This window comes from Solanum dulcamara, chromosome 1, assembly GCF_947179165.1.
Source record: "Solanum dulcamara chromosome 1, daSolDulc1.2, whole genome shotgun sequence".
In the NCBI taxonomy this organism is placed as follows: domain Eukaryota; kingdom Viridiplantae; phylum Streptophyta; class Magnoliopsida; order Solanales; family Solanaceae; genus Solanum; species Solanum dulcamara.
Genome location: NC_077237.1, coordinates 6,432,657 through 6,693,162, shown reverse-complemented (window position 1 = coordinate 6,693,162; position 260,506 = coordinate 6,432,657). Strand labels below are relative to the sequence as shown.

The 260,506-nt window shown below is 33.2% G+C and overlaps 23 protein-coding genes and 1 pseudogene across 39 annotated transcripts; 17 read left to right on the top strand and 7 right to left on the bottom strand.

Annotated features, from left to right (window-relative positions):
- The first annotated feature begins 18,158 nt into the window (after positions 1–18,158).
- On the top strand, positions 18,159–25,720 carry LOC129900053 (ACT domain-containing protein ACR12-like). Its single transcript, XM_055975029.1, has 10 exons — positions 18,159–18,404; positions 18,814–18,865; positions 20,193–20,315; positions 21,022–21,116; positions 21,831–21,915; positions 22,074–22,133; positions 23,582–23,637; positions 23,766–23,871; positions 24,006–24,074; positions 25,328–25,720. Exons 1-10 carry the CDS (start codon positions 18,238–18,240, stop codon positions 25,388–25,390), a joined length of 876 nt encoding a protein of 291 aa, XP_055831004.1. The 5' UTR covers positions 18,159–18,237; the 3' UTR covers positions 25,391–25,720.
- Positions 25,721–28,559: 2,839 nt separating this feature from the next.
- LOC129900045 (germin-like protein subfamily 3 member 2) lies at positions 28,560–29,844 on the top strand. Its single transcript, XM_055975023.1, has one exon. The coding sequence runs from the start codon at positions 28,663–28,665 to the stop codon at positions 29,299–29,301; it is 639 nt and encodes a 212-aa protein (XP_055830998.1). The 5' UTR covers positions 28,560–28,662; the 3' UTR covers positions 29,302–29,844.
- A 567-nt stretch (positions 29,845–30,411) lies between these two features.
- LOC129900038 (protein trichome birefringence-like 36) lies at positions 30,412–33,567 on the bottom strand. Its single transcript, XM_055975021.1, has 5 exons — positions 33,089–33,567; positions 31,933–32,104; positions 31,633–31,814; positions 31,324–31,482; positions 30,412–30,897 (listed from the first exon to the last, which is right to left on the bottom strand). Exons 1-5 carry the CDS (start codon positions 33,412–33,414, stop codon positions 30,600–30,602), a joined length of 1,137 nt encoding a protein of 378 aa, XP_055830996.1. The 5' UTR covers positions 33,415–33,567; the 3' UTR covers positions 30,412–30,599.
- Positions 33,568–54,630: 21,063 nt separating this feature from the next.
- On the top strand, positions 54,631–59,330 carry LOC129900031 (cytochrome c oxidase assembly protein COX15-like). 2 transcript variants are annotated; one of them, XM_055975014.1, is made up of 7 exons: positions 54,635–55,004; positions 55,880–56,178; positions 56,427–56,652; positions 56,749–56,994; positions 57,197–57,307; positions 58,610–58,741; positions 58,832–59,330. In XM_055975014.1, the coding sequence occupies exons 1-7, from the start codon at positions 54,762–54,764 to the stop codon at positions 59,000–59,002; spliced, it is 1,428 nt and encodes a 475-aa protein (XP_055830989.1). In that variant the 5' UTR covers positions 54,635–54,761; the 3' UTR covers positions 59,003–59,330. The 2 variants fall into 2 exon arrangements, with proteins under 2 accessions (XP_055830992.1, XP_055830989.1); XM_055975017.1 differs by lacking the exon at positions 58,832–59,330 and having other exon boundaries at positions 54,631–55,004; positions 58,597–58,672.
- Positions 59,331–60,002: 672 nt separating this feature from the next.
- LOC129900023 (uncharacterized) lies at positions 60,003–73,267 on the top strand (annotated as a pseudogene).
- A 3,974-nt stretch (positions 73,268–77,241) lies between these two features.
- On the top strand, positions 77,242–84,603 carry LOC129900015 (diphosphomevalonate decarboxylase 2). The gene is made up of 10 exons (XM_055975007.1): positions 77,242–77,687; positions 79,449–79,647; positions 80,904–80,967; positions 81,144–81,207; positions 81,301–81,381; positions 82,304–82,390; positions 82,560–82,717; positions 82,843–82,891; positions 83,484–83,608; positions 84,158–84,603. Exons 1-10 carry the CDS (start codon positions 77,472–77,474, stop codon positions 84,378–84,380), a joined length of 1,266 nt encoding a protein of 421 aa, XP_055830982.1. The 5' UTR covers positions 77,242–77,471; the 3' UTR covers positions 84,381–84,603.
- Positions 84,604–84,633: 30 nt separating this feature from the next.
- Positions 84,634–95,823, bottom strand: LOC129899993 (uncharacterized). Of its 5 annotated transcripts, XM_055975001.1 has the most exons (8): positions 94,880–95,823; positions 94,576–94,787; positions 93,495–93,744; positions 92,426–92,638; positions 88,196–88,348; positions 87,891–88,102; positions 86,583–86,856; positions 84,634–85,228 (listed from the first exon to the last, which is right to left on the bottom strand). In XM_055975001.1, the coding sequence occupies exons 1-8, from the start codon at positions 95,144–95,146 to the stop codon at positions 84,914–84,916; spliced, it is 1,896 nt and encodes a 631-aa protein (XP_055830976.1). In that variant the 5' UTR covers positions 95,147–95,823; the 3' UTR covers positions 84,634–84,913. The 5 variants fall into 5 exon arrangements, with proteins under 5 accessions (XP_055830976.1, XP_055830966.1, XP_055830957.1 ...); XM_055974991.1 differs by lacking the exons at positions 92,426–92,638; positions 93,495–93,744; positions 94,576–94,787; positions 94,880–95,823 and adding an exon at positions 90,413–90,689 and having other exon boundaries at positions 88,253–88,449; XM_055974982.1 differs by lacking the exons at positions 92,426–92,638; positions 93,495–93,744; positions 94,576–94,787; positions 94,880–95,823 and adding an exon at positions 90,413–90,687 and having other exon boundaries at positions 88,196–88,449.
- A 14,660-nt stretch (positions 95,824–110,483) lies between these two features.
- LOC129899985 (uncharacterized) lies at positions 110,484–115,058 on the bottom strand. Of its 2 annotated transcripts, XM_055974978.1 has the most exons (4): positions 114,723–115,058; positions 112,994–113,340; positions 111,015–112,683; positions 110,484–110,891 (listed from the first exon to the last, which is right to left on the bottom strand). In XM_055974978.1, exons 1-4 carry the CDS (start codon positions 114,931–114,933, stop codon positions 110,665–110,667), a joined length of 2,454 nt encoding a protein of 817 aa, XP_055830953.1. In that variant the 5' UTR covers positions 114,934–115,058; the 3' UTR covers positions 110,484–110,664. The 2 variants fall into 2 exon arrangements, with proteins under 2 accessions (XP_055830953.1, XP_055830951.1); XM_055974976.1 differs by having other exon boundaries at positions 110,484–112,683.
- A 5,263-nt stretch (positions 115,059–120,321) lies between these two features.
- Positions 120,322–127,143, top strand: LOC129899964 (mitochondrial arginine transporter BAC2). Of its 4 annotated transcripts, none has more exons than XR_008769580.1 (8): positions 120,322–120,432; positions 122,646–122,846; positions 122,963–123,038; positions 123,290–123,385; positions 124,144–124,660; positions 125,548–125,683; positions 125,955–126,044; positions 126,594–126,682. XR_008769580.1 is itself a non-coding variant. In XM_055974972.1 (8 exons), the coding sequence occupies exons 2-8, from the start codon at positions 122,730–122,732 to the stop codon at positions 126,786–126,788; spliced, it is 1,059 nt and encodes a 352-aa protein (XP_055830947.1). In that variant the 5' UTR covers positions 120,322–120,432; positions 122,646–122,729; the 3' UTR covers positions 126,789–127,143. The 4 variants fall into 4 exon arrangements, 3 of the variants coding, with proteins under 3 accessions (XP_055830947.1, XP_055830937.1, XP_055830942.1); XM_055974972.1 differs by lacking the exon at positions 125,955–126,044 and having other exon boundaries at positions 124,144–124,380; positions 124,459–124,660; positions 126,594–127,143; XM_055974962.1 differs by lacking the exon at positions 125,955–126,044 and having other exon boundaries at positions 126,594–127,143.
- Positions 127,144–128,614: 1,471 nt separating this feature from the next.
- On the bottom strand, positions 128,615–129,668 carry LOC129886568 (uncharacterized). Its single transcript, XM_055961308.1, has one exon. It carries the CDS (start codon positions 129,534–129,536, stop codon positions 128,796–128,798), a length of 741 nt encoding a protein of 246 aa, XP_055817283.1. The 5' UTR covers positions 129,537–129,668; the 3' UTR covers positions 128,615–128,795.
- Positions 129,669–131,498: 1,830 nt separating this feature from the next.
- Positions 131,499–147,088, top strand: LOC129899925 (probable aspartyl aminopeptidase). 3 transcript variants are annotated; one of them, XM_055974923.1, is made up of 10 exons: positions 131,505–131,822; positions 133,131–133,218; positions 138,134–138,269; positions 138,554–138,826; positions 140,660–140,807; positions 141,665–141,904; positions 143,669–143,801; positions 144,556–144,737; positions 145,904–146,016; positions 146,766–147,088. In XM_055974923.1, the coding sequence occupies exons 1-10, from the start codon at positions 131,622–131,624 to the stop codon at positions 146,869–146,871; spliced, it is 1,620 nt and encodes a 539-aa protein (XP_055830898.1). In that variant the 5' UTR covers positions 131,505–131,621; the 3' UTR covers positions 146,872–147,088. The 3 variants fall into 3 exon arrangements, with proteins under 3 accessions (XP_055830908.1, XP_055830898.1, XP_055830903.1); XM_055974928.1 differs by lacking the exon at positions 131,505–131,822 and having other exon boundaries at positions 133,135–133,232; XM_055974933.1 differs by lacking the exons at positions 143,669–143,801; positions 144,556–144,737 and having other exon boundaries at positions 131,499–131,822.
- A 72-nt stretch (positions 147,089–147,160) lies between these two features.
- On the bottom strand, positions 147,161–148,146 carry LOC129899943 (protein LITTLE ZIPPER 3-like). 4 transcript variants are annotated; one of them, XM_055974944.1, is made up of 2 exons: positions 147,981–148,146; positions 147,161–147,419 (listed from the first exon to the last, which is right to left on the bottom strand). In XM_055974944.1, the coding sequence occupies exon 2, from the start codon at positions 147,392–147,394 to the stop codon at positions 147,161–147,163; it is 234 nt and encodes a 77-aa protein (XP_055830919.1). In that variant the 5' UTR covers positions 147,395–147,419; positions 147,981–148,146. The 4 variants fall into 4 exon arrangements, with proteins under 4 accessions (XP_055830919.1, XP_055830926.1, XP_055830913.1 ...); XM_055974951.1 differs by lacking the exon at positions 147,981–148,146 and adding an exon at positions 147,795–147,961; XM_055974938.1 differs by lacking the exon at positions 147,981–148,146 and adding an exon at positions 147,510–147,772.
- Positions 148,147–158,545: 10,399 nt separating this feature from the next.
- LOC129899917 (uncharacterized) lies at positions 158,546–167,529 on the bottom strand. Its single transcript, XM_055974915.1, has 5 exons — positions 166,986–167,529; positions 161,766–162,477; positions 159,864–160,233; positions 158,921–159,298; positions 158,546–158,823 (listed from the first exon to the last, which is right to left on the bottom strand). Exons 1-4 carry the CDS (start codon positions 167,287–167,289, stop codon positions 159,251–159,253), a joined length of 1,434 nt encoding a protein of 477 aa, XP_055830890.1. The 5' UTR covers positions 167,290–167,529; the 3' UTR covers positions 158,546–158,823; positions 158,921–159,250.
- A 1,135-nt stretch (positions 167,530–168,664) lies between these two features.
- On the top strand, positions 168,665–176,819 carry LOC129899911 (nifU-like protein 5, mitochondrial). Its single transcript, XM_055974910.1, has 3 exons — positions 168,665–169,038; positions 169,736–169,897; positions 176,019–176,819. Exons 1-3 carry the CDS (start codon positions 168,825–168,827, stop codon positions 176,477–176,479), a joined length of 837 nt encoding a protein of 278 aa, XP_055830885.1. The 5' UTR covers positions 168,665–168,824; the 3' UTR covers positions 176,480–176,819.
- Positions 176,820–177,076: 257 nt separating this feature from the next.
- Positions 177,077–178,685, top strand: LOC129885431 (outer envelope protein 64, chloroplastic-like). The gene is made up of 4 exons (XM_055959705.1): positions 177,077–177,081; positions 177,632–177,748; positions 178,106–178,258; positions 178,421–178,685. The coding sequence occupies exons 1-4, from the start codon at positions 177,077–177,079 to the stop codon at positions 178,488–178,490; spliced, it is 345 nt and encodes a 114-aa protein (XP_055815680.1). The 3' UTR covers positions 178,491–178,685.
- Positions 178,686–180,470: 1,785 nt separating this feature from the next.
- Positions 180,471–186,232, top strand: LOC129899901 (uncharacterized). 2 transcript variants are annotated; one of them, XM_055974901.1, is made up of 14 exons: positions 180,471–180,798; positions 182,383–182,494; positions 183,076–183,188; positions 183,277–183,399; positions 183,492–183,661; positions 183,807–183,882; positions 184,062–184,148; positions 184,362–184,442; positions 184,526–184,558; positions 184,970–185,023; positions 185,131–185,172; positions 185,531–185,609; positions 185,697–185,767; positions 185,843–186,232. In XM_055974901.1, the coding sequence occupies exons 1-14, from the start codon at positions 180,619–180,621 to the stop codon at positions 185,942–185,944; spliced, it is 1,323 nt and encodes a 440-aa protein (XP_055830876.1). In that variant the 5' UTR covers positions 180,471–180,618; the 3' UTR covers positions 185,945–186,232. The 2 variants fall into 2 exon arrangements, with proteins under 2 accessions (XP_055830876.1, XP_055830879.1); XM_055974904.1 differs by lacking the exon at positions 180,471–180,798 and adding an exon at positions 181,404–181,422.
- Positions 186,233–187,514: 1,282 nt separating this feature from the next.
- Positions 187,515–194,218, top strand: LOC129899889 (uncharacterized). 2 transcript variants are annotated; one of them, XM_055974890.1, is made up of 14 exons: positions 187,515–187,984; positions 188,864–188,975; positions 189,654–189,766; positions 189,844–189,966; positions 190,042–190,214; positions 190,414–190,489; positions 191,136–191,222; positions 191,826–191,906; positions 191,995–192,027; positions 192,484–192,537; positions 192,677–192,718; positions 193,413–193,491; positions 193,589–193,659; positions 193,922–194,218. In XM_055974890.1, exons 1-14 carry the CDS (start codon positions 187,664–187,666, stop codon positions 194,012–194,014), a joined length of 1,458 nt encoding a protein of 485 aa, XP_055830865.1. In that variant the 5' UTR covers positions 187,515–187,663; the 3' UTR covers positions 194,015–194,218. The 2 variants fall into 2 exon arrangements, with proteins under 2 accessions (XP_055830865.1, XP_055830870.1); XM_055974895.1 differs by having other exon boundaries at positions 187,516–187,846.
- Positions 194,219–195,788: 1,570 nt separating this feature from the next.
- Positions 195,789–196,890, top strand: LOC129886562 (zinc finger A20 and AN1 domain-containing stress-associated protein 4-like). The gene has a single exon (XM_055961293.1). The coding sequence runs from the start codon at positions 196,154–196,156 to the stop codon at positions 196,706–196,708; it is 555 nt and encodes a 184-aa protein (XP_055817268.1). The 5' UTR covers positions 195,789–196,153; the 3' UTR covers positions 196,709–196,890.
- Positions 196,891–198,732: 1,842 nt separating this feature from the next.
- On the top strand, positions 198,733–204,868 carry LOC129899884 (organelle RRM domain-containing protein 1, chloroplastic). The gene is made up of 9 exons (XM_055974886.1): positions 198,733–199,122; positions 201,680–201,777; positions 201,954–202,194; positions 202,285–202,382; positions 202,462–202,527; positions 203,632–203,721; positions 204,074–204,142; positions 204,214–204,320; positions 204,453–204,868. The coding sequence occupies exons 1-9, from the start codon at positions 198,773–198,775 to the stop codon at positions 204,543–204,545; spliced, it is 1,212 nt and encodes a 403-aa protein (XP_055830861.1). The 5' UTR covers positions 198,733–198,772; the 3' UTR covers positions 204,546–204,868.
- Positions 204,869–205,323: 455 nt separating this feature from the next.
- LOC129899877 (protein SUPPRESSOR OF K(+) TRANSPORT GROWTH DEFECT 1-like) lies at positions 205,324–212,292 on the bottom strand. Its single transcript, XM_055974879.1, has 9 exons — positions 212,047–212,292; positions 210,739–211,328; positions 208,853–208,958; positions 208,224–208,422; positions 207,326–207,397; positions 207,173–207,247; positions 206,983–207,081; positions 206,670–206,825; positions 205,324–205,648 (listed from the first exon to the last, which is right to left on the bottom strand). The coding sequence occupies exons 2-9, from the start codon at positions 211,208–211,210 to the stop codon at positions 205,523–205,525; spliced, it is 1,305 nt and encodes a 434-aa protein (XP_055830854.1). The 5' UTR covers positions 211,211–211,328; positions 212,047–212,292; the 3' UTR covers positions 205,324–205,522.
- A 3,186-nt stretch (positions 212,293–215,478) lies between these two features.
- On the top strand, positions 215,479–219,052 carry LOC129886553 (GDSL esterase/lipase At5g03610-like). The gene is made up of 5 exons (XM_055961281.1): positions 215,479–215,644; positions 216,226–216,441; positions 217,228–217,511; positions 218,200–218,509; positions 218,662–219,052. The coding sequence occupies exons 1-5, from the start codon at positions 215,578–215,580 to the stop codon at positions 218,856–218,858; spliced, it is 1,074 nt and encodes a 357-aa protein (XP_055817256.1). The 5' UTR covers positions 215,479–215,577; the 3' UTR covers positions 218,859–219,052.
- A 7,888-nt stretch (positions 219,053–226,940) lies between these two features.
- Positions 226,941–228,722, top strand: LOC129886546 (cytochrome P450 94C1-like). Its single transcript, XM_055961268.1, has one exon. The coding sequence runs from the start codon at positions 226,996–226,998 to the stop codon at positions 228,523–228,525; it is 1,530 nt and encodes a 509-aa protein (XP_055817243.1). The 5' UTR covers positions 226,941–226,995; the 3' UTR covers positions 228,526–228,722.
- A 12,678-nt stretch (positions 228,723–241,400) lies between these two features.
- On the top strand, positions 241,401–243,930 carry LOC129899871 (copper transport protein ATX1-like). Its single transcript, XM_055974874.1, has 3 exons — positions 241,401–241,525; positions 243,051–243,126; positions 243,493–243,930. Exons 1-3 carry the CDS (start codon positions 241,517–241,519, stop codon positions 243,768–243,770), a joined length of 363 nt encoding a protein of 120 aa, XP_055830849.1. The 5' UTR covers positions 241,401–241,516; the 3' UTR covers positions 243,771–243,930.
- An 8,560-nt stretch (positions 243,931–252,490) lies between these two features.
- Positions 252,491–253,824, top strand: LOC129886530 (peroxidase 5-like). Its single transcript, XM_055961244.1, has 2 exons — positions 252,491–252,762; positions 252,861–253,824. The coding sequence occupies exons 1-2, from the start codon at positions 252,520–252,522 to the stop codon at positions 253,623–253,625; spliced, it is 1,008 nt and encodes a 335-aa protein (XP_055817219.1). The 5' UTR covers positions 252,491–252,519; the 3' UTR covers positions 253,626–253,824.
- The last annotated feature ends 6,682 nt before the right edge of the window (positions 253,825–260,506 follow it).

The following is a 260,506-nucleotide window of genomic DNA, read 5'->3' as shown; positions in this document are numbered from 1 at the left end:
AAAGATTTGGATGTCAAAAGTGTTGTAGGATTGGATTTTGATTTTTAAAACTGTGGTGATTAGTCGAAAATTGACCAGTTAGGGAAGATATTGGTATGGGTGTCAAAAGTGTTGGAGGATTTGAATCTTGACCTATGAAATTTTCGGCGACTAGTCAAGAAAACTAGAAGGAAATTCGAGAACTGAAAAGAATGAAACGACTCAAGTGAAATTGGATGGTGCAGAGAGTTGACGGTTTATTATATATGGGACAAAGGTGAGCTTTAATTGGAATAAAATTTAACTACTTACGTATTTACTTATAGGAAGAAAATCGATGAGGTTTAAATGTATAGCCTTTTATGCCGTAGTTGGTAGCCAAAATATTTTTAAAAAATGAGATTCTAAGTCCAATCAACTTGGAAAGCTTTCGATTGAGGGCAAAAATAATAAGATTGTAGTCATTGAGAATGATGATTATGGTTAAAGTATTAAAACTTTAACATTTTAATCTTGTTATAAATATTCTTAGGAAGGAATAACACTAAAATTGTAGTCTTTGAAATGATAATTACGGTCAAAATATTAAAAATTAAATATTTTAATTTTATTAGATTTTTTTTTTGACTAATTATTTGTAACGATCCAAACTATCATTATTTAGGCAGGGCAAAAATATTTGTGAACTAAGTTGATTAGGACCAGTACCATCCCGCCATAGTGGCAATAAGCCCGCCACAACGGCGCTGCCATAGTGAGATTGACGGGACGAAATTAAAAGATGCGAATTCTTCTTTTCTCATTTTTCCCTTAAGTGTCAGACTAGACGAGTGTCACCTTATAGATCCTCAAAAAGCTGGTCTAGATTTGGAGAGAATAGAGGAAGGGAATTTTAGTGCAAGGAGGGCTATAACCCACATAATTCAAGTATGTCTCCACTGTTTCTCCTTCTGAAAGTCGGAGATCGTGCTATAATTCTTCTACAACTGGTTGGCGCTCAGGTAGGCTAGATTTTCTTATTTGAGTAGTTGCAAACCTGTTTTCAATGCATATTATATTGTAGATTGACAGACGATTTCATATTTAGACCTTTAGGCACGGAGTTTGGATGGCTAAATGATTGTTATTACTATTTAGGGCAGGAAAATATATGTGGGTCATGATTATCCAGTGATTAGTGGTAATGGTCTAGTCCTTGAATGTAAATCTTGGTGATATATGTCGAGAGGGCTGATGACTCTTGTGAGATTAAGTGTAGGGAGATTGCTGGGTGTTATGAGATCCTAAAACTTGTGATAATCAAAGGGAGCACAATATTGGTTTATTGATGTATATAGAGAAACATACTTGAATATATAATTGTGTGTGTTCATGTTGACTGCTCCATGTAAGTACTTGTAATGTGTATTCATGAAATAAAATGGATGAATGTAAAATGACTTCACGTGATAATTTCATACAATGAACCTGAAGTGAAATGACTATTTGTGAACAAATTGCATGCAATGAACTTATTATTTGGTTGTGCAAGTGTTGTGCTATTCAGTGTTGATTGTGGTTGTTGGATAGGGTACCACGCTGGTATATATTAGATCGGGTGTCACGTTGACACATATTGGATCGGGTGCTACATTGATACATATTAGATCGGGTGTCACGCAGACACATATTAAATCGGGTACCATGCCGGTATATATTGAATCAGGCACCACATCGATACATATTGAATCGGGTGTCACACCGACATATATTGGATCGAGTACCATGTCGGTACATATTAAAATAGGTATCACGTAGACACACTAAATATTAAAACTGGTGTCACGCCGATACACTAACAGTTTAGGTGTGGGTTCCTTGAGAGAGCCAATTGATTATTGTAACTCTGATTAATCATGCTTATTATGTAAACTGATTTAGTTTAAGGACTGGAAGTTTAAATGGTGCTATATTTGTGATGTGATTGTGTATCGTCTGTTAACTATATTGTGGCTGTCTCTTGAATTTCATATAATTAGGTATGAGATTGTGTGTGATCAAGTGAAGAATATTTGATTATGTTGTTATATTGGGAATTGGGTGACTTAGAGTCTGATTTTGTTGTGATCCTATTGTTGTTGTAACAATGGAGGTCTGAGGGATAAATGACGAGATTTTGACTCTCTACTAGCTGCTATAGCAGGATAAATTCCGCTATAACAGGTTAGGGGCCGCTACAGCGGGCCAGTGCTAAGACAATAATAAGAAGGCTACCGTTTTTATGTATGTAGTCTTGCAAGTGCTTTACTGAATAGTCAAGGTGTCACGGTCCGAATTCGGTTGTGATGACACTCATCTCAACCCATCGAGACAAGTCAGCCTAAAACCAACGAAAAGTAAATGCGGAAGTAAATAAGATAAAGCAAAGTTTGACTTAGTCAAAACAAATAAATAATCTCAAAATTCCCCAAGATTGGTTTTCACGTGTACAAGTCACTAATACGTTATTGAAGTACGAAAATAAATACAGTCACAATGTATTTGTCTCTAAAATAGGACTAAAACATAATAAAAGAGTAAGAGGTATCCGCTAGATGGATGTAACAGCTACCTCAACACTCGAAATGATAGCCTCGAATGTGATAGGAAACACTAGGAGATCAAGCAGTTCCGGGCTCACAACCTACACAAGTGTAGAAGCAAAGGTTGAGTATCAAACAACACGGTACTCAACAAGTGCACAACTAAAACTAAGCAAAGCTCAATAGATACAAGTACTCATGTCATCCCAACCGAACCTCTTTAACTACAACCTACATAAAACCAGCATAACTCTACACTTTGCATAATAATAATAATAATAATAACAATAATAATAATAATACAATCCACGAATATTCATCAGTAGTCTCATTAAGTGAATCATATCAAGTCAAGTTCAGCATATACAGAGCAATAAGTGGTAAACACGAAAAGTCGTAGACTTGTTAGATAGAGTTAGTGTTGGGCTGTATTTCAAAAACTCCTCTATTGGTAGAAGGGTCAGGCTATGATCAGATAAGTGATAGGACTAAAGAACATTCAGAGGTTAATAGGGATGGTAAGTGTCTGTGCATAAAGGTTTGGTGGGTGTATTTCTTAATTGCATGTTTTTTTCTTGTTGGTTGCTTTATATTATGCGGTAGGACTCAGGTTGACCAATGATGCCTACCAATACGTGTTGTTTGTACCGATACTATTCTTGCTATGCCACTTAGCATAGTCTGGTTGTAGGGTCGGTGATGTTTCGTAGGTGAGGATGATGATAATCTCCGACAACTTTTACTCTCCCTACCTTATGGTGGGAGCTGTGTCTTAATTTTCTTGTTGCATTTTCAGAAGCTCTTGTACTTGTTTAGACTAGTCTCCTTGGGATGTTAGAATGCTTTTTGTAATTAACCATAGAGTTTTAAATTAATATATGACAACTTCACAACTCTTTTGTGTCTGTATGTTATAACTATTTGGGGTTCGAAGGTTCTCCTACTTATGTGTTAGAGTAAGTGATCGCACATCCGATGGATTGGATTGTGATATTATTTGATAACACGTGGTGTATTTTTAGTAATTTTTTACTTAGGTGGTGCTGAGGATTTTTATTGACAATACATCATGTGCTTTTATTGATGACATGCCATGTGTTTTATATATGATAAAGGCGAGCTTTGATTGAGATAAAAATTGTAGGAAAATTTACTTGATTAAGTGCTTTTTAAAAATTAATTACTGATTTTAGTAATATTTTTTATTTATTACTGTTTATAGCAATACATAGCAATATTATGATAAATCTACACTTGTATTAAAAGTGAATTAGGCATACAATATAAATGTATTATAAATGTTTTAAAATATATATTATGTTTATGTAGTAAGAAACTGACATAATATATTATAAGTCTATTAAAGTATGTGATAAATGTATTATACATCTATAAAACTTGTATTATATATGTTTTATAAATAGTTCTCTTCAATATGTATTAAAACTGTATTATAAATGTATTATAAGTATTCAGTGAAATTATTTTTTTATTGTTGTAGATGGTAAATATTTTCTTAATATTGTATATTTATGTAAGTTTCCCAAAATTGTAATTACACTTAAATCTACTAATAGAAAGCAGCGAGGTTTGAAAGTTTAGCCTTTTATGTTGTAGTTCATAGCCAAAAAATTTCTTTAAATAGAGATTCTAGTTTCAATCAACTTGAAAGGCTTTCAATTAGGAGAAAATTGTAAGATTGTAGTCATATAGAATAATAATTATGGTCAAAGAATTAAAAAAATTAGTATACGTACTCATGCGTTGTACGAATATTTTAAAATATAAAAATTTCAGAACCTAAAAGTAATTTTTGTTTTATTATTCATCACCAAAAAAATGAAAAAAATTAGAATTATTAAAGACATATAAAAATATATTAACTCTTAAAATTATATGAATGTCATGTAAATTGTGATAGATAAAGTCGCGTATTTTATTGAAAATAAATATTAAAAATAACTATAAATCATAATAATTAATAATTTAAAATATTTTAAAAATATATAATTTTTTATTGAATCTTCTAATTTTATTTGTGCCACGTAAATTAGGACACGAAAAGTAATAGACATTATTTTAAATTTATATAAAAAATACTATAAATTAAAATAATTATCAAATACGTTTTTTAAAATCATATAAAATTTGAATGATTATGCAAATTCCAATTGTTTTAGATTTTTTGAAAATTGAGAAAAATATATGTATTAGTCTCATATCAAACGAACCAAAAATGACATAGTAAAAGAAAACTAAGATATAGAAAGGAACTCTCTAGATTCACTAATTTTAAATAAATCTAAAATAGAGCTAAAGGGTCCATTTATTATCAAAAGTTGAATCTGTACATCTCAAAGAAGGGACAGACAAAGTGTGGTCTTCATCCCCAAAATTCGAACCTTCTTAAAACCTTCTTCCGATCTCAGAAAATCAACTAAAATTCTAGTGGAGCTTAGCTTTGTCGGAACTGAAATCCCCCAGCTGATTTCGGATGTTTCAGCAAGCATTTGAAGTTCATCAACTATGAGAATGATTTTTCAGCATCCATGGTTCCTCCATTACGAGTAACCTAGGTAAGAACACTTTGCTTGCTGCAGATTCTTGTTTATTGATAAATTTTGTGAGATTTAATTGGATTAATCCTTTCGATCTATTTGGCTTCGATATTACTCTTTTTGGTAAGATCTGATATTTATCATTTTATTTAATTAATAAATCAATACATGCATGTTATAACATAGCGGTAATAAACTTATGTTGAAGCATATTCTGTTTTTTCCTTGGGGATCAGAGATTTCTGCTATGTTTGTCTTGTTTTTTTATGTTATTTGCAATGTAAGGTTAGATATCTTTTCGTTTTGCAAGTTCTGTACAATTACTTTGGACTAAAAATAACAGCTGAATCAACATGCCGACGGCAACTGCCTTCTTCTGAGCTTCTTTCGACGCCGTGCAAAGCGATAGCAGTGCTCATGATCAGTTATCAGATATCCTCATGAAGTCTTACTCTACATTCGTTCAGGTCCAACTTCATCTTCTACTATTTGAAACGAAGCTTCTATTTTTTTTTAATCATTTTTCAATTTGAACATGCTTGATTAGAACATAGCCTGAAAAAAGATGTTCCTCAAGAAGGTTATGATTAATGGCTATTGCATGCAAGAATTAGATCAGAGTTGTATTCAAATCTAACATCTTTTCTTCAACCATCTTTTGTTGTATAAAATGGTGAGGTGATTTTGTTTTCTCTCAATTTTATTTAATAGGAGCCCGTTTGGATGAGCTTAAAAAAAAATAACTTTTATGTATGAAGTGTTTTTAGAATTTTGAAGTGCTGAAAGATATTTTTATAAATAAGCAGTTGAGTGTTTGGATAAAAGTGTTTATGCTCAAAATAAGTTGTTGATGTATTTGGCAAATAAGTGTTGTTAAGCACTTATTTTCTGTCAAAATGACTGAAATACCCTTAAAGCTGTTAACATCATAATAAGTTGATTTAGAAGATTTTTAAACTCTAAAGTTGATTTAAATCAAAAGTAATTTATAATGTAAAATCACTTCCACTATAAAATATTTATTTAAGTTAATTTTTTATAAATACATGTTACTTAAGGGGAAAATGTGTTATCATTCGATTATTAACTAAACATTTTTATAAATAAGTTAATTTCTTGCTGATCTATTAACTATTTTCCTTCCCCTCGGCACTCATCCTTAGGGATTAATAATTCAAAATTTAAATAATATGGTTTTCGATTATTGAAAAATAAAAGTTGAAGACAAAATGTTCAAACTCCTATAACGATATATGGAGTTTAAATTTTAAAAGGTTCAAATATTTAATGCAGATTATATGATATCACAAATTAGGGAAAATTGGCACATGAATGTCCAAATGAGCTTGTTCATGATTTGTTTTAAATTTAAACGTTGCTAGAACATGGGTTTGTGGACTTTGGCTAATTCTATATCAATTTTCATAAATTTAGACAACAGCATCAAGCTCGTCTCACTGTCGAATTGCCATAGCTGTGGCGTCTTGTTCTTGGTGGACTTCAGCGGAAGAAATGAGGAAAATGAGGTGAATTTTAGGGTTAAAAGAATAAAAAAGGTAGTTTGGGAATTTAGTTAAAATATAAGGAATATAAAGGTAATTTTCATGGTCAAAGAAAATGACTTTAAGCACTTAGAAAAAAAATGTTAGGAATCATAACTTTTCATTTTTGATTGACTTTAATAATTTTATGGTTTAAATTTAGCATTAGGCAAACACATCCAAAAACTAAAAGCTTGCTGCAGTTTATCCACCACATAGATGTCTACAGATTTTTCATGAGCATTGTAATTTCTAAGAGTACTTATTTTATTGTAGTGTGAAACAAATCATGTATTTTTAAGTCAAAAATCAAATTATATCTTATTTCTCAATCCGACTACAGAATTCTCATATGTTTTTGTCCTTTTTTCTTCTAGAATTATTTTAAGGGAAAATGACATGAATTATATATTAGTTAATTAATATATATAGCTATAGTTTAAATTAATTTTCACTCGCGTTAAACTTTTTTTAGTAATTAATATACATAGCTATAGTTATCTAAAATTTGTATAATTAAGCTTTCAATTGTATAAATTTGGAATTTTCTAATTGAATAAATCCAAATTTTGTATATGCTTACTTTATCACTTATATAATTATAATATTAATATATTTGATTTATATAACTTCTAAAAATTCTAATGTATAAATACAGAATTTTTATATATTTACTCTGTTTGTATATTGTCAATAATTATACAAACGGGTATGCGAATTATATAAACAACTGCAATAGATATAGTTACGAAATGTAATTACTTAAACAATAACTATTTCGGCATATTAAGATTTTTATAGTACCTATTTGTGAAATTTTCACTTATTTTAAATGTAAAAATCACTACATTGGAGAATTTTATTTCACTTAATAATTTTTAAAAAAAAACATTATGTAAAGCGTACATTTCATGAACAATTAAAAATATTATACCCTATTAGTGTTTCTATTACTTTGTTATATTTAACCAGTTCATTTTTCCTATTTTTTTAAAAAATATAATATCGATAGAACATGATTATTATTTTTAGCGCAAACTATTAAAAAAGTGTAAAATCAATTGAGCTTGATCATAAAAATATATCGCAAAATTATTTTTATAGAAAACAACCGATATCGATCGATTTTATTTTTAAAATAATTATCTCAATCATTTTCTTACAATTCGTTCTGAAGATAGCATTTATGAAAAAAATAAAAGTTTGAAAAGTATAAATAAAAAAATAAAAGTCTTGAACCAATAAGCACCAAGGGTCTAGAGGTATAAACTGATTCTACCATAGTAAAGACGAGAGACTCGTCAGATTGTGCATTATTTTGATAAGTATTGTTTTAAAAAAATCTCCATTGCGCCTCCTTTATCATTTTCTCGAAGTTCTAAAATTATCTTCAATTGCAAAGTTAAATGTTATTAATATGTTTGAATTAACTTTTCCTTTAGACTCAAATACCAATTATATTCATTTAGTCGATGGAAAATCAATTCATTATTGTCTGTCAACATCATATGGTTGAGACTATTTTTCAGAAAATATATTGTTAACGTTGGACATTCAAATTAAGCTCTTATTAAAGACTTGGCCCATTCTAAAAATAAAAGATATTTTCAAGTTCTAATTAGTTCTAGAAAATATACACATATAAGAAGATTGTAAATACAAATATAGAGAATAAAAAGGTGTTAAGTAATATAATACATGATTTCATTATTCAAGAAATGATTATTGGCCAAACTCATTGATGACCTAGTTGGTACCAAGTTTTACTTAGACATTTTAATTGGGTGATGTTCACTTTAGACATCTCATGTATAGTCCCGTTGTGTCATTTGACACTTTTTGCTGACCTGACAACAAGTGAGTGTGATACACTCAACAATAACACGTAAAAAGCTTTATTTAGCCATTTTTTATTTTATTTTCTCTTCTTTTTCTTCTCTATTTCTGTAGTCACCACCTCCCACCATTTTTTCATACTTAAACTCCTTTAATGGAAGTCGAGTTTTTTATTCAAATTCATTTCCAAGCCATTTTTCTTCTTCTTCTTCATTGTATTGTTTTTCTAAATCTACCATCAATGTCCTCCACCTTTTTCGCCGGATGGATACCAACACTCATATCTCATATTTCTTCTCTCTTTGTTTCTTTCTCTCACTCTTTTCTTCCCACCATCTCCATTAATTGTTATCACTATCGTAAGGACTTTTTAATTTTCAATTTTTTCAGCATCATCATCTTTTTCTTTCTTTTTTCCTTTTAGATCCAACAATTATAATTATAATTATCCTATCTGTCAAAAATAGAGATTGATGATTAATGGCGGGGGGTCATATAATTCAGCGTTACACATCATTGTAGACCCATCACACCCACCGAGTGCATACCTGCAACAATTGTGAAGTTAAATAACAAGACAATGTTCATTCAAATCGAGAGAAGCTACAAATAACGTATAATTTGTGCTCCTTCTATTTAAAAGCACGAAATTGATAAGACTAAATAAAATCTATGGTAAAAAGTGAAAATCTAAATCTAATGAAAATTCTAAAATGAAAAAAGCATAAAAGAAATTGGGGGTTCACGGGAGGCGCTCGAAAAGTTTGGGAAGAAAGGATGAAGGAGGGGCGGGGTAGTTATGGTGGAGTTTAGAAATAGGTATTTTTATTTATTATTTTTGGTTGAAATTTAGTTTTTCCCTATAATGTAGTTTTTAATTATTATTTTGCACTCAAATGTCACGCGTTCTTTTTTAATTAGTTGTAGTGTCAGGTCATTCGTGAATGTATTATACATACTGTGTAATTTAAGCTGATTATTAAAAAAGTGTCTAAATGAAGCAACGGAACCCCACATAAGGTGTTTAAAGTGAACATCGCCTAATTAAGATATCTAAGTGAAACTTGACTCCAACTTTAAGGGGTCACCGATGAATTTGACCATAATCATTTGCAAATTTGGAGAAATCTGAAAGGAAAAATAATATTTTTAGCCTTTCCGTTATTATTGTTTTAGTCTTTATGATAGACATATTAAATCTTCAATTAAACAAAATGCATTTTTTAAAGTTCTTATACTAACGGACATCAAACAAACCAACAGGTTGTTGACTCTAAAAAGGGCAATTCGATAATTTCAATGTTATTTTTGGGGTTGTTTGGTAAGGTATAAAAATAATGCTAAAGAAGTGTGTTAGTAATGTTTGTAGGAGTTATGCTTACATTAATTATGCAAATATAATTTTTTATACATTATTTGATTTAGTATATTAAAAATTGAATGCATCGTATATTTTTTTAAAATATTCATTTACAAATATATCCTCCACAAATATGATAAAAATTATGCAAACAAAAAGTTTTGAGAGGCAATTGAGTCTTTAACCATGCTAATGCATGCATTAAAACTCCTTGCATTACTAATGCAATAGATTTTCATGTATTAATAGTACACACCTCAAAATTGTCATGACTCAACCCATCGGACCGTGCGGGCACTTACTCTAACTCCTAGATAAGAGAACCCTTACAAAATATCATGCGGAAGTTTAACAATTATCAATAATAGGCCAAAAGAGTTATGAAATCACTTTATATCAACCTAAAACTCTGATGGTTTATTACAAGGAATAATCTAACACCCCAAGGATACTAGTCTAAATAGGTACAAGAGCTTCTAAAGATACAAAGTATAAATCAGGTAAGGACACAACTCCCACCATAAGGTAGGAAGAGTAGAAGTTATTGGAGAATCATCTTCATCTTCACCTAATAAACATCACTGATCCTGCAAACAGACTATGCCAAGTGGCATAGCAAGAGTAGTATCAGTACAAACAATACATATTGGTAGGCATCATCGGTCAATCTAATACCCACCACATAATATAAAAAAAACAACGAGAAGAAAACATGCTCTAAGAAATACATCGCCAAACCTTTATGCGCAACCCTTACTATTCTCGATGACCTCATTAAATTCGTTCAAGCCTAACTCTCATCCCTTCTAGTTCGTTCGATGCCAACTCTAATACAAATCAAGGCCCCCTTCTATCACATAAAAAAAAAATCAAACTACGGCCACTACTAATTCTGTCTAACAAATCTATTACCTTTAGCTTTCACACCAACACCAACACCTGGCCCCAAAATGATTAACATCTCACTTGGAAGAGGTAAATATTTAAATGAACTAAGACTTACCTCATAATCATACTGGATCGTTATGACGGGACCTATCCCGCTCTGGCGGCCTCGCCACAGTGGGATTTCTCCCACTAGAGCGGTCTGGCCGGAGACAATAACTCTGACTTCCCCCCAATTCCTTTTTTTCCACATATACTAACAGGACACCATCAATATCTAACTCTAAGTCACTAATCTTATTAAACCACACATCAACTACTTTTCGCTTGTTTACCATAGACTCACACCTACGATACGGATGCATCTAGCAATCATAGTATAATCTGAACATGTATATATATAGAAGCACATTACCAATTTATCATTTTAAGAGCAATATACAGTTACATCGTGTAAATCTCAATTACAACTGTTAACATGGTAATACGTGGACCTTTGGTCCATTCATATCAATTATTACACGGAATGGACATGTTCAATTATAATCAAGACAGTTTCTCTATCATCACACATATGTCAAGATCAATTTACAGATGATAGCCACACAATAGTTCTCTCATGGAATCCATACCCAAACTGTTAGTGTGTCGACGTAACATCCGATCTAATATTTAGTATGTGTTGGAACGTGACACCCGATCCAATATATGTATCAAAACACGACATCCAATCCAATATATGTGTCGGAACATGACACCCAATCCAATATACGTGTCGGAATGCGACACTCTATCCAGTATCACAATCACAATGCATAATCATAGTCCACAACGAATACTTCACATATTTGCACAATCAAATAATCAGGCTCATACATGTAATTGTTCACAAATAATCATTTTATTAATTTCATTTTATCTTCCCTTCATCAACAATACCTCATCAAGTCTTCTTTATTCAATGCATCACTTTTTATAGAACAAGTTCAAGATTATGGATTTAACGGTCTTGAGATTATAGACCAATCACAACAGCATATCATTCACCCAACCATAATAATTAAATGCATGGTAAACATCACAGTATTACTCAATCATTATTAAGAGTCTCTCTATGATATAGTCTAAAGCATAACTCACAGCTACTAGCCATAAAATAGGTTCATGGCATGAGATCTATCAACACTAAGTCATTCACATTTACCCTTTATTTCATATCTCGCATTACTCAAGTAATTCACAGGGAATAATCAGCATAAACACACACAATTATTGTATAAGCCTATCCTTATATGTATCAATAACCCATAATCCTCAAGTCTTAAGATTTTATTATGACTCAGCTATTGTCTATACTTAATCTCACAAGAATCATTGGCCTTCTAATAGTTTCACCAAGATTAACATTCAAAGATAAAGTCTTTTTCACTAATCGCATAATAATCATGACCCACAACAGACATTCCCACTCTAAAAACAATTGACAATTATTTAACCATCCAGACTTTGTGCCACTAAGGCCTAGGCATGAAATCTCCCGTCAGTCTACATTATATTAAGCAATGGGAACGAATTTATAACTAATTATTTGAGAAAACCTAGCCTACCTAGGCTCCAAACAATTGTAGAAAGATTATAGCACAATTCCTGACTTTTGAAAGGAAAATAGATGAAGACGGGTTCGAAATCTGTGGGTTGTAGCCTTCTTTGCAGGAATCTCTTCTCCCCTTCTCTCTAAGCCTAGAATAACATCTTGGGGGTTTCTAGGGCAACCCTCATTTATTCTGGCACTTAGGAGAAGAATGAGATAATAAAAAGACGTCTCATTTACATTCTGTTCTATCAAATCCCGCACTAGCAACCCAAATCCCGCTCTGGCGGCTCAGCATGGATAGTGCTCAGTAAAATTGACACAATGTTTACTCCGAATGAGGTAAATTCAGTGGCGTTGGAAAGAAGACTCATAAACCTTTAACTTGATAGGTTCTGAGCTACCTAATTCATTATAGGCTGAGAAATATGGTCATTTGAAGTTGACCCTAGTTTGAACTCAAGTCCAAAACTAAATCGGAAAGACACTTTCAACTTAACTTTGAGATAGGAGCATAGCACAGTCTTAATTCACAACTAATGCACTCACATACCAAGGTATTGATCATAACCTTATGATGAATAAGATTCATATACCTTTAAAGCAGATCTTTTTAGGTAACGACGAGCTAGATCGTTACAAAAATAAAGGGATTGTTTGATAGGGTGTATAAGAATAAGGCTAAATGGAGTTTATTAGTAATGCTTGTATTGGTTATGCTTGCATTAATTGTGCTAAGATTATATTTTATGCATTATTTGATTTGGTGTATTAAAAATGATATGCATTACATACTTTATTTTCAAAAAAAGTTATTTACAAAGATATGCTCCATAAATATGGTAAAAAAATGTAAAATGATTTTGAGGGGCAATTGGGTGTTTAACTATGCTAATGCATGCATTAAATCTCCTATATTACTAATACCATGAACTTTCATGCATTAGTAATACACTCCTCAATACACAATAGAGTGTATATCTAATACTTGCATTAGGTATACATAGGCTGAAAAAAATATACCAAATGCACAAAGCTAATGTATATATTATTTCTTCTTATACACTCTAGTAAACGAGAGTGTATAACTAATACAAACATTAGTTATACATATACTAAAAAAGTGTACCAAAACTATGCCACGATATTTCCTCTATGTCCTCTCCGGTTCAACTATCTGCCAAATGCTTCTTGAAATTCAGTAATTTTAATATTATTTTGGATTTTTTGTTTGATGTTTAATATTCACATTGAAATTCAATTAATCTGAATTCGTGTCACATAGGGTCCATTTAGGAAAACGCTCCTTACCAGCTTTTGTTTTTCATACACAAGATTTGAGCTTGAAACGTCTGATTAAGGCATGACCAACTTTATCCACTGAACCACATTATTTGATAGTTTTTATTTTATTTTTCATCCTGTGTCTGATACTTGTATTGGAGTTCCGACTATTTCGGATTCGTGCATACATGTCGAAATCTTCCCTCTACAAATATATAAAATATAAAAAAATCTAATATGTAAAAAATATTACCTCAACTGAATCATTTGTAGACTTATGGAAATATTATGCTTTTTACTCTAACTAATTACTTTTTCACCTTTACTCAAATTTCAATCATTGACTAATTGAACCAAAATCTCATACTCCATATACAATATTCGAGTTAATATTTTAGATAGTCATTCAAGTATGAATAATTATCTTAAAAAATTGTTCAACTTTGTTGAATAACCCAATAATCATTCAATTAAAAATAATTATCTTCGAAAGTCACTTAACTCTATTTTATAACTTAAAAGTCACTCCACTAAGGATAATTCTCTTAAAAAATTGTTGACACCCAATTTTGGCTCTCTGTGCTCAAAATTAACGTCTTCAGACATCTTTATCGTTAAAGAACACAAACTATAATTTTTTTACACATTTTTTTTTAAAAATTTTTATTAATAATTATCCTTATTTTAGGATTTTCATGAATTTATTCTCATTTTTTTCTTTTAATAATTTATGGATAAGCATTCTTAGTTTCGTAAATAATAAGATTCTTATCAATTTATTTTAATTGTAATTTTTAATAGTCACACTATTTTTACAATCATCTTCAAACGTACACAACATAACACTGTAATTTATTCTTTACAACACAATATATCTTCCATAATATCAATTACATTTTTTATTTTTTGTGTTACATATCTATACATATATTATTTTTTGTAATGACTCGTTAAGTCATTTTGAGAATGATTTCTCACTCATATTCAACAATTTAATCAACACAAGAAACTAAATAACTTTTTTTAATTAACACAAGAAACCAATTAACTTTTCTTTTAATTAACATAAGAAGCCAAAGAACTTTTGATTTTTGATTGATGAATTGTTCAAACAACTTGTTTAGGGAGTCTAAGATCTTCTGATCTCCTCCAAGCTGAAAATTAAAATTTCAAACAAAAATTCTTTTTAAACCACTCTCTCCATTCTCTTCTCTTTTTTCTTCCTCATAAACAAACAACTCTCTCCATTCTCTTTTTCTCCCTCATAAACACATCACTCTCTCTATTCTCTTCTCTTTTTTCTCCCTCACAAACACATCACTCTCTCCATTCTCTTCTCTTTTTCTCACTCACAAAGTTTTCAAAGAAGCTTGTCCTTTCAGCTAGAACAAAGCAACCTCTCCCTTGTGGTACCCAACGCAGAGTTACTTTTCGAGGAAGCTATTGGAACGAAGTTCGAATAATTTTATTCTTTATTGTGTATATTATTGACGTTAGACAAATATTATTATTCAGCTAGCTACATTATTATTTTTCAACACCTATATATACTATCAATTTTTCAATACCTACATATTACTATGTCAAACAACCAGCCTACCAATTTTTTCAATACCTACACATTATTATTTTCAAACAACTAGCCTATCAATTTTTCAATGCTTACACATTATTATTTTCAAACAACTAGCCTACCAATTTTTCAATACGTACATATTATTATTTTCAAACAACTAGCCTACCAATTTTTCAATACGTACATATTATTATTTCAAACAATTAGCCTACCAATTTTTTTCAATACCTACACATTATTATTTTCAAACAACTAGTCTACCAATTTTTCAACACTTATACAGTATTACTTTTCAACAGCTATATACTATCAATTTTTCAACACCTATATAATATCAATTTTTCAACACCTAAATATTATCATTTTCCAAACTAACCTACACCTCAATTCCTACTAACCCATTCCCTACAATACACACCAATATCAATTTCTTTTTGCAACAAAACACAATTTCAATTACTATTTTCATTTCAATTCACCGTCCTTAATTCCCACAGTTTCAACAACATACCCATCTATACCTGCATACATACACCCCTTCACGCGTCCTCCTCGGCCTGGACACTTAGGCAAAACTTAAATCGTAAATATTTACATAAAGAAATTTAATTGATTTAACTATTTAATTAGTTAACTCATATTTTGAGACAATATTTAATAATCTTTTTTTCCTTTAATTTTTTTTCTTCCATAATTTATTCTCTCATTGTAGTGTACGTTTAAATGTTATCTGAGATTACTTTTTTTTCTCTTCTATTAAAATTTTTTTTTTCTTTCATACATTATAAAAGATGTTTTTCTTTTCATATGGTAAAAGAGTTTCTTTGTTTCAATTAATAAATGACAATTCTTTTAATATTGCATAAAAACTATTTTTTTATACATATTTATATAGTCTTTTCTCATATTTTCATACACCTAGTTGACAATAATATACATTATTTACTTGATACATACTCTTTTATACATATATTTTTATATCCAATTTTAGTATATATTTCTTTATATATATGTATGTTATACTTGCAAATAATGATTTTATCCCCTCCCTTTTTGATAAATTAAGTCTAGCTGGGTACCACATTTTGTGGATTCTGAAGGATGCCTAACACCTTCCCTTCGAAATAATGTAAATCCTTATCTAGAATCTAAACTGATTTTTTCGCAGATTGAAACGTGAGTCATACATGTCATGCATCGGATAGGTTTCCTTATTTTTCTTAATAAATTAGATGGCGACTCTATACAACAATTAATCCATTTAGAGTCTATAAATTGTGCTTTATCTAACCTCGATAAAAAATAGGGCATAATAAAAGTCACATTACTCTATTTTATAACCACAAAATCACTTAACTATTTATGTTTTACCCAGAGAATCACTCAACCAGTTTAAATATTTTATTCAATAAGCTTTCTTGGAATGAAATCTTTAATTGATAGCCTTGTCATATTATTTCAATCATATCTCATAATTCAAAGCTTTTAAGTTAGCAAATCGTTTTCATATTTCTGAATTAAAAAATTACCCTCATTATTGGAAGGAAACAATTATATAAAATAACTTTCAATATTATTTTGGCACAAGAACAATTCTAAAATATGACTGACAAGTTGAAATTAAAATTAAAATGTATTAAAAGAGGAAACATAATAGAAAGCAACTGTAGTGGGCCCATCTGACGTGGTATCTACACTGCGGCAAGTGGGTCCACAATGCTGATGCACAATTGCACCTAACGTTGCTATCAGAAATATCTCAGCGCATGTACATATTCAAATAAAAATTTATTTACTGACATTTATATTAAATCAATAAATACGTATTACCAATTTACATATAAATTTTAAATATTTAAATATAATTAATTATATTTATTCACATCTCATTAAATTATTTAATTATAATAAATTCACTCATAAATACGGTGTGCCGGTATCAGTTTGTTTGGATGGTTTTAGTTCAAACATAATATTTCACGCATAAATACGGTGTGCCAGTATCAATTTGTTTGGATGGTTATAGTTCAAACATAATATTTTATTTTAATGTTATTTAAATTTTTATTATATCATGCAATATTATATCATGCAATTAAATTTTTATTACGTAACAATTGATTTAATATAAATATATAATAGTTTTTATTTTTACTTATTATTCATTATTCGATTTGATATAATTATATATATTTTTTATCTTTACTTATTATGTAATAGTCATATTTTTTTATCCTATTTATTTTTATAGTTTCATGAGTTTTTTTTAAATAGATTTTATCGTTCAAATTGTTAATACGTGACATTATATAATATAAAAAGTAATTTAATCTACTTAAATATTATATTCATCAAAATAACACAAGTATTATATAATACAATATAATATTCCCAATTTCATATTACTTGGTCCTATACTAAAAATAACTATTTAACCCTTGTGGTCAGGTCCTTTCCATGACCCTACGCATAGCGGGAGCTTTAGTACACCGGACTGCCCTTTATACTAAAAATAGCTATTTAGTTTACTTATCCGATTTATAAATCACGAGATCTTTTTTAATTCTTAATATTAAATAATTACTTATCAAAATATTATTAATAAGATAAATTTAATAAAATACGCTTGTTTGGATGGTTGTTACATGTTGTGGTATTGTATTGTTAATCTAAATATAATATTTGTTTTGATTGTTATTTAAATTCTGTGGTATCGTATCGTTTAAATTCATCATTAAATAATGATGAAAAAACTCATTTTGTTTAACGGCCGATTTAGTGTGATTATGTCGTTACTTTAAAATTTTCTTCTCATTTTATCTTTATTTATTAGTTAATAATTTTATTTTATCATTTAATCTTATTTTTTTATAATAGCTCTATCCGTACTCTATAATTCATTGTAGATTTATCACTCAAATTAAAAATATATGACATAATATAACGATGCAATTATATCATTAAAATAATACTGCAATCATACAACACCATATTTATTCACTAATCTCACAAGTCCAATCACTTCGCCGTTGATCAGAAAACTCTCTTTCTCTCTCCATTTTGTTCATGGCTATCACCAATGCTTTCTGCATTTCCCTCCGATCGGTGATCTCCGACGCCGATTCCGGCGTGTACTCGCCTAGTCCTCCTCAATTCACTGCCTCCAAGTTGCACAACTCGGCCGTCTTTCACACATTTTCCAGTTCCGGCGTCGCCGTTTCTCGCCGGAGAATGTAAGCTACAAACTTGAACATTTTCCTTGTTTCCTGATATACTATTCATTTCAAACTATAAAGTGGCTCCGTGTGTTTATTTGAGTATAAGGTAAACTAAGTTGAAGATTTCGTGTAAAGGTTTGAGCTACATCTTCTAATCGTATTTAGCTGAGAAGCAAGTTTTGATGAATTTAACCTATTTGTAGACTCTATTCGTTATTTAATTGAGGAAGTACTGAAATTGCTACTTGATTTGGTTTCTAAGGAATCATCCGACTTTTTGTGGTATCTAGATTCTGGAGTAGCAAATGAATGTTCTTTTTTTTCTTTTTGATAAGTGGAACTGTAGTACTTAACGATTTCCAGTTATTTAAGTAATTTAATATACATTTGATTGGTTATATGACAAATTTTAGCTGTTTTGCAGGTACACTGTTTCATGCACTCTTGATGGTGTTGATAGTTTGCCACCAGCATTAGTGAGTTTTGATTATCTCTTTTATAGCTAGTTTACCTTGAATAGTCATATTGTTATGTGTTGAAGTGATTACTTGAACGTCTCAAGTTTACGTACAGGCTAGAAATAATCATGTGAATCCTGGTTTGTGCATCTTTTCTCATTTGGATATTAATTTTGTTCATTTTTCTCTCAACTGTATGTTGTTGAGGCTCTTAAGTAATAAATCAAATGAAACATGCCCGAATCTTCTATCTCATAAATCACATTTTGATTTTGAGATACTTGTGAAACTAAAACAAAAACATGATTGATGCATTTCCAGTGTGATGCTGCATCCGGAGAAAAAGGGGAAGCGTTTTGTTGGGTGATAGTTGTTTGACATTCTCTTGTATTTGTTAAAATGCACTGCCTTCCGAAGTTGCAGCTTGGCAGCTGAAGATAAGTAACAGCCATTTAACAAGGAATCTGCTGCTTTTTATCATGGGGGTGGGTGAAAAAAAAATGAATGCTCCATTAAATACTATAATGGCTGATGGAGGATAGAAGAAGTGGAGAAACAAGCAAGTCATTCTTCTATAGAAGATTTAAATGAATTAAACTACAAGTTTTGAAGCTGATAATGGCTTTGAGTTATATTTTGTTTGTATAGCAACTCCATATTTTAGTGATTTCCTGTAAACTTGCGGCAAATGTTAGTGACATCACCATTTGTTGGAAATATAATCATATTACGGGGTGTGAAATCATTTAGAAATGATAACATTATTTTTCTTATGGGATAAATTCCTTAAAAAGTATTGGCAAAATTAAATGCTATTTATAGTTTTACTGAATATTCATAATCATGAACGCGGAAAAAATAGAAATGCGGAGACTTGAAAATCTCCTTTTTCTCCAATCATTAGCATTTTTTTTTTGTACTTTTCTGGCCTTGGATAGAAGGGAGTTGGAGGTCTCGGATTAGGGTAGAAGACTAGTAGGGATAGGATGGTGTCTTGCCATGTGTCGGTTTAGGGTGGTCGTAGGTCTAGGCGTGCCTTTATAGTTGTGCCGTTATTGCCTTTGATTATATTGTTATTGTTCGTGTCTTGTAAAATTTGCATCGCTTTTCGTTTTTTGCCATTATGCTATATATATTGTTTTTTCTCTCTTACTTGGGACTGTGACTTTTGAGCCGAGGGTCTTTCAGAAACAACCTCAACAACCTCTCTATCTCCATGAGGTAGTGGTAAGGTTTGCGTACATCCTACCCTCCCCAGACCCCACTCGTGGGATTTCACTGGGTATGTTGTTGTTTTTCTGACATTTTGCCAAATCATGATAGTGATTATATATTTTCCTTTCAGAAAGGTGAGCAGGAGTCTGTTTCTGTTCCTTTGCCAGTTGTTCAGATAATTCAGGATCCTGAATGCGATGCAACCACTGTGGAAGTTAGCTTTGGTGATCGGTTAGGTCTTCTCATTGACACGGTAAATTCTTTGAATCGCCATTCCTAGCCTGGCACGCCAATGTGCACATGCTTGTTTCTGTTTACTTCCATATAAATGGAATTTTGTGAAGGTTCTTCTCCATCTGATGCCGAATTTTGAAAGACGGGGAAGAGATATATGATATACAACCATCGGAATCTGGTCTTCCTTGTCATAACCATTTCCGCTTGTACATTAGTTGAGGACGTTATATACCACGATGGGAATCGGGTCTTCCTTGTTGACATAGCTGTTTCTGCTTGTAACATTCGTTGTATGTCAGATCCCATATCCGTCCTGTTAAGAATGCTCTGTGAGAGGTCGAGAATTATCATTTTCCGTTCAGATACTTTCCCGACTGATAAGCACTGAATGGACCTACATCACTCTATATATTTTTTAAAAACAATTGATTTTAGTCTCACTCCCCCATTGGTTTCTGATTTGTGTTGCTTACTGGCCACGATCAGTTTTTAGCAGGTAGAGTTTATCACGATTGTTAATACTTGCCTTGTACATTTTATACACGAGGGGAGATTTGGAGGTTAACTAGTTAGATGGCACTTGTCTGCTTGCCTTTCACTATTGGTAAACCTATACATTATTTTTGTGGACTATCTCCTTTTCCAGGGTCTAGTGTTTTTTGTTTTTGTTGTCTTCTCCTCAAATATACATAGCCAACTAGTTGATCTTGTATGTCGTGCAGATGAAGGCACTCAAAGACTTGGGCTTGGATGTTGTGAAAGGAATTGTTACGACCCAGGATTCAGTGAAAAAGACAAAGTTTCTTATTACACGATTGTAAGTGTGTAGATTAACTTTTACTCCATTGAATATGTGCATTGGGGTATTAATACATGGAATTAGATTTTCTGAATATTTGAAGTATTTTGTGATTTATATTCTTTCGTTCATATTATTTATAAGAAAAGATGATTGCTAATCATTTTGGCTATTTGTTATTTTCTGCACAAGTCTGCAAATTTTGAGCATTAATCAGTATGGTCTGCAATGAAAGTTATCTGACATAAGGCATTTTGCGTATTCTTCTTCTTTATTTATCGATTTATTGCTTGCCCTGATACTGATTGATGCTGAATCTTCTCTATAGTATTTTGAGAAATATATGGGAACTGTTGAAGTAATGCAAGTCAAATTAGCCGAATTAGAGCAATGATGTTGGATTATATGTTGCATATTTCAAGGTTGCATAGTTGAAACCCTAATGGTAGATGGAGCAGGGAGTAGGTATGCCTGTACAATGATTTACCCTGTAGCGTGTATGTCTTGTTGTGAAATGATACAGAAATGGAGGATGTCCAAAAGCATGATGTGATGACTACTTGTAATTTTTCTCCAAATTTGTTCACCTTCATATCTGTTTTCTCTGAGAAAGACCTCCAGTGTTATTCCATAACTTCCCTCTATCTCCATTTAACGATATCCCTCCGTGTCTGTCTTTTGGCATATGCCATTATATTTTCAGCTTAGATGCCATTGATTATTGCTCTCCAGGGATACCGGACGCAAAGTTGAAGATCCTGATTTATTGGAGAACATTCGTTTGACCATAATCAACAACCTTATCAAGTATCATCCAGTATGTTTCCTGAACTTCCTTATATAATCTCTAGAAACATCTAGAACCTATACATGTCATTCTGATTGATCTATCCTGTGATAGAAGAATTGTTCATGTTTTCATGTTCGTTAGTTTGCTATTGCAACCTTTAAAGTAGAATGTTTTATGTTTATCAGGAGTCCAGCGAGCGACTTGCTATGGGTGAGGCTTTTGGAATAAAAGCACCAGAAAAGAAGGTGAAACATTCAGATAATTTAGTTGTTTCCTCTTTTCATCTCAGGGCCACAATGCCAATACAACAATTATGCCTCATCCTAAGCTAGCAGAGTTGGATGCATGAAATTTGTTTGGACCTATTTCGGCATCGACATGCTTACAAAATTTCAAGTATTTTACAGCTATTGTTGATATAGATGTTTTTGATGTCATCAAATTGTTTGTTAGTGAACTACTGCTACTACTACTACTACTAATATAACTATAATTATCAATATTATTGTTATTATTTTTAATTATTATTATATCACTCCCTCCGTCCCATTTTATGTTGCACCATTTCCTTTTTAGTCCGTCCCAAAAAGAATGTCACCTTACTATAATTAGAAACAATTTAACATTAAAATTCCCCTTTTACAATGATTTACAACCACAACAATATCTAAGGATTGTTTTAGACCACAAGGTTCAAAGATCTGTCTTTCTTTCTTAAACACCGTGCCAAGTCAAACAGTGCCACATAAATTGGGACGGAGGGAGTATTATTTCTTTGGTGGTGGCGGGAGCCATTTAAATAAACAATTTTGCCACTTCTTTATGCCCCTTCAAATTCATGTGTTCTGCTTTAGGTTCTATGGTTTGGAGGAATGAAGGAAATGCTACTATATCATTCTCACTATCATCTAGAATTCATGATCACTGTTGTTTCCCATTTGAGGCAAATAGAAATAAACAATTTTTCATTGCCCTATGCCCCTTCAAGTGCATGTGATCTGCTTTTGGTTCTTTGGTTTGGTTGAATGAAGGAGATTATTCATCATTCTCACTATCTTCTAGACTTCATGATGACTGTTCTTTTCCTTTTGAAGTCAAGTAACCATTTTGCACTTGAAAAGGGTGTGCATATCAATAAGCTTTGGGCTGTTGACAAATTTTAAATGTGTGTCAATAGAAATAGATATTGGGAGAAATGGTGGAAAAGCAACGGGCAATGTGAAGGTTGTGAAAATATGTTTGTGGTGTCTTGGGAACACTTTAGTTTTATCTTATCATCTATTGGTTTTAGTTCTTGGTGCTATTTAGGTGGCTTCCCATGAAATCTGGTCACACCGTACCAGTAGTCGTCATAGTTGTCATTTCACTGTGAGTTTTTAAATCTGCTTGCATATTAGCTATGACTACATATGGGCACTTTACCTTCCATTCAATTTGCTTGTCTTCCTTGTGATATCTTTATAATTGTCAATACTTAAATAGCGGGCATATGTTATAATTATAACTTCATTCGGGGAATGCTTGCTACTCCCTCACCTATGCCTTTTCTTATTTTGTTCTGCTCTAGGAGGAAATTAATGACCTTGAGCGTTTAAAAGATTTCCTTCAATACCACTGCATTTTGTTGCCCTTGGTAATTTCTCCTCAACCTTTTCGAGTGTGCCTAATAAACTTGTGCTTTGCTCTATGGCAGCCGGATGTTGATATTGCAACTCATATACATGTTAAGGATGATGGACCTAAGAGGAGGTAGCATCTTATGACAGCTGTTTTCATGTGGCTCACAGTTACCACTTCTCGATTAGTTTAATGTTGATGAGCAATTGAAACTGGTGATGCGACACATACTGACATGCCTGTTCTTGTGGTTATTTCAGTATGCTGTATGTTGAAACAGCTGATCGATCTGGTTTGCTGATGGAAGTTGTCAAAATAATGGCCGATATTAACATTCATGTTGAATCAGCAGAGATTGATACTGAAGTAAGCTTCTTTTGTTCCCATCGCGCAGAAGTGCATCTTACATTTGCTATCCAAAAGAAAAGTGTATCTTATATTCTTCCATGTTATTTTCTTCTCTTTAATTTGCTCTCAACTTCACTTTTGAAAATGCATAGGGTCTCATTGCGAAGGACAAGTTCTATGTCAGTTACGGAGGGGCAGCATTAAATAGCTCTTTGTCTCAGGTAACATATAGTTGTGAAGCGATTCCTACAGTCTTAGCAGTGTTTCTTTGTTGGGGTATCTTTTCATGGTTTATAACTCTTTGTAAAGCAGATTGTCCATTTCATTTCATGTTTTCCTTTTGCTAACATGTCTTGCCGATTATGTCAAGTGGTAACAACATATCCAGTGTGGGAGTGTAATCCACGTGTGGGATTTTGGGAGGGTAGAGTGTAGGCAAATCTGACCCCTACCTCATGGAGGTAGAGAGACTGTTTCCGAAAGATCTTCGGCTCAAGTAATGCATATCAAAACAGATTTAAATGGAGAAAACAAAAGTAATGAAGTCATCACAAATAATAGGGAAACATTCTAAAGCATACAGAGAAAAGGACCAGTAACCACAACAAAATAAAATGATAACCGAAGCAAAATAAATATGTAGTAGCAGAAATTGAGGGACCAGAAACTACAAAAATATTGCTAATACGATTGGTATGCAAGGAGAAACCCATCTTGTTGGATAACGAAGCGACGCTGAACTACGTACTAACCTGCTATTCTAGTCACGACCTTCATAATTTCCTATCTAAAGTCATATCTTCAGAAAGCTGGAGATGCACCATGTCCTGTCTAATCACCTCTCTTCAATGCTTTTTCAGCCTACCTCTATCTCTTTCACCACAACCTACCTCTCACACCTTCTCATTGGGCATTTGCATCTCTCCTCTTCACATGTCTTGGCTACCACGGAAACCACCCCCACCTTGTCTCAAATATCTCCATTCCTAATCTTGTCTCTCGTATTTTAGCTATTCTCTTCTTCTGAACATGAGAGTTTTTAACTGACCGACACTCTATCTCATACAACATAGTCTAATAACCACATTCTATAAAACTTTACCTTTAAACTTTTGTGGTACATTCTTGTCGCACGACTTTGGATGCGAGCCTCTATTTCGCTCACCCTGCACCAATATAGTGTGACATCATCGTTAATCTCCCCATTTTCTTCGAATTTAAAGATCCAAAATACAATGTCAAGTGGTAAGTGGTCAGTAACGTAAACATGGGGAACTCTATGGTGAATTGATGTAGCTGAACAAAAATGCTATCAGTGTTGACTAGGATAGTAGTAAGTAAAACCTGGATATTACACCGAGCAGTTAAAGGCTTTAACCTTTTCATTGGTTGTGCTAAATGATTTCTCCGACTCTCTTCCTTACAATAGCGTTGTCCTCTTTTGCTATCTCTAAGTCCATCTTTGAACTTGCAGGTGCTTGTAAACTGCCTGCGCTACTACCTGAGGAGGCCTGAAACAGATGAAGAAAGTTACTAGCCAGCGGGCATCCTCGTATGTACACTATATGTATAACCTTGTCTGCCAATCAATGCAAGGGCTTGAGTGATCGCAGTTGTCATGTAACATAGTATGTCCGTTTTCTGATAGTCGTAATATGTGCTATGCATTTGTGACTCTCCCTTCTCGTCATCAATAAACTGAACAAACTGACAGGACTGTACTAATGTCATGTAGAATTTGCACAATTTCTTCCGATTGTCTTTCTATTCAATGTAAAAAAACACTAGCGGAATCAAAAGACATGACAGTTGTATTTTGTTGCTTAATGCTTTACAATCTCAATAAGAGTGAGCAGTGGAAACGCTAGGTGATGTCTTTACCTTCTTCCTGTTATTGTTATTGGTGAAGGATGAAGGCTCGAGTTTATTAAATAAAACAAATTTGAAAGAGCAATTTGATTAGTTTTAGTGGGACTCTACGATTAAGCCCCTTTCGCCAGATAAAATGCCATTGGCACGCACGGTTGCTGTCAACCTACTTCAGATTGTATGCCAGATAAAATTTCTAGCTTATATTGGCATGCCATTTCTCGCTCTTTAATTTTTTTTGTGCACATATACCTACTTCAGATGTGTGGTGAGGACGCAAGCACATTAGTGACCTAATGTCAAAATGGAAGGAGGCCTTCAATTTTATTTTTATTTTTTAGAAAAGGTTTATTCTTCTAACTTTTGAAGATAGCAAAGTTTTTAATAACTTTTTTATATTTTATTTTTCTTGAGATATAGTATTCTGGGTATGTCAATTTTTTTCTAATAATTCTTTTTTCTTATATGTTTTTTTTATAGGAATAGTAAATAAATAAAATAAGGCCCCTGCCTTTTTCTTAAGGCTTTAGGGCTGACTAAAACTAGTTGAATTGAAGTTTATGCACATATGATTAACTTTAATCATAGCAGAAGTTCATGTAAAAATGTTGAACTTCAATCATATGTACACAAACTTCAATTATATAAAATTTCTGAGACAATGTTTGAAGTACAAATGAAATGGCAGCGTGGAAATTTGGTATCCTACACTTTGCTCGCTGCCCAGTCGATCTGATGCAAATGCAATCGAAACTTCTTAGTGACGTCTAGTCTCACTAGCCAGCTCGTGCACGAGCGGTTGTTGTCATTATCATGACACTATTTTCTTTTGCTCACAACCTGTGCCTGAAAAGTAAAAAGCCACTTTATGTGGCATGTTTACAAGAATAGTCCTTTTCTTCTCATTTTGTGGGTAATAAAGAGAACTAAAGACTATGAGAATTAACAAGTTCTTTGCAATATGTGAGGAGCTGTGGAATTGAACATACAACGTATCTAGTATGAACTCCACAGTGTTGTTTTGTTATTTTGGATATAGTATTTGTTTGATTGTACCTTAAATTATATTATATTGGTATTATTAATGTGTTATGTAATGATGAAAAGTGTGTTTTCTGTAAAGACATAGTATTGTTACCCTTTTTTTCTTCATCTTATTCTTATTTTTATTGAATAATCTTTTATCCTATACTTCAAAATTTTTTTATTTCTATCCTCATACCTTATTTTTTCTCTGTAATATTGGAAGTTTTTTTTTTCCAGAAAACATCAAGCGATATAATTTATTCAAATATTATATTTATTAAAATAATTAATACAATATGATATATAATATAATACAAACACATTAGGTAACAATATACAATAAACCATCCAAACAAGCTGTTACATCAAGATTAAAGAAAGATGGCCTTACAATGCAAACCCACCCTATAATACTTCATCTGAAATCAAAATAATTACTTAATAAAATCAAAGTTTTATAATATCACTACCATGCCCTAAAACATGATGGAGAAAAGTAAAGGTCAAAAAGTGACTAGCTAGGTGGAAGGAGTTTAGAGGAGGAGTGGTGGAATTGTATCCACCTAAACCATTATAGAGTTGTTAGTACTGATGATCATCCAATCCACTACCAGAAGTTCTGAACAATGAAGTTGGCCCCCTTAGATATTTTGTTAAATGGAGCAAAAGAATGTTGTCCATGCAGTAAGTCTCAGCGAATAGAGTTATTCAATACATGTAATTATAAATTATTGAGTGAATAGGTTAAAAATAATTTAAACAATCATTATTTTTCTAATTTCATAACTATTTGGTTCTTGTTTCTTAAAAAATAGTCCACCTAGCATAATAAATGAAGTGAATTGTTGATTGTGTCATAAGGACCCTTATGTCCACACCCTAGTAGTTCCGGGGTTTTTTGTAAACACCCAATATTTAAATATAACACTTGCAAAACGGTGATAATTTTGGGGATTTGGTGAACACTCAATATTTAGGTATGAAACTTGTAAAATAGTGATACTTTATGAGATTTTAACTTTTCACTCAATTTTTTTTCCACGGTACTATGATTTGAAACTCTTTGGAGGAACTTTTGGAGTGTCATATTCACGTAGCATGTCATATTTTTCGGAAAATATTCTAATATGAATTTGAGATAATTCAAAAGATTTCGTGAACAACCAATAATATAGATAATAATTTAGGAATTCAACCTGTTGGGATATGCACAAGTTGGCTGACACATTCGTTATAAAAGGAAAAAAAAAAGAATGTCCATCATGTAGCATTATCAATTGTGTATCATATTCTTTTGCCTTTTAGGTTGGTGAGTTGTGAAAATATGGCTATATTATATTCATCTGTCTTTTAATTCAAGAAAAAAAATATTTCCTTTTCCTGGGGACCTTATTTTAAAATCATCACCTTTTGCCATTATCTTTCAAGAAGACAACAGCAGAAGCATGGCAAAGCACTAATCTTAGTTCACAAGCAAAGTCTTGCTTGTGAAGCACAACATTGTACATTATAATTACTCCCTCTGTCCATTTTTACTTGTTCAATATTGACTTGGCTTACTGAACAAAAAATAAAATGACAATTTTATCATATTACTTTTTGAATGTAATAATTCAATGTTTTGGAAAAATGAACGACTATAGTTAATAATAAGGATAAATTAGGAACCAAGTGATAATGGTTTACCAAACTGGACAAGTAAAAACGGACATCTATTTTTAGTATTGCGGACGGACGGAGTATTACTCTTATAAAAAGAAAGCTTTTCTCGGTTAAAATTCCATATATATTTCTCAACAGTAAGCCAATTTTTGAATAAGAGTCATACACAAGGTTTTAATTTTCTTTGCTGTTATATATTGAAACCATAGTCTATATAAAGTTTCCAGCTTTTTCATTCTTGAATATTGAAAAATGATTCCTTCTCAAATGAAAGTTTTTCTATTTATTTTTCTTCAAAACTATATAGGCCTAGCATATGATCCTGATCCAGTTCATGATTACTGCATTCCAAGAACAGAATTCTCTTCAATCTTCCTATCTTGCAAGAATTCATCGCTTGTTACAGTCGATGATTTTATCTATTCGGGGATTAAAGATCCCGGGAACTTTAAGCATACTGGATTTTCATCCATCCCAGTGAGTTCTACTGTCTTTCCTGGACTAAACACACTAGGCATGTCATTTGTGCGTGCTGATTTTGACGTTGATGGTGTCAACGTGCCACATTTTCATCCAAGAGCAACAGAAACTGCATTCGTGCTAGAGGGGAAGATTTATTCGGGGTTTGTTGATTCAGGAAACAGAGTATTTGCTAAGGTTCTTGAGAAAGGAGAAGTCATGGTGTTTCCAAAAGGTTTAGTTCACTTCCAGATGAATGTTGACGACTCGCCAGCGACTATTCTGGGGAGTTTTAATAGCCAAAATCCTGGATTAGTGAAAATTCCATCTGCTGTTTTTGGAACAGGAATCAAAGAGGAGCTCTTGATGAAGGCTTTTGGATTGAGTGACAAGGAAATTGCTAAATTGAGGAAGAAGTTTGCACCTCAATAGTAGGATAGATTATAGAGATATTTGTAGTTTTTGTGCTTCATCTCTTTTCTTCTGTATTCAGTAATGCAACTAAATTACCTTACTTCCAAAAAGATGCTGCATAGTTCTAAAGGTTGCAACTTGCAACATAAGCAAATTGAGAATTTTTTTTATTTTTTTTGTGTGTGGTGGTGGTGGGGATTTGATGATGAGGAAGCTGAAATTCACTACGCAGGTTAAAAATGATTCTTCAAATTGATTAGTTTAGGCCAAAACTATAGGAGATTGTGGAGGGCAAGAATTAGGGAGAAGATTAGTAGGTAGTAGTGTGTTGTCTCACTATCTATCCTTACTAGTAGTCGTAGGTGCTCCTATAGTTTCCTGTACTTCGATTATAGTATTATTTTGATTTATCTACTGCTCAATATGTGGTGTTATGCTTTCACTTCTGTTACTTCTTTTTGGACTGTCTTTTTATGGAGCCGCGGGTCTATAAAAACAGCATCTCTACCTCTGAGGTAGGGAAAGGTTTGTGTTGAGTCTACCCTCTCTAGATCCTACTTTGTGGGACTACACTGGGTATGTCGTTGTTGATTAGTTTAGGCCAAAACTGTTCCACAAGATCCCCAGAAAAGAGTCAGAAATGTAGGGATTTCATTCTTTATAACAGAATTTATCAAGTATTTTGTTGTCTTCTAAGTCAGAAATAGTTATCTTTTTGGTCAATAAACTTGTCTTCATCTGAATGTGAAAAAAGAAAGGGAAGGACCATTGTTTCAAAGGAAAAAGGGTAAAAAGCAAGCATGCTGCTGTTATATTGATAGACACCATCATTTGATCAATGCTCAAGCTGTTAAAGTTTAAAGTTTCTTCCCCACAAGTGAAAAGATGATGAAATATTAATGAACTAGTAGTGTTCTTAAAGGCTCGTCTTAGGCACGCTTAAGCCCTGAACTTAGGTACAAAAACAGGTTGTGTGCTTCGTCTCGCTTAAGTAGTTCTTTAGTGCTGACACCAATGCTAAGTTGTGTGGTTCATCGCCCACGGGCTTTGTTTTGAAGAGACACAGAATAATAAATGTTTCACCTAGTAGACTTTAGAGGTTTTCTTCACCTTTTGCCTTTGATGAAATTGAGACTAACACAGTATCTCACATTCAGAAGCATCAGTTGTTTACATAGGATACAACATTAAACACTCAACACTGAAGTACAGTGCTGAAAACATCAAGCGAGACTAAAAAGGAAAGACAACTTAACATTGAAAATAAGCCATCTCAACGATGACCTCCTAGCTATATCATTCTTACGTCTTACTAACTAGAGCATGACATTCAGCATTTCGTTCCAGGTATCAGGTACTCCAGGAAGGCACCAATGGCTACAATCAGATTTATAGTCTCCTAAGTGCTGCTTACCTGTTTGGCTTACAAACTTACTATAGACAGAAGGATGTCCGTCTCTTCGAAGAGCAGTCATTGTTGTTATATCCTGGAAAGATACCGGAAAACTCATCCTTCTTAGCACCTCTTTTAGCACCAGCAGCGGTTCTGGTACATGTGAATGACTTGAGAACTCCAGAGGCTCCCTCTGGTTGAAACATTTCCAACCATTTTCCCTAGCAAATAATAGTAAAAGACGCGCGATTGAAAAATCGTAATTGAAACATTACACACATTCTATTATGAAGCAATGGTGGACAGAGAACTCAATATTGGCAGAAATATGGTACTCCGTTTATTCCATTTTGTGACTCTTCTCTGTTTTCGTCTAGATCCAAAAAGAACTCAATATTTGGCAGAAATATGGTACTCCGTTTATTCCATTTTATGACTATTTTCTTTTTTCATCTGTTTCAAAACACCTTTATACATTCAGAAACTCTTCAACTTTACCCTTAGTCACATGCTCTTATAGTCGTAGAAATGTCATAACATGTTTAAAACCACAAGTTCTAAAGATACCAGATGTCTTTTTTTCGTTCTTAGGTTCCACGCTTAGTCAAATACCATTATATGAAATGAAACGGAGGGAGTAAATATACCTGTTATGTCGAGGTGACATGCTTCTGAAGAAAACTCGAGATTTTCGAGGATCAAGATTCAAATCAACCCACTTCGCCCATGTCATTAGTCCTTTCTCATAGGCAATCATTGGGTTCATGTTTCTATAGAAACTGTTCCCTTCCATAATCAAGTCCCACCTGAAGCCAGTGAAATGGTACAATTAGACTTCATGACCTCATAGGATTTAACACATAAAGAATACACCTTCATAGTTATACTAGTTTTTCTAGTAAATTCAAGCATCATAAGAAAGGATCAAGGGTAAAAGAAAACGAAATTTCTCTTACGAACTATATTTATCGGAGTGAGTCCACCAATGAGCTGAATCAAAAACAAGAACATCAGCTCCTCTCCAATACTTTGCATTCTCTTCAATCATGTCCAGATGCAATATTCTCTTGTTTTCTGGTCCTTTCTTCATTTCCACCAAGAAAGGAGCCCAACAAAATTCTATTGTTGTCTCAAAATCCTTTAAAACACCGGTCAACCATTAGTATGTTTATTTGTTACGAAAGAGTTTTAACTTCTATATACTGAGTACAAAAGAATTTTTATATTATCGAATAGCTACAAGTAAAAACTCTCACCATAGCATGGAAGGCCATAGTAGGGCCAACATAGGTAACTGTTTTTCTAGCCATAGGGATAACAGATTGAACTAAACAAACAAGAGATTCCCATTGATTTCGCATTATAGAATCACCAACAAGCATAATTCTCTTCTTCCTCATCCTTCCAAGAAATTCCAATGCATTAAACCTACATTCACCCAAGAAAGTTGAAACATCATATGGATATTTTCCAACAATTCAACCAAAAACACACACCAAAATATCTTAATTTTACCTTCGAGTAAAATGTTCAAATTTTTAGTCCTCTACTTTTGAGTATTGGTTTGAAACTTCCTTTCATTATACTTCAAGCAGGGGCAGAGCCAGGTAGGGCCAAGGGTTCATCCAACTCCCTAAAATTACATTATTTATACATTGTTAAAATTATCTTTTAGGTATATATAGTAGATTTTAAAATCCTTTGACGTTTTCGTGTGCTTACTTTTCATATTTTGAACTCTCGTAGTGAAAAATCTAGCTTTACTTCTAACTTCAGGTAGAAGCTCCGAGAGGCGGCTCAAATACATCTCTGGCCTAAAGCTAAAATCCGAATCGAGGCCTTAAATTTTTTTAAAAAGAATTATGAAGTTTGTTGTGACCAATTTATTTAATCTTTCTTGAGATATAGTTTACCTAATTTGTCAATTTTTTTCTCTTATATAAAAAATTTATATTTTCTACAAATAATACTTAATAAAATTTTTAGAAAATATTTATAATCTGTTATTGCTTTAAAAAAAAATGAGCCCCTCAAATTTAGGGGCCAGACGCAATTGCCTTTTTCGTTTAGCCCAAACACAAAAAAGAAAAAGGCACCTGGTACACAAACGTCCTTATCCCCAGGAGTGTAATGCATGTTTGTGACTATTTCACAGCTCAAGTGGATAAAACTTTATTTTTATAGTTGCTCCAAAGTTCCCCTCAACATGTCAAAGTATATAGAAAGATTGAAATTAAAATATTTCTTAAATGGGAAACTAAAACAGTTAAAAGTGATAAAACTTAATAACTCAATTGGTTGACTAGGGAACTTTCTCTTGTCTTCGGGTGAGCAGGTTGTAATCTCATCCCCATTTCTACTTCCAAATACTATACCAAATTAAAAATTAAAAAAAACACACATTTTAAGTACCTTGGAATTTCACAACCATGGGGTTTCCACTTCCATTTTTCATAATCAGAATCAGGTCGGCCATTCTTGGTACAAGTAACAGCAGTACTAAGATAAGGGCAACTCGAATCATAAAGAGGATAAGATTGATCAAAAACCCATTTCCCAGAAGTGAAATCACATTTCCTCATAGCAGAATGTTGGTTATGAAACATGGAAATTTCATCATCTCTCTCATCTAACCATGTAAGTTCCTCTAACTCATATTGTGATAAAATCACAGAAAATAAACTCAAAATAAGAACAAAAAACAACAAAAAGTGTAATAAAAATGAATTCTTTGCCATTAATTTGCAAACTGTGGGAGTTTTTTTGGAGTGATGGTAGAGTAAATTAAAGAAGGGGTTTGGTTGCTTTTATCTATAGAGTTTTGTTAGTACCTTTTTTTTTTGAAAAAAGTTAAAGACAAAATGAGTTCTATTTTCGCCATGACTGGCGGAGTGAATGGGCCATAGAATAACCAACTTTTTTTTACTCACTATACTCATTAGTGATTATTTGTGATTCGGCGGGTATCATATTATTTGTTGTTGCTTTAATTTTTTAAGCATAATATATAAGTGTGAATTTAACTTTGGTTAATATTTAAATTTATATAAAATTAAATAAATAGACACATATGTTTTATCTAACAAATACAAATTAAGATGTATGCGTTTACTTGTTTAACTTTATTCAAATTTAATTATTTACATGTGCACATCCAAAATTGAAGTAGATGAGGTCACGTTAAAAGAACGTTTATGTATTATGCCTCTTTTTTTCACTTAACTTTTTACTTGGCTTGTTTACTGTTCTATTTTCTGTTTAGTGTTTATGATAATTTTTTCAACCTTAGGTGAGGGGCTATCGAATTATTTTTTTTTAAAAAAAGTGAGTCTATATATATACTACACTTCTCAAACTTCACTTATAAATTATGCTATGTATATTATAGTTATTATGATTATTAATGATTACCATTGTTTCTAGGGTAAGTAGGAGTAGTTAAGATGTCAAATTTCAAATGATCAATGTATATGTCCAAGTCAATAAAGGAGCAGAGCTTAATGTGAATGTTCGATCGAACTCAATAATTTTAATATAAATTATGTATTTATTTAAAAAATATATTGAACATGTATGAATTAATCATTTAGAATCTAATAATATTAGAATATTAGACTTATAAAATTTTGATTTTGTTTCTACAACCATAATGTTTTGTGCTCTTTTTCTTTTTTGTTCACGGTATAATTTTTATATCTTGAAATTTAGGCAGATTTAGTAAAAGATGAAAAATAACAACGAACATTAAAAATTCACATAGATGATACCAATTAGGTATCATTTGATCTGTGAACAAGTTATATTTGATTATAAAATGGGAATTGTAATACCAAGTTAAATAATAATGGGACTAAATAACTTTATATTTTATCTCGATATTATTATTTTTTATACCATGAAACATATAATTTATGTATTGTGTATTAGATAACCCCTGGTATTAGAAATTCTTAAGTAAAATGTGTTGAAATATTATAATATTTTTTAAATTGAGAATTCATATAATCGATACGAATTAGCTTGCGGAGTGGGGCAAAATTATCCATATTGTGCGTTTTAACTTTTATAATTTGATGACACAAAAAAATAGTTACACTAATAGTAGATCAATTTAAAAAATACAACTGTAAATAATTATGAGCAATAATTATCTATTGCAAGTGAAAAATTATTATTAACACAAAATATAAAACATGTAACCTGCTATATAATATATTAAAGTATATTATGTAAAAATTAAGTTAAACCCTTCTTTATTGGAGGGGCTGTTGGCCACTGTGAAAGGGCATAGTGAAAAGGAAAAAAGAGGATTATTAGGAGAGAGTTTGATTAGACCGTAATTTAGGGGTTGTTGACCACTTAATATTATGATTGCTACGTTAAAGTTAATAGCAAGTAATCTTTCATCCTTTATCAGTCAGAGGAATTGAGCTTTAGATATGAGACTTTTAGTTGGTATGGAGCGTTTTAACTTCTCATCACCAATTCTAATTAATCAGACTTGTAGTGAGCAGTTTAACTTTTCGGTATGAATCCAAAATAGTCAAGCTTTTGAAGTGGATATCGGATGATAAATAAGAAAAAAACATTATTATTGCTTGGTTATCCTTTTTTTTATTATTTTTTTCTTTTGTTCTTTTGGTCCTTTTTTTTTTCCTTTTCGCTTTTTTCTTAACATAAATATTCCCTTTGGTCAAAACAAAAAAAAATTAATTGACTATCAGTTTATATCTATACAATATTAAAAGCATGAAGATCCTTAAAATGTTATTTGAACTTTTTACCATTTATTAAAAGATTTCACTTTAGACAAAATTGTTTTTTCGCCATTTTTCTTATTATTAGTTTAATAGTATTTAATGTTGACAATAATAAACATGATAAAAATAAATAAAAAAGTTTTTCTTACCTGGCTAGATTCCTACGTGGAGAATTTGTTTTCAACTAAAATAGAGTTGATCCAAAATATATATATATATATATATATATATATATATATATAGTCAAAAAATTCCAAAATAATAGGCAATTTTTAAAAAAATGTCTAAAAATAAAGCAAAAAAGATCCAAAAATATAGTCAAAAATAGGCCAAAAAGGTCCAATAAAAACGTTCATGAAAATATTCATAATAAATCCAAAAAAAGGAATCCTAAAATAATTAGGATTGTTATGAAAAGTAGTGGATGTTTCACTTTCTTTGTGAAACCCACTTTAAAAGAAAAAATATACTCTATGCCTTATCCTCTTGCTCTTCAGGCTATAAATAGCCTCCTTCAGTATGTAACACAGACACACTCAATTCTCTCAACTCTCTCTTTTTCTATTTCTTTTTTGTCTCTCCTTTTTAATAATTTATTAAATTAATTTATTTTATAACACGTTATCACCACGAGGCTCCATCACTTTGAGCTATTTTAAAAAGGTAACAAAAGGGTAAGAATTTTATTTTCTTAAAATGTCGAACATCTCTAAACTTGAATTTGTTGCTCTTGATCTATCTGAAAAAGACTACTCACTATGGGCACTAGATACCGAAATACACCTACAATCGATGGGTTTGGCAAACACCATCAAAGATGACAATATGACATTAAGTCAAAACCGTACCAAATCCATGATATTTCTCCGCTACCATCTTGACGAGAGGTTAAAATTACATTACCTTACATTAAAAGACTCCCTTAAACTGTGGAAGAATCTAAAATAAAGATATGACCGCCTAAAGTTGGTCATCTTTCCACAGTCACGTCATGATTGGATCAATTTGAGATTAATGGATTTTAAAAATATAACTGAATATAATTCTGCCTTGTTTGGAATTATAGCACAGTTAAATTTATGCAGAGAAAAAATCACTGAGTAAGACAAACTTGAAAAAACATACTTCATATTTTCACCCGCGAATATGCTCTTGCAGTAGCAATATCGCGAAAAGGATTTTAAAATACATTCTGAATTACTTTGTCACCTTCTTATGGCTGAACGCTACAACGAACTGTTAATGAAAAATCATGATAGTCGGTCCGTTGGTTCTTTGCCACTCCCGAAAGTGAATCATGCAAGCTATAACCAACGAGAAAGAGGTCATGACTCCAGTCGTGGTCGTTGTTATGTTTAAAAAAGAAATTATAATTATGATGCTCGGCTGGCACCGATAAATGATCAACAATATAAAAAGAAGAGTAAAAAGAACGAAGTTATACCAAAGAAAAATTCAGAAAATATATCATAGATATGGAGGTATGGGGCACTGGTCATGGACCTGTCGGTCATCAAAACATCTGGTTCAGCTATATGATGCATCCTTGAAGAGAACAGAAAATAATCCAGATACAAACTTTATTTCTGAAGATAATATTGAGCCTATGTATCTGGATGTAGATGATTTCTTCAATTTTCCAGAATGAAATATGAATATTGATAAGCCTAATAATATTTAAATAATTTTTTTATCTGTCTGCACTAAATAATATGTATATATTTTTCTAATTCATACAAATAAATAAAATTTGTATAATGAGCCATGTTTTAATTATAATATTTACTTTATTTCTTTTTGAAGAAAAATATGAATATGCCTCAAATTTTATTTGGATCAATGATCAATCACGAGGATATTTGTGTAATTGATAGTTGAACGACTCATGCCATTTTTAAAGACGAGACATATTTTTTCTACTTGCTTAGAAGAAAAGCAAATGTTACTATAATTTCTTATAATTCAAAAATTATTGAAGGCTCCGGAAGAGCTACTATATTTCTACCTAAGGGGACAAAGATTGTTATAGAAGATGCACTATTCTCATCTAAATCACCAAGAAACTTGTTAAGTTTTAAAGATATTCACAGAAATGGATATCATGTTGAGACACTAAATGAAATGAATACTGAACACCTTGATATAACCAAGAGTGTCTCAGACCAAAAATATATTTTGAAAAAATTATCAACTTTGTCGTCTGGCCTATATTATGCAAAAATTAGTGAAATTAAAGCACATTTGATTGTAAATCAGAAGTTTACTGATCTAAATATATTTGTGCTATGACATGATCGAATAGGTTATTCTGGATCAATTATGATGACGAATTCTTAAAAATTCAACTGGACATTCGTTAAAGACCTGAAGATTCTTACGAATGATGATTTTTTATATGCTACTTGTTATCAAGGCAAATTAATTACCAGACCATCAACCTTGAAGGTTGGCATCGAATCTTTTGACTTTTTAGAGCGTATGTATGTGGACCTATTCATCCACCCAGTGGATTGTTTAGATATTTTATGGTACTAATAGATGCATCATCAAGATGGTCTCATGTGTGCCTCTTATCATTTTGCAACTTGGCGTTTGTGAAGTTATTAGCACAAATAATAAGATTAAGGGTGCAATTTCCAAATTATTCAATTAAAGCTATTCGTCTTAATAATGCTGGAGAATTTACATTCCAAATTTTTGATGATTATTGCTTATCAATTGAGATAAAAATTAAATATCCAGTTGCTCATGTTCATACTCAAAATGGCTCTGTAGAGTCATTTATTAAGCGTCTATAATTGATAGCAAGACCTCTATTTATGAAAATAAAATTGTCAATTACTATTTAGGATCATGCTATCTTACATGCAACAACACTTGTATATCTCAGATCGACAAATTATAATAAATATTCTCCATCGCAATTAGTATTTGGTCATGAGCTAAATATAACCCATCTATGAATTTTTGGTTGTACGGTATATGTGCATGTAGCACCACCACAATGTACAAAGATGGGACCTCAACGAAGGTTAGGAATATATGTTGGGTTTGACTCACCCTCTATAATTCGATACCTTGAACCGTTGAAAAGAAACTTATTTACTGCTTGATTTGCAAATTGTTGGTTTGATGAAACAACTTTTTCGCAATTAGGGGGAGAGAAAAAAGATCCCGAAAGAGAAGTTGCATGAAAAATTTCATCACTATCTCATTTTGATTCACGTACCCGCACATGTGAGCAGGAGGCTCAAAAGATCATCCACTTTCAGAAAATAATAAATTAAATGCCAGATGCATTTATTGATTTGAAATGGATAACTAAGTCACATATCCCTGTAGTGAATGTGCCTATCCGGATTGACGTCCCAAAAAGACCATCTACTAGTATCATAGCTTCTGAATTCCAAACACACTTGAAGCGTGGTAGACCATTGGGTTCAAAGGATAAGAATCCTAGAAAGAGAAACGTGAGAAATAATAAAGATGATACTACAAAAGAACCTCCTAAAGAAGGTCAAGATTTGAGTAATCCTGATATTTCTGAAGAAATCAGTAAACTTGAGACTCAAGTGATTGAAGAACTTTCAATAAATTCAACCGGCGATGAGATAAATTTAGATCGATCAAAAACCACGATGGATAATGTTTTTGCATATAATGTTGCACTTAACATCATGCATGATAGTGAAAGCCTTGAGCCTAAATTCGTCGAAAAATATCGACGTTGATGTGATTGGGCAAAATGACAAAATGCAATTCAATCAGAATTAGACTCACTTGCTAAACGTGAGATTTTTGGAACTTAGTCCAAACCCCTGAGGGTGTAAAACCAATTGGCTATAAATGAGTTTTTGTGCAAAAATGAAATGAGAAAAATGAAATTGTAAGGTACAAGGCTCGCCTTGTTGCACAAGGATTCTCTCAAAGAACCGGGGTCAACTATGAAGGATCATATTCACCTATTATGGATGGAATAACTTTTCGATAACTCATTAGTTTAGCTGTACATAAAAATCTTGAAGTACCTCTAATGGATGTAGTTACAGCTTACCTTTATGGTTCACTTCATAATGAAATTTTACATGAAAATTCCAAAAGGATTAAAATTGCTTGAATCATGTACTAAGTTTCGGGAGGTGTACTCAATCAAATTGCAAAGATCATTATATGGTCTGAAACAATCAGGGAGTACATGGTATAATTGCCTTAGTAAATACTTGATAAATGAAGGTTATATAAATGATGTCATTTGTCCATATGTTTTTATTACAAAAACGGAATCAAAGTTTTTTATACTCACCATTTATGTTGATAACATAAATCTCATTGGAACCCCTGAATAAGTCCAAAAGGTGATTGAATATATAAAGAAAGAATTTGAGATGAAAGATTTTGGAAAGAAAAAACTTTGTCTAGGTCTGCAAATTGAATATTTAGCAGATGGAGTTTTTTTCCACCAATCTGCCTACACTGAAAAAATCTTAAAACAATTTTACATGGACAAAGCACATCCATTAAATACTTCAATGATTGTTTGATCATTTGAAGGGGAAAAAGATCCATTTCAACCTTCAAAAGAGAATGAAGGACTTCGTGGTCCTGAAGTACCATATCTCAGTGCTATTGGTGCACTTATGTATCTTGCTAACGCAATAAGACCTGATATAACATTTTTTGTTAATTTGCTGGCATGATATAATTCATCCCCAACGCGAAGACATTAGAACGGTATCAAACATATGTTGTGATACCTAAAGAGTACCATTAATATGGATTTGTTTTATACTAACAAAGATTGTGCAGACCTTATCGGTTATGTAGATGCAGGTTATTTATCAGACTCATATAAAGCTCGATCTCAAACAGGCTATCTATTTACATACGAAGGACCTGCTATATCATGGTGATCTACAAAGCAGTCTATTGTTGCTACTTCTTCAAACCATGCTGAAATAATAGCAATTTATGAAACAAATAGAGAATATATGTGGTTGAGATCGATGATACAATTCATCAAAGAAAGATGCGGCCTGTAAAATGATGTCAAAGAACCCACAGTTATATTCGAAGACAATGCCTCGTGCATAACTCAATTGAAAGGTGGCTTCATAAAAGGATACAAAATGAAACATATTTCACTGAAATTATTCTTCACACATGATCTCCAGAAGAATGGTGATATTGATGTACAACAAGTTCGTTAGAGTGATAATCTAGCAGATTTATTCACAAAGACATTACCAATATCAACTTTTGAGAACTTAAGGTATAAGATTGGAATGCGTCATTTCCAAAATATCAAATGAAGTTTTTCATCAGGGAGAGTAAAATACTCCCTGTAGTCTTTCTCCCTTAACTAAGGTTTTGTCCCACTGGGTTTTTCTAGTAAGGTTTTTAATGAGGCAACACTCAAGACGTATTATCAGATGTGTGTACTCTTTTTTCTTCACTAGACTTTTTTCCGCTGGGCTTTTTCTAGTAAGGTTTTAAAGAGGTACAACATCTATGGATGTTCAGGATAACTTTGTATATTTGTTCTTTCACTAGAGATTTTCTTTTACACGTGGACATCCAATGTGGAGTGTTATGAAAACTAGTGGATGTTCCACTTTCTTCGTGGAGCCCACTTTAAAAGAAAAAAATGTACTCTCTGTCTTAGAATTAACATTTTTTTTCATTAAGTTTTATTTTATAACCTAAACATATTGTTTACGTATTATGTTTTCTAGGTCTATTAGAAATTTTAATGTTAAATTTTCTACATTAGAAATTTGAAATAAAATAATTTTTATATATTAAACACGTGTGTTTGGCTTTGCCATTTTTAGTTTCTTACCCTTTTTATTTTTATAAGAGTCCACTTTTTTTTCTTTCGATCGATGTCCTTTATAAGAAAACTTTCACTATAAATTAATAATTTTTTCTCCCAAAACTAATTCAAAATTCAAATCTTGATTCTCAATTTGGGCCCGACTCTCTACCTTTATTTGAGACCCAACTCAGGCTCCCAAATCGGTTAGGGATCGAATATTGATTTTGATGTAGGGTCCTACGTACGCTTCAAGGTCGAATCCTTAGTTGGGTGTTGGGGTCGTGATTTGAGTCAAGTGTTAGAATGGTGTTTAAATTTAGGCGTTAAAGTCGAATTTCAAATAGAAAGTCGAGGTCGGGTCATAGGTCAACTATCAAATTCGGATCCCGAGTCGATCATCAAGGTCAGATATCGAAGGCGGATCTCAATTCAAAAATCGAGTCATGAATCGACAGTTTGGGTCGGGTCCCCATCAGGTTAGAGGTCGGATCCTACTTTGAAAGTTCGATCTCGAATTGGGTATCGGGGATGGATCTCAATTCGAAAGTCGGATCCTCAATCAGTCGTTAGTGTCGGGTGTCAAGGTTAAGTTCTAATTCAAAAGTCGAGTTTTGAATCAGGAATCGAGTCATGTCCAATTTGAAAGTTGGGTCTTGGGTCGAGATTATAACGACATATTTCCGTCGTTAGGGATAGGCCAATGGGGAAGGATTTCTGGCCAAAAAACTTCGGATAGTAATTTCAGAAAATTGGAGCCTAGGCCAGATTTGGTTAGGTGAAGTCTAGGGTGATCATGTGAATGATGAGAGGTAAAATTTATAATTTGATTGGACAGACTGATAGCCAAGACGATACAGAGCATTTAGGCAGAAAATCCAAAATTCAATAAAAAAAAGAAATAGGAAATTGGAAATGAAAGTGGGGAAGGGGGCAAGTACATCCTTTTGTTTTCAGTTTGTGGGAATTGCTTCGCGCAATCGCATTCGGGCGTGTAAAACTCTCGGAATCAAAGTTGGTGTGAAGAGTATATTTTAATACGCTTTTGAAAAGAGGTGTGCTATGAAATGGGGGATTGAATCACAAACTCCGAGCTCACTATTTTCGCATATCCTTTTAGGGCAGAATTATTCCCGCTAGAGCTGGATCTGTCTCATTTCCAACAGAGCGGGACAGTCGCAACTTAAGTCGTGAAAAAGGTCAGAAATGGTCTTTTCTGTAACAATTAGTTTCTAAAATCCCAGGAGGTGACCTAGAGCGATTTCCATTGATTTTCCACAGATTTTCACGCTTAAGGTAAGGTTTTTACTCCCTAGATTCATACTTTAATTCTTAGAAACTAGAAGTATGGGTGATAATCATTGGGGGGGGGGTTGAACTGAAAATCTATGGTGAAAAATAGCCCAATGGTAAGGTTAGGATCATGGGTTTGCACTAGGGAGTGAAATTGTGTTATATTTCTTGATAGTTAGGCCATTGTATTGATCCTTGATATGTATTTAATATTTTCTAGACCAAGAACGAGAAGAACGAACCTAAAAAGGGAAGTCTATTGCATTGTAAGGTTGTGAAAGCTTGAATTTGAGGTAGGTGATGGTCTAATTTTCCGTATGTGTTTCATATACTTGTTAAATTGCTTCATGATATGCATGCGTATATATGAATAGGAAAATATGGTAGATTATGCGTGAAATGATCACTTGCTGGCCTGCTATTGTGATAAACCTGTTCTTGGTGGTATAAATATGGTAAACATTGAATGTTCTTGTGAATGTGATATCTTGAGATCGGGTGTCACGTTCTGTCACATAATTTAGATCGAGTGTCACATTCCGACACATATTTGGATCGGGTGTCATGTTCTGACACATATTTAGATTGTGTGTCATATTCCGGCACAAAGTTGATTGTTTTTAGGTCCCTTGAGAGGACCCTTGTGTAAAATTATAGCATGTGGAAAACATTGAGTTGTGATATTGAGATGTGGTTGACCATGAATTTGCATTGCCCCTATGTTGATTTGATGACTTTATGCATATGTTTTTTTATGATGCCAAAAAGGAAAAAATCTATACAAGTTGTGTGTTATGAATGTGGTGATGAGTAGATGGATGCACTTGCATGATTTGTCATTAACAAAAATAAAAAAAGTAATTAAATAATTGACTACCTTGTAAGTATATATATATATATATATATATCTTCGGTTCGATTGTTTTTATGATAAACAAATATAGAAAAAATTGATTCTCATATTTAGTCAATGTAATGCCAGTTAAACATACTAGGTTGTGCGCAACTAAGGAAAGAGTCTTTATGCATTAAAATCCATATGTTTCAAAAGATGAAAGAACACTATGAGTATACCATAAAAAGAAAATACATAGAAAAAGATGTAAAATTTTAAATAAAGTGAATTAGAGTTGCAACACAATCAGGGGCGAATCTACATGGGAGGCAACGGGTTTTCGAACTCCCTCGATAAAAAAATTACATTGTATATATAGGGTCAAATTTTAATATTATGCTTATACAATTTTTAATGAATCCCCTCAATATAGTTGAAAACCGCAACTTAATGGTTCAGGGGGGTTCAATCTCTCACTAAGATCGTGGGTTCTAATATTTCTCACACCTAGTCTTTTTAAATTTTATCATTTTTCACTGTAGTTAGGTTTACAAAAAGATTTGTTGAACTAGGAGGTATATCACATACTAAGGCCTCCGGGTTAACAAGGGAGAGACCCCTCTTGTCATCTCCTACTAGATCAAAGATAAAATTTGGAGTCGTCGTCCATTCCATTATTAGTTTTTCCGTTGTCAAAAGCTTCCCCTTTTTTTTGCTAGCATGTCTGCCACCCTGTTTTGCTCCCTGGGCTCATTCTGGATCGTTGGCTCTTTCATTTGGCGGAGCAACTCCCTGCATTCACTTAAAAGATTTGAGTCAGAAGCATTTTTCTCTTTTAACATTTTTATTACCTCACTGGAGTCAGTGGCGATAGAGATGTTTGTAATGTTGAAGCTTTTTGCCATGCGCAGTCCATGAATGAGGCTTGTTATTTCAGAGCTTGAAACAGAATTGATGATTATTTTAGTGATTTTTTCCCACTATCCATTTACCATTGCGGTTTTGAATTACACAACCCGTTCCTCTATTTTTGGTGTTTATATTGAAGAATCCGTCAATATTTAATCTGAAATTCGTAGCCGGTGGTAACCATTTGGAGAGATGATGATTACTATCTTTTGTTTGGTGTGGGTTTCTATTAGGCCCAAGGTGAATATATTCAGAATTTTTTCTCTGAGTATTTAAAATTCTAACAAAGTCTCTTTTTTTGTTATAGGGGTTGTTATTTCTATTTAGCCACAAATTCCACATAACAAAAGGGAAGGCATTGTACCAGGAGATGAAATTTATTTTATAACCAATATTTTTTATAAGTTCGAGCCAATTTGGGTCATTGCTATTCCTTATCATCTTTTATCTTTGATTCCTAGGTCATTCCAAAGTTTTTTAGCAATGGGACAGTCTAAAAAATGTGGATGATAGTTTCAGGAAGGATTGATATCGATCCCAATATTATAAAGATAGTAAGAAGTTTTGAGTCTACCATGGGTGCAAAGCCAAAGGAAGAACTTTATTTTGTTTGGACAACTTAAATTCCAAACCCAGTTGAAATTGATATGATGCATGTTCATAATCATGGAGTTGTTCCTTAGCATATTGTAAGCTGATCTGACGGAGAAAGTCTCATTACTAGCAGGAGCCCAAACTAGTTGGTCAGGGGTATGAGAATATTGACGGATAAACATTGCATTTGATTTTATGGTTTATATCGGGTGGGGGTGGGGGTGGGAGGAGTTCGAAAGAGATCTTCTGGAAGGACCAAGTTCCATTGGAGAGAACACCTCTTATTTTTAGAGTGGAGTCACACTCGCTCAGGGGCCTATAATACTACTCTTAATGGTAGTCAAGTCAGGGAGCCATTTCTCCACAAAGTAGAGTTTTTGTGTGATTTCATTGCTGTCTTTTGAGTTCGCTGAAGTTATTGAAGTTTGAGGTTCCGCTACTTCTTTAATAGATTATTCGTTTTATCCTGTGAGGAAATAATTCACAACATCGGGTACAATCAGGGGATTAAATTCCTTAAGGACACACGGTGATTTCTATGGACTCGAATAGTTTTATTTCTTTTCATCTTAATAATTTTTTGGCTTACTAACTTTAATACAAGAGTTAACAAATGTCACACTAATATTAACAAAAGAAATCATCCATATCATAAAAAAAAATTAGAAGATATTCCGTTTTGGCCCAAACTAATGGCTCTTATATGCATACATTGTGGTAGTCAAACTGCAATAGGAAGAGCTGGGAGTGTTATATATAACGGTAAATCTCGTCACATACGTCGAAGACAAGATATCGTTAGACAACTACTCTCTAGTGGAATTATCATAATTGACTATGTAAAGTCAAAGGAAAATATGTCAGATCCACTTACAAAAGGCCTAACTAGAGAGGAAGTTGAGTGATCATCAAAGGAAATGGGACTATAGACGAGGATAAATCATCGTAGCGATAAAACTACCTAGAAGACTAGATATCCCAAGATCTAGGCTCAAGGATATCAAATAAAATCATTGATGACGGTTCAACATTGTCAAAATAATTTTTACGATTCATTCTCATGATACGACAATGTTCAGTAACAAGGATAAGACATTAGGACCTTTTAATGATCTCTAAGTTTGTTACAAGGAATATCAAATGGTGTTTCTATGGGATAACACATTTAGATATCACCTATGTAACTATGAAGTGTAAGCCGCTTCAAGGAGAATCCGGTAAGGCCAGTTTTCTACGCACTTATGAACCAGGAAGTGTTCATGGCTGAAACGAACAAAACAATGAAAACAAAAAATAGTTAAAGGGTTAATTGTGTGACTTATGCTATCTAGGTATATACCAAAACTCGACGGTTCAAAGATATCAAATCTATCGATTGACCGAATATATTCGATTTATGTTCACTATGAAAAGTTTAAAGGAAAACCTACTTATCCAGATGCAATTAATTTTTACTTACGAATCACATAGTTTTTTCATGCATATGTTTTGAAAATAGTCATTCCCATTCATGATGAGGATTGTTTGGTTTTAATAGGTGTGAATGAAAAATGAAGGATTGTGACTTTTCTATAGAGTTGTGATTTTTTCGAATGGTCGTAACTGTTCAAAGGGTTGTGATCTTTTGAAAGATAGTACCTTGTCCAAATGGTTGTAACATTTTCGATAAGGCACATTAAGCATTTTTTCATACTACCCTTTGTTGGCTATAAATAAAGAGTTTTCTCTCATTTTTCAAAAATAAAATTTTCTTTTTCTTCTGCATACATTTTCTTATAATAAAAGTAGAGTCTTTGCGTGATTTTGTTGCTGCCTTTTGAGTTCGCTGAAGTTATTAAAGTCTGCGGTTCCGCTACCTCGAATATAGTGAGGGGATTAAATTTCTTAAGGACACACAGTGATTTTTGTGGACTCGGATAGTTTCATTTCTTTTCATCTTAATAATTTTTTGATTTACCAACTTTAATACAGGAGTTAACAAATGTCACACAAATATTAACAAAAGAAATCATCCATATCATAAAAAAATTAATTAATCATTCTAACCTTAAATATTTGAGTAAATTTCTAACTGATGTCGTGCACTCTTACAACTTGCAATGGTAGGCCTTTCGACTGCAATAAAACAAGGATTGCATTTAACAATTCAATTAATACCGTTGCTATTGTAACTTATCAACATGAAATCATCTATTGGACTTACACTTTATGATCCTCATGATGTTAACTTAAATTTGTAATTTTGTTTTCTTGAGTTTGATCCAAGATTGAGTGACCGTGTAATTTTGATCAACTAATAACCCAAGAATATCAATCAAAGCATACAACTTAAACACACATAATTTTTTCTATAGTACATTAATGTTGCCATGACAAGTACTGTTGAGGAGGAAGCACCTCAACTAAAGTTTGATATAACAATTAATATGAAAATAAATTGAACACGAGAATTTTACCTGAAAACCCCTCTAACTGATAGAGGGGAAAAACCACGAGCTAGAAAAATCTCACTATTTTAATATGGAGTACACACCTCTCAAATACAAGGAGAAAACAACAATTAACATTTCTATCTTGTAAAAAGAACAACTACTAAAGAGGACACTCAAAACTACAATATTTATCTTGGTGTATAATTCTCTTTATATTTTTACTCTCTCTTTCTGGGATGATTTAAATGAGGGTAAAATGCCCTCTATTTATAGTGGAGCAAAAACGCGTAAAGGAAAAATTTATGCGTTTTAGTGTTGAAAACGCGTAAGGAATGCTGCTAGCAGCTGGCTGCTCTGGCTGCTTTTCATTTTCTTTTCCTCCCTTTTTATTTTTGACTTCTTGCAATTGCTTTTTGCTTTGTTGTCTTTTTTTTACTTTCATTCTCCCACTTGAAGATTTAATTGAGAATCAATTAAGTTTTCATACCATCCTTTCTACCCAACTACTACAATGTTACGTTTCTGCTAGGCCAATAGAAGATCGACACCATATGAACTTGTTATTGTTGATCGGCTTCATAAACATATCTGCTAGGTTGTTATCAGTGTGAATTTCTGAATATCCACACTGCCTTCTTCTACCTTCTCACGAGCAAAGTGATACAAAACTCGTATGTGCTTTTTCCTTGAATGAAATGCTGAATTTTTTGCAAGATGCAAAGCGCTCCCTACTGATTACCACTTTGCGGGCAGTGGGATCCTATAAGCGATACCCTTTGATTCCATCAGCATACCCTAAGAAAATACATTCCCTAGATTTTGGATTCAACTTCAATTTTTCTTGGGTGTTGTACATAACATAAGCAGGACTTCCGAATATATGTAAGCGAGAATAATCAGGTGGTTTTTCTGTCCACATCTCCATTGGCATTTTTAGATCAATTGTGGTTGATGGTGACCGATTGATCATATAACATGAGGTTTTGACTTCTTCTGCCCAGAATGGTTTTTCCAACCCTGCAGTTGTCAACATAGCTCTTGTCAGTTCCAATAAGGTTCTGTTCATCCGCTCTGCTACTCCATTTTGTTGTGGAGTATATTCTACCGTGAACTGTCGTTTAATACCTTCTTATTTACAGAAGTTATTAAATTCATCACCAGTGTATTCTTCTCCATTATTTGTCCTCAAACACTTGATCTTTTTCTCAAATTCAAGTTCCACCTGCGCTTTGAATTCTTTGAAAACTAGAAAAACATCTGCCTTTTTCTTGATTGGATACACCCAATATCTCCTGGAGTAATTATCGATGAATGAAACAAAATATTTTGCTCCTCCTAGGGACTCCACCGGTGCTTGCCAAATATCAGGGTGGACCAGATCTAATATTTTCTTGCTTTTAGTAGAGGAACTGCTAAACTTCAGTCTATTCTACTTATTAGTAACACAATGCTCACAAAAGGGTAGTAAAACCTTTTTGAGCCTTGGAAGAAGTTTTTGTTCAGCAAGAATCTTCAAACCTCATTTCGACATATGGCCAAGTTTACGATGCCATATCATCGTTGATTCTTCAAATGAACTTGCTGACGCAGTTGATGCTTCTCCTTCTTGGTGTGTTTCACCTTTAAGCACATATAGGTTTGCAACAAGTTTTTCCGCTTTCATCACTACAAGCTCTCTTTTGGATATTGTCATGACTCCACCATGAGTCTTATATGAACATCCATTATCATCTAGTTGTCCTAAAGACAATAGATTCTTCTTCAAGTCTTTTACATGTCGTACCTCCTGGATGGTGCGTACCGTGCCATCATACATCTTTATTTTGATGAAACCAATATCAATAACATCCAAAGCATGATCGTTTTCCATGAACATAGACCCTTCTGAGATAGGATTATATTAATGGAACCATTCTCTCCTGAAAGTCATGTGCCATGTTGCTCCTGTGTCCATGATCCAGACATCTGCAAAATGTTTTCTGCCTTCATTATTTGATATTGCCTCACTACATAAAATATCGCCATCATCCGAGTTACATGCAACATTCACTTGAGCATTTGATGGCTAAGGGTGTTCACTCTTCTTTTTAAATCGATAATCTTTCTTGAAGTGTCCTTTCTTGCCACAGTTGTAGCACTTGATATTCTTCTTACTTCTTGATTGAGATCTTCCATGATTGTGACTCCCATTAGGGCCACGTTCCGTTGGTCTTCCTCTCATCATCATTAAAGTTTCAGCTTGCTACGAACTTGCTTGTCTATCTTCTTTATTTTTGCGCCGATTTTCTTCTTCCAAGATAGTGGCTGCAATTTCATCGAAAATTAGTCTATCTATATTGTTCGTCAGGTTGATGATGAGTTGATCATACGAGTCAGGCAAGACTTTGAAGTAGAATCTCCGCACGTTCAGTCCCTTCTATTTTGCAACCTATTATTGTAAGTTGCGAAAACAGAGTATTCAAAGTATTAATGTGTTCAGTAACCGACATTGACTCTTTCATTTGAAGAGTATACAATCTTCTTTTTAAGAAGATTCTATTATGCAAAAACTTGGACTCATACAACCCTGTAAGAGTATCCCATATTTCTTTCGCCGTCCGTTTTTCCGCCACACTAGACAACGCTTGATCAGCTAGTGCCAAGTGTAGATCAGCAACTGCGTTGCTGTCTATGTCGTTCCACTTGCTGTCATCAACAAAGTATGTAGGCCTACCTTCAATTGCAGTTAAGCAATTGTCTTTTCTCAATATCGCTTTTATTTTCATTTTTCACAATAAAAAATTTGTCCATTAAATTTTTCAACGTCAAACTTTGTTATACTCGACATTGTTATTTGTTTCACACCCTTTTAGATCGTTTCTGAATATTTTTGCGAACAATCGTGACAAACTGTATCGTCACCAAAATTTACTATTCACGTAAATAGTACTATTGAGCGAATTTACTATTTACGAATAGTACCTTCGCATAAAACAGACAGAATAACCGAGGGCTCTGATACCACTATTGGGGGAGGAAGCACCACAACTAAAGTTTAATATGACAATTAATATGAAAATAAATTGAACACAAGAATTTTACGTCGAAACCCCTCTAACTGATAAAGGAGAAAAACCACGGGATAGAAGGATCTCACTATTTTAATATGGAGTACACAGCTCTCAAATACAAGGAGAAAACAACAATTAACAATTCTTTCTTGTAAAAGGAACAACTACTAAAAAGGACATTCAATACTACAATATTTATCTTGGTGTATAACTCTCTTTGTATTTTTACTCTCTCTTTTTGGGATGATTTAAATGAGGGCAAGAGGCCCTCTATTTATAGTGGAACAAAAACGCGCAAAGGAAAAATTTACGCATTTTAGTATTGAAAACGCATAAGGAATGCTGTTGGCAGCTGGCTGCTCGTTGACAATTGTTTTTCAACAATTGCTGTTGGCTGCTTTTCATCTTCTTTTCCTCCCTTTTTACTTTTGACTTCTTCAATTGCCTTTTGCTTTGTTATCTTTTTTTTTTGACTTTCAAGTATTACTAAAACCTGAACCTAATTCCCCACACCCAACCCCAATCCGCACGTCAGTACTTTTGATAGCATATATGGCTAAACCTAATTAATAAAGAAAAGACAACTAAGGTAAGTATATTAGTATAAAGAAATTCTAATTGCAAATTGAATCCTAAAATTAATGAATAACATTCGTACCCAACAACTTTATTTTTAAAGGACGGGTTATAATTTTTTCAATAAACAAAAAGTTATCGTGTATAGTTGGGATTGCTATCAGTTAATAAAATTGTAATTTATTTTAAAGTTTTAGATTAGTTGTAAAGTTCAACTTATTAGAATGATAATTATTTCAGAAAAAATGATGAAAAGACGATTTTTTCTAAAGCAAAATCTTTTAATGAAGGCAAAAAATTTAATCAACATTTTAAGGGTTTTTATGCTTTTAATATAGTATAAATAGATATAGATTACTCTTGCGACTATTACAATAGCCATTACTAATTATTATTATTATTATTATTATTATTATATTTTTATTTTAATCTAATATATAAATTAAATATAATTAAATTTATTTTACAATATCTAAAAATGATAAGTTTATGTAATAGTAAGAGTTCATTTAGAATTCTTTTGCCTATAAATTTTTATTTTTAAGCTATTAAATATAATAATTTTTTTTATAAGCTATATAATTAAATGAAGAGAAATATTTGGAATCAATAAGATAGTTGATTTTTACCCAGACATTCTTTCTTTTTTCTCATTTATCTTCATTTCTTTCTTTTGTTTGTTATTATTATTCTAATTATTATTATTATCAGTTCAAAATTTCTATTATAATATTTATTAAATTTGTCCTAAAATTACAAACGACTTTTTATTGCCTGCGTATCAGTTTCGCATTTTTACTATCTTGTTGCCCTTATAATTATTATTATCTTTTGAGATGAATAGATACATATATCATCACCAAGCATAACTTATTTTCACCAGAACTATATATATTTCATCTGCATGTCACAAAGTTTATTATAAAAAAATCATGTCTGACAATAAAAATTAAATTGAATTTATTTAAGAGGCAGTACAAAATTTGTCACTTGTTTGGTTATTGCAAATGGTTGCACCGAAGAACTAATTATAATAAACTCATAAAAGCTCAGTGTTTCCATATCCTTAAAACCGTCTCATTATTTATAAAAAGGTTATATATGCATGTAAAACTAATTTCAAAAGAAGTATATAATCGATAACCTTTCATTATACATGTAATTTCATATACATACATGTAAACAATTACTTTTAATTGTAATTGTGTTTGTATCCAGTAGAAAAACACACAAATAATGCAGGTAGAACTAATTATTTAATTCTCGGCCTCCAAAGGAATATAGGTGCTTCGTGCATGAAGCTTATTCCTCATCACCAGTTACCCAGTCATTTTATAAGCACCAAAAGACATGAGGTGATCCTTCCATCTTATGAAATGCTTGACTAAAATTCTCAATAAAAGGTGATTTTCATTTTTCATTTAGGTAATTGAATATATTTGATTTTATCAAAAAACAAACGAATAAAATAAAAATAAAAATTATTACTTCATTCAATTCAAGATGGTATATAGTGGCAAAAAAATTAGCTTGTGATACTATCATCACTCATCTGCACAATGAAAATATTAAAATAAAAAAATATTGAAAATGAAGAATACACTATGCAATAAATAAATTCATCAATAAAGCTAATAATCAATAAAAAAAAAAGATAATGAGGATTATTATATGTATATAAGAGAGGTTAAGAGGATAAAATCCCGTTCCAACTCAAATTTCATTTAAATTTGAATTTAAATATCATATCATTTTTAAAAAGAAGACCTTTTATTTATTTATAGTAAAGATTTTTTATTACTCTTCCTTATCATTGATTTTTAAAATAGAATATATACTTTTCTAGAAAGATATTTGAAAACAATGAAACATTTTCTTCCTCAAACCAATGAAACATTTTTTTTCTACGTTTTTTTCTCTTTTGATCATTTATCTTCTTTTCTTTTCTTTCTTGTTTTTTGTTTTGTTATTTTTCTCAAAAAATAATTAACATTAATTAAAAAATTGAGTACACGGAAGCAACCTAAATTCAAAAACATGATTTTGAAGATAAAATTATCATTAGTGAAAAAATCTACTACTACTATTATTAATTACTATTACTATAATTATTATTATCTTGTTGTTCTTGTTGTTAATAATAATAATAATAATAATAATAATTTATTTAGTATTCAAATTAAATGTATTCAAATATATTATGTAATATTTAAAAAGATAAGTTTATGAAACAATTGGAGTTCATTTAGAACTCTACAGCTGTAGATTTTTAGTTTTAATAAACAAATAATTTTTTTTTCTACCTAAAAGCTTAATATTTTCAATAGCTTGCCACTTGATTTAACCACATTGCAAATTACTCTCCGTTATTATATATATATAGAGATTCTTGTATTTTGTCAACTTTTATAATTTATATCATCGAATTATATAGATCGTTCTTTTCAGCTAATATTTTTATCATTCAACATATTAATACTGATGTTGTTTAATACTTTTGATTTTTATTTTTTATTGTTATTAAACACTAAATATATATTATAATATTAATAATTCAATCTTTGCATTATTTTAAAATAAAATAAGACATTGCAAAAAGTGAAAGTTAAAAAAAAGACATAATATTTTAAAGAAGAATTTAATGGTGCACAATAAAAATAAAAAGAAATGTCAAAATGGTGTGATAAGACGGATAAAATTTAGCAATTTTAAATCCGCCACTGAACACAATGTATTATATCCACTATATATAAAGGAAGATTTATGGGCAGAACACTCAGCCGTCAAATGCGCAAAATCAAGTGTCTTAGCATAGGCTATACACAGTAGTTCCAGAAGAAGAAAGAAGAACAAGTGATTCAAATTGTTTTTGTTTTCATAATAAAAGTTGTAATAAGATTATTATCTGAATTGTAATAACTTTTAATTTGTTTAGAGTGTGATTGGTTAACACGAAAAGAGTTTATCTTTCTGGAGAGTTATTAGAATAATATAATTTAATTATGGAATAGAGATATTAGAGTTAGTCCTTTAAATCATATAATTATAATTAATCTAAAACTATTCGTTGAAGTTAGTAGAGATTGGTTGTTGAAATCCTACACATTATAGATCGTTATTTTTACTCTCTTGAGTAAAGAAGTTTTCCACAATAAAACTTGCGTTGTTTTCTTTACCGCTTTCAATTAGGATGGTTCCTGAACGTGGAGAAGAGAGTGTGTGTGTTCTATCTAGGTGTATAGAGAAGAAAAAGGAAAGAAAGATAATAATATGTTAGTGACTAAAATTAATAAAGTCTAAAAATCTTGATTCATTTTAACAATATACTTGAATTAATTGTACTTTTAAGTAATTATCTCGTTAATTTATTCTTTCATTACAAAAATTATCTTATATATAGGTAGATGAATTATCATTTGGGTAGGATTTACATTATATAAAAGTTTTAAATGTTTTTTTAATAAAATAGAGATAACATCACCGGGGTGTAAATATTGAATTTTCAAAAACATAAATATTTAATTTTATAATACAAAAAGTCTATCCATAATAAGTCTTAATGGGTAATTAACTCTCTTCTTTTTTCGAATAAAAACATATTACAAAATAAAATACCCACAAATAAAAAAGACTAATAAAATCCTATGGCTATACTAATATCCACGCTTTACTTCACCGGTTTGCCTCCGGATTTTTGTGAACCGGCCGGTTCATCCTTAAACCCTGTCCAAGATTTAGCTTGCCCAAAGAGCGCAGCAACATAAACTCAACGCACAAAATTTACAGCAAATTTGATAGAGAAAATCGAAACTCAGAAAAGAGCAATGTTAGAGAGCAGATTAATTTCACTTCTGAGGCGAAACAAAGATTTGGGTGTCAAGATTTCATCGAATCTTGGAAGATGGGGTTTTACAGCAACCAAAATTTCAAATGAAGCTTCATTTTCGACATTGAATCAGTACAGGCTCTTATCTTTTCTCCCTAAGCTTACTCCTTCTAGCATAAACTTTAGTAGAAGGACCTTTGTTAACTATGGGTTAAGATCTTTTCATCACCTTAATCACAAGGTTGGTTTTTGTTCTCTTATTTTGTTAGAAAGTTTTCCCTTTTTTTTCTATATTAGTGTTAAGCATTCTTTGATTATGTGACCTTTTTTTAATTGAAATTATTTGTTCAATGGGTTTTATGATTTTTCATTATTGTAAAGTGTGTGATTGGATTATGTGGATTAGTTAATTGTTGTTGGGGTTTTGTGTTTTGGATAGACTAATTTGTATTGAACTGTACTTCTTTGTAATTAGTTGTTTTTTGAGTGGTGTCAAAAACACCTAAAGTATCCCATTTTTTTGAGTATCGTACTACCAGGCACGTGAGTTTCTTACCAGAACTATCATCAAATGTTTATTGGAACACACCTCAACTATCAGCTGTTCACTTTTCCTACATTAACGATGGTGATATTTCTGGTAGGAAAAGAGAAGAACAGATAGTTGAGGTGTGTTTTAATAAACAGTTGTAAATTGTTCAGGTAGGAGAAGTAAATACTGGATAGTTCGGGTAGGAAACTCATAAAACCAGGATACTTTAGGTGAGTATTTGACCCCTCACCCTTATTTTCTTTATATTATTAGATTAACTGTGGCTGTGATCTTTGATCTAGTTATTGCTTTTATTTATTTATTTTAAAACAAATTTTGCTGCTTTTAGTCAACAACTGACAGCTAATTCATGATAACTTATTCTTTGTTCACCTTTGTTCTCCCAAATGCTCCAATTTTGATACGGTAAGTTAAAGGGAGGTGTTTATGCGTTGAATAGATGTATGAATATGCAAGTAAGAAATTTAGAAATTCTTAGGTCAGATTTGTTTCCCTTTGCATCTGTTTTTCTTTCCATATATCTACATTGTGGCAGCCAACAAGAATATATGTATTGATTTCAGGGTGTGCATAGAACTTCTTTTAGAAAAATTTCCACAGTGGCTGCTTCTGCAGCTGAAAATAAGGAGGGATTGAAGTTCCTTGTAACTGCTGGACCCCATGCCCAAAAAATGGTTGGCATATGGCTTTTTGCATCAGCTGCTTGGGTCTTTAGTATGGTTGTGCTTGGTGGTGTCACACGGCTGACACGTTCTGGTTTATCAATGACGGACTGGAAATTTACTGGGGGCCTTCCTCCTCTAACAGATGAAGATTGGTTGGTTGAATTTGAGAAGTACCAGCAATCCCCGGAATACAAACGGTCAGTCCAAACAGCAGTATGTGCTCAGTGCACTTCACTTACTCTAATCTTAGTGCGTATATGCTAAAACACCAAAAAGTTATTTTTTTATTTGGCTTCATGAAAACAAATATGCACTGGAGGATCATTCGATATTCCATATTGATATTTTTTATTATGAATTATGAAGATTATTATTGAATCTTATTTCTGGATTTTTTCTTATACTGGGGTTGCCTAGTGATTTGACTTAAATTTAATCCTGACAGTGTGAACAAGGGGATGAACATTGAGGATTTCAAGTTCATATATTGGATGGAATATGCACACAGAATGTGGGGAAGGGCCCTTGGTATAATGTTTGCACTCCCATTCTCATATTTTCTTCGTAAGGGATACATAACAGTAAGACTAGGATTTAGACTCTCTGGACTCTTTGCTCTTGGTGCTGGACAGGGGCTCATAGGTTGGTGGATGGTGAAAAGTGGCTTAGAGGTACCAAGCAATTCATTTAATTAAGTGGCTGTTAAACTCATATAAGAGTTAAGACACATCATTCTTTAAGTTTGTTTAAATCATTTTTTCCCTCAGGAGCCAGCATCTGAGTACGTTGAACCAAGAGTAAGCCCCTACCGCCTTGCAGCTCATCTTACCTCCGCATTTGCTATTTATTGCGGACTCTTCTGGACGGCTCTTTCTGTTGTTATGCCTGAACCTCCTGCCGAATCACTTGCCTGTGTTCGTGGGGCTGCAAAAGTTAAGCGGCTTGCACTTCCTGTGGGTATCCTTGTTGGAATTACTGCTATCTCTGGAGCTTTTGTTGCAGGAAATGACGCTGTATGTAACTAATATTCTCCATGTCATAGTTTTATGCTTGCACAGGTTAAGTATTTGATGGTTTGTTATGGGATTTGAGAGACAACAAAGAAAAAACAAGCTTTCTTATTCTTTCATGTATGCACTGTTTACATTATTCTCTTAATAAGTTTGGTTAAAGGGAAGCAATGATCTGAATATTGGCTGAATGAATTTACTTCAGGGACGGGCATTCAATACTTTTCCAAAGATGGGAGATACATGGATTCCAGATGATATCTTTAGTATGAAACCTCTTATCCGCAACTTCTTTGAGAATACTTCAACTGTTCAGGTAAACTTTTGTTTCTGGACTTTCCGGTTTGTCTACTTTTGAAAGATCAGATATTGTGGCATGAAATTTTACTCCATATTTAGCCTCATGAAGAAGAATTGGTAAAAGAGAGTGTGGTTATGTAGGTAATTGTGTATGTTGCTGTTGATAGAGTTATTTTTTTTTTTAAAAAAGAACGTTGCTGTTGACTAAGAGAATTGCTGAGATCCTCTTATTCAAGCTTGACTCATTTTTTTCGTACAACAACAACATACCCAATGAAATCCCACAAGTGGGGTATGAGGGTAGAGAGTGTAATGCAAACCTTACCCCTACCTCATGGAGGTAAAGAGACTGTTCCCGAAGGACCCTCGGCTCAGGCTAATTAAAAGATATTAAGTTTATTTTTATCAGAAGAAAGTGTGTTACGGCTGTATGTTTCTTTAAATGGAATTACTCTGGCGGATTCAATTTAGTGTGAAAAGGCAGCACTCAAGGTGCTTTAATTTTCCTTGTTAGTGTTTGCATGTGAATTGTGATTAATCTTCTATTACAAACACAGTCTATATGAAAATTCCTATCCAATTTCTTTGAGAATACATCATGTTCAGGTTAACTTTTGTTTTTGAACTTTCTGGGTTGTCCAATTTTGATAGATAAGATATTTTAGTCCAATAAATGATATCTAACTCCATATTTAGCGCCATGAAGAAGTGGTGGCAGAAAAGAGTTGGAAGGAGGTCATTGTTGTGATTTCCCTAATAAAAAAATTGTGCATGATGCTGCTGATAGAGAAAATTTTGATATATTTTATACAAGCTTAACTTCTTTTATTCCTCCTGCTAATCATGATTTGTGAAGATACTGGAGCTCAATAAAACAAGTTAAACGAAGTATATTCATTCGATAATCAAAAGGATAAAGTCGCTTTTATTTGAACAAACTGTGTCAAGGTGACTGTATTTCTCTTTTAATGGAATTATTTAACTGATTCATTTTTTCGCAGAAGGTCTTTGGTGGGGTTTTAAATTTTACTAGTTAAATTTTGCATATGTCCTAATTCAAACACTATTCATAAAGTAGATTATTGTTAACTTTGATTTATTTTAGTAGCCGTGGGTTTTCTCCGGATAAAGCTACTTTGAGAAAGTTACATTGTTGGACTCGAGCTAAGACTTGTTATGTCTCATTGCCACAACCGTGAATCATGTGATAGGACAATATGGCAACTGGCCGAAAACTATGATTAGAATGACAGTTTAAGCATTTGTTTCTAGATACCGAGACACGTTCTTTATGATGAATTTCAGTCATCTCTTGCAGCTTGATCATCGTATACTTGCCACTGCTACTTTAGCTGCAATTGGCGGATTATGGTTGTCAGCCAGAAAGCTGGATATGCATCCTGCTGTACAACATTTAATTGGAAGCACCATGGGCATGGCTGCTCTGCAGGTACTACTCTTCATGCATCATCAAAAATCCTCCGCGAATGACTTTTTTTTAGTCACTTTGATGGTTGAATCATTTTGATTTCAAATGCAGGTCACATTGGGCATATCTACCCTTCTTTCCTATGTCCCAGTTTCTCTAGGAACTGCTCATCAGGCTGGAGCATTGACTCTTTTAACATTCATGATTTTGCTCAATCACACTGTGCGGCGACCTTCCCCATTACTTCTTAAGACATTACCTACAGTCACAAAAATGGTCTGATGATATTGATACCATAACTTGTCATAGAACATTGACATTGTTAGGCATTTTAAATTATACCATCTGTGATCCTTGCACGACTCGCAGATTATTTTTAGAAAAAAGTGCATTTTTTTCTGCCTCTCTTGTTTTCAAATGTTTTTGGAAAATTTTGAATGATTAATCTTGTAAAGAACCTGTAATCTTGTACTTTTGTCTATGGTCATTCAATGAGTCGTTAGAAAATCAACAACAATCAACTTTATCAGTGGGGGTTAAGGAAAATTCCTCCTTGTTGAATAAGTTCTATTCTAGTTGATTACAAAGATAAAAGTTCATTGATACAGAATTTCTTTATTATGTTTGCTAAGCTTGATATTTTGTCAATCGGGGAAGGTTTTTGGTGATAGACTTAGAGATATCATAAGCGAGAATCCTAACACAAGTAACGAAATTTTCTTTTGTAAAAACTTGCGATCGCTTGTGTTAAGATTTTAGGAAACAGGTTTAAGAGCCACTCTTCAACCCAGTTGCTGTGTTTATTTGGATGCTAACTAAGTTGAAAGAGTTTTTACCAATATGCCAAGTTTAAGAGTCTATTGAGTGTCGAAGTATTTAGTCAAAAATTAAAACTTAAAATAGAATTGGCCTTTATATAACATTAGATTCTACTCTAATATTCTTTTATATGTTTCTCAATCTTATGTACAAAAATAGCCAGCGAACATATAATATATGTATAACTCATATATAATCTACATATCGATTAGAAAAATAAATAATAAATCTGTCTGACTATTTGTATGAAGATTTGAACAAAATATTAAAACATCATTTAACATTGGAATAACTTATAAATTTTAAATCATAATTTAATATTTTCTCATAGATTTTCAATTTGCTCGATAAAAATCTTTAAATTGTTTTAAAAAATTCACAAGTAACAAAAATTATAAAAAATGGTCATTTTCTCTAAACAAATGTCCAAAAATGACAATTGGCGAAAATAGTAAGGTCCGACCCGATTTCATAAAAATGGAACATTTCCTTTTGTCCTTAGTAAAATTTCAGGGTTTATCCTTAAACCCTAAACTATACCTGCAAAGTTTGCTCCTCTCTTTTTCTCTTCAATGGCGGCCTCTGATACAATTGAGAACATGTATGACGTCGGTTTGAAGCCTCGGTTACTTCTCTCTCTGCTGAAGGAGTATGTTCCTGACCGTAGCATCAGTTTCGGAACCCATCGGTTCTCTCATATGTTGTTTCTGCCATTAAGACTCATCAGTTATTGTCCGAATCAGCTCCACCTGAATCTGATGAAAAGTTGATTGAAAATTGGACAGCAGCCGTTGATTCCTGGATCAATCGAATAGTCGCTCTTGCCTCTAGTGACACGGTGAATAATCTTAAAAACTATTTTATTTATACTATATATAAAAAAAATACTCCTTTGAATATGCACATGTCACGACTCAAATTCGGGTGTGATTGCAGTCATCTCAACCCACGGTCTAATACCCAATGGAAAGTAGATGCGGAAGAAAACGAAATAAATAAAAATTTAACTTAATCAAAAACACATAAACCAAACTCAAATTTCTCCAAGATTGGTTGTCATATGTACAAGCCACTAATACATTATCGAATTATGAAAGAAAATACAAGAGTAAGATATGTCCGCTAGATAGATGTAACAGCTACCTCAACACTCGAGATGATGGCTTTGGAATTGGTAGGAAACACTAGGAGATCAAGCAGTCCGGATTTACAACCTACACAAATGTTTCTGTAAGGGGTGAGTACCAAATAACACGGTACTCAACAAGTGGACAACTAAAATTAAGCAAAGCTCAATAGATACAAGTACTCTTGTCCTCCCAACCGAACCTACTTAACTACAATCTGCATAAAATTACTCTTGTCCTCCCAACCGAACCTACTTAACTACAATCTGCATAAAATTAGTCAAACTCTACACTTGTACAATAATAATAGTAATACAATCCACGAATACTCATCAATAGTCTCATCAATGAATCATATCAAGTCAAGTTCAGCATAACAATAAAGGGGTAAATACGAATTCACAAATATCAATAAAATGCGATGCAATGCAATGAGATGATGCATGTCTGTCCTATCGGTACACATCCGCTGAATTACAGTTCGAAACCCATGGGGACATTTATGTCCATGTAACCTGCCACGGAGCGTGTGACCCGTCCCCTCAATATATATATCCTGCCACGGAGCGTGTGGCCCGACCCCTTTGTTTCATAATACCTGTCACGGAGCGTGTGACCCGACCCTTTTGTTTCATAATATCTGTCACGGAGCATGTAGCCCGATCCCTTTTATTTCATATCATTTTCAATCTGAACACAATATGTCAGAACCAATGCAATCAATTCATGTTCATATAATTCACGATAATAACATGACAACAACAATAATTTTTTTAATCTCATATCAACATAGTCATTTCACATGTACAAAATAAATCCATAATCACAACATATCAATTTCACCAATACATGTCATTAGATCACCATTTTATACCCCTCAACTCCATTTTTAAGGCCAATCATACAGTCAATAACCCAGTCCAATTCTCATTACTCCCCAGTACACATAACACGAAAATACAAGCATCTACAAGCTTAAAATAAGGTTTAGAAATTCACTTGCCTTAATTAATCAAGCAATCATTCCGGGACTTAAGCCTTCCCTTTTCGTTGGGCCTCCAAATCAACATAATCTAGTCAAATAAATAATCACAATAAGATTTCAAAATTAAAAACACCCTTATTACCATACGTCTAGCCTAGACCCAAAATTTTAAGCAAATCTATAAACACGCTCCTAATCTTGATGCCACTTAACATGTCAACTCCCATATTTTCTGAATTTCAAAACTAGGATTAAACCTCAATTAAATTGAATAATCACCTTAAAACTTGAGCCTTTCGTAACGCTTTCGAATGATCAAAATCTGTTCAAATATATAATCTTCATAAGAATATGAATCTAATGACACCCATATTGCTATATTTATTTTCGGATAAAAAATTGGATCAAAAGGTCATTCCGAGTCATTGAAGTCAAATCTGAAATTCTTTTCGATTATGTTTACTTATGATTAAATAAACTCACATGTCAAATTTCAGCTAAAACGGATCGTTATTCGACCCCCAAATCAAGATTTTATGTGAAGACCAAGTTGAGGTGCCTAATTGGCCAAGTGTCTCGTGGAGTGTTTAATTGCCACTTGAGACCAAGTTGAGGTGCCTAATTGGCCACTCTCACTTTGAGAGTGCTTATTTGCATGTTTGAGTGTGTGATATGCCTTTTTAGAAAATGTATAATGAATTTGTGCCTAGCTATCTACATTTTGTGCTTCTCATTCTTGTTTGCTTGTAACCTATTGAACATACATTTCTACACCTTGAACCTATGACCTGCAAGTCACCAAAAGCAACAGCTCTGTGTCGATGCTTGTGCTTATAATTTGCAAAAATTGAATACTGATGATGAAGGGGAGCCTTGGCGTAACTGGTAAAGTTGTTGCCATTTGGGTTCGAGCTGTGTACATAGCTTCTTGCATTTATGCAAGATTAAAGGTTGTGTATAATTGACCCTTGTGGTCCGGCCCTTTCTTGGACATGCATATGGGAGCTTAGTGCATTGGGCTGTCCTTTTTGAATAACGATGATATATTATTTCACCTTTTGCAACTGGATCAGTTCCTTCAGTAGCTGAATTTACTGATTGGATAATGAAACCTTATTATGGTTTTTACATGGTTCCTGAAGCATATTGCTGTTTATGAACTTCATTACATTGGATTTCCTGCATGTTTTCAATGTAGGATTAAGGAGTTAGTTTTTTGTGATTGTTTGTGCCAGTTAAATGCTGGGCTGGTATATGTTTGCTCGGGGTGACAAGTCAAGAGTGCAGTAGGGAACGTTTCTTAGCTTCCTACGCTGCGTGGCTTAACAAACTCTTAGTTCACCTTCAGGTAATCAAGTTTATCCTTTATTGATAAGAGTTCTTTGCCTAATCTTCTTTTGGTTGATGACGTATATAAAATGAATTCATATTCCTGTTTCAGTAGAAGTGCAAACATTTGCCGCTGTGGCTACATAATATTTTATATTCCTTCTTTCGTTTTGGTCATGTAAAAAGTACATTTGGATGTTATCATATCTGCAAGAATTAGAACTATGATCTGGAAAGCAGGGAAGATGTATGAGTTGTGTTGTTTTCATTATAAACTATGCATCAAAATGACTGATCCATGTAGATATCATTGAACTAAACAGTAAAGTAACTGGGATTTCAAACCATTAAAAGTGCTAATCATTTGGTTTACTCAACCTGATAAGTGTCTTATTAATTGGTGCCTTGATCAATCCTATATGTGCTCTTAATTAATCAGTGAGGAGTAACAAACATTAGATTGACTACAGCTAACCTCTTATATCTTTGCGGAAGTTTTGCTTTAAATCAATGTGAGAAGTTAATGGATGTCCACTTCTTTTTTGTTTATGTGGGTACTTGGATTAGTCCCCTGCGGATTCTCACTTTGTGAAGGTAGCTACTTGTGCCTCCCTGTCAGATTTGTTCACAAGGTTTGTTTGGTAACTTTTGATTCCGATTGTTGTTTATTGTACTCAATGAGTCTAGGGTTGATGGAGAGAGTTATTACTTTCTCTTAACTTGGAAAAACCTTTTTGATGTTACGTTAATGGGAAATTCTTTCTGATAGGAAAAATATATTATGTTAATGGGAACTTCTTGCTTATGCTTACCGCTGATGCCTTATGAAATCATCATTTTCTTTCAAATAAATGTTTAATTTAGGTTTGCGCATTAAATTTCCTTTCTGATCCTAATGGTGTTTGCAAGTAAAATACTCATCATATGAACATTCTCCTGTATGATATGGCATTTATTTGGAATTAGTAGTTTATGCACCTTCCTACAGATATGGCTGTGGGGTAACCCTGAAATTAGCTTCGTCAGCGAGTGAAATATTAAGATTTGGTGATGGTATATAGTGAAGGAGCACCAGTCAATTGGCCCCTTTTAGAAAGGAAAAAGACTACTCAGTTTAATCCTAACTAATAAAGTGAAAGCTAGTGTAACTAAGTAAGGAATGCTGCAAGACTGAGCAGACTTAGATATTTCCGGTCTTTTAGATGTTCCTACCTCAGGATTACCTTATTTTGTAAGTGTTCACGCTGGGTAAAGTGGAAAGTCTTTACTTCCATTTGTGCACACTAAGGAACAGAACTTACACAGACTGTTCAATGTTTTTGCACTAACTTTGATAAGATTTCTAAAATTTTAAAGTTGTAGCAAGTTCAGTGTTTCTCTCTTGGGGCATTTTTCCCTTTAATGTAAATTCTGCTGGAAATTTATGCAGAGCCCTGTAAAAAGGGTTTAGGCTGGCCTTTTGACTTATGAAGATTTTTCTGATCAAAAGGATATGTGCCTTTCCCTTCCTTAATATCAGGTTGAGTGGATTGCCAAATGCAAAGAAAGATGGTATAGCACTCAGTACAAAACTAATTCAACCATTATTGAAGCAGCTAAACGAGGATAAATTTGATGCTTCATGGGTTAGTAAAACTCGCTGAGCTGTTCTTTCTTGAAAGTATTATGTTAGTTTTGCTTACTGCATGTGTAGTGGTTGCTTGCCTTTGTTTCAGGGTTTTGACATCTCTTGCAACCTGTGCAGGAAGAAGCTATTTTTCTGTTGTGCACCATTTTAGATATTTTCCCATCTTCCATTCAACGGCATTATGATGGTGTAAGTTCTTTGTCGGTGTCATGATTTTCTTTTTTTACTTTGTGTAACATTCAAACTACTCTAAGGCTTGCTAAATAGGATCCAAGTTCATGATGCATCAATGTCTAGTTTGTTCATCGAGAACAAGATAGAAAGGAAGCATGATATATGCAGATTAGGATTAGCTTCTTAAGCACTTTGCTTAGGAAGTCATTTTGCTAAACCTGAGAAATTAGATTTATGCTGATGGGAGCATATTGAAGGATTTAAGTAAGGCTTTAATGAAACAGTTTCCTGTGACACTGGTTTCATTTCTTTTCGCCCCATTGATGAAATTGGTTCTTGGCTCACACTCATTTGCCATTATTTTAAGCTTTTGATTGTTGCTTCTATTTCTTAATTGTGTTCTTCGGAGAGTCCTAATCATTATATCATGTCTATTTCAGTATAGATGCATTAGTTGACGTGGTTATTTTGACAGGTTGAGGATGCTATTGTCTTGAGGCTTATGTCAGGCAAGTGCAGTCCTAGTATGTTGAAGGTGAGACAAAACCCAGAATGTTTATTTGAATTCTAGCTAGAATATGATAGCCAAAAGTAGAGGAATTCATGTGGTTTTAGTTTTCAGAAGCTTGGTTATTGTTTGGCTTTGCTACCAAAATCAAGAGGGGACGAGGATAGCTGGCTATTGATGATGCAGAAGATCATGCTGTCAATCAATATTCAGCTGAATGATGCCTTCCACGGTCTAGAGCAAGGTGATTTTAAGATATTGATCGACTATCCTTACTAATCATGGCAAGAGCTCCAACTGAGATTCATCTTTATAAATATATTTGTAGAAACTATAAGAACTGAGGCCATAAGATTGCTGCTTCCCCCTGGGAAAGACCCACCCCCTACATTAGGGGGCCAATCTTTGTATAGAGGAACTGTAGACAACACAATGAGGTCTGAGCACTTGCAGATCTCCAGAATCTCTACCCTGATATTTTGTAGTTGTGAATTGCTTACGAGTTCTTACCCATTTCAGGTCAGAATCTGTGGTCACATCCAAATGGGGGTTCATGATTAATTTATTTCCGTATGTGTGGTGTGAGTTATAGAAGCAGTTGAGGAATTATGTTAATTTTTTTCTCTTGCTTACTAGGTTGCTATGCATGTACTTCCCTTAATAGCTTTTGCTAAAAGAGTGCTGATGGTTGATGGTTCCTCATCACCAGGCATCGCCTACATGACTACAATGAAACAAGAATTTTTTTGTTCAGAACTCCCAGTCTTGCATTCACACATATTGGATCTTCTTTCATCAATCGTTAGGGGACTGGGCAGGTGAGTTTTTTTTTGTTGTTGTTGTTGATAGAGTAGACATTTTATAGACAACAATACACCGGTGGTGTATCTCAGTAGTAATTACATCAGGACTCAGGAGTATACAGTAAGCAAAACCAAAATATCTAGCATCTATACCCCTCCTAGACTATCTAAAAAGGGAGTAATAGCCTCCACCTCTTTGGGGACGACATGGTTACACCAAAAATAAAAGGTTATAAGGCAATTCCACTTCAAGCTCTTTGGGCAGGTGAGCTTTTCAATATTTGTTTTTCTATGTCTTGTTTCAGTTGATTACATTTATTCATTTCACTATCTTTGTCCCAAAGACTCATAATTCTCCGTAGGATAAAATACCATCTCGGACATGCACAATATAATATGACCATTATTAACGTGTCTGTTCAGGTTTTAGATTTAGTTCCATGTCTTTAAATAATTTGGCAAACCTGACTTGTAGAAAGATCAACATTCCCTGGTTTGGGGAATCAATTTTAGTAGTCCAGTTGGTTGGGCTACCTACCTAAACTCTCACCTTGTTGGTGGGGGTTCGAATCCCCACCTTGTAACCCCCCTCCCCATTCCCCATTCCCCTCATCCTATTGTATAGTAATTTTATTTTTATAAAAGTATTCCCTGGGTCATCCCAAAGTAGAAGGAAGTGAATCCAAGCCTGATCTCCCGGGATCAGCTAAATTCACCCATTGACCATCTTGGGTAAGGAGAGGAGATAACGTCTTCATTAGTCATTCTTCCTTGTTTTCCTTAAATTTTACCTTCTCTCTTTTGGGGATAACTAAGAGAAGGTTCAACCTGTCATACTCTGGTAGTCTGGTTGTTGTCTAAGTACAAGGAGGAGCTAATTTTGTCTTCTTTAGGTTTATGAAGTAGAATGTTGATACATTGCAATATTAGAGTTCAAATGCTGCAGGTGCTTGTTACATCCTTTTTTTTTGAGAAACGCTGCAGGTGCTTGTTGCATCTTTGCTTCACCTAATTATGAATATACCTTTGATTTTGAACGCCAACCTACTCTATCACTGTTTTTTTTTTTATTGTTTTGATAAGTTCAGCCTGTTCTATCACTATTTAGGCATTTAAAATTGTCTATGTTTTCCATTGATATCAGTCGGTATGTAGACTGCCCTGTTAGAATTCCAGGGTATGTTGCTGCTTTATCCAAGAGGTAATGAGCTAAAGCTGCAAAAATAAACTTTGAGGCAGAGAATGAGGATATCACTTTGTATAATGATTAAGGTGGTGGTTAAAATTTATGGTAGAGAACTAGTGCATACTAGGATAAAGTGCTCACAAACTTTATAACACATGTGGGTATTTACCCCATGCATGGATCCATAACACCAGTTCAAAAGCAAAGTCCATTACATTTTTTTTTCAATATTTGGTTGATTATTTTATTATAGTTCCCCTTTCCATATTGGGCAATCTATTAGAGGATACTAGTGCTAAGACTTAGCTGCTTCTTTCTCTCTTTTGCAGCCAGTTGCTCCCTCATGTTGGATCTATAATACGACTCCTAACCAACTACTTTGAGACGTCTACTTTGCCAGAGCTGAGGATAAAGGTGTACGCAATTATGAAAGTCTTGCTGCTGTCATTGGGGGTTGGTAGGCATTTTAAATTTTCAATAACTTTGTACTTCTTTTGGCCTTTGTTATGCTAATAACCAGCTGCCTAACTTAGAGGTTGGGTTGTCTGTGTGCATGTCACTAAATGCTCATAAGCTCTCCATATTTAGATGAGATAGTAAATACTTCCTCTGTCCGATCTTATGTGGCACCCATTCCTTTTTAGTCTATCCCAAAAAGAATGTCAACTTTCCTTATTTGGCAACTATTTAATGACTCCATCCCCATTTTATCCTTATTGGGTCTCACTTAACATTTTATTCTGAAGAAAAGTCAACTAAAAGTTAGCATTAAAGTGACTTTAGTGAGCGCTATTTGGTAAACATAACAAAGTCTCTCCTCCTAAAAGCTTGTCAAACAAACTACTCCCTCCGTCCCATTTTATGTTGTACCGTTTGACTTGGCACGGTATTTAAGAAAAAAAGGAAGACTTTTGAAATTTATTGTTTAAAACCATTCTTAGATATTTGTGTGGTTGTAAATCATTTCATTAAGGGTAAAAGGGGAATTTTAAAGTTAAATTGTTTCTAATTATAGTAAGGTGACATTATTTTTTGGGGACGGCACTGCCACATAAAATGGGATGGAGGGAGTATTATTTTTGTTGGATACCTCTTTTAGCTGTATTTATGGATGGTAGATATTCCTCTTTTCCATATGTTTTCTATTACTAAAATATCACATATTTTGTAAGCCTTATGCTTTCTTGAAGTCCCTTCAGTATGGAGGAGTTCAAATGATTGACAAAGTAAATGATCTCTTTTTGTTTGGAAGAAAACGTTGTCATTTTAATATGAAAGCTTCAGTCAAGTTCAAGCAAGGAAGTATTTTGTCTTATCTTAGCTGGCAGGTATCGATGTTCAGATTAGATCCTTATGTTCCATACCTTGCATGTATGTTTTTGGAATTATCAGACTATCTCATTTAAAAGATTAAGTTGTTAGTAAGGGCACACTATGAGACCATCTCATTTAAAAGATTAGGTTGTCAGTGGTCAGTGGTGTGGTTGAGGATCCTAAGGTCTCAGGTTCAAACTCAGTGGAGACAAAAAAGAAATACTTGGTGATTCTTCCCATCTGTCCTAGTTTTGGTGGACAGTATTACCTGGTACCTGTCGTTGGTGGGAGGTGGGAGGTATCTCGTGGAATTAGTCTTAGTCGAGGTGCGCGAAAGCTAGCCTGGACACCACAGTCACCAAAAAAAAGATTAAGTTGTCAGTGAGCGAACACTTCTAGTTATTTTAATTATATTGTATTTCAACACGGCCCCTCACATGAGTGCTTGATTCCTTGTTCATGAGCCAAACACGTCAATTTTTTCCAATGGGTTGCGGTGAGGCTCAAACCCAGGGCCTCTGCCTGCTCTCTCTGATACTATGATAAAGAAATGGAACTTGGGCCTTACTCAACTCTAAACACTAGCTCATTAGGTGAGAGGATTGCCCAAGATCATGTAAAGACCTCCCAGTCCCTAAAGTGCCAATATGGAACTCTATCCTCTTGAGCTAGCCTTAGGCGTTGAGTTAGGCCCAATGTCCATTTCTTTATCATGGTATCAAAGCCTTGCCCATTTCAATTCTTGTTTAACTCGATGTTGGGCCCCCAGATATACTGCATCATTTGTGGATAGGCACAACTCCTTATATGGACTGGGAAATCCTCACCGCTTGAGCTAGCTTTTAAGGTTGAGTTATACCCAATGTCCATATCTTTATCATATGCCAAATAAATCTAGTTCTCTGAGCTGTTGTGGATTGGTGATTTTGATAGTGGTTGTGATTGATTATAAGGTTGTCACTGACTGCAGCAATTTTAATTTGTCAGGGATATCCACACACCTCACTGGTGTGATTGTTAACAAATCATTGATGGATTTAGATGAGAGAGGCACATCTTCCGTTGCACAACAGAAGATACATCCAGAGACTACAACAAAGACTTCTCACAAGAATAGGAAGCATGCAAGTACAAGTAGTTTGCTTGAGGAGCAGCCTGATAAAGATGTTTTTGAAGTGGAAAAGTCCCCAAACATGGCTTCATTATCTGTCAAGATAGCTGCACTAGAGGCATTGGAAGCCCTTCTTGCTGTGGTATGCTTAATGTTGCTCTCACTTTGGACTACTTTTGACAACATGTGGTTTTTAAGAGGAGAATTTTTTATATTAAAAATAATTTTTGAAAGAGTTGCAAGTTATTTTGTAATAGCACGAGGGTCAAAGTAGAAGATAAGGTTGACTTTTTGATGAATTCGTACTTTTAATATCATAAAAGTAGGGTTTTAACTTGGCAGCAGAATATCATATAAGAAAAAGCATTGAAAAGTGTCAAAAAAGAAGTTTCATGTTATAGAAAGCTGACACCATTTTCGGACCAAGCAAAATAGAAAGTAATGCAGGCAAAAAGGAGAGTGACGGGACATTTCTAATGCCTGGTAATCATTTTTTTAATGAAAATGCTTCAACAATTATTAGAGAGAATATAGGCACTCCCTAAAATGCACACGCTCAATCAATTTCTAAAGCATGTCCTTAGGTATACTTGTTAAAGCTGGGATCTCCACCTGCATTCTTGCCTGGGTGCTTTAGAAGTTGAAAAATTAATGTGAATCAGATTTCTGGTTAGAGAAAAGATATTTTCTAGCTATTATGTTGTGAAAGTGCCTCTTCCTTGCTCTCAGGAAAGATTTTAGCCTAGGGTTGCCTTATTCTTGGGATAACAATTTATGTTTATTGGTGAATGAGCTGATCTTTTCCTAGAGTGAGATCCTGGCAAGTAACCCATTGTTCATTGTACAGAAGAAAATCATTCATGCACTCTCTTAAGCATCTGCAGAATTAAGAGATGGTACACGAGAGCTTCAATTCCTTAGTTCTCAGTTGAAAACATCCATTCTTTATCACTCTATACCTATATGTAATCCACCTTCATTCAAAATCATCATCCTTATTAATTTTACGTCTGTAACAAGCTTATTGGTTTCATGATTTTAATCTATTAGTAATATTCATCTGACAGTTAAAGTAGTAGTCTGCAACTCTGTTTTACGACTGCTTGAGTAAGGTCCTTTCTTTGTCATTATATTTCTAATATCCGATGAAATTGTTTTTGTCAATACCTCGGCTGCTTGTCCTTATCCTTAATCCATGAACTAATTATAATTCCGGATAATTAAATAATCTTCTAGGATATAATGAGTACATGAAGATTGCATACTTGTTATATGATGCTATGGTGCCTAATTTTTGAGTTTAGGTTGTCCACAATTTAATACTTAGAAGATTTGGAATATTTTGTGACCATGTAATAGTTCCTACTCTACCATCCCCCCCCCCACACACACACACACCAAAATGTATTCTATATTATCCACTTTATTTCCTTTGTACCTACCTATCTCCAAAAGTTGTTCTTGATGGCAAGTATCTCATCTTTGTCATTTTAAGGGTGGTTCTAGGAGATCTGAAGGTTGGCGAGTAAATGTTGATCACCCTTCTTTTGGATGTTACCAGAAATGCTTCTAAAGGAGGGTGGGCCAAGGATGGCAGAGGCAATTTGGTTTCTGACTCATCAACCAGTATTTGGCGAGACTATCAAATTGCAGCTTTACGAGCACTTCTGGCTTTTCTCCTCTCTCCTGGCCGCACTCGCCCGCTTCACCTATCTCAGGGGCTTGAACTTTTTCGCAGAGGTAAGGATGCAATTTTGTTGAGGTGATTGTACAGATTTTTCTTAGAAACAGCTAGAAATCTTCTATGCCATTCCAGGCATAGCTGAAACAAGTCCTTTAGACAATAGCAAGTATGAACTGTGCACATGAAATTATTCTATTAATCAATCTGCTGTGTGCCTGAGTCATTCCTTGGCAGCCTTCTTCTGTGTCATGTGCTAAATGTACTAAAAACTTACTCTGATAAGGTAGGAGTGAATATTCTAGCGATTGAAATTTAAACTAAGAGATATATAGACATGGTACGAGCAGAAGATCTGTTGAAATTTTTATGTCAACAATTTGTCAGTTGCATAGCTGTGGTAACTGCAACTTTTAAATGTTTGTCCTAGCAGTTGCTCTCAAAATGATTGAGGAAGTGGCCAGAGAGTGGGTGATGCTTTCTATTTAAAATGCCATTATGCTACCAATGCATTGGAATAACATAACATTATATCTAAGGATGATGTTGCTGTTCTCACCTCGTACTTCCCTCGTCCTTCCCTCGTCCCCTAGTTTAGCATCCTTCCAATTTTTTACAATCTGCATAAATGGATAACCTGTTGCTAATTTGGTGTTGGCAGGGACTCAAGAAATAGGAAGTAAAGTTGCTGAATGTTGTGCACATGCTATTTTGGCATTGGAAGTGCTTATACATCCCCGAGCTCTTCCATTGTTAGATCTCGAGTCCACTGACAACAATTACAAAGTTGGAAATAAGTGGTTTTCAGGGAATGTACACATCAGTAACCGTGCAGCAAATCACACATTCCACACTGGCACATCCAGAAAGGCCCCTGACGAGCCAGACTCTTATAATGATGACCTTTACGCAGATTGGATGCGAAATGGAGAAGATTTGGATACCGTGGCAGCTGATCCTGGAAAAGATACAGATATAAGTAATCAACCCCCAGAAACATTGAGTGATCCTTTATCAGAAAAGCTTCCATCTTTTGATACCACTGCAGTAAAAGTTTCTGAAAGCAGTAAATTGGAGGAAGTAGTGCCTATTACTGCTGCTAAGAAAAGCCCCATGGACAGGGATGAGATCATGATTGAATCACAACTAACTCGAAAAACAAGTGAACATTTTGAAGATCTCCTACCATCTAAGAGTAATTTGGTATCTCTCGGATCAGAAAATATCGCGGACAATGCATCAAGAAAGGAGGTGGCAGAAGCTAGCGATGCTGGATTTGCTTCGCCGCTGATGATGAATTTAGACAGAGGTAAAGAGTTGATGCATGAATCTGATAATGAGTCCATGGAGTCAATTCCTGATATTGTTGATGTTGAGCCCGATTCTGATTAAATGGAGAACCGGCTATATAGTAGTCCATATTATATTTATTATGTCTCGTATTTGGTGGAAAAATGCATTTGCCTGTTAAAATCATCGTCGGTCACCTGGCATTTTCTCAAGAGGGAGATTAGGGAGGAGTTGATATATCTATCAGGTTACCACTCTCATGGTTGCGGTTAGGAGTTGGAATAGATTATTTTCTTGTTTTATGCATGTGTTATCCTCACTTGGGTCATGCTTATTTTCTCTGTATTGTTCCAATTTTAACCTGAGTGGGAGCTTGCTAGTGGTTGAATGTTAAATTTGTGTCTAAGCCACTAGTTTTTGGATTTTGAATTCATTAGGTAGATTAGGTAGGAGTTTTTCATTTAACTGTATTTCAAAGGTCTTGTGAGTTCTGTAAGTTGTACTATCCTGCTATTGAGATGAATTCCAATGCAATCCTTGACAAGGATGCCAATTTTGAAAAGAGTGAATTGAGTTTTTAATATGTTTTCTTCATTAAAGGTGTTCAATGTGTAATCTAGCTTTATTACTTCATTACTATTATATACCATTAATCCTCAATTTTGAATTTTCTGAAAACAAATATATTTTAATGAAATTTAAGGACAAGTATTGTTATTATTTTTCTCCTACTTATTTCTTTTTATTTTGTTACTCCTTGTTGTCTTGGTTATCATATTTTCTTCTTTAAAGGTGTTCAATGGATATGTTTTTTTTAAGTCGTGGCTCTATAGAAACAACAATTTTTCTATCTTCACAAGATAAGAATCAGATTGTGTATACATCACTGATGGATTTTTCCATACGAATCAAATTAATCGAATTTCAAAGTGCATTAATATTTAATCTAAAGTTTCGAATTCGAATTTTATGTATGAATTATCCTCAAGTCCGATTTTTCTTTTGTAAATTTAAATTAGTAGTTTCAATTTGGATATCAAAATGACCAAAAATTGTAAAACAGTCAACTCTGGCCTACTAATAAGTGGTATTCCTAATGAGTAATAAAGTCAGTTAAGAAGTGATTATTTCAACAAAGTACTACTGAACTGCCTTTGACGGCTCAATTGATTCTTTATTATTAGTGGATTTTATATGGTAGAGTCCCATTCAATTGATTAAAGAAAAATAAAATAAAAAATAAGTATTTAATAATCCCAGATATCATTTTAGCTTTTGAATTTTAATTGATGTTTTTCAGATCAATAATAATTGCATTTTTATAGCATGAATGAGAGGAGCTGAAATTATTTAAAGTAAAACTGAACATGAATTTTTTTATACATACAATATGATTTTTCGATTAAGATGGTCAGAGTTATGATTGTTTCAAAATGAATCGAAATTGATAATTCGAATTGGAAAAAAATTATTAATTTATTGATAATCGGTTATTGATTTAACGATTTTGATTTATTTTTTTTGGTTATTTGTTCTTAACGGTTTAAGAGTTTTTCTTAACGGATTAATCGATAACACGGTAGTAAATTAAATAATCATATTTGTATCATTGGTTTATAAAGTCCTTGACTTAGATTTTAGTTACATATTTTTATTTCAGGTTGTCTCAAACTTTCGGTTATTTTACAATGTGACAGTGTTTGTTTTTGAGCAAAATATAATATGTCAACTTGTGTGTGGTTCCTTTGATTTATCACCTTGTTTTTAAGTAATTTTCAATATAAAAAATTGGGTCAAATCTTAACGGTTAAATCAATAATTGAATCGATAAGTTAATATCTTAACGATTCTATAATGATTTAGAATGTTTACAAATCAATAATCAATAAATTAAATCGATAAATTTAAAATTAAATTAAACTGATCGATACGCAAACCTAATCATGATGAACCCTTTCTGATACAAAAATATAGTAATTGAACGGTTTTATAGCTGTCATAATTTGACAAATATATTAAGACATGTGAGAGTTGGTGCAGAATGGCATTCGGCCACCCAACAATTAAGACCCTGTTTGGATGAATTTGTTTATTCATAAGCTAAAATGTGTAAATTAAAAATTTCAACGTATGATTTTTTGATTTATTTTTATTATTTTAATTTTAAAAAGTGTTTAAAGTATTAATTTATTTTTTATTATTTAAACACAATAAAATTACTTTAAAATATTTTAACATAAATGTACTTAAAATAAACTGATCTTCATGATCTTTTTGTTTTTATTTTTTAATTCTTATGAAATACAGATGTTTTTAACATCTAGACTATATTTTATTGTTTATTTTTAGCCTGTTTGGATTGACTTATTTTTAAGCACCTTATAAGTTGAAAACTGCTTATAAGTTAAAAAAAAATAGGTGCAGACCAACTTTTTTTTGACTTATAAGTTGTTTTCAACTTATAAACTGCTTAAAATAAGTTCATCCAAATAAACCCAACTATTTATTGGGGCTTATTTTAATACGAAATGACTTTAAATTGGCCGTCAAACACTCAAAAAAAACTAAAAACAGCTTATCAGTCAATCCAAACGGCCTCTTTTGTCTGGTTTTGGTAGGGACAAATGCTCATTTTATTAATGATAAAGCAATAATTTTTTATTAATTAGAAAGCTCACAGACCAATGTGTAGCAACAAAATTTGGAATAAATTTTAGATTTCCTCATTTTTCTAATAGATTTTTTTTGTTAAATACTATAACTCGTATTTGTTCATTCAGTTAGCAAAAATACATTTTAGGTATCATTCAAGTAAAAACTTTTGTTAGTAAAAAATAATAATAATCTCATTATAAGAGTAAAATGCTTTTTATATTTTCAGAACTCATACCCAATATTTAACAATTGTTGTGCTTTAATGAGGACATCATTTGATATTCATAACAGAAAAAATAGAACAATAAGATATTGACTTATTGATTATCGCTTATTGATCATTATCGATTTAACTGTTAAGATTTATCAAAAAAGAAGCATTGAAGATCACTTAAAAATAAGGTGACAAATCAAATGAATCATATACATGAGTTGACAAATTGCACCTTACTCAAAAACAAATACTGACACATTGTAGAATAATTAAGAATTTGAAGCAATCATAAACCTTAAGTCAAAAACTTTATATATCGAATGGTATAAATTTAATATATTAAGTTATTATTGGGTTATCAGTTAACCTGTTAAGTAAAAATCTCAAACCGTTAAGATCCGATAACCTAATAATAAAAAATAATCAAAATGTTACTGAAACTGCTAAACTAATAATCTAGTACCAATAACTTTTTTCAATTTAAATTATCGATTTCGATTTAATTTTGAACAATCTTATTTATTTTAATTAACTTTTAGGGCGTGGTTCTCTGTACACATCGTGCTACTCTCAGTGTGCATTGTTGGCAAATTAAATGGCAAACATTAATAAAACGTTGTCGGTGGAACTCAGGTTCTTTTTGGTTATAAAATTAAAATAAGGCAAGTCACTCATGGAAAGGTATTTTTTTTTTAGAAAAAAAACTTCCTCTAAAAAATTATATGCATTGTATTTTCCAAGAATTTAGTTAATTTAAGCATTATAATTAAGAAATTATAAGAAATTTTGTTCTGTGCAAAAATTTTAAAAAAATATATTAAGATATCTTGGAAATATTTGAATTAAGCTGATTAATTAATGAAATCAAAGACAAGGTATTTTAAATATGAAATACATTTATAACATTATCAAAAGATTAATAATTTATAAATTAAACTAGAAAGTATAGACAAAGAAATCAATTATTATAAAGGCAAATATCTAGATTACGAATTAGAAGTGTAAAAAATAAATATATACCATAATTTTTTTAAAATAAATAAATAAATATATATATATATATATATATATATATATATATATAAAATCAATTTGAGTTGATTTGATTTTTCTCAATTATTTTTCACTAAAAATAAAATTCAAACCAACCAAAAAAATATCAATATTTTTCTTTATTTGATTTGATTTGATTCAAGTTTTCTATTTTGGGTGAACACACTTTGCTAATAATTGTAGCACTCCACATTGAGTCACTTTCTTTACTTCAAAACAAAAAAGAGAATACACACATTTTTAATTTTTCTGTTGCATTTGTAAGAATATGTTAGGTAATGTTTCCTAATATATTTATGGGTGGATGCCGAATTTTTAATAAGGGATATAAAATTTGAAGTAGTAGACATACGAACTAATCGAAGGGAAATTCGACATTTACTATTTATATATAAAAATAATTTTAATCATATATAAATAATATAATTTTTCGCTGAGGGAAGTTCGGATGAACCCTAGCCACAAAGCTCCGCCCCTGCATATATTATATTATATTAATAAATATAACTTTTAGATAGATTATATTATTTTTACTATTACATAATATCACACATATCGCATCAAATTCATAATTATATAAAATGAGACTTTTCGCCGATACTACCGGTAAATTTAAAGGATACAACCATCCAAACAAGATGTAAATATATTGACAAGGAGAAATAAATAATAAACAAACTTTTCTCATTCAACAATGGAGGTTGTAACTCACTCACTACTATATTAGCAGCCATGCTCCTTCACATGTTGTATAAATACTCTACTAAACGCAAATTTAACACCAACCCACGTTCACATTTTTGTAGATCTAAATCCCCAAATTCCATTCTTTGGAATTAACGCCCCCCCCCCCCCCCCCCCAAATTTTTTTCGCCATGGCAGAACAATCACAGAAATGGATTCTTATGGTGACTGCTCAAACACCCACAAACATAGCAGTGATTAAATATTGGGGAAAAAGAGATGAAAATCTTATTCTTGCTATTAATGATAGTATTAGTGTTACCCTTGATCCCGCACATCTTTGTACCACAACCACTGTTGCTGTTAGCCCTTCTTTCCAACAAGATCGCATGTGGCTAAATAAAAAGGTAACCTTTTTTTTTTTAAAAAAAATTCTTAATGTAATGTCTTTAGAAATTTGATGGGTATTTGTTTGGTTGATTTATGTGATTTTTTTCTTCTTTTCAAAATGGGGTAGGGAAAGGGGAAATGAAGGAGGGAATCACAAGGTGGGACTCGAACCCAACAAAGTAAAAGTTTAGAAAGTAGCTGAGCTATTAACATTCCCCGGTGTTCTTACAACATTATTAATTTGTACATTTTTTAAAAAAAGTTGGGGGTAGGCGAGGGTTACAAGGTGGGAGTCAGAGCCTCACCAATAAGGTGAAAGTTCTTAGCTATACAATTGAGCTACTAAGATTCTCTAGTGTCCCTACAACATTATTAATTTGTACATTTTTTTTTTTGAAAAAATTGGGGGTAGGGGAGTATTACAAGGTGGGGGAATTGAATTCTCACCAACAACGTAGAAGTTCTTAGCTAATCAACTAATCTTCTAAGATTCTCAGTGTCCCTACAACATTATTAATTTTGTACATTTTAAAGAAAAGTTGGGGGTAGGTGAGGATTACAAGGTGAGAATCGAATCCTTATCAACAAGGTGAAAGTTCTTAGCTAACCAACTAAGATACTAAGATTACCCATTGATTTATGCGATAGAAAACTGGTTTGGAAGCTCAGATGTGTAGAAAGTTCTGTTCTTGATGAGTGAAAATTTACTAGTTTTTGTCAGTGTATTTGTTAATTGAATGATGACTATATGTTTATTTTGTAATTTTGATTTGGGTAGATGATGTGAAAGAAGACTCTTTTTGAAAAGTTTAGTTCTTGACTTTCTCATTTTATCAGTGTGATTTTACTGAAATGGTTGATATGCATTTGTTCTTGTAAGTTTATGTGGGTTGATTTATGTGATAGAAGGCTGTATTGGAAGCTCTGATGTTGGGAAAGTTCAGTTCCTTGAAGAGTAAAAATTTCTCATTCTGATTTTTTCACAAAAAAATTGATGACTATTTGTTCTTGTAATTTTATGTGGGTTTATTTATTTAAAACAAGATGCTTTGGTAGCTCAGATGTTGAAAAAGTTCCATTATTTAAGAAAATTCTTTTTTTTTAATCTGAGTTTGATCCCTATATCTGATTTTATTTGATGTCCATTTGTTCTTGTAGTTTTATGTGGGTTGGTTTTATGTTAAACAAGGCTTTTGGCATCTCAGATGTTTAGGAAACTCAGTTCTTGAAGAGTAAAAATTTCTCATTTATAGAAGTTTATGTGGATTGATTAACTTGAAACAAGAGTATCCTGGAAGCTCATGTAGTGGGAAGACTCAGTTCTTTAAGAGTGTAATGTTTGTCTAGCTTCTGCTTTTATTTGTTATCTACAAGATCATAGTCTGTTTTGTTATTAAAATATATAAGCTTTTCTATGTCGTTTGGCTGTGTATGACTACATGTAGTGGAATCAAGGAGGTTCACGAGAAGAAAATGAATCGTATGAACTCTCGATACTTTCTGCATTTTTTAGTTTATTTGTTCTTTTTTACGATGCATTTCTTGTTTAATGATGGATCATGTCTTTGATTATCTTCTCTGGTTTTGCTACAGAAATTGGTTAAAATAGTTGTGCAGGAAATTTATAATTCATATTTCTACAGTTTTTGAAATCTGAGCTCATTATATTTCCCCCTTTCCCTCCATTTTCGAGCAATGAGAAAGATATGTATGCTGCAGATTTTTGTTGCTGGGTCTTGAGTCTTGATATTTTTACATTGCTTTTGTTCGTTGTGTAGGAAATATCCCTTGCTGGAGACAGATACCAAAATTGTCTAAGAGAAATTCGAGCTCGTGCTAATGATTTTGAGGATGAGAAGAAGGGTATCAAGATCAGTAAAAATGATTGGCAGAACTTGCATGTGCATATTGATTCTTACAATAATTTTCCTACTGCTGCTGGTCTGGCTTCCTCAGCTGCTGGTTTTGCCTGTCTTGGTATGATTAACCATTCTCTTTCTTGTATTCTGAAATCATTTGTTACTCCTCTTTTTTATTTCATTGATATTCTAATATTAAAGATCTAAGGATCATCAATGGATCTTGAACCTAAGGATGATCAATGAATCTGAAAAGTAACCGGAGTACTCTTATACAAGAGTTTCCGAAGTTTGTTCTTTTCTGCATGCATTTGCATAATGCTCATGTAGTATAAGGTGTTTGCAAATTGCACGTGCCTGGAACTGATGCAACTGTGTAATTAACCTTATTTGTCAGTATATGTGCTTGTTCTGTGGTCTACAAAATCCAAAGTAACTTTGTTTTTTATTGAGTATATGACACTAGAAATTAATTTCATTGGGGCTTTGATGTGCTCAAATATGTGATCTGACTTCAACTAGCAAAGATCAAAGTGATATGTTTGTATTTTTCCAGAGCGTTCCAAAACTTTGGGTTCTTTTACCAGCTTGACAGAATGCTTTTAGGATAAAGCCATTATCTTTGCTGAATTGTTGCATATGTCTTTTCTGGGTATTTTTCTATTGGCATGACCTTGGTTCCATGACAGCAACATATCATATTACTTGGGCAAGTAAAATAGTTCCAAAAGGCCCTTGAAAAAATAGTTTTGTTAGTGGAGAAGCACAAGCTTTTTTTTTTTGTGGTCCATACTCTGTCTATTAAGAATGATCTGTGTTACAATTTCCTACTCATGTAAATAGTACAGTTTAACCAAGTACCACAAGCTTCACTTGATGCAAATCACAAATAAATCAAAGCTTCTTTATAACGTTTTCCTTTAACTGCAACTTATTTTCAGGAAATTATGTTCTGTAACTTTTATATGAGTTGACCATTTAAAGAATGTACTTGCTGATAGATAGTGCATTTATCTGTGCATTTGAGCTTCTTTGGATTCTAATTGCTGTTGCATTATTTCAACTACATGTTGGTTGATGAGTTAGTTGTAACAGTTATCCATGGTTCCACTCTATGCTGCATATGCATGACTTCCTCAAGATGGAGCTTCTGTTTGTGTGTTATCTTCTTTGACCCTTATCTGTAAGGATAATAAATTTTCATTATGAAATTTATGAACTGTGTAGCCCTTCTTGAGAATTCATCTTCAGAGTAATTGTGAAAATGCTTTTCTCTAAGTGAATGTTTCTTATTGTGAGAATCTCTATTTTATCCATTATCACATTTCTTCCGAAAGTTGTGAGATGAGTACTACTTATGTCTCCTATATGCAGTTTTTTCCCTTGCGAAGTTAATGAATGTGCAAGAGGACAATGGGAGACTTTCTGCCATAGCAAGGTAAATTCATATCAGTCGTGAATATTTCGTTACCTGGTCTTTTTTCTCTATATGTTTTGAGATCGAGGTAACAACATATCAAACCGATCCTACTTGATCTTGCTTTTTCTTTTCAACTGCTCATTCAATAACTATGAAAAATAAGAAACTGACATACTTCACTTATTCCCACGCAGGCAAGGTTCAGGAAGTGCTTGTCGAAGCTTGTTTGGAGGATTTGTCAAGTGGGTCATGGGAAAGGTATGTCGAGCTCCTACATTCTTGTGTTGTAGATTGTCTCAACGTACTCTCTATCTTTTCAGTGTGGTCTGATTCCTTTTGTGATGTGTGAAGGAGGAAGATGGTAGCGATAGCATTGCTGTTCCGCTCGTAGATGAGAAACACTGGGATGAGCTTGTTATCATCATTGCAGTGGTATGTACTTCCCATCCAGATGTGATTGCTATTCACTTTTTCTGGAAAGCTTGTCTATTCATGTCATTGTTAGTCATTGAGAAGGAAGAAAGAATCTGTGTCTATGTCTGTTTCTCCTATCCAGATTCGAAAATCTGTCTTTGTGTTATTGTTTTTACTTGTCCCATCTTGTTCTTTGTCCAAACACGATACTTGTCATAGCTTTACTTTTGCGCATCAGTGATTTTCGGTAATAATAATAAGTGGAACAACCGAATCTATCCCATTGGAACTGTATTCCATCAGACTTGAAAAGGGAATTATTTTATGGGAATAAGGTCGTAGAGAAGAACTTGGTTTCTCTTTCACTTGGTTTCTCTTTCATTCTTATAATGAGCCCCTGATTCAAGTTTTAGATCTTGGGGAACCCCTTCTTCTAGAAATCCAAGTTCCTTTGAGTCATACTGCTATGCTGGGAAGTTGGAAGGAAAAAGAGAGTATTCTGCTTTTATTTCTTACTAACTAATTCTTTAACTTTAAAAATGGCACTTATTTGTGTTCATTTATGTGTTCTGCATTTCTTAGTTCTTTCTTTTCGAATGGTTAACTATTGCTACTGAACTTTCAAGTCCTACATATAACTGTTTCCTAGTTCTCCAATAGCAACTTTAAGATACTTTCAGTAACTCATAATTCTTGACTATGAATCAGTGAAGTTTAGTCGTGAATTACACAAATGTTGATCACCAGATCAGTTTTTTGGGTGTATTTTCTGTTTTCAACTTCATAAATAAACAGGGTTCTGAACTTTACTTGCATCATCTTCTTAAATAAGATGCGTGCATAAATGATGATGCTATCAGTTTGATTATTACACTAATTCATCAACTTGTGCCTTCTGATTTTTTTCTGTTCAATTTTTTTATTATGTGCTGTACTCCAGGTGAGCTCACGGCAGAAGGAAACAAGTAGCACCTCAGGAATGCGCGAGACTGTTGAAACCAGTGCACTTATAGAACACAGAGCAAAGGTATTGTCTGTGTACTCTTTACATTAGGATTTTGTAGTCTGACACATCTTCGATCAATATTCTCGAAAATCTCCAGCTTATTTTCATTAGCACTGTTATTTTATCCTCTGCTCAATTGGTAAACATTGTATCAAAAGTTTGACTTCTCATTTTGCGTTGCATATTTCAGGAAGTAGTACCAAAACGCATTATTCAGATGGAAGAAGCTATACAAAAACGCGATTTTCCAACTTTTGCTCAACTGACTTGTTCTGACAGCAATCAATTTCATGCAGTCTGCATGGACACTACCCCTCCTATATTCTACATGAATGACACATCTCATAGGCAAGTTATATTAACTTCAGGCTGTATCTTGAGTTGTGTTGTAACAGAGAAGTTCTGAACTTGATGATCTCTTATACTGAAAGTGGGAGAAACAAGAAAGTCTTGATGGTGTGTTAACTTTTCAGGGTAATTAGCTGTGTCGAGAAATGGAACCGTGCAGAAGGAACTCCACAGGTTTAAAACATTATCCTGCTATTTTCCTAATAGATAATTGCATGATGTGGTTCTTCTTCTCTTTTACTGAAGTAATAAAACGGGTCACCAAGATTTTCAACCTTTTGAAATATCAAAGTTCTGCAGGTTAAATTGGTCACACAAATTTGTACTTGACCCAAAGTAGTGGACACAAGTTATTTTAAGCAGAACGATGATTACCCCTTTTCGGGAAATCTGATTTTATATTTGTAATGGGCAGTGAGTGCTTCCTTCATGACATACCTCTCTCCCATAAACTTCATGCACTTTCTGTGCTGAAGATTTTGCAACCTTCGCAATGCACCCCAACATTGAAATTTTCCCTTCTTGAGCTGGTTTTGACATTAGTGACTTGACATGAACTGCACCAATATCTTGACACTATAACCAGCAACTTTCGGACTTATCTCATACCTTTTTGAACACTATAATTAGCCTTGTTGCTGACGAATGTATCAGTTCACAGTTTGCTTCTAATGATCTGTTTCTGCAAGTTTGACTTCAAAATTAGGTGTAATGTAGCGTGAATAAATGCATATTCCATTTTTACTAAACATAAGAATATTTCCAGGTCGCATACACCTTCGATGCTGGGCCAAATGCTGTTCTACTTGCACGTAACAGAAAGGCTGCCACACTTATGCTTCAGAGGCTTCTTTTCCACTTCCCTCCAAATTCAGATACCGATCTAGACAGGTATGTCTGCCTTATAAAAGATTCAAAGTTCTAATACAACTAATGAGGTAAGTCATGTTCGAGAAAATGTTTTCTAGAAAGTGACTTATTCTTTAGAAAATATATTCCAAGGAAATGTTTTCCCGTGTTTGGTTTGAGTCTATGTTGCTCAGACTGTTCAAAAATGTCAACGGGTGCGTTTTGGATTCTTCAAAAGTAGTGCATTTTTGGAGAATTTGACAGGTGCGACATCGAAAGTGAAGAGACCGCGGAACTTAGGTTTGAGGGTAGTAAATATTTCCCAAAAAAATTATTTACTGACGATGATATAAAGTTAATAGTTGATATAATTGCGAAGGGAAACGATTTCCGTCCAAAAGTGAGGGGACTCATTTTCAGATGCAAAATATTTTCTTTTTCCTAGGAATTATTTTCTGGAACCAAACACCAATATTTTTTCCTCCGTATAAACACACCCCACCATTATATGTATTCTGGACCTCGTGCTATCGACATGCAACCATCGACCATCTTCACTGCTCATTATTGTTCTTTTTCCTTTCTCTCCAGCTATGTCATTGGTGATAAGTCAATTCTAAAGGATGCTGGGATTCAGGATTTAAACGACGTGGAAGCATTGCCTCCTCCACCTGAAATTAAGGACAAGGTTCCGGCTCAGAAATACAAAGGTGAAATAAGCTACTTCATCTGCACAAGACCTGGTAGAGGTCCAGTTTTGCTACCTGACGAAAGTCAGGCTCTCCTCAGCCTTGAAACTGGTTTGCCCAAGTAAAAGAGCAAAATTTTATTTGTGCTAATGTTTAAATAATCGACCCAACTCCACGAGATCCAAGTATTGCAGCCTCTTTGCCTTAAGAAGATGGGGCTGCCATTTTAAACTGTTTTTCTTAGTTTGGATGAACTTTGAATTCAAAGCTTTGGCTTGTAGCTTAGGTTAGTTGTGTACTCTCATCTTTAAGCAATGCAATAAAAGTCCTTATAATTGCTTCTTTTAATGTTAAGAAATCTTTTAAATTCAACAGGTGTGGAGAATTCAAATGATCTGTCTTGCTGTTTGTGTAGTAGCAATCCTTACTGATTGTTGTCTTTCCTTCTTGAGTACTGTTAATATTACCTTACTTGCAACAATTTTTAACCAAAACAAAAAAGAAGGCACTTGTGATGTGTGGATTAGGTGCACATCACAGATGAATATTTTTAACAGCTTGGTATTTTTACAAGATAGACATAATTCTTACAATAATATTGGAATGTGTAGTAAAAACTTAGAAAGATTTTTCTACTAGGAAATTTCAGCGTTCCTCTTTAAGAATGCACTATTTGTTCTTTCTCTCCTGGCAAAAATGTCTTCCAGATAACCTCCTTCATGGCTGGATCATGCATAAGTAGATGTCCAACATTGGGTATTTCATGGAAGTGTATCCATGGAAGTCTTTCTGCAACGTAACGCTGTAATATAACAGGTACAACCCAGTCTTCGTCACCATGCCACAAGTGGACTGAGCCTTCACCATTTGGGAAAAGGTTCTTAAGATCCATAGGATCAAAATCCCATTTCCCGAACCCCACCATCATGTCGCGGTGGAGGGACTCAAATACTCCTTGTTTTACAGCATATTCCTACGGATGAAAGAAGCAGCAACTTTTGAGCCAGCAATACTCATAACATAAGCAGCAAACATATGAACAGAATTCTTAGTTTTGTTATCAATTACGCTATAACGCTTTTAACTTCTTGGCATGTATTGTTCGTCTCCCTAATAGCAGCATACGTTTCACTTCCACTTAAAAAAGTTCTTTCTCAAGAGCATAACGAACACCCCAAGACAAAATGTTACTTAATACCAAAGATCATAGGCAACAACATATCTAGTTGGGTCTGTGGAGGGTAGAGTGTACGCAAACCTTACTCTTACCTCCGAGATGTAGAGAGGATGTTTTCAATAGACGCTTAGATCAAGAAAAAACAGTCCAAAAAAGCCCGTAAAAAGAAGTAACGAAAGTACAATAAACAACATATAATAACAACATATAGTAACAGAACAAAAACTACAAGAAAAAAATACAATGATCGAGGTACAAGGAACAACGTATAGTAAATAGATTAAAGGACAAAAAACTACTGGAACAATATTACAACTACTAGTATGAACGGACAACAAGACAATACACTACTAGTGATCATGGGCAAGCAAATATAAAAAAATGTAACTTGTAGGACTTTTCACCCCCTGTGGTCATTTTAACGTTTCAATAAAAACAGAAGAAACATTTAAATATGAGAAGGAATAAAACTCCAATTTACTATTATCCAGAACAAAATTCCAAGCCATTATAATTTCTCCCTGAAAATTGTTATTCCTATATCAAAGTTAGCAAACTAGAAACAATAATGATGAAAATAAAAACAATATCCGAGTCCACCGAATTCACTGTGTGACCTTACAGAATTTAATCCCCTCACTGTACCCGAGGTTATGTATTATTTCTTTTCAAGATAAAACGGATAAATTATTAAAGAAGTAGCGGTACCTCAAACTTTAATAATTTCAGCGAACTCAAAACCCAGCAACAAAACCACACAAAGACTCAACTTTGTTTGTGAGAAAATATATGCAGAAGGGGGAGAAATTTGATGTTTAAAAATGAGAGGAAAATCCTCTATTTATAGACAACAAAGAGTAGTGTGAACAAATGCTTATTGTGGCTTACTGAAAAAGTCAGAACCCTTCGCAAAAGTCACAACCTTTCAGAAAAGTCGCAACTCTTCAAAAAAAGTCACAACTTTTTGAAAAAGTCACAACCTTTCAGAAAAGACACAACCTTTCATAAATGTCACAACCTTTTATTTCCCATTCACACCTTTAAAATTCAACAATAATTTGTTACAAGGACCAAACACATGCATGGAAGGGAACAGAAGTGACAGTAATCTAACAGTAAATTATCCAAATTCAGGTAGGAAACCAATTACCTTAAGTTTTTGCATTTGACTTGCATGCTTAGCAGATCTGGAAACAACTTCTAAATCTGGGGGAGACATTTTGGGTTTTCCAGATATAACACTATTGCATGGGAACCACTTCTGAGTGTTCCACCAGTAGACTAGCCAAGGCGCATAATGTGCAACTCGAAGTGCCCATTGGTCCTGTGGGAGCTGTAGATTGTATCCCTCTGTTGACAAATTATCAGGAAAGCTAGGCCACCAGTAATTTACAACAGGAGCAACTAGAGCTGCTCCAGCTAACCTATTAGCACCAAAAGAGGATGCAACAAATAATCAAAAAACAGAGAATACAGGGATACTGGAAGTCTTCTTGTTGTTGCTGTTGCTGAGTACAGCGAGGACCAAAAGAAGGTAACAAATATATCACTCAGAGGGACTTTGATTTTATCAAGTTGTGTAAAAACGAGGACATGACCCTAAATAGGAAGATATGGAGGTCAGGAATTAGGGTAGAAGGTTAGTAAGTAGACGAGTAGTGTCTAGTTCTCCTATCAGTATTATTATTATTACCTCCTACTTTCTTATTCTTTGATTCGTCTCACTTGGAGCTGATAAATTTGAGCCGAGGGTCTTTCGGTAACAGCCTCTCTACCTCCATGAGGTAGTGGTAAGGTCTGCGTACACTTTATCCTTCCCAGACCTCACTAGTGGGATTTCATTGGGTATGTTGTTGTTATTGTTTCTTATTCTTTGATTTTAGTGTTACATGTTGTTTCCGTTGCTTTAGTTGTCATTCATTTTGTTGGTGCTACTTGTTCTTTTTTAAAAAAATTAGCATAGCTTCTTCACTATCGTATTTGTTTTACTTGTTTTTTGATTCTGCTTTACTTGAGCGAGGATCTATCAAAAACAGCCTCTTTACCAACATAAGATAGGGGTAAGGCAGCATACACTCTACCCTCTCCGGACCCCACTTACGGGATTACATAGGGTATGTTGTTGTTGTTGTTGAGTAATGTAATACTGAGATCCACACTGCTTCAGTTATACCTCTCTTACCTTTCAGGTAAAGATGGCAAGCAGTTACGTGAAACAACAATCTGCTGTATTTCTAGGACAGTTGGTTTCATGTTCGGAATGCTTTGCTATAAATCAAAACTTCCTCCTCATCTGTTAATTCTTAGGTCTTTTACATTTTGTGTCTGATAGGATATGATAATGATGACATGGCAGTTGAATGTTAAGGACAAGATTTCATGAAGCATGTCGCTCATGCCAAGTGATTTCCACACATCAAGCTTTAAAGCAAAAGATATTGGGTACAAATATACCTACCGATTAGGGATGTACTTGAGGCAACCCCAAACTGAATGACCACCCATGGAAAACCCCATAACATAAAATTTAGGGCCAAGTCCAAGTTGATCAGCAAGCTCTTCCATATCCAAAGCTGTAGTTTGTATAGTCCGTTCTGGAAGTGGATCACTTTCCCCATAACCTGGTCTATCAAAAGAGACAACATACGCCCCTAATTCTTCAAGTGTATCCTGAAAGAAACATCAATAAACCATTATTTCTCAGTTCAATTATACTCAAAAAGGATGCAGAAGTACAAGATTGACAAAGAGTTGATGAAATACCAAGGGTGCAATAACTGACTCATATTTGGTAGAACCAAAGCTATGTGCATATACGACCTTATATTTGGCCTTTTCTTTGGGTACACCATGCTCCTTATAAGCCAGATGTCTTCCATCCCTAAGTTTGATTCGAGGTCCGGTAACAGTTGGACCATCAGGAGAGCCACAGATTCTGGGAGGTGGAGGTAGGAGGGCTGGGAATGCCCATGCTAGACCTGAAATCAATAAGACAACTAAAACTTTCCCGAGCATACCTGAACACAAGATAGAAACAACTCTTATAATATTATGGAATATGTAGATGACATAGTGCAACCTAAGATATATACTGATCGCTTAGTAGAGAAAAAAGAACAATTTTAGAAAGATTTTGCCTACAAGGAGATTTCAGATGTTATATGACGATAAAGAAAAAAAGAATGGTGGCAAGGTGATGATATGAAGAAATGAATGTGGAATACACAAAAGGGCAAACAAATTTAAACAAAATGTAATAACACAGAAGAAGATATTATTTTGGAACTTTCAGGAGAATTGAGTTTTCAACAAGCAAGAACACAACCACCCTCTTCTAGTGTTAAGATTGAAAGCTTGCAATCACAGAACTTTTGTATGATAACCCTTGCTCATCTAAAGGCCAATGTGCTCCAACTTATGAAATCACCCATTGAAAAAAAGAGTATTCTTTAGAAAAAAATTGCTGACAAGGAAATTTCCGCTTTTATATGACAATAAAGAAAATAAAGAATGGTGGCGAGGTGATGACATACAAAATACTGAAAGTGGAATACACAACTGAAAGACAAATGAACTAACCAAGATATACTAAGATAGAAGAAGGTATTTGTTTGGAATTTTAAATCAAATCAAGTTCTAACAAGCAAGAACATAATCACCCTCTTCTGGTGTTAAGTTTGAAGGCTTGCAATCACGGAACTTTTTTATGACTATCCTTCTAGTCAAATTCCCTCAACTGATGAAATCATTCACTCGATTCCTACAACCAAGTTTTCCTCAATGTGGCAAAATAAAAGTGAAAGAGAAGATTGTCTAGTATGACTTAGTCATGGATTATTCTTCCTATATGGAGACTGGAGAGAGGCGTTGTTAGCTTGGGGGAGAAATTCCAATGTCTTTCTTTCATCCTCTCTGTCTAGAGCCTATGCCAATTGGTCTTGACAGTAGAAAAAGCTGCACCAACTTTACTATGAGCTACATACAGTAGAAATGAAGCTAGATTTGGCATGAGCAAGAACAAAATTACACAAAATATAACTATTTCCATTCTTCTGTAAACCTAGTTCTTGTCTCAAAATCCATCAAAACATCAGCTCTTCTTGTTTTCTTTCTTGGGTGAGCTGCACTACTATTATTTTCTGGCTTGTTAATTTTCTCTCAATTTTCCTCTTCATTACTTTGTTTCTCAATTTTCTTTTGGCCAAGAGTAGGGGGCAGGCATGCAGAGCTACAAACCTATCTACAGGTTTTGCAGAATTTAGTAATTTTAGCTCAAACCCTGTAGTTGTATCTAAAAATACACTTAATATATATAATAGAAATTATCAAGAACCTATAAAGCTCATGTGGATCTAGCTTTCAACAGCATAGAACACACATTATGAGAGATGTTGAAGGGGGCTGGTTCTCCGCTATATGCATGCTAATGGAGCAAGTATGTTTATCATTGTGGTTCACCTTCATATTTATCATGGTCTATATTATGCCAGTTATAGCATTCCTAGGGAATTTGTTATCTATAAACTCAAAATCCTGATTCTGTCTAGGGATGGCAATACGGTGGGGCAGATATGGGGCGGAGTTTAGGCTATGCGGGTGGGAGGCGGGTTGAAATGACTTTTTCTTAAAACTAAGAGGGGCAGGGCGGATTGCGGGTTTAAACCAAAAAAAATTGACGTTAATATTATTCTCGTGAACATACCTCGAATTATATTAGCTTTATCTAAAATTATATGATATTTAGAATTACGTGTATTACACTACAAATTAGTTGCAGTTTGTTCGAATGTGAGAATATAGTGCCTCCGTGTACGTATGTGAATATAATAGTTATGACTTCAAATGGTGATGAAACATTTTTTTGAATTTTAAACCTTAAAAATAAATTTAAAAAAATTACATGTATAAGCAAATTCTCAACAATCAAATAATATAGTTTGCTCCCAGAGTTAGGTGTATTCAAATTGTAAAGAAACATACCTTTGCTGAAATTGGAATGAAAAAAAATCGAATCTTGAAGATGATTCAATGGCTTTGTTGGGAGAACACTGAAATGTTGAGCTTTAATGAGTGAGAAGACAGCTATTGGGTTGAATTTGTTAGAACTGTGTAAAGATTTTGCAGAGGTCAACAATGTTAGGTGAACTACCTTTTGAATAAATGGAGACAGAGAGGAGAAACCAAATTTTGTATGAAAATTAGTAGTGCCCATTTCATTGAGAGGTTTGACCAGGGAGTTTTCGTCTGGCATCAGGTGTCAATATTATATCGGAAAAAAAAGGTCATATTTGCCTTTGTACTCATTGAAAGAAGTTATATTTATTCTCGTCATATTTTTTTTTACTAAGTGGGTCAAATAAAATATATTGAGCCATGTAGGTACCACGTAGGATAATAAAAATATATTCATGTATGAGCCATGTAGGTATCACATAGGCGTCATGTAAGATAATAAAAGTGGTGACATAATACTTAATTGTTCAAGGACAAATATGTGTTCAAAGTTAGATGGTAAAGAAAAATTCAATGAGCACAAGGACAAATATGACCCTTTTCTGATATTATATCTATTTTATTGAAACAAAACAGAAGGCTATGATAATGTGTGGATTAGCTGCATATTACCGGCAGAGCAGAGCCACCTTATAATGAGGGAGTTTATCTGAACTCTCTTCGATGAAAATTTATATTATTTATATGTGGTTAAAATATTTTTTTTATGTATATATAGTAGATGTCAAACTCTCTTGCCTAGTTTATGTGTCTATTTTTTCAAATTTTGAACCTCCTTATTAAATATTCTGAGTTTACTATTGATTCTAGATAGACAAAAACCTAATATTTAAGTAGAAAAGAATAAATGAATAAATGGACGGATCCATAATCCACCATTTTTCGAACCATGTGAACTCTATTTCTCGATTATGAAAAAAAAAGAACTTTTGTGGCTGGAGCCACAAGTTACTATTCCCTTCAAGGAAAAAAATTTGTATCTTGATGTTTTTCCACTAAAGATGTGTTCAGTATTGAGGAAAATGAAAAATATTATCTTGAAAATTATTTTCTAGAAAAATATGTAAATTTGTTATTTTGTTTTTTGTGTTCGGTAAATAAGGAAGAAAATATAATCTTGAAAATATTTGTATATAAATTGTTTGGGGTAGGAAGCACTACAACTAAAGTTTGATATGATAATAAATAATGAAAATAAATTGGACACGAGAATTTTACGTGGAAACTCCTCAAACAGATAGAGGGAAAAAACCACGGGGTAGAAGGATCTTACTGTGATAATATGGGAGTACACTGCTCTCAAATACAAAGAGAAAACAACAATTAACACTTCTCTCTTATAAAATGAACAACTCACTAAAGAGAACACTCAAGACTAAATATTTATCTTGGTGTATAACTCTCTTTGTGTTCTTACTCTTTTGGATTGTATTTTTTTTTTGTGGGATAATCTAAACGAGTGCAAGATGCCTTCTATTTATAGAAAACTAGAAATACGTAAAATCCGCATATTGCACCTTCCTTTTTGATTACGCATTTTGTTCCCTTTTTGATTATCTTGCATAAATGAATACCAAATTCTAAACAAAATTTCCTTCGCCAACTTTAAATTATTTTTCCAACATTAACTAATTCTGAATTCCTTTAAAATTTAAGCATCTGCTTCTATCCAAATTCTAATTTCTCTGTCACACTTTGAATAATTTTTGCAATCAAACTATAAGACAAACGCCAAAAACAATTTCAAATAATTATTAATATTTTTCACAGCTTGGTATTTTTACAAGATAGACATAATTCTTACAATAATATTGGAATGTGTAGTAAAAAATAACAATTTAGAAAGATTTTTCTACTAGGAAATTTCAGCTTTCCTCTTTAAGAATGCACTTTTTGTTCTTTCTCTCCTGTCAAAAATGTCTTCCAGATAACTTCCTTCATGGCTGGATCATGCATAAGTAGATGTCCAACATTGGGTATTTCATGGTAGTGTATCCATGGAAGTCTTTCTGCAACGTAACGCTGTAATATAACAGGTACAACCCAGTCTTCGTCACCATGCCACAAGTGGACTGAGCCTTCACCATTTGGGAAAAGGTTCTTAAGATCCATAGGATCAAAATCCCATTTCCCGAACCCCACCATCATGTCGCGGTGGAGGGACTCAAATACTCCTTGTTTTACAGCATATTCCTACGGATGAAAGAAGCAGCAACTTTTGAGCCAGCAATACTCATAACATAAGCAGCAAGCATATGAACAGAATTCTTAGTTTTGTAATCAATTACGCTATAACGATTTTAACTTCCTGGCCTGTATTGTTCGTATCCCTAATAGCAGCGTACTTTTCATTTCCACTCGAAAAAGTTCTTTCTCAAGAGAATAACAAACACCCCAAGACAAAATGTTACTTAATACCAAAAATCACAGGAGACAACATACTCAGTGTAGTTCCACAAAGTGAGGTCTAAGGATGGTAGAGTGTACACAGATCTTACCCCTACCTCAGAGTTAGAGAGATTGTTTCAAATAGACTTTCGGCTCAAGGAAAAACAGTCCAATAAAAAAGTAACGAAAGTACAAGAAACAACAAATAACAACAATAAATAGTAACACGAAAGAAACTACAACAAAACAATACAATAATCAAGGTATTTGGAAGTTGGAACAATATATAGTAACAGAAATCGAAGGACAAGAATTAAAGAAACAATACTACGACTACTAATATGAACGGATAGCAAGACAACGCACTAGTGGTCATAGGCAAGAAAAAACAAAAAATTGTAACTTGTATGTTTTTTTCACCCCTTTGGTCATTCTAAGTCTAACGTTTCATTAAAAACAGAAGAAACATCTAACAAAAGATGGAATAAACTCCAATTTACTATGAGCCGGGACAAAATTCCAAGCCATTACAAATTTTCCCAGCAAATTTATTACAAGGATCAAACACATGCAAGTGATCATGAAGTGAGAGCAATCCAACAGTAAATTGTCCAAATTCAGGTAGGAAACCAATTACCTTAAGTTTTTGCATTTCTCTTGCATGCTTAGCAAATCTGGAAGCAACTTCTAAATCTGGGGGAGACATTTTGGGTTTTCCAGCTATAACACTATTGTACGGGAACCATTTTTGAGTGTTCCACCAGTAGACTAGCCAAGGCGCATAATGTGCAACTCTAAGTGCCCATTGGTCCTGTGGGAGCTGTAGATTGTATCCTTCTGTGGACAAATTAGCAGGAAAGCTAGGCCACCAGTAATTGACAACAGGAGCAACTAGAGCTGCTCCAGCTAACCTATTAGCACCAAAAGAAGATGCAACAAATAATCAAAAAACAGAGGATACAGGGATACAAGAAGTCTTTCTGCTGTTGTTGAGAATAGCAATGACCAAAAGAAAGTAGCATATATATCGCTCAGAGGGACTTTGATTTTATCAAATCATGTAATACCGAAGACATGAACCTAGATAGCAAGATATAGAGGTCAAGGATCAGGGAAGAAGGTTAGTAAAGAGTATTGTCTAGTTCCCCAATCAATATTATTATTATTACTCTCCTAGTGTCTTATTGTACAATTTTAGTGTTACTTGTGGTTTCCTTTGCTTCAGTTGTCGTACATTTTGTTTTTGCTACCTGTTCTATTTAATTATGTTTAGCATGGCTTCTTCGCTAGTGTATTTGTTCTACTTGTTTTTTTGTTCTGCTTTACTTGAGACGGGGGTCTATCGGAAACAATCTCTTTACCTACATAAGGTAGGGGTAAGGTTGCATACACACTACACACTACCCTCTCCGAACCACACTTGTGAGATTACAATGGGTATGTTGTTGTTTTTGTTGAGTTGTGTAATACCGAGATCTACACTGCTTCAGTTATACCTCTCTTACCTTTCACGTGCAGATGGCAAGCAGTTAAGTGAAACAACAATCTACTATATTTGTAGAACAGTTGGTTTCATGTTCGAAATGCTTTGCTATAAATCAAAACTTCCTCCTCGCCTGTGGATTCTGTGGTCTTTTACATTTTGTGTCTGATGGGTTATGATAATGGTGACATATCAGTAGAATGTTAAGGACAAGATCTCATGAGGCATGTGGCTCATGCAAAGTGATTTACAGACATACCGATTAGGGATGTACTTAAGGCAACCCCAAACTGAATGACCACCCATGGAATACCCCATAACATAAAATTTAGGGCCAAGTCCAAGTTGATCAGCAAGCTCTTCCATATCCAAAGCTGTAGTTTGTATGGTTCGTTTTGGATGTGGATCGCTTTCCCCATAACCTGGCCTATCAAAAGAGACAACATATGCCCCTAGTTCTTCAAGTGTTTCCTGAAAGAAACATCTAGGTCATTATAATCTCAGTTCAATTATACTCAAAAAGGATACAGAAGAACAAGTTTGACAAAGAGTTGATGAAATACCAAGGGTGCAATAGCTGAATCATATCTGGTAGAACTAAAGCTATGTGCATATACGACCTTATATTTGGCCGTTCCTTTGGGTACACCATGCTCCTTATAAGCCAGATGTCTTCCATCCCTAAGTTTGATTCTAGGTCCGGTAACTGTTGGACCATCAGGAGAACCACAGATTCTGGGAGGTGGAGGTATGAAGGCTGGGAATGCCAGACCTGCAACCAACAAGACAACTAAAACTTTCCCGAGCATACCTGAACTCAAGATAGACATAACTAAGAACAAGTAAGAACACAATCACCCTCTTCTAGTGTTAAGATTGAAGGCCTGCAATCACAAAACTCTTTTATGACAATTTTTGCAAGCTAAATTCCCTGAACTTATGAAATCATTCACTCGATTCCTACAACCACGTTTCTCTCAATGTGGTAAGAAAAAATTGAAGGAAAACATGGTCTAGTATGACTTTGTCGTGGATTATTCTTCCTTTATGGAGAGAGGCGTTGTCAGCTTCAGCGAGATATTCCAATGTCTTTCTTCCATCCTTTCTGTCTAGAGCCTATGCCAATTGATCTTGACAGTTGAAAAAACTGCACCTACTTTACTATGAGCTAGATACAGTAGAAAGGAAGCTAGATTTGGCATGAGCAAGAACAAAATTACACAAATTATTTTCTTTCTTCTGCAAACCTAGTTCTTGTCTCAAAATCCATCAAAACATCAGCTCTTCTTGTTTTCTTTCTTGGGTGAACTGCACTACTAAAAAAAGGTTGAGCTTTAACGAGTGAGAAACAACTATTGGGTTGAACTTGTTAGAACTGTATAAAGATTTAGTGTAGGTCAAGAATGTTGGCTTTTGAATATATGGAGACACAGAGAAACCAAAATTTGTAGGAAAAGTAGTGGCGACCATTTCATTATATGGTTGGTCCACCAACTGCATCTACTGTGTGATATTTATATGAAAAATTGATTGGAACTTAAAAGATTTTGGTGGAATAACTACTTATCACTCCGACATAATTTTTATTTATAGGTTCAGCTGTTTTATGCACCATTTTCTCTTATGACTTAGTTGGTTTCAATTTTTATATTTACCAAATTTATTATATCAATTTTTAAATTTATAAATCAATAAAAGTCAGTTATATGATTTTGCTTTTGGTTTGATTAAATCAAATTAATAAATTTATTTTTTTTCTTTAATATGATCAATTTATCCGAATAATTAAAGAATTAGATAAATGGAATCGTTTTTTTCCCAATCACCACTCAAGTTAACGAATATTAGTAATCCAATTGGTTAATTAAACTTTTGTTTGGTTGGTGAGAACTGGATTCCTCATCTTGTCATTTCCTTTCTATTTCTCCTTTTCTATCCCAATTTTTTTTAGAAAAACGTTAATTAAAATCACCACCACAAAAAAGCAATAAAGTAACAACTACTCCAACAAACACACACACATATATAATTACTGCCTTTCTTTAATTTTAATTGTCATTTTAGCTTTTTTCATATTTATAAAAAGAAAGTTTATTAAATTATTTTTATTTAATAAAAATATATTGAATTTTTCCTCCTAAATACTATGCATTAAAAATAAAAAATGCCTTTAATATTAAAGATATAATTCGAAATAATTGGGGTGGAGATCATTTACACCCCCAAACTTTACTTTAAAAATTAAATATGCCAATTTAACTTGACTTCAACTGTCATCTACATTCTCCAACTTTGAATGTGCACAAGTAGACACACGCGTTTTTACATGACAATTCACATGACACTAAAACTAATTAGTATTATATCATGTATGATATATATTATGTTATGTGCAGGACGTGTGCGTCTATTTGTTTAACTTTATACAAGTTTAAACAGTAACACACCCCATTTTGGAAAACATAAATATCAGTTGATGTCAAGTTAAATAACACGTTAATGTAATAAGTTAAGAGATAAGTGGAACTTAAATAAATATGCACATAATACATTCATATATACTAGAGAGTGCTAAAATGAAAAGTAAAGGCAAATTAGAATTGTTATCTATGTATTTAGCGCCCCCACCCCCCACTCCCCACCCCCCACCCCCACCCCCCAAAAAAAAGAGAAGACATAATCAGGGAATGGACGTGAAAATTACTATAGCCTTATAATATGTAGACATTAATTCATAATTTAGGATTAATTTACTATATGATTACTCTATATGAGACGAACTGATTTCTTTTTTAACGGTGATTACACAAATATATTTTGACGAATTTTATAAATATAATTAATATTTATTGTATAATCTCTAATTATTATGATATCAGGATTTAAAAGTGGATTTGAAAACTACTTGTAAATGTTGTTGACTCTCATGTTTCAAAATACATTACTTCTTTTGGAATAATTGATAATGTGTGTCTACCAGAGGTAGAGCCAGATAGGGTCGAGAAGATCATCTGAGCCTCCTTCAATAGAAAATTACACTATTTATATATGAATAAAATTAATTTTTATATATATAATAGATATTAAATCTGATTTGAAACAATTTTATATATATATATATTTTTTGAACTCCTTTAATAAAAGTTTTGACTCCATCATGGATGTCTTACAGCTCTTGAATACCACAAACTTAATTTTGATGTATAATCTGATTTTTCTATTGAAAAAGTTTTATCAACCAACCATTGGTAGTGTTTTAACACGACCATGTTCATCAGAACAAAGAAAGACACGATTGCAACATATATCCATAGTGTGAAAGCATCCTTTAGCTAGCAGAATTACAAAAACATTAGGATTCGTGTGTTCTATTATAGATTTGGCTCGCATGGTCTCAACTCCGATTAATTCTGGCCACTCATATTGATTTGGATCATCTGGGCCACCTTTGCATCTGTTACCAGTACAATAACAATGGGCACAATGATATTGGATTTTGGATTGACTCATGACCAAATACTGAGAAATGAGTATTAGAAAACTTAGAAGAAAAAAGGGTTTTATTTCCTTCATGTTTATGTTATTGGTGAATGGTGATCAAGAGCTTTAATTTATAGGACATAAAACAATAATTAATGTGTTATAACCTTTTAATGGAGATATGATCCAATATAGTCTGGTCAAGATTGAAGTAATAATGGTACATATAAGGATAATAGTGGTGTAACAATATTATCTGTAAAATTTATAATGTTTGACACTAATTTTGTCACTTTCACAATTTAGTTATTTTTTTTTAGCTTCTTCAATTTTAAATAATTTTAAAATAATTATTTTGTAAGATTAAAAATATTTTTTTCAAATTAATTTTAAGATAATTTTGTCATTTTTTTCTATTAAAAAACATATCTTTATATAATTCTGATTTATATAAATTATAGGGCAACAATTCTTCCTTCATGAGAGAGGTGATGTCAGCTTCATCGAAATATTTCTGTTTCTTTTTTCCATCGTCTCTGTCTAGAGCCTGTGTCAATTAGGACTATTCAAAATTGAACCAAATTCGATAATTCAAATTTTTTTTATTGATTTATTAATAGAAGATTATTGATTTAACGATTTGATAATGACTTTGATTTTATTTATTTTTTCAAAATATAGATTTCATAACGATTTAAAAACATTTCTAAACAGGTTAATCGATAATCTAATAATAGTTAAGGATAAATATTGTAGGTCCATTATGTTTTACAATTCATGTTGCGCAAAATAATAAAAAATTAGTGGGTTTCTTTTGTATCAACTATTATGCTTGTTATTTTCTACTTACAATTAGTTCCTATTATTGTGTCCATTGTGTTATTAATACTTATTCTAAACAAGTACATCATATTAAATATAATTGTCACGATTCAAAATGGGTCATGAGTGACACCCACACTTAACCTCCTAAGTGGAAGAACCAAAGATACAAACCCCAACTTATATTAGCCATTCAAGTTATGAAATACGACAACAATGCGGAAACTCAAAGCTTATTAACGTAAGAAATAACAAAAACCGCTAAAGTCTATTACATAGCATTCCTCAAAATCTGAAAGTCATCACATCAAGGACATCTAAGTTTAAATACTAAGTCTAAAAATATCAAACACCAAAATAAATAAATAACATAGTTTGTGTCCGAAAACAAAGGACATTATGCCATGGCCGAGAGAATCCAATACGAGCTGGAAGGAATTGCTCACCTGGAACCTGATGTGTTGGACACTGCTAGAGCTGAGGGCGAGTCGAAGTCGATTGTACACTCGCTGCACTCCACAAAATAAAATAAAATAAAAAAGAAAAATACAAGTAGGGATCAATATAGGACAACATGTACTGAGTAGGTATCATCGTCCGACTCGAAATAGGAATCAATATGCATAAAATAATAGCAGGAAATCAACTATATAGCCTTTAACATGTGGCAAACAACAAGATCAAGATCAAATGACAACACAATAAAATAATTACTTAATCAGTCAACGATATCAAAAATATACATGAGGACTAAAGCCTCCATACCACGGTCTTTTGAGAAATAAGTTATTTGAGATTAGGTAGTATTAATTCATTTAATTTATTTTCCTTTAATATTACTCTATTAGAACGTGACACTCAATCCAATAATATCGCGTCGGCTCATGACACCCAATTCAAATATATCATGCCGGCTCATGACACCCGATACAAATATATCGTGCCAGCTCATGACACCCGATTCAAATATATCATGTCAGCTCGTGACACCCAATTCAAATATATCGTGTCATCTCATGGCATCCAATCCCATAATATAATTAATTTATCATTTTTTATTATCACATTCCACTTCATTAACAATATTTCATCAAGTCTTTTTTATTCAAGGCATTACTTTTGATAGGGCAAGTTCAAGATTATGGATTTCACGGTCTTGGAAATGCAGACCAATCACAACAACATATCAACCATAGAAAACTTCTCAACATTACTCAACGACTATCAATCATTATTAAGAGTCTCTCTATAATATAGAATAAACCATAACCTACCTCAACCGAAGAACCGAAGTCAAACAAACTAATTTACCGGTGATTTTCTTTTCTTCGATGCCTCAAAACGTTTCCAATCTAACTAGTATACTATATTCGTAAGTAAAGGAATTCATAAACACCCATACTATATATATAACGTAGATCCAACAACTCACCCAATTTTATAATCAATTCCCTAAAACTCAAATTTAGGATTAAGCCTCAATTCCCCCAAGAAAAGGGACTATCCCAAAGTTTATGACTTGAACAACGAGTCGTAGGGACTCCTATAAGTCATAGGAGTGGCTCGTAGGAATAATATTAAAGTTGGAAAATCAACTAAGTTTGGAATTGAGTTTACAAGTCAAGTTGACGACTCGTAGAGTGAGCCGTAGAGTTGATCTCTAATTTTGTGAAATTGACAAGCCTCAGTACTTTCGAGATGACTCAACGAGATGAATCGTAGAATGAGTTACGAGTCGTAGAATGGACTCGTAGAATTGGTTCCTATGTTCTAACTTTTGACTAAGTGACGAGAAAAATTGATGATTCATTTGTACAACTCGTAGGAGAGTCGACGACTCATAAGGATGAGTCATAGGGACCAAGTTTCATTACAATACCCTATGATTTTGGAGCACAAGTTTGACGACTCATATTGACGATCCGTAGACCAAATGATAAGTCGTAGGAGCCATCCATAGTGTCGTAAAGGAATGATTTTTTATTGTGCATAGATGTTAAGGTCAATTATGTGTGGGAATATATTTGGAGAGGTTTTAAGGTCACAAGAATCCTCTAGCACAAAGTCGAGTTGAAAGTTTTCTTACCAATTGAGTTTTGGTGAAAGATTTTACTGTGGTCAATTTTAAATGATCATATCTTCTAGAATATAACGAATTAAATAGATGACCTATCAAATTAAAGGCATTTGAGTCCTCTTTCCAACTCCACTAATTTTGTCTCATTTGGAGTTTGGAGTAAAATCTTATGGCCATTTTACTAAAGACTGCCAAATTAAAAATATTACGACCTTGAGTTACGACCCGTGGAAACAAGTTACAAACCATAGAAATGTTTACGACCTAGAAACTTAAGATCAAAGACTCAGTTTTTCAGATTTTTCCAAGGTTTAACAGGACGAATTGGGTCTATGACCCATAAACACTTTGATGATACGTAAAAAGTGATTCGTAGGGTCTTCTGATCAGATTTATATGAGGCGTTGTTTGGTATTTTTCCTATAAGTTCCTCAATGTATTTAGACTTTTTGGGACTATCAACTGTTGACTACCCTAAGTATTCTCAAACTCTCATTCTATTATTAACTCTCAAAAATCACAAGTCTTCTCTCCCAAGGGATCCTCTCAAAGGTCTTCTCCCACACTCAAGCTAGGGTCTCAAGATCAACAAGGTTTATCTTCAATTTCTTAGTGGATTCAATCAAGGTATGTGGGATTGATTCATGGGTTCCTTTCACTTATGAAGTCCCAAGGTTTTCTCAAGGTTTCTTTCAATTTCAATTGATTATGAACCCTAGTTTTGATGAATTGCATTGGAATGATTTAATTTTATTTTTAGATGTTATAAATGATCATTATATGCATGTTTTCACATGAATTTCATGATTTTAATTTAAATTATGAATTTCCATGAATGAAGCTATTTCAAATTAATATTATGAAGTTAAAGCTGATTTTCATGAATAGATTATGAGTTCAATGATCTTCAAGTAAAGTTTTCATGATTTAAAGTTGAGATTATGATTTTTATGATGAAAGTTATAATGATGATCAAAGTTAAGATCAAAGAAGTTATTATGTTGTGATAAGTCCATCTATCATGTATGCATGTTTTACCTTTAGTTACAAGTATAACTATGATCTTGAGTTCCAAGTTATATTCAACGAAAGCTTTATGAATGTTTGACAAGGTCTACAAATGAGTTTAAAGGTGTTTTTTGCAAAAAAGTTTTATGAATGATGATTCTATAATGTTCAAGCAAGTTAATAATAGAGTGAGTTAAGTCCCTAAAGATATTTTACGAAAAAAGATATGTGATGATGAAAGGTCTACACTCATATTACATGAGATAAAGTTAAGGAGCTATTCTATGATTATATTCTTATGAAGAGTGGACGGGTAGTAGATATGGACCCTCCCACATGTTGATTGAGTTTATGTTTTATAGTTTGTCTATTCCTTAAGAGTTTACCTAGCACCAGTGGACCTTGGAATAGGTATTCTCTCCCGTAGCAAAGGCAAAAGACACGTAGAAAGATCCCATTATTCCATAATTACGTGCCACCGTAGGATAAAAGATCACCTGTAGAAAAGGCTTGATTAATTAGAGGATCACCTGTAGAAGAGGCTTGATTCCTATGAGGCTCACCCGTAGAAGAGGGTCGATCCTTCATGTAGCTTAGTATATCCACTTAGGCATATAGGAGACTACCTTGGCAAGTAGTCTCCCCCTTTCCTCCGATGTATGGGTAAACATTGAAAATTCATGTTATAGCTCATATGGTTTATGTCGGTTAATGGTTGCTTTCACAAAAAGTATAAGGTCCCTCTTTCAAGGTTAAGGTATTTCTTACTATGACTACTAATATCTTTCACATGTCCATGATCTCTCATAAGGTTAAAGGTCCTATCTCACAAGTTATATGACATGAAGTAAATTTTACTGTGATGCTTATGATGCATTGACCACAAGTTTAATATGATTTCAAATGCTTTTCAAGCCTTATTCATGCTTTTCATTACATTGGTTATGCATCCTATGTTACATATTGTTTATGCCTTATTTCATTGTTCATGCATATCTCACATACTTAGTACATTCAAAGAACTAATGCATACTTTTGTGCCTATTTATGTTATAATGTAGGGCTCGGCGATCACCTTACACACTCTCATGGCTAGATAGGAGATGTGTTCGCTTGATTTGGTAAGTCCTCATGTTTTGGGGACTACCTATCGAGCTTGTTTCTTCCCTTGCTAATTTTAGACTATGTTACTATTTTGAGATGTTCTTTTCTTGTTCGGGGAGATAGTGGCTTATTCTATGTCCTCATAAATGTTAGTATTGTAGAGGCATGTTTAGACAAGGAGTTGATCTAGTTCATTTGGGCATAATACTTGAGGTTATCTTCCGCTTTTCTTAGCCAAATGAAATGATTTTTTATTATCAATTGCATGCAATGAACCTTCCTTGATGGTTGGAATTGTGTGAAACTATTCATTGTGTTTTTTTTGATTGGATCGGGCGTCACTTCTGAAACATAATTGGATTAGCTGTTACGTTCTGACAACTGGATGGGTGTCACGTTCTAACACAATATTAGTTCGGATTTCATGTTCCGACACATTATTGGATCGGGTATCACGTTCCAACACACTAATAGTTTGAGTGTGGATTCCATGAGAAGGCCATTCTTTGATTGTGGCATTGACATTGAGATTGTTAGCCTGTGTATATGTTTATGTACTATTTATGAGATGATAAGTGGTAAAGTCTTCACTATATGTGTGCTTATTGTGTTGTGGTTACTTGCTTATACTTCACTTACTGGAATAGCCGCATGATCTTATCAGTACACCGTTGTTTTGTGTACTGATACTGCACTTGCTCTTTCTTTTTTTAATACAGTGCATCTTCAGGCGGCTGTTGAGGGCCTCAACTAGAAGATCACTGATTTCAGAGTTCAAAGGTGAGTCAGTTCTTTCAAGCTTCTGTGAATTTTTCTCAGTCTTGTTCCTTCTTTCAAGACTTAGACTTCTCGTACTCTTATTTTATTTTATAGTTTTTTCGGATTGCACCCCCTTTCTTTAGACTTGATGGTTAGTAGAGTTTTGGTATAATGACTTTCAGATTCTAGGATGTTGTATTTCCACATTATTTATGTTTGATTTGTTACATTACTGAGTTATATGGGAACTCAGCTTTTAAAACTATTATTTAAATCTGCTTCTGTATTTTTAAATGTTTTTGTCTCTTTAAGTCTGTTAAGTTTTGAGTGTTATATCGATTCTCCCATCGGAGGATTAATGTGGGTGTCAATCACAGTAGGTCAGGATCGTGACATATACACAACCCTTGTGCCAATTGGTCTTGACAATTAAGAAAAAATTATACCTACTTTACTATGAGCTAAATACAGTAGAAATGAAGCAAGATTTGACATGGGCAAGAACAAAATCACACAAATTATAACTATTTCCTTTCTTCTGTAAACCTAGTTCTTGTCTCAAAATCCATCAAAACATCAACTCTTCTTGTTTTATTTCTTGGGTGAACTCACTACTCTTCTTTCCTGGCCTGTTAATTTTTCTCTCAATTTTCCTCTTTATTCCTTTTTTACTGAATTTTCTTTTGGCTAAGAGTCCGGATGCTCATCTCAATTAATTTTATGAGATACGTATCATCTATGGAATACCTATAACCTTCCTATCAGCAACAGGTACTAGATAACTTCACCAAAGCTAAGACAAATGAAAAAGTCCCATATTGAGGGCTTCTGGTCCACCCGATGTGGGAGTTCCATATTGGGTCCGACTAAAAAAGGTCGCGCCGAAAAATTTACATTGAGAGTAAAATATTATGTAACAAAGGTGATTACATATTCAAGAAGATTCAAACTCCAAACCTCTAATTAAGGATGAATCACTATTTACCACTCCATCTAACCTTTATTGGTAGGTTGGGCTGCTCTACACACAATTTACTTTCCTCACTCAGTTTGATTCAATTTTTTTATTAATCAAATTAATTATATTCATTCTTAAATTTATAAATTAAATTAGATCAATAAAAGTTAGTTGTATCGATTTCATTTTTTGGTTTGGTTAGGCTTTATTTTAATTTTATATATAAATTGGAGTAGTTGTAATCTAATTTTTTCATAAATAATATTTATTTTTGATTTGATATGATAATTTTTTTAGGATAATTAGAGAATTAGATGGACAATTTTTTTTTTATTCTTTGTTTTAATCACCATGCTAAAAAGATCACAACCCCAAGTTAACAAATATTAGTAGTTTACGTAGTTAACTAACTAAATTTTCACCTTATTGATGAGGACTCTATTCTTCATCTCGTGATCCTCTCACCTATTTCCTCCACCCTATTCCTAATTTTTATTTAAAATAAAAAAATTACAACTTCAAGCTTAGGACCCACAAAGATCAATAAAGCAAAAGTACAACTACTCCCTTTTATTTTATTTTAATTATCATTTTAACTCTTTTTACATTCATTAAAAAAATTATTAAGTTATTTTTATTTAATAGCAATAGATATTCTGGCCACTCATATCTTCTGGCCCCATTCTGCATAAATTGCCAGTACAAATACATGCGGCACAAGCAGGGTAAGGAATTTTTTGATTGACTTATGACTAAATATTGAGAAATGAGTATGAGAAAACTAAGAAGAAAAAAGGTTTTTGTTTTCATGTTTAATTAATGTACTACTTCCTTCGTTTTATTTTAGTTATCATGATAATATTTTATATAATTCTTAAGAAAATATTAATTAGGAGTATTATTTGACTAATATATCCCTTATTACTTTTTTAATATTTATCTATTTATGTACCTTTTTAATTCTAGATAATTAATGATAAGAATAAATTATATACATATGATATCTCTATATAATTATGATATATAGATTTATATAGTTCTCACTTCAAATAATACTGGAGACTTTACTCTAAAATTGTGTTCAAATTCTATTTTCTTAAAAATCGATTAAACCGTAAATTAGTCACCATAATTAGTCTTTATTTTAAAATAAATATTATATGTCAAAATAATTATTTTATGTTGGTGAAATTATAAGATTACAAATTACAATTGAAAAATAAAAATAAAAAAATTAACTTCACTTCTTGGCTGAGGCGCGGATCGCTCTCTTTAAGGAGATTCAAGTCCACTGCAGTAAATCGTTTCACTGGTCCAGCAGTAGTCCTCTAGACTTGTCCCCTCCAGAATACAACAGCCTTATCACAAAAATGTAACTCAACAAACTCTGGACAAGAGTTGAGTTTAAAGCTCTACACAAAGAACACCTCCCTTCAACTAATAAGAACTCTCTTTTTTATATAAACTTAACTCTCTCAATTTTTTTTCTTCTCTTATCTTACATTCCAAAACTAAGAAGACCTCTCTATTTATAGGAGAGAAAATCATTCAAAGATGAAAAAATAATAGAATGCCATCATTATCATCATTTAGTGTATCATTATGATTTAGTGCACCATTATGATTTAGTGCACCACTTATTAGTGATAATTAGATTAAAAATACATAATAATATGACTTAGTGTACCACTTATTAGTGATAATTAGATTAAAAATACATAATGGAATGATTTAGTCTTGCACTAAATAAAGATGATAATGAAAGACATTTTTATGCACTAAAGAAAGAATAATAAAGATGACATTAAATGTCATCAATGGACAATTGCTAAAATTGCAATTTAATAAAATGTTAAAATGCTCACACTAACATTTTATTTTGTCAATTTCAAGAAGCTTAAATAATTAATTGAATATATAATTTATCTCGTTTTTGTTTTATCAAATTTGAATTTAATGAAAACATGAAAAAAATCAGGTCCATTTACCCTCTTTTAATTCCAAAATTGGACCTTAATATTCAGCCAAACAATAGGCTTTCGAACCCAACATCTTGACTCGACCCAGCTTAAGTTTTCATTATCAAAAATCAAAAAATAACCTTCAATCTCTTTTGCATTCTCTTAATTATTTTATCAATTTTATATTGTTTATATTAAAAGGCTAAAATAATTAATTGAATATATAAATGGTCTGATTATTTTTTTCTATCAAATTTGCGTACTCTGCATCTTTTTTTCGAAGGCCAAAAAGATAAGCGTTCAATGTAATTTTGCTTCACCATTTGAGTTCTTCGGAGTTTTGTAATTTAAATTTTTGTTATTACATAAAAAAAAATCTCAATTTATTGACAACAATGAAAAGGTTATAATTTCTTATGGACACAAATAATTTGTGGGCTCAGAATATTTTCTGCCCCTTCTACTTCAAAATCTATTTAATTCATTGATTATCAAACAAAAACTTATTTATTAAAGAACTGTTCGAAACACATGCAATAACAAATAATACATAAATTTTCGTTTAACTTATGCATATATTATTTTATATAAAAAATCAAAGTAGCAAGCAGAGAATATATAAACTTATGTTGAATTTTATACCATGACTAATTTTCCCAATCTACATATTTGTATATAAAATTGTGCTTAAACTTATACAATGATTATTTCTTCCTACAAGAATAAACAAATATTTATTTTTCCATTTGAAAATTACTTAAATAATACTATAAATCATAATAATTAACAACATAAAATATTTAAAAGTCTAGGAAGCAGGTGTTCGACAGCATGCCTGCTTTCTAGACAAGGATAATTTGATCATTTATTCTGTACTTTTTAATGTTAATTTAGTTGTATTATTTTTCCTTTTTTTGCCTATTATATATTTAAAAATTACGTAAAAAAAATACTATAAATCATAATTATTAAAAAGTCATAAAAAAATATTTGGTTGACTCTCAAACTTCAATCGGTGCCACTTAAAATAGGTTTAAAGGAAATAAAATATATCATTTGAAAATAACATAAAGAGTATTATAAATCACAATAATTTACAACTTAAACAATTTAAAAGACATAAAAAAAATTGACAGACTATCGAAATTCTATCAATGCCACATAAAATGAGACAAGGGAAGTAACATATATATTATTTGAAAATTAGGTAAAAAGTACTATAAATTACAATAATTAAAAACTTAAAATATTTAAAAAATATAATTATTTTTTTAAATTCTATATGTGCCGCATAAATTGAGAAAAAAATAATATATATTATTTAAAAATTACGTAAAAAAAATTATAAACTACGATAGTCAACAACGTAAAATATTTAAAAAATCTTATAAGAATTTAGTTGACTTCTCAAGTTCTATCTGGCAACATATATTGGGTCGTGTGCTGGCATAGGTCATGTATCTAATTATTCAATAAAACTAGATTGATATTTCATAACTCATTTTGGAATGATTAATAATTTGTGTCTAGTAGCTCAATGATAGAGTTGCTAATCTTGAATACTACAAATTTATGGCTCGATATTTTTGTTAGATTTCTTTTTTTTGTGATTTCTCTCCAAAAAAAAATTAAAAAAGTCAAATTTACATAGCACACTGTAAAAAAAAAAAAAAACTTGTACTATTTTAAAAGTTGAGAATGACAATTTTCGATATATGATATGATATGATTTTTCTGTGGACAAAATTTTATCAACCAACTTTTGGTAGAGATGTTCATCTAAATACATAATTTTTTGGATAACTTTACAAGTTATAATTGGATATATAATCTGTAATTGGATAAATTTGTAATTGGATAAACTTGAAATCAGTAGCTTGCAAGCAGCTTCTCGAAAGACATTACGATTTGCAATAATTTTTTTTCTATAAATAGAAAGTCAATTCAATTCAGTATATTATTTGAAGAGAAAAAAAAAATTATATCTCTATCCCACATTTTCTTTGATTATAAATTTTGTTATTAGCACAGAACTCTATCATATCGAACAAATACTTTGAAAGTCTCGAAGATACAAAATTTCTATTCTTAATTAATAGCAAATATTTATAAACTTGTTAACCACTAGAAGCAGTAATTGTTTTGAAGCCTAGTATATTCTGAAAGATATATTAGAGAAAATATTTCTACATTAGAATTTATAAATATGACTCAATTTCCTTTTGAAATAATAAATCTGAAGTTTACTCCTAAAATATTAAACTTGAATTTATAGTCCTGAATATATGAGACAAAAACTATTTATCTTGGATGATTGAGCTAAAATTCATCTTGTGATGAATCTGGCAAACATCATTAAAGATAGAGTCAAACATCAAATAAATATTTAATATTTATTGTATGTATAATCTCTAAATATTATGATATCAATGTTCTATGTTGGGATTGAAAATTATTTGTAAATGTTTTGAATTATATTTCAAATTTCATAACTCCTGTCGAAACGATTGATAATGAGTGTCTAGTAGCTCAAACCTCAATGGCAGAGTTGATATATCTTGAATATTACAAATTTATTGCTCGATATTCTTTTTAAATTTTTTTCTCGTGGTTTCTCTCAAAAAGAATTTAAAACAAGTTAGATTTATGTAAAAAAAAAAAAAGGGACTTTTATATTATTTATTTTAAAAGTTGAGAATGAAAATTTTGATATATGATCTGATTTTTCTTTAGATAAAATTTTATCAACCAACTCTTGTTGGAAATTTAACACGATCATCTTCATCAGGGCAAAATCAAACACTATTGCAACACACATTACATATTTCAACACACTCTGAATTTAGCATAAAGCTTGAAATACGAAGATTCATATGTTCTATTATAAATTTGACATGCATAATCTCAATTCTGATCAACTCTGGCCACTCATATGGATATGGATATTCTGGCAATTGACATTTGTTGTTTTCTTCATGTTTAAATTGGGATTTGATATAATTGGTGTAACTACACTCTTTTGACATGTTTGATAAGCCAAATAATTACTTGGCATGAGAAGAATTGGATGTAATTGAGAGAAAGTAATTGCACTCCTTAATTTCCTGGGAAAGGTAAGAAATAGGTGTAATTACACCATGTAATTATATGACATTTTTTAATACTACCTTTTTAAACATGGAATACCAAAAGATATTTTTTTTTGTCTGGACATTTTCACTTCTAACGACACTACAACAGACCCTATACTTCTTTTTTCAAGTAAGGTTTCTTTCTTGATTCATTTTTTTATTTTCATATTTTGATGTCTTGGTAAATTATTTATGTATTTGATCTTTGTATTTTCTTGGCACAATAAGTTTCATTTAGTTTGTTTGTCACTGTGGCTAGGAGAAAAGTTTGTATTCATTAATTAATTTAAGTAATAATATTATTTATTTAAAATCTGATTTTTAAAATTTAATTATGTAATTACATTTGTCTAATCAAACAGGACAATGAAAATTGCACTGTAATTACACTCTAATAAATAAACAGATCATTGTAATTATTAAATTATGCAATTACCAGGCTATGTAATTACATCAATTCCAATCACCAGGTAACTTTCCAAACAAATCCCATATTGAATTTTTCAATTAATTTAAATTTGTGTCACACAAGGCCGATAAAGGAGGAAAGCACTCCCAGCAAGATTTTGTTTGTTTATTCTGAGACTCGAATTTAAGACCTCTAGTTAAGAACATTCTTTTTACTTCTATTTTTTTTTTTAAAAAGGTTTCAAGCATTGCTAAGTATACTTAAACATCAAAATAAATATAAAAAAACTATCAAGTTATCAACTTTTTGAATTAAATTCTATTACTTAAGATCAACAATGCCTTAATTGTTTCGTTGTGATTTCTTTTTATTGCATTTTGGTTGTTACCACTTCAGCTCTTAGAGAGGTAATAAACAAATCTCAAGAGAAAGGTAAGAGGTTAAGCAGGAATGAGATATGGCAATAGTCAAGAATTATGAACTTGAAATGACTGGAGGAAACAAAAGAACATTCAATTTGAATACTAAAACTAAAAAGAGAAAAATCAGTCACAAACCAGTTGAATGTACCTATACACATTTCAAAAAGTAAGAGGTCTCATCTAATGTACCTATACACATTTCAAAAAGTAAGAGGTCTCAGATGAGACCGATGACTACCTCCTGGTGGCTCGATATACTCGGACTACTGTGTCCATCTGAATTAGTGAATGAATCTGCAGCATAAATTCCAAAATCCACCAGAGCGTTGCTATCACCTGCAGAACACTTTGGTGATACTTTATCATCCATATCAGTGGAAGTCGTTCCCTCACTAGTGACAGCATTATCAGCACTTTCATCAACATTAACATCTGTCATGTCACCTAAAAGAACTTCTAGTGAGAACTTGGTATCACCGTTTTCATTGGCTGTGAACTTCACATCTAAGATAGGAATGTCGAAATCTAGAGCAGAAGGTCTTAGATATTCACAAACATTTTGCATACCGTCCACGTGAGAACATTTTGAAGCATCATGTTCTACAGATTCAGCAGCATTTTCTAGATTACGAGAATTCATCTGTGGCTCATTGGTAGAATCTCTTACATTAGTCTCTGAAACCTTATCATCTTGACCTGAAAGACAAGCAGTGGGATTATCCTGCGATCTGCTGATACTTTCTTGTGCATAAGGATGATCTTTCGAACCAATTACTCCAGAAGTTTCCTTAAGCTGCACATTCTCATTGAGAAATTTCTCTTGCTCTGCATACGTCTCAGAAGCAACAGTTGAACTTGCGTTATCCATGCTCTTGCTTCGGTTAAGATCAACGAAATCTTGACTTCCAGTGCTTGGAGAAGCTATTTCATTATTTGTGTTTCCTTTGCTGGCAAGTTCAGGAGCTGGTGCAGAAGAAGCCATGATGAAATTTGCATTCTCAAATTCATACTCCTCCTCGGTAAAGTCAGGAGCTGAAATTGCAAGAATTTGAGTATACTTTGAAGGTTTGTCATTGTTATTTCCCTCCAAAGTACAGTTGTGAGCGATAACTGAAGCACTTTGGGTAGATTCTGAAAACTCATTCTTCTCATTTACTCCCTCACTAATAGATCCAGAAGCAATAACTTCCAAGGTCCCTTCATCTGGTGGAAGAACGTGGGACGTAGACAGAAATCCAGAAAGTGCTGCAGCTAAAGCATCATCAATAGATAAAACTTGCTTCTGCTTCTCTTGAGAAGAAACCTTTACTGATTCAGCAATATGATTTTCTTCTTCATCCTCTCCACATGAAAACTCAGGGGCAGAAATCACAAGATTTGAAAGAACATGTGAAGGATTAGAAGAAACAGGCATGTCATCAGAAGGTTCGGACAACTTATTGCAAGGGAGATCCTTTTTCTCCAGTTCTGATGCCCCACAAGACCGATATTCACTTCCATCATTATACAAAGAGCTAGAATTGGACTCACTGCAAGTAAATGAAGGAGCTGTTATTCTTGTGCAGGACGCTAATCCAGAAAATTGGGAATTCTTAGCTAGAGTTTCTACTTGCTGCTCCAGTCGTTGAAGTCTTGTCTCCATGCTGTTAATTGGACTAACCATCTTTTCTTCAAATCTCAAGCAAATATTTTCAATTCTGCTCACTCGGTCAAGAAGTTGTTCAATGGCTTCTACAATACGACCTTGTGAAGCATCATTACTCGTGGTGGAGATATTGTGGTTCTCTCTGCTTAAATCCTGGTGTATCAGAGGCTGGGAATGAGTGGGCTTTGCTACAGGCTTGTCAGTGACATCCAACTGCACAATATGATCAGCACTCATCCTTTTTTCCTGTTCATTTTCTTTACTGGCATCAGCAAAATCAGATGTCCTCACTGTGATTCCCACTTCATTTTCCTTTCTTTGACTATCAAAAACATCTTTGTCCTGCTGCTTCTGGCTGATGCCTGATTTAGATAATTGCAGAAGGGTGGGAACAAGCATGGCCATAAAAGAACTAGCTTGGTTTTCCATAGGAGCTGCTGGGGTCTCTACCTCATTAGAGTTAATAGGGTCACCAAATATGTAAACTTCGTCGATGCATATAGAATCTTTATTTGGAAGTGATAAAAAGCGAATTGTAAGTGACATGCAGGGATCTGCATCACTAATTTCCGCTGTGGCCTCATATAAATCCTGCAAGACAAGATCTGCAGTCAAGACAATAATAAGCTATTGTAATTCAAATTGGCCGTTTTCTCCCATAGAGCAGATTAAAAAAGGAACAGAATGAGTAAACTTTGGCCATTAACATTCTAACAAACGCTATATGACAAAAGCATCTACATCAGATGCCCCAAAATCTAATTTAGTTATATTATGAAACTTGAAATCTCCAATAGAATCCACTAAGTTTCCAAAAGTTTTCTTTACCCCTTTAGAACTTTTTTCTTTGTTTTCTTTATGCTAAACAAGGCAAGTACCCAAAAGTCATCATATAGTGTACCTCAACACTTCTTCGTTCATTCCCTGTTGTGTGCTTTTGCAGGCAGTTTACCTTGTTCCCGTCAGGAACCTTAACCTCGACCCAATCATCTTCCCTGGTGCAAAGTTTGGCTTCAGCTGTGACTCTACCTTCTGTTGGATTTCCTACATAATCCTCCAAATATTGCGGGGTAACTACTTCAATCTCATTAGCTTGGAGAAATTCTCCATCTCGTTCAGCTATGCTACAGCGGACGGTACATAGATACTCATTGTCGCTCTGCAGAGTAGGTGCATAGTATATCTCATAAACACGAGCAGTACTTCGAACATAGACCTGCCTGATTTCATGCTTTTGCATAAAGCATACTGCAGTACAGAAATTGATAGTATCAGAATATAATCAATGGACAAAATTTCTAGCTTGTTCTTTGGGCAACCACCTCTCACTAAAGACTATATGCAAACCAGTACAGGAGTAGCTTCTCAAAACTTTAAGCATTCAGGTTAAAGTGAAAGGAGACAACCAGAAAAGAACTGCATTTCCCCAAGTAACCCCAAACATATCAAACTCAGAATACCCATTAGAAAAGCTTGGGTAGCTAGTTCATCACATTAAATCAGTATCCTGGTTATACAGGGTCAATTTAGAGTCTACAACACCTAGAGTGAAATCACAACAACATACCCAGTGAAACCCCACAAAGTGGGGTATGGGGAGGGTAGAGTGTACGCAGTCCTTACCACCACCTCTTACCATCAGCTCTCCAAGGTAGAGAGGTTATTTCGAAAAGACCCTCAGCTCAAGCAAATCACAGCAGAAAATAAAACGAAAAAAGATAGTAGGGAGAAAAATGACAACTATATACAAGAAAACGTAACAACAACAACAAAAACAAAGTGCGATTACCTAAACACAGTAAACCACATATGACATCAAATAACAAAAGCCAAACACTACATTAATACTACAGCCGGTAGCAGAGCCAGGATTTTGATTTAGAGGGTTCAAAATTTGAAGAAGTAAACACATAAACTTGCCGAGGGTGGTTCGACATCTACTATATATACATAAAAAATTATTTTTACCGTGTATAAATAGTATAATTTTCCACTGAAGGGGGTTCATGAGCAATAGGTGGCTCCTCCCCCGACTACAACCAACGTGATGCTCTATACTACCACCAAACCAAATATTATGTTATATTATATTATTGGGCAGAGGTGAATGGTGATTAGACGGGACATAGGGGTGGACGGTTGTCTTGCCTTGCGAAGGTTTAGGCTTGTTAGTGCCTATCGTAGTACTAGTCGTACCCTTATAATTCTTGTCATGTGTTATTTATTGTGTTTTCGATTATCACATTATTTTACTGTTGTTAGGGTTTTTCATTGTAGATTTTGCACTTCTTTTCTGATTAATGACTATGCTTTCTTCATTGTTTTCTTCTACTTTTACTTGAGTTTGATGCACTTGAGCCAATGATCTTTCGAAAAATCTGCGTATACTATATACTCCCCGAACCCCACTTAGTGGTATTGGTATGTTGTTGTAGTATATGTTCTCTACAAAAACATCTCACTATTTCAACTCTATATGTGTCCGTGATTTCAATGGTAAATCAAATTAGGGATTTCTATCTCCGACTAATCCAGTCAAAAGTGCATAATTAAAAATTACAACAGATACGACTAAATACTTGATGATATACTATCTTTAAACAATACGATAATTTGATTTATTCACGTACACTTAAGTTCACAAGGAGCGGAATCTGGCGAAGGTCGGTGGAGGATAAGAGGTGATATTTGAGTAGATTCAGAATCGATCGGAGAATCGGAGGACTCAAAAGTGATGGAATCTTCGAGAGAGCCACGAGAGATCGTCCAGTTGGTTGATGAGCTCCATGAATCCCCACCACTGTTGTACTCAGCTTTCGTTTGATCATACTCTATCCCCATTGTTGTGTGTGTGTGTGTCTACTTTGGCTTCCTCAGCGCCAATCTGCTATTTATTGTTCAACAATTGCGTTTTTAGTACGGTTCCATTGGTTTTTCTCTTTCTTTCACTTTTTTTTTTACCTAGTTTGAAGGAGTAAAAATTGCGCTTGATTTATTCAAAATATAATAAAATGTTAAGGGTGTACAGGTGGTTTACTTACTTATTTTTTGGTGTTTAATTAGTAAAAAAAAAATATTATTTTAAAAATATTAAATATAATTTGAGAAAAATATTATAACATTATACTCGTACTCAAATTCAAAGCCTATTCTTTAATAAAGACTCTAACCCTCATTCTGATTCGAGATCCAACCTAGCCTTGACTCGAGAACTGATCTTGAAATTGAGAGCGGGGTCCAAAATTGGAGTAGGAGTAGGATCCCAAATAGAAGTCAATTTTCGGGCCAGGTTTGACTTTCGATCATTTAAAAATAACAAATAGTATGTTATATCAATATGTATTTTTTTTTTAGTAAAGTGGTTATAAGAAAAATCGATAAGAAGAACAATGAGTTATTTACATTTGTACCTCTAATGTGTGCAATTTTTTTAATTTGCTCTACACCCTTTTATTTTATTTATGATTTATCGAAACTAATTTAGAATTCTTTTTCTTTAACCTTTTCTCCATTTTTGCGTCAATTTTCTACGTCAAGAATGGAGAAAGAAATTTAAATTTTATCTCTTTCACTCTGTATTAATATTTTTAATCTGCTCTATATTTATTACATATATTAACTATATATAAAAAAGAACATATACAATAAATACAAAGTGAATTCATATATGCTATCTAATCTTATACATACCTGTATAATTACCTAGTATGTAATTAAACGAAGGAGACTAAGGGTCTGTTTAAAAAGTCACCTGGTAATTGGAATTGGTGTAATTATTAAGTTAGTAATTATTAGTCTAGTAATTACACAGTCTAGTAATTACGATGACCTGTTTGTTTGCCACAGTGTAATTTCAGTGTAATTACAATTGTTCTGTTTGGTTGCACAGATGTAATTATAAGGTTATATTAAATTTTAAAAATAAAAGTTAATTTTCTAAATTTAAAATTTATATTATAGAAATAAGAATATTTCTAAATGATATTAAATTAAATATTAATTAATAAACATATGTTCTTAACTAATATTAATAAAAAATAATTTATTTATAATTTTTAAATTAGTATATTTTAAATAATTACTCAAAATAAACTAAAAGTATAAGATTTTTATGAACAACATGAAATGTATGTTTGACAAAATCATCAATATTATAAATATAATGTCATAAAATTATTAAAACATTTGACAAAAAATAATCTATCAAGTTTAACTAAAAAATAAATGTTTTGGAATGTGAAATATCAAGTCAATACTACTAAAACAGATGAAATTGAAAATATGACATAAATCCTAAATTCAAAACAAAAAATTTAACATAATGCTCTTATATCAAATTTTAACACAAAGTACATAAATATAATTTTAAAAATTAGAATACTAATAATTTTTTTTAAAAAAATAAATTTAGAAAATATTAGAATAATAAAAATATTTTTTTAAAAAATAATAGGAATAATAAAATTAAAATGAAAAATATAAATATAAATAAAGAAGAATTTAAAAAAGATTCATGTAATTACATCAATTCATTACCTTCCCTTGTAAATTGAAAAGTGTAATTAGTCTCCTTCAATTACATTTAATTTCTTTCTTACCAAGTAATTACTTGATCTATCAAACATGTCAAAGAATGTAATTACTTTCAATTACACCAAATCCTAATTACATGACTTTCCAAACACGCTCTAAGGGAAAAAAATTGAAAATCAATTCAACCTGTATGTCAAGGGTGAAGGTAAAAGTCCAGATATAAATTAGATAAAACTCAATAATTTTTGCTGGAAAAATATATTTATTTTAATTTTATCGAATATGTTCATGTATTACTTTAAAATCCAAATATTAACATTTTAAATAGTCGAATTCTCTTAAAATTTAAAAACCCACAAAATTTGAGAGTAAATTCTCTCTGAAAAAAATATTTTTGTTTGACCAATAATTTTATCCTTTAATCCCTCATATTGTTTTCTAATACCAACAATACCCTCAGTGACAAAATCCCTAATTTTTCCTCTTCCTTCGTCTTCCTTTTCTCCATCTCTGCATCTTTCTCTCCGATTTCAATGGCATTTCGACGGTAACTGTAAACTCTTTCTCCATCATTTCAAGCTTTAGAACCTCTTCATCTCTTAATTTCATCCATTTTGCGATTTCAGTAGCATATTATCACATTTTTGCTCCTTAATTTTTTTATTTTCTGTGGTTCTGCTTTCAATTTCCAAATAGACAAATGTCGCGCAGTTTTTTTCCACTGAAGGGGGTTCATGAGCAATAGGTGGCTCCTCCCCCGACTACAACCAACGTGATGCTCTATACTACCACCAAACCAAATATTATGTTATATTATATTATTGGGCAGAGGTGAATGGTGATTAGACGGGACATAGGGGTGGACGGTTGTCTTGCCTTGCGAAGGTTTAGGCTTGTTAGTGCCTATCGTAGTACTAGTCGTACCCTTATAATTCTTGTCATGTGTTATTTATTGTGTTTTCGATTATCACATTATTTTACTGTTGTTAGGGTTTTTCATTGTAGATTTTGCACTTCTTTTCTGATTAATGACTATGCTTTCTTCATTGTTTTCTTCTACTTTTACTTGAGTTTGATGCACTTGAGCCAATGATCTTTCAAAAAATCTGCGTATACTATATACTCCCCGAACCCCACTTAGTGGTATTGGTATGTTGTTGTAGTATATGTTCTCTACAAAAACATCTCACTATTTCAACTCTATATGTGTCCGTGATTTCAATGGTAAATCAAATTAGGGATTTCTATCTCCGACTAATCCAGTCAAAAGTGCATAATTAAAAATTACAACAGATACGACTAAATACTTGATGATATACTATCTTTAAACAATACGATAATTTGATTTATTCACGTACACTTAAGTTCACAAGGAGCGGAATCTGGCGAAGGTCGGTGGAGGATAAGAGGTGATATTTGAGTAGATTCAGAATCGATCGGAGAATCGGAGGACTCAAAAGTGATGGAATCTTCGAGAGAGCCACGAGAGATCGTCCAGTTGGTTGATGAGCTCCATGAATCCCCACCACTGTTGTACTCAGCTTTCGTTTGATCATACTCTATCCCCATTGTTGTGTGTGTGTGTGTCTACTTTGGCTTCCTCAGCGCCAATCTGCTATTTATTGTTCAACAATTGCGTTTTTAGTACGGTTCCATTGGTTTTTCTCTTTCTTTCACTTTTTTTTTTACCTAGTTTGAAGGAGTAAAAATTGCGCTTGATTTATTCAAAATATAATAAAATGTTAAGGGTGTACAGGTGGTTTACTTACTTATTTTTTGGTGTTTAATTAGTAAAAAAAAATATTATTTTAAAAATATTAAATATAATTTGAGAAAAATATTATAACATTATACTCGTACTCAAATTCAAAGCCTATTCTTTAATAAAGACTCTAACCCTCATTCTGATTCGAGATCCAACCTAGCCTTGACTCGAGAACTGATCTTGAAATTGAGAGCGGGGTCCAAAATTGGAGTAGGAGTAGGATCCCAAATAGAAGTCAATTTTCGGGCCAGGTTTGACTTTCGATCATTTAAAAATAACAAATAGTATGTTATATCAATATGTATTTTTTTTTTAGTAAAGTGGTTATAAGAAAAATCGATAAGAAGAACAATGAGTTATTTACATTTGTACCTCTAATGTGTGCAATTTTTTTAATTTGCTCTACACCCTTTTATTTTATTTATGATTTATCGAAACTAATTTAGAATTCTTTTTCTTTAACCTTTTCTCCATTTTTGCGTCAATTTTCTACGTCAAGAATGGAGAAAGAAATTTAAATTTTATCTCTTTCACTCTGTATTAATATTTTTAATCTGCTCTATATTTATTACATATATTAACTATATATAAAAAAGAACATATACAATAAATACAAAGTGAATTCATATATGCTATCTAATCTTATACATACCTGTATAATTACCTAGTATGTAATTAAACGAAGGAGACTAAGGGTCTGTTTAAAAAGTCACCTGGTAATTGGAATTGGTGTAATTATTAAGTTAGTAATTACTAGTCTAGTAATTACACAGTCTAGTAATTACGATGACCTGTTTATTTGCCACAGTGTAATTTCAGTGTAATTACAATTGTTCTGTTTGGTTGCACAGATGTAATTATAAGGTTATATTAAATTTTAAAAATAAAAGTTAATTTTCTAAATTTAAAATTTATATTATAGAAATAAGAATATTTCTAAATGATATTAAATTAAATATTAATTAATAAACATATGTTCTTAACTAATATTAATAAAAAATAATTTATTTATAATTTTTAAATTAGTATATTTTAAATAATTACTCAAAATAAACTAAAAGTATAAGATTTTTATGAACAACATGAAATGTATGTTTGACAAAATCATCAATATTATAAATATAATGTCATAAAATTATTAAAACATTTGACAAAAAATAATCTATCAAGTTTAACTAAAAAATAAATGTTTTGGAATGTGAAATATCAAGTCAATACTACTAAAACAGATGAAATTGAAAATATGACATAAATCCTAAATTCAAAACAAAAAATTTAACATAATGCTCTTATATCAAATTTTAACACAAAGTACATAAATATAATTTTAAAAATTAGAATACTAATAATTTTTTTTAAAAAAATAAATTTAGAAAATATTAGAATAATAAAAATATTTTTTTAAAAAATAATAGGAATAATAAAATTAAAATGAAAAATATAAATATAAATAAAGAAGAATTTAAAAAAGATTCATGTAATTACATCAATTCATTACCTTCCCTTGTAAATTGAAAAGTGTAATTAGTCTCCTTCAATTACATTTAATTTCTTTCTTACCAAGTAATTACTTGATCTATCAAACATGTCAAAGAATGTAATTACTTTCAATTACACCAAATCCTAATTACATGACTTTCCAAACACGCTCTAAGGGAAAAAAATTGAAAATCAATTCAACCTGTATGTCAAGGGTGAAGGTAAAAGTCCAGATATAAATTAGATAAAACTCAATAATTTTTGCTGGAAAAATATATTTATTTTAATTTTATCGAATATGTTCATGTATTACTTTAAAATCCAAATATTAACATTTTAAATAGTCGAATTCTCTTAAAATTTAAAAACCCACAAAATTTGAGAGTAAATTCTCTCTGAAAAAAATATTTTTGTTTGACCAATAATTTTATCCTTTAATCCCTCATATTGTTTTCTAATACCAACAATACCCTCAGTGACAAAATCCCTAATTTTTCCTCTTCCTTCGTCTTCCTTTTCTCCATCTCTGCATCTTTCTCTCCGATTTCAATGGCATTTCGACGGTAACTGTAAACTCTTTCTCCATCATTTCAAGCTTTAGAACCTCTTCATCTCTTAATTTCATCCATTTTGCGATTTCAGTAGCATATTATCACATTTTTGCTCCTTAATTTTTTTATTTTCTGTGGTTCTGCTTTCAATTTCCAAATAGACAAATGTCGCGCAGTTTTTTTTGTTGTTGAATGAATCGTTGTTTCTTTCCTTTTTCCTGCTTTTTGAATGAATTGTTGCATAAAAATCAGGTGTTCACGGATACTTTCACGTTTTTTTTTCTTTCTGATTTCTTGTTGCTGGTTTACTTTGTTTCCTGCTGCTGCTTGTTAGAAGGAAGATGTGTTTGAGCATTCAGCTTGTACATGCTTGATTGCTTAGTTCACCTAGAGCTAAAGCTGATAAGGTCTAGAACATCTTTTTCCTCAGTTACTGCAAAATAGTTTCATTTTGTTATCTAACGCGATGTATCCTGCTCCCTTATAGCATTAACTTTACTGATTACATACTATTCGAGTATAGTGATTTAGGTCATAATGATTAAGGAAAAGGAAACAGCGGCAGAATTATGATGAAACCACAGGTTTATGATTTTCATGCTATGACTAGAAATGAACCCATTACTGGTTGTTCCTTGTAGTTAAAGTGTAAATCTTGATCCAGGAAAGGTTATTCTGGGTTAGCTTCTTTGTTGAATCCTGTATCTTTGGGTTATGCTTATGCCAACATCTACTCCTTTAATCGCAATATTCTTGTTCCGGTTTCCCACAAAGTCCTTCTAAAAAATTAACCACTGTGAACGTTCAACAACTTAATTGTGGTGTGTACGACTTCTTATTTCTAATCAGTTCTACGCCCTACCCCCAAAAATAAGTTCTGTATATTTGTAATGTGTGAAGGAGAGAAATCACAGTGACTGATGCACTACATGGAAAAAGTTGGTTTAGTGGTCTTTCGGTCTTTCCTATGTTAATATCCTTCTCTTTTTTCAACTTTTTTCATTGCCAACCAAATATATCGGAGGAAGAAATGCACTAACAGGAAAGAAAATTATCACTGTCATGTAAAACCATTTAAACTTATGCCAGGGTGGCAGATTCTGTGTTAGCTAGTGCAACTTCCCAAAACAGTGACACCACAAACATGGGATTTAAATTGTTAGTGTTATGTATTATATTATGGGAGTGCTAATTTGAGAAGTTGGTTTATAAGAAAATACCATATCCAGTTCATATTAGTCATACAAGTTTATCTACTTCTATCAAATGCAAATTGTGGTGAGATTGTTGACACTTACTGTGATTTTTCTCTTTTTCCCTTTCAACTTTTTATCAAATGAAATTGGATCAAGTGTGTCTTGGTACTTACTAATTTTAGCATTATCATAGAGCTTTGGAAAGCTGACTTTGAGCACTTAGCACTTAAAAGCTGCTTAAATTCAGACAATTCAAATGGGCTCTAGATCTTTTAAAGAACACGACACAAGGGGAATTATCGGGAAAGATGAGGGTACTTTATAGTTGAAAAAACCTGCAACAATTTTTCAATTGTCGCTTCTGTCCTCTGTCCTAACCAGCTGTTACAAGGCTATCTTAGATAGTTAACATCATTTGGTGCTTTAGGCCTTGGTACATCTTGAATGGCAAACTGAAAAGCTGATTTAATTCCAAATGTCGTCATTATTTTTAACCAATCCCATTTTTGTCCTGTAGTTAACCTCATTTATATCGATGCAGACCTTTTGGTTTTCCCAAGGGATTAATTATCTCCTTGTTTTACATTTGTGTTTTCTCTTGCTTTATCTTCTTGACCCTATGAGGACCCCAAACATTTTCTTGACCCGAATGTGGCTTCTATAGAAGTAGCAATACACGACTATTACAACAACAACAACAACAACCCAGTGAAATCCCACATCGTGGGGTCTGGGGAAGGTAAAGTGTACGCAGACCTGACTCCTACCAATGTAGGACGGCTGTTTCCGAAACAATACACGACTATTAATGTTCAAAATTATATATCAAGGATCAAAATAAACTTACCCCCGTACTCTAAGAACTATTAAAGCCTTTTTTTTTTCCTCAAAAAAATAAAAAAAAATAAAAAATCTGTGATCTGAGAAATGAGAGAAAAAAAGAAAAAGGAAAATTATCTTTCCCTTTAAATGAGGATGATAGAGCATATGATGTACTAACTCTTTGTGTCGATCTAATGGGAATTGCAGGAAATTGGGAATCTCTTAATAGATTGGCTGTGACTCAAGGAGAGGAATAGTTACAACACACAGTTGTTCACGTTAATCTTTCAAATGAATGAACTTTTGAAGAATCCAATATTTGCAACACATGCAGTTGTTGCTGCAGGATCTGCTACGTTAGCCACTGCTATCAGTTACCCTCTCGATAGCCTTAAGGTCCTTGTACAGGTGTGGAAATTGCCGATAGCCATGAACGTTCACTTACATGTATTATCTTACATGGAGGGCAGCATCTTTAATGTCTTCTTGTGCTTTGGTTGTATGCTCTGTGGAGTGGAATGCAGGTGGGATCAGGTAGCAGTAAACAACTCACTGGTGTTGATGTCCTCAATCGGGTTAGAACTTTGTCAGGAAGTTCAGGTGACTCAATCAGCTATTTTTGTTTTATGGTTACTATTAGTGATGCTACTCAGCTCTCTCATTTTACTTCATGATAAAAGTTAAAACGGATATGTGCCAATTTTATTTATGCTTTTATGACAAATACATGCATTATAGGTCTTGTAAAAAACTGATGAAAAAACTTCATAAAATTTTTCGTATAGACTGCTGTTTATATGGACATCTTTCTTAAATATTTATGTTCTTTTAATCTTTTATCAACATTGAAGGCTTGTATAGTGGTCTTGGGTGGTTGACACTTGGAAGATCAGTGGGTTTGGGAGCTCGCTTTGGCGTTTATGAAATATTAACAGCTTTTTACAAAGGTATGATTTCTTCAGTTGTTTAACTGTTTTATTAACCTTTCTGCCAGTCTCGTGACCAGAAAATTCAAACCTAGACCAAACAGAATTTGCATGATCATGTTGGTTTAGATGATTGTCTTGTAAATGGAAGTTCTAGAATATTCATTCCATTAAAGAACACAGATAGTAAAGAATCACCCGAAATAATAGATGCAGTACTTTAAGAAAGGTCATTGCAACATCCATCAAAGGAATAGTTGCCCCCACGTAGAAGCAACTTTACCATATTCCAAAACAAATGGTTTTAATAAATTCCCGACCTCAGTCCGTCTTGAACCATATCTTAAACTGTTTTTGATAGTTTCTTTTTGTCAACAAAGAAGAGTAAGAAAACACCATTGTTTTTGGAGTAAAATAAGATAATCTGAACCATTATTTTCTCAACTATACGATTAGAGTTTTGAAATTTAGAGCCTTTTCTATCACTAAGATATTCACATAGTTTTTGTGTATAGATGTTATGTTATAAATAGAGTTGAATAATCTGCCAATTGAACGAAGAATTGTTCTATTTGGCCATCTATAACTGAACAAGCTCAATTGGGATGAAAGAAGAATGCCTTATTCAATGAAACTAGTAATAGCAGTGGAAAGAAGGGGGTATTGGAATTATGCACTGCCGTATTATACAAATAAGTTGAATATTTTTTAGTACACTTGCTTCTTTTCACACTATTAGAGGTTTGGATGCTAACATATTGTGTTTGTATCGTAATCAGATGGTCGAGACGACAGGTATGTCTATGCCTCTGAGGCACTGTTGGCAGGAATTGCTTCTGGAGCAGTGGAATCACTAGTAAGTTCTCCATTTGAACTTATTAAACTCCGTGCTCAGGTTACTTCTGCCTCCCGAATTCCCAGTTCCACGTCAGTTGTCGAAAAGTCCGTTGTTTCGCCTTTAATGGCAAAGTTGCTACCGGGATATTCCCGGGACGCTAGGGCATTGAACAACACAGGTTGTCTTTTGAGCACTCTGCCCACCAAACATCCCAATTTGGTTACTGCCCTGAAAGATTATCCATGGATGATGACAGGGTCTGGTAGACCCCCATCTGTTTCTGATGTTAAGAGGCCGTTAGAGATCATATCTTTGGAAGGATGGGGTGCTTTGTGGAGAGGTATGAGATCTGGACTTGCTCGAGATTGTGTGTTTGGTGGTGTATTCTTTTCAACGTGGCAATTCCTGCATCAAGCAATGATTGAATGGAAAGCAGTTGGGATGAATCCCCCACCTAGGTATGCTTCAATTCTTATGTTAACTTGCTCAAAATGTTTGTTCTAGTCCTGGTTTCTAATTCTAGTGTTCGGATGCTTTTTTGACATTTTCCTTGGAGAAACATTTCAAAATATTTTCCAAAAACAAGTTATTTGGAAAAGAGTTCATGTTTGGATGACTATCGTTTCCCAGAGATGGTTTGGATTAGATGTTGTCTAAGTAACAGAAAACTAGAATTGCGACCTATTACTTTATGAAAGTTTCAATCAAACCCCACATTAAGAAATCTACCCCCATATTATAATTTTTGAAGAATATCCTTAAATCAATGTGCATTAGACTAACAAGGCTTTTGCACCATAGTAAATACCCCCCATAACTCTTGTTTTTGGGGATAACAGTAGTTTCTGGAATCAGTTTGTGTGTACCTCGATAGCTCGATTATTCTACCAGGTACCAACTTCCTCCCACGTGTACAAAAACTAGATAACTCTGCCTAGCAATGCCTAGACGGGAAGAGAAGCACCTAATTTTATTTTATTTTGCGATTTGAACATGGTTTTTTCTGTGTTTCTTTTTGTTGATGAAGAGGTTTTTCTGAATTTTCATGTACTAAGCCTCTTTATCGACTCCGCTAAGATGTTTTGGTTTTATGTCAGACATGAAACAGTGTGGTGAATAAAGAATGTAACAATTTTTGCTTTCAGGCTTGCCGTTTTAACTTTATTGGATTAGCCTTCTGTTGTTTTCAACTTGAGTTATGCTTGACAAATGGGTTCTCCCCTATAATAAAATTTCTATATAACAAGTGTCTATTTTTGTCACTTCATTTTCCAAGATAGACACATGCCCTATTCAGATTTAAATAACTTCGATCCTTCTTAACCATTACCTTGTTATCATTCAGATCCGATGAAGAAGTTGGTCCATTGTCTCCTTTAGCTGTTAGCCTTGCAGCTGGATTCTCTGGTTCAGTTGCTGCTGCTGCTTCTCATTGTTTTGATACTGCCAAATCTCGTTCACAGTGCATTGTGCTGCCCAAGGTATGTTGCCTTACCAGGGATTCAATCATCTGCTATATGATTTCTACATGAATATCCACCCAGATACCTTAATGCTCAGAAAAACCTTGGGTGGTCTACCTTAATGTTCAAGAAACCTTGGGTGGTCTAGTGAAATATGTTATCAGTATTGGGAGCTTCTTAGTTACAGTTACAACACATATTTGTTAGTTAAGCTCATAAAATCTGTGAGTATACATGTGGGATGAATTGGTGTCTCAGACAAATTTATATGGTCAATTTAACTTATCAGCCTTAAAGTTGGGACTGGTCAATTCCATTGGAGGGGTGTGCACAATGTCAACAGTCAATCAATCAACACCTCAATCCCAAGCTACTTAAGGTTTGCTATGTGAAACCCTTGTACTCATTTCGCTCTATTCAAAGCTGAAGTAATCTTTAAGTGGCCTGTATTTGGTGGGTATTTATCTTTTCTCAAGTGCTGCTGGTCTGACAGGATCTGTGATGGAATTTATTAGTTGATGTCAAACGTTTTTGTTCATAATGTGGCAATTACAATCCCGGTGCAAAATCATCCGACTTAGATCTCTTTTGCAAATGATATAACTTCTGTAGGTGAACTTTTAGCACCCATTCTTGCTTAGGAATACATGCTAATATGCATTGTCTATGGGATTTAGTATTGATGGCTGTTGGTTGGAGGATGGAATAGACGAGAATGTATATTTGTAACCATATAAATTGGCACATCTGTTACATTCTGTATCAGCTATAATCGTACTAAGTGAATGCTACAGATACTTTTGACCCCTCAGATTTTTTAACATCCTTAGAAGTATAAAACACGGGATTCTTCATAGGGACATTCTGTTATTCTCTTTTCCCCAGGCCTTGTGGATTATCCTCTTTCCGTAACACTCTTTATGTGCAGTTTGTATCCATGGAGAGGAGGTTTCTCAAATGGCAACTGCCGGGGAAGAGATTTGAGAGATGGACTGGGATCCATCCTGCAGATAGGAATATCTTATTTCGTGGCTTGGGATTGCGGATGGCACGGAGTGGAATTGCGTCCTTTGTGGTTGTAGGTGGTTATCTTTTTGCAATTGACAGACTGCTCCCTAAGTGAAGGTAACAAGACCGCGGAGGACTTGAGGAACTAAGCAAATCGAAATATTATTAGAAAGAAACACATTTTTTTCTCTAGAACCAGCTTGGAGACGACTATCACACAATAATGTTGGTTAAATGTTTGCTTTGTCTTTGGCAGTCACTATTTAGATATTTTGTAGTTTGTACAATTTGGCTGTTAAAGATGTGAATAACTAGTAATAAAGTGAAGCGTTGCTTCTCATATGATTTTAACAATGTAAACGATTTATAGTACCATTTTGTAGTTTTACGATAGTGTTGACTTAGTAACTTTGATCTAAGGGATTAGTGTGTGGGATGCATAAACATTGTAAGCATACCATTAATATTTCTATTGTTAGTGTCTCTCTGCCAAACTTGTATAAAGTCATCAAATCTTTGCCTAAAAAATAACTACTTGGACGACAAGTTTGTTTCAAGGGAATATGGACAGACCTTCACAACAATCTGTTCCATGTCTTTATCAGTGAAAAAGTGAAAACAAAGATAAATGGACCAATTATTTATTATTATTTTATTTTTTTAAAAAAAAAACAAGGGAGAAAAGAACTTTTATGAACTTTTCGCAAACCAGAAAATAATTTGCCTTAAGGTGAAAACAGCTTGTCCACTGATGCGGCATAAATGCAAAACACTTTTTTAACACCATACAGCTTACAATATTACATAATGACACTTCTGTAGACAAAATTAATGGATGAAAGTAGGCATTACATACTGTACAAGAGATGGTCTCCGTGCCTATGTAAATGCACAAAGGTATCCTTTATGAATCTTATTTGAACAACAAATTATTCAATCAGAAGTCCTTGATTACCTCAAAAAAACTGTTAGATTCTTTATTACATACGATGAAGACATTCGTCACTGATTAAGACAATGGAGTTTAACCTGACATAATATCTTACAACCAAAGAATAAACAGTTAACAAATCAACAACATCATTACCAAGAAGTATGTCTTCAATCCCTAAAATCTCTAACCATGAGACTATCTGAATATTCGGACCTAGCACTTGAAGAACTTAGTGATAGTTATTAAAACAAAGTATTAGGTGGGTTCTGGGATAAGAAAGATAAGCTTCAATGCAATATAACCAACTCGAGAGGTTGTAGATCATAAAGTTAAAGAGCACATATGGCTGCCCCATGCCCCAACCAAAAATGAAATGTCCCCATTGCCTCAAGAAACTAATCATTAGCAGCCCAAATCAAATATTTTTACATTTTCTCTAGATCGTTGGAACAGCATTTCCATCATTAGCTTGTTCCAACTTTACTCTACCATCACTACTTCCCATTAAACTTCTATGGTATATGCATAAAAGAGGTGAATGTGCATGAACTTAAAACATCCTATTTAGTTGTTTATGCAGATAAGAAGGCACGTTAACAGATGATGCATAAGAATTCAATCAACATCCACCACTATCCATGTGGTTATTGTGATTTCACTTATTCTTGCTTACACTGCATCTCACGAATAAATCAGACCTTCTGTAATCTTCATAGCTTCCAACCAAAATGGAGTACAACTTCTAGATCATATCAACAACACCACGGAAATCTTTTCTGAATGTTTAAGGTAATTTCTAGTCTCAGGCAAAACAAGGAAGGAAAATTCTAGCAAAATTGAAGAAACTTCACAAAATGTTTTGGATATAGTAGACAAAAAGCAAGAAGTCAAAAAAAAAAATAGCTCCTTTCTGACCTAGGAATAGTGAAGTCAGAAAATAACAGTACATCTCCATTTAACATTTGGAAACTCAAGAAATTTGAAAGCTAGCCAAAATAGGAAGAAACTAAACCATAACTATCTTCCAACTATAACAAATTGTGAATATTAAAACTACATAATTCAGTTCTTTATGTTCATCTTTAGCAAATAGAACTAAGAAACTCTAACCCCACAAGTTAAAGCCTCCAAAGTAACAAAAAAATTGATCAAGCCATAAACTGCAATATACTAACACGTTAATCTGATTCAAAATATCACTAGCAAAGAGAAAAGCATGTAAATTAAGAAACAAGCATACGCGATCAGCCCACGATGTTCATCCCCACAAGATGCAAGTTCAACCACAAGCCTAGTGCAAACCCGCGTGGACCATAACACAAAAACTCCCGTCACCACCTTGATAACAAATCCTCCGGGCAAAAACAATGAGATCGCCGATAAAATCACAATAGGCAACATACAATATCCAATCAGGCTGACACACCTGTACAAGTTCAAATTCCCATTTCTGCCGGCGAGCATGTTGAACACTACGTAGAGAAACAATGAAGCCATGATCACCCATCCCAATATGATTCCAAAATGAAGTTTTCCGGCAAGTAACTGGAAAAGCCCGAATGCCATAAGGAAGATGAACGGTCCAGAGAGATCAGCATCTTCATGAAGATCTGCTTTAACCCGGAATGGATTCATAATCGATATAGTCTTTTGGTAAATTTGCCTTGTGTTAATACCAAGCTCCTCCAGCAACGGCGGCTCATCTTCAAAACCCATCGAACCACCACCGCCGATGGTGGTGGATGCGAATTGCGGAGTGGAAAATGAAGTGGAAGCAGCAGCAGACCCTACATCGAAAGACATGAAAGGTATCCCAGGGTTCGATGACTTCGGTGGCTGAAACGGCGCCGTTGGAAGCCGACGTTGCTGTGGACCGGGATTTCCTCCGGACGGGAAAACCACCGGCGGGACGTTAAATTCCTTCGCCATTGATCGGAGATCTTAAAAATCGCTAATTGCAATAAACTTCAAATAAATCAACTGAATATTTCGAATTATTTTTGTTCCAATAGTGATTAGAGATCTACAGAGAACTCGAACCTTTGAGGCTAAGGCAATCAAATGAAATGAAAAACAAAAAGAAGAAGGAAAATTTATGAATCATGTCAAAATAAAAGCCAAAAATAATAATCATAAATATTTTTTGTCTCAAATTAGTTAATTGAAAGTTAAATTATGTAAATTTAATTTATATTTTAAAATAATTTTTCATTAAATTAATATGAGATAAATTTGTAATGTCTACGTTTTTATTTTGAAACTAAATTTTAATTTAATTTAATTTTTAAAATTAATTAACTAATTCTCAAAAAAATAAAACATTGGCAACTAATTTAAAAGGGTGGAATAATTATAATTGAAGTACAAGAAACAATTAATAGTAATAGAAATCGAACAACAATAAATTATAATAGTACTACTATTACTAATAATATAGAAGGGTAAGTGAGACAACAATCAACTATTTTTATAGTTGTTTTAATCTAAGATCATGTCTTCGATAAGCTAAAGATACAATATGTTTTGTTTAATTATCTTTCCTTGATATTTCTTTGACCTATCTTTACCTTTCATGAAATCATCCACAGTTAATCTCTCACATCTCCATGTTGTGAGACATTCGTGTATATCCTCTTTACATATCCAATCCATCTCAACATCACTTTTCACATCTTGTCCTTAATCGAGGCCACTCGCACTTTATTCTAGCTAAAAAAAAGTTTTTAAAAAATTATCTCTACACAAAAAACTCACATCTATCACCACATATACTATGAATAAGAGGATAACAATAATTATTTGAACGCCCTAAAATAAAAAAGAATGCTGAGTAGGGCAAATAAAAAAGTTACTTATCCACTAGTATATTTTTTAAAATATTCATACTTCTTTCTTAATTAGTAAATAACAATAATATATCTAGTGTGATTTTGTAATTGAATTTAAAAAAGACAAAGTATGCGTAAATATTGTTTTCATCTTATTATTATGTGATAGAGAAGTTGTTTTTAATAAATCTTTAGTCTAAGAACAATATTTCAAAACAAATTTGGAAAATACAAGGTGAAAGAAGTTCTGATATGGTGGTCGATCCCTCCGTTTTTAAAATTCTCTTTGTTTTAATTTATTTATCTGATTTTTACTTGGCATGAAATTTAAGTAAATAAAAAAGACTTTTAAGTTTTATAGTATTAATTTAAAGATATTTTGAACATACTAAAATATCCTTTAATCTTGTGATTTAACATGATGTGTGAAAAGTTAAAATTAAAGAGTTGTCAAAAAAATTATTTTTTTAAATCAATTAAAATGAAAAATAAGATAAAAAATTAAAACGAATAGAGTAAGTGATTTCATATTTGATCCGGAATTAATAAAAATGTTAGAATTAGTAAGATTGTTAGGATATGCTATTAATCATATGGTTTAGCTATAATATTATATTTTATTCTTTATAAAATAATTATTTATTGATTTAATCAATTCATTAAAGTCATATGGTTAACAAACATGATATTTTCATTGCGAAAATGAACACTAGCACTTTGTTTATATGATAGTTACATATTATAATATATTATATTATTTAAATATACAATTTAAATATATCATATTATTTTTCACCATTACATAATATCAAGCATTAATAATTTAAAGATAATCTTCAAAAAAATAGATTAAACAATAATCAAAAATAAAATAAAAAGAAAGGAAAAAATAACAATTCAATCACACTACATTAATAATTAGATAAGACTCTTTATCGTAACAACAACAACACAAAAATATATAATTCAATAAAATAAATTTTATATATCAATTAAAATAAATATTATATTTAAACTGTCAAAATTAACAATCTTCCAAAAAACTATTTTAGCAAGTTCTCTTTGTACTAATAATAATATTATCCTTTGAAGAAATTAACAAAACAAATTGATTTGCTCAATCTCGTAGAAATCAACGGTTGCTATAGAGAAAATTTGAAGTTTCAGTGTAATTTGGAGCACAACAATGGCGGCCATAGCTCGATTCCAATTCCTTCAACCATATCCATTCTCCAAACCTTCAGCAATTTTCACAAAATTCCTGCAATCTTCACCGTCTTTCTCCAACTTCAACAGCATCAAGCGTTGCCGGATTCATTTCCGTAAGTTCTCCGTCACATCACCACTCTGCTCCAGCTCCAGCTCCAGCTCCGACTCAATTCCCGAGGTCAATCTTCTCTTCCTCTATCTATATTTACTTACTACTTTCTTCACCTGAAAAAGAATGATGTAATTCGGACTACCAGTATACAAAATGTCAATTCACCTTTAAAAAAATTGGTGTGAACTCGAATATCAAGTTAATAATACATTCTTTTATTGAATAAAGTGGCATGATTCATAGTGATATAGTTCAGTAATTTAGAGGTAAATCATTTAATTTCGGTGTGTGAGAGTCAATTTTCATCTAATTATTTTCGATGTGAACTCAATTATCAAGTTTTAACACATTCTTTTATTAAATAAAGTAGCATGATTCATAGCAAGAGAGTTAGTAATTCAAAGTTAAATCATTTATTTTCGGTATTTGAGATTCAATTCACCTAGTTTTTTTTGGTGTGAACTCGAATATCAAGTTTTTAACACTCAATGATTATAGTAAGAGAGTTAATAATTTGGAGTAAATCATTTAATTTCAGTGTGTGTGAGTCAATTCACCTAAAAGTTTTTTTGGTATGAACTCAAATATCAAGTTTTTAGTACCTTTTTGTTAGTAAATAAAAATTGCCATGATTCATAGTAAGAGTATTAGTAATTTAAAGCTAGAAAATCATTTATTTTCGGTGTGTCAGAGTTAATTCACCTAAAGTTTGGGTGAGAGCTCGAATATCAAGTTTTTAACACTTATTTTATTTTTAAAAATGACATGATTCATTGTAAGAGAGTTAGTAGTCAGCTTAAGTCATTTAATTTCAGTGTGTGAGAGTCAATTCACCTAAAAAATAATGTTGTGAATTCGAATATCAAGTTTCTAATACCTGTTTGTTAGTAAATAAAAAATGTCATGATTCATGGTAAGAGAATTAGTAATTCAGAGTTAGTAAATCATTTAATTTCGGTGTGTGAGTCAATTCACCTAAAAGTTTTTTGGTGTGAACTCAAATATCAAGTCTTTAGTACCTTTTTGTTAGAAATAAAAAATGGCATGATTCATAGTAAGAGAGTTAGTGATTCTGAGTTAAATCATTTTTTATTTCTGTGTGTTAAGAGTCAATTCATCTAAATTTGGTTTATGATTAACTTTTTGAAATAACAGTACATATTTTTCACATAAGGAGTGCTGCAAAGCACATTTTTTTAATCTGTAAATATTCATCATGTAGTTAATAGGACTGTTAAATAAAAAGAATGATCTGACACTTTAAACAGTAAGGTGGCAAACAAAATTGGGACAGAGGGAGTATTTGCTAATATATAGTCATCAATAGTAGCAGTTAGTGAAAAAGTTGTCGACAATCTCTTAATTGGAATGCAGTGTCCTGAAAGTTTTGAATCGAGTACGTCAATTGTCGGCGACCTGTTGGACTATCTGAATGAATCATGGACTCAATTTCATGCTACAGGTACATTTATGAAGGTGCAACTTCTTCTGGTCTTATGATTATATTAAGGTGTTATGTTCTGTAGCCTCTGATTGCAGTTTTTAATGTGTAATTATTGAGATGGATATTCACTTTCTAATGCGTCTAAAGTTTGCCGGCATTTTTTTGCTTGGATCAAATAACAAAACCTGTGAATGAGAAAGATGGATACTGCTTATGTAACTAAGAAGAGATTATAATAAATGTTGCTTACTTGGGGAAAGTGGTAAGGAGAACACTATATTAGTTTGGACTTGAGGTTCAATTGTGCTTTCCTGTTTGTGCATTCTATAAAACCAAAATTCATTCAGATCACACAACAGTAGAGCTCAAAACAAAGCATGAAGTTTGAGAGTGTTGCCTTAAAATGGAAATGTCACAAAGATGAAGTGAGATAAGCACAATTAAGTTTTTTTAAAACTAAAAAGAGACTTCTTTCAAATTGTGTGACAATCATAGATCTTTATGCCAATATGTAAAAGTGGATGAGTAGGTCAACTTATGACTAATTTTAGAATAGTGATTATGGGCAATATGCACCTTTTTGGAAAGCTAAAGAAGACAATACTTTTGGATGAATTGTACATAGTGTGACTTTGTCAATCACAAAACTTATTAATTCTAGAGAGAGTTATTAACATAGGTCAAAGTAAGCGGTAGTTGTCTCTAATGATTTATAAAGCTAGTATTTAGCAACTTTGGTTATGCAAATATTGACACCAGTTCAATCTCAACCACCTCCAAGATGGGATGCTTCATGGTGAGGCAATGCACAATCATGTTAAATCGAATCTCAATCACTTCTTTTTGATCAAAATATATCCCATGACAAAATTGGAAGTTCAGCCAGTTGAATCACGATTGAACTGTGAGAAAAAGGTTCTCACACTCAACTGTTTGCTATGATTCCAATGTTGATGACTTAAATAGAGAGAATCACTCTATGAACGGATATAGCTTCCAAATAGGATCTAAGGAAAACATGTGCTGCCAAATCAATATATGGATAACCAGTTGCTGAAGGATGTTCTCCCCAGAAATTGAAGTTGAATTGTTTGGTGCTTTTCTACTTTTGGTGTAAACATGAGTATCCTCAAGAAGCAGAGGATATTCCTAGCATTATAGATTACTTATTAGATCATAGGTGGCTGATGTTGCTTTTCTGTTTTTCTACTTGTAATTATTACTGGAATATACCTTTGGTGTATATCCTTATTTATATTATATGTTACCTTCCTCAAAAAAATAAAAAATTGCTAAAGGATAAAGAAATGAATTTGAAGAGAGTTTAGTCTAATGGCAAAAGAGGGATCTTTTGTCTAAAGGTGGGTAATGGGACTCCACACTTACAACTTGGTCTGGTTAGTCGAGGAAGATGAAAGGTAAAATGGTGTGAAGAAAGAAAAGGTTTGTCGACAAAAATGTTTAATTGAGAGTTAAAAAGGAATTTGTTAAATGATATCAGGACAGTAAGGCCATTTAACAGGAAGTGTAGTTGTTTAGTTAGTGTTTATAAGAATCCATGAATGCTCTAGACATACTTGTACTTTGAAGTAATTATCAAAGTCCTTTCATTTGTCTTTTGTCTTTTCCCTAATCGAACTGGCGTACTTATCGTGAAATAATGGATGCAATAACTGCTATTGCACTATGCTGATGTTGTTTCGTAAAGTGTATTATATAGAAAAGAGACAAATCATAGTCTTTATAGCAAAGATAATCTCTCAAAGAGCGATAAAAATGTAGAAGAAGAACTAAACATCATGACAAATACGTGCATATATAGTGTGTACAAAGTTCTTATGTGTGAGCTTTCCACTTTTTAAGCAGTGTTGATTGTCCATGTGAAGCTTCTTTTTTCCTCTCCTTTCACGTTCCTGAGAATAAGGACAAGGGAGCAGTCTCCTAGATTTTTATACAGTCTTCCTTTTACTAGCTGACTTAATGACAAAAACACTTCACAGCAAACAGCACAACTGAATAAACTCATGGGAGAAGTAAATTAGTACCAGGGCATGGATCAGGTGACATGATCAAGCAGCTGAGTTAATATCTGACAAGGTGTTTTTGTAGCATAACAAGTCTCTAGAGTTCGTGGTCTCAGTTTATCTTATTGGAAAATGCTGCAAGGAATTTGTTAAGCAATTGCGCATAAAAATTTAGGGGATTTGTTTGGTTGGATTAGGTAAAAATATGTTGCTTGGAAATGTTGATTGGGTATGTGTTGGATCCTCCAAAAATAGTTCATTTTCGAAGGATCCGACACGGGTGCACCAACATTTTTGGAGAGTCTGAGCAACATGGGGTAAAATAATCCTAACATAAAATCTTGCATAAAATAATGCAACATTTGGTTGGAGGGATTAGAAATTCTATTCCCCACATAATTAATGCAACATTTAGTTATTACTCCCTCCATTCCATATTAAGTGAATTTTTAAGGAATTTTTCATTGTTCAAAATAATTGAATTGTTCAAAGTTCAAGATATGTGCATTGCCTCATAAATTCACTTAATATGAAATGGAGTGAGTACTTATTAGTAGAAGAAAATTTAATCTCCGCACAATTAAGGCAGCGAACCTTTGGTTGGCCATAATAAATAATACTCACATTAAGTTGCGGGAATCCGTGTATTATTTTATGCGACATAAAAACTGGAACAAAAATATATGTATTACTGAGATTGGAGTTTTTAAAGACAAAAATGCCCTTAAAGTGGGTCATCCCTACATAATATTTTCTCTAATGTTATTAGTCACTGCATAACAGTCCTTAGTCCTTACAATATTATTCACGGTATAACAATTCCTTCATTATTGTTTCCGCATAAAATATCTCTACACTATAATTCCCTTAATTAGCACGTGAACCAAATGGCCCAACATGTACCAATAAATTTAACATGTCTTGAACCTTTCTTCTCCAAACGTTTGAAGTAGCTGTAGTCGCTCTTCCTAATTTGATCTCAACCTATGACTGCGCCTGTTACGGCATCCCCCTTTCAGATCTGTTGCATCTTTTACTTCCACATCATCTTATTTCTGCTTTCTATGTTGGTGCATTGTCTATGATCTATCTAAGAGACCTTGCCTTCACAGAACTTGGTTATATGTAATATCTGCTAGTTGATTCTTGTATAACATTTATTGTTTTACAAGGCTATCTATGTAATTTGCTACTTTATGAACTATCGATTGTTTAATCTTGGTTAGTACTTCCCTTTTGTTATCTAGTTATTATTTGCTTCACAATATTTATGCTATTCAATTTTATGAGATTTATCAAGCTGTTGAAGCGCATAAACTTTATGTCTCCACTACACGTGTTGGACATGTATAGGAGAATACGTTGTGCTTGTATCTATGTTTTTCATTATTTTTGTGACCATCTAAGTTGCTCGGATTCTTCACTTTCAGTGTCACACCCGTGTCGACATGACATGGGTGTGGCCGTGTGGGATCCGTACCGGCTTTGGTCAATCAATTTTGGGTACTTTGACCAAAATCGACGGAGAGATTCGGGACAAATATCTATGATTTTTATAATCAAAACAAAAGTTCATGTGAAATTAAAGAGCATGGAATAACTTGTATATAGAAATTTCTATGTTAGTCCTTTTCCTTTTATCTCCTCCCGGAATTCTCTTCTTGATCAATAGTTTTTCCTCGAAATACCTTGTAAGTTTTCCACATAATGACTCATAATTTAGACATATAACTCTACTTTTTAGGTATTGAATTATTTTTAGCCGAATCGCCACACCTATATCCGTACCCCCGAATCTTAAAATTTAGATCATGAAGGATTTGACCTCTAGATTCACACCCGTATCGGTCACCCGCACCCGACCAACTTAGGTTACCACTGCAATAGCAAGGGAACATGGTCACTCAAATGTATTAAATTAAACCATGCATCCTTGATGCACCTCTGCCTTTTCCAAGGACCTGGGTTCTCAATTCACCTCACAGTTTTTTATGTTTGTGAAATTTCAAAATGTTTTGAATTTTTATTTGGACTTGTTTTGATCAGATACCTGTTATAATAGGATAGAATGAAGAGCAAGGATGATTATGAAAAAAGGAGTAAGAAATGTAGGAGACAACCCTGGTTTGTTGATGGCGATTGATGACTTGAGTGGTGTATCTGCTGTACAAGTTAAGAAATGTCGCATCTTATTTTTCTTTTAGCATCTTTAACTGGTTTCAGCTGTCACCCAAGGGTGTGGCCTCGTGGTCAATTAAATGGGTTGAAAACTAGAAGCCTCATGTCAAATTCGAGCGGAGGCAAAAACACTAAGATGCTTTCTTTTCATTTGTCCAAGAGCCTTGGTAGACAGAGTTACTCGGTACTTGTGCTGGTTGGAGATAGCAAGTACCCCTGGAATTAGTCGAGGTGCACGCAAGCTGATCCGAACATCACCGTTATGGAAAAAAAGGTTTCAGTTGTGCTTTTGTAGCCACTATGATGTCACTTTTATGATAATATCATATATAGAGCATATGGTTTGTTGCATAAGTTGATTGGCCACTTAAGATAAACGTTGTGTTCACCATTTTATTTTGCATGTTTTCTTTCTAATGAATGGGTGAGCTTTCCTCATTTCATGAGATGCTGCTCAAATATTAGGTTTTGCCGACTGGGGTGATTACTCTTCAGGCAAGAGTATATGTTAATCTGAGTTGCATGAATTTTTTTTTACGTGCGTGACACTTAGGCAGTCCAAATGTTTGAACTTTGTCTTAGTGTGAAAACATTTCTGTGTTCAGGCGTGTATGGAGAGTGTACAGATCTCTTAAATCGAGTTCTTGAATTTATTGTTTATTGCAATTAATTCAAATTTCTGCTTTCACCTGCTCACTATTTGAACATGTGTTCTTTCTTCTTTGTAATAGCTGAAGCAAAAAGACAACTAATTGCCGCTGGATTTCATCTGCTGAAAGAAAATGAGAAGTGGGATTTGCAGCCTGGTGGGCGCTATTTCTTTACACGGAACATGTCCTCTTTGGTTGCATTTGCCATTGGAAAGAAGTGAGCGAACACTACATACCTCCTAAAGGTTACATTACAGTTGCTAATTAGTCATGCAATGCTCATATATGAGCCTGTTGAAACCAAATTGAAAAAATGGAATGTTCTGCAAGTAGAAACCAGTTATCGATCAAGGGGCAGTCTCTCTATACATTATCACTCTCATCCATTTTAATGTTCTGCACTAGGAACTAGTTTTGAAGTCTTCCAGCCATTTCATTCCCTCCTGTTTTAGGAATAACATTCTTTTGTTGTTTAATCAGAGACATGAATTAGCTTTGCAGGTATTCTATTGGCAATGGATTTCACGTGATTGCTGCTCACACAGATAGCCCATGTTTAAAACTAAAGCCAAAGTCTGCATCAACCAAATCTGGATATCTTATGGTCAATGTGCAAACATATGGTGGTGGGTTATGGCACACTTGGTTTGATCGGGATTTGAGTGTAGCTGGGAGGGTTATTCTAAGAGCTGATGATGGTTCCTTTCTGCACAGGCTTGTGAAAATAACGAGGCCTCTTTTGCGAGTGCCTACATTGGCTATTCATCTTAATCGGTCTGTTGCCCTCCACTGAAGTTTCTTCTTTTTCTCATTGTTTTCCTGCTTTTTTTTTTTGTGGTGCGAGGGCTGTTACATTCTTGAATAGGTAAATAGAACCTTTATTTCTTGATATCATCTATCATCTAAGGTATTGCTTTGAGACCATACATCAACAGCAGAGAACAAACACAATAAGAAACTGGAGCTGATAACTCCTGCATCTAAAGTTGAGAGTCAAATTCTCTTATTTTTGGCTTCATCCTTCTTTCCGTATGACACCTGGTAGAGGAATTTTAAACGGGAGAAACAATAATTGCAGTATGTTCAAATTGGTCTAGTAATGTGTCAATATGTGTTAGAATACGAATGTGAATATTCATGCAAATTTGAATAGCTTTCTCCCAAAAATGACGTACATTTGTACTTGATCTAGATTTCACATTAAATAAGGTTAATTGGTCCAAGACAGATAGCAATTCTTTTTAGGCACTTAAATCTGAAATCTTATGGATATACTGAATAGTTTAAATGAAAAGTAAAACCTACTTAAGTTGTGGGATCCACAACATGTGATCTCTGTTTCTCTTTTATTGATAAAACTTCTTACAAATACTTTCAAGGTCAGTCTTTCAATACCTACCCTAAGCTTCAGAATTTAGGAGTGTTAATAGTTGCATGTGAGACTGAAGTACGTCTCCATGCCCTTAAAAGCTCAAGTATTTCTCTTAACACTCAGACATATTTTCCTCCTCCTTCCCATGAGACATGTTCTAACTAACATTTGATACAGCAAAAGTTAATTTGTTTTTAGCCTGTTATTATTGTTGTTGGTTTTCCGGATAAGGCTGTTAGGTTTATTATGCAATTTTTTTGTGCAAAGCAGCTGGTAAAGATCTGTGCTCTCAAAAAAACACCAGCTACTATAACTGGTACAAAGTTTAATTCATGCTTAATATACGTCCAAATGTTCTTATCACCTGTGGCATAATGAGAACAATATCTTGGAATTTCTTCTCCAAAATAGAAGCCAACTGCTTTTTCCTTTCCTTTTTATTTTATTTTGATGTTTTCAAAAGTTTGTAAGTCTGAAATTGGCTAATATTCTCCACAAAAGTTCTAGTTTTGATCCAGTTATTGCAATATTTAAGCTAGCTTCTGAATTTTATCTAACACTAGTATACACATAGTAGAAAGAAGAATATTTTTATCCTTTTCGCTCCATTTCTGCCTTCTTGTTTCATCAGATTCTATTACTCCCCTCCCTGTCAATTTATGTTTCTTACTTTCCTTTTTAGTCTATTACAAAAAAAGAAAGTCTCTTTCTATATTTAGTAACTTTTAATTACGCCATCTCACATGATATATTTAACACCACAAGATTCAAAGGACATTTTGATACATTATACACATCTTTATTTTTAGACCACAAGATTTAAAGGTCTTCTTTACTTTCTTAAACTCTGTGCTGAATCAAATTGAAATGGAGGGAGTAGTTGAAAAGGAATCTTGTTTTAGTAGCATTACATTCATAATGTATATGCATTGCCTTTTCTTTTTTCATTTTTTGAAGTTACTGGAATATTGTTAAACACTGCTTCCTTGTTAGGTTAGCCTCTCTTCTTTAGATTGTGACAAACATCAAAAACTAAATATAAAGGGTAACCTTGATGGAGGACCTCTTTTGACTTATCTTTTGTTAAACTGGTCAATTATCAGTGACAGTTGTCAATGATCTTTAATTTCTGTCACCACAACATAAACGGCAATCAAGCAGATTTATGTAGTTTTTGTTTGCTTGAAGGCTTTGCTGATATTTCCTTTGCCCTGTCCATTTTTCCTGGCATATAGAACAGTGAATCAGGATGGATTTAAGCCAAACCTTGAGACTCACCTTATTCCACTACTGGCAACAAAGACAGAGAATGCAACTACTGATTCCACCGAGAAAAGTAAAGTGTCTTCTTCAAAAGATGTTCATCATCAACTCCTTCTGAAGGTAGTTGTTCATATTATTTACACTAAATCTGACTTCTTGTCCAGGAGAATTTCTAGGATGTCTGGTCAATCCACAGATATGTGAAGAATCTTTCTGTCTAACAACGAAAAAGAGAAACTCCTTTCCTCATTTTTTCCTGGAATTACCTGATCATATTATTAATCTTCATATGTAGACTGACCGATGGGTTCCTCATTTTTTCATTCCCTGTTCAAAGACAGTGAATGCTTTAACCCTCTGTTTCTATGTTGCTTCCAATCAAGATTTCTTTTGAAAATCTGTAGTATATTTATCAGCTTATAAGAGATACTGTTCAGAATGTTAAAATAATATACCGAATAAGTGTTCAAGATGGATAGCTGGATGTTAGAGGTTGAAGGCACAAAAACTGATTCTTTACCTGCTTCTAAGGAAAAATTCTGTCAATGAGCTTATTTATTGGCTTAAGCTTGGTGGATCAGAACATCCTCCATTTCAAGGATAACCGGCTGGAAACACAGAACTTTAGCTGCTAGTAGTTTCCAAAAACAAATGCATTGAAATGTCTACTGACCATACTTTAGCTGATGGAGAAGCTGGAACCTCTCTTGATTCTTGATTCTCGGTAGATCATGTTGCTATTTTTGTCACATGTATGTTTATCAGAATGCCTTGTCTATATTAGTTGTTTTGGTGGTAGCAGCACTGATTTGTTACCACACCTCATTTGGCATTATTATGAGTGTGCTTCTTTTCTGTTCTTCCAGCTGATTTTCCAGCATATAGCATTTTTTACATCATTTACACAAGGGAATGGTGGATAAGGGCTATTCTGGATTGCTGGATATGAACATTGATGTTTTCCTCTGTGATCGCAGATCTTGTCAGATGAACTCAGCTGTAAAATTGATGACATAGTTAGTGTTGAGTTAAATATTTGTGATACCCAACCTAGCTGCCTTGGAGGTGCAAATAATGAGTTCATATTTTCTGGAAGACTGGATAATCTTGCATCAAGCTTTTGTGGTTTGAGAGCTCTGATTGATTCATGTGCTTTGCCTGAAGATTTATCAAATGAGAATTCAATTCGGATGATTGCTCTTTTTGATAATGAAGAGGTAGGTAGTTGCTAAGTCTGAAAGTTCTGGCAGTGATTTCCTTAATTTTTCACTTCTGCAATCTACAGATGCTCTCTTAGATGAGAGGTAGATTTTGAGGAACATCAGATCAGTTCTTGTTCAACTTCTAAAGTTCTTGTTCAATTTCTAAAATTAAGAATATTCCGAGCTAAGAAGTATTTTTTTTTGAGAAAGTAACAACTTGTATTCTATTTCCAAAAAATAGAAACTGCCATAACAAGTTACAGGTTTCCTAATTACAATTGAGGTAGAGTATACGGAAGATCTTCAACCCTTTACCAAAAAATTACAAAGAGCTTAAGACATGTATAAATGATTCTAGATCTTCCATATACTCCTGTTTACACCAAAAATGAAACAACACTAAACAATTCATCTTCATCTACTGGATGCTGTTGCTCTTGTTCTGGAAGCACCTGAGGTTTCTTTCTCTCCAAACGGACCACCAGATGCAAGCTGGTATAATTTTCCATCTTTCCTTGTGGTCAGAGATGTTAGCATAGCTGCTCCAGATCTTCAGTGTCTGAGCTATTTTTCTTGGCATCACCCAGCTCAGACCCTTCATATTTATGAAGATTTTCCACAGTAGATGGGTAATCCTGCAGTGTAGAAATAGGTGAGTAACTGTCTCAACCTTTTCTTCACATAAGAAGCATCTAGGGCTTAGATGGATCCCCTTCTTCATGAGATATTCTTGGGTTAACACAGTTTGTTTAGCCACAAGCCAAGTAAAACATGATACTTTATAAGGATTTTTAACTTTCCATATAAGCTTCCAAGGCCAGTCATCAATCTGATTATCATGAGGATTAAGCTTTTTGTAGGATCCTTTCACACTGAATCTGCGTTGACTGTGACCCTGCCATTCCAATCTATCTTGGTCATTAGAAGTTCCTTTGAATTGATGCAACTTGCTATAGAACTCAACTAACCTCAAAATCTCCCAGTCATTAAAAGGTCTTCTAAAACTCAAGTTCCATCCCTGTTCTGACCAAACTTCAGCCACAGTGGCCCTTTGCTACTGATTTAGAATGTAAATGTCATAAAAGGTATCCTTTAGAGAAGCTTGTTCAAGCCAGTTGTCTTCCCAGAAAGAAACCTTCCTGCCATCTTCTGTTCTTATACAACAATTCTCTCTTAGCTTTGGCCACAAATTACTGATGGACCTCCAAAGGCTGATTCTATAAGTGTTGGTGACCATTTTGGTGGTCCAATGGTCTGCCATTCCATACTTCAACTGGATTACTTCTTTCCAGAGTGCCAGTTCACTAGCTGCAAGTCTCCAGAGCCACTTCATTGTAAGGCATTGATTCTGTGTTTTTAAGTTCCTTACCCCCATACCCCCTTTCTGTTTACTCCCAATCAGTGCATCCCACTTTACCAAGTGGAATTTCGTGGTTTCACTGTTTCCTTCTTATCCCAGACCAAATTTTTGTCTTGAAAATACTTGTCTGATGTAGATAGATTCTGTCATGTTTGTCAAATGTTGCAAGTGAGCAATACAGATCAGTTAGCAGAATTCTAAATCCTCTTTATAGGATGTTTTCAACTATTTTATAGCCTCTTCCTTTGCTGTTTTTACATTTTCCACCTAAAAACAAGAAAATGAATGGTAGACATTTCCCTAGGCAATTGGTCAAGTTTGGCTTGAACTTGAACTTTGAATTAGCTGTCTGAATTGATATTCCTTGTTTCAGTTTCCCATTTACTTGAGCATGAGGTCTAACCCCATTAAAACTTCAGGTTGGTTCAGATTCATGCCAAGGAGCTGGTGCTCCAACTATGTTTGAGGCAATGAGACGGATAACCGACTGTCTAAGTCATCAGTCTGCTGGAGAAACTGATTTCGCCCGCGCGATTCGCCACTCTTTTCTTGGTACTTTTTCTTGATATGTCTGTGGCCTTTAGATATGTCTATGAATATGAATGGACTACTCCATACTCTCAAGTCCTTCCTATGTGAACAGTTGTTCCTCGTCTTCTGCAGTAGTAATTTAATTGACCCAGCTCAAAATAAGACAGTATAATGGGAAAGGTTGTTGATTTGCATGATTCTTTCAAAAGGCAGTAATAATTCAATATTACATGCAAATGTGTATTAGTAAATGTGTACGCCTCTTCAGTTTCATTTGCTGAACATATAAATCTGATTACATGCAAATGTGTATTAGTAATTGTCTTTTCAAATTAAAACTAATAAGTTTGTGATTTGAGTTTATGTTAACTTGTATACACTAGTGCACTATGGACCCACTAAGTGTCTGTATTGAGGTTTCCCTTGACGAGTGCAATTCGTTCATTAATTTATTGATAAATCTAACAGCTTTTGCTTAAGGATGGAATTTTTCCCAGTCCATGTAACAAGAAGGTCTAAAGAGTTCCCCAAAACTTGTTCCTTCATAGAAAGGCAAGTGTGATTGCAGGTGTGATACAAACCAGCCAAGTAGGACTTCATTCTCCTTGTCCATAGGTTCTACCAGAATTTGTGGGGTCTAACATGGAAATAACTTTTGATGTCATAACATACAGATAGGAAGAAAAATCAGTTTCCAGCTTTCTTGTCAAATTACATCATTTTTCCTTTACATATCATGTGAATCTTATTGTCTAGTATCTCGTTCAAACAACAGTGTCTGCTGATATGGCTCATGGAGTTCACCCTAATTTTATTGATAAGCATGAGGAGCACCATCGTCCTGAATTACAGAAGGGACTTGTAATTAAGCATAATGCAAATCAACGCTATGCTACGAGCGGAATTACATCTTTTCTTTTTAAAGAAGTTGCAAGACTCCACAACCTTCCAACACAGGTGATTTTTCAACTTCCAAGTGCTTTAGCATATGAACTGGGAACCATCAAAGAAATAGGAAGAGGGAACGGAAGCCATGACTTGACCTATTACTTGAATCCCTTCTTTCCCTTATTCAAGAGCAACTGGTAACTTCTATTAAGGATTCAAATCCTACACATTAACGCTGCAAATGTATTGATTGGTGTATCACTCTCTCAACTATAAGTTGCACTAACTATTTCAGAGCGCATTTAGTCAAACTGTTCATGTTAGCTGCTTAGGTTTTCTCTTGTGATCTTTTGAGACAAGAGCCTTCTTTTCTAGGCATAAGGTATCATACACTTTTTATTATCTTCATATATTGCTCTTAATTTACCATTAATGACATTCATGTACTTCTCTTGCTCTTTCTTCTTAGTCTTCACAAGTGCATATCATCTTTTCTTTCGTTTTCTGTACTTGTTTTATTTTCTAGGTCTTACCTCATCACAAATGAAGATTCTATTTTAACAATACTCCTTGTTTATCTAAGCATTACATGTAAATTAAGAGATTTTTTAGCCATTTATGTGTCTCCCTGTTTGGCCCCTCGCCTCCTCAGTGTATGCTTGGAAGCATAGCTCCTAATATCTCTCCCTCTTATTTCATAAAGAAAGCAGGATTCCCATGACAACGTGAGACCATGTTAACGCCTGTCCTATAACTATGTGATTTCTTTTCAATATGAACACAAGTTTATACACAAGGAAGAAGAGCACATAAGAGACTAGAAGTCTAGAGATCAAATAAAGAGTTGCATCAATAAAACGGAGCTCTTCCGTTTTGTTGAATTCAGTCAAGAGAGGATATCATGAAAAAGACCGTGTAGTTTAGTCCTTTGTTAAGTATTTCTCTACATCTTTTGCAAGAAGACAGGCTAGGCACAATCTTAGCTATAATACTCTTGTGATGTATTCAGTTCAGTTTGTAAGAGGTTTCTCAATAAGTATATGAGCAGGAACTTTATGCTCAGTATATATCAATAAGAAAACTGATATATTGGAGTTTATATCAATGATGTGAGAGGAAACTCCACATGTGCTGCAGCCTCATCAATAAATCTTGTGTATGACTTCTATTAAAATTTTGATCATCCAAATATATAAACTTGTATAAAGCAACCAGCTCTTTTTAACTCCTTACAGGACTTTGTGGTGCGAAATGATATGGGATGTGGATCAACTATAGGTCCAATACTTGCTTCAGGAGTTGGAATCCGTACTGTTGATTGTGGAATTGCTCAGCTATCCATGCACAGGTACCTTGTTATTTAGTCTATCCATTCAATGTTGTGCTTCATGGTGATTTCCAAGAATTTTCTTCCACTTGTTTGAAAGTTGGTTATACACCAGTGACTGGTTTCCATTAGGCAAAACATAAACTAACTTCTGAAATTCAAAAAATTATTCCTTTTACTCTTAGTTTCAGTCACAAAAGGAAAAACTACTAACAGACTTACAAAAGCAAAAAAATATTTCCTTACTCTTAGTTCCAATCAAATTGTATTTACCCGAAATGCAATAGAGGCAGCAGTTTATAACACTAGTTTATGCTGAGTTTTGTCATGCATCATCCGACAGAGATTGCTTGAGTCCATATTTTGTAGAATGACCTATATTATCAAGCAGTGCCTATCCTTCAGTGCAAGTAGAGATCAGATGTTATACGCAACTTTTTTCGAGTTGAAGTATTCCGGAAAGAAAAATGTTCAACATCTAGGCACCTTGGCGAACCTTCTATAAAAATGTACATTAAAAACTTAGATGGTGTAAAATAAATGGCAGACAGCTAACTGATAAACTTATGAAGTTACAAGCTGTAATTTGTAATTGGCTCCTGATAGTTTGATTAGATGAAATGGTTATATGTTGCTTGAGGGTAACTTTGAGGGACACTATAATAGTTACTCTGTTAATTTATATCTTCTTCCTTGTTCTAGTTGCACCTGCTTTGTTAAATTAGTCATCAATTTTCCATAAATTTCACTTTGCTTTTCTGGAATTGCAGCGTGAGAGAGGTATGTGGAAAGGAAGATGTGGATAGTGCATACGAGCACTTCAAGGCATTTTACCAGTCATTCTCAAGCATAGACAGGAAGTTGAGTGTGGATTGATAATTGGTGAAGTGAAAACCTTGGCCTTTTAGCTCACAACCCCTTAATAGCATAATTATTTTCCTTGTTTTGATCTTGGGCTTACAATTGGTAGTAGACCTTTTAGCTAAGCACTTTGATTTGATTACTGAACTAGTACATTATTTTGGAGCAAATGCAACAATAAATAGTTTCAGATGGCACATTGCCTGGTAATTTCTATGACATTGGTAAAACCAAAATTGAAAATTCTCTTAAATTTGAACTGCATAAAGCGCCTGGAAGAAGTGATTTGGAACAGCAATCACTTTCATTCCAGTGCCTGACTTTTGTTGGCTTCCATTTGATCACCGGCAGAACTCGAACCCATATCAACTACAAATTCAGGTTTCCGCTTGGCATTTATAGCTGCTAACTTCCGTCTCAGCTCTGATAACAAAGCTTGATTCTCCTGGTTGAGACGTTGAGCTTTCTTCCGCAGCCTCTCATTCTCCCGCATAATCTGACAGTTGCGAAGGTACAGCTCTGAATTCTCTCTTTCCATTGCTGTACGTATTGCTTGCTTTGCCCTGAAAAATATCTTGACAAAACCAGATTAGGACACCTCATACAGAAACACAAGACAGGGCAGATAATATAGAAAACTATCTTTCATATACAGTAAACAGTGCCTATATTGTGCATGAACACATATGTTGTAACGAATATAAAGTGATATTTTTGGGCTAGTTTTTCTCTCTCTTGAAGTCATTAGTAGTCAAGGATCTAATAAGCAAGCCAACTCCCATCAACAGAACTGAATGTAACAATTGGTCCATTTTTATTTCATGATAAAAACTTTAGTAAAGACGTCAATTCAAAAAGAAAAAGAAAAACAAGGAGCAAGCTGCTGGTAGACTGATGTTTGAGTTAAGCACAAATTAGAAACAGAAAAAACAATTTACCTTGTGTTAGTGAGAACTTAGAGGGCCAGTACCATTAGAGTGTCTCTAATTTTTATGGGCTTGTTTGGAAAATACTTTTGTTTATATAGTCATATGCATGTAAAGTTGGTACAGACTAATTGATAAACATGCCAAGAGTCACACGAGAATAGCACAGTTCACTAAGGAAAAAGTAGTATTGATTACCTGATCAGCAAAACTTTTCTTTATCCTCATATAAAACACAGGTCAATGTGCACTTTAACCATCAAGTGAGGGAAAGAGAAAACCTTCCCTGTTTTTTTCCTCAACGAAGAAGATGCTAGATTTTGCTTTAAAAGTGAGAAAGAGTTGGGGTGTGTTTGGTATGAGAGGAGAATATTTTCCACGGAAAACTAATGGATTGGCAATTTAATATCTAAACATAATAAATTTCCTAATACAAATGCGGAATCTACATAAAAATTATGGGGTTCGTCTGAGCTCAGAACTAACACTCTCCTTACGCTCCTTTCGGTAAGCATAAAATATTGTCCCAAGAGCAGTCATATATTATTATTTAGGCAAACACTATTGGTGTGGAGAAAGAAGTTGGGTTGGGGATCAAGAGTGGAACTAGAAGTTCGAATACGAATTATGTCGAATTAGACAACATATTATTTTTTAAAAAATATTAAGTATGTATGAATATTAAATTTCACCTTTATTAAATTTGGAATCTATGAAGTTGAAATTTTGTCTCCAACTTTTGGGGGGTGGGGGTGGGGTAAGACAATTACGCTCTCCGTTACATTATATTTGGCCCTTATACTAAATTTTTTCTTTTTTGTTTGTTCATTTTAGCAAATTAAGAGAATTTTATTATTTTCTCTAATATGAACATTGTCATTAAATAGAATATTAATTGTCAAATTAAATTTTCAAAGCATAATTAATAAGTTTAATTTGGTAAAATAAATTCTTACTCCCTCGTTCCAAAAATAAGTGTTATTTTAACAAAAAAAATATTTCAAAATACGTGTCGCATTAAGAATTCAAAACAAAATTTGTATATTAATAATCTTCAGTAAACCACATTGTATTTATTGATTTTTTAATGAACGTGAGTTTTATTAAAATAACACTTATTTTGAAACAAATAGAGTACTTCCTCTGTCCCATCACATTACTATAAATAATTGTCTCAAATTACTTGTCAATTTACAAAATTAAGATAGAAGGAAAATGTCAAGTCAGATCAAATAAAATGAAACACAGGGAATAGTATAAAGTTGTTTTTCCCCTCTTCACCAAACAAAAAAAAAGGCTACTTTGCTAATTATTAAAAATTTATTTTCTTCAAAAATAGTATTATTTTTTTTAAAAAAAACAATATCTTGATCAATCAAAAATAAAGTAAATTGAACAATACCCAAACACATCCTTCTTGCACATGTATATTGCTTTTGTAATAATAAGTTTGGTAAGCTATAAAGGCAAGAAAGAGACATTCTGAGTGAGAAAAGAAATGCCTCTTGTGGGGTAGACAAACATGCTTATGCAATATTAGAACACGGGAGATAGATGAAGCTATATCAATGAGACTTGAATATTCATGTGAAGAATCTCAATTTTGTTCACACATATGACAATTTAACTTTTGATTATCTCATGCAACAATCACCTCTAAAATTATGGTATGAATTTATCTCATGTCATATACACGTGTAAAGTAAAAAAAAATTGTCAACTTAAGTAATTTTCACATGATCATTTTATTTGTCATTAGTAAATGATTTATTTTATATTTTAAGGTGATTAACTAAAAAAATATTCTCTGAATGACTTGATAATGTAAGGAATACTAAATTGAAATTATATACAATTTAAATGGCTATAGCAAGTTACTACTCTATTTTTTGGGTGACCATATCATATTTTGATATAAAAAATTATGTTATTGTAGGTTAACTTAACTTGATGATGTAAAAAATATATACAAATATGTAGGTCAACTTAGCTTAATGATATAAAAAAAGTAAATTGATTTTGCTTTGAAGAATCAGACCAGTGATTATCTCCCAAAATTATTATCAACATGGATTGGTGTAAATAGATCAAAAGGTTTCGGGCTTAAGCCCTTGGTATCACTTCTAAATAAACCCTGCGATTTGAATTTAGTCGAAGCTTTAATACATACTTCGAACATCGGGTGAAAAGCCAAAAAAATCTCCAAAATCTATTGAATAGCCTCTTTCTGTATCAAGGTAGATATGACCTTGAAAATATTGATTTTGACCTCGAATAGATATTAAGCGTTGCAAAGAAAAAAGGAAACGAAATTATATAAAGTTTACTTTATTCATTTGTCACACATCTAAGGAGTAAGGATTGGTGCTTCCTCCCGCACAACAATCGAAATAAGTAGAATCTACTAAACTTACTAAGTGTTATTCATATTGTTAGTGCACATAATTTAAACGCATAAGGTAATTTGATTTACGAACACTGGGATAAGATAAAATAAAGGAAAATTTTCCTCAGAGAGCAATCATATGCCCTGTAATTACTCGAAATAGTGAGATTTTTTTTAAAAAAAAGATACATAACGAGAATTTGGATTTTATTTGTTTTGCTTTGTATCTAATCTTTTGAAGTTGATGTATTCACTCTGATTAATGTATCAATTCACTCTGATTAATGTTTTGCTTCCCTGTTAGTTTCCTCTCCTCTCACGAAGAAGGCGTTGGATTTTGCTTTAAAAGTGAGAAAAAGTCTCTGTGTGTTTGGTACGAGGGAGAATATTTTTCATAGAAAATTAATGCATTGGCAATTAAATATTTATATATATTTTTTTAAAAATTAAATATAAATATAAAATTTAAATAAATATTATTGGATTAGTCTAGAAGGGGAGCCTTGGAGTAACTGGTAAAGTTGCTGCCATGTGACCAGGAGGTCACGGATTCAAGCCTTGGAAACAGCCTCTGGCAGAAATGCAAGGTAAGGCTGCGTACAATAGACCCTTGTGGTCGGGCCCTTACCCGGACCCTGCGCATAGCGGGAGTTAAGTGCACCGGGTTGCCCTTTATTATTGGATTAGTCTGAGCCCATAACCGATATCCTCCTTTCACCCCTATCGGTAAGCATAAAATATTGTCCAAAAAAACATTTATGTGCTACTATTATTTAGTCAAATACCATTGTTGTGGAGGTAGGGATGGGGGTGGTTGCAAGGGTCGAGCTAGATGCCTGAATACGGGTTCAGTTCGAACCGAATAGCTTTTTTATCAATCAACATATTTATTTTATGAAATTCATTAAGTATTAAATTTGAAACTCATTTATTTACTCGGTGATTAACAATTGATGTAGTCATTCTAAAATTCAGAAGTCATAAAGTTGAAATCTTGGCCTTTGAGGTGAGGACGAGATAATTAGTGTGGAATGTCATTTATAAAATTTGTTTTCCTACTTTCATAATAAGTCGTTTCTCTAACTTTTAAGCACATTATTTTCTTAGAGGAAATATTTTTCAAAACATCTTGATTAACCAAACATAAGAAATTAAAGAGTTGGCTTAAGGATACAACTAGTAAAGTGTTTGCTTTAGGCCTCCAATAATTAATGGCGAATTTTAAACAATATTGAAGATTGTAAAAAAATAAAGTTTAGAATTTATATTTTAAACAAAACATTATCTACATATTACCAAAAATATTTTAGGACTTTGAATTAGATAACTTAAAATTTTATACTATTAAATAGAGTTTTTACAATAACATTCAATGTAATGTATTGCAAATACATGAATAACATCTTATTAATTAAAATTAATACTTAGTTTCATGTTACAATGTGAGGTTAACTAAAGACTTTATGTTATTTAAAAATTGGAAAAGGGTCAAAATTGCTCCTGAACTATGTGAAATAGACCACTTATATCCTCCGTTATATTTTAAGATTAAACTGTCCCTGCTATTATCCCACGAGACCCCAAATACCCTCAACAATTAACAAGTGCTGGATATGTCGAAGCATCATACTTGTGTCTTTGACAAATATCACATTTATTGATAAAGTCTCTAACATCTTGCACAAGAGACTTTCAATAATAAAAAAAAGACTGCAATCTGTAGCATCCATACCAGAGTGACCACTCTGACTAGTAGAATGCCAAAGCTCAATAATGGTTTTCCTCAACTTTGCATATGAGCCCCCACCAGTCTACCTTTCTATCTGAGTTGATTGTTACACCATGTAAAGAACTTAAAAAGATGAGACTGTTATCAGTGATTAAGGTCTGGAGAGAAGCATACATACCTAGAAATTCCTAATTTGCTCATACAATGGATCATGAGGAGATAATAAAGATATAGCCAACAATTCAGACTCAAGCATCCTAGATAATATATCTGCAACTTTATTATCTTGTATTCAATGAAAAAGTCAAACGCCATCAATTTAGATACGCAAGCAACTTGAAAATTAGTGTGAATGTGTTGTTCTAACAAGTGTTTGAGAGCCTTCTGATCAGTTCTGAAAATTAGTGTGAATGGTTTTCCTTACATATATTGTTCCTCGTCTCTGGATGCCTAGGTATCCATCGTAAGCTTTTCCTCGTTTGATCACCTTAAGGTGCTGCTAAATGGATGGATTTTATCAACGTCCATAAATGATAAATCATAGATCAAACCGCCGAATCAGAAAATTGGGTGATATACAGAACTCATACACACAAACATAGTGCCCAGATCGTTACGCCTTTCGTGCGGATCGGGTAAAAAATAAATGTGATTGAACATTATTTTAGCATCGAAGGAAGGTAATAGATTTGGTACTCATATATCGACAACTGACTACATAACAAAAATACTTTCCTTAAAGGATAAGAAAATTCATATTTAAAGCAATTCAAAAAAAGATTATAAAGATTTCATTTGGAAAAAAAAAAGAATATACAATCGGTTATTGTTCCAAAGGAAACTTAGGCATGTTTGATCATGGATAATTTTCACCTTTTTAAAAAAATTCTTTCAAAAATTATTTTGATATAAAACTATTATAATTTTTTGGAATTTAAAAAAACTTCAAAAAATTGTCTTCACAATTTCATTCCAAAACCATTTTAGTATATATCCATGTCCAAATAATATTTTAATTTTCAAATATCATTTTTAATTTAAAAACAAAAATTCACTTTTTCCACATTTCACAATTTTTATGTCCAAACATCTACTTAAAATGAGTTTATTAATTTTGATGAAATATAAAAAGAACAAAGAACAAGTACTTCAAATGTTCAAAGGTTTAGGATAGCTTTGGAAATAATGCATTACTAATAATGTGTAAAGTCTTTGTTTTCTCTTGTAAATAAGATAATACAAGTTTTTCATCGAAAGAAATGATTTTGAATAATAACATAATCTTTTTAAGTAATTGTACCATATAAACCTCATCTTTCTACAAGTACAAAGAAGAAGAAAATAGTATAGAAATCGAAACACCATAAACAACAGACAATATATATAGATATCAAAAGCAAGAACTATAGCAATACGGCTAGTTCAACGACAAATACCAACAAGTTTAAACTCTCTAAATGCAAAATAATTAACCCTCTACTACCTACTAATTAACCTTCTACCCTAGCAGGCGACCTCTGTACCTTCCTTGCAATGGGATAAAGCAATAGTATTTGGGATAAAGTTTGTTTGCCTTCTTCAATGGGAGGCATCAAAAGCCAAGAAACTTTGCTGTATATACCAGCGTGCTTTTTGGTAGAGTAATTTTTTTGCTTATTTGATTTAACAAAAAAAAAAAAAAAAGAGAACATATGTCTACATAACTTGTATTTTTGGTGTAATGACCCGTTTGGTCATTTTAAGAATGAGTCATCTCTATTTCATAAAATACTCCCTCCAAAAAAAAAATTAAATTATAATTTTGGACTATTCGATAATTATATTTATTTAATTGAGGGGTGAATTTAGATAACTAATTTAATTAATGGGCTAAAGTGGTAATTTATTTAACACCCTATACTACTTATATCATCTTATTAAAATAAATTAGGGGTATTTGCTACTTCTAATACATAAGAGCTTTGGAAAGAAAGAAAAGAAAAAAAAACCTAAGTCTGTGCGGCGGCATCATCCAATTTTCATGACGAAGAAGAGAACAGGAAAGTTTATACAAGTAAAAAGAATTTTGGATTTCAATAACGAAGTGCACTTCACTAATTGGTATGCTACTTTTTCTTTTCAATGACTTTATAAAGTGAAAAGAAATCATCATAGTAAACTAATATCAATGCACGTGTCTTTTGCCTTGCTACTGATTGCTATTGAATGAAAATATATATATATATATATATATATATATATATATTTTAAAAGGCAAATTGGTAGCATTTTGTGAAGGAGGTCATTATCAGTTTGTTGGATAGAAGGTATGGTTTAATAATTACTAGTAATTTGAGGTCTAATATTATAGTGTAATGATGCGGTGAGGATTGGAGAAGACAAATCAAATTTATAAATTGCAGAATAGAATAAGGCGTGCACTCTATTTTCGTGATTGACGTCACTAGTTCGAAATTAGTTAATTGATTTTGGAATATTTTTCTTTAGTGGTTACTACATTATGGCTCAAGTTTTTATAGGTTAGTATATGTTATTAGTTTTATTGTATTATATAAATATCATTAGATTTAGGCTATTTGGAGGACTTAAGGTTTAACCCTAGACTTGGAATTTAGGAAATTTATTATAGTAATATGTGTGTTGTTGGTTTCAAAATCTTATTGTGGTTATTTATTCGACTAGATTAAGTTGAATTGGAGGTCCAACGAAAAGGGAAGGCTCAAGTTCCGGAGTGATTGCTCGATTAATTAAGGCAAGTGAATTTCTAAACCTCAGTTTAAGCTTGTAGATGCTTGTATTTCCGTGTTATGTGTACTAGGAAGTAATGAGAATTGGACTGGGTTATTGACTGTATGATAGGCCTTAAAAATGGAGATGAGGGGTATAAAATGGTGATCTAATGACATGTATTGGTGGAATTGATACGTTGTGATTATGGGTTTATTTTGGACATGTGAAATGACTATGTTGATGTGAGATAGGAAAAATTATTATTGTTGTCATATTATTATCATGAATTATATGAACATAAATTGATTGCATTGGTTCTGACATATTATGTGAGACTGAAAATGATACGAAACAAAAGGGGTCGGGCCACACGCTCCGTGGCAGGTATTATGAAACAAAAGGGGTTGGGCCACACGCTCCGTGGCAGGTATTATGAAATAAAGGGGTCGGGCCACACGCTCCGTGGCAGGATATATGTATTGAGGGGATGGGCCACACGCTCCGTGGCAGGTTACATGGACAGAAATGTCCCCCATGGGTTCCGGACTGTGATTCAGCGGATGTGTACCGATAGGACAGACATGCATCATTTCATTGCACTGCATTGCATCTTCCTGATATTTGTGACTTTGTGTTTACCCCCATATTGTTCTGTGTGCTGAACTTGACTTGGTATGATTCATTGACGAGACTATTGATGAGTATTTGTGGACTGTATTACTGTTGTTATTGTACAAGTGTAGAGTTGGGCTGATTTTATGCTGGTTGTAGTTAAGGAGGTTCGGTTGGGAGGACATGAGTACTTGTATCTATTAAGCTTTGCTTAGTTTTAGCTATCCACTTGTTGAGTACCGTGTTGTTTGGTACTCACCCCTTGCTTCCACACTTGTGTAGGTTGTGAGCCCGGACCTGCCTGATCTTATACTGTTTTCCACTATAGCCGAGGTTATCAATTTTGAGTGTTGAGGTAGCTGTTACATCCATCTAGCGGACACCTCTTACTCTTTTATTATGTTTTAGTCCTACTCTAGAGACAAAGACATTGTGACTGTATTTTCTTTCGTACTTCGGTAATATATTAGTGGCTTGTATACGTGACAACCAGTCTTGGGGGATTTTGGAGATTATTTATTTATTTTTGACTAAGTTAAACCTTGTTTTATCTCAATTACTTCCGTATTTACTTTCCGTTGAGTTTTAGGCTGACTTGTCTCGGTAGGTTGAGATGAGTGCCATCACATCCGAATTTGGATCGTGACAAAGATGGTATCAGAGCCCCAGGTTCATAGGTCTCACGTGTATACAAGCCAAGTTTAAGTAGAGTCTTGCGGATCGGTACAGAGACGTCTGTACTTATCTTCGAAAGGCTATGAGGACTTTTAGGAAATATCTTCACCTTTTGATTCTCTATCATGCGTCCTTGATCCGATCTATTTTCTATTGCCTCACTCCGTTCTCTCACATATAGTGGTGACTCTTGCCTGATTCTATGTGTGTGTAGTTGAAATGTCATCACGTGGTCTAGATCTAATTTGGAGATAGAAGTAATAAACTTATGAAAAGGGTGTATGGTGAGATTTGTAATGCACGACGATTTTAAAAAAGTAAGTAAGGTTATGGTTCAATAATGTAATTTGAGGATATGGTATAAGAAGAGGAACAATGGTATGGAGGATTATATGAGTCTTATATTTCTGGATAGTGGTTAAGAATTGAGAATGATGCTTGTTTGGCCTACCTGATATTTGAAGTGGTTCTACAATTGAGAATGGTATAATTAGGGGAATGACTATGTTGTGAGCATTGCCCTCAGAGACTACAGACCGTGAAGTTCGTCGTGAAAGAATGAGTTACATAGTGAGTGATGAGAATGATTTTGCGCTAATCGAGATCAGAATTTCTACAACGATTTGATAGGATGGATGTATATCAGGAAGGGTTATTATAAGTCTACTACCCCGGTACTTGTGATTATTTGGTTAGGATTATAGGTTGTGTTGCTTCTGCTATTGATCTTACCTACTGAAGGGTGATATCGATTTTGACTAGAGACTAAAATGTGTTGGTAATGTATGACAGTTACGTAATGGATAGAAATGTGTAGACTATCTAGGTATGATCTTTACAGTGGGTATGATGTATTCTAGTGGTGGATCTATCAAGCTTTCACGGTGTGACACTATTGGTATACAAAAACCAATACATCGATTATCAAGTGTGATTACTAACTACTTAAGGAGTTATCAATTGTATCATCTTCTCATATGATGAGATTTGATGTTGCATTCACATTTGAAAAATTAACTAGTTTGTTACTACGGATGCTTGGGGTAAGCATTGGTTATAAGAAAGATCTTAGTGGTGGATTTTGGTATGATTAATGCATTTAGGTTGTGAAATGTATCCCGAGAATTCTAAGTGAGGACTTGTAATTTAACCGTAAACTCCAAGGGAGTGGATCGATAACAGAATGATAAGCTTATGGATAAAGAAAGTAGCAGTGAGTATACTTGTGTGAAGGCAATTAAATCTTTTAGTGAGAGTGTGTATAAATTGGGTTATTACATTAGATTAAGGAAAATCAACATGTACTTACACATACCAAAATAAGATAATCCATGAATAATTATTGAAACGTCGAACTAAAAAACCTTATGAATGATGAATGCAGTAATTATTGATCACTAAACAGTCTCTAATAGACTCTCAAAATTTTAAGTCAAACAAAGTCTGCAATAAATTTCAAAAAAATCAATATGTATTATTACACATGAAAAAACACCATTAGTCGCCACCAAATTCCCATTGCTAATGAGGCTTTTGTCGCCGCAAATACCTATATCAGTCATCACAAAGGTTTTTATTTATTGCGACCTTAGTCACTACTAATTATCGATATAAGTCACCACTAAAGGATTGTATTTGTCACCGCGAATAACTGAATTAGTCGCCACAAAAGGGTTCTATTTGCTTCAAATATACGTTGCCGCTAAAGACATTGGCAAAACCAAACGTTAACTAAGCCAAGCTAAGCAATGGAGCTTTGTAATGATTCATTAGTGACTAATACCATTGCTAGTTACCAAACGGAAAAAAAAAAAGAAGCTAATAATTTCAAAGAAAGAGGTATCCCAAACGTTATTTCATTTGGCTTCACAGAATCCACTTCTACTCGTGTTTATAGTCTAATATAACAAAATTAGGTATGGGATGTGGCCCCAATCTAATCTTACTATGCAGCCCACACACGTGGATGGTCTTTTTGTTACAAACTCGTAAGTAATATAAATTAAATCCCTTTTGCACCAAAATGAGCGTTGCATCCGCACCATAATAATTAACATTTTGAATTCTCCTCCTAAAGAGACCTTAAATTTTGACCGTGAGAAAAGTCCGGGATCATGTGCAATTGTCCAGATTCTTGCTAGTTCATTAATTATCATTGCAACGATAACTTGATGTTCTAAGTTTTTCTTTTAACTACAAAATCTAAGCTTTACAACATGACGTTGCAGAAGCCGTGAAAACCAGACCACTAGGCAATTACTACCTTTGGTGGATCAAGACTTTTTGACTTAACCTTTTCAAACAAAAAAGGTTTTTTCACCGGAGGCCCCCCAAAGGGACTTCTTAAATGGCTTCGGGTAAATAACGGCATAGACATCTCTGGTAGTTACCCAGTCTAACTTTCAACTGAATAGAGAGGATACAAGGTGTCCGATTCAGCCCAACACCCAGACTGTTATGACCTGTTTACTGGAACGACCAAGTGTGATCACCAAGTGTCAACTCGACTCTGAAGGTAATCAAACTTGTCCTCATCCTGTTTCTCTGTCAAGAACTAGGATTTGTCAACCATACAGCGACAGTGGGATAATTGCCAGTTAGGATAATTTTGGTAACGAGCAATGGAAAAAGTTCTGACCAAACGAAACGCTTCAGCTACAAACAAGTCGGCGAAAGACCAAAGCAGAAATATTCTGTCCCAACAAAAAGATAAGAAAAGGGGAAACACTTCCCATTTAAATACATAATGTGCAGAGTCTCTCCTGGAGATTGCTTTGCCATATAAGAACAGAGCTCTCTGTAATCACTGTCAGTATGGCACCAAAACTACCAAAGGCTACATGTCCTGTCAACACATTTACTCGAAATCTCTTAACCGAGTAGCCTTTCTGCTTGGAGCTTTGATGAGGCTGTGAAATAAATCAAGCAGTACTTTGTTACAATACTTCACACATAGAAACAGGGAGCTTAAAGAAGGCAAAAAAATAATGGAAAACGAGAATAAACCTAAAGCAGATCAAACTTCTTATATTGCCAGCTCTGAACTCTTGCTGATTTAACTTGTCGTCATCATCGCCGTAGTAGTCATCATCATAGCTTTGAGTGCTCATCCATGCAATGGAACTGCCAGGGCATGAGCATCCTCAGAGCAATGCAGGAGGCTCTGTGAAACTGAGACTGGTGGATGGATGTGGAAAATACTGCAAGCTGAACAATCCACTCCACCAGGTCTCAGTTGTTCATGCCTGCACCCTGCCAATTGCAACATTTTGCCGCTCAGCATCCCCCTCAAGATGCTGAATGTATGTGGCAGGATGCAGGCATGGCCCGTGCCCCTCACCGGGGCCGGGCTAATCCAAAACCATCAGGTTGCAGCGGATGAGACTGGAAAACCATGAACAGAAGGAGCAATCAAATGATGAAGCAAACCATAAAGTGGAAAAAATAAACCAGGAGGTCAAGCACAACTACTGACGGATAATTATAAAATCTCATATGAAAGGAAAGAGACCATCCCTCCTCTACATGCTAAAATTCCTCACACATACCCAACATAAGATAACTTAGCATAACAAGATTTGGTAGCTTCAACAAGCATCCTATTGGAAGGCAAGTGCAGCTGTCATTGGATTCTCTTTGCGCATCTGCATCACTAAACCCTTTGTCTAGTAACCAAGCACTTAAAAATGAAGGCTCCCAGTATGCTCTTTACTAGAAATATTTCCCCCCTAACTAAACTTTGCTTCAGAAGCTTAAAGTATCATCATCTCTCACTGTGTGTGGTGTAGATAATGTTAACATGTAAGGTCAAACAGGAGTTATGAAACGGGTTTTCACACATGAAATATGAGTTTGTACATACTCCCTCTTAAATCTGTCTAGGTCTCAGAGGGTTCATTAAATAACAAGCCCAAATTATTGAAGAGTGAAGTTTAGTTCAATGCCATACCTGTGAGAAGGGTTGGTGAACCTGCTCGTGAGGATGGATAAAAGCCATTCCAGGACGCTGACAAGGATACTGGGTTGAATGCAAATATATAGCTGAATTTGAGCGTGCACTAACATGATTGTGACTAAAAGGGGGAGGCATCATGCTCTCTGCTGGACCATAACCAATACCTGGAGTCGTCGGTGTTGCCCAAGGCCCAGGTAAATGTTGAGGAAGTGGACGAGGTTGGTTTTCAGCGGAAATGGGAGACCGAAGAGCAGATCCAAGCTGGGGAAACTCAGTGTTATAGTTAATTGCAGGAGCATACATTGGTTGAATTGTATATGGGCCACCAGTAAATCCAAACCCAGGATCAAACCTTTGCATGTATCTACAAATTAAAGGCAACTGCCCAATTAGACTCTCCAACTAAGTTTCCAGAAAAACGACATGAACATTGTATTGAAAATACCCACAAGCATAAAGAGATGAAATTGAGAGAGAAACACAACAGAAGATGGATGTATTATATTTGCACATAATTAATTCTGTACATCATAAAGACTGAACTCACAATTAGTACTAAAAGCTTTTGAGGGAAATGAAAAACACATTCTCATACATACAATTCAAGTAGAGCATCAAATATCAATAGGACGTCACACAAAATAGTTTAAACAACCAAAGCAGTAGTATACAATAGAGAGGGAGGAAGCAAGAGAAGGAACAGGGAGAATAAAGGAAACTGACTAGTGGCTCCAAACCACCTTAGCTGCAAAATGATAGCAGCTTCTCTCAAATCAGGTTCTTCCCACTCTTTTTTCTTTGAATTTTCTCCTCCTTCAAATCAGGTTCTTATTCTTTCTTCAAGAGTCTACTTCCAGGTTGTTAATAGCATTCTTCCAATATTATGTAACAGCCCCATAGTCTTCTTAAACAATTTGTTTAGCCTTTTCAGTTTCTATTTGGTGCCCATAAACAGATATTGTCCCTTTTTTACAGGAGAAGAAAAGTTACTCATTTAGAGTAATGTGCTCCAGGAGACTAGACATGTGCACGTCCTATTTACCACTATATAACTCCAGGTTTGTTATTTGTTCCTCACACTGTCCAGAAGATCATGACGGAGAAAGGGAGAGAGAAGGGGAATAGTGAATGGGGTTATTCTTCTATAAACGCAAGTAGCCTTTTAGCCATGCGCAGCAGCTATGTGCATGTGTCCCAATGTGATGAGTATTATGACAACTTCACTACATTCAAATCCAGATAGCATCACCATGGCTATGACTTTTCAACAAAATTTGATTGATCAAGACGAAAAAAAACAATGATTTTTTAATAATCTTATCCTACGTTCGAAGCAACAGACAAAAAGGATGGCATTCTTAAAATGCTCTTCCCTTATGCATCCATATGCATACTTTAACCCAAACCTCTCGTTCTACTCAATCCAATCCCCCCCCCCCCCCCCAAAAAAAAAAGGAACCTACATGAAAAGAAAAGGGTACATAGGTAGTATTGCATCTGAAGTCAGACACATAATAAAAAGAGAGAATCACAGATCCCCACATGTCCTTCAATCATTCTAGAACAGCCATGAACACAGGCAAGCGTTTATCCGGATTGGTCAGTAAATCTCAATAGGAATAAAGCTTTTGTAGAAATAACCATTAGAACATTTGTATAGAGAGTACATGGCAGAAAATGCACCAATAATGATGAACAGGTAACCAAATGATGAAGTGGTGGTACTTAAACATCTCATAGAATTGAAGAGTGATTTTACTACCATAAACACAGAGAGAAGTACCATGTCAAAAGGGATACCACGTGACAAAACCACCAACAAGTACACAAAACACAAACTGAGGGTAAGGGTTACTTTAAAGTATATTCATAAAATAGCAGAGGACTAAAAAAGACCTGTCATAATTCCTGTCATAATCAGGGTCCTTCCGGTCAATTTCCCGATCACGAAAGATAGCCACCTTATTATAAGATTTAGACCTACCAACTGGCTCCTTTTCTGTCCTACTTCTAGCTGACCTACTGCTACTTGTAGAAGAATCAATTAGACCCCGCCCAGTATTCAAATCAGAGCCGCCAGCTGGACTGGCTTTTTCTTCCAACTGTGGTATGCCTATTGGACCATACTGGAAAATATCCTGTGACCTTGATTCAGTTTCAGGTTTTACATTGGAGCTCCCACTTAAACTATTAGAATTAAATATACGCGCTCGAGCCCTATTATATTCCTCCTTTCTTTCCTCAACACTTTTAGCAGAATTTCCCTTTGATGAATTTGAATTCAAACCACTTGCTAACTGTGAACCTTTCTGTGGCCTCTGCTTAATCGCAACCTTGACCACACCAGTATCTCCTTGAGGCAAATTCACCGGAATGTCAGCCAAGCGAATCAAAGGCATCCGACATTCAGAAGTCTTGCGCACAATAATTCTGGAACCCGAGCCATCCGGTAAACTATTGTCCAACAAAACCATTGATTGTAGTGAATAGTGCTGTGCCACACGGTGAGCAGCCAGTCGCAAATAGGAGGTAGGCAGCTGTTGGAATTCCATCTGTTGTCGACCAGGATCCCTGATGAACTTTTCAACATCTTGCTCCATCCTCAGAACTGAGAAAAAGCAATGATAAGTTACAATGTGCATGATAAAGATAATCAATCAGGCTAACAAAGACTGACCCCCCACCAGAGTCCACCCACCCACCCACCCACAAAAGAAAAGACAAACAGAGAAGGAAAAGAGAATAAAATGCATACAGTGCCATATTTAAGGAGAATCTAGCAATCTCAAAATGGAAACACATAGGACGAAGCGATATTGTTGAAAAATAATGCACGACCAGATCTAAGAATAAAAAAAGCACCTAAAGGAAAGTGAAGCGTAATACGGTGAATATAAAGTCACCCTACAACTTGTACTCAATGACCAAAAGCCTACGTCAGCATAACAGCTATAGAGTAAATACTACACAATTGAGAAAATATAATAGAGCACATAGTGTTTTCCGATTGAAAAGGTTCAAGGTTTCTACGTTTCTTTCTTTTTTTAGTAAGGTGTAAAAGAGTCATGGTATACTTCACTCGGCTAATACTTATGGAATCGGCCTTTGGAGGTCCATCAGGAATTTGTAGCCAAAGCTAAGAGAGAATTGCAGTATAAGAACAGACGATGGCAAGAAGGTTTCTTTCTGGGAGAACAACTGGCTTGAACAAGGTTCTCTAAAGGATACCTTTAATGACATCTACATTCTAAATCAGCAACAAAGGGCCACTGTGGTTGAGTTTGGCCAGAATAGGGATGGAACTTGAGTTTTAGAAGAACTTTTAATGACTGGGAGATCTTGAGGTTGGTTGAGTTCTACAGCAAGTTGGAGCAATTCAAAGGAACTTCTAATGACCAAGATAGATTGGAATGGCAGAGTCACAGTCAAGGCAGATTCAGTGCGAAAGGGGCCTACAAAAGCTTAATCCTTATGACAATCAGATTGATGATTGGCCTTGGAAGCTTATATGGAAAGTTAAAATTCCTTATGTCTCCTGGTTTACTTGCCTTTTGGCTAAACAAGCTGTGTTAGCTCAAGAAAATCTCATGAAGAGAAGGATCCATCTAAGCCCTAGGAGCTTCTTATGTGAAGAAGAGGCTGCGACAGTAACTCACCTATTTCTACACTGCAAGATTACATATCTAATGTGGAAAATCTTCATAACTATGAAGGGTCTGAGATGGGTGATGCCAAGAAAAATAGCTCAGACCCTGAAGATCTGGAGAAGCTATGCTAACATTTCCGACCACAAGGATAGATGGAAATTTATACCAGCTTACATCTGGTGGTCTGTATGGAGAGAGAAATCTCAAGTGCTTCCAGAACAAAAGCAACAGCATCCAGAAGATGAATTGTTTAGTGTTGTTTCATTTTTAGTGTAAAAGATCTAAAATCAGTTATAGATGTCTTAAGCTCTTTGTAATTTTTGTTAAAGGGTTGAAGATCGTCCTGATACTCTACCTCAATTGTAATTAGGAAAATTGTAACTTGTTGTGGCAGGTTTCTGATTTTTTGGAAATAGAATAAAGTTGTTACTTTCTCAAAAAAAAAAAAGTTGTTGTTACTTTGTCAAAAACAAGAAGGGAAAAAGATCCTTCAAAGAACTGGCCCTTTTCATCCCTTTTTGATAACTCAGCAAAGACTTTCAATGATATATATCAGCACAGAGAGTGGGGCTACACACGACTGTTGATGTAAAAACTCAGCTCCTCAGGGAATTATAGAAGTCTATAAGAGCCTCTCAAATATGTGCACGTCCTTCAACACCAAAAGGCGAGCAAAAAATTGTGTTTGTGCTTTTTTTAACTACACGCTCTGATTGCCCTCAAAACATTTGATTCCAGAATTCCTTTCCCTACAGACTACCCACCAGCTACAAGGGGGAATGGTGTTGCATAATTGTTTTGCTTCTTTCTAAAGCCTTCTGATACAATTACAACAACTTAATGGTAAGTCTTTGGAATCATCCATTTAAGCTCAAAAAAGGTCAAATACAAATTCCAAATCTTCTGGCTGAAAGCAAAATGCAAAAAGAGACAATTAACATCCTCAGATTCTTCTTCACATAAAGGGCATCTGTTGCAATAGAGAGTTCTTTCTGCAGGTTTTTTAGGATTAAATAGGCCTTGAACAAGTAATTTGCAACCTTAAATAAAGCTTGAAATTTCCCATTTCTTTTCTGGGGATAGCAAGGTGGAGATACTCTGTGAGAAGCCAGTCATTTGTGACAGGACTTCATTGGGAATTACCCCTTCTCCTTTCCAACCTATAGAGTCTGCAGTTTTGTGTTAGTTCAGGAGCTGACTCTTAACAACTGCAGTAGTAGACTTATCCAAAAAAAAATACATCAGCAGAGCCATTCATCCCAAAACCCAATAATTGCAGTTCCTTCTGAAGGTTATATGCCAACCTTGATTAGATCAAAAATCTACAATTGTGGCCTTAGTATCCCTAGCAAAGCTGAGCAGCTCAGGGTGCTTTTCTAGAGTTACAATGGGGCATGTCCTAAGTCCCAACCAAGCATCTACCTGTAATAGGATTTTTTTACTATCACCTGATTTTTACAATATTTTCACTAAAAGGTCCCCCAAAGCCTTTGATATGCTTCCATCATCGAAACACTACAGGGGTTAGTTTTGGTGACACAGTGGCCTTGCATATATTTTGTTCTGACCAGCGGATTCTATATAGCACAACCCTGCCGAAAGAAACTCCAAAGCCTTTTGAGAAGTAAGCTCTTACTCCAATGTTGCAGAATGTTGACTCCTATGCCTCCCTCCTTATCATTGACGATTTGATCCCAAATGGAAGGCTTTTTATCCTGTTCCCCTCCCATAAAAAGATCCTCAGTTTTCCCTGCATTTTCTCCACATACTTGAACATGGGAAACATACACAGTGTATCTAAGGAGCATATGCACCATTTATAAGTGTAAACACCTAAGTTTTTACCCTCTCATTTCCTCTATTTTGATAAAAATGCTATTTTCCTCTTGTTACAACGACAACATACAGGAAGGGTAGGATGTACGCAGACCTTATCCATAACTTTGTGGGGGGAGAGGTTGTTTCGGATAGGTTATTCTCCTCCTATTATTATTATTATCTGTTACGATAAATGGTAGTAGTGTTTATTTGTATCATACATAACCAGTGTGCGATGCGAGATAAAATGTGAAATGTCATCCATATTGTGATTTCTTGTCGCCACAGATAAGTCCTTAAATCAGTTAATCAACCTTGACATTCTTCAACATTCAGCAAGGGATCACCTTGGCCGAGGCTCTTTTTGTTGGAAAGAATCTTGTTGGTGTGCCATATATTCAAACTGACATTCCATTTGTAGAGATGCACAAATAAATCTAGTTGATCCCTTTTTCTTCAAATACCAAGTCTTTCAACAGATGGTTTGGAACGTCCACTTAGCATGATCAGATACTTCTTCAATATCAAGCTTAGACAACAATACAATCTTATTTTGGCATCCTGGCAGTATTCCACATTCTACAATGATTGCATTTTAGAGTTGCTTGCCTTTGATGAAAGCTAACCGAGTGTCACGTACTAGCTTCCCAGTTACCTTCTTCGCCTTATTGCAAGGATTTAGTAAAATCTACCTGTCAAGCTCACTGGCATGTATACTTATATTCCTTAGTTTCAATCTTATTTGAAATACAAGTAACATGACATTAAAAAAAAGCACTTCCTAAAGCTCAAACTTTGCTGGAAGGAATTGATAGATTAGTCCTTCATTATATCCCACTAATAAAATGCCACGGTGGTAAGCAACGACACATGCCTTGTCCTCTAAGCATTCAATCTGTTTGGACCGTATTCTTTCTCCTCAACAGTTATTATCTTCGGCATGTAGTCAAAAGAGATCAATAATAACAGACTGCTTTTACATTTCAGCAATCTTACATACAATCCAATCTGAAATTGTAGTCATCCAAAAGAGACATCATGTAAAGAATCTCGTCCAACCAACATGGCAACTTGGTCTCTCAGAGATGAAATTTTCACTGCATATCAGTTCCCTCATAACACCCAATGCTTTGATCTTCTTTTTTAATAGGAGTATCACCTTATCTTTTACAAAATTAGGAGTGGTGTTTGAGCCTCATTGCATACACCTCAACCATTCCACCAAGTACATACTATCTCCCACCAACACATCCTCGGTAACACTATCCGCCAAGGCTTAGGAAGATGGAAAAAATATCACCTAGTATTATTTGAAGTTTGAACCATGGTCTCTCATGATTTTACACACTCCATAGACCGCCACAACCTTGGGTGCAGCCATTACCTGTCTTGTCAACCAATCTGAACTACAACACTTGTCTTATCCTCTCATTAAGGTGTTGTAGTAACAATGCAGTTATTTGGGATTCATTTGCCGATCCCAAATAATTTACAATTCATCTGTAGTTAACTGATCGACACAACTAACAGCGATGTGACTGCGACTATACAACCACAGTAAGAACAAAACAAAAATCAACTAACAAATCCTAAACCCGATGCAAACTAGCATAAAAATCAGAACTTTTTTAACAAAAAAGGGAACACTAACCGGAAAGACGCTCTCGAGGGTTTTGTAAAGCCTCGCGGAGAAACTGATCCACGGTGTTAACAACATCCTCCGACATACTGCCTGAACCAGCAGCTGAACCAGCACCAGCCGAAGCCAAAGCCGAGGAATCAAGCAGCTCAGATTGATTATTATTATTATTATTCACAGAAGAAGACGATGAAGAATCAGAGTCCTTCTTCGAAGAAGAAAGTATAAGCCGCCTCATGCTAGCATCCAAGTCAGCAACCTCCCATGACTCCGGTGGGGCTCCGAGATCATCAGCAACAGACACAGAGCCCTCCATGGGTTCAATTTTTCAGCCAACAAAAAAGATTCCAAAAAAAGCGAATAAAAACACACTAGCGTTTGGTCGTGAAAGGAATCATCAAATCCAGCTGTAAATCAAGATTACGGAGAATCTAGATTCGAAGACTTCGAAAATTTTCATAGAGATTGAGAGAATCTAAAAGAGGACGAAACGGTTCTAGGGTTTCGAGAGAATGTGAGAAACAGGAGAGAGAAAGATGGGTTTGAGATATTATAATTTTGCTTTGCTTCGAGGGCAGGCATATTAATGGCGCGTGTTTAAGCACGATACAAGTTGAGAGTGGCATGTGTGTTAGTTAGAGGCTGTTTGGATTGATGTATTTACATATTGTCCTTATACTATGGGATTAGAGTATTTGACCATTCAAAACTCATATCTTCAGAAAATGTATATTGCAGACATGAGAATATTGAAATGAATATGTGAGCATATAAAAAGTGATAAGATTAGGAATGAAGTTATTCGAGAGAAGATAAGAATTGTCTGTGGTGGACAATATGAGAGAAGCGTCGAGATTGAGATGATTTTGGCATGTGCAGATGAGGTATGTTGACGCTCTAGTGAAGAGGCGTGAGAGGTTGATTGTAGGGGGTACGAGAAGGGATGGAGGTAGGCCAAAAAAATTGAGAAAAGGAGATTAGACGGAACATGGTGCAGGTTTATATTATTGAGGACATTACTCTAGATAAAAATGAGTAGATGACGCATAATAGGATAGAAAGTTAGTATGGGTAAAATGTTGTCTTGCTGTGTGTGAGTTTATGCTTGTTAGTCCTCGTCGTAGTACCAGTCGTACCCTTGTAGTTCTTGTCAAATGTTGTTTATTGTGTTTCGATTATCATACTATTTTGCTATCGTCATTATTTCTTTCTTGCAGATTTTACGTTGTTTTTCTTATTAACGACTATGCTTTCTTCATTGTTTTCTTAATCTTCTTTTACTTGGTTTTGATGCACATGAGCGGAGAGTTTTTTGAAAACAATATTTACACCTCCACGAGAGCGTTAAGATCTGCATATACTCTATCCTCTCTAAATCTCATTTAATGACATTTCACTAAGTATGTTGTTGGTGGTGATTGTGTGATAGTGCAGATTTTTAAGGTGTAAATTTTGTTATTTTTCTTAGAAATATATATATTTAGTGTGTAGCTTAATTTTTTGTGTCGCATATTATAAGATTTGATGAGACTTTATTAGTTTTTATAATTAATTTTTGTACAGTTTCCGTCAAATTTAACATATTGAGTTTGATAAATATTTTGTTGGAGGCTAGAAATGTTAATTTTTGACAAACTTTAAGGACAAAAAATTTGTTAAATGCATATTTAAGGAATTTTGAACCTAACTTCCTATTTGAGGACCATATTGGTCATTTTCTCTGCCTTTCGACGTTTTAGTCTGAAATTTCCCCCAAAAGGCAAAAAACCGCCATGAAAATCTCTAAGTGAAGCTCGAAGAAACTAGAATTTTCAGAAGCTTGTAGGTGAGAACAAGTCCAAAATTGTGGTAATGAAGGGATTATTAGGGAGATTGATAACTAGAGCGAATCTCCGCAGCTGTAGATTGTTAACAAAACCCTATGCGGAAAATGGTTCACTTTCCACATCTCGTCGATTTCTATATGCTTTATCTTCCAAAACGCCGTATGCGTTCTCTGATTTCACTTCGTTAAAGCCTTCGCAGTGTGCTTCTTCAAGTCCTTCCTTATGGAGTCATTTCGTAGGTAAGCTTTTATATTAAGCTAGTTCCTCGTATTTATTTATTTCAGAATGGTCACCTGAATGTCTATCAGTTGATGTTGTATTTGATGTGCAATTTGCAACTACACACGAGTACAATTGGTGTTTTCGGGAAATTTTAGGCTTTATTGGGTTTTTTGCGGGAAAATTTTGGGGGCAAGGAAGGAGGGGAAAATGCAAAGTTGGACTCCTTCTGCAGAGTGTTTTCATAAGTTAATTTTTTTTTTCCCGGATGATAGGAGTCTTGATTGATTGTTTGTTTTGAAGGTGAAGGCTTTTTCCTACTAATGAGTACAGATATGCGGCCTTAGTATTAGAAAAAGAATTAGCTGGGGTACGTGAGAAGTCTTCAATGAATACCATGGAATTGAACATACAATAAAAAGGGATTTGAATTCTGTTGATAACTGATGAGATTCCAAGGGAGCTGAACTTAGTCAGCGTTTAGAAATGAAAATGGAAGAACGGGAAATGCTACTTGTTTGTGTAATTTTCATATAGAAGCAACTAGAAAACGGATCAAGAAAATTATAGTGTTTTTTTTCTCGCATCATTTTCCGCCTTCACAAAAAGATTAAGACTTTATAGTTTATACTGTTGATCTAGTAATTGCCCGATGTGATTGCTAACTATTAGATTTTGTGAATGTCTGTATCTTGATCATGTACTTTCTGTGAACAGGCCAGCAGAGGACCATGTTTATCCAAACCCAATCAACTCCTAACCCTTTGTCCCTAATGTTCTATCCTGGGAAGCCGGTTGTGGAAGCTGGGAGTACAGACTTTCCAAATGCTCGTTCTGCCATGAATTCCCCTCTGGCGAAGGCCCTCTTTGGAATAGATGGTATGTGTTCTCGAAACTTAGATGGTAAAGACTTAGACGTTAACATCTATGTTCATTTCACGGATTACTAATGTGTGGGGATGTGTTTATAATATTAACTCTCATTAGACTGGCACGGATTGTGTTTATAGTATCAATTCTCTTCAGACTTTCATGGAAGAGATGTGGAAGAAAAGACGCCTAATTTAGTGCAGTTACCTGAATTTAACTGTCTAACCTACTACCAAGCAGCATTTAGGCTATTAGAAAAATTGTTGTTATTTTATCATCTAGCTGACTGGCTGTGGATTCAACTTTAAATCAAGGTAGTACCAAAACATCTAATATTTTGTGTATGTGCAATACAACTGTCTATAAATAAATATAGGAACAAATGTATTACTATAATAAGGAACAATGTTGAGAAGTAGCTCGTTTTTTTGAACGTTGGGATATCATTTTGTGCCTTATGTTATAACTTTATTTTGCTAGAAGGCCCTTTTACTTCATTTTTCGTTGCCAACTTGCTTTTCTGCAACTGCAAATCGACTTCTCCTTTGCTATTTGTTTTGACATCTTCATCATAGATTGTGCAAAACTGAGTGTTGCTTATTGGTTACTGCAACCGCAGAAAGAGAAAAGCACTAGGTATTTCTTCGCGTCTGCCTAAAGCTTGGTGGATAGAGTTGCCCAATACCCTTGCTAGTGGGAGGTAGCATGTACAATTACCCAGTGGAGTACTCGAGGTGTGGGGAAGCTGGCCGGACACCATTGTTAAAAATGGTGAAGGAAATGCCGAATAAGTTTAATTTTTGTATTTAGGCGACTCATATTTTTTAGAATCTGAAGGTGACCCTCTTAATCTTTGAGGACATCTTGGCTTACATATCAACTTAGCAAAGAGCAATCGTTTCATAGTAAATGCCGACCAGAAGTTTTATAAGCTGTCTATGATATTATGATGGAAGTAGACAATTTCCGTTAGTGTACTTTGAATTACTTTGGGGGCAAAGCAAAAATATACTACATTTGGCAAGGAGTGATTGAGAAATGTGAAAAGAATTAGCTCCTTGGAAGAAATATAATTTGCTCTCTTCACCAGAAAAGAGAAATAGTATTCATCCTTGGAGGACGATTGATGGTCAATAGTGTACTAGATGTAATCCCTACTTGCTGCATGTCATTATTTCTTCCCCCAAAGGTTTAGAAGCAACTAATGAAAATATTTCTTGTGGGAAGGAGGTTATGTCAATGAAAGATTGATAAAATAAATGGAGGTGACACAAGGGCTTGATCTAGTGGTCAATGAAGTGAGTTGAGAACCATGAGGTCTCAAGTTCAAATCTCAACGGAGACAAAACACTTGGTGATTTCTTCGCATTTATCCAAGCCTTGGTGAATAGAGTTATTCGGTATATATGCCGGTGTAAGGTAGCATGTATTTCGTGGAATTGGGGAGGTTGCACATAAGCTAACCCGATCACCCAGTTATCCAAAAAAATTATAGATGGAGATCGGTAGTAAAGCTGCATAACATTTTTTTTTTAAAACGAAGTAAGAGAGATATCATTGTAAGGCATCAAGAAGATGAAGAATAGATACAAAAGCAAAAGTAGTACTAACTCCAGTACATATGTAACTAAGTTTAAGGAGCTAACAAAATCCAAAATAATGATTGGGCAATTTACAGGGGTAAGGGTCCTCTAGCAGTAGAGGTTACTAAACAGTTAGCCTTCAAAATGTGTGTTGGAGTTGAAATTCCATCAACACATCTGCGATTTCTTTCATTCCATAAACACCAAAAGATAGTAGATGATATCATCCTCTAGATCTTTTTGATGGCTTTATCAACTCTGCAAAGTCTCCAGCTTTCATAGGCATCTTAAATCGACTGAGGCTGCACCCAACTCACTCCAGAAATAGAGAAGAAGTAGAAGAAGTTCCAATGTTCTGCTGCAACTGGGCAGTATATGGGTAGATGGTCAATGGACTCCAGGTTCCTCTGACACATGTAGCATCTATTAACCAAATGAAAGCTCCTGCTGCTGAGTTTTCTTGGGTCAAACAGGCACCATTTAAAGCTGTCAAGGTAAAACAAATCACCTTAGTGGGAAGTCTAGTCCTCCAACTAAGTTTTCAAGGCCAGTTTTCAATAATTCCATTTTGAGAGCATAAATGCTTGTAGCTGTGTATATGCCTTTGCTAGTACTTCCCCATGAGATTCTGTTGTGTTGTGGCCCTCAAGCGAAGCTAATAAGTTCAAAAAATCTTCAAACTCCCTATCTTGTAGGTTCCTTCTGAAAGTAATAGTCCAGATGTTCCCTTTTCGATTATCAGCAATAGTGGATTCAGGATGGCATGCAATTGAGGCAATTGTTGGATATAGGTCTTTAAGTAATATGCTCCCCAACCATTTATCCTTCCAGAACTTCACATATGCTCCATTTCCGCCTTTTTTTTCTTGAGAATTAGTACTGTTATGCTCCATTTCCAACCTTGAAGGATATGTTTTGGAAGAACTCATCCCTGTACCTAGACATGTTTTTCCAAAGATCAATGCCATGTGTTGATGTAACCCTCTTGGTGGACCAATTGTTCGGGAAAGAGTATAACAAGAGCTTGTTACTCAAATAACATCTGAGGTCAATGAAGAGGAATAAAGTTGAAATTAATGGTGCACAAAACCAGTGAACAGTATGCGAGGATATTCAAATCAGTATATGATTAAAGGTGTATTATGGGAGGAAAATAAAGTTCCGCGTTAACAAATAGTTGGAGAAGTGCATTTTGTTGCAATTTTCCAAATTTATACAGTATGGACGTAAACAAGAGTTGCAGTCTAACTGATTGTTTTACAGAGGGTGGACTTTTCAGAAGGATTTTCAATGGTTGGGAGATTGAGTATGTGAAAACATAATAGTAAAAGGGATGCAGATATTTGGGAAATGCAAGATTTATATGTCTTACACTGAAAACAAAGATGGAATGAATTCTTGTTACAGGTGCTGTTAAGAAATCATAGAAATTAGTTTTGTCTTGGGAAGATGATTGGGAAAACAAGAGCTCTGCCCAAAAAGTATACTGTTTTGGCTGGAGTGCAATCCATGAAACTTGTCCTACGTAGAAAAATTTGCAGAAAAGAGGCATCTGTTATGCAAATGATGCAGTGTATGTGAGGAAGTAACAGAGTTTCAGTCATCTGTTCAGTACATCTTTGCTTGGCAGATGACAGCTGTGGACCATGTTCATAAACTTACATCCAATTCACTGGTGATGCGTGGAGATCTGAAACACACTTACCAGTCCTCAAGGTCAGATGGTGGAAAAGAATGAGAAACAAAATTAGAAGACTATACCTTTTGTATACCATGGGCAATATGGATGGAAATAAATTGTAGGATTTTTGAGGGAAAGATGTCATATTACTCATGTAAAGTTTAGATATGCTCAAAGTTTGTACATTCTGGTAGGAGAAACATTGGGAATGACAGAGGAAACCTCATGGAACTAATGGACTTCTCTCACTTTTAGATGGAGCTTAACAGGTGCCTTTGTATATAGTTCTACCTCCTTGGCACTGTTCTATTAAATAGATTGCTTATATACAAAAGGAATTTATTTCCTTGTTTGATGCCAAATAAGTTCTGATTTTTTCTCTTTTTTGTTACATGTTTATCAAGAGGTGTTTAGTTTTATTTTCTAAATGAGCTTGTGATGTCCACTTTGCTACATTTGGACCCTTTCCATTCTGATACTCGATGAATTGGAGTTCTCTAACGCACTAATCTCTAGATAAACTAAAAAGGCTTTTGTCAATGCCCGACAGACTTACCTTGTTGGTATCATGATATAGAGATATTTCTTTCGTTATTTATGTTTCTTGTGTGTGAGAAATATAGGAGAAAAATATTATTGAATTGCGTCTCTACATTTTACACAAAGACCCTATTTATAGACATTACAATACAATTATTTACCAAGCAGCATACTATTTATTATTTCTATTCCTATTCCTATTTCTATTCTAAGTAGGATTGCATATACATATTCCTATATTAACACTCCCCCTCAAGCTAGTGCATACAAGTCATATGTATCCAGTTTGTTACAAATGTAATTAATACGAGGACCGATGAGGGGCTTGGTGAGATTTCTGCAAGTTGATCACTCGACTTCACAAAATTGACAATCAATCTCAATGTTCTTAGTCTTCTCGTGAAATACTGGATTTGATGCATAATGCCAGTCAATCTCAATGTTCTTAGTCTTCTCGTGAAATATTGGATTTGATGCATGATGTTGATTAAACACAAAGATTGCAGTGTTGAACTTCCCAAACCAAGCTTGAGAAGACTGTTTCAAATTATAGAGTGACTTACACAATCGACATACAAGGCTATCAGACTCACCCTGAGCAACAAAATCAGGTGGTTGCTCCATATAGATTTTTTCCTTGAGATCATTGTGGAAAAAACATTCTTAATGTCCAACTGATTAAAAGGCCAATGGAGAACGACAACCATAGATAGAAAAAAGGGACATATGTTGTTTTAGCCATGGGAGAGAAAACATCACTCTAATCTAGCCCAAATATCTGAGGTTTTTTTTTTTGCAAAAGTAATCTGAAACAGAAAGAAAACACTGCAGAAAAACTCAAATTTGTCGGAAACAATGCAATGGTCGCTGGAAAGTGCTCGAAACCTGGTATAAAATATATGAATCATCTCGAAATCAAGAGATAAGTAGATCTTATACAAGAAAGTCACTGTAAAACTGGCCGGAACATGCTCATGCGTCGGATTATTAGATTTGATGGCTGAAAGTGGTCACAATCTGAGAAATAAAATTATATGGGTAGGGTCGGAGTGATGACACGACCATACTGAGAGAGAATTATATGGATAGGATTGGATTGATGGCACAACTCTACTGAAAAAGAGAATTATATGGGTAGGGTCGGAATGATGGACGACCCTACGCAAATCAGATTTGAGGTCACCGAAAGACTCATGGAACTACACAAATCAAATCTGAGGAGTCACCGAAAAGACACATGGTGCTATGCAACTTAGATATGAGAAAGTTGTTTGGAAAAATTTGCAGTACTACGCAAATTAAATATGAGAGTAGTTCGGAGAGATGTACGGTGCTACACAAATTGAATATGAGAAAGTAATATCCGAAAGATGGCACGATGCTACACAAATTAAATATGAAAAAGAAGTCACTGGAAAGATGGTGCGGTGCTATACAAATTAGATATAAGAAAGTAGTCACCGTAAAGATGGCACGGTGCCACACAAACACTGACGGATATGAGGTTGACGCAAAACAACCCTAGAAAGTTACCGAAAATTGACTCACAATGTGACTGAGTTTTCTTCCCTTGAATATGAGATTCTTACATATATCATTGGCCCTACTTTTGTTAACATAACCATTGGCTAGACAGGCGGCATATATGGGTAATAGCCACCCGCCGATAGCGGAAGTTCTTTGGTTCTCTACCAAGATCGTAGAGGTTCTGATACCATGTAAAAAATATATGAAAAAAATATTATTGAATTGTGTCTCTGCATTATTACACAAAGACCTTATTTATAGACGCTACAATACAATCCTTTACCAAGTAGGATACTATTTACTATTTACTATTCCTATTCCTATCCCTATTTTATGTAGGATTGTATATACCTATTTCTATTCTAACATTTTGCTAGTACTGTTACCATTCTAAAAATATACTATGTTTCTTGCTAAATCCACAACTTCTCCATGTGATGTTAAGTTTAGATATTCTGCCAAGAACAACTTCATCCATGTGCAGGATAATTTGAATGAATATGAAATTGCAAAATGTGGTTTGACTTGTAATTAATGTAGGTAAAGTTCATCAAAAAATATCAACATAACAGTTGATAAGTTGTATTTGAGAAAATATCACGTAACTGCTTAGTAGCATAAGATATATTTAAATCTTGAAACAAGTGACTCACATCAATTGATATTTGTAGAATTATGTGAAACATTTGGACGCCTAGAAGAAGGTTGTGTCATATAAATTAGACAGGGAAAGTATTGTTATTGTTCTTTGCTTTTTCATGCATGTGCCTAAGAGTTGAATCCTGTTTCCTTCATGCAGGGATTACACGTGTATTTTTTGGATCGGATTTTATTACTGTAACAAAAAGTGAAGAAGCTTCCTGGGATTTCCTCAAACCTGAAATATTTGCAGCAATTATGGATTTCTATTCTTCTGGGAACCCAGTGTTCCTCGACTCCAGTACTGCAGCCTCCATGGACACAGCTATCCATGAGGATGATTCAGAAACAGTTGCTATGATCAAGGAACTTTTGGAGACTCGTATTCGCCCAGCTGTACAAGATGATGGTGGGGACATTGAATACCGTGGATTTGATCCGGATACGGGAGTAGTCAAATTGAAAATGCAAGGAGCATGTAGTGGTTGCCCTAGCTCATCAGTTACACTTAAATCTGGTATCGAGAATATGCTCATGCATTATGTGCCCGAGGTTAAAAGTGTGGAGCAGGAACTGGATGAAGACGAACAACCTGCATTAACTGGGGCATCATTCGAGTAGTAATGCTGTTATAGCTTCCTTCAGTTGATTTGGTGACAGAGAGATCTCAATCAGGGGAGGCAGGACTTGTTCATGCTCCTCCATGGGAAGAGCGAGTAAAGTTGAGTGCACCAGTTTCTTGTATCTATAAACTTTATATGATTCGAAAATTGTAGTTGGGTAGTTGTTTTAAAGACATTCAAATAAATAGTTTCGGCTATACGTTTAGCTGGATTTCAGGTTTAAGCTCCACATGAGACGGGACAACTGATTGCAGCAAGTTCCTTAATGAGTCTATAAAAATGCAGAAGGGCATATATATATGCACAAGTTTTTTAAAGTTTCTAACCATTTGCTTATGTTTTGTTCGTTTTAAATGGTGGAAGTACAGATCCAATGCTTCTGCAATTTCTTTAACACTTACTAATACCATGGAAATTAACAATCCAACTTCTCTTGATTGACTAGTGGAAATGACACATTTTTTTGGGTTAAATATGATATTTATACTTGATATATAATTAATCATCATTACAGGGTTGAAATAAAGGGTTGATATTTATCAACTCATGTGGATCTTCATGTTTAAAGCAATGTAAATAGATCTTTAGTGCAAAAATGTGGTTATGCAGTTATCTTCCCTGGCCTATTTAAGGGAAAATCACTTGAGCTTTTCCCCCTTTGCTGCTTCTTTTCGAGCTGAGAGATAGATCACGTCTAAAACACATCTGATTTGATTGAACTCACTGATTCAATTGTCAATTAAAGTAGCTGTTTCTAGGGCTGGGCATAAAATACCGAAAACCGAATTACCGAACCGAACCGGCAATTTCGGTATTTCGGTATTCGGTATTCGGTACTTCGGTTCGGTATTCGGTACCGAAATTTAATATTTCGGTATTTCGGGTTCGGGTTCGGTACTTATAATTTTCCCATTCGGTATTCGGTAAATACCGAATACCAAAATTATTTCTATTGGGCCTCCTAAAAATGTCTTTTAAACATAAAGGGCTATAGGCCCATTCCTACAATTTAACTAATGAAGTCCACTACTCCAGCCCAATTGTCCCTAACAGGCTAACACATTACACACTAACACTTAACCTAATCACCCCTATACTTCAAACTTCACAACTTCAGTCTTCACTCTTCAGATTGAGTCCACCACTTCAGTCTTCACGCCGCCTTCAGCCCTTCAGCCCTTCAGCTCTTCACGCCTTCACCGCTTCACGCCGCCATCAGCTTCACGCCGCCTTCAGCTTCACTACTTCACGCCGTCTTGAGTGTGAGGTTTGCGTTCTGCCCTTGTTGGCTGAAATGAGTAGTCTTGCTTCAACTAGATTCCGGAAATTACATAGTTCTGTATGCTGACAATTTTGTCTTCATCAGTTTTGGGTTACTACTGCTGATTTATATGTTGGGATGGAGAGCCTAACAGGGGCCTTCTCAAATTTCTTGATAAAGTTTCTAAAAAGCTATCTCTATCTAGTGAATGTCCATGATGTAGGATACTTGTTTTTGCAGCACTTCTGTCCCCACTTCTTTTCTCATATTCCGTTTACTTCTCTCGTTGCTATTGGAGTCCTATTCGAAATTCATTTGCTTATGTTAGAACTACTGAAGTCATATTGAATTTTGATTGTCCAGATTCGATATCAATGGATTTGTGACAGGGTTTGGGAACCCAGACTGGTCAAGGACTCACGAACCTGCTAGTCAGACGTCTACTGTGGTCAAGACACTTGTTGAAGGAGGAGCCACATGTACTGGAAGAACTGTTGTAGATGACATGGCCTTTGGGTTTGTTCCTGAACTTTTCACTTGTTAAATTTCGAAATCTTTTCTAATTTGTTGATTCTTTAGCAAGTGCTGATTCCCATTTGTGCCATGTTACACATATTTCTGCTGCACTTTAGAATCCTTCTTGTGTCATTGATCATTCTTGTCATCTTCATTGTACAGTATTAGTGGTGAACAAAGACATTTTGATACTCCAACAAATCCGGCTATGAAGCTGTTGGAGGCCTTTTGATATCAAATAGGATTATGGTGCAATTTGTCTTTGAATATCAGGACTTCTGCTGCCTATTTTTCTGCAGTATATATAATCATTCCGAGTAGAGAAATAAGGTTTGAAGTCAAGGAGCTTTTTAGCTTTGTTTTGTCCTTTTTATTATGTCCCAAAAGCCTGGTATTTCAGTTGAGAATGTATTCGATCCATTGTTTAGTTTGTTATTAAAAATCTTTACATCTTTTATTGTTGCTATTGTGAATATGATATACTAATATATTCCGTGTGGACTTTGACAGTTCGACTTCAATATGGTATTACCGAATACCGTACCGAACCGAACTTTGATTTACCGATTACCGAATTACCGAACCGAAGTTTGAAAGTTCGGTATTTGGTAAATACTTTGAATTACCGATTACCGAATTACTGAATCCAAACTTTGAAAATACCGAACCGAATACCGAACGCCCAGCCCTAGCTGTTTCAATAAGTAACATAACATTATATCCCTTGGGATATGTTACTTTAGACCCAAGGGGGTGGGATGGTGGTGGTGGAGGGGGGGGGGGGGGCTGCTTTAGATATTTTTTCTGTAGATGATTTTAGTAATGGGCTGATATTTAAGTAGTCACAATCTGAAAGAGACGCCTATTTAATTAGTGTTCCCATCTTCCTATTCATGATCAAATTGTTATCAAGAATAGTAAACAATATTGAAAATACTAATACTAATAAGTTTCAATTGGATTTATCTAATCATTAAATGTTGTGGACCGGTAAGTAGGGGTGGATATGATATGGTATGAATTTCAATTTAACTTTTATTACAAATATTTTATTTATTAATAAGAGTGAAAATAATACTAATAAGTTTATTTTAATTTGTTATAATGTATAAGTATTTTTTTTACTTTTAATATAATGACCAAATAAAATAAAACATAACTCATCCAATTAAAAAAAAGCACATAATATAGAAGTATGGTTCAATTATTTAATTTACTTTTCAGACAATGCACTCTCACAAAACAAAAAAAAGTTGACATGAAAAAAGTTTACCATGCCACTTATATGTTTTCAAAAGAGAAAAGAAATCATTTTTCTTTTATGAATGAAGATTTTATACTTTTTAATTTTTTAATAAAAATAAAGAAAATAAATTTTACAAGTGACATTAAATTAATTGAGTTTATCGTACATACACGTACATATCTTCTTTACTGCCACCTCAACCTGCCCCTACCAACCTACATTTTTACTTCCTCTAATAGTTTTTGGCTAGATTATATATAAATATTTTTAAAATAATATATTTTTAATCTAACAAATATAAAAAAAAATAAGTAAGAAATTCTTATATTTTCTTAAAAACGATTTTCCAAGTAAAATTTTTTCTTCACACCGAACACATGTAGAATAAAAAAGAATTAATTTATTCGTCTTATTTCTTATTAGCTCTATATTATACAATTTTATTAACATAATAATATTAGATAAATTAATATTAGCGATGGTCATGGGATCACCCATACTGACCAAATATTAACGAATATTTTATAAAATCAATTTTTGTCGTACTAAAAACATTTAAATATATTAAAAAAAATATTTAAATACAAAAAATAAAATAAAAAATTAAAGGGGTGCAGCAACAAGGCTAATGCATGCCATAATCACAATACACGCAACAATCACTTTCCAACTTTTGTTATTTTCTCACTTTCATGATCCAATGCACTTTTTAGCCCAATTATTTATTTAAAAAATAGCCACATTGGATACAAAGCTTCTGTAGAACACACGATTAACTAGTGTCCACACGTGCCAATCCCCACTCCTCTCATGCTGAGGTAGGTGAGGTTTATTTTTCAACAAGTACTACTCTCAAAGAACAATGTACAACTCCTTAAGGAGACAAAAAAAATGAATCTTGATAATTCTTTCTCCCTCATCTATAGCAGCATGACTAGTGTGAGGTGTCATCCTACATCTTTAAAAATCAAATCTTTGGATACCCTTTTCTCTAAATCTATAATATAAAATGGTTCATAAATTTCTTGTCTTTATATAACAGAAATTAGTTATTCCTAATTTAATTTAATGTGCTGTTTCTTGAAGTGTTGAGATTGAGGGAGAGAAAAAAAAAATGGGGTGTGAGAGTATGAAAAAGTTGAAGCCTTTGGTGCATTTGTTGTTGCCACTATGTGTTCATTGGATTGCTGAAGAGATGACTGTTTCTGTGCTTGTTGATGTTACTACTAATGCTCTTTGTCCAGGCAAATCCACTTGTTCTGAAGCTATTTATATCAATGGTGTTCAACAAACAGTATGGAATCTTTCCCCTTTTATCCTTTTTGGGTTGTTTTGATACGTGTGATAAAGGATAATAATTTCGATAATAAAATTTGGGACTAGTTTTATTTCATGTTTTGTTTGAGACATTAGCTAATTTTGAGATATCTCATGTGATATCCTTGCTTATTCCATCCCGCATATCAAAGGACCCTTTAGTGTCTACATATTCCTTTTCTTTTGTGGGGTTGTTGTTTTCTTTGAGGAATCTTGATATTGTTGAGCTTAGTGGATTAAGCTAAGATGGTCATAATTTAACATGGTATTAGAGGGACGAGAGGTCTTGGGTCGGCTCAAACTTCACTGCCACAAGAAAAAAGGGGAATATTTCCATGTGTTTGAACCATAAAAAAGAATCAATCCCATGAGCCACGTGTTGAGACATAATATAATTCATTAATTAAGGTGTTCTCTCCTTAGATTTTTAGATAATTTGTTTACAGAATTTAACATGGTATCACAATATATAGCAGGCGACAGGTCCTTGTTGAAATCTCATTTCCACAAAAAGAAAAAGGGAAGAAAATTTGCATGTGTTTAGCCCATGATATAGAATCGGATTCATGAGGCGCGAGTTGTGACGTACTCATATAATTAAGTAAGGTGTATTTTCTTTTGACAACTGAAGGTCTTAGATGAGATGGTCAACACAATTTAATTGTTTCGTTTTGTTAGAGTGCTTGATTCCATCATTTGTATTTGGAAATGGGACATTGATTGCACATTTGGAAAAAAAAGGAAATTTTGCCCCTGGACTGAGTGAGGGAGCTTGTTATGTAAAGGAAAGGCACTTGTTTCCTTAGTGGACTTTTTGTTGAAGTAGATACTAACATTAGTTGTATGAAACTATAATATATCTTGTTGGTATGGTGGTAATGATCATGTTCAGCATTGAACTATTCAGTTACATCTTTTTTTTTTGTCAGTGTTTAATAGAAGAATATTATTGTGATTCTTGATTATAGTTGAGGTGCACAAGCTGGCCCTGGCATCATCATTTTCAAAAAGATGAGTGGACTTACTTCCCTCCAAATATAAATTTGAATTTCTGTATTAGCGCAAAACCACTTGGAGGAGTAGACCACGTGAAGAAAAATGAATGTCATGGTCACAGGAGAAGAAAGCTTGGACTAATAAAATGTAAATTTGTCATCTGCGGATGCCATTGTTTCAAAAATGTTGATCGATAAGTTTATTGGACCATATAGTATTATGATATACATGGGGAGAATGTCGAACCAGTAAGCAACAAGACTTTTCCTTTTGACCATTGTCACTCCTTGGAAATGGAAAGACTGGCAGTACTTGTTAAATTTTCTACTTTTTTTTTAAAAAAAATCTTTTCTATTGGATTATTGCTTGCAAAAACTTTCCCATGCTGCCCATAACATTTTCTCGCCAAGGCTTTCCCATGTCTGTTCAGGATGGTGTAGTGGGGGTAGGGTAACTTCAATTTGGTTTGTTCTGTGTAACCAGCAGTGTACATAATTCTTTTAAAGAAAGCGCAGCACCCATCCTATGACTTTTTGCTGTTCTAAGGAATGTTTTCTACACGCAGGTCGTTGGAATATTCAAGATGATAGTCCTTCCTATTCTAGGTCAGCTTGCAGATGAGTATGGGCGTAAACCACTTCTTCTTCTCACTGTATCTACAACAATTATTCCTTTCGGTACGTAATGCAGTATCTAGAATCATCTGTAAACATTTTGGTAATTTCTATAACTTCTTAAGTGTGCTTCCCACTTGATGGTGTGGCATGAACTTTTTCTGTATTCTCTTTTCATTCTATTTGTTTTCTCTAGGGGATTGAGTGGAATGGTAAATTTGACACTGGAAAAGCTGTTTCTAAATTACTGAGCTAATTGTAATGTACTAAAACTTCAAGAGAACTGAACTTGATCATCAGGGACAGCTAGTCAACCATCCCATATTCTATAATTTACTAATCTTTTCCTGAATTAGGTGATTATGCTTATTGGGGAACATCTGACATTAGCATTTTACTTGCCTTTATATGGATTTGTTCTATGTATGGACCTCTATTTCACTGTTTGTTCACTCGAAGGTCTTTCTAAAACAGCCTCTCTACCTTTTCAAAGGTAGGGGTAAGGTCCGCGTACACTCTACCCTCCCCAGACCTTAGTTGTGGGATTACACTGGGTTTGTTGTTGTTGTTTTACTATGTATGGCTAATTGGTTTTCATGCTTATTAATGCTCATTCTCTCTGTTTCTCCTTTCTAACCTTCCAGGTTTACTCACCATCAATAAGTCAAGGGAAATGGTCTATGCTTATTATGTCTTGCGGACAATTTCCTATATCATAAGTCAAGGGAGCATTTTCTGTATCTCTGTTGCTTATGCGGTAGGACTTCCACCTGGTAATTTACTGACAACATTAAGCCTGCGCTATTTATCAAGAATCTAACTGCAGGTTTTCTTTTGGTTTTCAGGCAGATGTTGTTGACGTGAGTAGTAGAGCTGCAGTTTTTAGTTGGATTACAGGCCTTTTTTCTGCATCCCATGTTCTCGGGAATGTCCTCGCACGTTTTCTTCCCGTGGGCTACATTTTCCAGGCATGTTGGTGTTATAGCTAGACCAATTTTGTGAGCCTTGTTTCTATTATTATTACTTATCGCATCCATCCTAATGAACTTTCCTCCTTCAGGTTTCAATAGGTCTCTTGATCTTTGTTCCTGCTTATATGACACTGTTTCTAGCAGAGACTGTAACACCAACAGAGGGGAACCAAAGTTCGACTCTAAAGAGCAATGCGCTGAAGATTGTCACAGAACGATATAACTCAATGAGATATGCTGCAAATATTGTCACTAGCAGGTAATTTTGCTCGTGTCTTCCATAACATTCCGGGTTCTACTACATGTTGCTTTGGAGCACAGAAATGATTCACTGGGGTTATGTTTTATCAAGATAGTTTCAGAATAACTTGTATTTTCTAAATGACATTTATTATCTTCCTCAGTCCAACATTGAAGTGCATTTCTCTTGTATCTTTCTTCTATGAGTTGGGAATGTCCGGGATCAGCAGTGTTTTGCTGGTATGTCACCTGCTCCTTTGAATCAAACAATGTTCCTCCCATATTCGTTGTGTCCTTCAGAATCACCAAAATATTAGTACAGTGATGAGTTCTTCTTACCTTTTCAAGGAATTACAGTGTGAATCCTGACTTTGTCTCTATTGATAGGAGACTCATATATGTTACTCTTAATTATGCAGTACTATCTGAAATCAGCCTTTGGCTTCAACAAGAATCAGTTCTCAGAAATTTTGATGATGGTGGGAGTAGGTTCCATAGTCTCACAGGTACGCAGAATTTTGAGCCTTGTGTCCGTTGGACTGCGATATTGAAGCCATTTCTGGCTATATGTCTTTAATATACTATTCCATATCATATGTGAGTGCATGTTCTGGGCATGTTCGCGGGAGGGGAGGGGGGGACCGGTACATATGTACATATATAAATATATATTCTAAATAGTGGTGTAATTTCTACTTTGTTGTACTTACATTTTTCAGATTGTGGTGCTTCCTCTTATCAATCCTCTTTTTGGGGAGAAAGTGATACTTTGTATGGCGCTGCTTTCATCAATAGCCTATGTAAGTTCCCTTGATTAGCTTTTTACCAAAGCAGGCGCTTATTCTAAAAGAAAAATAACTTCATACCGCGCTTTTTTTTGCAGGCAATGCTCTATGGATTAGCATGGGCACCTTGGGTATGTTGCTAATTATTTAAAACAGAATGTCTACTCTTAAAAATGAGAGAGTGATGATATTGAATGCTTAATTGTTTCGTGAGGGTCAGATCTATGCATATCCTCTTCTCTTTAGTAGAGCTTCTACCACATAGCAAATTGTTTTTGGTAAGAGGAAGAAAAAGACATTAAAGGATGAATGAAGTCGCATATTCAAATTCACTAATAGACCAAATTCTTTCGTGAGAGTAACTAATTGCATATAACAAAAGCTGTTTTAACACTTCACTTCTGCTCTAAAGGAATACATATCAGTTCATACTCATTTCCATCTCCTCCTTCCCTCAAAATTTTAACTGCTTCGATAACCTTTTTTCGTCTTGTTGATACGGAAGAATAAAGTATCGTTCTTGACTGTTTTTGTTAATACAGGTACCATATCTAAGTGCTTCGTTTGGGGTCATCTACATCCTTGTTAAACCCTCTGTGAGTAATTTCTCCGAACTTCGTTCATGATTTTACATTACGTTGAAGAGCTTAATACTTGTGGATTTTCTTCTTGATAATCCCGTATCCTTTTACTTGCTTGACAGACTTATGCTGTAATATCTAAAGCAGCACTTTCAGCAGATCAGGTTAGTGAAATCATGCGATTTTATTTTAGCTTAGTATTCTTCATGCATCTCTGCCCAATATATGCCAAAGTCCTTGCAAAGAAAAGCTAACAAAATGACCTGCCTCAGCTTTGACACCAAGGGGCAAAAAGATGCTAATTTAGGGAACTCGTCCGCGTCCCATCAAATCATGAACTAACTCAAATCAGTGTTTTTCTTCTGAGATCTGCCTTAATAAAATCTCTATCTTAAGGAGTTATGTGATAACTTCGACTTAAATACTTGTAGTTGTAACTAGCTAGTAAGCTTAAGATGATATATTAAGAGAATCCCATTTTCACCTACTTTACTTTATAATTACACTCAATTCTTATTACAGGGCAAAGCACAGGGATTTGTTGCTGGTATTCAATCAGTCGCGAGTTTGTTATCTCCGGTTGTAATGAGTCCATTGACTTGTAAGTCATTTTCTGTTCACTTAACGCAAGAATTCTAGATGCATCTTAATCAAACCGTGTATAATCACTGACATAACATTCTTCCAGCGTGGTTTTTGTCCCGTGATGCACCTTTCAACTGCAAAGGATTTAGTATACTTTGTGCTTCTTTATGCATGGTAAGCTGTTTTTTTTTTCTTTCTTCCCGCGATTTCTTCACATGCCAAGGCCTTAACTTGTACAAATTCTGTCAGGTGGTTGCACTGTGTTATGCTAGCACGCTAAAAGTCGAGGCACCACGAGAGAGGACCTTCGATGAAAATGCAGAGAACATTGAAGCACCACTTTTGACATGATGATACTTGAGACATTAGTAACCATTATACCAAAATTCTCTAAGCTATAGGCACCCATCCAATGACAATAAGTCCGGTCTACGGTTAAAAAAAAAAGAAAAAAATATGTCCGGCCTACGATCTACGTACGATAAAGTTGTAAATCTTTTGAAGCTAAGTTAGATTAGAAGAGGGGTATTAATCTTGTATTCAAATTTGTTACTCTTCAATGTATCACATAAACTTTTGGTCTAAATGAAATATGTTGGTTTGTACTTTGTGTTATATATGAAACTGGGGTTATGGATATATTGGTGAATTCAACAGCTTGCTTTTTACAATATTAAGGATGAACTACTTCTTTAGATTACTGAGTTAAATGCACGTCATGACTCAGATAGTTATTCACATCAAACTATATAATTACTTTTTTAGTTTGTGCAAACACATATAGAGCATTTATTGACTCGATGCAAATAATAAGTACGCTTTCCTGCCCGTTTCCCTGGTAAAATTTTATATATTAAATTGATATGTACATGTGATCGATTTGAATATAGTGTTCTTTTACTCAATTATAATTAAGGAATATACATTTTTATTTTATTAAATCACTTAATGGAGAGCAAACAACATCCAAACTCCACGTGACTTTCAAAAGTTATTTTCTTTATTAAAAAAGTATCAATCTCATGCTATTAAATATTGAAGACACTGTCATAATGTCTTTTCTTTGTCATTTATTAATGTTTAAAAAATGATGAAATAATATTTGATCATGTCATAACTTGGTACCATTTAACATTATTAAGTTAAATAGAGCACTGGCCAATAATTGATGCATATGCTCTTTAGGCGTAGATTTCATTTTAAATTGTGTAAAAAAAGAAGGAAAAGAAATATACTACTACTTCACTATTCCCTCTACGTCTCAAAATATCCGTCATTTTCATTTTTCGGAAGTCATATTATAAGAACTGTGATCAACATTTTAAGATATTCTCTCTCTGTTTCAATTGTCTATCTGATTTGAATTGACACATAATTTTTTTTAAATCTTGTGTTTTTAAATTAAAAATATGTAGAATGTATCAAAATATCTTTTAATCTTGTGATCTTAAACATGTTAGGTGAAAAATTAGAAGTAAAATTAAAAAGACTTCTTTTTTAAACGGACGAAAAAAAAAAGTAAGACAAACAAATTGAAATTGCGATATTATTTATTTTGTCTGTTTTTTGAACATTTAAAATTTTTAAAATTAATTTAATTTAATTTAACTTTAAAAATTAGTTAAATTAATTCTAGAAAGTGAAATATGACAAATAATAAAATATGAGGATTAATAAGAGAAATGATTTTCTAGTTTTATGATTTTTGTAGGAGAGATCTGATTTTTCTTTTATTTTGAAAAAGAAATCCCCAAAATAGGATTATTACCGTAGAATCAACTCATTATTAATTAAAAATTGTGGCCTAAAGCCAATAACAATATAGTGGAGCATTATTTTATTGGTTGAAAAATAAAGTATTATTTTATTCAACCGCATGTAATATACACTTACCATAAAGTGAATTGAATTGCAGCGAGCAAGCTTCATGCCTGATCTAATATCTAAATACTCTTTTTTTTTTTGTAGAAAAAAAATGTTTCTTTATTAGTAAAAAAAACAAATCTTTACATGTTTAACATCTATTGGGGATAAAAGGGGTTGTGGAGGAATTAGAAAAAATCTAGAAAAATGGAGGGGAATATAAGCAGAGAGCAGTTGAAAATTGTTGTGCACTTACTGTTACCACTAAGTATTTATTGGACAGCTGAAGAGATGTCTGTTTCTGTTATTGCTGATATCACAACTAATGCTCTTTGTCCTGGAAAATCCACTTGCTCTCAAGCTATTTACATCAATGGTCTTCAACAAATGGTGCTTTTTCTCCCCTCTCTTTTCCTCTATGTTGATTTGATTGCTTATAGAGAGACTATGGTGTCAGCTCAGCTTGCGCGTACCTCGATTAAGATATCTGTCACTTTCCAACAACACCAGCTAACTTTATCCACGAAGGCTAGGACAAATGGACCTGGTGGCTCTCACCTTCTTCATTGACCACTAGACCACATTCGTGTTTTTATTTACTTAATTTATATCTTTAATATGCCCTGCAAATTCTTCTTGATAGGGTTGGCACTAACAACTGAACATATGTGCATCTCTTATGCCATATTCAATTTATTGTAATTTGCATCTGCAGTGTTTTTCTAGAATAGTTAGTTGTGGGAGGAGTTTAATATTTCATTTTACTAACAATATAAAAGAAGTGTAATACTTAAGTTGCAGGATGAATCTACTGCTTTATTTATGTGGCTATTTAAAGCCTTATGATTCTTGAAGACAGTTTTAATTTCATCCTAGTTTCAATCTTCCTGCCTGTATCTCTCTTCAAAAGATCATTACACAATTGTGTGATTATATCATTTAAAAGCTTAAATTGTTACAAAGAACACACTTTTATTTACATTGTATTGTATCGTCGGCGCTCTCATTTATCTCTTTGGTTAATTTCATGAGTAGGTTATATATTTGAGTAATTCCTCCATTGCATCTGTTAGTGGATTGTGCATTGGCTTGTAAAGGTTCTCCAATATGCTACACAATTTTACTTCAATATTTTGATGAGCTTTGTCTGGCATAGTAGCTCGTTTCAGTTTCTTAGAGGACCATTCCTTGACTAAGAGTTACACGGGAATGGCGAAAAGATTAATAAAGAAATGATGACTTGTCAACGAACGTGATCAAGCTATATAGATTCAGGCCTTTGAAATACACAAACACTGCTTACTGGTTAAAATCAGAATGATTAGGATGTAGCTTATTTTGTCCGTCTTCTCTATTCTTTCCGATGGACTGTTTCGTCAAGTTTTATGCATATCTCTGCAATTGTAGGTGGTTGGAATTTGCAAAATGGTTGTCATTCCAGTCATTGGTCAACTTGCTGATGAGTACGGGCGTAAACCTCTACTCCTTGTAATCGTATCTACTGCTATTTTTCCTAGTGGTATGCTCGCTCTTCTAAAATTTTACTTTGAGAAGCTTGTAAGGATCCAAACGGTAGAATTACATGTTACCATCATGTTTCCTTTTACATTAATTTGCATGACCATTGCCCCTGCTATTGTGTAGCATTCGTTGTTGAATTGATTTCTATTAGCAGGGTGCAAAATTCTAGGTGTGAGAGTTTTAATTAGTATCAGCTGTACAAGGAGCTGAGTTAAGCCAAACTACCTATATGATGTATGATATTCATTCTATTGAAAGTTGCATTTGCAATTGTTTCACGATTAACATGATGGACAAATTCTTCAGCATCTATTGTATTGCTTTGATTTATTGTATCCCCCCATTTATGATCAATGATACAGTTTTCCTTACAATCAGCAGAAACGTACTATACAGATTTGGCTTTTAGCATCTTTTATTTTTAAACAGAAATGGCAATGGAAAAACAATAAATATTTGTATTGAGAATAATTCTGCATTAGGCATGAAGGTATCGCTTAATCTTTTTTGTTTTTCATACCTAGCCAGCCAAAAACAGCATTTGAATTTTGATATCCTTTCCGTTTGATGTCTAAATTGGGAAACACAAACAAAGTACAATCCTACTGTGAATTTTTTGTGATATTTTCTTTAAAGTGTTTCCATGATGTGATTAATGATCTTCTCTTTGTTTCAGCTATATTGGCTATAGACGAGTCAAAAGGATTCGTCTATGCTTATTATGTGCTCCGGATCATTTCTCATATCATGAGTCAAGGAAGTATTTTCTGCATTTCTACTGCTTATGCAGTAAGACTTTTATCTTGGATCCCGTCTCTAATGTGGTCTGAAGTATATATAAAGAACAGATATTTATTCGTATACAGGCAGATATTCTTGATGGTAGTAATAGGGCTGCTGCTTTCGGTTGGATGCACGGAATTTTATCTTTATCTCATGTTTTGGGAAACTTTCTTGCTCGTTTACTTCCTGGAACCTACATATTCAAGGCATGTCTGTTTGTCACTTTCCTATTTTTCTCTGCAATTGCTTTGATTTCTCCATATTGAAGTGTTGTATTTCAGGTTTCGGTGGCACTTTTGATCATTGCTCCAATGTACATGATAATCTTTCTTACTGAGACAATTAAGCTAACTCCAAACCCTAACCAACATTTACGTTGGTCAAGCAAGGCATACAATCTTGTTCAGGATCGATATAGTTCAATGAGATACGCATTACACGTGGTAACAAGCAGGTCTTACAGTTGTTTTATTTGAGTTTTTTCTTACCTATCATTTAATGATCTCATACCGTTATCTGCCACCTACAATTTTTCTCTGGGCCAGAGGCATGATTAAACTTTTCTTTTTCTTTTTTCATACGGAGACCTTGGTTCAGAAAATAAGTATCCTCCTCCATATTCCTAAAAAGATCCATTTGTTTTTCCTCCACAGTTCAACTCTCAAGTGCATTTGTCTTGTCTCATTCTTCTATGACATGGGAATGTCTGGCATCAGCAGTGTGTTAATGGTAAAGTCTTCTCTATCCGATAAAGATATATTTGTTTCTTTTTAAGAAAAGTTTAATGACTTGAAATTAAAAGAGCTTACGTCCTTATCTTGTGATATTCTTGGTGTACCTATCATTTTTGGGAAAAATAAGATTGGGATTCTTGGATTCAAGATGCTGCAATTGCTTCTTCAGTCTTTTTTTTGGGGTGGGCGGGGCGGGGTAAGGAATTCCACTCGAGCACATAACTGATACTTCCCTTGCAAAGACAACTGCTGAAAACTACACTAATTACTCCACATATCTGAATGAATCATGGTGCGATTATTTAAGGTGTCAATTAGTCAAATAAACTAGCTTACTTTGTCACATGACATCTTTGGGAAGAAAACTTGAAATTTTGCTGTTACTGTACCACTTCCCCCCCCCCCCCCCCCCCTTTTCTTCCTTGTAATTCTGTCATTCTAGAAGCAAACATTTTAGCGCCATGCTTCTGTACACCAGTTTTTTTATGTTAATAAATAAAGTGATTTTCTCAATTAAACTAGCTTCGTATGGCCTTGTAAATTTGTGTTTTCTTCTAAAACTGCAATTATTTAAGTCTGAATATTTAGATGTTTTCATAGGGAAACTAAGAACTTATTGAAGTATCTTCTTGATCCTACAGTACTATCTGAAGTCAGCATTTGATTTCAACAAAAACCAATTCTCAGAAATTCTGATGATGGTGGGAGTTGGTTCAATTATCACTCAGGTATTCTGCACATAGATTCTAGAGCTGTTTTCTGTCTTACGAACAATTGTCTTTGTGAATTTTAGGTGTTATAGCTGGAACCTGTATAAAGTTGGTTTGAAGTGGACATTTGAAAAAAAGATCTAAGCAATTAGTAAGCACTAATTTCATGAGAAAGGCGCATGTTTCTTGTGTCTTTTCCTCTGGAGTTCCTCCTCATGTATTTGCCTTTAGATTACATGCTTCTTTTAGTAATCTCTAAGGGAAGACTATAGTCCCAAGAATGTTTTTATGCGAGTGAGTCCCAAAGGTGGAGCCAGGATTTGAACTTTATGAGTTTTAAATTCTAGGATAGCGATATTAGGTGTTAGTAATTGGGTTTTGGATTTAATTTTGGTACATATTTAGTGAATTCTTAACACAAGTACAGGGTTTACTGGCTTTGGCCAAACCCGTGTGTCAGTTCTAGTTCCACTCCTGGGAGTGACGAAAGTCCAGTTCCTTGTTTTTGGTATGAAACCTCTTTATCTGATTTTTAACTGAGTATTAAGTAATGTGATTCTTTTGTTGCCCATGATCATTCCTCTTTTGATTTAACTTTTTTCACCTTTTGCATTTTCCAAGATGCTGATTTTTCCTCTAGTCAACCCATTAGTTGGAGAAAGAATGGTACTAAGAATAGCCTTGCTAGCATCAATCACATATGTAAGTTGAGTTGACCGTCTCATTTTATTCCTTATTATCACTTAACTGCTTGCTAAAATCATCTATCTTATGTTTGTTAAATGAACAGGCATTGCTTTACGGCTTGGCATGGGCATCGTGGGTAGGCAATCTTGAATCTATACGAGTCCACATATCAACCACATAGACAACTTTTATATAGATATGCCATCAGGACATATCACCTGCTTTATTCCAATTGCTGTCCTTAAAGTTTCTTTATCCCTGATAAAGTATCCCACACATAGCGCGTATCGGAAAATCAAAGGAAGCATTCATTTGATAACATTATTTAACTTAAAGAGCAGCTAATTCAGGACACTTTACTATTGCATTTGAGTATACGAGATACAGAATGTTGAGGAATCCTTATATTGTTAGGTGAACTAGACATTATGCATTTACTCGTCTAGTAGCTTTTTCCGCTAAAGCTTGTCAGATGACATGAGTTTGACTTTGACCTCGTTCTTGTCACCCCTGTTCATCTAGCCATTTCTTCATATGAAGTTGTGTCTGTGAGTGAGTACTAGTAATTCAGTGCAGTTTCTTTCTGTTACAGGTGCCTTATTTTAGTGCCTTATTTCGGATGGTTTATCTACTGGAACGCCCTTCTGTAAGTAGTACATAAAAAAAATGCGTTGTTTGGGACATTTTAAACACGGTGCAATGAAGTTTTATTGATATATATTTTTTTAAAAAACTAAGTTTTATTGATAATCTCACCATTTTCTGATTATTTTTGTTTATGACAGACTAATGCTATCGTATCTAAAGCATCAAGCTCATCTGATCAGGTTAGTAAACAATAAGCTTTACTCCCAGCTGTTAAGTGCAACTGTCGGACTAACATAACTGATATACATAGAAACTGAAACAATATACGTCCAGTAGAGTGTGAACTAAGAAAAGTCTATTGAAGATACATTTCTTAGTCACTACGAAACATACTTTACGAATGTAGTGTACACTGTATAATCATTGTCGTGATGGAGTACAACTGTCCTCTTCTTTTTCTAATTTGATTTATTTTTCTTGAGTAATTGAGACTGAACTGTCATTTTAATTCTGGAAGTAGTGTTTGTTTGTGTTGTTTCCTCGTCGACCTTTTATCATTTTCTGTATATTAAAACTTAGGAAAACAAAGTAACTTATGTATGCTACTATACAAATGTCACTCGAGTTACAAACTGTTTCAGGGGTTCTCAGGTTGTTAATTCGTTACAATTCCTTCCTCGTTGTTCTCAGGTCGTGAAGTTGTTAATAACTGTTCTAGAATTATTCCGGCATTAATGTCTTGGTAAATTTTCACAATGCTGAAAAGATATAAACATAAGAGTGTGTTGGATTGTCTGAGATCCCTCTTCCTTTAACGCTACATTCTTATATCCGAGGGAATTGCCAGAGTACATTGATTATTTTTCACTAGTTGATCCTTTGAGTTATTTCAGCATAAGAAACTTCATTCGATTGCTATTCTTTATGTGAAAGGGCAAAACTCAAGGCTTAGTTGCTGGAGCGGAAGCAATTGGAAGTTTTCTAGCCCCTCTTGTAATGAGTCCGTTGACCTGTGAGTAAACGCCACGTTTTTCTTTCTTATCGAAGATCATTGTTTTAGCTCGATTTTCTTCTTCAATCAAATCTTGTTTGGCTTGGAATTGTTGCAGCTTGGTTCTTGTCTAGCAATGCACCTTTCAACTGCAAAGGTTTCAGCTTGATCTGTGCAGCTTTTGCTTTGGTAAGCTTTCACACACATTTTAACCATGTTAGATACGCGTATTATAATAATTAGGGAGTGTTTAACTGAACCCATTGCTTTTGGCTCGGATTATGCAAAAAAAAAGAAGTACATGCATGTACATATAATAAGATTGATGGTCATCTTGACCCACTGACGCTAGATATTGAATTCCTAAATTCACCTCTAGTTAGACATGCATTATACCGTCTTGCTATGCAACATTTTTGTGATTTTTGACTCTAGAAACCCGATGTGTTAGGCGATGGCATTTTATTTTGCTTGGATACTACCAGAAGCACCATCAACACAAGAGGAAAATGCAGAAAGCCTGGAAGCGCTACTTTTAGCATAAACTTGAACGATTTTTTTGAGTTATATATAAACTGATGGATTCTATTGACATAAAAGAAGATTGTTTTAGGCCACATGTTAGGATTCGAGATGTGACATTGTAACTATTTTTGTTATTTGAATTTCTGACTCTGCCACTAATGATATGTACAAAATTGTACTAAAACTGTTTGGATTAAAATGAAAGGGAAGATAATGAAAGCTTCCAAGACTTATCTTTCTTGTTTTTTTGGTTTAAAATGGAAGAAAATCAGAGAAAATAGCAAGTAATTTAGGGAATTAATCTATTTCTTCTTTGCATGATGATTATAGAGAGTCCTTTGAGTTTGATTAAAGATAAAGTATGAATTACATTAACACCAACTAATCAGATTTATTTATTTATTTGTTTGAGATTTAAAGAATTATGAAGTAAACCTTTATTAAGAATATATAAACGTGAATAAAATTCTTAAATAAAATATAGAGTTATTTTCTTGAATCCAAGTTTGGAATCTTCTTCTTTTCACCTTAAAATAAAATTACTACTCGTCTGTCTCAGTTAATATGACATTGTTCAGATTTCGAGAGTCAAACAAGAATTCTTTTTACCGCAATTTATTCGTATGCCTTTTAAATATTTTTATTTTTTAATTATTGTGACGTATAATATTTTTTAATGTATTTTAAATATGTATTAAACCTTTTAAAGATTATATGTCCGAATGGATGATCACAACAAAGAAGTTTAACTCTTGAAATTCGTACTATATCATAAAAATTGAGACATACGGGAATAATTCTTTTTTTAAAAAAAAATAACCGATAAAAGTCTTAATCATACATAAAAGACCTTTATTTTAAATGTCAAATGGAGAATATTTTATATTGTTTTAGCAGCCATTTTAGAACATGAAATTAGGCAATTAAAGAATATCAAGAAAACACAAAACGTAGACCCAAAGCAAAAAACAAAAGAAATGGTCTCCTTAACGTAGCATCAACGACTTCTAATGATTCTTATCAACAAATATTTGTCATAAAGCTAATCTTTGGTATAATCTAATAAAATTTATTCACACTCGATATTTATGTTAAATCAATAAATATAATATATGCTATTTTATATACACAATTATTACTTAACCTATTTAACAAAGTTTATGGGAAGTCAATAATGTTTTTTATTATTTAAAAATTTAAATGCTTATTTTATAGCTCAATTTTTAGGCAAAATAATTAAGTGTTTTTGAGTAGTACTAACATAAAATACTTTTTAAAAGCTCGAAAAAGTAGTTTTTCTTAAGAAGCACTTTTGAAAGTTTATTGCTTTAATATTAATAAAAATGTTTTTAAATTTGATTAGCCGAATATAAGTGGTTGTCCTCCAAAAGTATTCTTCAAAAGACACTTTTAACAACCCCCAAAAAAACTTCAAAATAAGTTAATTTTAAAGCTAATCATTGATCTAGAAGCTGATGTAGCTTTTTCCCGTGTAGTGTATAAATCCATGAATTAAAATTCACTAAAATTTAAAATAAATAGGAGATATGAATCTATAATATGAGTTCAATCATAAAATTTTAAAATTTAAATTTTGAATTTTGATTTTTATTTATTTTTTTAATTTAAAATTAAATTATTTGATTCGATGAAAATGAACAAACAACCAATGATTATTTATGGACCCTTTCTCAAAACTTTTGGCATCACCAAAAAATCTTTCTAAAACGGCAACTCCAAGGAACCCAAAGTTCCCTTTATATAATTTATATTTATATACACTTTTTTTTTTATCATTTAATTTCCAACCCCACCAACCAAAAAAGTCCTCTAAATTCCATTATTTCTTACCATCAATTTTCTTTTTCCAGAGCCATAATTTTCTCCTCTCTCTTTGCTTTGCTTACTCATGTACACACATTTTCAACTTTGACATCTTTTAACGTTTGGTTCATATTTTTGATTTGGTTTCTTGATTTATTTATAAGCACTTTTTTGTTCAATTATATTGTTGTTTACGGGTATAAGGTACGTAGAGAAATCTTGTTTTTGGAAATTGAGCGATTGATTTGAATAAATTGATCGCTCATATATATATATATATATAAATTTGTTGTGTTCTTTTGAAAAGTCGAAGTTTGTTTGAAAGAAAAAAAAAATGGCGGAGGAACAAAGGATGCAAGAAGCAGGAGGGCATAGGTTATGTGCTAATAATTGTGGGTTCTTTGGTAGCACCACAACTTTGAACCTTTGTTCCAAATGCTATAAGGATCATTGCATGAAAGAACAACAATCGCGAACCGCGCAACTAGCTATGGAAAAGACTCGTCCCCAACAACAACAACAATCAGAATCAATGTCTACGTACATGCCATGTACAAAATCGTTGCCAATTCTTGAAGTCTCACAATCACGAGAGATCAAGATTGCAACTAGGGTTCCTCAGGTGCAGTCAGATACTGTAGCTGAGGTTCCTTGGGCGCAATTGAATACTGTGGCCGATCAAGCCCCTCAGGTGCAGTCGAATCGTTGTACCACGTGTCGGAAACGGGTTGGTTTAACCGGTTTCAAATGTAGGTGTGGGGTCACATTTTGTGGTTCACATAGGTACCCTGAGCAGCATGGTTGTACCTTTGACTATAAGTCAATGGGAAGGGTGGCAATTGCTATGGCTAATCCATTGGTTAAGGCTGAAAAGCTTCACAAAATTTGACTAATTAATTAAGGAGAATTAATTTGAACCATTAATTGGTTGATCAAACGGCCAAGATTGTTGCTAACCACTAGTTGGTGGATGGACTTTGATTATATATTTTCCTATTGCACATTCTGTGAAAGTAGTTGTTTCATTAATTAATAATGTAAGTTAGGATATATTTTATTGTTTTCTTTTAATATTGTATGGTTAATGGTAGGACATTTTATTTCTCTAATTTTATTAATTCTTCGTTACTCGTTAATTATTTGCTACATGGTCAAGACTCAAGACAATCATCATCCTCTAACATAATTACCATTGTCATTCCACATAATAACCTATCATCATTTTCTAGCCATACTTTTACAATCATATAACCAACAACCATATATCGCCAACCACTGCTATTAATTATTATTACAATTATCTATCACATTACTTACTACTAGAGGCGAATTTAAGATTTGAAAACAGATGGGTGCATCATCAACGGCTAATACACATTAGTTAAAGCATGTCATTCAATGTCGATTCATAAAACTAATGTACTAACATATAAATTTGAATTAAATGATTCCATTAGATAAAGTTTCCTTTGTGGAGTGATGTTCATGTATATAAACAACTCCATGATTTTACTTTTGTGTTTGTTAAAAGCTTGTTTGAACTTTGCACCATTGCAAGTTTGAAACTAGCTATTTCCTTATTTTATTCAATATTTTTAAGCTTCAAATATAAAAATGAAAAAAACAAACAAACAAGAAAATTACTAAATGGGATTCAAACCCAGTTACCTCACCTTGGAGGTGTGCATCATTTAAACCAGCACACCCAAATAGTATTAGTGTCTATAGGTGCCTAGTAAGATGTATATCATATCTCAAGTTAGCAACCACAACCATCATCGACTAGTATACAAATTTATTTAAAAACAAACTTTGTATATGTAAATATTGAAAAAACAAATTATCTTAATGCAAACATTTTAATATTCTGATGTGTTATTCAGAATATTAATCTTAATGTTTAAATATGTATTCATATTCAAATATATTAATCTTAGTAAAATAAATAAAGCCTAAATATTTGATTTAGAAATATATAAGATGTATTTCAAAATTGAGTGGAAAAATCTTAGTCAATGTTTTGAAAGACGAGGCATGAGGCGAAGCGAGGCAAGGTAAGACAAGATATTTTACTTAGCATGAAGCGAGGCATAAACCCCGAGTCATGAGACGTAAGCCCTATGAATCTTTAAATTTTTGATTTATAATGTAATAAAAATAGTACTCCTATAATAGCAATTTTTTTTATTAATAGTTTATTAAAATTAAAAATATGATTAAAGAAACACATAGAGAGCATAACTTCTACCATGATTTTACAATTATAAATAATGCAAGGATATAAAGGTTATTATGAGATATAAATTAACTCTAACATCTTAACTTTCAAACAAAAAAGAATCACAATCTTTTAAAATATATTACTATCATATTATACAATTTACCTCACTAAAAAAAATACTAATCAATAAGGTTTATCAGTATTATAATTAAGAATATCACTTCTTTATGAATATAAATAAAATTATTTTCAAATAGAAAACTAATAAGATATGATAACTCTAAGACGTTAAACAATAACATAATTATTGGATGCTAGACGTATTTAGGGCATACACTCGGACACTTAAGGCGTAAACCTCGTAGAACTAAGTCCCACACGACCTCAAAACATTTTGTTAGTGGCCTCCCCGAGAGGAGTCCCAAAATTGCCTTTTAAAACACTAATCCTAGTATCTCAATTGATTTAATTGCCTAAACTTTCACATTATTGATAAGAATTCGATTCCCACCTTATAAACCCCAATTTCGTACCCGCAATTTATTTTTATTTTAAAAAAAAGTGTGAAATCATAGAGGTGTTTAACTTAATTTGCTCTATATAAAAAGGAAAAAATATTTTTAGTAAATATGTAATGGTGGGAAAACTTTAATCTTCCCCATTAAAATATCCTCATTTTATCATTTCTTGATAGAGCAAAGCAGTGTGTGAGCTTCAAAGGGTGTGAGAGCCATGGAAGTGACTCTCCCTCACTCATCTTCTTCTTCTCTCTCCATAATCCCTACATTTTCAGCTAAAACCCTAAAAACCCATTTCAAATTCACCCCAAATTTGCATAATAAATCATCCAAAAACCTCTACTCTTTCAAATTCTGTTGTACTTGTGGGATTTCAAGAAACAGAGCAACTTCAATAACAGCTTCTTCTTCATCATCTATTACACACATTTCCCCATCTTTTCCCAATTCTACAACAACTCAACGCCACTGGATGGTTCTCATGGAAACCCCTCCCAATGGGGTCAGTTCCAAAACTGAGGTCATTGATTACTATGTTGAGACCCTTGAAAGAGTATTAGGCAGGTGGGTAATGGGTATGTTTCCATAACTTGAAAGAAAAATCAAATTTTTATGCATTTTAATAAGTTTCTGTGAGTGTTTTTGGTTAGTGCTTATATGATTGGCAGAATATGTGCTGATAAAATTTGGAAATTTTGTGTAACTATTTCTTTATTTTGGATATTTTGAGGCAACTGTTGTCATATTCAATTGTGGTGTCTGGCCAGTTTTCGCATACCTTGATGGGAGGGATACCTGCACGTACTAGGTAACTCTGACAACCGAGGTTAGGACATATGTTTTGTTGTCTCTGCTGGGATTCGAACTTGAGACCTTATGATTTTCAACCCCACTTCATTGACCAGTGGCCACACGCCCACACCCTTGGGTGCTTGAAGTATGCAATTATTAGCCAACTAAAATGACTGGTTATATTTATATGATGTAATGGGAGAATGTCTGAGGGGCTTTGGTATATTATGCTGCATTTATTTGTTTACTCTAAATAGTCAAGAATTCTGTTAGAAGTTATCTCACTTTGGGAGTTTGCTTTTAGATGCTCTCCCCAAGGACTAACTTTTATTTGGTCTCGTAATCATTCCAAGCAGAAACAACAACGATGCCGCCTCAATCCCACACCGTATTATACAAAAATAAATAGAAGCAAAAAGTACTATAAGTTCTCTATATTTTCTACCAGTATACAATGTGGCATGACTATAGTCTATAGTCTCCTTGAAAGTATAAGACCTATAGTAAACATACTAATATAACTAAAACATGTTCTCAACTTATAGCCTGTTTGTCCAAGCTTCTAGGAAGCCTAAAGTGATTATTTTGGAAATTTGAGGCGTTTGATCAAGCTTTTATGAAAAAAATAAGTGTTTTAGAATAATAACAAAAGTTGTTTTGTAGAAGCTAAAAAACAGTTTTTTCCTAGAAATACTTTTGGAACCTTTGTCAAGCACAAATTACTTCAAAATATTGACAAAAGTGCTTTACAAATTGATTGGACGGACACAAAATGCTACTCTTCAAAAGTGTTTCTTCAAAAGTTCTTATGACAAAAAACACTTTCAAAATAAACATATTTTAGAAACTTGGCCAAATAGGCTATCATTGGAATCGCCTAAAGAGAACCTTTACTAATCTTTTATGACCGCACATCCATCTTATCAACCAAATCTTTGTGGCACTCATCTTGTGGATTTGTAGGATTTTAGTAGCGCAACATTACTCTCATATAATATTATTGGTCTTATAATTGCTCTATAGAACTCACATTTCGCTTTGGTAAGTCTCACTTATACCATTGAAGCTCTTGTTGAATATGTCTTCCATTTGATCAACAACAACAACAACAACCCAGTAAAATCCCACAACGTGGGATCTGGGGAGGGTAGAGTGTACGCAGACCTTACTCCTACCAAGGTAGGACGACTGTTTCCGAGAGACCCTCGGCTCAAAAAAAAGCATAAAAAGGGGTCATATAATGTTAAGAAATTCAAAGCGTTATAGGAAAATAAATAATGAAAGCGTCGCAGATAAAATAGAGTAATCAAAGTACAGAAAGTAATAAATAATAACAGAAATACCAGAAATGAGAGTACAAGAAATTGTAATGTGCTAATGCGCCTACGAATAGGGAAGAATAACGAGACTATGTACTAGCCTTCTACCCTAATGTGGGTCCTCCACACCCTCCTATCTAAGGTTATGTCCTCGGTAAGCTGTAACTGCGTCATGTCCTGTCTAATCACCTCTCCCCAATACTTCTTCGGCCTACCCCTACCTCTTCTGTAACCGTCCATGACCAACCTCTCACACCTCCTCACTGGGGCATCTGTGTCTCTCCTCTTCACATGCCCAAACCATCTCAGTCGCATTTTCCGCATCTTGTCTTCCACCGAGGCCACTCCCACCTTGTCCCAAATAGCCTCATTTCTAATCGTGTCGCTCTTGGTGTAACATTCTCAGCTCGGCAACTTTCATCTTTTGAATGTGAGAGATCTTAACTGGCCAACACTCTGCCCCATACAACATAGCCGGTCTAACCACTACTTTGTAGAACTTGCCCCTAAGTTGTGGTGGCACCTTTTTGTCGCATAGCACTCCGGAAGCGAGCCTTTATTTCATCCACCCTGCCCCAATACGATGTGTGACATCATCGTCAATCTCTCCGCTGCCTTGCATGATAGACCCAAGATACTTGAAACTACTTCTCTTTTGGATGGATTGGGCACCAAGCCTAACTTCCATTTGATCGACTGTCTTAATTGGCTTCATTTTTATTTCTCAATGTCTTCCATGTTTGCCAACTTTTTTTTTTTTTGAAACTGAAATGCCAACTCAACTAAAGTTGGTTACGAGTCCCACTAGCATATGATCATGCATTTAATTCTGGATTCAAGCTGTGAGTAATAATTCTTCTCATCCTTGTCTCTCATGTATGTTTCTCGAGTCCAATTGTGATATTTCATCATATAGAAATAACTTCAGAAGAGCATAGGCTTTACTGTCCGTCATGTTTCATTGTGAGTTGGTGCTGATTTTTAGCAACTATCTGTTCTTCATGAAACAGTGAGGAGGATGCTCAAATGTGTATATATAATGCTTCTTCCAATCTGCCATATGGGTTTTGCTGCGACATTGATGATGTGGTAGCTGATGAGATTGCTGGTAAATTTCTTGTTTGCTTTCTTGCACGACCTCTGCTATATATCAGTCAAGATTGAAGGCATTGTTATTGTCCCATAATTCAGCCCAGTACATACAAATTGTAAAATACTACTATATGTTTTGGATGTTTGCCTGAAACTTTTCCTTCTTCATTTTTGTACATTTTTGGAAACTAGGTATGCCTGGGGTACTATCAGTTATACCTGACCCTGATTTTGAGTCGATGGTGAAAGACTATAGCTACACAAATGGTCAGTTAAGTTTCCTATCAACTTCATACATGGAAGGCTCTTCATTATTTCCGTCTGGGACTTCGAAACACTGGCTTGTTCGTATGGCTAGGCCATCTGTTGGAGTCATAAGAAAAGGCCCAGTGGTTGACTATTACGTTCAAGTTCTAACCAAAGTTCTTGGGAAGTAAGTTTTTTTCTTTTTAGAGTGTTAATATATTGTTATTTCCACTTCATCATTTACAGTTTGCTAAAGGAATGATTGGTTTCTTGATAGTGAAAAGGATGCACAGATGTGCTTATATCATGTGTCCTGGCAATCCAATTATGGATTTTGTTGTGAATTAGATGAGGTGTGCACTCAAGAATTAACTGGTGAGGATATCATGTCAACTAGTAATCTTACCTGTAATACATAATAAATGTTTTAACAGTGCCAGTAAATGTCTCGCAGGAGTGCCTGGTGTTCTATCTATTCAGCCAGATGAAAATTTTGACTCGGACAATAAAGACTATGGAGGTTTGATATTATATCCGACTTTAACCTGTTGAATGTTACATCTCTGATGTTGAAGATTGGGTAGCCTAGAATAATAAATAGCAAAATGAAAGGCATGACCGTGAAATGTCATAAAATTATTGACATTTCTCTATTTTGACATAGTAATGTATTATATCAGGAAGTCATTTGAACAAAAAAGGATAGAGTATATCAGGATTAATTCAACTTAAAGAATTGTTTTCTTTCAAATTTTCCTGTGCATGTTCTTTTGAGTGAGAGAGGTCTCTGCTCTTGAATATCAATTGGTAAAACGAGGTACTCCCTCCGTTTCAAGAAGAATGACCTGGCTTGACTTGGCATGGAGTTTAAGAAAATAAAGAAGACTTTTCAATCTTGTGGTCCTAAATTAAATTTATGTCAAATATACAAAAATGCCCTTTAATCTTGTGGCCTGAAACATGCCATGTGGAAAGGTGTTACCAAAAAAAGAAACGGGTCATTCTTTTTGAAACAGACTAAAAAGGAAAGGAGGTCATTCTTTTTAAAACTGAGGGAGTATTAAAAGTTCCGTTTGATTTAAGTTTCTTATAGATGAAATTTTGTTTTTCCCCTAGGAAGCTCTACTTGGCCTTGTGTTAGAAATTCCTCTGTTCTATATCCTTATGTATCAAATAACTCTAGCAACTTTCTATCAGTGAAGAGATTAATTCTATGGCTATTTGTATTTGTATAAGCAATTTGAAACAGAGAGTATCCCTCCGTTTCAATTTGTTTGTCTGGTTTTGACTCTATATTGAGTTTAAGAAAGTTAAAGACTTTTGAACTTGTGGTCTTAAACTATAGATAGTACTTAAATACTTATTAATCTTGTGATCTTAAACATGCCAAGTTAGAATAAAAGAGTTACCAAAAAAAGTAAAGAGACATTCTTTTAGAAACAAAGTAAAAAGGTAAGTAAGACAAACAATTTGAAATGGACAATGGTGTTATCTTCTCTCACAAAGAAAACAAAAGAAAGTAGTATTATCTTCTGCTGTTCTGTCCTAAAATTTTGGTAATTAACTAATTACATGCTGTATCTTCATTTTGGGAAAGTATGAAAATAGTCATGGTTTATCTCAGGTGGGAATTTGAAGCTGAGTGAAGATTCTCAGGAATCTGCAGCATCAAATGGGGAAGCAGATGTTAGAACCAAGAAGCTTTTTGTGACTGGTAAGTTGCAAGTTTAAATTCACCTCCAAAAAGTGGTGTTTATTTATTGCATGATACTCCCTCTAATTTAATTTGTTTGTCTTACTTTTTTTTAGTTCATTTAAAAAAGAGTGCATCTTTCCTTTTTTTGACAACTTTTTAGACCACAAGATCTGCTTATTTTTAATTTAAAACCACAAGATTCTAACGTTTTCTTTACTTTTTTAAACTTTGTACCAAGTCAAAACAGGACAAACAAATTAAAACGGAGGGAATAATAAATTACTCCTCTTCCATTTGGCTCAAGAGATTACATTGCTTCAGAGTTGCTTTTTCATGACCTAACTATTTGCAATGCACTTTTTATGGACAGGTTTGTCATTCTATACATCTGAGAAAACGTTACGTGCAGCATTTGAAGGCTATGGTGAACTTGTTGAAGGTGGTTATGCTTCTTCATAATATAGTTGGTAAGAAAATAATTTGCTCATAAATCTCTCTTTATCCTAACAGTTAAAATCATCATGGACAAAATTTCTAAGAGATCGAAAGGTTATGCATTTGTCGAGTACACAACACTGGAGGCAGCAAGTGCTGCTCTCAAAGAGATGAATGGCAAGGTAATTTTGGAACAATGTGCTTATTTACTTTCAAAAAATCATTTGTGCTTAACAGAAATGATAAGTTTTAAGTTTGTTGAAAATTACCAGTTTCAAAAAAAAATGACAAGTTTGTTGATTTTATGTACACAGATTATCAATGGCTGGATGATAACAGTTGATGTTGCTAAGACAAATCCTCCAAAATACAGCAGAGGTCGACCGGGAACAGCTAGAATATTGTAGAAAAGACAGACTAGATGAAATATACATCAATTTTAACCATGGTTAAGTGATAATTGTGTATCTTCAAACACATGTCATGCCTCCATTGGTTTAGTGTAAACGCCCAATGTGGGTAAGTTTTACCAGTTTAATCGTTATATAGAAGATCAGAGAGATGAGATCGTTCACTGCTTAAATGACTGAGCCAGTTTTGAAGGTCATGAAGTGAGACACTCTATATTGCAGAATCTTGTAAATTGTCCTAATGATATTTAATTCTTAATGGAGAAACACACATGTAGAACTGCAAATGATTTACCACTATCTTCCATTTTTTCTAGTACTAATATGAATACAGTTCAAAGGCTCAAAAAGTTGATTCCTCAAACATAAAGTGTCTAAACCAGAGTGTTTGGTATGACGGTAGTCATTTTCCAGGAAAAAGTGGAGATAATAAGAGAAACACCATCACAAAAACTGTTAACAACACTTCTTCAAACGCATGTAGAGATGAGAGATCATATGGAGTTTTTCAAAGGCCTAACAAGAAATATTGATGAATGGCAAGAGGGAGGATTATTGGATTGTAAACATCTAAACATCAAATCTGAATGCTTCACACTTCACTTATTATAGGGAGAAGTCCCATTATATGTACCTCAACAACAGGCAAAGGGCTGACAACGAAAAACGAAAGAGAAAGAGGGTGGAAAAGGGAACATAAAATGTGCTTGTAAACACAAAAACAACATTTCTTTCATACTATCAGGCATATTGATAATCCTTTACCAGTGTACGATAGTCTTAACATGTAAAATTTCATAAAATGCTTTTTGACAAACTAACATCGAGCTGTACAAAGCAAAAACAGTAATCACTAAACACCAGCTGATTATTTCTCTTTATCACACTGTTAGGTTTTTATTGAAGTGATGACTAAATCCGAAATATTTTACTGCTATAGTAGTTACATAATTATATAGCAAACCAAAGATCCTTCATCCTTCCTCACCGAATTCCTTCGTGAATCTCTCATGCACCTCAAGATCTGCTTTGCTTACTGTTGGCTTCTGTTTCCATAGCACTCTGTCAAAATCCCTTATGCTGATTGGTGGTGGTGTAATCTGCAACAGTACCAATCAATAATTGGTATCAACAAACAACCATACTTGCATTAGCAGAAAGTTGGTCCTAAAAGATTCTCCAGAAAGACAAGCTACTCACAAGAACCATACACTTGACAGAATAATAATGTGGGTAAGATGAGTCTGAACTGACTTATAGTAGGACATGCTTATCATAAATAATCCGGAAGTTGTCAAACTCTTGAGTCAAGAAATAATACGAGGGATATCCTGCCCATTCAATTGCCACATAGAAGTATAATATCCTCGTTTAAGAGCTTCACTAATGAAATTTTTTAATAGTTTAATAAGCAACTTTGCAGACAGCATAAAACTTGGAGCTTTTCAATATCTACTTCCACAGCAAACTTTAATTCATCCTTCTTTTAAATAAAATTTGGATTTATCGGGCATTTTTGGAGTCCGATCTGCTCAACTTTATGCAGGTTAGTCATGAAACTTTTGTGCTGGCCTGTTGGATCAAGGTAGGGGCGAAGGATCAGGAGGCCCCGTAAGATCTTCAAAATTTCTTGGAACAACTCTTCATTTTCACTTCTGATAAGTTTCAGATCCTAAGGGACTTGGAAGAGCTTCAAGGAACATATTCAGAGAAATTTAGGTAGGGAATGCTGTGGATCACCTTCTATGGCTCAAAGCCACCCCCAACTTTCCCCCCTAAAGTTTTTTACATAAAGAGGGTGTGACTGTTTTAATGTCCTATCTGAATACAGAGACTATCCACATAAATAACTCTCATGGGGGAAGTAAAAATAAAGTCTAGTAAGGAAGGCTATTGATATATAGAAAAAACTATTTGGGCTTCTACCATGTCTTATTGTAATCTTGTTGTGAGATCATCGCATCTGCAGTGTTAAGTATCACACAAATTTCAACTGCATGTTGTATGCAGTTCATTTGGGAAATACCCACGACACAATATAGGTGGCCATCATATAAGGCATGGCTACAATTATATCAGACTGTAGTCAGCAGATCTGCCAGAAGCAGTCTATGTCATTACCTTTGAAGCTAGGCCTTTTGCTGCAAGCTCCTGCATATTAGTCTGAATGGCACCTGGTTGTCTAGGTCCACAAGGCACCCACAACCCATCACTAGTCTTGATGAAAAACTCAGCATCTTGAGTTTTACGTACAGGTTCAAACAAGACTTCATTTACCTGTCAATTGGAGGAGGATGAGAAAAAAAAAGCAACTTCAGCCACCTTTGAGAAAGATTGCTGACTGATTTGCTTGGGATATCAGACCAGCTAGTACTCAATAAAAACACAGTAGTGCTTCAAAAACTGTTTTTTCAGCTAAAACTATGATACTTACACACACAGAAATGTCTGAACCTGAAAAACCTTCTGTTTTCCGAGCTAGTTGCTCAAAATCACTTTCTGTCAAGTTGTGAGGAGTGTCTCCTAAATGTACCTGCTCATGAACATAATAAGATTAGTATGTTGTAACACCAGAGACCAATGCTCCAGGAGGATTCCTGATAGCTTAAAATATTCCCATGTACCTTGAACATGTGCTGCCTTGCCTTCAAATCTGGTAGGGGGATGTATATTCTTTTGTCAAATCTCCGTCTAATAGCCTGGGAAAGCTACACGTTAGACAGGAAAGGAGAAATAGCTCTAGAATGAATTAAAGAGTGTTGAAAGGCCCTTCTAACCTGGTCTAATGAGTACGGAGTGTTTGTCGCTGCAAGAACAAGAACTTTTTTGTCATCATCGTGCCCTACACCCTAGAAGGCATTGAAGATAGTCAGCCTAAAGCAATATTGAAAAGTATTTTGAAATTTATTGAAAAATTTCTACAAAGAGCATGGTCCATTTCCAGTTATTTTAAGAAAATCCTTAAATAATCTTTAGTTAAACTCATTTTTGCAAGCTCCGAGTGTAGACGAGAATCAGAGAAATTTATATCTGTAATGAAACATTCCTGATGCAAGACAAGTTCACAGTAGTTATAGAGTTCAAAATTCTGAAAATGCACTGCAAACAAGGGTAGGGAATGGTAGAATGAAAGGGCTTTATGTTGCATGATGACTTAGAAATGTTAAAGAACAAAAGAGGCTGAAAATTATCGAAAGTGACGTCTGTTCCCAGAACCCAAAAGCATTGTCAAGAGGAAAGGAAGCTGAAGGAATTTCCCTCAATTTCTTAAGGATCATACCATTAGGTTGTAATGGTATTCAAAGCCAAAGGAAGCACCAAAACCTGAGATCTCTCAACTCCAGCACAATTGCTTAAAAACACTCTGAACTTCATCTATCCAAAAATAAAAGATAGAAAATGAAGACTCAAACCCCTATCCAATTGAATATAGTTTTTTCTCAAATCCCAAACCAAATGAAGACTCGAACCCCTATCCTATTGAATATAGTTTTTTCTCAAATCCCAAACCAAACCAGGATATAATGAGTAATATCTAACTACTATTCCTATGTTTCTCCAAGCAAAAAGGCTGACGAGTTTGCTTAGGAATAATTCTGCCAGTAGCGAAATAGTTGAAAATAAGAATTCAGAATCAAGAAAGCAGTTCCAATCTATCCACAGAACATAATTTACCTGCATCTGTACAAGAATCTCAGTTTTGATACGTCTTGATGCTTCACTCTCACTACCCTCACCTCTTTGGCCACATAGGGAGTCAATTTCATCAATGAATACTATTGAAGGAGAACTTTCTCGGGCCATTTGGAATAGATTTGACACAAGTTTTTCACTTTCACCCATCCACTTTGAAACAAGGTCTGATGAAGAAACACTGCATAGCCAAGACAGGAGAATTTCAAACGCTTGATGTTTGCCTGTTAAAGCAGTCGAAGATACTAGGCAGATAAATATTGATTTCTGGTCTCCCAAACCCTTCCTCTCCCAGACACTGTTTTTTTGCATGCTTGAGTGCGGGAGAATGATCAAAGGGAATTGGATAACAAGCAGATGTTTCCACTGTGCATGGTCCTTACCTTTTACTTCTATTTAATGTTATTGCACTTTAACAATAATCGACACTAAGATATACACAAGGCTTTCCCACTAAGAGGAATTGAGAGCATATCTTTTCTTGAAGGTAGAGAGTTCCAAAGTGATGCAAGGGGAAATGGATAAGAAGGAACATTAACACATATATCCTTTGCCATTTAATAAAATGAAATGCAGAAGAACCTGAATCTCACAGACCAGTTTCATCTTACCTGAAAAAGGTTGAATCTGCTTCTGTAGCAACAGCTTTTGCTAGGTACGACTTTCCAGTTCCAGGTGGGCCATATAACAGAAAGGCTCTCCACGGTCGACGCTTGCCTAATAAGAAAGTACACAATGAAACAGGAATGTTAACTCAAGAAGCTATGAACATAAAAAAGATTTCTACGTAATATTTTCATACAGTTATCGACTGCTCATCAGGAAGTGGCATTACTCTTGAAGTTCCAGTTTGAAATACCTTCTTTAGAATCTCCAACGAAATACCACAAGGGACTCCATTAAATCCATCATTTGCATAACTCTTTCACCATTTTGATATATAAGGTTTGCTAGAATAGGAATAGGTATATACAATCCTACTTAGAATAGGAATAGGAATAGGAAAAGAAATAGTAAATAGTATCCTACATGGTAAAAGATTGTATCGTAGTGACTATAAATAGGGTCTCCAATACAATCATATTCTTCTTCAATATTTCTCACATGGTATCACTAGCTTGAGGGGAGTGTTAGAATAGGAATAAGTGTATACAATCCTACTTAGAATAGGAATAGGAATAGTAATAGGAATAGAAATAGTAAATAGTATCCTACTTGGTAAAGGATTGTATTGTAGTGACTATAAATCTGTGTAATAACGTAGGAACACAATTCAATAATATTCTTCTCCGATATTTCTCTCAAGGTTCACAGAAGAAAAAGAAGATAGTGGTCCCAGTACTTGGTTTCAAAAAGAAAAGCAACTGATCACATACTTACATTTCAAAAAGGAAAACCAAGCTGTGGAGAACAAATGTCACTAAGTCTTCTACAACTGTTATATTTTCCTCTTAAACTAAATCATTTACCACTTTCATTCTTAAACTTAAAAGGTGTAGTTAACAGCCTCTTTCTTAAAACATCCCACAGATAAGGTTGAGGTAAACCAGGGACACAAAACCTCCTACCAGTTTTTATTTTTCCCCTTCCTTCTTCTTCTTTTTACTACTCCCACCACCATGGCAGCCTTCAGTTAATAATCAAATTCTTCTCCCCTATGTTGTCATCCTCCTATTTCTGTTGTTGCTAATTCTCAACAATATAGCCCGCTGCCAACCTCACCTAACTCCCTCTATCCAGGCTGCCATTGGAGGTTCTTTTTCTTTTGTTTTCACTAAGATCCACGTATTGGTTGCCTCAGCCTAGCCCATGAAGTCTATCACCCCCTTCACCATCTCATGCTGTTTATTTTTCTTATCTTCTCTCTTCCTGCTCCTCCTCTGCCCTCTTTCCAATATAAGAGCCAACAGCAGGTCGAACAAGTAGATTCTGGTTGGAAGAGGAAGACAGGGAAAGGAGAAAAGAGGAGAGGAAGAAGAAAAATGACTAGAAGGATTGAAATAGTATGGAGGAACCTCATTTTTAAGAAGTCGCAAAAAGGGAAGTTACTTCACTTTAAAGTTCGAGATGACAATGCAATGGAATTTAGTTTTAAGAGGAAAATTGTCATGGTTATAAGAGTTTAGGGCGGACTTCTGCACTTACTTACAATCTACAATATAGATGAGGTGGTGTAAAGTAGTGTACCAAAACGATTATAAAGTGGAAATACTATCCCCAATATATAGGGAAGATAGCCATAAGTTACTGAATAGACAGTACAGTAGACTGATATAAACAAAAAGTATGCTACAACAATACCATTGATTATGGAGAAAATTGCAGTATAAAAATGAATAAATACAGTTAGTGAGGTGTGGTTCCTGGGCATATGGTATACTGAACCCACAGAGCCAGAGGAATGATACGACATCTTTAAACCTTAGTTCACTTCTTTATAACAATCTTGAATCTAATTTATGTACAAAAACACAGAAAAGAGAAGTGGCAAACTAACCAGTGAAAAACTGAGGAAACTTAACCGGCAGGATAACAGCCTCTTGCAATGCCTGCTTGGCACTTTCAAGCCCTGCTACATCGTTCCACTTCACATTAGGCTTTTCCCTTATAATAGCGGAATTAAGCCCAGATCTTAACTTTACATTCTCTGAATCATCACCCTCTCCTCCTCCTCCATTCTTTGGCTTTGACTTTGCGCGCGATGCAACAGCAGCATCTCCATTGGACGTCGGCCCACCACCTCCCTCATCTAGAACAGAACGAATCTCCTCAGCCCTCCTCAAATACTCCACAAACTTCTGGGTAATTGCTTCCTTGATCTTGGGATTCTTCTCATACTTCAGATGAGTTTTAAAATACTCCAAAGCATTCATATATAGAGGCAAAGCCTTTGCATAATTTCCAGCATTATCTTCCTCAACTGCTTGCTTCACAAAAGCTACTGCCTGCTCCTTGAAATTGCTATACATCTTATAATCACAAACCTCATGCAAAATTCAAAGCTTGAATGTTTTAACAAGCAAACCGAACCCACGTTCAACAAACTATACCTCAATCCTCCCCAAGTCTTACTTTTCTTAGGATTTCCTGTTTACCAAAAACAACTCAGTCAAGAAACCAAGTTGTTATTTTTAACTATACACACAACAACAACAAATCTAGTGCAATCCCACAAGTGTGGTCTCCGGAGGGTAGTGTGTACGCAAACCTTCCCCTAACTTGAGAAGGTAGAGAGGCTGTTTCAGATAGACCTTCAGCTCAAAAACAGCTGAAAAAGACGACAGTAGCAACAAGCAGAACAACAACAAGATTGTTATTTTCAACTATATTTTCCAAAAACACAACAACCCCTTGTTGCATATGATCAAAATCAAAGAAACCCAGTTCAGAAAATATCTGTATACTTCAAGTAAACAACATATATAATTCGATTCGTTCAATCTACTATTCTAGTCTGAAATTTGAAACCAAGCTCAATCTTCAAAATTCTTTCCCCAAAACCACTCAATCAGAAACCAAATACTTATCTTTCGACTATTTCTTCAAAATCAACAAACCCCAGACACCAAGTTTTTGTTTTTTAAGCTATTTCTTCCAAGAAACAACAAACCCATTTGCATCTGATCAAAATCAACGAAACCCAGTTTAGAAGTACCTGAATCGTTCGATAAATCGACATATATAACTGATAAATTAAATCTAAAATTCAAGTTTTCAAGATCAATATAAGTAATATATACAAAGGCAAATCCAAAACAAACTACGAAAAGGGTATTTGAAATTGAAGGAAACGAAATCAACAAACCTGTAAATTAGCGAAAATCACAGCTCCAATGAAAATAAAAAATTCTTGGAAAATTCAACTTTTTCAACGAACGCGTTATAGATTATATGCAAAATTTAGAAAATTCGGAGAAGGAATTTTAGTTAAATTGAGATTTGATTAGTGCTGTCCACTTCCAAATCATAAATTCCAGAATAATCAGTCTGGCAATTCCTCCTCCTTTCCTTTTCTTTTTTTTTTTCCGTTTTCTCCTTCTGTTTTTTTTTTGTATTTTATTATATTATTGCCTGATACAAGGGATGCTAGCCGTAACAGATAAAGTTGTTGTCATGTGATCAGAAAATCACGTTTTCAAGTTTTGGAAACAGTCTCTGGCAGAAATGTAAAGTAAGACTGCGTATAATAAACTCTTGTGGTCAGGCCTTCCCCGAATTTCGGGTATAGCGAAAACTTTAATACACCGGACTGCCATTTTATCGCCCGATAATAGATATTACTAATATTTCTATGATTCTCTTTGTTTTTTTGTTCAATAGTTATTCTTGTCCAAATTACAAAGCAAATGTGACTTGGGAGGTAAAATTTTATTCACATGGAGGGTTTGTGTTGAGTGTTTACACTAAATTAATATAATTTTAATGTAGTCAATATATATATATATATATATATATATATATATATTAATTAGTCTTAGTTAAAGTGAAAATCAGATTTTGATTGTGTTATCACTATTTTACGATATTTTTGTTTATATTTTTCTATAGGAAAAAAAATATATTTCACTTGAAGATGTTGGTAATGCATTAAAATCTTATTAAATAGTTGAATAAGTGCTTTTCACAGAGTAGAATCAAGGGTGAGTGTCTTGTGAGTAGGGAAAGAACACAACATTGGTTGTTTGGCTGAAAACAAGTTATCACAGGATTAATTATCCTAGATTAGTTATCATAGGATAAGTTATCTCATCATGTATATGGAATAACTTATTACATCGATATGGTATAAATGGTGGGATAAGTTATCCCAAATTTAACAACCAAATAAGACATCAAAATTTTATTCCTAGACTATTTTTTTATCGCATAACTATTTATATTTATCTCTCACACCAAACGATCCAGACTTTAGTAAGAAAAAGTCTAACATCAGATTGAAGTCTAGATCAAGAAATGAGAATAATTATAAGTGCGGAGATCATAGCAAACTCATTACAGAATAGATTATCCTAAGTTGAAGGAGAAAAGAGGAAAGGAGAAAGTTGATAACTCTGCAAATATTATGGACATTAGCAACAATTCTAATGATTATAGGTGATGATAATTCATTAGTGGTAGAAAATATTGGTAACATTAAATATATTGAAAATGTTTGATTGCGTTATCAAAAACATTTAAAGGGAAATTATAAAAAATTATTTAGAGCTAGCTGTCTCTAGGGCTGTACAGGCAAACCGATAAACCGCACTAAATCGACAAATCGAATCAAATCGAAAAAAAAACCCGACTAGTGGTTTGGTTTGACTTGGTTTGGTGTTTGGAAAAAAAACCCGACCATTATAGGGTTGGTTTGGTTTTAACTAAAAAAAGTCAAACCGAACCCAAACCGATCCGATTATAGATATACTACTTTTAAATTATGTTATACATAAAAATATTTATCAAAATGTAATTTATAAATATATTTTTAAATTTTTTCATAATTTTTGTTTTATTTCTTACATTTAGATTTGGACTTGAGAAACCCATCTAAATAATATAAAAAAAAAACTCATCTTATAAAGTTATATTATAAAGTTAAAACTTCAAACAGTGTTCTGCCTCCACCTCATATGTTGATATTTGGTACTGGAACTCTTTTTAAGAAACATTGCTTTGTTCTTTTTATTAGATAATATGAAAAACTCGAAAAAACCTGAGAAAAATTGATATCGAAAAATCCAATATTTATTAATTTGGTTTGATTTATAAATTTAATAATCCGATACAAATAATTTGGTTTGATTTATAAAAAATCTGAACCAATCCGGGCCATGTACACCCCTAGCTGTCTCAATCATCTAAAGCTTCGGGGTTAATGTGCTTTTTTTTTTTAGTGTTGGCATGTTCTCCAAATGAAGAGGAATTTCGAAGTTTGGCGTTGACAAAGTTGCTACACTTCTGGAAAAAAAAATGTCCAAAGTTTGTCAATTTCATACATCAATATTTGTAATTTCATTCTCCCATTTATCAAATTTTACTCACGAATTTTTATAACTTCAGTCTTGTATATCTTAAGCAATTTTCGAAATTTGAAAATTTATAATAATAATAACTTAGCTACAACTTAAACAATAATCCCAAATTCGAATATTTGTGCACTTTTCCAAAGAGAAAAATCATAATAATATCTCATTATTTGAAAGATAAATATGAAAGTATATAACCCAATAACCTTAAAAAGAAATAATCAAACCACTCATTCTCAACGTCGTCATCCCTAAAGTTTTGCCTAACGAATGCTAATTTGTCTTAATTTTGTCACATCTATTGTATGCCCCTTGAAGCATAACCAAGAGAAAAAAGTTTTAAAGGAATTTCAAGGAGGACAAAGACATGCATGATATATTATATTATTAGTTTAAGAAACTAGAGTTAACCTGTCCTCTCTTTGTTTTTCGTAAATAGGGATATTTTCTTTGTTTGAATTAAAAATCTCACTAAAAAATAATATATTTTTATATTTAAAAATAATTTAATATTAAAATATCTATTTTACTTTTAATGAGATGATATTTATAATTGTAAGAAAAAATTACGTGAATAAGTAGATATATATTAGTTAATTAGTTAACATAGCTAGTTTACAATTCGCCATTAACATTTAACATTAATTACGGTTCGAATTTATATAATTCACATATTTGTTTAATTCGGAATTTGTATAATATAATTTTTATAACTTTTGTATAATGTAATTTTGTATAATATAATTTGTATAACTGTCTAAAGTTCAAATGTTTGTGTTTGTATAATAACTCAATTATACAAACTCACCCACGAATTATGCAAACATGCGAATTATATAAATTCGCAAATTATACAACTAAGGCAACTTAAACTATAACCACAACCCGTAAATATACAAATTATAGCTAAGAAACATAATTAAGATACTTATAATAGCTATCCTATTTACAACTTATTAGATTTCTTGAGAGAATCAGTATTAAGGACTCATGGTTTGTTTAGAAGGTTATTAATTATTAGGAATTCTAACTACTAAATGTTGGATTAACTAATAAAGGAAATATGGAAAACTTGTGCTTTACTTTGAACAACTAGAAGATGAGAAACTAAATTAACCTTATTCCACGCTAATTAATTTATCTTGTGACACGTAACATGTCAAAGAAATGTTTACCCTATATATATATAACTCAGTATTCTTATTGTTTTGCATGTTGTGGTCTTTGACTTTTAACACTTCTACAATCAGTTTCCAAAATTATAAGGGAAATAGTACATAGCCTTTAAAAGATAGCACCATTTTTAGTTCTTGCAGAATCATTCAAAAATGGGAAACAAAGCCAACTTCATTTGCTGCTTATGTATCTTTACTTATATGAGCACTTTTCCTGCTGGTAAATTTCATCACTCATCAAAGCCTAAATTTTTTTCATTTTTTTTGTTCACAAGAAGACCTAGACAGATTTAGAATTTAAATATGCTAAGTTTAATTCAGTTTGTTTGTCCTATTTTCTTTTTTTGTTAGTTTAAAACAGAATGTCTTTTCTTTTTTTGCTAACTCGTTAATTTTATTTTTTCAACATGACATATTTAAGATCATAAGATTAAAAAACATTCAAAGTCTTCTTTATTTTCTTAAATTTTGTGTCAAGTTAAAACAAGATAAACAAATTGAAACGGAGGAAGTATAAAGAAGTAAACACACACAAAAAGGTCAAGGAGATTTACATTAGAGGTAGATCTATCGATTTAAGATTTAAATTTTATGAGTTCAATATTTAAGGTTTTTAGCATTGAATTCATTATGTCTCTAAAATTATGAATTTACATCTATTATTTGTTGCAATTTTAGTGATTTTTTTTTTACATTAGCTTTACTTTCCATAGAGAAAGTACTGAATTCAGATATAAATGTAGTAGATGTAAAATTGGATCCTCCCTTGTTCAACATCTATTTTTCTTTAATTCGTTGTAGTTGACATGATTGAGGAGGTTGATGTTGTACTAAAAAGACAACATGGGAAGCACAAGCATGGTGAAACTAAGATGTTTGTTTTTGGAGACTCGTATGTAGATACTGGGAATTGGCCAAAATCTATGTCTAGTTCTTGGAAAGAACCTTATGGCTTCACTTATCCTGGTTTTCCTTCTGGAAGATTCTCCGACGGCCTTGTACTCACTGATTTTATTGGTACGTATATCGTTGATGTCACTAATATTTGCATTAAGTTAGGTTATCTATATCCATTACACTCATAGAGGATGACTTTTCACCAAATCCTGCTAACGCGGAATGCATGATCGGTTGTAAACAAACGAATCCATCCAATCGGGAAGAATTTACTTTCAAAATTATGATACACGTGAACACATTGTTCTTTTGCAAAATTAGGCATTCTGTGTGCATATTTCTTAGAATTTGATCTAATATAGTCTGCTGGATCATGTTTCAAAAAGGTTGAATGACCATTACTAAAAGAATCATTATTTTTTCATCGAAAAATGTTCAGTGACTATTTCCATAGATATTATGATTTAATCGGTGAGTAAAAAAAAATAATAGTAATATTTTCATACGAAAAACTTAGAAAGTTTTCCATTATTTTAGTGAAAATATGTTTTCAATCATGCATTTTCGCAATACGCTGATTCAATGGAAAATGACTGAAAAAATCATGTTTTATAACACAAATTTTCAACTACTTCGCGGTGAAAAAAATTAATTGTTTCTAATAGAGAATGTACTTGATTTAATGCTGAGTTATTTACTCGGAGTAATAGGAAATGGTTTTCATGACTTAATACATCCTTTTTTCTCCTTTATCTAGTAATGCACTCATGTTTCGCCCAACTGGAATATCTTACCAAGTTTTAATTTCTATATGTTTTCATATAATTTTTTTATATATCGTTCTATATAACACATCAAACAAAAGATGTTTACATTTATTGACTTTGTAATTAATTAATAATGCAGCTGCATTCCTTGGAATAAGATCTCCAGAACCTTATGGTAATAGGAAGGGATCATCACATGAAAGGGATAATTATGGGGTGAATTATGCATATGGAGGCACAGGTGTATTCAACACTTTTGTTATCCAACCAAATATGACAACACAAATTAATTATTTTCAACAACTTCTTCAAGAAGAGGAACAAGTGTACAACAAAGAGAACATGAGTTCCTCTATTGCTCTAGTGTCTGTGGCAGGCAATGACTATGCTACATTCCTCACCAAAAATAACAACAATATGGAGGTAATTAAGTTGTTAAACTAACCTCACCTATATATATCTTATTTTCTTTCTTTTGCTTACCTAGCAAATGTCTTTGAGAAGCCTATGGAAGCACCATGATGGAGTTCCAACAACAACCAAAAAAAAAGTCTTCCTCATCCTTAATCAGAGATTTCAAATTTAAGTTTTAGTGGGTATACAATCGTCTTTATTAGGAAGCGTTTTACTCCAACATAAAGATTTAGTCCGCTCAATATCTATAGCAGACTGTATGAGAAACCAAAAAAAAACATAGAAGCAAGAAATTTCTTGATTTAGATATTGAAGTTTTTTCTTTTTCGGATTCCCATTCTGGTGTCCGATATACACATTGGAGTCCAACTAAATTTGGAGTAAGTTCCCCCTTGGATGGTAAAACTCTCCCTAACAAAGGCGAGCCGTACCCAGGAAGACTCAAACTGGAAATCTTTGATTAAGGATGAAGAAATATTTATCACTTCACTAACTATTGTTCTCTTGCTCCTTTTTTAATCATCTCAAACCCATTTTAAATGTAATTTTAGCCAATATAAACAATTTAATTCCCCTTTAAATCTAAATAATATTCATTAATTAAATTCTTCTAGTTATTGTTATAATAAATTAAAATGCTAGCTAGATGATCACTTTAAGTAAAATATTAATCTACATTTATTTTTTTTGTGTGCAGGACTTGGGCAATGTAACTAAATCAATATTAAGTCAACTTGAATTGAACCTTAGACGTATACATGGATTAGGAGTGCAAAAAATAGGCATAACATCAATGGAACCCATAGGCTGTTTGCCCAAAATGACTATTGCTTCTTCTTATGAGAATTGTAGTGAATCTGCCAATTCTCTTTCAATATTTCACAATCAAATGTTGCATCAAATTATAGAGAAACTCAACAATCAAACTGGTAGACAACCAATTTTCTTCATTATTGATCTCTATAGTGCCTTCATGACTGCCTTGAACATACAACAAAACCATCCAGGTAATTAATTTCACGTATGATTACTGAACTTTGATCACGTCTAAAAACAAAATTCTTCATTTTGCACCTTTAAATATGCACCATTTCGCGGTTTTAATTTATCGTGTATTTTATCACTTTTTTAATCCCTAATTAATCTCTCATTTTCTTAGGAAATTCAAAGTTTGAGAATCCATTGAAACCATGTTGCATAGGAAAAAGTAATGAATATTCATGTGGAGACAAGAACAAATATGTATTATGCAATAATCCAGAGCTTTCATTCTTCTGGGATGTAATTCATCCTTCTCAACAAGGCTGGTTTGCTGTTTTTTCTGCTCTAAAGCCTTCTCTAGGTTCCCTACTGTGAACCATATAGGAATAATTACGAGTTTGAACCATTCGATTATTTAATTTATAAAATATGTACAATGCATATGTGTATATTTTTATACTCAATATACACAATACTTCTTTTATATTGGTGTACATGTTGTATCACTGTATATGTTGTATGTATGTCAATCATATTGATAAACTAATTGATCGAATGATACATTTGTAAGAAGCCCTAAGATATATATTTTAATTGTCTTTTATTCTTCTTTGTTTTCTTGGATCTTACGGTATGTTAAATCTTCATCAACATATTTGTGATATTATTAATTTTTTAATATAATGTACATTTAGAGGGGTTACAAAAAACGCAGTATATCACACAAAGGGATCGTCACACAAACTACTTGTCATATTGAAGTAGTGACATAACTAGTTTTTGTGTTTTAGTTTATATGATATAATTTGAATTGACGAGAAGTTTAAGAAGGGAATAATTTTTTTTGAAATATATATATGGTCCGAAAATGTCATAACATTGTGTAGCTATATATATATATAACATAACTTATGTCCAGTTATAAAATTTTCTTAATAAGGGTAAAAAGAAGTGTATTGTTTTTGTTTATTTTATTGAAACTGACCAAAATAAAAGTATGTCACATAAATTTAAACGGAGGATATATATTAGGGAAACTTACGTAAATGTACCATTCAGCCAATTAGTTTACCAACATGACAGATGTACACACTATTTGTATACTTCGATTATATATATATATATATATATATATATATATATATATATAAATATATTTATATATATATATATATATATATGAAGTATACGCTATTTATATATTACCTAAACTAGATGATCGAAGGATATTTTATTGTAGTTTTCCCTATATGATGTTATATGAGATGTCACTTGTCATAGCAGCACTTTACAAGCTCTGTAATTCTATGCCCAATTTATTTTTTTAGCTGTGTAAAATTTTGAATATATATATTGTTGGCATTATTCTCATATAATAGTCCTTTTAGAATTTAGAGAGAAGGTAAAATTGGAGTTTTGTTTAAAAATAAAGGGAATTCATGTTTTCAGTGGAAAAACCTAGTAAGAGTCGTATTCAATCAAGACCACTAATGAAGAGGAATATGTTCTTTAGATCTTGTGTCTTAAAAAGAATATATGTTCTCATTGATGATAGCCACCATATATTTTATGTCTCCTCAACCACAATATATATTTTCATAAGGCATAGTATATATATACACATTCAAATTTGATAACTAGATAGACACTCCAACCTATCGTTGTTGTATCTTGTGGACATACGATGCTGACGTGATATATAAATTTTAAAGATATTTAGATGCGATTATTTTGTAAGTTGGAGCGTTTAGCTGACACAGTAAAGACGAGTTGAGATATCTAAATGTGTATATTCAAAATTGAAGCGTTCACTTATCAACTAAGGTCAAATTTGTATTAAAAGGAATAATCTTTCATTTAATGGGCGACTGGTGTCCACCACCAACTTGTAATTTTCTATTGGTTAATTAATTATTAGATAAGATAATTAAAGAATCGGATAGAGCGATAAGTACTTTTTCTTGCTTATTCAAAAGGTCTCGAGTTCAAATCTTAAAAAAAAAATCCACCTTGAGTAGGGAGTGCTTTAACCCCCACCCCACCTCATGATAGAAACAAATTTGAATTAGTTGGTCCTAAAACAAATAAGCAATTAAAATAGCAAATTTTACCTAAATTCCATAGTGATTCTTTCCAATTACACTCTATCCCTATTTTTAAAAAAATTACCCGAAATCCCTTCTTTTTGGTCACCTGCGGATACATCACGTACGTCCTGATACATCAAGTAAAGCGATGTATCCTATCGATACATCGCGCAAAGTGATGTATCAGAGAATAGGAGAGAGTAGAGATTTTAGTAATTTTTTCAAATGGTAGATAATTTTAGAGAATATGATAAAAATAAGTTGTGTATTTAAGTAATTTTTTCATTAAAATAAGAGGTGTAGTGGGTGGAAATATTGCACATGTAACCTCTTGATTGCAAAATAAAGAAGAAAAGTTGGCTTATTAGCCACTTTGTGATACGCAAGACATGCTAGCCCTTACTATTATTAGAAGAATTAGTAGTAGCTAGCTTGTAAGATGAGTGAGATATTTTGCAAAATTGGCCACCATATTTCTGATCACTTTCTTCTTCAATTGTTTCCAACTTCAATTCAAAGCTTAACTTCCTCTCTGTCTTCCTACAAATTGTTGGCACTTTTTCACCTTTTCCCCAAGAAACACTACTATTCACTTGCTTTGACATCTATATATATGATATGACAATTAATTGGTGTTTCTCTTGTTTTGTTTGTTTTCTTTTTATTCTTGTTGTTTAGATGATCGATGAGAGTGAAAGCTATTTATAGGAAAAATATTTTGGAATTGTACCCTTTATCTTGTATCTGTTGACTGTTGGGGGTCCTCTCAATAATCTTAATGAATAATTTGTTGTTGATTATTATTATTATTATTCCATAATGGGTAAAAGATACACTATTGGTCTTTAGTGCCTTCCATTTTGCTTCTTCTTTTTTTTTCCAATTTCGAATATAATAAAGTTTTTTTAAAAAAAACTTTAATAGCCAAAGTCAATAAGAGAATATATAAAAAAAAATAGCGAATAATTACGAATTTGTCGTTATTGGTCTATACCTAACAATTTATATTTTTTTTAGAGGTCTTCTATATTTTTATTCTAGTTAATTGGTTGTCTGATTATTATGTTGAGTTTCTTTTAAGGTAGAAGACTTGAAAGAAGAGGCAAAATGTGAATTGGAAAATCGAGAAAAGATAAATTGTATTTTTTTTCCTTCGTTAATGGTGAAGAGGAGATGTTTTGTGCATTTATAAGAAACATTTCCTATAGTTAGGACTGTACAGGGAAAACCGATAAATCGCATTAAACCGACAAATTAAACCAAATCGGAAAAAAAAACCGACTAGTGGTTTGGTTTGACTTGGTTTGGTGTTTGGAAAAAATATCTGACCATTATAGGATTGGTTTGATTTTAACTAAAAAAAGTCAAACCGAACCCAAACCAACTCGATTATAGATATACTACTTTTAAATTATGTTATACATAAAAATATTTATTAAAATGTAATTTATAAATATTTTTTAATTTTTTTTTATAATTTTTGTTTTCTTTCTTAAATTTAGATTTGGATTTGAGAAACTCATCTAAATAATATACAAAAAAAAACCATCTTATAAAGTTAGATTATAAAGTTAAAACTTCAAACAGTGTTCTGTCTCCATCTTATATGTTGATATTTTGTACTAGAACTCTTTTTAAGAAGCACTGCTCTATGCTTTTTATTAGATACTATGAAAAACCCGAGAAACCCGAAAAAACCCGAAAAACCCGAGAAAAATTGATATTGAAAAACCCGACTTTTATTGGTTTGGTTTGGTTTATAGATTTAATAACCCGACACAAATGATTTGGTTTGATTTGTAAAAATTTCAAACCAACCCGGTCCATATACACCCCTACCTATAGCTATTAAAGAGCTTAAAAGATATTCTAGTCTTAATCATTCATAAATAGTCAGTGTTTTTTTATAAACTTGGTTCCTCTCAACTCTCTATTTAGAGCTATCCTTGATTGAAAGTCGAAGAGTTCAGGTAAATTACTAATCTACTAAAGTAAGTAAGCTTGCACAAAAAGACATAAAAATTGTCATGAAGTTATATAGTAGATCATTTATTAGAACAAGAGTATATTTAGGGGAAAAATTGTCATCTAGATTATTTTAAATGACATTTAGTATGACCAAGTTTGAAGGGCTAAAAAGACAATTAAAATAGACAGAGGGAGTATGTTATAAATAGATAGAAAATTTGATCTCACACACGATATATAATCTTTTATTTTCTCTTAACCTAAGCTCAATTAATTCATGATTTTGTTTTACAAAATAAGCACTTTTGTTGTCATTAAGGTCTTCAAATCACAAGTAATAATAGAATAAAATCGTTTTAAACAAATTTGATATCAAATCTTGTGGAACAAATCTAATTGATTAAACCCAACATGATAATTGATTATATGATAACTCTTGTCGACTAAATTGATATGTAAAAAGCAATATCAAACTTCTTTGCTCCATACGTTGATTCAAGATTCAACAAAGACTCAATTTCATTCAGTAATTTTATATAAAGAGAATATAAATTTTTTTAAAAGGATAAAAATAAAACATGATGCATGTACATAGGCAAGTCTTATGGTGATTCCATTAAGCTAATATCCAATGACTTTGAAAGAACAAATTCAATGGTTCAAAAATGATTGATCTAAGATTCTCTCAATCAATTATTGTCAAAAAAATTCCAATTCCTTATCCTTTATTTTGACTGCCGAATAAGTATAAACTTTGCCTACTCCACTTTCATGAATGGGTTCAACCTTTACAATGTTTATCGCACTTTCGTTTTAATTTATTTGTTTTAATTTTAAAAAATTATTTTAATAAGTATGTCTTTCTATTTTTTTTATTTTTTTTTACAATTTCTTAATTTTAATTTTTACATGGAATATTTAAGACCAGAAGATTAAAGAACATTTTTAACTACATATTTTTAGTTTAAGACAATAAAATTCAAAAGTCTTTTTTACGGATGATTCAATGCGGATATGCGAGAGATAGGCTATGGATAATTTCAAAAGAAATAGAGGCAGATCGAAGAAGTATTATAGAGATGTGATTAGACATGAAATGTCACACATTTAGCTTACCAGATACATGACCTTAAATAAGACGTTATGGATGAGGACACAAATTAGGATACATAAAATGCTAATAGGTAGTAATTGAGTATTGTCTCACTTACTCTTCTATACTAATACTCGTAGTAATACTCTTGTAGTTTCTTGATCTCCGATTTTTGTTACTATCGTTGCTTCTTGTACTTTGAGTATAATATTGTGTTGTTGTAGTTAATAATCTTTTTTTTTCTAAAATATTTTATCATGCTATCTTTGATATTTTATCATGGCTTCTTTACTTTCGTATTTCTTTTCTAGAATTGCTTTGATATATTTTTCCTTAAACACTGTTCCGTTGCTATTTTGCTCGTACCTAACAGAAATCTATCGTTAATTCATCGCTAGGTAGAATTAGCAACGGATATTGTTATTTAACTACATTCAATTTTTTTAATTGTGAAACTGAATATCTATCTAAAATAATCTTTTCATCTTTCAAGAATAAATAGAATTTACATTTACATTATCCTCAATAGAGCCAACTTGTAGAATTTGGTACGTTATTATTGTTATTTTTCTTCAAATTATGCTCATATATTAAAATTGACCACCGACCTTATCTCTTCAAAACATGCGATATCTAAGCCATGTTCTTGTTCTTAGTCCCTATTTTTTAAAACTTTTGAAACAAAAGATATTAAATCTCTTTTGAAAGGAAAAGAAAGTACTAATTATTATAAGGACACGTGTTTGTTTTACACCAAAATAGGAAATTATTTAAACAAAATTTGGATTTCGAAATCATTAAGTTAATGAGAAGATAACATAACTTCATATTAAACCTATCATGGATTATTGAAGATATGCTCTTTTTTTTTTCAGGTTTATCGTGTTGCTACTTTATTTTGTGCTAGCAATATTTGGATTAAAATATCTAGTGTGAAAAAAATATATTTAAAGTAAGGGTGTAATTTTAAAATGAGAATTATTTTTAATAAAAAGAAAAATGGTAAAAAAAAAAGGGGGGTTAGTATACACTATAACAAATAAAGAATTTAGCGGCAATTATTTAGTGATAATAATATAATTATCGTTATATTATATTTAGAGCCAATAATTAATATGATTATGTATAATAAACGCTCTATATAAATGATGCTAAGAGATTTAGGGATTCTGAATACAATGACATTAATTCAATTGTCACTAAAAATTCAACTTTGATATTTATTTATTTATTGGTTTGATTTTGAAAATAAACTAACTAAAAACAACTGTAAATTGGATTGCATGGAGATACAAAACTATTTGAATAATATTTGGAATACTTCATTTAACTGTCATATTTGTTTTAAAAAGTGAAATTTGTCAGCAGGAAAAAAAAGAAAGAAACGTACACATCATATTGGGATAGAAGAAAGTTCAGTTTTTGGAGAGTAGTGAATTGGGACCACGACACAACCTTATTAGATCAGTTTTGTTCGAAGGAGTGAGTATTGGCTAGTTAAAAATTTACACGTTACGTTTAAAATATAAATATAGTAAAGATAAAATATTTAGACGGATATGTGAGCATACTAAAAGAGATAAGATATAAAAATTTATACAAGTAAGTCAGTAAGGTTATGAAGTAACTTCAGTAATGGACAAACACAGAAAGAAAGATTGAGATGATTTAGACATGTAAAGAGGAGGAACACAAATGTTCTAGTGAGGAGGTGCGAGAGGTCATTGATAGTGATGAGTATAAGAAAAGGTAAAGTACATAGATCGAGAAAGAATTGGGGAGAGGTAAATATGCATCATGACATGACACATATCGTCATCTCACTATGATCCTAAATAGAAATTAAATCATATAAAGATCGAGGATTAAGATAAATATATAATTAGTAGATAATCGAGCTATGCCTTTCTTTTCTATGGGAGAATATGGTTATAACTGAGAGCACCTTGTTTGCTCCCTCTTCTACTTATCAACATCAATATTGCTTATTATTTCATTACGGTATTTTTGCTATAGTTTTACTCTTGTATTTGTCAAATATGTTTTTCATAACATTTTTCTTGAGTTGAAAATTCATTTGAAACAACCTCTATATCTCACACAAGATAATAAGATTTGCATATATTTTACTCTCTTGAGGCCTCACTTATAAAATTACACTGAATATATTGTTATTATAATTAATGGCTCACTTTACTTATAATTTAAAATTAATATATGTCAAGACAATACTAGACAAATAAAAATGAACAAGTGGAGTAATAATGAACAAGTGGAGTAATAATGAGCAAAAATAAATGTTCTTTCTCTTTAAATTCCCTCCGTTCATTTTATTTATCATGTTTTCTTTTACATGTATCTTTAAAATATTCAACTAAAAATATTAATTTGATTAAATTATTCTTAATTATTCTTTGATTTCAATTTAAAATTATATTTTTTTCATTATATTAATATTTAATATTTCTTCATATTTATTAAGGAAGTGTAAAATGAAAATTAATAATTAATTATATTTTATTTTGTAATAAACACGATAATTGAAATGGATCGGAGGTAGCACCAAAAGAGTGATGCAATGGCATGCGTTACTTCTTACCATTTACAATCCCTAGTCAACCTTATAATCCTTGGGGTTAGCAAACAGTATATTCTTCATACTATATTTAAATACATGGAGTATTATATTATATAGTATAAAAAATCAATACGTTACAAGTCTTGAATAGTGTAATTAAATTATTATATTTCTCATGTACCAAATATATACCATAAGTCCATAACTAAAGAAAAGCAAAACTATTTCAACGAGAGGTTGTTTCTGGTATCCCAATTATAATTTCATGAAATATCTTGATTTTCGAAATTATTATTATTATCTCACCAACCAAACGAATAGGTAGGTGCATATAACTTAAAAACTTTTTTTTTTTCATATTGTTGTAGATAAACTCTCTTATCATAAAAAAGGGTAAAATGTGGACAATTGACAGAATTGTGTACAAACTGTCTACTGAAATCTTTAGACATCTCAACATTGAAACACATGCAACTCAAGCATAGACAACAAATCATATTTTTTTTAAGTTAAGTTCGTACCATATAGGTAAAAAGTATTTGAAAGTGATGGCCTTATAGGGATTGCCAAACACTACATGCCCTCATCTTTCATGTGCTACAATAGTAACCCCCCCCCCCCCGCCCCCCCCCCCCAAAAAAAAAAAAGAAGAAAGAAAGAGATTGTTATATAACAAATGCAATGCACTTAGCCTACCACTCCAAATTCATATTTGCTTTTGTTGTAATACTCATTTTTTTCTCTTTTTCTCCAAGTTTAGGAAATAAATTTTTGTGTTGTTCTTTAATGGAGTCTCAAGTATACTCTTTGTTGCAATATTTGCAAGTGTCCATTGGCTACGTTCTCTTTTCTTTTGCCATTGGCTTCTCTGTTTTCTCTGTTTTTCTCTTCATGTTAAGACACAAGTTTTGGTCATGGTGCAGTTGTGACATTTGCCATTGTTACCTTACATCTAGTTGGAGAAAAGAATTTATTAATCTTGGTGATTGGTATGCTCATCTTCTGCGTAATTCGCCATCACAAACGATACGAATACATGTTCTTGACAACATAATCACAGCCAATCCAAGAAATGTAGAGTACATGCTCAAAACCAACTTCTTGAATTATCCTAAAGGGAAGCCTTTTTCAATGATTCTTGGTGATCTTTTAGGGGATGGAATTTTTAATGTTGATGGTGATTTATGGATGTTCCAAAAGAAAATGGCTAGTCTTGAACTTGGTAGCATGTCTATTAGATCTTATGCATTTAACAATGTGAAAAATGAGATCAAATTTAGGCTTATCCCACTTTTATCCTCTCATGTTGTATCATCATCTGAACAAGATTTTAGAGGGACAAGTTTGGATTTACAAGATGTTTTTAGAAGATTTTCTTTTGATAACATATGTAAATTTTCTTTTGGTTTAGACCCTGGTTGTCTTGAACTATCCCTTCCTCTTTCACATTTCGCGCATTCGTTTGATTTGGCTACAAAATTATCAGCAGAGAGGGCAATGGTAGCATCACCATTGATTTGGAAGATCAAAAGGCTTTTGGACATTGGAACAGAAAAGAAATTAAGGGGGGCCATTGAAAATATTAATGTTCTTGCTAGGGAAGTCATAAGACAAAAAAGAAAATTAAGCTATTCAAATCATCAAGATCTTTTATCAAGATTTATGACTATGGTTGACAATGAAGTTTATTTAAGAGATATTGTTATAAGTTTCATCTTGGCGGGGCGTGACACCGTGGCCTCGGCCTTAACAAGTGTATTTTGGTTGTTAACGAGTCATCCTGATGTTGAATTAAGAATCCGTGAAGAAACGAGTCGTGTCATGGAACAAAATCAAGAATTCATGAAGTTTGAAGATATAAATCAAATGCATTACTTGAATGCAGTGATTCATGAGAGTATGAGACTATATCCACCAGTGCAATTTGATTCAAAATTTGCTAGTGAAAATGATGTTTTTCCAAATGGTACATTTGTGGGCAAAAATGCTAGGGTGACATATCATGCATATGCAATGGGGAGAATGGAAAATATATGGGGCCAAGATTATATGGAGTTCAAGCCAGAACGTTGGTTAAAAAATGGTACATTTTGTCAACAAAGTCCTTTTAGATATCCTGTTTTTCAAGGTGGAATTAGGGTGTGTTTAGGTAAGGAATTGGCACTAATGGAAATGAAGTGTGTAGTAGCTTCTATTTTGCAACACTTTGATATTCGGGTCATGGCGGTCGGTGGTGATCTCCGGTTCGATCCGGGGCTGACGGCAACCGTGAGAGGCGGGGTTCCGGTGGTGGTTAGGAGGAGGAGGAGCATTTAAAGTTTTTTAGCCAGTAACATGACCACCAGTCCACCACTATATTTTATTGTTTGTTGTATTACTATCTATTATCAGGAACTCATGACTGTTTCGATTAATTCAGATTCACGTTATATAGGATCTATTAAATGTTTTTTAGCAGAAATTTCTTCATTTTTAGGACTCGAACTCAAAAACTCTAATTAAGGGCGACAAATTCCACCTCATTTATTTGTGTTTGCCACCAATATGGTTCAAAATGGAGAAATTGGTTTTATGTCTTAATATTTCACATGGGTATATGCTGCATTTGGTCTATTTTGGGAAAGGTTGTTATTTGTTATAATCGATTAAATTACATTAAATATATGAAAATTATATCATTCGCCTATATATAAAATTTAGGAAAAATTACATAAATACGCAGTTTATTTTATTATATTCTTTAAAAAATTTATATTTTTTGAAAAAATTATAAAAATTCTTACTCTCTTCTATTCTCGGATACATCACTTTACGCGATGTGTCGGTCAGAACATCACTTTACGTGATGTATCGTGACGTACATGAGTATTGGAACGTTGACTGATGTTTCCGGAACCAAGACGTGATGTATCCGGAAGTTGAGGGATGTATCCGGAACAGAGAGGCGATGTATCAGAGTGTTTTTGGAATGTATCCAGATTTCACCAAATTTAAGAGATTTTGTAATTTGGAAAAAAGTAGAGATAGAATATAATTAGCTCTTAATACAATGAGATTTGTGTAATTCCTAAATAATATTAATAGGATGCCCCATTTGTGATTTTTGGTATTAGGCATGGACCAGTATTTAACTTAAGGCTCCAAATTTAAGGTAGGTAAAATTTGAGTATATATATTTTGGTATGTTCTGATGGTTAAAGGCGGCTTAATAGAATTGGTGTTTAAAACTAAACTTTAATAAAAGGCTTTAAATTATTTTTGCAAAAATAAATAACTAAAAAAAAATCAAGAGATTTTGTAGTTTTATTATAAAAACATTGGGTATTGGTATGTTAGGCCAATAAAATCAGTTCTGACTTGAGGTATGATAATTGATGGAGTACACAGGTTTAGATTCGGCCTCAATGAGAAAATAAAATGAAGCACCTAACAACGCATCTTTACAGACCAAAAACTACGAGATCACACATGAAGCTTTTCTAATTTTGAGGAAGAAGAAAGTTCAAGCATAATTAGACATGGCATTGATACCTAAATATCCACTAATAGTTGTTTTCACGTTAAATTGTCGATTTTCTTTTAATTGAACTAATTACTATACATGAACGAATCGATATTTATATATATAATATAAGAGATAGATTTTGTGCTATTCAATTTGGTCGGATCGAACTGATGCGATGAATCTTCATACCTAAATATCTACCAAAAAATCATTTTCATGTGAGATTGAAGGCTGACATTTCTTCTAATTTGACAAATGGGAAATTCATAAAATGCCCCTAAAATTATACAAGTTCAATATTTATCCAAAAATTATATTTCCTTTTTTATTTTATTTTTTCTTTAACTCTTCTACCTTAAAGTAGTCAAAAACAATTAAAAGAAAGTTTAACCTACAAGTCTATTTACTAGAAAAAAAATTGGCGCCTCTAAAATAACTTTCACTCAAATTTTAAATACCGTATATTAACTCAATTATTATCGTATATCAACTTAAAATAGTTGTAGGAATTTATAAATCTATCTTTAAATATTTGATTATGAAATCAGTTATATATCAACTTAAAATCGTTGTAAAAATTTATAAATGTATCTTTAAATATTTAATTTTAAAATCAATTATTATAGTATATTAACTTTCAATCAACTCTTTTGGTGACGAAAAAAATTATTTAGTATATATAACTTAAACTCGTGAATATATATTTGTTATGTGTCAACTCTGCCCACCAATAATCAACAAAACATGTTGCTCCCAGAGTTGCCCTACAAAAAAAAAAGATTTAAAGTTGATGCCCTACAAATTTGGCAACATATAATTTCTGATCTGGCCACAGGGTCACTCAATTTAAACATGCACACAAGCATTGCATATAAAATATTTTTTCTTTTTGATTCAGTGTTTGATATTGATATTGAAGTTCGATTAATTTAAATTTATGTCGTATAGAATCAATTTGGAAGAAATACACCCAATCAAAAAAAAAAGAAATTCATACCAAGAACTCAAGAACGAAATCTCTAATTAAAAGGAAGCAGTTATGTCAACTACACCACATTCTTAATTTGGTGTTCTGCATTAGACATGACACTTAACACCTCAATATCCACGAATCGTGGTTTTCATGTGCGATTGTCGATTGACATTTCTTTACATTTGACAAATCATTGTGCTTAAATGGATTGATATCAATATATAAGATAAGAGATAAATCTTGTGTTATTTAGTTCTAGTCAGATCGAATTGATAAATAAATTTTTAACACCTAAATATTCATTAATAATTACTTATATGTGCGATTTTCGATCGATATTTTTTCTAATTTAACCAATAGTAAAATTCATAAAATACCGTCATAAACTTATCGAAAAACTTAATTGAACATTTTAACTTTACGAGTATTTGTTTGCCCCCTTATTCTTATTTATAATAGAATTACTGCCTCCTTTTAGACCAAACCTAGTCATAAATTAGGCTATGAAGTTCACTCGCCCATATCATCTTCCACATAAGAAAACTTTTAAAATGAATATTTGATCACAAAATTCCTCTTTTAAAATGTAATTTATAAATATTTGTTAAAAAAATTTCACAAGTAGTTTTTATTTTTCTAACATAGTATTTCAAGTTTGAACTTAATTTTTAATGGTCCAATAAATTTTAGTATACTTTACCTAAATCTCATAGTGAAAAAGCCCAATTACAATATATCCCTCATTTTTCTTAAATTACATGATTTTCCTTTTTTTTTCTCCATATTTCTGATACATATTTTGTTGATACATCAGGAATTGGGTGTAGAATAATTAATGTTGTTGAGTTATTTATGGATAGTAACGTAATTTAAGTTAGGATTGGTTGTTTCAATCAATTACCGTGCTAATTAAGGAAAATAATTCATAAAAAACGTAGCAGTTATGAAGAGGAAGAAAAACTCAAAAAACATAGCATAACTGCGAACAAAAAATTCAATTCAAAATTCGATTTTCATTAAGCAAATCAAGATGAATATGCAGTGCCGAATCTGATACATAACATCTTGTATTGATATAGGTTGTAGATGTATCAGAATTATTAAAGCTTGATACATGAGAATCTGTTACAAAAACAGGATGTATCATAATCATTAAATCTTGATACATGAGAATCTGATACATAAACAAGATGTATCAGAAGCATTAAAGCTTGATACATGAGAATCTGATACATAAACAATATGTATCAGAAGCACTAAAGATTAATACATGAGAATCTGTTATAAAAACAGGATGTATCAGAAGCAGTGAATCTTGATACATGAGAATCTGATACATAAACAATATGTATCAGAAGCACTAAAGTTTGATACATGAGATTCTGATACATAAACAGGATGTATCAGAAGCACTAAAGCTTGATACATGAGATTCTGATACATAAACAATATGTATCAGAAGCATTAAAGCTTGATACATGAGAATCTGTTATAAAAACAGAATGTATTAGAATCATTAAATTTTGATACATGAGAATCTGATACAAAAACAAGATGTATCAGAAGAAGTAAAGATTGATACATGAAAATCCGATACAAAAATACGATGTATCAGAAGCATTAAAGCTTGATACATAGGAATCTGATACATAAACTAGATGTATCAGAAGCAGTAAATCTTCAGAAAAAATGACATTTAAAAAATAATAATATAAACACGATGTATCAGAAGCATTAAAACTGGATACATGAGAATATGATACATAAACAAGATGTATTAGAAACAGTAAAGCTTGATACATGAGAATCCGATACAAAAACACGATGTATCAAAAGCATTAAAGCTTGATACATGAGAATCTGATACATAAACAAGATGTATCAGAAGCAGTGAGTCTTCAGAAAAAACTATATTTAAAAAAAAAATTATCTATCGAAATTGTTGACCTTTCCTTTTCTTTCAACTCTATATTAATTGATCACCCAAAAATATCTACACATAAATGTCCTGGATCTTTTATAATACATCTTGTCTTTCATTTCTCAGTTGTTCTTTGTAGCTGGTGTGGTACGTGGAAAGGAGATAAAGTCAGCGGTGGTTGCCGAAGAGTACATTACTGCTCGGAGAAACACCAGGTCAGCAACGTGTACTATGCTTCGTTTGCTTCTTTCTGTTAGGACGAAATTTTCCTAAATGAATTCAATTTGCAGACTGTTCATTGGAAATCAGGTCATAGATATATCAAAAGAAGTAAAGATATGAAAATAGAGAGAAAATGCAGTTGAGAATCAAAAGGAGATGATAGTCTAACTCGTGTGAGTAATTTTAGGCGAGAAATTAAGGATATGCTCAGTAAATTCCTTAAATTTTTGGATCTTAAAGATGGAGAGAGAACGAGAGAAAATAAATTAGAGGAGAGAGAATATTTTTTGAGTTATGTATCCGGAAGATGAAGGAAAAACTGAAAATAAGGGATTTTGGTAAATTTTTTAAGGGGTTGGGACTTTTAGCAAATATGGTAGTAAAAGATGTGTAGTTTGGTAATTTATCCTAAATTTTATAGCTCATAAATATTAGTAATCAAATAAAGCTCAATCAAAGTCAAGTCAATAGTTGTAATGACCCATTGGGTCGTTTTGAGTACTAGAGCTTTTTATTTTATAAAAGATGCATTCTGTAAATTTTTAATGGTTATTTTGGACTATTCGATAACTACGATTAATTAATTAAAGGGTGATTTAGATAATTAATTTAATTGGTGGGCTAAATTTTTAATTTATTTAATATCTTATACCACTTTATTTATTAAAATAAGTAGTATAATTTATTACTTTTAGTACATAACTATTTTAGAAAAGGAAAAAAAAAGGAGGAAGAAACTAATAGGAGCGGTGGCCAACCATCAAGTAAGTTTAATTCATGCAATTGTTTATATGCATAGGAGTTCTATTATTATTATTATTATTATTATTATTATTATTATTATTATTATTATTATTATTATTATTATTATTATTATTATTATTATTATTATGGATTGGTGCATATGCTATTACTATATTGGTAAAGTTATGGAAAAACTAGACGAAAGGAAATAAAAAGAAGTCAAATTTGTTTAAGTGAGAATTGGTTCTTTGAGAGGAGAGTGTTAGTGGCCATGCCAATGATTAGCTAATAATTGTTTGATGATGAAAAGAAAAAGAAAAATCGAGAAGTGTATATATATACACGATGAAAGTATTAGATTAGGTAGTATTTTGCAATTCGGTCTTCTCAGTGCATAACAATACCTCTAGTTTTAATTTTATTCTTTTAATTATCATATTATGATTTAAGTTTTGATATATTAAGATAAGTAATTAAATATTAGGTGTTTCATTATGTAAATATCATCAAATTTGCGATATTGGAGGAATAAAGATTTAACCCTAGGCTTGAGATTTAAGAAATTAATTATAGGATTGGGTGAGTTTTGGGTCTAGACTAGACATATAGTAATATGGGTGTCTACGGACTCGATTACTTATGAATATTGTATACTTGTTAGATTGGAATGTTTTGAGGCATCGAAGAAAGGAAAATCACCGGTGAATTAACTTGCTTGACTTTGGTTGTTCGGTGGAGGTAGGTTATGATTTATTTATATCATAGAGAGACACTTAATAATGATTGATAGTCATTGAGTATTGTGAAGTTTTGAAGTTTTCTATACATTTAATTGTTGTGGTTTGGATGGTTGATATGTTGTTGTGATTGGTCTGAAATTCCAAAACCGTGAAATCCATAATCTTGAACTTGTCATATCAAAAGTGATCTCTCGAATAAAGAAGGCTTGATGAAATATTGTTAATAAGTGGAAAGTGATAAGAAAGAATGATAAATTAATTATATTTGGATTGGGTGTCACATTCCGACACGATAAATTTGGATCGGGTGTCACATTCCGACATGATATTATTGGATCGGGTGTCACATTTCGACATGATATATTTGCATCGGGTGTCACATTCCGACACGATATTATTGGATTGGGTGTCACGTTCCAGCACGACAATATTAAAGGTAAACATATTAAAATGACTTAATGTTACCCAATCTCAAATAACCCATCCCAAAAGAGCGTGGTGTGGCGGCCTGAGTCCTCATGTATACTTTGGATATTGTTGACTGATTACGTAATTGTTTCATTGTGTTGTCACTTGATCTTGATCTTAGCTTGTTGTTTGTCACCTGTTAAGTGTTATAGCTGATTTTCTGCTTACTTTATGCATATTGATTTCTATTTCGAGTCAACCGATGATACCTACTCAGTTGCCCCGTTCTGGCCGCTACTTGTATTCTTTTTTCTTTATTTTGTGGAGTGCAGCGAATGTACCATCGATCTCAACTCGTCATCAGCGCTAGCCAGTCTCTGGTATATCAGATTACAGTGTGAGTTATCCTCCTAGTTCGTGTTAGATTCTCTTAGTCATGACATGATGTCCTTGATTTTCAGACACAAATTGGTTTATTTATTTATTTTGGTGTTTGATACTCTTAGACTTGATATTCTGAAATTAGATGTCCTTGATGTGATGACTTTTAGATTTTGAGAATGATATGTAATAGACCCTAGTGGATTGTTGTTTCTTATTTTCGTAAGTTGGGCTTCCGCATTATTATCGTATTTCATAAGTTGAACAGTTAATATAAGTTGGGGTTGTATCGTTGGTTCTCCTATTTAGGAGGTTAAGTGTGGGTGTCACTCATGACCCATTTTGAATTGTGACAATATTAATGCTAATAAAAATAATAATTCAATCAAACATTAGGAATGACAATAATGTTGGATATATATTCTTTAGTTTTGCATTGATTTAGACAGTTAAAATACGTAATGTAATTTTATTCTTCTCTTTAATATTTAGTCATGTAATTAATACTTATTATACTTATTTTAGCATGACTTAGTACTTTTAAATTATGATCTATTAATATGCAATATTTGTTTTATGCAATTTATTTTTGAATATTTTATTATCATCACTCATTACATATTTTGTGTTATTTTTTCTAAGGACAACTAGTATTCTAGTTCAATTTGTTACTTTTTTTTGGTTAAACTTAAGATGGCTAATTCTGTACAAATATGAAACAAAATCTAAATCCGGACCCCAAAAATATCCTTTTTTAAGAAAATGGGCCTGGGTGCAATTGCCCATTTGGGCCTGTTAGCTTTTGGGCTTTGGGTTTACGATCTATTCTCTAGTGTAGAAAATAGTAATATTGGCACATTATTTGAGTACTCAAATTAGGAAGATAGAAGAAAATATTTTAAATGCATTAATGAAAAAAAAGTGGTTTTCAAGAATCAAGCTTAGCTTAATTGTAAAATTCCATGACCAAAGAAAAAATTAAACAAAAATAAAAGGAGTATGAGTAATTTTTTCATTAGGTGAAGGAATCTAAAGTATCACTTTTTGTTCACTTTTACTTGTTCAAAATAAATTTTATTAAGAAATAACTAATGAAGTGCATATTTTATCATAATACACAAATTAATTTATGTATAGTCTCAATGAACTTGAAAAATGTTTCAGAGATTGAATAGCAAAAGTGAAAAATTAATTCTAATATAGTGAATGAATAAAAGTGAACGAAGTGAGTACATATTTATTCTACCACCAAGGCATACTGTGGTGCAGATACGAATTCAAAATTTGAAATTCATATTTTCAGAATTTTAATTTTATATATATTTTGCACATCTACCCCAGTCATCATGAAATGGATTATATTTCCGCCCTTAATCAAATTAAAGCATTATGAACTCTAACAACGGAAAAAGTATTGAAAGAAAACATAATGCAATGTGAAACTAAGACTAGTCGTCTAGTCAAATCAATAAAATTTCGAATATCAAATTTATAAGAAGAACTTAATTATTTCCTTTAGGCAGAATACGTAAACATAACTTTTGACTTGACTTCAACCGACATTTATCCACTTTAATTTTAGGTATGCACAAATAAACATTTAAATTTGTATAAAATTAAACAAGTAGACTCACTCATCTTACATGACTAGTGACGAAGCTAAAAATTCAGTTAAGGATATTCAAGTTTTAGAGCCCGTTTGGATGGGCTTTAAGTTGGTCAAAACCAACTTAAAGCTCCTTTTTAGCTTTTGGACGTGTTTGCCTAATGCTAATTTTAAGCCATAAAGTTCTTAAAGACAGTCAAATATAAAAAGTTAGGATTCCTAACTTTTTTTTCTAAGTGCTTAAAGTCATTTTCTTTGACCATGGAAATTACTTTTATATCCCTTATATTTTAACTAAATTCCCAAACTACCCTTTTTATTCTTTTAACCCTAAAATTCACATCATTTTCCTCATTTAAGCACTTTTATCCAAACACTCATATGCTTATTTATAAAAATAACTTTCAGCACTTCAAAAAGTTCTAAAAGCACTTCATACATAAAAGTTATTTTTTTAAGCTCATCCAAACGGGCTCTTAATATATACATATGAAAAATATATTTTGATCTATATACTTCATATAATTATCTATATACATATATAGTATACTTTTTCAATTAAGGGTGTTCGACTGACCATTCATTACTATATATACCTACGCCCCTATATATTATAATTTGCATAAGATACACTCGAATTGATTTGTATTATATTATATAGGATAAATAGTATGTCAGTGGCTGTGGCTGTGGCTGTGGCTTTGTACTGCATGCTAAATAGATGTGGTACTACAACACAAAGTGTGTGTACTACAAGATGAACAAAAGTGGATGAAAGGAGTAATAATGAAAGTTTGGTCCAACTAATAATATACCAAATAAGCCGTCCAATCGAATCTTCCAACAGTTGGTGACATCCAACAAATGAAAAGCAAATACCTTTGGATGAATTTATGACCTTATAATATTATCAAAGGGTATGGTGTGACGGATGGAATAACAGAGACAAATTAAAATTTATAATTTTTTTTATGTGATTTTAGATTAATTGATATCTTATTGGTTTTAATTTATATGTTGGAGTTTGATCAAATACAAAATTTAAGAAAGATGGTAAGATTTTTGTAATCTATGCTTTAAAATCCGTCTTTAATAATCTATTATAAGGATAAAATGAAAATTGAAATTAAATTGTTTCTTTTAAGTAAGGAAAGAACATTCGTTTTGGTACATTGAAACAAAGGGAGTATACAACTATAGCTTGACTAATGCACCGGATTTTTGAGCTAAATATTTGTATATATTTAGCGAATTTTTAAATATAAACATAAAATTTGTAGAAAAGTTACTAAATTTACGTGAATTTATACTTTTATTCTATAGATTCTCCCCTGAATGAGAGCTCTTCTTCCTATAGAGAAGTTAAATTAGAGTCATGAAAATAAAAAAATAAAAATCTGAGATAATCCCCCCTCCCACCTTTAATGAGCCTTATAGAATCCTATATATCTGCTCCTGAATGTAATATTCATCTTTATCTAGAGATCTTTAATTCTAAATCATGAAAATAAAAGAATTTGTAAAATAATTTTTTTTTCTTATTTAATGAACCTTATATAATATGAATTTAAATTAATCGAATAAATAAATTTTTAATGTTTGATGGTTTAACAGAAATTTGGTCTTACAACTAATTGCACCTATCAGCAAGACTTACAATTTAACGGTATAAATATGAGTCTTGCATCAAATAATTGTGAATCGATAGAATTTTTTTTTAATTTTATCAAAGTCCATTTCAGTCAACAACATTAACCATATATAAATTTCTCCAGCGCACGAATCGTGACGTGTGTGCTAGGTGATTAACGAACCTCAACGCAGAAAACGCGACGTAAAAAATTACTAAAAAATCAATAAAAAAATATCTTATTACGAAAAAAGAAAAAAACTTCAGTGGCCTGTCAATTTTATGGTTAATTAACAGATATTTTATCCATGTCCTTGTTATAATAGTTCGATGATCAAGAGATTATAATTTAAATTGCATTGTTAATTAAGAATTTGAAACTAATGATTTTTCTTAACCATTATCGTTCAATTGAATTCACCTATTCCGCTTGTAAATACTATTTCATAACAAAAAGGATCTAATAAAGAGCTTCCCAAAAAATGAGAGATTTATGAAAGGGTGGGACATAAATCACCAAATATCAAATTAAAACGGAATTTATTATATCGAATTTTGGTTCTTATATTTATATTTGGTATCTACTTTTCATTATTAAATTATCGAAATTGAACTTTGATTGAACGCTCACCTCTAATGAATTGTTTACTATATACATATATATAAGTAACATTAACGAGTGATTTAGATATCTTGATTGACCTATACTGATAAATTCCTAATGTTAGTACTTGAGAGTGGAGATCTTACCTCTTTACATGATTTCTCTAAAAGCTAAAATGTCAAATATTGAATAAATTACGAACATATCTAGTCAGATTATCTTTTGCTTTAATTCATTATAATTAAATTGTCATACGAAATTTGATTTAATGAAAAATTAAATATTTTTTTTGTTATTGTTTTTGTCTTGTAGAATTTACATTACTTTTCATTTTAGCCTCTATGCTATATTTATTGCTTTTTTTTTTCCTCTCACTTGGAGCTGATACATTTGAGCCGAAGATCTTTCGAAAACAGCCTCAACCTCTATGCTATATCTATTGCTTTTTTTCCCCATTAATTGGAGCTGATACATTTGAGCTGAAGGTCTTTTGAAAATAACATCTCTATCTCCATAGATAGTGATAAAATCTGTGTATGCTTTACCCTTCTCATACCTCACTTGTGAGATTTCACTGTATAGGTTCTTATTGTTATTGAAATATTCAATATTTATATATAGACTTTTAAATATTAATTATCAAAATTAAAAATTTGAAAATATTGAACCGAATACGAAGGTTTGCTCATAGATGATTTATGTCCAAAAAGTCAATTGAAAAAGAAAAGATAAAGGACCAGGCTAGGCATGCGTTTACGTTACGTAAGAACATAATAATATTTTGTACTCAATAAAAAGTTTGTTCAAATCAACCAGCTAACCAATAGCTACTACTCATTTTAGTGCCAATCACATCTACAAATTTTGAACATTTTTTTTTAGAACATTTTCAACATTATTACTCCATAGATTCTTATGAAATTGAATAATATAAGTTTTTATTTTGTATATTATGGTAAGATGTGTATAACACAAAGCATGTCATATTATAAGAAAGGATTGTCAGGGTAAAAGGAAATAAACATACTAAGAATCGATTTGAATTGACTTATAAGTTTCTTATAAGCATGTACAGACGCTTATTTTTAAATAAACCATAAAAATAAGCAAGACATAGATTTAATTCATTATTGGTGAGGATAAAGAATAACATATATTCATGTGTTTCAGTTTATGTGACTTTTTTTTTCAGTCAAGAAAAAATATATTTTTCTATATTTAAAATTAATATATATATTTTTTTTATAATTGTGGTATTCAAGCCAACTTGTTCACACCTCCACCGACCACCACCAATAAGTATCGAACAATAGTTTAACTTTAATTTTTTTTATTTACAGATACACAAATATCTAAGGATTATTTTGAACCGCATATTTCAAAAGTCTTTCTTTCTTCGGAAAAGGGCCTAAAATGCCCTCGAACTATTGAAAATGGTACAAAAATACCCCCTATCCATCTATTGAGCCTAAAATGCTCTTGACATCCACATTTAGGTCCAAAAATGACATTTTCTTTAACAGAAAAGGGCATGAGGGATATTCTTGTACTATTTCCAATAGTTCGAAGGCATTTTAGGTCATTTTCCGTAATTAAAATTCTATTAAATATATTTTGAATTATAATTAATTTTAAATAATTAAATTCCAACCAATAGATTGCTGTCACGTGTTAAAAAAATTATTCAAATTATTTAATTAAAATTATGTTAAATAAATTTTAATTTATAATTAATTTTAAATAATTAAATTGTAACTAATAGATGGCCGCCACGTGTTTAAAAAAAATATTCAAATTATTTAATTAAAATTATATTAAAGAAAAAGTCATTTTTGGATCTAAAGGTGGATTATTATCGTATAAAATTCTAAAAATTAATGCCCTTGCCATCCACCTTTAGGTTCAAAAATGACATTTTTCTTTAACATAATTTTAATTAAATAATTTAAATAATTTTTTAAACATGTGGCGGCCATCTATTGGTTATAATTTAATTATTTAAAATTAATTATAAATCAAAAATTTATTTAACAGAATTTTAATTAAAGAATTTGAACAATTTTTTTAAATACGTGGCAGCCATCTATTAGTTACAATTTAATTATTTAAAATTAATTATAAATTAAAATTTATTTAACAGAATTTTAATTACACAAAATGACCAAAAATGCACTCGAACTATTAAAAATGGTATAAAAATGTCCCTCATGCCTTTTTCCATTAAAGAAAAGGTCATTTTTGAACCTAAAAGTGGATGTCAAAGACATTTGAGGCTCAATATATGAATGAACACATTTTTATATCATTTTTAATAATTCAATGATATTTTTGATCCTTTTCCGTTCTTTCTTTTAAAGTTCTGTATATAGTCAAATACGGTCAAATAAATTGAAACAAAAAAATAGCATTCTTTTGTCCTTTCTTTTATTCTGGTTCTATAAATAAGGAGTTAGACACTAACTCTCCCATCATCTCAAAAGTCCACATTTAGATAATTTTTCTCAGCAAAAAGCAAAGGCTCCCATAGTTTTTTTTTTAAAAAAATTTCTTCTCATTTCCTACATTTAACCATCATGTCTCAGGTACTTCTTTCTTTACCCTTCATTATTTTTTTTCTCTAGAAATGTTCATAATTTAATTTTGATGTGTTTTTTTCTAATATAAATTATTTATAAGTCAACAATAATCTTTGGATTTTCTAAAGGGGTTGATGAATTTTGGCTAAATAATCCAAATTCGAATTAGTTTTTTTTCTTCTTCACTTTAGCTGGAAACTTTGGTTCTTGATTTCAATTAATTAATTAATGTTAGGAGATCTGAATTAATACAAAATTGATCAATTCTGGGGTCTTGGTGAATGTTTTTTCTTGTTGATCTATTGGACTGTATGAAAACAATCTTTGATGATCACTTGAGAGAATTTATTTCCTGCACTAAACTGTTGAGTTAATTTCTGAGATGTTTACTCAATAGTTATTATTTGATTATTTGAGCGAGTCATGTTCTTTGTTAATGAAAATTAGAATCAAAAACAAAAATAACTTTTCGTGATAATAATAATTAGTTGAGTGAGATCTGAAAAATCAAACCTCAGAATTTAGTAAATATAGGGGGAGGTAGGTGATCTCTTTTTGAATTGATAAATTTGATTAAAGGAACTTAGAAAGAATGAAAAAAGGATTAACCCTTACTTTTCCCATTTTCCTTTTAGTTGACTCTTCAGTCTTGAAGTGTATTAAATTAATGGAAATGTGCATTTTGATTAGTGAATATTTACAAATCTTTCACCATTTCATCGCTTAATTACTCATGTATAATGATAAGATTATGTTGTTACTTTATATTTGAAAAATACCACAAATTATAACATATTTCCTACCTAAAGGAATTAAAACAATATCTTTCAATTGAATAAAAGGTAAAATGTGTTTGACAACTATATAAGTCATAATACATAAATATGACTTTTAACTTAGTTTTAACTGCCAATTATGATCTCTAACTTTACTAGTGTACAAGTAGGCACTTTAACTATCTAAAACTTGAACAAATAAACACAATCGTCCTATATGACATCTTACATGACAATTTTGTGTCGTACGGGACATCCTAAGTGTATTGTGTCACATAGGACACATGTGTCTAGTTGTTTGATTTTATACAAGTTTAAGTGTCTACTTGTGCACACCCAAATTTTGGAGGACATAAATGTAAAATGAGGTCAAATTAAAAGACATATTTATGTATTGTGCCAATATATAACACGGACAAAAATCAAATTGTATTAGTAAGAGGGACTAAAAGTATTATTATCCCATTATTTAATGTGTTTTAACATATTATAACATGTAATTTCTCATATTTTTTACTTTTTAGGTTATAGATTATTTCACTCATTAACTACATCTTGAATGCATCTCATATTTAATAATGTTCGAACTCTTTCTTCTTTAACGAGGATCATCAAAATAAGCAAGAGTACTATTTCGATTGAAAAATACCATTTATAAAAATTATCTTTTGGTTGGCATAATATATCAGCGTATAAAAATTAAACTAGGTAATTAATTTATTAACTTCTCCTTTTTATTTAAATGATGTGAGCAGACAGTTGTTCTCAAAGTTGGCATGTCATGCCAAGGCTGTGTTGGAGCTGTCAACAGGGTTTTGGGCAAAATGGAAGGTACATTTTTTTGATATATAAATGCACCTTTTATTTTATTCGTTTCATTTTATGTGAATTTATTTAACTTGACACAAAATTTGTTGTGCTAAAACATGTCATGATATATATATTTATGTCTATAAAAATTATGTCATAAGGCTAAAATGTGAATATTACAATTAAATTGTTCTCAAATATATAGATGCGTCGTTATTCTTTTTAGAGCAAACTAAATCAAGAGTTTAATTTATGAATTCTAGATTTTAGTCCTTTGGAGTTACTGCATTTTATTAAAAACAAGTGTTGCATAAACTAAAACAGACAGATCTAGTAATATTGTGAGCAACTAATTTGACTCAAATGTTCTTAACGAATATATGGTAGGTGTTGAATCATTTGACATCGATATAAAGGAGCAAAAAGTGACGGTGAAAGGAAATGTGGAACCAGAAGCTGTTTTCCAGACTGTTTCAAAGACCGGAAAGAAGACTTCTTTCTGGGAAGCAGAAGCACCAGCACCAACACCAGCACCAGCACCAATTGAACCCGAAACAAAGCCCGTGGAGGAAAAGCCCGTAGAAGAAAAGCCTGCAGAAACATCAGTTGAGCCCGAAGCAAAGCCCGTGGAAGAAAAGCCAACAGAAACTGTTGCTGCAGCATGATGATTGATACCTCAATTAATGGGCTGAAAATTTACACCATATGCTTAACAGTTTAATGAGAGTGAGAGCTGAAATAATTGTCTTGCTAATTTTCTGCATTTGGTTTTCATGTAATATTGATTGTAAGTCTTGCTGTCTACTATATATTTTAATTTGTGGATGTTTTGGATCATCTAAAGGATTACAATTTGAAATATAGTTTGTGTACACTTTATTCTGTATAATTTAACCAAACTTATTAATTAATATGTCCAAATTACACAAAATATCTACATTGATTATGTATGTATGTTATACTTAAATATATAAAACGTATATATATATATTTGCTGAATATCTTGTAAACTAGATCACCAAAAGATGTTGGATCGTAATTATTCCTAAAATAAAATATATTTGGTCCTAGTTGTAACGATCCATTAGGCCGTTTTGAGTATTAGAAATTTTTAGTTCATAAAAGACTCACCCCGTAAATTTTTAATTGGGTATTTTGGACTTTTTCATAACTATGGTTATTTAATTGAGAGATGAATTTAGATAACCTATTTAGTTAATGGGCTAAAGTGATAAATATATTTAATACCCTATACCACTTATTCTATATTCATTAAAGTAAGTTAATAGGTTTTATCACTTTAATACATAAGGGTTTTAGAAAAGAAAAGAAAAAGGAAGAAAAAACTTACCTGCAGCGTCACAAGAAGCGGCTGCACAGTCAGGTAAGAGCTTCATGATTGTCAAGTTGTTGATGTTTAACAGTTTGTTAGGATTATAATATAATGATACATTGTTAATGGGAAGACAATTGGAGGGCCAATGATTTACCAATGAATTCTTAATGATTAGGCGTGAGGATATAGAATTATAGTTATCAAACTAACAATTACAATACTACACCATTCTAACTAATGCTAGGCCAAAATATAAAGAATGCTAATTAGAATTTGGAAAACCAGCGAACATTAGCATGTGCTGATTATCAAAATAATTGGGTTGTATATTAACATTTTTTCACTGGATTTTTCATGCTCCAGTGGAGTTGGCGCTAATGGATTAGAAACAAGTTAAAATAGAGTCCTCGGTAATTTGACTCCAATTATTTCTTATAGTTATCACATTATAATTCAAGTTTTGATATATTAAGATAAGTAATTAAATAATAGGTGTATTGTAGTATATGATTATAATGAGATTTATGTTATTGAAAAAAATTGAGGCTTAACCCTAAGTTTGAGATTGAGGAAATTAATTATAGATTTGAGTAAGTTTTGGGTTTAAGCTAGATGTATATAGTAATATGGATGTCTATGGACTCATTTACTTACGAATACTATATACTTGTTAGATTGGAAACGTTCTAAGGCATTGAGGAAAGGAAAGGCATTGGAGAATTAGCTTGCTTAACTTCGGTTCTTCAGTTAAGATAGGTTATGGTTTTTATTCTATATCATAGATAGACTCTTAATAGTGATTGATATTCATAGAGTAACGTGTGAAGTTTACTACACATTTAATTGTTGTGGTTTGGATGGTTGATATGTTGTTGTGATTGGTCTGAAATTCCGAGAACGTGAAATCCATAATCTTGAACTTGCCCTATCAAAAATGGTGTCTTGAATAAAGAAGGCTTGATGAAATATTGTTAATGAAATGGAATGTAATCATGAAGAATGATAAATTAATTATATTTGAGTCGGGTGTCACGTTCCGATACGGTATATTTGGATCGGATGTCACGTTCCGACATGATATATTTGGATCGGATATCACGTTTCGATACGGTATATTTGGATCGGGTGTCATGTTTCAGCACGATAATATTAAAGAAAAACAAATCAAAATGACTTAATACTACCCAATCTCCAAAACTCATTTTTCAAAAAAGTGTGATGTGGAGGCTTGAGTCCTCATGTGTGATCTTGATGTTGTTGACTGGTTATGAGATTGTTCATTGTGTTGTCACTTGATCTTGTTGGTTGCCACCTGTTTAGTGCTATGGTTGATTTCCCACTACTACTTTATGCATATTGATTTCTATTTTGAGTCGGCAGATGATATCTACTCAGTACATGTTGTCCTGTACTGACCCCTACTTGTATCTTTTCTTGTTTTATTTTGTGGAGTACAGTGAGTGTTCCACCGACTTCGACTCGACCTCAGTTCTAGTCAGTCTCAAGATCATTGAATTTCAGGGTGAGCTATTCTTCTAGCTCGTGATGGATTCTCTCGGTTATGGCATGGTGTCTTTAGTTTTCGGACACATTGTGTTATTTGTTTATTCTGGTGTTTGATATTTCCAGACTTAGTTTTAGAATTTAGATGTCCTTCATGTGATGACTTTCAGATTTTGGGGAACATCAAGTAATAGATTTTAGTGGCTTTTGTTATTTCTGACTTTAATAAGATTGAGCTTCTGCAATATTATCGTGATTTATAAGTTGAATTGTTAATATAAATTGGGATTTATATCGTTGGTTCTCCTACCTAGGAGGTTAAGTGTGGGTGCCACTCACGGCCCATTTTGGGTCGTGACAAACTTGGCATCAGAGCTTTAGGTTCCGTGATCTCATCACACAAGGACAGGTCTAGTAGAGTCTTGCGGAACGGTACGGGGACACCTTTACTTTTCTTCGAGAGGCTACGGGACTTTAGAAAAACTCTATTCCTTCTTTCTTTCGTGTTATTACTTGAATCCGATTGGTATATAAGTGATATAAATTGGTATCTGACCTTCTTCACTTTACTTTCGCAGATGGCTTGAACTAGAGCAACAAGAGCACCTGAGTCAGCCGTTGGGGCTGTAGGCAAAGGAAGAGTAGCAACGAGAGGTCGTGGTAGAGGTCGCGGGAGGAAGCCCACCAGAGGCAGGGTCTAGACAGCTGGGCCAGCCAGGGAAAGATCAGCGACCCCTCCACCGGTTGATGAGGTAGTTAGAGATGATGTTGAGGTAGAAGAAAAGCAGGTTCATGAGAGAGAAACACCACCCCAGCCTACTCTAGAGATGATCCACCAGGTTCTCACCTATCTTAGTGGGTTATCCGATCATGGACAAGCTCCCCCAGCACCTCATATTTCAAAAGTACAACATGCAACTGTTGTGGCTCTCCGCATGACTGCGCTCTCAGGAACAAGCATGTTTTCTCAATTGACTACAGGTCTGATAATGATGAGTGACCAGCATGATCTCTTTGTTAATTTATTGAAGTTGAAATCCCCGGCCTTCAAGGGTACTGAATCTGAGGATGCTTATGATTTTCTTGTTGATTGTCATGAGCTGCTTCATAAGATGATATAGTAGAGCGATTTGGTATTGATTTTGTGACGTACCAGTTTCAGAGAGACGCCAAAATATGGTGGAGGTCTCATGTTGAGTACCGGCCAGCAGAGGCATCACCTATGACTTGGACAACTTTTTTTGACTGTTTCATGGAGAAGTATATTCCTCGAACCTTGAGGGATCGGATGAGGGATGAGTTCCTGAATATAGAGCAGGGGAGGATGTCTGTTACCGCTTATGACGCCAAGTTTCGTGCCTTAGCCAGACATGTGTGCCTCTTATCATCTTTGAGAAGTTGTTAGCACAAATAATAACATTAAGGGCACAATTTCCAGATTATCCAATTAAGGTCATTCGCCCTGATAATGTTGGAGAATTTACATCCCAAGCTTTTGATGATTATTGCTTAATAATTGGGATAAAAATTGAACATCATGTTGCTTATGTTCATACTCAAAATGGCCTTGTAGAGTCATTTATTAAGCACCTACAATTGATACCCAGACCTCTACTAATGAAAATAAAATTATCAATTATTGTTTGGGGTTATGCTATCTTACATGCAGCAGCACTTATACGTTTCAGACCGAAACATTATAATAAATACTTTCCATTATAATTAATATGGTCATGAGCCAAATATAGTCCATCTACGAATTTTTGGTTGTGCGGTATACATTCCTATAGCACCACCACAACATACAAAGATGGGCCTTCAACGAAGGTTGAACATCTATGTTGGGTTTGACTCACCCTCCATAATTCGATACCTTGAACCATTGACTGGAGACTTATTCATTGCTCGATTTGCAGATTGTCGGTTTAATGAAATAACTTTTCCATCATTAGGGGGAGAGATAAAGGAACTCGCAAGAGAAATTACGTGGAAAGAGAAATTACGTGGAAAGTTTCATCATTATCTCATTTTGATCCACATACCTGCACATATGAGCAGGAGGTTCAGAAGGTCATCCACTTACAGAAAATAGCAAATCAAATGCCAGATGCATTTACTGATTTGAAACGGATAACTAAGTCACATATCCCTGCAATGAATGTGCCTATCCGAATTGATGTCCTAAAATGACCATCTACTAGTATCATAGCTTCTGAATCCCAAACATGCCTTAAACGTGGTAGACCATTGAGTTCAAAGAATAAAAATCCTAGAAAGAGAAGCGTGAGGAATAATAAAGATACTACACAAGAACCTCCTGAAGAAGGTCAAGATTTGAGTAATCCTGATATTTCTTAAGAAATCAGTGAACCCGAGACTCAAGTGAATGAAGAACTTTCAATAAGTTCTACTAGTGATGAGATAAATTTAGATCGATAAAAAATTACGGTGGATAATATTTTTGCATATAATGTTGCACTTAACCTCATGCAAGATAGTGAAAGTCTTCAGCCTAAATCCGTCGAAGAATGTCGACGTAGATGTGATTGTCCAGAATGGTAAAAGATAATTCAATCAGAGTTACACTCACTTGCTAAACGTGAGATTTTTCGACCTGTAGTCCAAACCCCTGAAGGTATAAAACCAATTGGCTATAAATGAGTTTTTGTGCGAAAACGAAATGAGAAATGAAATTGTAAGATACAAGGCACGTCTTGTTGCACAAGAAATTTCTTAAAAACCCAGGGTCAACTATGAAGAAACATATTCACCTATTATGGATGGAATAACTTTTCGATATCTCATCAGTTTAGCTGTATATAAAAATCTTGAAATACATCTCATGGATGTAGTTATAGCTTACCTTTATGGTTCATTTGATAATGAAATTTACATTAAAATCCTAGAATGATTAAAATTGTCTGAAGCATGTACTAAGTCTCGGGAGATTTACTCAATGAAATTTTAAAGATTATTATATGGTCTGAAACAATCAGGGCGCATGTGGTATAATCGTCTTAGTGAGTACTTGATAAATGAAGGTTATATAAATTATGCCATTTGTCCATCTGTTTTTATTAAGAAAATGGATTGGTATACTTATGTATTTTGCTAACGCAACTAGACCTGATATAACATTTTCTGTTAATTTGCTGGTAAGGTATAGTTCATTCCCAATGCGAAGGCATTGGAACAGTATCAAACATATTTTGCGATACCTAAAAGGTATCATTGATATGAGTTTGTTTTATACTAACAAAAATTGTGTAGACCATATTGGTTATGCAGATGCAGGTTATTTATCAGACCCACATAAAACTCAATCTCAAACAGGCTATCTATTTACACACGGAGGAACTGCTATATCATGGCGATCTACAAAGCTGTCTATTGTTGCTACTTCTTTAAATCATGATGAAATAATAGCAATTCATGAAGCAAGTAGAGAATGTGTGTGGTTAAGATCGATGATATAGTCATTAAAGAAAGATGTAGCCTGAAAAATGATGTCAAAGTACCCACAGTTATATTCGAAGACAATGCCGCGTGCATAGCTCAATTAAAATGTGTCTTCATGAAAGGAGACAGAACGAAACATATTTCACCAAAATTATTCTGCACACATGATCTCCAAAAGAATGGTGATATTGATGTACAACAAGTTCGTTCGAGTAATAATCTTGTAGATTTATTCACAAAGATATTACCAACATCAACTATTGAGAAGGTAAGATATAAGATTGGAATGCGTCGTCTCCAAAATATCAAATGAAGTTTTCATTAGGGGGAGTAACATACGCGGTGCACTCTTTTTTCCTTAACCAAGGTTTTGTTCCACTGGATTTTTCTGTTAAGATTTTTAATGACGCAACAATCAAGACGTATTACCAGATGTGTGTACTCTTTTTCTTCACTAGGCTTTTTCCCACTGAGTTTTTTCTAGTAAGGTTTTAACGAGGCACAACATCTATGGGTGTTCAGAATAACTATGAATATTGTTTGTAGTAAGGTTTTAATGAAACACATTTCACGTGGACATCCAAGGAGAGTGTTAAAGGGCAAGTGTGCAAGTGGTTGTCCATTTGATCATTTTTTTATTGTAAGTGGAGCCCACTGTCCATTTGATTAGTTTTCTCCCACTTGTTATTTCAATATTTTCTTTGGCTATAAATATAATCCAAAGGTTCAATGGTAAAATGGAGATACAAAAAGAAGCAAAAGACATACATGACAAAACTCTTCTGCTCCTCTTGTTTTTATTCTCTCCGCATTAATTTGCTAAGTTAGTTTATTTCATAACAACATATACTTTTTCCTTTTCCTTTATTTTCTTCTTTCTTATTCTAATATTCTTCCTCTTGTTTGTTTTAGAAATTAGAAAATAGAAGTTAAATAAATCTTGTCCTGAAATAAAATTAGGATATATTAATTTTAAAAAAAATATTAGTTTTGAGAGATAAAATTGAGTAACGTTGAAGGCATATCTGAGATCAAATCCAAATGGAAGACATATTCGTTTTATTTCCGAAAGCTAAAAAGCAAAATTAGTAATTTTAGATTGTAAGTTTCAAAAAAAAAAATTAAAAAGAAAATTTGTGCCTTGTCAAACTAAAAAAATAAATTACATAAATTAAAATAAAGCATATATATTTCAAATAGCTCTTTTTTCAGACATGAATAATTCTTTTCTATATATGTTATGGTTGAGCACTCTTGAAATAATAGAGGGAAACAATATAGATAACTAATTAATTAAATGTAGCAATTTGCACGTATATACCTAATTTAATTTCTACTACTACTAGGTAGTTCTAATTGTCTACGCACACAATTGGACTTAGTTAGTTCGAACTATTTTGCTTCTCTTTAGATTCCACCAAATTATTAAACAAACGATGTTTGCTCTTTAATTAGTGATTCACCGGTCACTAGGTCGATGAAGAATCTCTCTTCAAAATATGTTCTTTGATCTATGATTCATCAGCCATTCTTATTCTCAAATCTGGTAAAGACGATGAAGAACCCACAGATCGATTACTCTCCTTTCAAGGTGAAGCCCATTTTTTGCTAAAAACTTTGGAAATGATCCTACAAGTCTATAGTCTATACTTCTTGCTTTGATGGCAATCGTTGGTTGCTTGCTTGATTGGGCGGCTTGTCCTCACTAATAAAAAAACAGCAATCCCTGCGCATCTTGCATACAATTTTTTCTTTTTTTGGGGGTGGGGTGGGGTCCCGAGCCTTACCTATATAGCGTCATTGTTATTTACAAGTTACGTCACTACATGTACTGCAGTGTAGCATTGAGTTCTCCTTTTAGATGGGAGTACAGTAACTATTGACATGGTCACAAATGTTGCACCTCAGCAACGAGGCGAATTACCAGACCTATATAAGTAAAATCGCGATTGCAGGTTAAAAAGGGAAGAATTAAGATTACTTATAGCGTCAACATTATTTTGCAAGTCATGTCAATGCAAGCGTATACAACATATCGTTATGGTATCTTTGAATTCCTTTTATTTGAGAGTATTGACTATCGACTTGTCACAAATGTTGTAACTTGGCAACAAATGGTTACTTCTACTTGTTCTTTTGCACAACTTGTCTTTGTTATAGAATAGGAATGGATCTAGTTTGTGGACAAAGTCACAAAATTTCAACATAGCAGTACTAACAAGATGAAAGAGGAAAGTCAAACCAGTATTTACAAATTAAGACATATATATGGGACATGCACAAAGATACTATTAACACATACTGGCAACCAACTAATCAAATAAACAAGATAATTCAATCTACAAGTGGGATTTGTTTTATCTTCGTCGAATCAGAAAGCAAAAGTTATCTTTTAACAAGGGAATATCATTTGTTGCATTCTTTAATTTCATGAGCATTATATTTAATCTGTTTCAGTTTAAGTGACACATCTTACTTTTTTTGTTTTGTTTCAAAAAGAATGTCATGCACACTTATAAACTTGAGAATAACTAACTTACACTTCCTATTTAACATTTAATAAGAAACTTTTATAACTAAACAAATATTAAGGGATGTTTAAGACGATAAGTTTCAAAAGTTTATAGCCACATAAATGCTATGATATATTGTTTAAAAATCTTTATTTTTTTTCTTAAACTCCATATTACTAATTCAAACTATGACATAAATTGAAACGGAGAGAACATTAGTACTACTGTAGTACAAGTGATTCCCAAGGAAATAGAATAGTTCACACCACTCAAATTGTTAATCCTTTTTCTATTTTTGTTACCTCATTTTCTAGTTCTAAGGTAACTAGTAATAAAAAATAAGAGAAAAAAAGTATGTCAACCTATTCATGGATGCCATAATGTGGTAGTTGTTGAGTTCTTCAAAGGTCAGACAAGCTCAAGAATACATCAACTATACACTTGGTATTATACAACCAATAATGTTTTACAAAAAATGTTTTGTTCTTTAAAGAATTTCTCAAACTATAAATACTCCAATATGTTCCTAAGTTATATCCATCACTTGAGGAAAACCAATTACTAAGAAAAATCCATAGTGTCTTTTGAGTCTCAAAATTAAGAATGGATTCAAAAGGCATCAACCTTTCAACTCTTGCACTTTTTGCTTCCTTGATTTTATCATTTTCATCATCTATTCTTGCTTATAGAACACCATATTGGCCACAAATTAAAGTTGGTTACTATAGATATACTTGTCCCTATGCCGAAAACATTGTACAACATGTTGTAAACAGAGCTGTGTCTCGTAATCCAGGAATTGCTGCTGGCCTTATTAGGTTACATTTTCACGATTGCTTTGTCAGGGTACGTACAAATTTAATGCTATAACATTTTTATTTTCTTAATTTGATGATTACATTAATTATCTTATAACGATAACGTGTCATGTGTGGTTTACTTAGGGGTGTGATGCATCTGTGTTACTGGATGGACCAAATTCTGAGAAGGAAGGTATTCCCAACAAGAACAGTTTACGAGGTTTCGAGGTGATTGATGCTGCAAAAGCTGCACTTGAGGCTGCATGTCCTGGAATTGTCTCGTGTGCAGACATACTTGCATTTGCTGCTCGGGACAGTTCCTACAAAGTTGGAAAAATATACTATGATGTCCAAGCTGGACGTCGTGATGGACGTGTTTCCATTGACTCTGAAACATTGGCTAATCTTCCTTCTCCTTTCGTCAATGCCACGGAACTCATCAAGAATTTTGCAAGGAAAGGTATGTCTGTTGATGAAATGGTGACCCTCTCTGGCGCACATTCTATTGGCATTGCACATTGCGGTGTTTTTGCTAGCCGTTTGTACCCTCAAAACAATCAACAGAATCTTCCAATTGATCCTGAATATGCAAACTTCTTGGAGTCCATTTGTCCACCAGAAGCACTTACAAATGGGACAGGAGCTTCTAATCCCATGAACCTTGATGCCTGGACACCAAACAGGCTGGATAACAGATATTACTTGGCTTTAAAGAGTCAAAAGGGATTGTTGATTTCGGATCAGGGATTGATGACAAACCCAACGACAGCTAAATTGGTGAACTACAATGCTAGATTTGGTTCCATTTGGTCAAGGAAGTTTGCAGCTGCAATGATTCACATGGGTACTTTGGATGTCCTCACAGGTCGTAACGGGGAGATCAGGAGGAACTGTCATTTCGTGAACTAATTAACATCTCTATCATTTGCCTTTGAGAAAGCTTTCGGCATTATTTCAACTTCTCCATCCTATTCAAGCTGCAAGGATGGTTCAATGCGTGTCCAATTTTTTTTTTGTTTTTTTTCTTCACATGGTTTGTTCAATTGAATTGTATTTGATTTCCCCCCAGTGTTTGTCCAATTGATTGAAAGATTTTTTTTTATATAAATGATTCATGCAGTTTATATTATTGAGAGTATTTTTAAATTTATCATGTCAAATCATCAAAAACTAATAATTGAATTAAACCAAGTGAAATTCTTTAGTGATATCACAACCTAGCATGCAACATTAAAATTTAAACCAAATGATACCCCTATTGTAAATGAGACAAGTTCAATCTTAAGCAATTGAAGAGTTATGTTGTATTTTGAGTTTTTGATGAATTAACAAACTATAGAGCAAAGGGACCTAGTGAAAGGACCTGGTCTTTCGAGTTCTTGACAAGCTGACAAAACTGTGGTGGTTGGAGCTGAGGAGCAGAAAGGATATCAGACCTCAACCAATGGCGTTGCTCCTAGGCTTGTCTCTCTTACAAAGAGAACTTGTTCACAAAAAACAACCTAGTTTTTGCAAATCAGAATGTTCAAAGCAAAAGTCATTCTCAAGGAAGAACACTGCTCAACTTCAACGAGGGACTTGATCAAGTGGTGTCTAGTCTTGAGTTGTATTTCGAGTTTAGCTTCTTGTGTTTTTATGTTGTAGATCTATTCCTGTGTTGTAAAGGAATATAGATCATTTTAGTTGCAATCACTATGAGTTGTGTTGTGGCTAGAGTTAGTCGAGTTGGGTGGTTGAAGTCTATGTTAACTAGAGGTAGTTGATATAGTGGGCAATAGGGTTATTGCTTTGTATCTTGTGAGTATTGGAGTTTGTATTGACGAGTCGCTTGATGTTAATGGAGTTTTGAGAAATCCTGTGTGACAGGTCGTGATTTTTTCTTCCCTTGAGCAAGGAGGTTTCCACGTAAAACTTCTCTGTCCTTTACTTTAAGCATTTACATTACTTCCTTCTATTAGTACAGTCAAGGGACCTGGTCTCTTAATCCGTGGTGGATTCATACAAGCCAACAAGTTAGTTTGATACTAAGGAAATGCATATGATTTCCCCAGGTTTTAGTAACATATTAAAAAGTTTGATGTATATTCAGATTTGTACGCGTCCAAATATAGCTTACATTATTAGAATGCTAGGCAGATATTTCATATTTGTGTGATATCTATATCAGGCCAACTACATGTGATCTTGCTAAAACAGCCATCACCTGGAGTAGTGTAAAACAAACACTCGTAGCTAAAAGAGTTCCCATATCGTCTATCGCACTTTTTTTCTTTCTAAATTATGTTCTTTGATAACATGTACTCAATAAGCACAATTTTACTTGAATATAAATGTTCAATACATGGTACAAAATCCTAGTTCTGGTATTCGAATGAAATTTTTTGATAAATTTGAGATAATATCAATTTATTCCGCTTACTCAATTTTAACGGGAGCTTGTAGCCTTTTAAATAATCTTTTGGTATAAACATACTCCAACTGTTTTAAGAAGTATGGCAAAAAGAACATCTCTAGATTCAGAATCCGTCAACAGTGTTTGGAAAAATGATAATCTCACTCAGGATAATAGTTACGCTAAATAGCAAAATAACAAGAGAGTAACAACGACATCAAATATTATAAAGGGGTAAATATGATACAATAATAATGATGACAACTTGGTAGTATCAAAATATGACTACTCTTTTATAAGAACAACACTCTTTTATTTCACAACTCACTAAAATATTACTCCCACAATATTTTCTCACAAACTAAGAAATAGTTTGTGGATTACTCTCTATTCTCTCTATTGCGCTCTCTATTTTGGTGTGTTTTCAAATGTTCAATTGCTACTCTATTAATAGAGTTTTTGAACTTCTTGATTGAAATAAATGTGGCAACCAATTTCTATAAAGTTAGGTTGCCAACTTTCACCAATATTTGACTAATAATTTGAAAAAATGTGAAAATCAATCTCTACAAAGTTTGGCTACCAACTTTCACCAAAATTTGACTATTAATTTCAACAAATGTGGCTACCAATCCCACCAACATTTGATTTCCACAAATCTCTCCCTCAATTTTGATTTTTCTTCTTTATTCCAAGGATTGATCTCAATCTTTGAAAATCTTCAAATTTGAGAGGCTTTGTAAAGATATCCGCAACTTGATCATGAGATTTCACATACTTGAGTTCTACCTCTTTCTTGGCAATGCATTCTCAGATAAAATGATATCTTGTGTCTATATGCTTGCTCCGATCATGATACATTGAATTCTTGACAACTGCTTGTGCAGATTTGTTGTCAATACAAATCATTGTGGATTCAATTTGTGGCAGATTGAGTTCCTTAAATAATCTCCTCAACCAAATAGCATGGCATTTACATGATGTTGCTTCCACGTATTAAGCTTCACAAGTCGAGAGAGTAACAATGGATTGTTTCTTTGAACTCCAAGAAATAACACAATCACCCAAGAAAAACACAAAAACAAATGTGCTTTTTCTATCATCAACATCTCCCGCATAATCAACATCACAATATCCCACAAGGTTAAAATCATTAGAAGAAGAATAAAATAGTCCAAAGCCGATCGTACCTTTTAGGTAACGAAAAATTCTTTTAGTGTCCTTCAAGTGAGTGGAGGTAGGAGCTTCCATGAAGCGACTTACTGCTCCAACTGGAAAGAGTATATCTGGTCTCGTGCATGTCAAGTACTATCACGATCCAAACCTATGGCCTAGACATGACATGGCGAATGAGGAACCCGAAAGTACCTCAAACAAGCCTCTTAGCATTCTTTTAGCCTTTCATAGGTAGTGATGATAAATAAAGAAACAAAAATCATAATAGCAAGTCTTCAACTTATATATGTCCAATAATACCTCTAACTATTAGATTTAACGGGGCTAAGACAAGTCCCTAGCTCACCCTCAATCATAATAGAAGAAATGCCATAGTAAAATATCTCAATATATCATAATTTAGAAAGATAAAAGAGTATTTTTCCCGGAATATGGAAACTCACCAAAAATAGTCTTCAATGAAATCTCAACTAGCCACGTGGAGGAGAACGAGGAGGAGCACTGGTCCCTACATGGTGATATCATGTAGGCAAAAGAGTATGCGTTAGTACTTTGAATGTACTAAGTATGTAAGGATGCATGAACATTGAGGAAACATTATAACATTTATGTAATATGGAATGTAATGTAATTGTCATGCCCCGGGAGGGTACCCTAGACGTGACCGGCACTCGAAGATCATTGCTGGTCTCCAAGCGAACCATTTGGTCCAATCACACATCCATTCAATATCAAACAATCAGCGGAAAGTTTAAAATAAAGAATAATTTAGTGGACAACTCAAATCAACACTCTAATTCATATAATAAAGGCCATGGGCCAAAAAATCTAACTCCAATATATGTCATTAAAAATAGTTTGACAAGAATATTCCAAAGAAAGAAAGTACTCAATCGACCCATCACTATCTAGTCTATGAAGCTTCTATCAATGACCCATCACTATCTAGTCTATGAAGCTTCTATCACTACTATTTAATTGATGCCAACGACATGTTCATGGATACGTCAAATCAAAATGAAAGGGCTAACTCGACGCAAGAATAACATAAGCGGTGTCCTCTTAATGTAGGGGAGGACTCACCAATACGCTGAGTGTGAATAGATCCTCAATGGTGCTCTTATTGACGATCTCTTAAACCTGTCTCTGCATCATGAAATGATGCAGGTCCAAATGAACATCAGTACATGGAATGTACGAGTATGTAATATGGCAGAATAAAACATACCTCAAGGAAGAACAACGTTGGTTCAAATATCTCAAATCAGAAAGATAAGGGAAACTCAATCAAAGCATCATAAGTCTAAAGTAAGAATACAGTTAGGCAGAGACCAATCACAAATCATCCAATCTAGTCTAATTATGTATGATATAATTCAATTACATTATTCAATCCAATCCAATCATATATCATCCGATCCAATCCAATCATATACAATCGGCTTAATCCAATCATATACAATCCGATCCAATCCAATCACATACCGTTAACTCAAAGTCAATCACATATTATCTAATCCAATCCGATCATATACAATCAACTCAACAATCAACTCAAAGGACTCAACTCAATAAATATGCAAATTAAACTATGCAATGTTTTACAATTCAACTCAATCATCCACAATCACAATCAAGCCAATCATATCAAGCACAATCCATTCAATTGGGAGTTTCTCTAACCGACAACTATCACCATATGAGCGAGTGATAGTACAACAAGCCGACGTTGTTGCCACGTCCGTTCGTACTTTGCCAGGGTATGAACGAATCAACCAATCATGGATCTAATCCAACCAAGTCCTATCATGTCAGGACAGTAATTTAGGAAGCATCCGACTTTAACGGTTCAATCCTCTCCTACGTTTGGCGATGTAGTTTATTGGTTCGAGTATGGACTATACTCTTACCCAATTCGGTGCTCGATACTCCTCCCAAGACTCAATATACTCATATCTATCAGGTGAGTAAAATACTTAAAATACTCATTTAGTCTCATCGGACTCTTTCAAATCAACTCATTTAGTCTCATTGGACTCTTTCAAAACTCAATCAACTCTGGCCTCATCGGACCTTATTTCAAATCGACTCATCTCAAATCATTAAACTCTTCTCTTTAAAATTGATACAATCTCAACTTAATCTCAAAAATTGACATTTTAAAAGTAAAAATGCCCAACTCATTTATACTCAAAATACTCATGTTCAAAATGAGAATTTAAGAGACTTTTTCAAACTCAAGTTATGCTTAAACTCTTTTTAAATCAAAGATGAAAATAATCACTCTTTAAACTAGAAATAGTGTATAAATAGTTTATGCAAAAATGTTCACAAATCATTTATTTTCAAAATGTTCATAAGACTCCAATCAAATCAAATTACGCAAATCACATATCACATAATCAGATTAGACTCCAATCCACTTCACCACACAACCTCCTCATCAACATAATCTCTTCATCAATCATTCTACATATGTTAAATAACCACCATTCACATCATCACTCACACCATCATCAAAACATCATCAAACATCTTGCTCCAAAATCCTTATTTAATTCTATATTCCATTTATAGAAACAAAAGTGAGATTCTCGCTCTACCAATGTTTCATTTCTTTTTATGTCATTCACATTCATAACTATCCCAATTTTCATATAACTCAAAATCAATTTCATCAAACTCATGTAAAAGAATACCTTATTTCACTATGAAAATAATATTATTTTTATTATACATAAAAATCATCAATCTCATCCTCAAGATAATTTATGACCAAAAAGAAATCTCATCTTGGGTTCATGTGAATGAATACATGAATCCATAGTTTCAATAAAGTCAACTCAAGAACATCATTAATACATTTTAGTAATATTCTATAGTTTAGGAAATTTCAAGAAAACCTTCATAGAAGGTTCAAATCTTTCACAAATTCTATCTAACACATCTATGGGCATATGGAAGAACTTAATCCATATTTTAGGTTAACCTTACATACCTTGCTTGAAGATCATCTCATCGGAAACCAAGACTTGACTTGAAGATCTTGAATTCTTGAGCTTTTGAGAGGATTTCTTGTTGGAGATGTGTGGGAGAGAAGAGAATGGAGATAGGGATTTTTAGAGAGAGGCACAAGTCTGAAAAAATGGTCCAAGTCATTCCAAGTGAGGGTATATGTTACATTCCGTATTTTTGCATTTTGGATTATTCGTAAGCTAACGATTATAAATTCAAGGACTTTTAATTTTGAATTTTAAAAGGACATGATTTGTTGTAGATGCCAAGTTATATGAATAATTTATGTGTAGTAAAATACATATCAAGAAGGACCCTTAAGCCAAATCAAAATAGAAGCCATCAAATATGTTTTTCTTAAAGTCACGTTTCGGGTAAGCTGACTTCGGGAGGCCATAACCTCTTTATAATTTGAGAATTTGGGGAAACTCTCAACATGAAAGTTGTAGATAATTGAAATATCTTTCCAACCATAGGTCGTGAGACGAAATGTGATATCGGAGTAATAATATATAGACGTTTTAAGTCTGACAGGCCAAACTAAATAGTGAATTCGGCCCAACTCAATTCTAATCCGGGTCAGGCCCAATACCCACGAAATTAAATCTGATTTTTTGTAACTATTCCTTCATACTTTAGACCAACATAATTCTGGAAATTTCTAGAGAGAGAGAGAAAGGGAGTTCTTGAGAGAAATCCCAAATCCGACCAAAATTCAAGTCCCGAAATCCAAAGCTCATGAAGAGAAAATTGTTGTACGTCGTGTTGGCTTCAATTTGAGCTAGAAATCAGCCAATAAGGAGAAGATTTTATGTGGTGCTGCAAATTTAAGGTAATATTAAAGTCTCCTTTTCATTGTTAACAAGTTTAGTTAGAGTTTTAACGGATTAGAACGGAGAAAATAGTGTTATAAACTAGTTTGGTGATTTGTTGAGAGTTATGGGTTAAAGGGTTGTTTTAGGTAGATTAAATAGATGGAATTATCTTAGTGATGATGTATAATAATGGTTGATATTGTTTTGATGTTGATGAGTTGTTGTTCTTGAATTTGGAGGAAAAAGGTGTATAAAGATTGTGAATGTTCAAATCCGTTTTTGGAATTGAGTAGCTGGTAGTAATTCTGGAATATCTCATTGTGTAGACCTTCGATTTTAGATATTAAACATGTTTTGGAAAGCTAATACACGTACCTACAACTCTTATGATT

Bases quoted from the DNA above. Each gene is read 5' to 3' on its own strand.
- LOC129899985 (XM_055974976.1), bottom strand. From the start codon at position 114,933: ATGGGGATAGAGTATGATCAAACGAAAGCTGAGTACAACAGTGGTGGG. The intron at 113,341-114,722 runs GTACGTGAATAA...TCTGTACTGCAG, and splicing joins CGCTCCTTGTGAACTTAAGT to TATGCTTTATGCAAAAGCAT. The intron at 112,684-112,993 runs GTACACTATATG...CTTGTCTTGCAG, and splicing joins ATGAACGAAGAAGTGTTGAG to GATTTATATGAGGCCACAGC.
- LOC129886530 (XM_055961244.1), top strand. From the start codon at position 252,520: ATGGATTCAAAAGGCATCAACCTTTCAACTCTTGCACTTTTTGCTTCC. The intron at 252,763-252,860 runs GTACGTACAAAT...TGGTTTACTTAG, and splicing joins TTCACGATTGCTTTGTCAGG to GGGTGTGATGCATCTGTGTT.
- LOC129899889 (XM_055974890.1), top strand. From the start codon at position 187,664: ATGGAGGGGAATATAAGCAGAGAGCAGTTGAAAATTGTTGTGCACTTA. The intron at 191,907-191,994 runs GTAAGTTGAGTT...TTAAATGAACAG, and splicing joins TGCTAGCATCAATCACATAT to GCATTGCTTTACGGCTTGGC. The intron at 192,538-192,676 runs GTAAGTAGTACA...TGTTTATGACAG, and splicing joins ATCTACTGGAACGCCCTTCT to ACTAATGCTATCGTATCTAA.
- LOC129899993 (XM_055975001.1), bottom strand. From the start codon at position 95,146: ATGTCTATCTTGAGTTCAGGTATGCTCGGGAAAGTTTTAGTTGTCTTG. The intron at 94,788-94,879 runs GTATTTCATCAA...TGTTTCTTTCAG, and splicing joins ATTCAGCTATTGCACCCTTG to GAAACACTTGAAGAACTAGG. The intron at 86,857-87,890 runs GTAGGTATATTT...TGGTGCTAATAG, and splicing joins CTCAAGTACATCCCTAATCG to GTTAGCTGGAGCAGCTCTAG.
- LOC129886562 (XM_055961293.1), top strand. From the start codon at position 196,154: ATGGCGGAGGAACAAAGGATGCAAGAAGCAGGAGGGCATAGGTTATGT.
- LOC129899877 (XM_055974879.1), bottom strand. From the start codon at position 211,210: ATGTATAGCAATTTCAAGGAGCAGGCAGTAGCTTTTGTGAAGCAAGCA. The intron at 208,959-210,738 runs GTTAGTTTGCCA...CTTTCTTATTAG, and splicing joins GTTTCCTCAGTTTTTCACTG to GCAAGCGTCGACCGTGGAGA. The intron at 205,649-206,669 runs GTAATGACATAG...GTACTGTTGCAG, and splicing joins CAAAAGGCCTAGCTTCAAAG to ATTACACCACCACCAATCAG.
- LOC129899911 (XM_055974910.1), top strand. From the start codon at position 168,825: ATGAAGGGATTATTAGGGAGATTGATAACTAGAGCGAATCTCCGCAGC. The intron at 169,039-169,735 runs GTAAGCTTTTAT...TTCTGTGAACAG, and splicing joins CTTATGGAGTCATTTCGTAG to GCCAGCAGAGGACCATGTTT. The intron at 169,898-176,018 runs GTATGTGTTCTC...TCCTTCATGCAG, and splicing joins GGCCCTCTTTGGAATAGATG to GGATTACACGTGTATTTTTT.
- LOC129899964 (XM_055974962.1), top strand. From the start codon at position 122,730: ATGAATGAACTTTTGAAGAATCCAATATTTGCAACACATGCAGTTGTT. The intron at 123,386-124,143 runs GTATGATTTCTT...TATCGTAATCAG, and splicing joins ATTAACAGCTTTTTACAAAG to ATGGTCGAGACGACAGGTAT. The intron at 125,684-126,593 runs GTATGTTGCCTT...CTTTATGTGCAG, and splicing joins AGTGCATTGTGCTGCCCAAG to TTTGTATCCATGGAGAGGAG.
- LOC129886546 (XM_055961268.1), top strand. From the start codon at position 226,996: ATGGAGTCTCAAGTATACTCTTTGTTGCAATATTTGCAAGTGTCCATT.
- LOC129899901 (XM_055974901.1), top strand. From the start codon at position 180,619: ATGGGGTGTGAGAGTATGAAAAAGTTGAAGCCTTTGGTGCATTTGTTG. The intron at 183,400-183,491 runs GCATGTTGGTGT...TTCCTCCTTCAG, and splicing joins CCGTGGGCTACATTTTCCAG to GTTTCAATAGGTCTCTTGAT. The intron at 185,610-185,696 runs GTAAGTCATTTT...ACATTCTTCCAG, and splicing joins TGTAATGAGTCCATTGACTT to CGTGGTTTTTGTCCCGTGAT.
- LOC129900053 (XM_055975029.1), top strand. From the start codon at position 18,238: ATGGCTATCACCAATGCTTTCTGCATTTCCCTCCGATCGGTGATCTCC. The intron at 18,866-20,192 runs GTGAGTTTTGAT...TTTTCCTTTCAG, and splicing joins ATAGTTTGCCACCAGCATTA to AAAGGTGAGCAGGAGTCTGT. The intron at 23,872-24,005 runs GTAAGCTTCTTT...GAAAATGCATAG, and splicing joins CAGCAGAGATTGATACTGAA to GGTCTCATTGCGAAGGACAA.
- LOC129899871 (XM_055974874.1), top strand. The intron at 243,127-243,492 runs GTACATTTTTTT...AATATATGGTAG, and splicing joins GGTTTTGGGCAAAATGGAAG to GTGTTGAATCATTTGACATC.
- LOC129899884 (XM_055974886.1), top strand. From the start codon at position 198,773: ATGGAAGTGACTCTCCCTCACTCATCTTCTTCTTCTCTCTCCATAATC. The intron at 201,778-201,953 runs GTAAATTTCTTG...TTTGGAAACTAG, and splicing joins GGTAGCTGATGAGATTGCTG to GTATGCCTGGGGTACTATCA. The intron at 202,528-203,631 runs GTTTGATATTAT...GGTTTATCTCAG, and splicing joins GGACAATAAAGACTATGGAG to GTGGGAATTTGAAGCTGAGT.
- LOC129900015 (XM_055975007.1), top strand. From the start codon at position 77,472: ATGGCAGAACAATCACAGAAATGGATTCTTATGGTGACTGCTCAAACA. The intron at 80,968-81,143 runs GTAAATTCATAT...ATTCCCACGCAG, and splicing joins AGACTTTCTGCCATAGCAAG to GCAAGGTTCAGGAAGTGCTT. The intron at 82,718-82,842 runs GCAAGTTATATT...TTAACTTTTCAG, and splicing joins ATGAATGACACATCTCATAG to GGTAATTAGCTGTGTCGAGA.
- LOC129886568 (XM_055961308.1), bottom strand. From the start codon at position 129,536: ATGGCGAAGGAATTTAACGTCCCGCCGGTGGTTTTCCCGTCCGGAGGA.
- LOC129885431 (XM_055959705.1), top strand. The intron at 177,749-178,105 runs GTTTGCGTTCTG...TTGATTGTCCAG, and splicing joins CACGCCGTCTTGAGTGTGAG to ATTCGATATCAATGGATTTG. The intron at 178,259-178,420 runs GTTTGTTCCTGA...TTCATTGTACAG, and splicing joins GTAGATGACATGGCCTTTGG to TATTAGTGGTGAACAAAGAC.
- LOC129900045 (XM_055975023.1), top strand. From the start codon at position 28,663: ATGATTCCTTCTCAAATGAAAGTTTTTCTATTTATTTTTCTTCAAAAC.
- LOC129899943 (XM_055974938.1), bottom strand. From the start codon at position 147,601: ATGACTTCAAGAGAGAGAAAAACTAGCCCAAAAATATCACTTTATATT. The intron at 147,420-147,509 runs GTATATGAAAGA...GATATTTTTCAG, and splicing joins CAATATAGGCACTGTTTACT to GGCAAAGCAAGCAATACGTA.
- LOC129886553 (XM_055961281.1), top strand. From the start codon at position 215,578: ATGGGAAACAAAGCCAACTTCATTTGCTGCTTATGTATCTTTACTTAT. The intron at 217,512-218,199 runs GTAATTAAGTTG...TTTTGTGTGCAG, and splicing joins AAAATAACAACAATATGGAG to GACTTGGGCAATGTAACTAA. The intron at 218,510-218,661 runs GTAATTAATTTC...TCATTTTCTTAG, and splicing joins CATACAACAAAACCATCCAG to GAAATTCAAAGTTTGAGAAT.
- LOC129899925 (XM_055974923.1), top strand. From the start codon at position 131,622: ATGGCGGCCATAGCTCGATTCCAATTCCTTCAACCATATCCATTCTCC. The intron at 131,823-133,130 runs GTCAATCTTCTC...ATTGGAATGCAG, and splicing joins GCTCCGACTCAATTCCCGAG to TGTCCTGAAAGTTTTGAATC. The intron at 138,827-140,659 runs GTCTGTTGCCCT...CCTGGCATATAG, and splicing joins TTGGCTATTCATCTTAATCG to AACAGTGAATCAGGATGGAT.
- LOC129899917 (XM_055974915.1), bottom strand. From the start codon at position 167,289: ATGGAGGGCTCTGTGTCTGTTGCTGATGATCTCGGAGCCCCACCGGAG. The intron at 160,234-161,765 runs GTCTTTTTTAGT...TTTAATTTGTAG, and splicing joins TATGACAGGAATTATGACAG to ATACATGCAAAGGTTTGATC. The intron at 159,299-159,863 runs GTATGGCATTGA...ATGGTTTTCCAG, and splicing joins TTCACCAACCCTTCTCACAG to TCTCATCCGCTGCAACCTGA.
- LOC129900031 (XM_055975014.1), top strand. From the start codon at position 54,762: ATGTTAGAGAGCAGATTAATTTCACTTCTGAGGCGAAACAAAGATTTG. The intron at 55,005-55,879 runs GTTGGTTTTTGT...TATTGATTTCAG, and splicing joins TTCATCACCTTAATCACAAG to GGTGTGCATAGAACTTCTTT. The intron at 57,308-58,609 runs GTAAACTTTTGT...CATCTCTTGCAG, and splicing joins AGAATACTTCAACTGTTCAG to CTTGATCATCGTATACTTGC.
- LOC129900038 (XM_055975021.1), bottom strand. From the start codon at position 33,414: ATGGCAAAGAATTCATTTTTATTACACTTTTTGTTGTTTTTTGTTCTT. The intron at 32,105-33,088 runs GTACTTAAAATG...GGGTGAATGTAG, and splicing joins CATGGTTGTGAAATTCCAAG to GTTTAATGCATTGGAATTTC. The intron at 31,815-31,932 runs GTGAGAGTTTTT...GGTGTTTTAAAG, and splicing joins CTATGGCCTTCCATGCTATG to GATTTTGAGACAACAATAGA.